At 42.6% G+C, this 259,843-nt stretch overlaps 1 protein-coding gene and 1 long non-coding RNA gene across 7 annotated transcripts; one reads left to right on the top strand and one right to left on the bottom strand.

Annotated features, from left to right (window-relative positions):
• Positions 1-26,676: 26,676 nt before the first annotated feature.
• GALNT9 (polypeptide N-acetylgalactosaminyltransferase 9) lies at positions 26,677-259,405 on the bottom strand. 5 transcript variants are annotated; one of them, XM_062631560.1, is made up of 13 exons: positions 259,256-259,385; positions 243,068-243,201; positions 170,036-170,190; positions 141,666-141,846; positions 119,760-119,926; positions 117,607-117,781; positions 106,552-106,749; positions 98,174-98,291; positions 41,913-42,098; positions 38,394-38,531; positions 36,053-36,148; positions 29,172-29,339; positions 26,677-28,488 (listed from the first exon to the last, which is right to left on the bottom strand). In XM_062631560.1, exons 2-13 carry the CDS (start codon positions 243,100-243,102, stop codon positions 28,342-28,344), a joined length of 1,764 nt encoding a protein of 587 aa, XP_062487544.1. In that variant the 5' UTR covers positions 243,103-243,201; positions 259,256-259,385; the 3' UTR covers positions 26,677-28,341. The 5 variants fall into 5 exon arrangements, with proteins under 5 accessions (XP_062487544.1, XP_062487543.1, XP_062487545.1 ...); XM_062631559.1 differs by lacking the exon at positions 243,068-243,201 and having other exon boundaries at positions 259,256-259,405; XM_062631561.1 differs by lacking the exons at positions 170,036-170,190; positions 243,068-243,201 and having other exon boundaries at positions 259,256-259,274.
• On the top strand, positions 93,891-96,205 carry LOC134170327 (uncharacterized). 2 transcript variants are annotated; one of them, XR_009967238.1, is made up of 2 exons: positions 93,891-93,956; positions 95,353-96,205. It is a non-coding gene; the product is annotated as an uncharacterized LOC134170327 (long non-coding RNA). The 2 variants fall into 2 exon arrangements; XR_009967237.1 differs by lacking the exon at positions 93,891-93,956 and adding an exon at positions 94,445-94,552.
• Positions 259,406-259,843: the final 438 nt, after the last annotated feature.

Raw genomic sequence — 259,843 nt, 5'->3', positions numbered from 1 at the left:
TGTGAACCTGCCTTAATCAAACAGGTATTTAGTGACACATGATCACGGTTTCTCTCCTGGTGAAAGAGGATTTCCTTGTAGTTAGACATTCAGCATAGTAAACAACTCACCCTCCTTTAGGAGCTCTTCCCCACCCCTAAACATTATTTGATTGTGCTCCCTGTAGGAGAAATGGAAGTTACCATATTCTACACTGAGAAGGCCGAAGTAAAAAAATCTCTTCACTTAATGTGCTCATCCTGTCATTTGTCCCTTTTGGCACTCCAAGGTGATTGTTAATTAAAACTACAGTTCCGCAAGGCATTATTGAATCTGGTTAATGGACAACAACTTGCACTGAATGTGCATGTGTGGTAGGCACACTCGTAAAAATCCTTCAACATCACCAAGTTATTGCTCAGATCTTGGCTTGCTGTTGTTCTTTTTGGCACGCAGAAGACCACTTGGCTATGGTTAGGAAGCTGGAGTGTTTTGATCACCAATTATAACTCTGCCATAATTGCATTACTGGGCTATTGACTTCTACCTCACCCCATCTCTTTAGTGGGCTCTGTCATTACATCCCTTATAGATTTTGGGGGCATTCTGGGGGCAGCTGCCTTTCTATAAATGCTCTGTACAGCACAAGCTATGATGGCCTGAACCTTCTAGGCATACCACAAACCAAACAATAAAAAAGCAGAATTACTAATAATCATTAGCACACAGTTGTGTCCCAAGGATAAAACACAGGACAGTGTATACGTGCATTCAAACCTGGCATTCACAGTGTTTTCCATTAAAAGATATTGGCAATTTAAATATCTCTGGTCATTTACTCTTACTGTAGCGATCACTTCTAATTTCTCCCAGGCTCTTCCAAGAAAATGGTTTAACACACAGTGCAGATCTTCCATGTAAAAAAGACCAGCATTTTTAATTATAGTCGTTTCACAGGATCTAATAGCAATAAGGTTCCCATAAATGTTCAGAATATAACAAGCTTCACAGCACTTTTGAAAGAGCAGCAATCATTCAGCAGAAATGTTAGAATGCCCTTTATTCCCTTTCTCCATTTCCCAGCAAGCATCCCAGGAGAATCATGAGTTTTAAATTTGCTCAGGCATGAAGGGTTTGTGTGCCCCTTGAGCCTTTGTATTATGATAATGCATACATAAACGTAAGTTTTATTAATTGGAGCTCTATCCACAGGGGTTACTACAACAAAGGAATCAGGGGAAAGGGAACCCAATAGAAGGAGGAGTGACCCAACTGAGTAGTGATTCCAAGATCCGAAATTCAAGCCTGATACACTCCCCCTTGAGCCTGCCCTTCCTTACCTGTGCCCTGATTTAATGTGAGATGTTCCAGGCAGTGCTATTTTTTAACATCTCACTCCAATTTATTGTCTAAAAAAAAAAATCAATACTACAAACTTTCCTTTGTACTTACCTTAAAAATTGCTCTCAGACAAAACTGGAATTCACTACTGTAGCCTTTGCATAAAAGTACTTTGAGTTCATGCTCTGTGCCTTCCTAACAGTTCTCTCTGCCTTCCGAACACCACAAGCACGGATGTGATAGATTTCTCAGTATTTTCCTCACTGCTGTCAAATTGCACTGTATTTCACTCCTCCTTAATTTGTGTCTTTTTATATCCGTGACTCCTATCATTATTGCTTTCTTCTTACATCTTTCCCCACTTTAATAGCTGAAGAATACACAAGGATGTTTTGATGGTGCCAAGCCCCTTCTTACAATTTTGCTACAACAGCAAACATGACTAAACTCCTGCAGAGCCTTTCTTCTATCCCTTCCTTCCCAAAGGTTTTGAGCAGGTGGGGAGGTGAGCTTCTTCACTTTGAGAAACAAAAGCCTGCATGACAAATACCCTCTTCCTTTCTTATCAGTTAACCAGCCTTTAGAGGAAGAAAGGAAGAAAATAAAATGTGGTGGCAGGCTACTCTCTGGCTTCATTACTCATCTACTCAGGAGCCAGCAAACACAGGCTTTGGAGACAATTTGTAAACTCTATTTGTCAGAGGGAATATCATCATGAAAATGCTCCATATTTACACCAGTAAATTACAAAGGCACCTGCACTGAGCAGGTTGATCTAATTATGTTTTCACACATTTCTAGTGGTTTCAAGTGAGATACCCAGAGAGCCCTTGGGACAGAGACTAGAGACAGGCCAAAGGCAGTAAATGCTGGGAAGAGGCCTCTCATGTATCATGTATCAACATAATGTGAAGGAGGGAGAAGGAAATAACTGGTTTAGGTTGGGGACATACAATAAGTCTTCAGACATATGAATGACAGAACTCAATATAAACATGAAGAATTCAGAAATGTATTTTTAGGTTCTCCCTTCTTCCCTCAATCCCACCAAATACAATAGGATTTTTCGCTAACTTAAATTCACTGAGAACAAAAATGTAACAAAATTTGGACAAGTTATTCATTATGTACCAGGAAAAAATTGCACTGTAAGGAAAAATGAGCAGGCTTTGTAATTTTTAATAGGTAAGCTCAGAGTTATATTAAGAAATCACAACAATAACAAAGCCCCTTCAGCTACCTTCTACTTTTCTCCAAATTCATTTTGCTATGAAAAACTGAAATGTGGCATTGAAGCAAATCTGAAAGAAAATTTGCTTCCATTTCAATCACCAAAGTTATTTGCATGGGACTTGTGCTGCACTGGTGAAAATAAGATATCAAATATCTATATTCTACAAAGATCTCTTTATACCTTCTTTCATATTAATTCAGTGGAATAGCAAAGAGTGGGACCAATACAAAATGAACGCTTTAAACCTTCTGCAGGTTCTTGGGTTGCTGTTTCTGTCTCTGATGCTCAAGCAGGGCCTTTTCACAGTTAAAAATGAAATCACTTACGAAGCTTTATCCTCGTTTTTCCTGCTTGAGACTCATTCTCTCTCAAGCTAAAGGGTGGAAGTGAAGTGTAGCGAAAATAAATTTTTAGGATCTGATAGCTGACAGCCGTAGTTTTTAAGATGTGCTTTGACAGGAATAGAGAAAAACCTACACTGACTTCAGGAAATTCAAGCAAAATCAAAGAAGGCATGAAATGGGCCTCTCTGCCATCCTGCTGTGTGCTGGCCCACATGTTCTGGGTATCCCCAAAGCTGGCTCTGAGCAGAAAACGCTCTGAGCGGCCAGAAATTCTTGCAGATCATGCTACAGGAAAGAGAACTGGGTGCTTTTCAGAGCCCTGTCTTTTGCAATAGTTGATCAGTCTTGGTCTCTTCCCTCCATTACATTACTAGGGCATTATATGTCTCAGAAACAAGCTTCATGTTGTACACCCTATGAGGACTGGGAAATAAATCTGAATCAGGCATGTCTCTCTCATTCCACTAACAGTTATGGCAAAGGTACTGCTTTACATACCATGCTCACACATACGCATCTTGAGAGCATCTGAGCATCATGGTCTTCTGTATACTCATTGTGTCACAAAGTCTTTCTATTGAACAGTATGTGCCCATTTAGCAAACACACTACCAGTTCATTTGGAAAGCAAATATTCATAGGTTGTCAGCAAGCCTTCCCACACCTGACAAATATTAGAAAAAGAGTAATTTAGTAACAAAAAGGCTTGCAGAGTTGATACCTCCTCAGGTAGCTGCAATCCTGCTGGCCCTCCTAGCTACCTCCTTGTTTCAGTAGAAAGCAATAAACAACATTCTATTCCCTAATCTGACAAGTAAGGGCAAATTGACTTGGAGAGTTTAATTACTTCAAAAAAAAAAAAAAACCCAACAAACTAATGCCATTGGTTGCCATAGCAATACATTCTCATTAGATGGAACAGAATTGGCAGTATTGGAGAAACAGTCTATCTTTGTAACTGCTGGTCTTACAATGAAGTACAATTATTAACCATAAATGCTTCTTCCTGTTTAGAACTGCAAACGCATCAGTCAGTACTATAGTCAAGGACTGCTTCTGATCCACAGCTACAGAAATTTGTGTGCTTATGGTCCTACAGGCTGCTGCTATGTCAGTGGAAAAGAATACAGCCCAAATGCAACTACTTGCATAGTGTGTGACAACAATGGGGGGTTTGGAGAACTGGGAATGGCTCATTGTAACAAGTGTGCAACATTTGATTACTCTGAGAATTATTCATATGTATGTCCTGATCTTAGTGTTTCCTGAACATTTGCTTAGAACAAATTAAACCAACAAGTGATGGAAGTAGTAAATAAAGCCAACCAGCCACTGAACAGGCAGTTTGGAGCCTAACCAGTTATGGCCGAAGGTGAAGGCAAGGTCCAATCTTTTGCTTTCATGAATGTGGTATCCTCACTTGCTTCTCCAAGTTTTGCTCTGCTTCTGGCTCTTCATATTCCTTCTCCCCTTTTCTCTCAGGAGTAGAGCTTAGGTAAAAAAAAAAAAAAAAGCATCTATATTTTTGCTGGCTTAAGGTAGGTCTTGATTTATGCCATTTAATTAATGTTCACTCCAGAACCTTTAATTTTGAGGAAACATTAGAACATTTCAGGGATAACATTCTCTGCATTTCTTTTATTACTTTAAACTGATGTCAAAGACATTGAAAGCCACAACTTAATGAATCTCTTCTCAAACTAAGGTGTATTCATGAACAAGTAGCACGCCAGAAAAATGTTGAAGACTTTGAAGCTATAAACAAACTCTCACTTAATAATCAGGTCCTCTGCCACACACATCTTGTACATTAAGCGATTATGCTGAATTTTGGCAGGGGTCTGTAACAACAGGCATTAGGTGCATTAGTTCAAATAATCCAATTCTCCTCAAGAAAATTTTGCAGTCAGTTTTGCCTTCTGGCAAGACTAGAAGCTCTCGAGCATTTTCTGAGCCAGATTTATGCTATTATTTACTGGATACCAGAAGGACTGAAAAGAAAATGGTACAAGACATTTGAAGCACCCAAAAAATAAACATCAAACCAACAAAATACCCTAAAATTTTCAGTCAGACCTTCATAGTTTAATAATTTTCAAGGTAATAATTAAAATGGAGTTGCATAATGAACCTCAGACCTTGAAAGAAGAATACCAAATCTAACTAAGGTGAACAATGAGTTCTTTAATAGCACCCATGCTACTTTGTTTTACAATTCTAAAACAAAATCAAGACTAGATCAGAGCTGCAGAAAAACAGAACAGAGAATCTGCTCAGAATGCTGTACTCCACAAAACTGTTTCAGGAGAAAAGAAATATTTATGTTAAGTGAAGTCAGATTTATATTTTAGCTTCTAAATGATGTATTTTTTTCACGGCATAATAAGGAAGTACAGTATTTTCTTCTTTACAAACTCCTGACAAGCTAAAAAAGATACAACTAACCCAAGATTAATATTACAGGCCCCTCTTTCAACTAACATTTCCCAAAATGATATTTTGCTGTTAAAAATTCATCTGATAGTGCTAAGTCCTTGTCCTTATCAAACAACACATGGGGATTTAACACAGCTGGAGTATTTTCCCTTGCTATTATGTCTGGATGTTTGTATTTTAATTACCAAATGAAAGAGCATATGTATAATGAATATATGGCGTAAGTTTCCCCCAAGCCTCCAGAAGTGCACAACAAAGCATTTGATGTCGATTTTTTGAGCTTTTACATTTTTATTCTGAAGTCATAGAATCATAGAATCATAGAATCGTCAGGGTTGGAAAGGACCTTAAGATCATCTAGTTCCAACCCCCTGCTGTGGGCAGGGACACCTTACGCTAAATCATATCACCCAAGGCCTCGTCCAACCTGGCCTTGAACACTGCCAGGGATGGAGCATTCACAACCTCCCTGGGCAACCTATTCCAGTGCCTCACCACCCTAACAGGACAGAATTTCCTCCTTATATCCAACCTAAACTTCCCCTGTTTAAGTTTTAACCTGTTACCCCTTGTCCTGTCACTACAGTCTCTAATGAAGAGTCCCTCTCCAGTATCCCTATAGGCCCCCTTCAGATACTGGAAGGCTGCTATGAGGTCTCCACGCAGCCTTCTCTTCTCCAGGCTGAACAGCTCCAACTTTCTCAGCCTGTCTTCATACGGGAGGTGCTCCAGTCCCCTGATCATCCTCATGGCCCTTCTCTGGACTTGTTCCAGCAGTTCCATGTCCTTTTTATGTTGAGGACACCAGAACTGCCCACAATATTCCAGGTGAGGTCTCACAAGAACAGAGTAGAGGGGCAGGATCACCTCCTTCGACCTGCTGGTCACGCTCCTTTTAATGCAGCCCAGGATACGGTTGGCTTTCTGGGCTGCAAGCGCACACTGCTGGCTCATGTTCATTTTCTCATCGACCAGGGCTGCTCTGAATCTCTTCTCTGCCCAACCTGTAGCTGTGCCTGGGATTGCTCCAACCCAAGGGTAGGACCTTGCACTTGTCATGGTTAAACCTCATGAGGTTGGCATCAACCCACCTCACAAGTGTGTCAGGGTCCCTCTGGATGGCATTCCTTCCCTCCAGCGTATCAACCGAACCACACAGCTTGGTGTCATCAGCAAACTTGCTGAGGGCGCACTCAATCCCACTGTCCATGGCAGCGACGAAGATGTTGAACAAGACCGGTCCCAACACCGATCCCTGAGGGACAACACTCGTTACTGGTCTCCAGCCGGACATTGAGCCACTGACCACAACTCTTTGTGTGCGGCCATCCAGCCAGTTCTTTATCCACCGAGTGGTCCATCCATCAAATTGATGTCGCTCCAATTTAGAGACAAGGATGTCGTGTGGGACAGTGTCGAATGCTTTGCACAAGTCCAGGTAGATGACATCAACTGCTCTACCCCCGTCCATCAGTTCTGTAGCCCCATCATAGAAGGCCACCAAATTGGTCAGGCAGGATTTCCCCTTGGTGAAGCCATGCTGGCTGTCACCAAGCACCTTGTTGATTTTGAAATTTTGATTGTCTTGAAATTGCTTTATAAAGTATATACATTTCCCTCAATTTACCACTGATAATGGTTGGAACTAGATGATTTTAAGGGTCCTTTCCAACCAAAACCATTCTATGATTCCATGATATACTTGGAAAAAGTAGAAGGACAAAGGTTATGGAGTAGCTTTCTACATGAGCTCAGAATGGATCTGGGCGACTTGAGCCTCACTCCAATTTCATAAACAAATCTGATGAGTGGACCTGAAATTAGAGGCTTATATTAGAACACATGGGGCAGCAGCTGTAAACCAGAACAGCTATGCCAGTGCAATGTATGTTTCACTTCCATCAACTGCTGCATTTCATGAAGAAGGGACTGCAGTCACAGCTGAAGTAAATCACTACCTCCAATGCAGCCCATTTATAACAGTGGGAAACCACCTCTGAATATTTCTGTTCTATTAAAATTCTGCTATAATGAGCTGCATAGAGGAAGACTGATGCATCAAATACATTTTGGTTTCCTTTCTCTTTGGGCTGATGTGCAAGAAATAGATTAGCTCTCATCAGCTGGACCACTGCAAACAGATGACAGAAGTACAGCAGCCTCTGAGCAAGTAACTGTCTGCCATATATCAGTATAAATGGTACCACCTACCCAGGACTCCACAGTAGCCTCTCATCAACCAGCTACCCTACTTAAAGTCTTAAGTTCTTTGTATAGGGTTTGATCATTCACATGCATCCCTGTTATCTCTCCTAGATCAAGAGCAGGCCACAGAAACAGTGTGCTGCTCTCACACTCTTCCCCAGCTCTGTTGTGAGCTCTTGTTCCCCTGAGCTAACCAGCAAGTAGAGAAGTACTAGATCACAGTGACATATGACCATGTCTGACATATATTTTCCAGAAATCAATATGGATAGTATTAAGAACCCAGGCAGAATGGGTTAGTAACATGCAATGAGACTCTGGAGAAGGAAGAATAAAAGGAAAATATATGGAGGTCACAGGTGGGTACTGGAGAAGGGCCACCCAGAGATCAAATAGGGCCCTTTCCCAAAGCACTCACTAGTGAAAATTTACAAGCACAGTTCAAATGCAACATAGAAAGCAGTGAAATCGTGAGATGGTGGCTCTCAACTCAAAGCTGTCAGTACCCTATTTATGTTCAGCTGTTTTGAGCTTCAAGGTATGGAAATAATTGAGAAATTTTATGGTTTACTGTGTAAGCATAAAATCTGGATTGTTCATACCAATTTGTGGCATTACAGAGGGTGGGTTGTGGAAGAAATATTTGGTTTAAGATTAAGCAACTAGCCTGTATTCTGGGAAAACAAACGAATGTCCCCAAACCCCAACTTTCATTGTATTGATTTTGCTCATTGAGATAAACAAGATCCTTTAGATTTTTCTAAAAGAAAGAAAATACTTGCATCTTAGAACTGGGGTTTGAAAACACGAGTTTTGCTTTTGTTGTGTCAATATATTTCTGAAGAGCTGTAAGCAAGCATGCCTGCAGGTGAGGATTTCGCAGCTTTGCTTGCCAACGTGCAAGCAGACCAAGTAAACATTTCCAGTTGTTTTTCAGGAGCTGACCTGGGGATCCTAATGGTGAGAACACATTCAAGGTATAAAATTATGCCCTAAATTAATGGCTTTGAAATGCTCTCCACCATCAATTTAAAAAGAAAATCATAACAGTGTATACAACAGCCAAGAGATTTCCTGTGGAAGGCATTACTCTCTTATTTGTCATCCAGCATTGAGAACAAACCTCTCTGGATTTTGTTTTTTTTATGAAGAGTAGGAAAGAGCTTGTCATACTGGCACACAGTGTTGAAAAACAAAATGGATATTGGATTGTTCCTTTAACTCAAAGGATGAGCAGATAATCATGCAGTAGTTATCACTGAAGGGCAGAGGAAGCAATCAATAAAGTTTTCCCATGTGGGCCATTTTTCTCATTGCCTCACAGGACAAAACCCACATCTCCAAAAACATGAAACATGGATAAAATTCACCTCTGCACACAAGGCCAGTGCTAAGACCCACTAGCTTCTACTGCCCTGCTTTAGGGGTCTGAACTCATACTAATTCCTCTGCATGGAAGCAAGTTTCATGCAGCAGACACTGTTTACCCCTAAGCAAGAGCAGAGTACAGGCTTTGGAATTTCACCATTAACACTGTTTATGTGGGAAAAGGTAACAATATTCAATAGCTATTGTAAAAAAAAAAAAGCCAAACCCACACAAATCCAAAGAACAAAAAACCCACCTAAACCATGACTTGCAAGATAGGAATAGCCGGTTTTCCTTAGATGCATTATTCTGCTTACTTTTATTTCTTATTCTTTCCCTACTTCCCTTCTTCCTCAAATCCACATAGATTTATTCCTGGCGCAAACAAAATTCACCTAATTATTCCAAATTAAAAACAGGGGGGAGGAAGATCAAGTAAGGGAGATGAAAACATCTAAAGAGAGGCTGCAAATGGTAAATATCCTTCATATTTAATTAATAACAACTGAGATCCTTAGAGACCTGGAATTGATTTCTATGGGTTTCATAGCATGCTCTGTGGGTTTCAAAGGAAGCAAAGAACCTATGTCAGGTTTTGAATTTGAGTCTTAAAAATAATTCATTAATAAAAGGGCTACCCAGGAGCAATTCATCGTTTGACAGCTACAGGAAAGGAGAAGTATGTCCAAGCTGCATGCAGTCCAACAAATACACACCTTCTCTCTTCCCCCCACAAATCTGTATCAATCCAAAACCCCAAGTTTCAGAGTTTAGCAAAACCTGTGCATTTCCTTTACTAATGAAAAATAACATTTGGCAAAATGTCAGAATCTTGCTTTTTGCTCTGCTTTGAGGATTGCAACAATATAGGTATTTTCTTGAAGTGTCAACTTAATTAATTTCACAGTTCTTTTCACACTTTCCCTTGTTGCCAGCAGCCCTTGTACTTGAGCAAAACAAACATTGAGCTCCTAGAATGGAAAAGCTGCTATTTTTTGTTTCTACTCTTAAAAAGCAGCAAACAAAGAAACTATCATTTCAAATGCTTAAAAAAAAGAAGTAATGCAGTGAATGTCTACATGCCACTTGTACAGCCACCTGAGCCACCCTGATCACACCCTGGTTCCTCAGGTTCAGACTTCCACAATTCTGACTGATTTCAGCCTCTTGCCTCTGAGCCCAAGGAGAAGCAAATCACACTTACACACAAAATAATCTCATACAACTCTTAGTGGCCTGTACAGAATCCCATAAAGAAGGATTCCTTATTTTGAAAGCTGTAAGAAAGATAATGAGGGAAAGATAATGAGGGCTAGAATTCAGTCTCTTTTAATTAAACCAAAAAGTTCTTTTTGATGAGTGGCTGTTCCACTCATATCATTATGGAGAAACACTGTACTTTGATGTTGAAATGAGAGAGACTACATTGTCATGCAAGAGATGGAGACCATGTATATTCATCATGTGCTCTATAGCGACAAAATCCTTGACTGCAGAAATTAGTCTACCAAAACAACCATTCCAGGTAAAACTTCTGATTCAGAGATGGGTTAACCCACAGAAACCTGCACTTTCCAGATGAAGAACAGTTGCACATAATGACTCAGGCACTCCAGGTAAATGCATTTTGCCCCTGTGGAAATACCTTACTGCTGGACAAACTAAGGCATCTTCCCCTTAGTCTTCAGGCAACCAACTAAATGTAGTCTATTCATTTAAGCACAGCAGGACCAACATGATGTGCCTGACGTTTATGCCTTTTCCTGACAGCTTATACCTCTCCTGTGATTCAAAGATTCAAAGCTGCTGAAGGCAGCTGCATCTTGCGCTTTGAGCTAATGAGCGTTCAAAAGAGTGTTCAAGTCTCTCTGGCTCATTCTTTGCTTATCTTCCATTTCGGCAAAATTAAGGCTACGTATTCTCTTCTTTGCAAACTCTGCCTACCAGCTCCGTTGGCCACAGCATTCCAGTACACAGAAACACAATAGTACTTTCCTTGTCAACAGCATTCTTGTCCTTAATACCAGATAAAAGATGCACACCCCAGAAGAAATAAAGCTTCCCTCCCCCTCTACTTTTGCTCAAATTTGCTATCTTTGAATGTATGCCATCATCAATAAGATTCTGGCTGATGTAAACGGACCTTCTCTGATAGAAGCTAAAGGCCACGTCACTGAAGGGCACCAGTACTACCACTACCAACACAGTCTGCTCAGCTGAGCTTTAACATCATCAGTATCACACAAGGGCACAGGGCAGCACAGCGTGTGCTCAGAGTTCAGACAGGAAAGTGTTTTTCAAAACCTGTAGGTGGTAACTTCTTCACTTGTCAAACTGTTCAATAACTGAGGTTTCCTATCAAAACATAAAACATATACACACATACACACAATTAGAAGCTCATTTTCATTGCAAAGATCGTTTTGTTAAAAAAAAAACAACCTTGAGATACGCAGCAAATAACTGAATTTTTGCTGTTGCTTTCTCCTGATAGAGAAAACAAGGTAGATTCAAGGATACAAGTGCATGTTACAGATGTGTGTCATTTTTGTTGGGAATTCCAGTATGACTTTTTCCCAGAGTTCTGAAAGTCTTACATTGGTGATGTTTTGGCCTTTTCTTTTTCCCCCCTCCCAAATCAAACACTGCATTTTTCCTTCAGCTTTGTATGTTTAACTTCAAGAACCTTTTTTTTTTTTTTTAAGTTAAAAGCTTGTAGGTTTTTCAATTTTAAATGCTTTGCTCCAGATCTGATTTAATGACATGCTAAACTCTTAGACTAAACCTTATAAATGCAAACATTAACAAAAAAACCCAAACCTCAGCATCGGTTCTAGGTTGTAACACAGCTACCTATATACACACCCTTATCAAATTCTTGGCAAACAAGTCTCCATTTAAAGTGAAAGTGAGAGACTGAATTCACCTCACCTGAGACATCTCAATTATTTAATTAAAAATCATCTTTGGGCATGCTAATCCTGACTTGGGTTTAATTTTCAATCTCAGAAGAAAGTGATTACTAACTCAAGCAAATGAACATTCTGCACTAGTATGGTACCTCAAGTGTATTTATAAACAGTAAGGTATTACTAAAAAATAGCGAGCTTCCCCAGCTCAGACTAAGTATGCAATTCCAGCTGATTACAAACCTCTGCTGTCATCACAAGCTCAGCAAGAGAGATTGCTGAACCAGTACCAAGAACTGTTCTGGTCCTCAAACCAGGAGATAAAAGCTGCTGTTCCTTTCCTCCAGGTCCACACTTTCATCCTGAGATTTAACCTTTGTCTTTGACTGGTGGAAGGATAACTACTGAGATCTGGTCCAGGGTTAGACAGGGGAACACAGAAGAGTAGCTCAGCATATTAATGCAGCAGGAATAACTAGGCAAAGAATCCAGGCTATATTCCTTTCTTTTCTCTGTGCAAGTGTGGCAGTAACTCCTCAGATGCCTCCTAGATGCTTTATAGGCACTGACCACTGGTGTTATTTGATGGAGGAGCACTGCAATTAAAAATGGGATTTTAATTATTAAAAAAATAAACCCCAGAACATTTACACACCATTTTTTCCCATCTTTACTGTTAAAAATTTTATCTTTATGCAAAATTTAGTTACTATTAAAAATTGCAATAGCCATGCCAATTCTGGTCAGCTAGCTTCAGAAAGGGAAGAGCTTCTTACTTCTTGGTATTTCTTCAAGGTATAACTAAGGCTATGAAAGATGTTAGATAACTAAGGCTATGAAAGATGTTAGTGTCATAGGGAATAAAAACTGAGTGTACTTGAAGGATACAGGGTCAAATCCTCTTCTCTGAAAATAAAACCCTTTAGAGCCAAAACGTCTGGACTTATTTTTTTAATTTTTTTTTTTTTTTTTTTTTTACAGTCCATTGCTCTAAGGTGGTCTGAGGGATAAAACAATCCATTTTAAAACATTTCCTGGCATTATTTTTCACTCACATACATTAACATGATCTGGTTTTTGATCACAGCCCCAGAAATTTACAGTTCTGAACAGTACTTCTAATGCCTTGACTCAGAAAGGATCTTCTTGTCAGCGTTTTCCTTCCTTTGCAAGGATGAGGTAAGAAGAAAGCCTGTTTCCCTGAAATTGTTTTCGTTTCTTGTGATTAAATGCAACGCCACACAGCAAGAAAGCTGAATAGAAACGAGTATCTGGCCACACACCATTATACAGCTCCTTTGGGAAGTAAGCCATGACCAAGTGTCCCCTGGTCCGAGGTGACCCCTTGAGTTTGACTCCCCTTCTCCTGAGGTCAGGGGACTCAAAAGCCCATCAAGTCACTCTTGAACAAACCCTGCTTATTATCACACCTCCAACACAGGGAGCAGCCTGCAAACGTGTTACAAGTGGAATTATCTCCAGCACAGTAAACTGAACTCATTAGTTATTTATTGCCTGAGCACGTATGTGGACAATTAACACATGATTTGAGGTTTTCTAGGCATGAGGCTGCTCTGATAGACGCCCCTAGTCCTGATTAAATCTCTGCCTCAGATCTCACAGCAGGGTATCATCTGAGAGAACTCCAGGCTCTGCCAAGACCAGGTTGCTCTCTCACAGCCTGGAACCATCACAAATGGTTGTCTGGTTATCTGAGGAGGATTTTTTCCCGAATCTTTGACTAAATGCTGCCTTGCAACCAAAACACCTGCGAGAACATGGACGTGACGGCAGGGGAACAAAATGGGTATTACACAACGCATTAAAATAGCATTACGAACGGAGACATGCACAAGCTTCGGAAAGGAAGATAAATACATCTGCATGCTAGAAAACTGAATTCAGTGCATGAAGTGTATTCGGACTGCTCTACCCTCCACGCCATGGAAAACACACAGGAGCTGTTGTAACACACCCACCCTATAAGCTCAGCCTCCTACATCTCAGTGCTTCACCTGAAGGCATCCCAGACCAAGGAGAAGCCGCTGTCGGCCATCACTGTGCCAGCACCGCTTCCCAGGGAGGGAAGAGCCTCCAGGTCTCCCCTCAGCGATGGCGGCTCACCTCCGAGAAGCCGCCCAGCTCGGCAGAAGCCTCACCACCACTGCCCCTTTCGAGGTGCGTGCGGGACTCTGCCTCCAGCCCCCCATAGAGACCCAGTTCCCTTTGGGGCGGCATTACCTTCCCGCCATTTGCCCTCTGTTCCAGAAGCTTCCGCAGAGGGGCCGTGCCTCCGCCCTCTGAGGCAGCAGCGCTGTGGTGCCACGGCCTGGTGTCCCTCACAGCGACACGGGCACCGGGCGGCTGCACCTCCATCAGGTAATTGTAGAACAGTTTGGGGTTGGAGGGGACCTTAAAGCTCATCCATTTCCAGCCCCTGCCACGGGCATGGACACCTTCCACTGAGCAGCTTGCTCCAAGCCCCTGTGTCCAACCTGGCCTTGAACACTGCCAGGGATGGGGCAGCCACAGCCTCTCTGGGCATCCTGTGCCAGCGCCTCAGCACCCTCACAAGGAAGAGCTTCTGCCTTATATCTGATGTTAATCTCTCCTCTGTCAGTTTAAAGCCATTCCCCCGGGGCAGCACACGGGTGGAGCGGCTGCACAGCACCCTGCTGCCCGCACAGACGGCTCCTCCATCATGAGGAGAAAGCCCTTAGGTTTCTGAGTGCTTGTGGTCCGCGGGATGGGATTCAGTCCCCCCTTACCCTTAAGGTACACCGGTTTCTCAGCCTCGCCGCCGCTCGAGGGCAGGCAGATGGCAGCAGCGGGGTTTAACGAGGTATTGAATTTGCAGATGGCGGCAGCGGTGGGTTGCTGGTTCCTGCCTGCGGCGCCCAGATTCAGGCGCTCGTTGTAAACGAGATCGTCACATTTAATGTGTTGTGCTTGGCAAGGTCACGGCTCCCTGGAGCCTGCAAGCTGTATTGTCATCCCCTCCATCCCTTGATTCACTAAATGCCTCTTAGCTGAGCGGCCTCTGGCAACAAATTAAAACCAATGGGATAAAGTGGACCATAATCTCTGATTTGCAGAGCGGGCAATTCTGCGCAGGCATTTATTTAAGAGTTTTCTGCTCCCATAAAATATCTGGGTCCTTACTGATTCTCTCTCCACGCTGCTTGTTTTTCTTATTGTTGGTTCTTTGCCTAAAGATACAGTGTCCCAGGGGCCACCTGAGACCCCCCATTTCTGTGGCTCACCACGTGTTGATCCCACAGACTCTCACTGAGTGCCAGGACCAGCATGATGAGCACTTGGGATAGGAGGCATTAGGCTCCTGGGGAGATTTAATTCAGAACCCCCTCAGGTTTTTTTGGACACGTCCAGAAGTTGTAGTGGAAAGTAGCTTCATTATTTATCTGAAAACTGCTAGGTCTCACATACATGACTTCCTTTTTCCTGCTGCATTGGAGTGGTTCAGCTGGCAGGCATCTTCGCAGCACATCTTCGCAGCACAGCTGTTCGCCTTCCCTGCATCCCAGTCTTGCTCATAGATGGGCTAAAGAGCCTACCTTGGGTACCACCAAGAGACAGAGGGACTTAAGGCAATTACCATTACCTAGATCCTTTGGTGGATATGGATTTGATAAAGGCATCCTTGACACAGCCTGACTTCTGGGGTCCAGTCCAACACCTCCATGTCACCCCAAACTCCCATCACAAAATATTACCTCTCAGCATCTTAATAAATACACTTTTCTTTCCTTGGACTGATCCCTTATTACCTTTCAGGGGCTAGCTTGCAGAGGACAGGTTCATTTGCTAATACATGAATCATTATTGCTTTGAGCCTTTGAGCTAGCATTTTTATGAGTACGTTTCAAAATGTATTTGATTGCTGTTAGAAATCATTTTGGCTCACGCTTGACAAGCAGGCCAACCTAAGCCAATGTGCTCTGCCTGGCACCGTGGAAGGATGTTGGGAGAATTTAATTACTAACTGCAAGTTACTGTGCATATGGTGAATTTTAAATGTACTATTTCTCTTTTTTTCTTGCCTCATAGATAAAAATACTCAATTGTTTAGCTTATTAAGATTTCTATCTAACAGTTCTGATAAAATTGTTTCAGATTGTACACCCTATGGAGAACAGCATGCTGCCTTTTCCCACCCTTGAGCTGCTGCAGACTATAAATGCCATCGAAGCCAAAGTGAGTCCTCTTTGCCCTTTGTAAGCCTGGGCTGCACATTAAGAGATTAGCATTACTTCATGTAAGGAATGTTTTAGAAAAAACATTTGGTTTATGTGATAAGATACAACAAACATCACTAGAACAGAACTTCATAGTTCTGGCAGCAAGAGATGCCTTGGGAGCATAGAAGTATAGACTGTAAAAGAACATATAGGTAAAATCTACTCTTCTCTTTTCTCTACTAGTATGGCGATGCTCTTCTACTGTTTGGCTTCTCTACACTTTGATGACATGAAAGCTCCATTATATATGTCACACTAATTTATACCCAGTAAATCAGAACCCTATATTGAATCTGATTTCATCAGCACATTAACAAGAAGAGGAGGAGGAGGATTTTTCAGCATGTCTCTTATTATAACATACAGTACAGCATAAAGCCCATGGAAAATAAAACCCTTGCATGTTTCTACTTGCACCCAATGTTTGTTACAACAAATTAACTAAAATGCTTCGAGTCCCGCTATGTGTATATTACCGTGAGCATTTTCCCCTGTGGAATACATAGTATGTATCACACTCCCCACTGTCTACCAGCTCACTTTCATCTCCTGGAAAGCTCAGCAGTGCAGTCTGGTTGCCCTTGTTAGGAACCTGGTGCCATAACTTTTATTAGAACCCAAATGCCAGACCCACAAAGCAGCAGCATACCAGCTAAGCCAAGCTTTGGGTGCAGTAGAAACAGGGAAAATATGAAGAGAAAGTAGGAGAATTTGAGAAAGTATGTTTCTCCAGGTAGTAAAATAATATACAGCTTTACAGTTCAGCTCCTTTCCCTTGTCTTTCCATAAAACAGAAATCCTGGTGCATAAAGCCTCCTTCAGGACAAAATTTTTCCACACTCCTGCCTTAGATATATCTTCTTACCTGTAAGAGCTGCATGCTTACAGAGATGGAAAAAAATCATTAAATAGACCTGGAAACCTCCCTTGTTTTGGTGGATTTATATCTCTCCTTTGTGTAAATTCCAGTGCTAACCTGCTTTCTTTGTGAAGTTTTTATCTTGAGGAATTCAGACTGGAGGGCTGAATATAAAGAGTGTTACTTGAATTTACTGTAGAACAGAGAAACTGCTGTGGATGGTGAAAAGCAAGACTGAAAATCTGGACTAGTGATGCCAGAAATAGAATCATAAAAACTAATTTAGTATCAGCCTCCAAAGAAGCATCTGCTGACTTCCACCTCAAGATAAAACTGAAGCTGCTCCTGAAAAACCCACCCTCCCTAAATGTCAGTGCTCTTTAGAGGAGGATTTGATAACATGCAGTTTGAAGAAAATACCACTGAAGTAGAAATGACCTGAAATGAATTTACTGTGCAATTGTGGAGTAGCTGTTCTGGAGGCCAGCAAGTTTTCATTATGCTTAATTGTGAGACTGGGAGGCACTTTCTCACCCACCATGTTGCTTTCAGTTACATCTTATTTCCCCATAGCTTACCCATGTCTGCTCAGCATTAAATCCCACAAGTCCACCGAAGATCATGAGCCACTCTTCCCTGCATGTATGAATAAAGGAGGAAGTATGTCTGTGATGGCTTCATGATACCCCTGTTTTGTTACAGACCTCAGTGGTGAATGGCTTGAGATGCTGAACTCAAATTTTGGAGAGAAAGCTGGAAAGAGGAAAAAGAAGAGAGCCCTTTGCTCTTGCCACCTCTTTTCCCTCCAGACAGAGCCATGAGTGATGAGCAGCTTGACATTCTCCTTAGTTAAGTAAGTGTTTAAAATGGACTAGGATAAATTCAGTCTTTATCCTGCCTGTACTCAGTTCTCCCTGTTTGTGAGGTAGAAGATGCCTTACAAAGATACTGCAGGAGCAGGTTCATTAGTGTTTGTGACACATGCAGCTATATAACAGTGAGTCGCATTGGTACTAGGAAATTCTGTGGGTACTGTGATACGTTTATGATTACTTTAGTGTCTCTGCATTTTAATTCTCACTATGAAATGCTTCAAGGAACTGGAGTATACATTTTAAAACAAAAATTACAAGCAACAGTTTATTTCTTACGCTTGCCACTTCAACAGTTCTTTGATTCTCATGTCTACAAAACCAGAACAAATACTAAAATCTGTATTTTATCTTTTTCCTCAGTGCTGTGATTTGCCAAGTTTGATACCTTCTGGTCCTTGGGAGCGCATTAGACCTCCACATTTTTATGAAGTCCTCAGGCCTGGCACAAATTAACCAATTAGGGGCTTTGTTTTTCTAGTCAGCCAGGATTTTTCTGCTTGTCTGGGATGAATCCTCTGCTGGTGTGCAAAAGAACAATTCTGTGAGACATGAAACTGTGCACTTAGACTAAATTTTTGGTCACATTTATCAATGCATTTTAAAAAGAAAAGAAAGAAAAAAATCCACCCTAAAAGTCTGTTGGTTTGCCTTGTGCTCAGGCACAGAAGTTAAGAAAGTACTTCAAAAAACTTAGAATTGGAAGGTTTTCAATAGGTTTAATAGTTACAGAGTCCCCTTCTTCTAAATCCAGTGATGTATAGAACAGCCTTGTGTCATTCTGACCTGATGGATAGCAAAAAGGGTCTTTCTCTAACTGTTTCAGAGTTAAGAAAGGAGCTTTGGCTCCAGCATCAAAACATAAAGCAGGCTCCTAAGAGATGAAAAGTGTCCTGACTTTTTTCTGATAAGGCTGCACACAACACAAATCCCTCACTGCCCCTCAGGAGCCTACTGAAGCTTTGAACTTCATTTCTGTTCAGGAAAGGCGGCAGCACAATGCAGTATCCTTGGCCTCACTTTTATGATAGCTTGAGACTGGGAGGGAAACATGGTTTGAGCATGCTAGGGTATATTCCAAGTACTTAAACAAAAGCTCCAATAGAATAATTCAAAATGTATCTTTCCAAAGAACAAACATTTTCAGAATACCTGTACCACTGTAATGGGCCTATGCTTGAGAGTGACTTAAAATGACCTATACCATGGAAAAAGAGAAAACCTGGATCCAAAGTTATTTAGGTTCAGATTCACAAGAATATTTACCTTCTTACTGAGCTGGACCTCAGCTGATCTGCTTGACTTGCATTTGCATATTTGATGTAGATTCTCTTCTTGTAAGTCTCAGCCTTTTGGTCAGCAAGACGAGTGTTTGTCCAGCCTAGACAACCCCTTGCAGAGAGATAGTGGCCAGCCAGATCAGAACCTCATTTACCCAGAATCATCCTGAACAGGCCAAACATCTTTCTAATTGCTTTTTAGTACAAAACTATTACCCTTGCAATGAAAATAGCAGTTTCTTCAGTTTAAACAAATAATTTTGCTGTTTAATTTCCTCCTTCTTGCTGATAGGTGGCACCATTTTCTGCACAGAATGCCAGCCAACACCAGAAGTACATGGAACATTTCAGTAGGTTTTGGCCAACGTGTCGCTGCTAACACACCACAGCAGAAACCAGTGTGTGCTTTGGAGCTCTGTCAACAGATTAGACAGATTTCACTGTAATAAACTGCAAAAGCAGAAAAATCTTTCCTGAATCCTGATTAAAATCTCTTTAGTAAAGCTCAGTTATTCACATGAAGAACCCAGGGCCATTACTAATTAGAAGGCTCCTTGTTCCAATGCAGGTCATCTGTGTTAGTAACACACCTGAAAATAAGTTCTACAATTAGGGTAGTAAGATAACAGAAGAACATGAGAACAGCCTAGAAGGAAAGTTGGATAATATGGTAAAGCAGTAAAGGCGAGCTTATGATAAGCAGAACACAGTCCAGAAAAATATTGTGCTAAACTTGCATGAAAAGGGCTGTTTTGTTTCCTGGTGCTTAGGACTGTAGGTGGTTTTAGGCACTGAAATAAGTTCTTGGGTTTGTTCACAGGTTAGGAGCGTTCTATAACTTCTAGCATAAAGGGGGCTGTTGGTTTGCTTTTACCTCTCAACATTACAGACAGGAAAACAGACCTTAATCCTTATTTTCTTGTTTTAAATTCCAAACTAACCAGTCAGGATACAAAGGCAAGCCTGACTAATACAGGCACTCAGCTACATTACAGTAACAACAGATAGCCAAAATAAAATGATCAAGCAGTGCATAGGCTGACAAATCATTATCACTGCTACATCATGCTCAGGCACATATTCATGATTCACAGTTGATTAATGAAGATTTATTGATCAAAGGAGAGGGGTGGCTACGTTCATGATACACATTATTTAGTGAAAACATCTGAGACTTAAGGGAACTTCTGCAGTACAGATGTTGGATGCAGAACTGCTGACAAAATATTTATATGAACCTAATTTTGGTAGATACTATTCACAGAACATTCATTCTAGCAAGCATATGGTACCTTTAAAGGTGACATCTGTCCTTCCAAGAAATGCTGGCTTGATTTTAATAGGACATTAATTCCAAAGAAAACTGCGGCTGGCAACAGAGCAGCGTTTTTGCAGAGAATCCTTAGTGTGGATTTAAAAGAAATGCCTCACCCTAAAAAGACCATGGATATAGAGCTAAATTTGCCAAGGCTGTGTTAGGCTGTTCCTTCTGAGGCTGGCTGCACTGTCACCCACCTGAAGACTACAGCCGACCCACCCTACTTCTTCTGCTTAAATCAGGGAGTCAGTCAAACAGCTACTCTTCCACTTGTGTAAGTCACTGCCCTTGTAGAAGGCAGGAAGGAGAAAGCTTGCACACTCAGGTCTCACCCAGTTTGTTCCACTGAACCACAGGTGCGCAAGAGAGTCAGGAACATGAAAGCATGTCCCAGTCCAGTCATGCAACTGTAGCACATGGGTGGGGCCCTATGGTCTCTTCCTAGCAGAAGGGGCAGGGCAAGGAGATACTTCCAGCAGAATGAAAGAAGGTGTCACATACTTTCTCAGATGCTCTGTGCTCTTTGATCGCAACCTACAAACTTTGTGCCTATACACTAACAGGAGAGAAACAGTCTGGTTGAGATCCAAAGTCAATGTCAAAACCAGTAATGTGTGTTTTATGCTGCTGAGCAGTTCAGGAACCCAATCAGTTCTCACTGTGCCATCTCCCAATCCAATACATGACACGGAGCTTCTGCTTGTGCTTTTAGGAAGTTGTTTGCTAGCAGTGCAAAAACCCCCATGACAATCACTTCCGAAATACGTTTTAAAAGAGGGTGACAGAGGTCAAAATGAGAAGGGTGTTAAAAAAAGAGTTGGCAGCAGTTATTTACAGTTTCTCACCATAAAAGAATTACAGGGCATCTTATGGAGTGAAAAGCAGAGACTGTGACTTGCAGCAACAGTGCTATTTATTACAACAGGATGTTGTGACATCCAGAGGTATAAGTGGATTAGATACATACAGGCCCACGGTAGTTATTAAATCTAATGGTTGGATTGCTGTGTATAGCCTCTAGCTTGGGAAGTCCTTACCTTTTGAAACTAGGGAGAGATGTATGGTGAAAGGATCATTCTAGATTTCCCGTGTCTCCTATTTCATTCTTTTAACCATCAGTTATTGACTGTTTTCAGTGATGAGGTGTTGGTCTGTGTGGAGTTCTGGTAGAAGTATGACAGTATAGGAGGGAGCTCATAAGCACTTCATATCCCCTTTCTATTGCCTTTGGGAAGAGAAAAGTGCCTTTGGAAGCAGAAAAGAAAATCAAGTCAATAGCAATATCATCAGTGGCAACAGACCAGCTCTGTAGCTGGTAAAAATTACTGTAGTGCCCACCATTTCCTTGGCTGCAGCAGGGCAATGTCATTTCATATCACCTGTGAGTCCAGCCTCTCTGCTGATACAGGTCAGGTCACAGGCTGTGGGATATCCTTCAGTCCTTCGTATTAACTAGACAATTTGGGAAGTGTACACTGGTCTGTTTCTTTGGTTCTGCTCTTTAGAACAGTAACAATACGTCAATGACAGATCAGTTGTGCTCTTACACATTTGAGTTGCTAAAACATAGCTCCAATGCAAAGCTTCTAGGAAGAGAATGCTTTCATTGGCAGCTTCTCAGCTGTGGTTCTATGGTGTATTTTTCCATTCTGGGAATGGTGGTTCCAAGGTCAGAATTTTTTTATTGGGATTGTTTTAATCTATGTTTGAATGTTTCTTATGAAGTACTTACTAGTCCTGGTGGGACCATACAAGAACAGAGCTTGTACTGCTGTGTGGATTGCTACCTGCAAGCATTACACAAGTACATCCTTGTGCTGGGATAGCAAGACAAGCCTCCCCTCAGGTCTAACAGCCACAATGTGGTTGTAGTGTGTACTGTCACCAGTCTGGCTTTGGATGTGTGTGCTCAGTGGCCAAGTCTCTAATGAGTGTGTGGTGATGCATCTCCTCTGACGTGCACAGAGCTCCTGCGCTTTAGAACAGCTTGCAATCTGCTGCAGTGTGCTGTGCTCATCTCAAAAATGTGATGACTACCTTTCAGAACAGATTAAGTGCAATTTAAAATGCATGTGTACTTTGTTTTTCTACTTTTCCTTTGTGTGACAATTTTGAACCTTAATACAAGGTGTTCAAATGTACTATGATAAAAAATGCAGCTCATGTCAGCAGTAAAATGCATAGTAATTTATTATCTTTTCAAGTGTAAATACAAACCAGTTTGATGATGTGCCACATAATGAAAAATTCTTTGCAGTCACAACTTGCAATCTAGTTGCTGCAGTATTGTTTTAAATTAAACTTTTTACAAAGAGTTTGAAAACCACACAATCCTTGTTGATGGCCAATAGAAAACTGTAACGCTGTGCCAAGTAATAAGTGCTTCTACAATGCCTTTGAGGAATGCTCTTTATTCAGACATTCTCTTCCTCAAAATCAAGTTGCCAGATGCTGCTTCACCAGCGTATTTATGAGTAAGTATTCTTGGCCAAAGATAACATTGCTTTTGCTTAGGGCAACCCACGAACTCAGTACCTTTAGTTACCTATCATTAATGCTTTTGTAATACAAGTCAGTGCATTTTGTGAAACCATTCTAAAATCCATTACAATGTACTGAAGACATCACTGTTTATCATATTTTTCTCATACCACTGATGTCTGGGGCATTGGGAGGACACAGCTAATGCCTTCATATGCATAAGCATCCCAGGGCTTTAGAGGGACAAGGTATTTTGAACAGTTACCAGAATAAACCAGGATGATTGGAAAGAGTGAACCTGAAGCCAATTCATTACATTTTTAGAAAATGTAAATATTGATGCATTTTGTGCCAAATTCACTGAGAACTACTAACTACATAATTTCAGTATTTGCTCCTTGAGCTCCCTCAGTTCACTAGGCAAGCAGAGTCCATCTCCAGCAGAATGCACTCAGTGCATTAGCTTTTCAAGAATATCCTGGTTACCCCACAGAAAGATGTAAATGCATGATGCACACACTTCAGTAGATCTAATGTATTTTATATGCATTCAGTAGTTAACAGCTCTCACCTTAACTCCACTAACGCTACATATACACACACAAAACAAATTGTATCTGCAAAATGTGATTAAGAGGTACCGGCTACAGTGGCCTCTTGAACAGGTATTTCTGGTGAAGCAATAAAAAAAATGTGTTAAGTTGGGGACTCTTTCCAGAGAGAACATAACAGTAAGTTTACTTTGATGCCACCCAGATCTAGAGACATGAGAAGATGTGGTTTCTATCTAGAACCAGAAGTTGGTTCTTCTGTTTGCAATACCATCTTTTATCTCTGGTGTGATTTCACCATCAGCTTTGATTAGCAGTAAGCAGCAGGAAGTCACAATAGCAGTAGTCAAAAATGTCGTATCATTGCTAGAAACATTTTCAGTTAAGCAGATTCTGACAGTTGTTCTTCCTCCCAAAGCCTTTCATGAAAAAAAAACCACCAAAAACCCACAAAGGTATTTGTGTCCTAACTGAACAGCAAGACTCCTGAACTCCAGCTTCTATTAAAGTTCTTCTTACAACCCAACACATTTGGTCCCGAAACAAGCCATAATGTGCTTTAGTATGGCTGTTAATGAAGCATTTCAAATGAATACTGGATACTCAAGGAATTACATGCTGTGTAATTGATCTAAAGAACAGATTAGGACTGGTGCTATTTCATTAAATCTTATTAGCTCTGGCTTAAGTACTTAAAATTGCAGCTGTCCTGTGTCAGCTAGATTACACCCCTTGTCACACGGCAAGTCAGGTTTTCATCTATTAGACCATGGGTTTTAAAATGGAGTAGGCTGATGAAAAGAAATACAAACAAAGGACTGCAAAGGTCTGATCTTCAGACACATCAAGCCCCATATTATTTATTTAAATGAAATAAGATCCATACTTTCAGAACATGTATGAAGACCTGTTGCTTGTTTCCATATTTTGTCTTAGATCTCTTCTGTGGCACCTGAAGAGTTCTCAAGCCTCATGGATGAGCACAATACAGATCTTTACATGGCATCATGGAATCAGCCAGGCTGGACAAGACCTTCAACATCATAAAATAATCACAGAGTAATGCATCAGGTCCTTCAACAAGACCTTTTTTAGCTCTTTTTTTTCTCTTAGCTGCTACCCATGGGAGGTTATCATGCTTCAGGGACCAGTGAGCCAGTAAAGCTAGAGGACAATTTTTGCGGAGTAACAAGTGGCTTTAATAAATCCAGGAATAAATTCAGATTGGAAAACAGTTTATGGCTATCAAAGCAGAAAGGGCTTCCCCCTCCCACCCCCAAATGACTCAAACTAATTTTTAGGGTTCTTTACATAATTAGAAAAGTATTATTTTTACTGGTTTGCCAGTAAAACTATACTATCTAGTATCCTATCTAGTACACCAGCAGCATATTAGACTTGGTATTCTTTCTCACCTTCTATTATTCCCTCCTAGGACCTAGTATTTTAACTCCACAATCTCCTAAATCAAATAAAATAGCAACTGAAGATTTTTAGCTGAATTTTCTCTCCAAGACATACATTAAATACTTATCATAATATCTGGACTCCTGCACTGTGGGAAACAAGACTGTTAATTTGAAAACATTAAGCAGGACTTCATATTATAGTTAAGGGGTGAAATACTGACAAAAACCCCATAGGCTTTGGTTAAAAGAGATAATACTCAAGGCTTCTTTTATTATTATTCCTTTTATGAGAGAATATTTAAGACCCTCTCACATGCAGAGTCACCATGTTTACACCACAGCTAAAGCAGTGGTTCACACAGATAAAGACTAAAGTCAAAATAATCCAACAGATGTGGTTTTTTAAATTTAAGAAATTATTTCAGTAAATCTTTAAAAAATGACAATCAGAAAATACCAACTCCACATTTAAGAGTTATTTGAATTCTTGTATATTATTCTGTAACTCTCAGAGCCATTTATCTATCAGGAAACCCTGCTTTCCTTCTTATATGGACAGTCTGGTTCTCACTAGCCCTCTTCAGCCTATGGCCTCTGCACTTCAGGCTTTGCCAGGACTGACCACTTTGTCAGACAGTGTGGCCACATCCAAATGCTTTGCACTGGGCACTGAAAGCAGTAGCAAAATTTGCAGTAGCAACATTCCAAGAAAAAAAATTCACGTTTGTCATTGTGGTATCATAGTGAAGGCTTACCACACTTCCCTGAAATCTTTACCAGCAAACACACATCTATCTGGTCTTCTCAGCTTCAAATCCCCTAAACCCACAAATGCAACATTTCTTTGAGGATAGTAAATTTAAAACCTGGTATTCCTCCAAATATTCAGCCTGCCTTTTTCATTTACCCAGGATTTGAAAGCTCGCTGCCCCACTGCGGAGGATCAAGTGTATATTGGCAATTCAAGACAAGAAAAAAAAGGGGGGAAGCACGTGGCATATTTGCTTCCGGTCAGTACAGTAACTTCATACTCTGTTACGCATTTAGTAGTCACACTGATAGATAATTACTTTCAGCTTTCAGCCATCTTCATATAAAATAGTTACCATTTACTCACTGGAAAGACTACAAATGATGTGAATGACCAGCGATGTTACTCCCCAGAAAGCTCAAACTGGTCTTTCCCTTCTTTTGCCTGCTCATCTCTCTCACCAGAATGTTTCAAGGCATAGAACTCCACCAGACTAAACAAAAACAGAATACAGCTTTCATACAGTTTTAAAAGGGAGGAACTATCTGGAGAGAAGATGAAAAGTCTCTTAGCAATAGAACTCCTGTACAAAGCGTTCAACACCTGATCCAGTGATGGTACCTATCCTTTTAAATGGTCTAATGGGAGGTTAAATACAGGGCAACTGTTCCCAACGTGTATTTAGCCTGAAGCTTCCCACCTGTTGACGATCGACAGCAAGGCTTGAATACTGAGCATGTCCATGATTTTTTACTGTATTGCTTGATTTATTAAAGATGCTACCTCTCCCTCCAGGTCTCACTACACCATTCAAGAGGTCATGTTCAACTAACCATAAACACAGAATTTAAAGCATTTTTATATTTAGAATTTCACCCAGAATGATTCTTTTGTATATATTCATGCATAACCTGATCATGTGACTATTTAAAGATTAGCCGTGAGCCATAAATAAACTCATGGAGAATTGCCTTGTATCACATCTTACACGCTCCATTTCAAAAATAAACTTGGGGCAAAATAGTGATATGGTTTCTAGATACCAACCCAGAGTTGACAAGAACTGATGGATTCTGCATGTTAAAAGTAAGTATTTTATTATCTATCATGCCCTTGAAAAATTGGCTTTGTTTTCATTCTGTTTTGTTCAGCATGCCTTGAAATAGAAATGGCAGAAGTTGTTCAAGAAACAGATCACCAAGATTCACAGTACCACAGTATCTGCAATTACCCGTTTCCCTGGCTCAGTAAAACAAAACTTCTTTAAAAAATTACTATAAAATATTAAACAGTGAAGTTAACAGATACCATTTCTCTCTCTCTTTCAGTATGACTGAATCTTCTCTAAATGAAAAGCTGTCTGCCATGGACCTGCATCCAAAGCCTGCTGATGTTGACAGTGGTCAGCAACTCTGACAGCCTTCAGGGTAAGCACTTGTCATTGCTCTGGCTACCTGTGCACAGATACTGCATGAACCACTGTACACATCATTAAATTCAGGTTCACAAAGATGCTGTCAATGAGTCAACTACACTAAAATATTTGTATTTCAGAGTAACAGTATTTATATATGCTCCTAGTTCTTGCTCTAATTTGCCCTCTTATCACTAGGTTTTTATTTGGTTTTCAAATACCAGAAAGACTTTGTTGGTTTGTTCAGAAAATCAGACAGTGCTCACAAAGCATATTTGCTCACATTTGACATTTTCACAGTATGGGTAATGAAACGGAGGATTCAAGTTGTTACATTCTACAATCTACAGATGGCACCTAAGTCTGTCACCTTCTGGAAAGAAGTCATGAGTATCCAGCTTCCAAGGCAGCTTCTGGAACAACACAACAGTGTACCTGCATCCACAGCACTGCAGGTGGGACCTTACACTTATGTACTTGGGGACTGTGGGCCAAACTGAGGCCTCTAGAAACTCATCCCTCTACTACGACATTTACTGCCTCAGTTAAATACGCAAGGGCTATATTGTGATGCCTTTACAGCCAAGAGATGTAAAATGTGGCAGTATAATGGAGCATGTGGCTATTTTACCTATTCAACATTTACCTGTGTCTAACTAGAAGAGGTCTCTAAAATGCTGCTTTTTAGCAGCTTGAAGGTTGAGAACCACCTGTAAACATTTGCAGAACAGTCTCTTTCTAGAAACAGAGACTCCTAAACAATCAACCTTGAAATTTATCATATATTATATTTCCAGTGTTATTTACAGATCTTGTTGAGTACAATGAACCAGACATGCTGAAAAGGTAGGATTTGACCAGTCCCCTTTTATACGAAGTACAATAAAAAAGGCACGTGATTATTCACCATAGGAGTTGTGCACCAGTCAATAACTTAAAGCTAAAAAGCTACCCATCAGAGAACTCTCTTTGAGGCAGTATTGGGATCTCTCAACTCATCACAGAAACATCTGCCTGCCAATTTCTCCAGGAGAGCTTAGGGAACCCACTTTTCTGCTGTGTTCTGACCTTCACGAGATTTCCAAATCAACAGAAAATTCTTGTTAAGCTTCCCAGGTCATCTACCAGAGCAAGGAAGAGTCAAATAGGGCATGTATGTATCTGCTTTTCTTTGTCTTCTTTCTTTTTCACTTTGAATGCCCAGCTGTGGAGGACTTGAGAGCCAAGTCAAGTCCAGTTCAGACTAGTCTGCTTTAAGACAAATGCCTTGCAAAATATGGCACACTGAGCAATGGACAACGGCAGGAGAGGCAACTTCTGAGCCCCAGCAGTCAGTGTCGGCCGTGTTTTATCCAGTTTCTAATCATCCATTTTTGCCCCGAGCACCTTTGTACAACTAATCTGAGCCCAAAATTTGCATCCTTTGACACTTCCACTTCTAGGCAACGGCCAGTGTCTCTGCTGATGATTGGACCGTTCTGAGAAAAAAGAAGAAGGAAAGGTGGATTAGAAAAGGTGAAAAGGTGAGAAGAAAAATAGTGCTACATCTGTAAATCCCCAGAAAACACTATAAAATGCCTGTGAAGTTCTGTATACAAAGTGAGAAAAGTCCCCAGGACGAACTAGAAATTCCTAGGAGAAGTTAGATAATCTAAAGAAACTGCCAACACACATGCTGGATAATTCCAGATTTGGGAATGTCTAGAAAATTCCACAGAAAGCACTAGGAAATCTCGAAAAAGCACTAGAGAATCCCTACAGACCCCAAGACACAGGAAATCCCAGAAACTGTAAGAATGCCTTTGAAAGTTCTGAAACTTAGTTTAAAGCCTTATGTCTAAAAATTCCTGGAAAAAAAAAGGTTAGAAAAATCCTATAAAAGTTCTAGAAGTAAAAATACCTGGGGACACAAAAAATTTTACACATATGTTCTTTACACTACAAACATTGAGAATATTCCAAGACAGGATAACTAAAATTTCCTAGTAATAATACAAGAAACTTCCTGGATAGCACATGACCTATAGAAAAGATATTTGACTATTTCTAGAAGGCATATGGGGGAGTTCCTCTAAAGGCCTCTTTGTTTTCCATTAGATACTTTTAGAGCAGCATTCCTCTCCAACTTATTTCTGCAACCTGTCCCTGAACTCTTCTTTACCTGTGTGAAATCCCAGAACCTCTGTGCTGGCCTCAGGACATCTTCACACTTCTTCAGTGTTGGTGTCCTGCCCTTCCCGTCATCAACAAGGCATTTTGAGTCAGGCAGGAAGGCTGTGGAGCCCAGTGGCCCCAGCTGCAGGACACCCTCGGAGCTGTAGCGGACAAGCTAGGGAAGAAAGGAAAGGAAGGGAAGTCTTTAACTGCAGCCCAGGGGACCCCAGTGAGGGGACACAAAGTCAGCCTGCAGCTGACTCCTCTGCCAGGTTCTGCCCCAAGCACTGGTGAGGAGGAGTCCTTTGTCCTGCTGTGTGTTGGGACCTTCCTAGTCTGGCATACCGTGTTCAAGGGCAAAGCCTGGGAAACCTGTTTTACCAAGACAGGTCTCTTGAAGGACACAATATTCCCTTGTTTCACACCTCTGTTCCCCAGCCCCTATTTCACTGCAAAAGGGCACTCAAGAAAGTGAAGTAATCAGTATGTAAATCATACACACTCAGCAGGAGTTGGTTTAACAAGACACAATGTCAATTTGTCAGTGCACTTTGTTCTTAAGAGCTCTGTTAGGAGCTATTGATAGCAACAAGTCTAATTAGTTCTTGTAAATAAAAAAGTCCAACCATGCAACCAGGATTCAAAAATATAAGAGGAAAAAAAGAAATCATGAGGAAAACAGCAGCAAATTTGCTAACATGTGCTTCAGGCCTACATCATAAAGAATCTCACTCTCGTATTTCAGTCTTGTTTGAGGCTTAAATATTGTGCAGTTTAGTGAGGTTGTAAATGCTGCTGGCTGTACTTAGAAGCTTCAGGTGAGGGCCATTTATTTTAGAGGGGTTTCTTTAATAAATTTAATAAACTTAGGCAAGCACAATCAGTGTTAATTTTTACAGGCATCTATATTGTTTTTTAACCTTTCTTTTGTTTTAAGTGATGATTTCACTTGCCTCAAGTCCTTCACAGTAAAATGGTGCTCAAGGAAAACAAAAATCCATATCTAGAAGGTAACATAATGGTCTCTTACAATCTGTGTGTGAGAGAGAAAAGAAATCTGCCTCTTCCAGATCTGAAGTTTGTTTCAACCTGTATTCTAATAAAGCCTCAAAACCTTACAGGTGGTTTTAGGATGCTCATTTAGAGGGGAAAGGTTCACTCTGTGTCACACTGCACTGAAATAACTATGATAGCAATGGATTCCTCATTTACAAGTTGCAAGAATTTATAAGTAATCCCCTTAATTACTATTACTTCTTGTAAGTAGCTAAGGGAGAGCCTCCTGAGGGAGACGCCAAAGCACATTAAAATGAAAATGCACCATGTTAATTTGGCAGCAGGCCAGTATGTCAAATCAGACACACCTACTTCTCACTTCTTTTCTGTTTAAATGAGGAATCATTACACCAGCATATTTTGCCCTCCTTACCCTAGAAGTAGTCAAGTGCAGCACCCAGGTGCCAAAGACTGCAAAATGAAGTCAGGTACATGGCTTGTATGTTGTGAAGCTGGATACTGCAGGGTTAAGATCTGAGCCACTGAAGAAATGCAGTTATCACCCAGGAAATTCACTGCCTGTCTGTTCTTACTGCTGTTATATGGCTGAAATTACTTAACAAAAAAGGGAAGGAAGGTCAGAAGTGCTGCCATTTATTGGATGTGACTGTCCAGTGCATGAGATATCATTAAGAGTCAATCAAACCCCCTCAAATTGGAGTCTAGCTTTCTACTACCATCCTTATTAACCTCAGAGGAATCATGTTGCGAATAATCGTATCTTGCTAGTAAAAGAGCATAGTCTGCTTACTCCCAGACCAGATGCCCTCTGACAGAGTATGTGCTCATTTTCCCACCTGCCACCTCTGTTTGGAGCAACCATGTGAAGTGCAGGGTTAGAAGAGAGCCTACATCAGAGAAAGCAAAGGGATAACCACATGAAGATGCTCCTTGGTGTGAGCATTACCATTCTTGAGGCATTGTCTGTACACACTAAAGCAACACACATTTTTACTTATGGAGTACAGGAGACATAAGTAGAAAAAGCTCAAGCAAGTATTTCACACTTCTCATATCTAATGAGTACTCAGCAGAGTTCACATGAACGGAACAGCTGAAACTTCAACTGACCAGGTATGCTTTCATCTTGCAGTCTTTATTATATCTCTGCAGGTCCCAAAATACCTTCTAGCAACCTGGTTGGCTTTGCCTTATCCAGATAATCAGCACCACTGTTCATAACAGGTTGCCTGCTCCATAGTGTAGTATCAATTTTCCCTGTGGTTTTAGATGAGCAGTATTTTCTGTACTGATATTAAAATGGTATAAATAGTCTTGTCTTTAGAATCTCAGTGGCTAGAATTGCATGTGCTCTGCATCACAGTAGCCATGTACAGCCATTGTTGCACAGAAGCCTGTCAAAGCAGAAAGTACCATCTCTGCATTTGCCTTAGCAGTGGAAGATACACCAACTCTATTACAAACTTTCTTCAATATTGGAAGTGGCAGTTGTGTGACAGAACTGAGACAGTTTTACACATCAAATGAGGATGGACCTTCACTCAGATTTTCTCTTTTATCTGAGAAGAGCTGAAGGATCCACATAAAAGACACTGAAGCTAAGTGCTCTATTAAATACTCCAAGATCTAATCCTGATGCTATCTGCTGTACCCATGATAACATAAGATAGTTCTCCCTTCAACATTCAGAAATCTGAGCAGAATGGAAAAGATGTCAAAGGTTGTTTATCAAAGCCACCATATCTGTTTCAGAAATAGCGATGCTGCCTGTGGCAGGTGATCCTCCAGGAGCAACGTGATAAGTAAATGGCAGCTTTTAACTGAAGGATTTGACTTTACAAAATCCATTCCTGCTAATTTCCAGTCAAGTGAAAAAAAAAAGCAAAAAATAACAGCAGGTAATAGTAGGAAACAGTTATACGTATGGGCTTGGTAGCTTTCTGCACTAAATTTAACTCTTCTCTCACATTCTTGTTCTCCAAGCAAAGGAAATCTTTACTGTTTGGCCCTGCAGGTTAAGATAAGCTGTAAGCTGACACAGAAACTGAAACAGTGAGCTACACAGGCATCAGAAATACCTTAAGTCTCTAGAATACTTGTGATCTGTCTTGTGGTGACAAGTTACCAAACTTCCCGGTTTGTTACAGAATCTCACCTACCGCTTCCTGCAAGTTAAAATTCCTTTTCATCCACCCCATTCTAAGCAATCAGACCAACTCCCTAGTGTGCCACTATGGAAAACCATAGCTCTACCAAGCAAAATGTTAAATGCCTGGCCTCAAGCAACAGTTTAAGTAAAGCCTTTCATCTCCTCTTACTCCCATCTGTTTGCATAGCTGCAAGCTCCAGGAATCATCATGTCGAGAGCTCCCTTCTTTCTTCTTGATCTCAATGCAGAGGGAGTTCTGCTTTCACTGCTGCAGTGCCTGGTCTTTCTCTTGGTGTGAAAGGGAAGAGAGGAGGGCGGAGAAGGAGGCTGTTCACCAGGGCCCTTCTATCCCAAGATGCCATTTTATTAAGTTGTCCTCTTCTTTCACATACCGTATAATCAGCTCCACATCACAGCATTTGAGACAGACTCCGAGACAGTGAATATTTCCACTGAGGCTGTGTAAGTGTTCTCAGATGGTTCAAAACCTGCATGTCCTATAACCATTCTAATAAGCTTCTAAAACACCACATTCCACTTTTTGGGGGGTAGTGTCTGTCACCCCTCTCTTAAAATGTCTTTTACAACAAAAGGGTATTATGTAATGCTATGGAACCATGAGCTTTACAGGTGATCATACAAGAGAGGCCACATGCAGAGGCAAGACAGTCAAGACCCCCAATATGTTCCCCGTTTTCTGAATTTTCTCTAGCCCTAGACTGTTTCTCCCAGCAGTATTTGCAAAACAGTTTCTCCTGAAAGGGATTAGACTCAAACTTCAGATCCACATATAAAAAGGACACTATATTTCTGCGAAACGAGTTATGAAATCAACTTAGACTGATGTCTGGATATTCTTAGTTGTTAGCTTATCCTGACTTAGCTCAAGTCAAATGAATCAAGCTAAATTGATGTAAACTCATACTAAATGCATTCCAGCACATCCATAAAAGAGCCTGTCCCAGTTTGAATAAAGACATTTAAAAGCTGGTGTCATTGAAAAGATGTGATTTATCATGGTAAGATCTGATCTTGAGAATACACACAGGGAAAGGCATTTTGTTCATGGAGCAGTAACGGTGGGGTGGCTTTATTTTTCACTGGCAGTGCAGGACACCCCCATTCAGAGGTGTGCAATATGCAAGGGAAATAGAAGAGCAAGAAGTAGAAGAAGGGCAAGAAGTACAAGAAAAGAGCATTTTATCACAGATGAACAGTATTCTTACTCCTAATTCAGCTTTCTTTTTCAGTAGAACCATGTGTATGCTAAAATCACTAAAACTGCTTGTCAGAATTGAAGAATATGAAAACCAAGAAAGGCTGTAGCTGAAAAATGAGAGACTTTCACACTGGTAGGATGCATTAAGCACCAGTGATAACCTACCTGGTGTAAACAAGTTCCATGTTTATATTTGTATATATGCAGCAGGCATGTACAACTAACCCACATCTCAACTCATTGGGGTAATTCATGCCCTGTGCTTGACATGAAAAATGTCAGAAACTGAAGGCTAAACATAACAGGCAATTATGCTCACCCAGGCTGATGAGAAGAGGGGCTTTAAAAATGTTTGTTTAATATATTAAAACGCTTGCTGTCAACACCTTTCATGCTATGTGCTTGAATATCCTTGATGAGGGTTTGTGCAGCTGTGGTTCTCATACTGAATTAATTTTGTGAATTGTGGTGTGGGATGATAGAAGTTTTCCAGCTATGTAATCATTAATTAACTTGGCTGCCTCTGAGTGGCTCCCACCCATGCTTGTCTGTGAAATACTCTGATAGAACATCACCTCTGCCTTCTGCTTGGTATCTGAGGGATAACTTTGTTTTTTCCTGTTTCTTTAAAGGGAAATGGAAAGTGCTGCAGGATGATTTGGTAGATTAACTTTCTACCTTTCTGCATACTTTCATAATTCTCACACACATGGGATAGTTTGGATTTTAAGGGTTTGGGAAGAGTGACTTCCTCTTGTTATGTGTTTGTACAGTGCAAGTAACAAAAGAGCTCTAGCTTGTGGCTGTAACAGTCTAAAACCAGCTTTTCAGGCTTGTTCAGAGCATTCACATACACAGGATACTGAAGACCCACAGCAGAAGAGAGCCAGAAGAGACTGAATTGGTCATGACCCAACTTCATCTTCTGGAGGAATAAATAATTTGTGTATTGTTATTTGCATCTGAGAAGAGCTGCCCAGTGTCTAGTCTAGGGCCCATAAGTCAAAAGGCATCCTTTACTAGGCACCAGATTTACTAAAAGGAAAATTACATGTTCCTTAATGGAAAAAATCGGTCAGAGCTGGAGGCTGAGAGGTGAACTGCTTCATGCCCCCAAATTTACAAGAGTTAAGTCAGGAGAAGCTAGGCACATTGTACTTCTTTTCCAATAAATTCACAGTAACTTACACCCTCATGTATTTTCTTCTGGAAGCCAAAACATATTGTATAAAACAAGAGTTGTAGAGGCAAACAAGTAGGTTAGGGACTTAAACTGCAAAATAAATTGTGGTCAGAACCAGTTATTTTATTACTCTTCCAATGTTAGCATGATGATGGGACATCAGATGTTGCAAAGGGACTTTCTGGAAGGACTTGAATTTGCAGCTTTCTGGTCAGAATTAGCATAGAGCAAGAGACTGAACTCTGAGTGCCTTAACACCTCTAACGAGAGTCTTCTTGAGAGGCTCATTTACATCTAATTAAGCAACACTATTTTGTTACCTTACTGAAAGGCTGTTCCTTCTGCTTCTACTAGGAAAGTGTCAGTCAAATGTTTCATAAGAATCCTGCCAAGGGTGGACGTTTTGTCAGTAGGAATTACTGGCCCTTCTCTCTAATCAGGTGTGACTCCCTCACCAGCTTGCAATTAAGCACTATGGGCAATATTTGTATTTTGTGACTCTTGTTATTCCTCCAAGGTGACAGATGAGCCAGGAATCAAATCAATGTATGTATGACTGAACTCCAGATAGTTGTTAAGTCTGTGATAAGGTCAGAGTTTATTTACACATGAGAATGTTCATTAACGTGGTTTTGATTCAGACAGTACTTCAAAAGAAACTAGAATTGCATTTCAGAGGAAGCTCAAGTCCTGGATTTAAATAATACCCAACTTGTATTTAAAACACAAGTAACACCACTGTGAGTGTGGGAAGAAGAAATGCAATTTTAGACTCTTCAGACACCTCTGAGAAAATAATAATACACACAGGGACCAGTGAAAAAGAATTCTACGCTAGAAAAGCATTAACTTAAAAGATGTTCCTAATTCCCTTTGAAGTTGATGTTAAATGCGTGCTTAACTTTTGCCTACTTGAGGAATCACATCAGCAGCTTGCTAAATCATTTCTGCATAGGAACCAATAGGACCAATGAACAGTTAATTTAAAGAGGTACTATTCCTAGAACAAGTCATAACAAGAAGAGCTGCTCACTCAAACTGTCTAAATTCATAGATCTGTGGTGGATCTCTCTGTTACTAAAACAAATTATAATGATTCTTCTGTTTTCCTAACTAGCATCTTCAATGTATAGATTCACATGCTGAACAGCCTTGGAAAGGGCACCCAAAAAAACTGGAGTAAAGCCAGTTATTTTCCTTTGCATCTCAGGAATATGCTGCCAACCTCAAATCAAATAAACCAAATTACTTTTTGTTTCTTCTGAAAATTCTTTAAGTTAAAGTTTTTTTTTTACTAATGATGGGATTTTATCCATTTACCTGAGAAGACATGCCATGGCATGGGTAAAGGATTGCTTTGTCATCCTCTTCAGCTCCCTGATCTAAGCAGTAGCCACTAGCTTTGCTGTTACGCACCTGTAACCGGATCAGAAAGAAAACAGTTGTAGTAGAAATTAATCTGTATAATGCAAGTCCAATACAGCTAAATCTGAGCTGCACTACAGCTACTGAAACAATGTAAAACTGTTTTTCTCTTATTGAGAATGCTTATTCTCGAGGTATGACAGGATGCCAGTAGTGACTTTGCTCCAGGAGAGACACAATTTGGACAACCTGCTGTAGCACCATTCTGTTTGTGCCTAATGCTCATATACAAACAAAAAACCCCATATGAAAACATTCTACTGGAATTGAGAATAAAGTATATGGCTATGTACAGAAGTGACACAAAGCACATCACTGTGAAAGGATACAGCAATAACTTCTTAAACAAGAAGTTATTTAGATATTTTGAAACAGTCAACAGATGACTTTCGTTTAGACTGTGAAGTATTTGTCTGGCTGCCCCCATAATACAGGAATAGCTGCTGCATGAAGTGATGGAAAAAACAGTAAGTAATTCTTGATATTACAGTATAGAAGCATAACAGGGGATCTGATCAGATAAGGGGGTTCAACAGTTAAATCTGAGAAGGTTTATTTTATGACTCAGGTACTATAAAGGCTAAAGAGGATGAAGACAGCTTTATGGCATGACTTTAAAAAAATGTGAATTTAGTCACTAGAGAATACATTTTTTACTACTGTTTCAATCTGTTTCACATCTACTCAATACATTTATTTTCCTTTAAACTCACTAAAATCCAGACATATTTTTCCTCCAAGAAAATAAGCAGAAGAGAAAGTATTTAATAACAACTTGATGTCATTTAGGATGAAGCCTCTAGTTTTTTCATTGCAGGCATGCAAGACTGAAAGAGAACTATGCCAGTTTATACTACCTAAATAGGTTGTGTGTTCTATTTTATTACAAGTTTTAATGAATTAGATGCTTGCATCACTAAACTTCCTGTTTGACTCAAGAACCTTCTATGTGACCACTTAACAGAAACAAACTTCTTTTTAGAGACCAGCTTGCTAACCGTCTGGTATAATTGACACAACATTGGCAGAACTGCCAATGTTCCTCACAGTTAACAGCTGTCTTAGAGCTGACAGTTACTAATAGCTCCTGTTGAATGTACTAAATGTCTTTCCTCAGTTACTGCCAGGGATACTTATATTAGGATGCAAAGTGATATTATGCAATAAAACTTACACTTCATATCAGTAGCTGAAGCGCCTGACTTACATGAAGTCAATCAAATGGGACAGAAAGGAAGAATGTCCATTTAGTTGTCTTGTGTGAAAATATATTGCCTTCGGATTTAATTGTAGTTCAAGTAGACAATTAAAAGAGAATTGTAAAAACATTAAGCAGCAGGAGAGCTCCTAGAACTTCACCCCAGTTCACAGTCGTGACAGCAGTCCTTACATCACAGGCACATGATAGATTCAAAGAATTACAGAAGGGATATCTGACTTTGCTGCATACTGGGGTCAAGCATATGCAGGAACTCTGATTGGCTCACATCAGAGGAAGAAATGTTTCAGAGAGCTGAGGTCAACTGAAACACCTACACATTTTTAACATGTTTAGATCCAGCATTTCAGTAAGGTTAAATAACCTATCCACTCATCTGCCTCTGAGTAGGTGTTCCAGGGTCTGACTCAGTACTGGTACCCAAGTGACAATGAAAATACAGATTCTGAGCACAAAGCAGAAAAACTGTTTTTCCTCTGACTTTTTCAGGATGAGATAAAGACCTGCCAAATGGTAGCCTCACCTCATAATCTGAGCAAGCCTGTGTTGCTTTTTATGCTGAACAATGAGGAATGCAAAAATGATTAATAAAGTAATCCTTCAGGTAGTTTGGTAAAACCCAAACAAAGGGTAATTCTTTACCTAAAAATACTTCAGCAAACCCAACTGTTCTCATTAACTGTAATTATTATAGCTGTCTTGACTGCTGATGTTTTCTTGAGGATGTCTATGGCATCCTATTTGGGAAACAATTACCCCAAATTTATGTTCTCATCTGCTCCGTCTTAAAGCAAAAACCAAGGAGGTTGTGTATCATTATTACACAATCATACCCCAGCAAGAGGGACAGAGCTTCCCAAAGCCACACTTCTTAGTGGTGATTAAACACAGGAGAGCGCATTTCTTTTCCTACTACTGTGCTGACTTGAAATTGCTCTGTACATCCTGATACCCACCACTAAGATGAAAGGACTGCTCTAATGCAGCCATGATGTATTTTTCAAAGACATACAGTACCTCTCCGTAAGTGACTGTATTATTATAAACCCTCATTTCAGGATAGACGTTCTCTAAGTACCACTTAAAACTCCGGCACTGCAGTCGCTGTCGTAGAGCTATTCTTTCAGAAATGTCTCCAAAGTCAACTCCAGGGTTCTACAAAGAGAGAAAGAATAAAGAAATCTCGCTGCATTGACTATACAGGTGTTTTCTCTACTGAAACCGAATTGGAGTTCATTTTGTATACCAAGCTGTATTTCCTTCTCTCTTTCGTAAGTAGCAGCTTATCAAACAGCTACTGTTGAGAGCAGACAATAAATAGTAACGAAAGTCAGTGGAAAAAAAGATAACAAGCAAAAACCAAGCATAAATCAAAATAATAAGAATACAATAAGAATGCTGTTACAGCAATTCCAAGTTTTTGCAATCAAACTGAACTCTTTTGCTTTTAGATTCATTAGGAATTTAGGCAGTAATTCTGACCTAAGATATGGCAGTGTGATCATGGTTTACTCTAGTAACAGCCTTGGGTATTCACTAATGTAAATGAGATCAGAACAGACCTGTTAAAACTTCAAAGCAGAGCTGCTCAAAAAGTCATTAAGCTCCATTAAACATTTGCATAGACCAGCATTCAGCTTTTACTGGAAATGGAGCTCATTTGCAGACCTAAGCCATAAAATGCACAAAACCTTTTTTATAATTCTGCTTCAGAATCTAATTCTTGTTTGAATTCAAATCCCATGGAAAACACAGGCTGGGAGAGTCAAATCAGTATGATCAAACCCAGCCATTTAGGAAATGCCAGGTCCTGAGGTAGCGTCTGTTGATTTAAACTGTTACAAATCATCACAGTCCAACATTAAGACAGCAAGAATTACCTCATCTAAAAATCTTTTCTGACACTATATGAATCAAATGGACTGATCCCAGGGACTTGTGCGTGGATCTGTCTGAGGTACATTTCCTCCAGAATGATTCCTGTACAGTTTACAAATTGTGTCTAATGCAGGATTACAAGACAGCAGCAAATCTTAGCTCAGGGTTTATTAGAATCCCCAACAGATGCTTCATTTTCAGGAGAGAATACAAGTGTAATACTGAACAGGTTTTTCTGTTTGCCACATAAAGAGTTTGCTGTGCTCACTGCTATTTGCTGATGCATACTTTGTCATGAGCTCTCTACGCAGCATCCATTCAAATGAATGTTAATTTATGTGCAACTTCAGGCTACGTGGAAGGAGAGCAATTCTTGGAAGCACTCAGCACAATAAATCCTGCAATATAAGATTTCTTTATCACTAAAATTGTCAAGGAACAGATCATAAGCAGGGGCAAACCAACTACTTGGTTAACTAAACTAATGCTATGCTGACCCACTGCTGAAGGTTACAGGAATATGATCTTGCATATGTGTCCAAAGATCATCTGCTGATCAAGACACACATTATGCACAGATCCTCAGTAACTTGGAAAGGAGTGAGCTGTGGAAAAAGATGCCATGAATTATGAAAGGGTTAATTTGGATGGGGTTTGGTATGGGACAAAACATGTATTTTACTTCCCTCCTTTCTGCCCTATTCTAGAACGAGGCAGTACAGAGCCCTATTTGTGATGCCTTTTCTACAGAGCAGCTATGATAGCACAGTGCTTACTTCTGTATTAGCTGCAGTCATCACATGCAGGTTACAATGTGATGGCACAAGAATGAGGTGCCCACAGCATTTAGTATGTGGACATATTCTTTACAACCAAGCAATGCGGTTTCTAGTTCTCCTGCAGAAGGTTTTTCTTTTGGCTTGTAACAATACAGTACTTCTTAGTCATCTGGGTTGAACGGTCTTCTGGGTTGAATGCTACAGTGGAATAACTCTGTGAACACTAACATTCACTTCCTTTTCCTGAGAGCTAATGGGGTTATTTTTATGATGCACATTTTATCAATTAATCGATTTATTTTATGGAAAGAAAATTTTAATGTTCAGTACTTCTGCTGTCTCTTAATGTAGATGTGCCAGGGTTTTTTTACAAGCACTGCTGTATAGCTCAGTGCAGAAAACTACATCAATGAGTAATCTCAGAGAGATTAAAGGAAATCATGTTTTGGGGGGTAAATGTTTATTTAATATCTTGTCTTTTCCCAGAATTCCTTTGAGATGGCATCAAGCAAACAATTTTACCAAGGTTACTTTTTCATCTGATTGAAACTGTTTTATCAAGTAGATGCAGACAGGGCCAAAATGGCCCTAAAAACTTAAATGGACGCTGCTTTGTTTCCCTCCAGCAATCATGGAATTCTTGTGTGGGAAAGAAGTTACTTTGTCAAGGCAAACTAATTCTCTGCAATTACCTCTCATGCCAAAAGAAGTCGCCAAAACACATCTTCATAGAGCCCTTGCACAGAGTGTCCGACACTGAACAGCACTGAGCGCAGTTTGGACACATGCGAACATTGGACATATTCAGACATCACATGGAGAAGAATGAAACATGGCTTCTTGAGGCACAGGTATTTGCAACACCACAACAGGAATGAACAAAAACTGTACCTAGATCCCAAAGGACATATTTAGTATGTAGATATTTAGGACACAGTCTAAATCCTATGAAGTCTCTGACAAGACTCTCGTGACTTTGGTGGACTCTCTATCATAACTGAACATTCACAAAGACTTACCTTCCCGTTCTGGTAGGAACATTCCTGTTTCCATGTGCTTCAATCAGCTCTGGACCAGCCCCTCATGCAAGGGTTCACTAAACCACCATTACCTGCAGACTGGAGCATGCTTCCCCTCAGCTGCTCTCCCTGTGCCCCTTCACATGAATAATTTGGATGCAAATACCACTAAAGAATACAGCAGCAGTCAGCTTCCACCTGACTGGGATATAACATCCCTCACCTCTCCAGGAATTATGCTCAGTGGAGATGTAGCATGTGACATACTTACAGAATAAAGTGATAAATTGAACCTACAGTTTATCTAATATTTATATTACATGGATTCCTAGAGGCCCCCACATGCCATCTACAATTCGTATGCGCAGTGAGAAACAGAATGTGTCCACATTGCAACTCACAGCCTGTAGACAGTAAAACTACTTAACGTGTGATTCTTTTATTACATACTTTGTTTTTTATGCTTGTGAGGTCTACTGAGCCCCACGATGAATGATGATATTTATTTACAGACATTTCCGGAGTCCTCACCGCTGTAGCATATGAACACCTCAAAGTTTAATGGCATCCCAAATTAATGACTTCTTCTGAGGAAGCACATAAACCTGGAACATTTTGCACCAGTTAAATTATAAATCTGTGTCGCTGCTCCTGGGTGTACAACAAAACTTACACTGAGGAAGCAAGTTTACATGGCCGAACTCTTCATATTAAGCATGCACCAGCACGGAAGCACTCTTCCCCTTAAGCTAAGCCCACTTGGTACACCTGTAGTAATTATCCTTCACCTCCAAGAGCTAACTAGGAACACCCATCCACGTTCCTGCCTCTGGCTGGGAGAGAGCATGACCTGTACTTACTGCCATGGGGATGTTCCATGCCATGTAAACATGCGACTTGAAGTCATCCATCCAGACCTCAGCAGCCCGCAGGGCGTTGCGCTTTGCATAGTAATCGATGTCGTTGTTGTAGGGTTTCTTTGTGCGTTCAATATGTGCCACGCGGGAACAGGGTAACACCTCCATGCTTCCTCCACATTGCCAGACCTGGGAGAAGAAATAACAAATCACATGTTGAGGGGGGTTGGTTTGTTTTCTTCTGTTTCTTTTCAGAGGCTGTATGTAGAGCATTCCTCAGTCAGAGATGGGCACCATCGAACAACCATCCAACTTACCTTTCTCTGGACACACTGACTACAGATGAGTCCAAGGTGAATGCACCTGGCTGTGTTAGGTACATAAATTTACATGCCACAGATATGCAAGTCCTTCCCCATACTGTCACTGTCCTTGGGACCATCAGGCAGACGACAAATTGTAAGGTGGCAGCCTCTATCACAGGGACTAATTAACCTAATGCTTTTTACTGAAACTTCAAAAAATCAGTTCTGTCGTCTGTCTGTCTACATGGGGATTACTGCATCTGCTCTCCAAATCAACAAACTTTTAATAGTTTAAATGTGACTGCCAGAAAAGTCTGATGCACATTTAGTGTGTATCAGTATTTCAGATTACCTGTTCCACATCACGGTCTATTATGTGGGGTTTTAAACACTACCTCTGGGAAATAAAAGGAAACAAATTACCCACATGCACAATACAACCAGAAAAAAAGGCATAGAAACACACTTACTTGCTTATTATGGAAACTTAAGACTTTGACTGTGAGTCAGTCAATTACTCTTTCTAATCCAGCCACTGCAGGCTTCACTGATTTTCAGTACACCAATTCTCCCATCACAGACGTGCTTTGTCCTACCTTCATCAGTAAGAAACAAGCACTGACTTACCTGGTCAGTACAGGACGTCCCATGGAAATCTTACCCAAGAATAAAGACTCCAGTCTAAGCTTAGGGTGCCCTGATGAATCTGGACATTAAGTGAAACACATTTATTTAGCAACAGGGGTTGCGGCCGCACTTGGCAGTGGATGTGAGTACAACAGATACAGTTCTCACCCAGTGCTCCTATATCCCCTCAGCTCTTACCTGCCAGCAGCAAGGGGAGGAAAAACCCCTGGTGCAACTCTTCTGTGTACCTTTACCTGCAGCCTGGTCACATCAGAAGCAATAAATGGCTACTTATCTCTCTACCCCTGAGTTGATGAAGATGGAAAAAGGGACTGTGGAGACTGTAACACTTAGGCACAGATGTGATGTACTGCACAGGTTTGTCCTGTTGATTATTTACTGTCTGAACTCTGGGATGGGAAACAATAAGGTCTTTTCTCTTTGAATCAGTGAGATATGGAGTGATGCAGGGTGAGTGAAGCTTACGCCTTTCAGTTCCCTCCGGTCTGCACCCAGTGCTATAATGTAGCTGAAATAAATAAAAGGTAGTAAAATACAAGCAATAATCCATTGCTTTCCAAAGTCACAGAAGAGCGTAAGAGCTCATTTCTAGGCAAGATGCACTCCAGAATAACACTGGGCCAGTTCTTCACCTAAGCTGCCTTCCTGGGGACAAAGATAAATTGCTTGGGAAGTGGCAGATAAAATCTTCTGCTCCAGTTTGCCTTTTTTTTTCCTAAATACTCGGATAGGTAATACGTATTTGCTGCTTTCCAAGCGGTTCTGCAGTAAATCACTGGCCACTAGAATTTACATTTGATAAATGAAATACACTGAAAAACGCGCCGCTCGTAAATTTGGCCTGACATATGCTGAGGTTTCCAGTGCAAAGGGGAAGTGCTATGAAGAAAGAAAGGGATTAATTGATTTTCATGGTCAGACAGGGAAATGAGCAGTACACTTCAGTATACTGCTATTTGCCCAGCTCATCCTGGAAGTCAGCTATTTAATGCATGGCACATTTTTCTTTCTCTTGCTATGGTTAATGACCTTGTAATTGTCATTTATATATTTTGGTAGCAATGGCAAATGCCTTATCTAAGCAGCAGATTTATTTCCTTCAAATGCCAGTGCTTATGCAAACCTGAAGACGAAAAGGTACTAAACTGCAACATTAAAGGAAATGGTTTAGCTCATCTGTAAATTCAACACAGGCAGTTATTTATCAGTGATAAATTCTCCCCAGATGAAATCCACAGGGAAGTCAGGCACCTGGCTTTGAAGGAAACACAACAGAAAAAGGCAGCAGCAGCCTCAGGCCAGGCAACACTCACCCTGTCACCAGGATCGTGGTGCAGGCAGCAGGAGCCTGCACTGTTACCGCCCCATCTGCAATCTCTACGTTGCCTCACATTTACAATCAGTCAAATCTTTCCTCTACCCCTCAGCCCCGTTTTGCTCTTCAAAGAGGCAAAAATCTGCTGAAGAGGGGAAGGAAGGAAACAGCCAGGAAATACTCAAGGAAATATGCTTCCCATGGAGATACTGATTTACCCCAGATGACTTGTTTTTGGGGAGAGTAAGTCACCAGAAACCAGTGGGGCTGTTTCCCAGGAGGTAGCCAGATGTACATTGCGCAGGGTAAGGAGGCAGTGAGGTAGTGATGTATTACCAGGCATACACTATCCCACCATTTGTCCATATCCCAGATAAATGCTACAGCTTCTTGACTGCGGGCCATTTCTCTTCAGGCCAGACAAGGTCTCCTGTTTCACTTCATCAGGATTAGTTGCTGTTCAGTAGAGCACAAACGCGTCTCTGCATCCCCACACACCCTTTTGGTGCACTGACAAGTATGAAGCAAAGCTCTTGTCCTCTCCTTTCCAGAGCAATTACTTAAGCTTAAATGAAGAGCTTAGTACAACCAAATACATGCACCCCAAACCAGACAAGATCCCAGCAGTGAAGAGCAGTCATGTGTGATTTAGATGGCTCTGAAGACTTGTGTCTGAATCAAGAGGATGGGGAGGTTTAGCAGCACCTTCCTCCTGCTGATGCAGAATTGAAAGACACATGCAATTCTGAAAGCCTCTATCTACAAGAAGGCTCTGAAATACAATGAAGGATGAAGGAACAAGGGAAGTTTTACTGCATGAAGCAGATAAGAAATGTGTCAGTGGCTGCCCCTGAAACTGGTTTATTCTCCTCCTTTCTTCTTCAGAACTGTATTTAATGACCCATTTGAACAGTACTAAACAACCCCTTTCTTTTCACATCTAACTATGAAATTATGCCAGAAAAAATAATTACACACATCTCTACAGCACTGATCAAGCAGAGTTCTTAAAATGTCTTACTATGGGAAGCAAACTATTTCTACCTGTGAGCACAAAAAGACATCCAAATAGATATGTTCCAGATAACCAGAGAGTACCAACTTCCACATCTACGACGCATCTTCTGGGATAACAACGTATTTCCAATGCAAGTTATTCTTCTCATGACAATTTGCCAACATCAGATGTGTGTTTCAAGGTTCACTTACTGAGAACATGCAAGTGGAATGGTGTCTTGGCCACTCCATACAAGGGTGCACATCACTGAAAACCTCACTCAGCTGCCTTTATCCTCATGCAGAGGTAGACTTTGGTTCTGGTATCACAGTGTGCACTCACCAAACCTGGACTGTGGGGCAGCAGCCCAGGCTCTGCTGAAGGTAAGGCAGGTACAGGGTCAAAACCCTTTTGAGCATCTGTATGATGCTGATGCTGGGCATCAGCAGCACTGAAGCAGAGAGGCTCCTGCTTTGTGTGCACCTCAGTTCCATGCAGCTGCCACAGCCCAGGGACTCACTTGGCTTTCACATCACACTGTGCAGCGTTTTAAGACACTATCAAGTAATTCCAAGAGACACTCAATTTATTTGCTAATTGTAGTTAATTTCTAATTTCAGTATTGCTCTTTAGGCTGCTATAAACAAAACTCATGGCAATTTAAATGTTACCAAAGCCGTGTTACCTGAGCATTTTCACTGCTCAATTATCTCAATCAACTTTCCTATAAACAGGCATATTAAGTATTAAGAAGAACAAGTACCCACATCAGGGGTAAATTACAAACTGAATTATAACGTTTGTGGTTGGTGCTACAGTGATTTACTGACACTAATTATTAGCTGTTCCTGTGCACCTGAAATACAGCTGTCCTACAAAAAGTGTTCACCATTCACTCTGCAGCAATCAACTGCCATCGTATTCTGTGCATCAAAGGCAAACAGAGATGAGACAGTATCTTGTCTACCACGACCTACACTGTTCATCACCAACACTGGCCACATGATTTAGAGAGGTTAATAAATGGCTATGCTTTAACTCTTGCCAAACAAGAAGGAATTCTATGAGGAAATGCGTTTTCTCTTGCTGCTGGTAGGCCCAGCAGTGCTTTACCTGGCACCGCTGCCATGGCTCTGCCAGAGGCAGCGCTCCAGAGGTGGATGTTCAGCACATCCCCAAACAAAACCCTTCTGCTGGCACCAGACTGGTGTTTTACAAAAGCAGTTCTGACCTCCACCTGAGCAGCACTTCACAGAAGTCACCCTTCAGACTTTCTTTTCTGTGTGAAGGCAACAGAAGAGATGGAGGAGTTCTCAAAGCAGCTCAGACATCCCTGTTTTATGATAATCCCAGCGTGGGAATTCTTAAAAGTCAGGGATCTCAGGTTTTCTTCTATTTTCAAGCAAAGCCTACCAAAGACGGATGTCTCCTAGACTACCCACACACACCTACGGCAGGACTGGAAAAGATTTTCCTATCATAAAAGAACTTCCACATGTTTCAGAGATTTTGCTGACCTAAATTGTCAGGATAGCATCAATCTGAGATATTTTCACTAGTTGAAACACACGCTCTTTGTCACCTCCATTTCTCCTCCAAAAAACCTACCCCAAAAGAGTTTTTTCTTAATAAGAGCATATTTCAATCTGAAAGGTCAGTTTAAACTGAAAACCCAAACCTTTGCTGCAAAACACCATCTTCTGACAACATTAAAAAGAGGTATTTGTTCTCATTTCGACATTTTGCCAAACTACAGCCTTTTCCATGGAGTATTTTGGTTTTATCAGCTGGAAAAGCCTCAAAAACCTGCCCGTTAAACTTTAAGGAGGCCAGGGGCTCACAGCGCTTCTGAGTGCACGTGGTCTGGAGATAAAGGTGCCTTTAATCACTGCGACCGACTGTCCAAGTGATGGGTTCTCACAGGGTGATTAATTTGTGGTTCCTCAAGGTGAACAAAGTCTGAGTACTTCCTAGCTAAAGCTGCAGCACCTGAAGGGCAGGAGGACACAGAGCCCAGGTAGTAAACTCACAACAGCAGCACCACTGGGCCCTTCTCAGCTCCTTGAACAGCACTGTGTAACATAAAACCCATGTGCACAGCAAAGTCAGACACAAAGATAACTCTTAACATTGAAATTACTGCAAATGATCTTAATTAAAACATGCATAGGAAGATGGTGCTGCAGTTCTGGCCTCTCCAGTCACCCATGGACCAGCAAGGTTTAAATCAGAAGGAATTCTTAAAAGCAGATTTGAAACCTGACAGTAAGATCCTTTCCCATCTGAAACACAGGAGCTCACTAGTTATCCTCCAGTCTTTAATGCATGTGGCAACTTCCCCAGTGCCCACTCTAGAAACCAAAAATGAGCATGAATACAGCACAGTTGCAGTCCTTGCATCTCTGCTATTGACAATTTACATAGTTCACTGAAAACTGATTTTTCAAAGCAATTCATAACATGACATTTTCTATTTTTTCTAATGGGGTTTTATGGCTATTCTTTCTTCCACATATTTTCAGTGCTGACTAAAGAGCCATATTTAATCAGATGTGCTGGATAAAGTGCTCTCTGTTTCTCACTTCACATAGGAAGCTGTTAGAAACAAGGGGGCTGTCATAATCAAACACGTCATATGGAAAACGAATCACGTGGTCCCGTTCTGTTCATCAGCTCCATTTTTATCACCATCTTCAAAGGCAGCCATAATTATGGTGCAGAAAAGTCCCAACTCTCATTTCTCAAAATAGCCTGTGCTATTTCATGGTGCACTTTCAGAGCAGAAAGCTTTCCATGCTGGGACAAAACAGCTTACATGAGAGATGCTTTTAGCTGCCAAGAGAACTGTAAAAAGGAAAAAATCACATCTCAAGATCCACAGATCATGCGTTTTGCCAAAGATTTCAGGAGAAACTTCTGACCAACGCTTGCAAATTAAAGGACCCAAAAGGGTCCTTGATTGACTGATACCAACATTGCCTCCATTGCAGTCCTTGCCTTTTCGGTTTCAACTCCTGCTAACAGCAGTTTATAGATACTCTGCTAATAGCGGACACATAGGGAGTGTGACAGAATTTCACACATAAAAGCTGACCCTGTCACTAATTAACATAAATACCTGGTGTGTATATACCTAATCCCACTATTCCTGCTGCCCCGCAAGGCTGGGAACAAGCAGCGGTGTTTGTGGAGGGTTGAATTTCACTTGGGGCTCTCCTCATGCTTTCTTTTTCTTGGCTTACTCAGCATCACCTTGATTTGAAGACAGAAGCATAGATACAGAGAACAGAGCAGACAGTCATGAGAGTCTTTGGTGCCTGTTCAGCACTAGTATTATCTCTTCACGATTATTACTAGTATTTCAGTTGCCCCAGTGATGAATACTTGGAGCTTGCTGCTTTCCCCAAAACTATTACCACAGAGTTCCAGCGGGTGTGCGTCCTCTTGCTGAGTCATTGAATGTGAGCTTTCCTGGCAGACCCTAAATGGCACCGGCTCTTTGCAGGGAAGTAAAACAATTACTTCATAGATACCTGATTAACCTTTATTTTTTTTCAGAGTTGGAGTTTGACCTCTTACTTTTGTTCCACTGGGGTTTTCTAATGTTTACAGATGAATTGCTGTCAGAGGAGAAAAGGCAGCAGGACCTTAATGTTCTTGCTCTGAGACACTCAACTGATAACATGCATTGCTTTCTCTTTCACATTTCTCTGGTCATTCTCCAGCAGCAAACTTAGAGGTTGTCCTTCACGTACTTCTTAGAGGTTACACAGAACCTCACACCAGCCAGATCTCAGAAGCGACACCAGTGAGGAGATAAAACCCTTCTGTTAACCCCCTTACAGAATAGATAAGCATGAAGAAATTGAAACATGTTCTAGAGAAACTCGCACTCAGCAGCTGCTATCTTGCTGTACAGATAAACTTTGCGTGTGAAGAACTAAGTCTGATAAATTAACAGACTAGCTGCTATGGGAGGGAGAGGATAGGATTTTAAATTGTATTAAAGACGTCCCATATGCTTTAACCGCTAATCCAATCTCCATAAACCCCTACTCTGGACAGTTTTCACAAAGGATACTGCACCTCTGAGAAAAGAAGGCCTAGGGAAGAAGCTGATGATTCCATGTGAGGTAAATTCCCTTCTGCGAGGAGAATTCCAGATGCTCTGAAACACCATGGTGATGGGGGATAGAAGATGGGAAAAGCCTTCAGGGAAACAAGAGCAGATGGATAACCCCTGGCTGGCTGCACTGTGCACATTGTATAGGCTTGGCTTTGCACATGGGTTTGAAATAGCCACTAGCTGGCATGGCAAAGGCTGAAGTGTCACTACACACCAAGGTGGTTCAGGAATTCCTGCTGCAGTGATGACCACGACATGGTCAAAGACAACCTGCTCCAAATGAGGCTGTTTCCTGAGGAGCTGGCGAGGAGCCTTCACAGCCAAGCAGAGCATGGCAGGAGTTTAGCATGAGGCTGAAATGATGGCAAAACACAGCTGGTCTGTACTCAAAGGAATGATAGGAGAGCTTATGCTTATACAGACTTCCATCACTGGGCTCTGGAGCCTGCTCCTCATTCCCAATCCTAGGATCATGACATCTGTCCTTCCTGGCACAAATGGATACCTGATGGCTCTGGGGTAGCTCCTGCGAGAGGCACCAGCAGAATTATGCAGAGACTCCACAGATCCTGATGGATCAGTGTGCCACGTGCCATGCAGGCACAGCAGTTCCCCCCTCTGCTGAGGGCAGGATGTCAGCACATCCCTCAGTTGGAAAAGGGTAGGGAGATGATCTGTTAGTCCCAGAAAGCACTTAGGGAGCAGAATTTTGGGAGATGGCAGCTTGACAGGTAATAACCAAGCAGCCAACCTCACGGCACGGTGTATAGGAAACATTGGCATGTCCTGTGCTGCTGACCTTAGGTGCAGGTAAGCGCCTAAGGTTCATCTACCATCAACCTCATCGACATTATCACTTAGGGATGGCATTCGGGTCTGTCAGGACAGGAAGCACTGAGGAATGGCAACAGGGAGAAAGGACAGCCTATGTAAGGGCAAGGTTTTCATTTTCAGACTTGTATTTCTTAGCAAATGAATGAATGCTGGCACCTCAAAATGCTCCAGGAGAGCTCCTATCACACAGATGACAGGCACAGAAAGGAGACTGCTCTGAGGCACAGCATTAAACTCCACAGACTAGAGAGAAAAACTCTTTCTCCGAATTCTCCTCAAGTCTGAAAGAGGCTGCAGGTTCCTTCTTCTGGCCTAAAGCCAGACATGGTGGGTTTTGCAAGCCCCAATCACTTTTCCTTGTATAAAGTAAGCGCAATTTGGTATCTCTAAATTAGTTCGGTGATTGTCCCCAGGCAGATGCTTCCCATAACATATTCTTCAAGAACACATTACATGAGAATAATTTTCTGCCTTCTTACAAATTTCCTCATTTCTCCCCAGATCAACAGAACTGCTGTCAGTCATTCCTGCAGATCTGTCAGTGCAGACACTGTTTGTACTGTAACTGCTAAAATTCAACAAATGGGCCTTGGAAAACCACAATCCACATGGGATACATGAAGTGGTGTTAAAGACGAGCCTGGCATCCTTCTTCCTCACTTCTCATTCATGTGATTTCTTTAGGTTGTTTCTTGTCACTCATCCCAAAAGACCAGAGAAAATCTCCCTCTAAATTCAAGTCTCAGCGAGGGATAAAGACATACTATGTACATTAAGCTTATAGCAGAAAGACTGCAGCTGAGCTCCTGCAACACTCAAGTTCTTAGGACAATACCTGTTTTACCAGACTCAGCATTGCTAACCCGCACCAAACCATCAAATAATACTGACTGCGTGCGATTCAGAAGCTTCTCCTGAAACACAAGCACCGCTACACCAGCTGCACAGTCCAGTGCTCCCTTGGATGTCACTTAAAAGAGGCCCAAGACTGGATCAGCTGAGTGCAGCAGAGGTCCAAACAGGCTGAAGGATGCTGTCAGATGCCAGAAGAAGATTAGCAAGAGCAGAGTAGTGGTCCTGTCACCTATGGACACCGTTCATAAAGCAACAACTGCTTCAGAAATCAACTTTCTTCAAGAAACTCATCTCCTCAGTGGGGAAAAAAAGAGGGGCGAGTCCAAAGGACCAGATTTGGTTAAATCCCATCACATTAACTAGTTTAAACACATCTCTGAGGTACAGCTAAAGCCAATGAGTGTTGTATTCAGATGGGGTTTGTATGCACCTAGTTTATATTCAGGTTTGGGCTTTGGATCTGTGATCAAATGAGGACAGGCTGAGCTTTTGATTTGTCAGGAAGAGTTATTTTATGTTTCAAAGCCCTTCCTGTTTTAATTTGGTATCTCAGGTGAACAGGGATTATTTCCTCTGTCTAAATGAAAGCAAAAATCAACCTCCAATCTAGCAGCAAAATTAAAAGCCTTTGCCAAAGCAGGGTCTAGAACTGAAACACCCACACCTGAAACCTCTGGGGTTGGTCTCTTTGTAACACAAATTCCAGATTTAAACCTCTTGAATGCTCAAAGAGGAGGAAGAAAAACCTACACAGCAAGTCTGGACTCACACACACCAGTGCATGTGACAGCTCAATTACAGAATCACAGAATGGCTGAAGATGGAAGGGACCCTGGAGGTCATCTGGTCCAACCTCCCCTTGCTCAAGCAGGGCCACCTACAGCCAGCTGCCAGGAGGACCATGTTGAGTATCTGTAGTGATGGAGATTCCACCACCTCTCTGGGCAACCTCTCTACACTGTCTCTGATTTCAATTGCCTTTCTTCAAAATGGCAAATGAAATGGTTTTCACACTATCTAGGGTGCCTATCATAAATATGCCTGGGAGATAAACTACTTGTAACTCTGCAGGACGGGCAGACAGCAAGCGTGTAACTCAAAGGCACCTTTTCCAGCAGGCGGGCAAACACATTAGCCTGAAACTAGGCAGAACCTCTAATAGCATCTGCCTTCACTATTACCTAAGGGAAACCAGGATGAAAGTAAAAGGCAGAAGTTTTCAACTTCCCCTTTCTTGTGTAATACCATTAGTTCACACTTTCAGTCTTTTACTAAAGCAGTGATACTGACTGCGTGTTCAACCTTCACTAAGAAGGCTGAAAATGATAAAATGCTTCCTGGCATTTTAGCTGAGACCACAGGGAAAAAGAATAAAGAGAGGGATTTATTGATGCTTCTATTAGAATAAAGTCATTCTTGAATAAGAAAATATTGAAACAGACTGTCTAATGAAGTGATCACAAAGGGTCTTTTCAAAAGACCCTAAGTGGATTCATCCTCATTTATTTTCTCTTTCCACAACAGGCCCTTAAATGATCTTTGTATATTGTCTGCACTAAATCCTGCAGGGTTGCTATTTCATTTTAAAGAAAAAAGCTTTTAGGCTGCAAGGGATTCATTCAGGCAGAGCTATTATGCTTATTGTGACTCTGCTGCAGAGCCAAGGGATTTGCTATATGCTCATTAGATCCTGCTTTGTTCCAAAACAATCTTTTACAATGCAAATTTTAGCATGCTGATCTCCTTAGAATAACACTTTCAAAAAAGGGCTATTAAAGTAAAAGCTTCTTCTAATGCAGAAACGCTACAAACTGAGATTAATTGCTAATATTTTAGACCATGAAGACATCTGGTGTCTCAGCTGAAATTCAGCTTTCAACATGGTTATGAGAAGGCACAGGACTCGGTGTTACGGTACAAAGCAGCACCGTGGATGGTCCCAGAGCTGAGGCCACATTCTAAAGTCATCATAGATGAGGCACCTTTATCAGTTGGCTTCTTGGTGGCTGGCGTAAAAAGGACTTGATTTGTTCAAGCATTGGCACCTGAAACATCGAGGAGAAGCCTCACCCAGCAGAGACGTTCATTCACCAGGACCTCTAAGGAAGCTGCATAATGAGAGGCGTGAATTCTCCTCATCTCTACCACATCTCCAGAGCAGTGCTGATGAAAAACAGAAAGAGCTGGGACAGTTTCCATCTCTGTAAATTCATGTTTGGCACCTGCGACCCGCAGAGGTATTGATGATGCAGGGTGCACTCTTGTTTTTGAAAGTATTAATTCTATCTTGTTCTTCCTCCACAGCCCTCCCAAGGGAGCAGTTATACGAACACAGAACAGTGAATATTATCATCCAGGAGATATACCTGGTAGCTCATTCTTAATAGTTCCATAAATCTCACTAAGTCTTAGTGCTTTAAGTGCAGCAGAGGTAATACTGATGTAAGGAATAGTGGGAACCTCTCTCCTACATACAGAAACCAGCCAGCCTAGTGATGCTAGATTAAAGCATTCTCTCTTGTACTCTGGTTAACAGAGCTCAAACTGGAGGTAAAATTTATACTGAAAACTGATGTCTAGGAAGAGAATTAATAAAATATCATGTGTAATAAGAAAAAAAATAGTTTGCTAGCAGAAGCAGTAACAAATTACTACAGCAATTCCAGCCATCCTTTCCCACACACCCATTTTAAATCACATCAGCAAACTACACATGCAATTTATATTAAAATACCCACAAATCATCACCTGCTTATACTGGACAAGTTCATCTGGTGGGGATAAGCACCTGCTCACTAAACCATCTGAATTCAGATGACATCCTGTTTTCACACAGTAAGTGCCAAATCCTTAATGAACATCAGATACAGATGTGCTAGGGCATGGCTTTCAATGGGAATGCTTATTTACTTCAGATGGCAAACCCATGATTAAGATTCTCCTCCCAGGAAAAACACAACCAGTGCCATAGGAAGGTGCTGAAGGAGGGGGACTGCCCATAAACAACTGGAATAAGCTATGTGAAGCATGTCTGGAGTTTAAAAAGCACACCTCTGACCACCCTGCCCTTTTGGCCAGCGCTGCTCCCCTTGGAACACATGCGAGTGTTCTTATACTGCAAGAACAACACAAAGACGACACAAAACCCCTGTTACAACGTGCTTTGACTTCACCTTTCTGACTGAAGGACAGCACGTGTCTGGAAGGATTTTTGGCTACCTTACAGGAAGGGCACAAAGGCAGAGAAGAGGAACAGAAGAAAGTGCTATTATGTCCTAGTGGTTCACTCTCCTTAAATGCTTTATTGCTGCTATTAATGGACAGATGATAACATTAATCATAGGCTGTGAAGTGCCTGACAAACTAAGCCATTTATATGAACAGAGAGCTTTGACACCTAAAGAGCTGGCAAAGGGATGTGATTTGGGCAAACCACAAAAGAAAGAGGCTGCTTGGGCTTTGGTGGACAACTCCCTAGAGAATCTCCAAACCCTAGGACTGCAAAGCAGGCTGTCACGTTTGTAGATTTGCTGCTTCTCCAGGGAAAATTCACTTGAGACCAGACCCAGCCTTGTACTGCCTCTTTTCATATCATTTCTTCAGAACCAGTTATTCCCATTTACAAAGATTTAGGCTTTAGTCAACAAATCCTGCAGTTTGGAAGATTTTTCTTTACATTTCTGGAATTTTGTGGTTGTGCTGCTGTATAATGAAACCAACAGAAACGTACTGATGGCGACATAAAAAAGGGATTGCTATGCATGTTTTTGTTCTTTAAACTAGACAGGACACATGCCGTCTAGCATAAGGATGTGAAAATACACATACACATTTGGCAGCATTTTTCCCAAGAGCTGAAAGTGTCCTCAAAATTGAACACTGTAAATATTAGCTTCAGCTTATTGCCAAGCTAGTGTCCTGTATTATTAAAGTGCTGAGCAAATAAGGGATGTTCTTTGTTTGCGAGAGATTTCTGGAAGTTAAATATAATAGATACAGATATGGTTTCAAATGGAACCAAAAATGTGCTTGGCATTTCAAGGTGTCTCAAAATATGGAAAGTTCATTTCAGATCAAGCAAAAGACTTTGGTTCAACAACATCTGAAAATACCCCTTTTGAGAACATAATTTAATGGATTCCCTTTTCCCAACAGATGAATTTAGCCATAAATTTCTTTTGCCAGATCTGTATTTTTTTTCCCAAAAACACTCTGGAAAATTACTGTCCTATCGCAGACAAAAATATCATTTGTTGATTATAAAGAAACATTGACCTTTACTTTTTGCCTTTTTAAGGCTTCTTTACATCATTCATCACCACTCTCACTCCTAGGCTGGAGACCTACACACCCAGTATCTGCTGTGAGCAGGTTACATAAGAAACCCTTCCATCAGAAACAGCCTTAAAAACAAACTATGTAGGAGAAAGCGCTGTGCTCTGAGCCAAGTCCATGTTCTCCACCTCAGACATCTATCACGCTGGGAACTGGCAGCAGGTCTGTTCCTGCCCTTGGGGACAACTGTAAGACAGAGCTCAGCAGAGGTTAGAGGATGTTTTTGTATCATCCTTCCTTGCTCTTAGCCAAGGACTTTCATCCTGACACTTAAGGATGATTTGCAGACGCCCACTGTGAGCTTGGAGAACAGTATCCCAAGTTCATGGACAAGGAAATGAAAGTAAAATGGTTTTCATTGATGATTCTGTCCTTATAAAAATCCACTGCCTCTGTGAGCTTCTTGGGATGAAAGGGTTAGAACATCTAGGATATGTTAGACAATGATTTCGGGGAACATGTAGACAACTTGCTAACACAGCGTGCTTCTCTGTCCCCCTCAATCCCGTCCTTATTTACACTTCCCAAACCCAGCACAGAATCCGTTCCCTCTGTGTTTCATGTATTGCTACACATTGAAAGTGATTATGGTGCAAATATGCCCTCACAAACATGGCACTGCTTGACTTGTGTCTAACAGAGCAAGCCAGGGACAGTTATATATAGCACAGTCATGAAATACAGGTATCGGTACAAAAGGTTGTCAGAAATAACCAGCAAAGTATTGCATTAGAATAAATAGAGTTTACTTAATGACCTTTGGCAGTGTATGTTCCCAGACAGTTGCTACAGTTTGACTCCAAAATATACACCTCAAGTACAGCTTGGCTAAAATACATAAATAAACCCAATTCCTCTGCCGCTCCAGTCATTTGTTATTGCTGGAGAACAGCAGCAGCCATTAAATACCACTTTGCTGAATTAAAGTCTGAATTTCTCACTGAAAAGGACAGTGCCACAGGATTAAGTAATTCTTTCATCACATGGCTGATGTGTTTTATCCCTGCTGGGTCGCAAGCTCTGCACTTACCAAGCTCTAGGTTTTATCTATTTATTTGTAGAGCCATTGTTGGAAACATTCTGGGCTGCCAAAGAAATAATCATCTTTCCTACTTTTCCAACTTGAATACAATTCTCTGTTAAAAACCCTTTTCTGGTAAAATGGGATGGATGATAGAAAAAATAATTACAAGGGCTGCATTGCTTTGTCTATTATGTATAAGAAAACGTGGAAAGATACAGCTCTGCATCATTTTTATGGAGGCACTTTTCTGGACTTTCAGTTCATTTAATTTTGCCCTGGAGCATCTTTGCTGTGAGTAACATGGAACACAATCCACTTGTCTGTCCCATTGCCTCTAAATAATCTCTTTCCATCTTCTCTCAGAGCCAGGCTGTCACAAGCAGTGTAATACTTCCACAGAGATGAAATAAGACAAAGCAATAACCACAGTCAAGGCCCCCAGGGATTTCTTCACTAGTGCTAACAACAGTGTCCACTGTATCAAAACCCTGCCTTGCTGCCCTGTGTCAATGTTTACATGCTCTGCTGCTCCTATCATTCACCATTTTCACAGGAATTCCAGCCTCATCATCTGCTCTGTCAGGTGATGGCAACAACAATTTCCCTTCCCCATTTCTCCTGTCACTGTCACCTTCTGCCAACCAACTCCTCACAGCTCTAGGACTGAACTATGCTGAGCAATTCCGTTAGTGTATGAAGGATGCTGCGTTTAAAAAGCAATCCAAGTACCCTGTAACACTGCAGGAGAAAGGGCTTTATGGGTGCTTGAGTCCCATTACTGAGACTATGGTAACATGGTTTGTTCACCTGGGCCAGGTAAAGAACTTATCCCAGAGGCATTTGTGCCTATCCTGGTTCATTCCCCTGCTCTCCATATTCCCCCATTCCCAAAAGATTACTGCTGCTGGAGCTGGTCATGCAAATGCCCTGTAATCTGGGTAAATTACAATATGATACAGTCTAGTTTAAACACTAACAGAACCTGTGTCATTTTGACAGATCTGGGAAAACTAAATATACAGCTGGGTTTTAAGGGGAACCATAATCTGGTTCAGAATGAAGACAAAGAGGAGGCAATATATTCTCACCTGGCTTTGCTGGATACAAGATCCCTGACTGTAATTTATGTTGGCATGGGCCTGTTAAAGGATGAATTTCAGTTTTTTAGAAGAGCATGACTGTGGCTGTTAATGTGACAGCAGTTATGAAAGCTTCAGTGACATCCAGATCCTACACATGCACATATTGAAACACCAGAAGCATTTTAACGATGGACATGGGCAGAAAGAAGTATCTCCTCCCATCTGCCACAGGACAAAAGCTAAATATAGGGAAATTAAATGAACTCAGGTTTTCCAATGTTTGGGCTAGTGCCTTAGCTGAAAGATTATCCTAAGGCAAGAAGCTACGGTCAGTCTATGGGCTCTGCATGGAACAGGCACAGAGTTTTTCCTCATTAGCAGATGCCCGCAGGGTATCTGGCCACGACACATCAGTTCTGCTCAGTATTCCAGAACCTGTGCTCAACACAAGTTTCCTCACCTTTATTATTTTGAAGAGAAATCCTCCTTGGTGCTCTGACAGGCATCAGGGGCTGAGAAGCACTGACAGCCCCAGGTGAACCAGGATGTGTGGGCAAAGACAGAGCTCCAGTGAACACACAGCCTGTCCATGAGCACCACAGAGCCACCATGGGTGGAAGCCAAGTCAGATAAATAGTCTGTGTGGCGTAAGATGAATGCAACCAACCTTGCCTTCCAATTAAGAAATACATTCTTAATTTCTTCTCCAGTGCAGTTTAACAGGGATCCTCCTTCCTGATTAGAGTCAGAGATTACTGATGGTTCCCAGAACACAGGCTAATAAATTCACATCCTGACAGATACATACAAGTTACGAGAATATAAAGACACTGTTCTTGGAGTTGTCTAAATACTGTCTCCCACTATCTGCGATGATTCATGTCAAAATGCCTTGGGGATGGCTCAGTAACATCATCTTCTCCCTTGGGAGAACGTGTCACATACATTCAGTGTCTACCTGCATCCATGCGCATAGACAGGTAACACAACTGAGTGGAGCATCTGAAGGAGGCAGCCACAGATCACCAGAGAACTTTGCAGGTAAACCTGTCCCACACCTGTACCTGTCAAAGTGGTCAAACCTCAGGGGGAACAAAGTCTGTGCAGATGGACCAAGCAAAAGTCCTTTTCTTCCTCTGTCAAATGAACTGTATTCCACTGGTGTTCTAAATCGCATAATTGGTATTTTACATCTCAAAATAGACCATACAGTGAGACTTAAGCCCAACCTATTTTCTGAGAGAAGTCAAACTGAGATTTTGATAACTAGCTGCATGGGAAGAACTTCTCTTTATTGTATCAGAAAAAGACATTGTGAAATCTAGTTAATGCTAGAGAAATTCTAGCTTCAGAATAAATTTATTTTTTTTTTTTAAGCAATAAAAGTAATTAAACATTGAACAGTTACTGGCTTACTATGGAAAATTCTCTACTACTATAAGGTTTCTTTTCTGCAGTGAAGCTAAGCATCTTCTAAAGCCTGCCAAAAACCTGGGGATGTCTGTGTAAGCTGCTGGGTCAGGATCGTGGCTCTCCATTAAGCCAGTTTAATTAAAGAAGCTTGCTACAAGTTGGGGGATTTAACCTTGCATATCAAGTTTACAAAGACTTGTGGAAGAAAATACCATGGCTCAAAAGCAAGTCTGACAATCAGCAAACTACTTCTCCAGCTTCTATGAAAGCACTAAAAATACATCAGGCAAGATAGGGCTCACCCCAGCCTAATGATGCTTTGATGCAGAATTAGAATCAATTCAAACAGTATTTCTTTCCTTAAAGTTGTCAAGCTACAATTGCTGTAACTACAGGGCAAGGGATACAGGTGGAAATTAATAACTCCCTCACAAGGGGAAAAACAATGAATACATCGTGCATCAATTTCTGGTAATCCAAGACACAATAGAACAACGTCTTCCTTTGCTTGTAATCACTAAGGATGTGCAGTAAACCAGGAGTTATCAAGCAGAACAGACTTAATGCACTTGAGGTACAGTCATGGTTTTATATTAATAAACTCAAGAGTAGGCAGCAAGCAACAGCTACCACTAAGTGGGCGCCATGGCCAGAACTGAGCGCACTATGTGACAAACACCTCAGAAGAAAATGTTCTGCAAATGTCTTCCTCAAATAGAAAGTGGAAACTTTAGTTTTCAGCTGGCCCCTGAGGACAGCCATCATACAATGGAAAGCTTAAAAAGGGCAAACAGACAGAGCAGAGGAAGCAGCAGCTGGTGGGAAGAGCCCAGGTGAAGGGAGCTGCTCCCAAACCCACCTTCTCTCAGCAGCAGAGCAAAGCCATCTCCCACCCATCACAGTGACCACGCAGGAGCTAGAGGGCAGCCCCAGGCACTCTGCACAGGCACTGGCTTCCGACACTGTTGGGCTCTGAATGCAGCTGCACCGTAACCTCCAGACACAGAGGGTGTTAGGATGCAGCATCCTGGGGGATCTCAAAGCCTTGGCAATTACTGCTCACAGGCAGCTCCCTGCCAACCCAGAGGCAGGCCTAGGGACTTCCCTTGTATCCCTGGGTGGATTGCCTCAACTTAGATCGTCCAAACTACTTTCTATTTTTAACTATTAGACTGCATTTTGCCTTTGTCTGCTGACACAAGGTAAACTGCACTGCTAGAAATCTCTTTTATATCCTTTGAGATCACTAGGAAATCACTTCTTGCCTTTGCTGCTGATGCAGAATGGCATTACTGAGGGCAGAAATGCAATTTGCAATTGCCTGTAGCTCCCGATCCAGCCAAGCACTTCACTGCTTGCTTAACTTCACAGCTCCATGTTATTCCATTGACTGCAGCAGGACCACTCGCACAGCTAAAACTAAATGCCTATTTAAGTGCCTTGTAGGGTTTTGGCTTGCTGGCGATTCACTGCCAATACCTCAACCTTACACTTGCAGTGGTTCTCCAGTGTGAACTGGAGTTTCAAAACTCCTTTTAACTCCAAGCTGAACAAGGAGATGTGCTTCTGAAAACCCCCATGAGAAGACCTACTGAAGAACCCGCTATCTTCCCTGCTTATGCAACTTCCATAAGAGAACTGTACATCACACTTATCTCATTAGCAGTCATCACCTCAGGCAGTACACACAGCGTGGGTGGGTTTTCTTTCTCCTGATTACCTAGGAAGTCTTGCTGCCTCTAATTTTCCATGAATCTCATAAATTGCCACTGAAATCTTTATAGCTACAGTAACCTGGAATGCAATGCTCTAAACCCGTTTTATGCCAAATAAAACAATTTAATACCTAATAAACTTTATGAAGAAAAGTGGCATATTTCTAAGCATTTCTTCGTAATAAAATCAAAGCAAAGATGCTTGAGGGAGAAAAGCTCTATGTCTGTGAGCAGCAGCCTTGGGTATGTGCTGACGTGTAGGGTGGGCACTGGAGACCTCAAAACCAACCACCACCATTGGATTGTCCAGCCAGCTTTGGCAAAGCTGTAGCACTGGGTCCATCAATGACCAAGTACTAATCCTTTTCACAACAGACATAATGCACTGAAGCGTACCGATGCAGACAAAGAAGGAACACCAAAAGGCAGTGAAGAGGCAAGCAGAGCTCCTGTAACTCTCCGACTGACAAGTTTGGTTTAGATGATCTTTGCAAAGCACCAGAGGCTTTTCCTCAGAGCTGTGAGGATGGCAAAAGCACAGAACAATCTCCCACCGTCCAAGTTCAGCTGAAGGCTGAAAATGGCTGATGTGTGAAAACGGACGTTAATTTTGCATGAACATTCTGGAGTACTCAGATGTCAACCTCCAGAATTCTGCAAGAGATGATTCCTGGATTTCATTTAAACCGAGACCAGTGTAAGGCACCCCCGGATGAAATCAGACTCTGCAGTCTGGAGAACAGTCTCATCCTTTTGTTCCTCAGCGCAGTTTGTAACAGATCTGATCAAATTATAATATGGTTTAGCTAGAAGGGTAAGGAATTAAAACTGTGTGAATGAAAACAGGATGGGTCACAGTGGTAACAATGACTTACAAGGGTTAATTCTCACATCTGAAAGCCCAGTAACTCACAAGCACCCCAGCCAGAAGTATGTTTCTTTTGTGCAACTAAAATGTTCCATCATGCGTCCAGTCTGATGCACTGTAACAATTTGTCTCTCTCTACAAAACCATAAGGAATGTTCCCAAAAGCACTTCCAAGAGCCACAGAGGGTAAAAGACCTCCTTGCAGAAATGCCCATGCTGCGATCATCAGTGCCTTCCTACATTTAAAGTTGCTTAAGTGCTCAACACTCACAGTTTGATGCTTTGTAGGAAGCATGCCCTACATTGCATCACTAGCACAACAGTCTACATCCCCTATTTCCTTCTCTTTTTTCCTCTGGTACCCTTCATACAACAAAACTAAACTGTACTTTCAGCTTGGTTGTTGTAAGTTTACAACCACGTCACTGACTTGAGTGAAACTAAACCAGCCTAAAGACATCAGCTGGCCCCACAAGCAGCTTTTGTGTGTTACAGATGTGCTCCTTTCCTCTCACCTGATCTGTTATCACAGCTGGGGACAGCAATACTCTGTGTTTTCAGCATATGCAACAAAACCCCAAACAACAAAACCCACTGCTAAGAAAACTAGCAGTATACTTCTGCAGTTTGCCTTACAGACCTCTTGGAGTAGACTGTGTCCTCAGCTTTGTAGTGAGAGGCTTCAGATTTTAAACTTATCCTAAATAAAACCATGAACTTTTACACTGTCTTTATCTTATGGAGAAGTTGTATGATAGAAGATGCTCTTGTTCTGTCAAGGAAACAGTACAGATAATAGACTTAACTCCATTTCTCACTTTCTCAACTTAACTGACAGCTTCAGGCTTTGAAGAAAAAGCCCTCACTGACATAATGACTGTATTGATGTAGGGACCTCTGAGTGACCTCATTCTAGATAGAAAACTGCTTCGACTCTAATCTCTGACCAGCTTCAAAGGGCAAATGCAAACAGCAGCCCATGAGATATGTTATCTAAAACAAAGCAGAAGATGCCAGCCCTAGTACTTCATCCCAGCTCTGGATACCACAACTGGACGAAACCAGTCTGTAGCCCTGACATGCTCATCTTTGGTTAGGTCTTTTATCCTACCGTAACAAAACTTGCACATTTCTCCTCCTGTCCATACCCTGCTCCATGACCCAGTTCTCCAGTTGCAACAGAAAAATGAAGAAAAAGATCTACTCACTTCAGAGCTAACGTGTCTATTCCTGTGTGGGAAGTCATGCTAATTATGACTGTGGTGTAAGAAGTTAGGTGAGTAAACCATATGCCTGGGTATGGTAGGTGAGTAAACAGTATGACTGAAATGGGAAGTGTCTCAACACAAACTCTCAGTCTACCTGCTTGATTCTTCCAGTAGCACAGGAACTGTGAGCGCTCCTTCAGGCAATCATCTCTTATATTCTTAAGCAGATACACATTTTTAAGCGTTTCCCACAACGAGTGGGAACTCAAACACTGTCCTCAAAAACCTTTGTAACATTGGGATGAAATTAAATCTGTGCTTGCCCTGGGTGCTACTGCATCTGTGAGTGACGGATCTCTATAATCATCCTCCACTTAATCAAAATACAACTCAGCATACCTGTGATTACACAATTTCAAATGATGAGCAACAGTCTTCATCTTTTGTTTTGATGAATCCAGAGTTCTCTACACAGATAACAAGGTTAATTTGTTATTCAGAAATGGCATTTAATCATTGAAGGACGTTCTGATTCTGACCAGAAAAAAACACCCCGACAACCAAAGGAAGAATAATCACAAAGTGTTTGATAAATGCAACACGGGTTGAACAATTCTGTCCAAAGTGTTGAGCTTAGCAAAAGCAAGCGACGTGAGCAAAAACTGCACTAACAAATGGGAAAAAAACCCAACCCTGTCTTGTTTCACTCCTCTGGTATCTCACAATATCTACAAGTTGCTACACAGGAGGCAGTTTTTAAAGGAATTTGCAGTCGCTTTGTATTCTGAACAAATCCTCTTGCTCAGCAAGAGGAATGGCATTAAACTGCTGACAGAACATACGAAGCAGAGCTGGTTTCAGATATTCATACTTAAGACTGTGTCAAAAGCGCTGCAAACATTAATATCAAACCATGACTACTTCTAATAGAAACTATGAGAAAAGTCAAAACAAAACGTGTTTTCTAAAGCAAGAAGCTGAAAAAACATGTCTCAGGATGATAAAGAGACTGTAGAAAATTCAGGTACTGATTTCATGGGTATTAACTATGCATAATATACATATGTAAGGAGAGAGCATAACCTTGTGGGTAGGGCATTTTTGTAAGTCAGAGGAGGAGAGCTGGCTTGAATCCTTAGCTCTGCCAAAAGTGGAGTGTTTGAATAAGACACACACCTCAGTGTACTCACATATAAAGGGCAGACAATAAAACTGCCTTCTTTCAAAACCACAGCAGAATCAGAAGCTTAAAAAATGCACAGAAATTAAAAGCCTTCCTGTTTTCAAAACAACAGCACAAGTGTTCTAACATACCCACAATGTGCCTCCTTGTGCAGAACTTGGTACTGACTCAGAGTAAGGGTCCTCCTGCCATCGCTGATTATTGGGGTGCCAATTTGGGACTCCTTAAAGAGAGTCAATGAATGCACCTCTTTTTAGCCACCTACTGTTATTTCTCAGTTGAGTCACAGCAAGAAGATGATGGCTGAGCATGGTGCCCCTCTTTCTGCTGCTCCATACTTGACCATGCTGTGCAGCACATCCTGTTGTGAGCACTGCCTTTTCTTAGATGGATCATCACGAGTATAAGGGCACAGGCCATTAAATACAATTCTGCCTTAACTCAAGTACCACTCTGTGAAATGGTTACCACTCCCACCAATTTCAACAAGACACGTATTAGGGCAAACCAGTATTTTATGTCAACAATGGATGATACCTACACCAAGAATGAAATGGGGTGTATTTCTTTAAGTCTCTGATCTTCAAGGACTGCAATTTAAACCATTTATATATGGTGAACATTACAGTGTATACAGCTTTCATAATTTTCAGCCATCCTCAGCCACAAAACAGGCCCTGCCTGCACCAGGTTAGCATCCTCCCTGAACCTCCCCCTTGGGCAATGTTGTCCCACAGCACTGCTTTACCAGTGTTTTCCTATATCAAAATAGCTGCATCAAGCTCTGGGAGAGCAGGATTTGGCTCTGAAGTGGGTACAAGAGGAAGTCACTGAAGTCTGGAAGAGAAAACATTTCATCATCATATTCCCTTGCCTCTCTGCAACCCTGGAGAGAACCAAAGCATTGAGCTTCCCAGCTGCTAGTTGGTCCCCTGGCTAACATTAGTACCTGGGGTAGATTTGAGCACTCACAGTTTGCTCCAAGTTATATTATGCTGCCCATATGCTGGTGCAGGAAAATGAACCTACCAAAGCAGAAGCACTGGAAGCGCTTGGCTGTCCCATCAGTGAGGTGATTAGTAGCACTGGCACACTTTCAGCAACTAGTGCACTCAGACAGAGAGAAAGAAAATACATTTTCTTCAGCTGAAATACAGAAACTGAATCTATAAACATAAAGCATCTGCTTTGTGGAAGTGAAAGAAAAGAGGAGGAAAAAAAAAAAGAGAGAAACATCACAGCTTTAAAATGATAAAAGCCCCTCTAAGAACAACATAGTGTATTTGCTGAAAAGGTGTGCAGCATCGTTTGTCAGTTATGAACTTTTAAAGCGAGGATCAAAAGGCACTGAAGATGGAGTGCTTACATGACACTGCTCTATTTTTCTCTTTCTGAAAGCCTTACAGTGCTTTTAACACAAGAAAACATCAACGCGGCGATCGCATTTCTGCCAAACAAATCTTCAACACTGACAGTTAGTGGTTAGTAAGCCTCTTGAGTGCAGCTAGCAATTGCAGGGATGACACCATTGGACATCAGACCGCATGCCACTGCTTGCTGCTGAAAAAGAAACCAGCCTCCTCAAGCACGTTGACATTTCTTACCAAGTGCTTCTCCTCTGGTGACCATGTTCTTTACTTCCATCTTGCCATACCAAGGCACTGCTGCTCTTACAAGCTGTTCTTCAAAACTCAAATAAATATGCAATGGATTCAGGAAAAACAAGATCTGGTATTTCTATTTACATTCTTTAAAAGCAGCCTCAGGCTGTAGAGTTTAATAAACCCCATCTTTTTCATTTTCTTCATCTGAATGATATAAACCAAATTCAAAATTATGCTCTAGTGATGTTGTAACCATGATGGTTTAGGTACAAAACAATAAAGGTCTCTGAGCTCAAAACCTTCCTACTTTTTCTATGCAAGTGGCTTCAGCTGTGGAGTACATAATTCTCTATCTATTTTACTACTGCTGTTTCCTTCTTTCATTGTAGTACTTTGGAAATCCAGTCTTGGCCCCACACACCTTTGTACTGCCACTTACAAAGAACCTGGCAGACACCATCTCCTTTCATCCAGCCACACATCTTGGCATTACCAAGTAACACTACAATGAGTGACATAAGTAATGTGGATGGGAAGTCAGTCTCCAGGCTCTGCCTAATGCACAATAAAAACCAACACACAGGAATTTAAAGCAAAATTGTGGCTGAAAAACCTAGGAATGACCCAACTGTCACGCTGCTCTTATATAACCTGCAGAATGCCTCAAAAGAGAAGAGTGCCAGTCTCTGCAAGGAGTGGCTGTGGCGATGTGTGTGAAGTACTCTGATGCCTCAAAACACAACTGTATCTCTTAAAGAAAGCAGAGAAATGGAGATAAGTGCCACAAACTGACAAGTTTCACCTGACAGAAATCAAACCACAGTCCTGCTCAGCCCATCTCCTGAAAGATAATGTTCCAATAGGGGAAAAAGAAATAAATCCAACTGTCGCCAGTTTCTTCAGAGGACAAATGTCAGCATCCTCCTTACTGTTCGGCAGTTCCAATAGCATAAGAGATGAGAATCATATTAATAACCCTGTTTCTTCATAATGCACTTAGGAGATACCTCTCATGAACCTGTTCTTTAAAATGATTGTAACCTTTCTCATCTTAGGTGGACTCCTAGCAAAGCCAGCACCACTAAGTCAGAGAATGGGCAGCCCGATCAACCCAGCTTTAACAAAGCCCATCAGTGTTTGGACAAGGCTCTTGCACCTCCTTCCCATCACTCAGAAGAAACAACCCAAAGGCAGCATTTAGTGATTTGAGTCACCTTAAAGAACACAAGCTCTAATTGTTCTGCTTCTCAGAAGGTGCGTGTCGGTTCACACCATCACTCCTGGCACTACAGCATCACACGAGGGCATCACTGCACTGTAAACACATTGAAAGAAACCCAGCTTCTACCTCAAAGTACTTGCTCCCCTCAGATAAATGGTGAAAATAAATGAAACAAAGGCAGGAACTTTCCCCAAATGTTCAATTTTTATCTGAAGAAAGAAACAGCAGTGGAGCTGCTCTTTTACTTCCTAATATGAATAATGGACTTGATATTTCTTCCTCCCTCCCAGTCAGCATCCCCTTCCTTCATTTTATCCCTTCCATCCTAGTCACTGTATTCTTCATTTTCAATGGAATTTTCAAGTGGAAATCCAATGGGATGTCAACATACAGGTCACTGAGCATCACCTGGAATATTTCACCCCTTTTACTGCTCTTCACTTCGATCAGATGCACACCTAGCATTATAAAGAAACAGATGAGCGTGACTCAGAGCAGGATGGCATCTAGTATTAAAATTACTTTATTGTTTCCACTCCACTTCATTTTTGGGCTAGCAGTCAAGCCAGATGGATTTACATTAGCACAGGACGTTGCTTTCACTTTTCTTCTGAATTGTCTTTACTGGCTGCATGTCAGTAGAGACAATTCAGCCTTGGGCATTCGACAGGGCAAGAAGCCAAGACTGCAGGTTCACGGATGTTTTTTGTTTGTGCTTTGTTTTGTTGTTGGGTTGTGGATCTTTTTTTAAGCTTCTTTTGGAAAGGTTTAGTGGTATTTATCTACTGCAGGCAAGTGGGCAGGGCTTACAAGGGAAGCTTTGTTTGGCAGGCTTTGGTGTCATGCAGGCGTGCTGCCTTATTTGAGTACCTCTCTATTGTGCAAGGGATTTGTTATTTGTTTGTTGTCAAGGCACCTCTGGGTATTAGCCCCTGCTTCTTATAAAGAGATTATTTCTCTATTATTTTTCACACTGTTCCCCTCCAGCCGCTTCAGCCGCTGTAATACTTGAGGATGTTCCAAAAGGCAGAGGGATAATTCAGGGACACTGACAAAAATTAATATTGTGGCTTCAGATTCTTTTTCCTGAAGTCATTTTCCTTTGAAGCGGTTTCTTAGTCCTCAAATAGAAACTCCTTTTTCCTTCCTTTCTCTTAATTCCTCCTTGATATCTACTTTAACACAAGTTTTTAACTGTTGTGGCTTTACTTTTGTCATAACTGCTGTTTACGTGGTGCCAGAACTACCGTTACCAGATATATACACCTGCAAAATAAAGCAGGATCAAGAAGCCTGCCCCTTCTGGCAAAGTGGACCCTGGAGAACAGAAACCCTCCTGGCATCTTGATGGAAGTCACAAGGACTTTGTTTTCTCCAGAATAACCAACTTTCTCCTTGAGCCCCAGACCTGGGCACTGACCCAGTTCCAGCACCCAGGCTCAATTCCTGCACTGAACCACCCAGCCCTTCACAAAACCTAGTATGCATCTGATCTTCAAAAAAGGGGAGAGAGGTCTCTCCGAAGAGGAGGCTGAAAATAAACCCCACAGGTCAGCACCATGGAAAATGCCATTAGGGTAATCTCAAGTATGAGAAAGAATAGGCAGATGGGGGGGGGATTAATATTACAAGGCTCCCTATTTCTCACCTCAGTAGGCACAAGTTAGACAGGTTTGCCCTCTGAGCAGGTGACGGAGTAAAGCACATGCACGAAGCATGAGTTCCAACAGCATGAGGCACTTCCAAGCTTTCCAAAAGCCAGCACTGAACTCAAGCTGTTCTAATTCACTGGTACATGAAAGCAGAAATAGCGAGTCTGGCACCTTTCAGCTTTCTTCAGGATTACAGCTCTGAAAGGACTGTGTCTGGAAAAGCATCAACAGCTTTCAGCTTGCTAAGGCAGAAATATTTGACATGAGGCTTTAGAACACATTTGAAAAATAAGCAAAATTTAAGGGGAATATGAATCTGGATCCACTACAGCTGCCTGGTTTGTACCTTGAACTGCTGTGGACTGCCATGCCATTACCAGTTCCAAGGAAGCCATGCTCATCTCCTAGCAAAGCATCAGACATAACCCCTTTATCACTGGCTATAAGTGAGTCTTAGGACGTACCTCAGGAATTAAAAACCATGCAGCATCAGCAGGTTTACACAGGGTAGATAAATCAAGGCCTAATGGGAGTGATGGGTAATAACTTGCACAAAGGGGTAGTTGAGGTGCATGAAAAAGAAACATTAGATTGCTTTAGATTGATAAAATCAAATGGAAACACCATTCAAAAAAAAAAGAAGTTATCTGGAGATGCTGCACTAAATCTAGTGATGAATGTGCTGGTAACTCAATACTTTGTTTTGTGTCATTACTGTAAATCAGGCCATTTTTCAGAAGTCTGAATGTTATTCTCTCTTGGTCCATCTTCAGCTAAAGGCTTTCAGCTTTAACGGCACGAATAAAACTTATAGTCCAGAACTTCCAGTTGATTCTCATTCTAGATGGAAGCTTGTCTCCAGAGGTTAGGCTAACATGTTTCTTACTCTCATGGATGCTTGGAAGACTTCAAGGAAGTCTGAGGTTGCCAAAAAGCAGAATGAGAAGGAAGAGCTCAGGACGTGGGGGAGAAAGAGGTTAGAATCAATATTTTAAGTCTTTGTTATGCAAATTCTTCATTCTGGAAAAGCTGCCTTGTTCTTTACTACCAGACTGATACTGAGCTGTCCTTGTGATGTCAGTATATAAATTTGTCCATGGACAACAACTACTGAGCCCAACTCACTCTCATCAGCCTACGACATGGGCTGAGCGCAACAGAATATCCACTGAAAGGTTTTAGCGGTGCAGGACACAGTTTAACACTTCTCCTTTTGATGTTTTAGGGCTTGTCAACGCAGAGATAATTAAGACTGGTTAATTAAAAGATATCAAAGTGAATGCATGGAATTAAATAAACATATTGGACAACTATGAAAGGTCTAACTCATGTGCAAGTGGCTCTACATTGGAGATCTTTGTTTAGCGATCTAAGGCCTCTGCACACACGCATGCTAACGTCACACTTTGAATTGATTTACTCCTTCTGAATCGAATCAGCAAGACATTCCTTTAACATCTTCACTGAAAGGATGTGTCAAATTCAGAAAACACTCTGCAATTTGTCACAGGCATGTAACTGAGACAACTGATTTAGTCTTCAGTGTTGACATAAGCAAATAGTTCACTGCTACCTTCTTGAAACACTCGAGTGAAACCCTGAACAGTGAAATGCGTTTATGTCTGCGGCAGAAGCAGTCTAAAACTGGAGTGGGTAAACACACATTGAGTCAGAAGACAAGAAGGAAAACAACTTCACTAAGGACACTTGGAACAAATGTGTATAAAAGCGTTTGTGCTGTGCTGACCTATTGCACCCCATCCAGGATTTGTTAAAGGGATAGAAGAAAACCTTACAACTCTGCAAACACCACTGCAACACTGGTCCTTGCTGCCTACGTGTCCTGGAAGGGGTTCATGCACCTGACCAGACCAGCTAGGCTGGAAATACTGTCCACAACACCTGCTTACAAGCTGCTCATCTTTCATTAACACATTATACACCTGTAAACTTACACACCATTAGGTTTCTGATTTAGAACTCAGCATTGAAAATAATGCCATACATCTATTTAATAAGCTCATCACATGTATAGCTGTCCTCTTCCATTATGCACATGACAAGGAAGCCTGAGACACTCATTATTACCAGCTCTGCTCAATTATTCAATCAGGGTTTTTCCCTTTGTGAAAGAACAGTACAGATTACATAGCACATGCTGGGAAAACCCATCTAATGACTTTATGGCTATCTCACATTAAAGATTCAGTGCACTGAGCCCAAGGTTTATATTATAGGCTAACGCTGACGTCCTGAACAGCCTTTTCAAACTCACCCATAGCCTTCCTAACCCTCTAAACTGGCTGAATTACAGTAACAAAGGCTGCCACTGTGTGGTCAGTTTTCTTAGTATTCAGGTAAACACAATCTCCTTTCCTTTCTTTCTTCCCTTTCCTCAGATGGGAAACTAGAAAGCAAGCTGCTTCATCTTGTTCTAGTGACGACCTGGGTGCAAGAACAAATCGAGGCTTTACATATACAGTGGAACAAAAGAAATACACAGTGCTTTGTGCCAAATGCTGTCCTCAGATACATCTCTGCAACCCTGCTGCCAACAGCTGCAACAGACTGAGGGAAGTGAGATGCGTTTTGCTTCTGCCAGAGAGGAAAGGGAGCTGGGAGAATGCACTGGTGGATGCCAATGGATGGGAAAAGGATCCTACCTTAGCTGCCTCTGGTTTCAAGCTTGAGAAGTCAGTCACATTGCATGGGTGTTATCTTGGAAACGGCTGGGGACTGATTACTAATGTAATTTTTTTCTGGTCATTCTTAACTTTCATTTCAGCCTTTCACTGCATTCATCCCATGTACTGACACAGCTTCAGCACTGCTCATGTAGCAAGGGCATGGAAGTCCACCCAGCGAAAACCTCCCCTTCCTGCCTATCCTACAGTGAGAGCAAAATCCTCATTACACAGAGTCAGCCGATGCATACAGTGAACACTGATTGCTGCTGTTCCTTACTCTGATCTATATAAAGCTTTGTTACAGGGACTCATGTCTTACATGACACTTTGCCTACATCAGTGTGTTTCCTCTGATATCAGCACATCACACTACTTTAGAACAAACGATCTGCACACACAAGCAAAGATGTGATGGAAACACAGATACATGTGAATGAAGCAGAGAAAACCCAAATTATAGGGGGAAAAAAAAAATCAATACTTCAAATCTGTCCCAGTGCAGAAGCTCTGGGCAGCACATGAAGGAAGTACCCGACACTCATGAATGACTGCATGCCTTTGCGTGCAGAGCCACAGCAGAGGTGCCCTACGATGCTTCAGAGAGAAGCCTGTTTGTTCAACCTCAAGGTACTGGCACAGCAGGGCCCAGCTCTGCTCTTGGGGTGGAAGAAGCAGAGTTGCACTGGAGTGCTTTCTGTCTGGTGGGACAACAGGAGAGCAGAACTGAGTCTCAAACAGCTACTGCACCTTTACATCTGGCCTTAATCCAAATGAGCTTTCACAGTGTGAATAACTGTGATATGCTGTCCATGGAGGGAACAACTAGAATTTGCCCCTCTGTTTCCTCAAATGATTTCTCTTCTGGTCCAAGCCCACAAAGCCAACAGATACAGTGCAAGAAACAAATGTTAATGTGGCTCTTTCTTGCAGTTAATTAATAGTTCTTCTCAGAAACCATTTAGTAAATTATTTGGATGATGAATAGTGCTTTGAAAGGGTTGTGCAGTTACTAATAACACCATTCTGTCTTCCTGTTCCACAGCTGGTTTTATTAATAGAATCCTTTCATAGATGAGGGCTGCTCTGCAAGAACATTTGCTAAAATAACATGCAGAAAAATATTGCATACGGGCTGTTTTGAATCCCTAACCTCTAGGAAGCACAGTTCTGTTTTAGGAAACCATCAGTATGCTGGCTGAAGCGAAAGGAGATGGACTGCTTTGAGGAACACAGAGCCTGACATTCCTGTGCAAAAAGCTGCAGTGAATTTTCTAACTTTCCATAAAACACCAGGGTTTCTAACAAGGAAAAAATCACCTGCTCCATCTCTTATTGAACTGTATCAAGTCTAATGGGCTCTACTGATTCATTTGCACTTAATTGGCTCTAAGATGTTACCTCATTATTAGTTGAGCTGCAGGCATTCATAGCATCTTGGAAAGGTAAATTGGCCCTAAACCCAGAGAATTACTCCTTTAATTAGGCTGGATTGATCAGAAAGGCTACAAAGATCACCTGTATTATCTACAAATCAGCACATGAACCCTGCCTAGAGTCAGGGAGTGACAAATGACCATGAAGGCCTTGTCTGGTAGTCCCCACTAGTGTTAAGACCAAGATATGAGATGCTCCAGTAAGGCCACCATCCATCGAACAGGCCACAGGCTGCAATCATGCTTAGCTGAAATTTGTTATTGTAATGAACTGAACCTTCTCAAAGCAGCAGATGCCAGGAGGGAAGGATGTTATATGGATTTCCAATACCAGCCAAACAGCCTCAAACGTGGAGCCAAAATTCTGTCACTCTGCTGCTCTGTGGAGTGCCTTGTTTATGGACTTTCATTACTTACTCGGCTTTGTAAACCACTCATTCCAGAGCTCCCAATGGTATAAACAACTTATCATCACTTGCCATCAGCTGTTGTATATTATGTGCATTAGTAAGGTTCCCCATGGAAACGCAGCATAATAGAAGCAGTTAATTTCATTTTTCCCACTAAGAAAAAAAGAAATAAAGATTTCCACAGAAATAAGCTTCTGAATATACAAAAATTAATAACAAGGTACTAAACATTTCCATGCCAAATGACAGAGTAGGGCAATGAAAAGCTGTTCAATATGTTGGTGCCTGGCTTACTTAATACACGGGCTGGGAGGGATTTTAACAACTGCCTAAGTGCTTTTCTAAGTGCCCTATTTTCGATGACTCTGTGATCAAAGTTGCTCAGGTGATCTTGAGGTTTCTCCCTTTTCAACCTACCTTTCCCTGATGGCCCAACCTATGCCATCAGACTGCTCTCAGTAAAAGCTGAAACACATGCAGCGGGTACACAGAGGACACTGCCATTTGGATGGTGCCAAAATGTATTTTACAAAGTTTCCTGTTGCTTTATTCATTTCAAGTTCCATTGAAAAGCAGCCCTCAGTTAGGATACAGATACCCCCACTTGAAAAAGCTCATAAACCAATCTTGGTTATATGCAAAACATCTGCACTCTGTATTCTGCTATGGCTATAAATCTGCATTATGTTTCTTTGAACACCAGTATTTATCTTCATTGTTTAGTGCACCTCTGCACACTGGAGAATTCATTAGGAAAGCGACACAGTCATGCAGTGCAGCAATAAATTAGTGTTCTGCCTGAAGAAATGCTATTGATTTTGCATGGCACCCCTGGATTTGCATGTTTGCCAGTTAGCTTAACCATAATACCATAACGTACATCAAAGAATATCCTCAAGAGCTGAGTCTGCAGCCTAAGTAAGGCTAATTTTGGCGGCACGTTAAGTCTTTGCAGAATGCTGGCCCCCAAACCAATCAATTCAGTGGCTTAGATTTAACCAAGCATTAAAAGAAAAGGTAAACTTTGTAGCTTCCCATCTTTAAGCAGAGCAACAGTGAGGAGTGAGCTCTACAGCTGATACGCTAGAGTGCTGCTTCTCCTTCCAGCCATTTGAGGGCAGACCTTGGCATGCTAATCCATCAGGCTCACAACCTCAGAGAATGCTCCTTGCAAAACAGGTCCAGCAAAAAGGGGTAAAGGAGTTTAGCTACCAGGTAGGAGAATAACAGATCAAAGGACAGAGCCAAAGACACATTCCAGCACAACCACGCCATTCAGACCAGCTTATCCACTTCACAGCTTGGAAATGCAGATTCCTAGAAGAGTAGAAGCAAACGCAAAGCCTCTGGCTGGGGCTGAGTAAGAAAATGCAGAACTCCAACACACAACCAGTGATGCCCTGGTAAAGGCAATGGGGGAAGAACGCTCCTCGTGGGAGACACCTGCAGGACCTGCTACAAGGGATGCAAGTCAGAGGGAAGCTGGAGGAATTCACACCAGGAGCTGGAAGACAGGAGTATACAAGGAGGATCTGCTCCTTGCAGACCTTGGTACCTGCTATCTCTGAGCTGCCCTGGCACTTACAACCGTGACAGTGACACCCTGTCTTTTGTCAGTTGGCTATAAAATCTTAGAACTGTGTGTTGGCTTTGAGTAGCCTGCAATCAATTACTGCAAGAGAGCTAATTGATCACATATGATTAGCCAGATAATTTGCTTCATATTTCCATTAACGAGCCCAATGGGTACGATTAATCGCTGCAGGGGGTAGAACTTCAGCAGGGCTAGTGGGGAACTTGCTTTGTAATAGTGTGAATCCCATTAGCCTTAATGGAAATTTAACAGCCAAATCCCCTGTGGATTACTTAGAAAAAAATTATCCCTTAAGGTTAAAGGGGATTTCATTAATAGTATTCTAGGATGCCCTGATTTAAAAGTACTGTAAGCCTCCAGTGTCATGTAGAAATATGCATCCTACTGACTTTTGCGTGTCCCTTGTTATTATATCACAATACCCTTCTCAAATGGAATTTCAAAACACAGCTCAGCCTATTGAAATGTAAAGCACATCAAGGGTAAATTTTCTAAAAGTTATTTAAGGAGATTTATCTGTTAAATTCCTACGAATATTAATGGGAATTGTCCAGCCACATTGCCAAAACACTACTCTTAATGAACCCCAACAGTAATTTATCAGGCTTCTTGAATTCTGACGCCCACATATAGCAGAATGTACATTACATATGAGCCTAAAATTTGGGCTGGAAATCCACATACCACGTTGTTGTGGTTAATGACATCTAATGCTTCATCTTGCACTTCTCTGAGATGTTGACAGAGTCATAAATGACTTTTTGGAGCGTTTGGCATCAAAAGCCAATACATGGATGTCACCTGAATCTAGCTAAAGGATATGTAGAAAAGTATGAAGTTGTCATTCCAGAGTACCTTACTGCCTATCAATCACAACGGAACACTGGTGAGAAACTGCTCCTATTGCTGGGCAGCCAAGTTGACACAGTTAAATTCCCCCTGAAACGCAAGGCTGAGGTTCTCTGGAGACCAAGATCCATTAAGATGGACACCCAAAAGAGTCACCTTTCAAATACACACGAAACAGAAGAATAGCTGCAAATATTAGACAGTGTCTCCAACTGATGATACCAATCATTTCAAATAGATTTGACTATTTTCCAATTTACAAGTAATTCACAAATTGAGCAGTGTTTTCAGGAATTCATGCTTTGCTGATTAAGTTTCTGGCCATTTATTGTTAACATATGAATGACTGTGACTAATTGCTAAACAGTTTGATACTGGCCAAAGTCATACAGAACTGCATCTACTCCTTAATCAACTGGATGAAACTCTTCACACAGGGAAACGAGAACAATCAGCGTCAGCAGTACCACAGTGTGCACACGGACTCACTCAATTTAACCACAAACATTGACCATTTACTAAAAACACAGCTTTGCATGCAAGCAATCAGTCTGCGCACATCTATTTGTTAAGGTGTTCAAATCCCATTACGTTGGATGCCCACAGAAACTGCTCCCCAAGACACTTTTCTGTAACATTTTACTGATGCAAACCAATACACAGTCATAAGTGACTGCTTACATATATATAAAGATACTTTGATGTTTTAGTTCAAAGATAGGGAAAGACTGACTGGCTCAGAAAACATAAGTTGGCACAGTTATGTGTCAGCCACAGCTTTACGCCACCCCAGCCAAGTTGTTGCAAAGAAACCTGGCTAGTTTAGGAACACTCATACACATAAGCTGAAACATCCACATTAACCAACTAAATCAACCTGCGTATAATATCAATCAGATATCAGCATTAAAGCCATCCCTAAACAATTTAGCTGTAATGGACCTGAAGAGGAGATCACCCTGCCCATCTCTGACAATATCCAGGATATACAGATACGTGTAAGTGCACTGAAATAATTTTAAATATTGTTTTCTATTCCACTTCTACACCCTACAATTGTTTTTATGCTAGAACTATGTCCACTTCAGGCAACCTCATCCTTGTGTGGTGTGGTGCCTTAAGGTCTGTTTTCATCAGCCTGATGAAAGGCAACATTAGATTCTCTTTCGCATGAGACGATTTCTAGCTATTTTGTCCATCTACCTAGAGTGATGAATGGATGAGAAGAAAGAAGGCAGCACTGAAAACAAGAGACCACACAGAGAAAGAGAGACCAAAGAAGGAGAAGAGTCAATGAGGCAAGAAGTAACAGGAATAAGGGATATATGAGACACACCTCAGAACAGAATTAGTTCTCAAGACCTTGAGGATTTCAGAGACTTCTCCATACGCACCTGATCCTGGCCCTCCTCTGTTTGCATCCACCTCTGGGTTCACTTCCTGAGGTCACTGTTTCAAATTTCAGATTTTCCTTTCAAATGCATAGCATCTCCAGAACTCTTTATCAGTCTACAGTCAGAGATGAAGTCAAACAAAAGCTCTGTGATCAAAGGCTGATTTCCCTACAAAACAGAAGCCCTTTCTACTTTTCTTCTGAATTAATTTCAGTTCAGACTAAAACATTTCCTTTACAGTACCATTTCATGTCACAGATGGGACCCCTGCTTAGTTTTTATTGCTATTAGAAAGGCTTTTTTTTTTTTCCCTACCCTGAGTAATAGGTTTTTCTCCTCACCTAGTCTAGACTTCTCTTAAGCACGAAACTCCTCGAACCTCTAATGCTTCCCTTACTTTGAACATCCATTGTGGAAGACATTTATGAGCTTTCCTGGGAGCTGCTTAGGTACTTAAGAGGTCTGGTGTCCACAGCAGCACTGAGCTCATAACTAACTGGTACAGCTCAATGAGAGTGTGGAACATTAAGGCCTGGTGGAGCTGAGCCAGGAAAGGCAGAGGGATAGGAGAGCGATGAGAAAGAATAAGATGTGTTGGCAAGAGCAGAAAACAGAAGGTGGAGAAAAGGTTTGAAGACTTGCCATAAAGAAAGGATTTAGGCCTGGAAGAAAAGCTGAAACACAGTAGGAAGGAACATTCTTTGAATTTTCAAGCTCCCTCCTGCCTAGCTCAAGATGATTTGGTTCTGCCTGTTTGTCTCATGCACTTGAGTAGCAGCTCATCTCCACTAACCCCGTGGAACACTTCATTGCCAGCTCAATGCACAGAATGCAAAAGATGTCCAAACCCCAAAGATGCCCCAGAGAGGATGAAATGAGTGCTGCTCGCATGCTTCCAGGGTTGGAAACTGAACAAAGTCTAACACATACCTCCCTCTGCACCTTGCTTCTATGGCTCTCACCCTGCGGCCTGACATACAACCAGTGTGGTTACATTTACACCTTCCTTACTCCTTGGTTGGTTCTGTATGTTGGAACACCACCAGGCAGATCTGTTGTTTAACCCAAAGGCTGTTGTGAAAGCATCTACACATAAACAGTGGGGTGGTTTTCAGTCAGCCATTCACATTACACTCCTGTCGTGGTTTAAACCCAGTCAGGTAGCTTGTTCACTCACTCCCAGTGAGTGGTGCCGAGCTGACAACAATCGAGGTCCGTGTCCGTCTCCCCCCCCTGCCTCCCCGCACCGGGGCTCTCCCCTTCCCCGCTCCCGGAGGAACGGGGAGGAGGATCGAGAGAGTGCAACTCCTACGGGTTGAGACAAAAACAGTCCAGCAACAAATCACCACCGCTACTATCAGCTACAACAATGATAAGGGAAAATAACAAGGGAAGAGAATACGATACCACCGGCCAAGAGAAACGAGCTCCACCCCGAAAACCCCTGTCCTTCCGGGTCACTCCCAGTTACCCCTCACCCCGGGCATGACGTGCTGTGGTATGGAATACCTCCCCGGCTAGCCCGGGTCAGGCGCCCCGTCTCTGCTTCCTCACAGCCTCCCCTCCTCCCTGGCAGAGCATGAGCCTCACAGAGTCCTTGGTCAGGGTAAACATCACTTAGCAACAACCGAGAACATCGGCTTCACCAACACTGTTCTCAAACTGGAAGTCAAAACACAGCACTGTACCAGTTAACACAAAGGAAAAACATGACTGCTACTGCGGAACCCAGGACATTATCCACCCCTTATTCCATACCATTCACGTCGTGCTCAGATCCCACATTTTTCAATACACCATCGCTCTCCCACATATATACATCCATATACATACAGACCAAGAGGAAAAATCATTTTCTTAGTGCATGGACCAATCCCTATAATGCTGCCGAGTCCATTCGGTCCATGATGTTCAAAGTTCATTCTCTGTTGGGATGATGGCTGGAGGGAAGTCAGGGCCAGTCGCTGGTGACCTGGAGACATCCAGTTGATGGGCTATAAAAGCATTACACAGCAGGCAACAGCATACAATTGAGTTCACTGGCTGTTTTCCCCTAAAATCAAATCCCCTTGAGGTATACATCGGACTTCCCCATCTTCCCGCATTACCCACCAAGTATATCCAGGTCCCTGAGCAAAAGCAATCCCACGAGTGGGTTTGCCTTTACCTGAAGCAGGAATTACCCAGACTGTCTTCCCCAGCAAATTCTTCATATGCACCACGGGAACTTTGTCCCCCTCTACAATATGTAACAGTTCTGACTGGGCTGGGCCAGCCCTGTTGGCAGATCCTCTGGTGTTGACCAACCAGGTGGCCTTTGGTAAGTGTGTATCCCAATGCTTGAAAGTTCCCCCACCCATCGCTCTCAGTGTAGTTTTTAACAGTCCATTGTACCGTTCGATTTTCCCAGAGGCTGGTGCATGGTAGGGGATGTGATATACCCACTCAATGCCATGCTCTTTGGCCCAAATATCTATAAGGTTATTCCGGAAATGAGTCCCATTGTCTGACTCAATTCTCTCTGGGGTGCCGTGTCGCCACAAAATTTGTTTCTCAAGGCCCAGGATGGTGTTCCGGGCAGTGGCATGGGGCACGGCGTATGTTTCCAGCCACCCGGTGGTTGCTTCCACCATGGTAAGCACATGGCGCTTGCCTTGGCGGGTTGGTGGCAGTGTGATATAGTCAATCTGCCAGGCCTCCCCATATTTATACTTCAACCATCGTCCTCCATACCAAAGAGGCTTTAACCGCTTGGCTTGTTTAATTGCAGCACATGTTTCACACTCATGAATAACCTGGGCAATAGTGTCCATTGTTAAGTCCACCCCTCGGTCACGGGCCCATCTATATGTTGCATCTCTGCCCTGATGGCCTGAAGTGTCATGGGCCCACCGGGCCAAAAATAATTCACCTTTACGTTGCCAATCTAAGTCCATCTGAGCCACTTCAATCTTAGCCGCTTTATCCACTTGTTGGTTGTTCTGGTGTTCCTCAGTGGCCCGACTCTTGGGTACATGGGCATCTACATGACGTACCTTCACCACCAGGTTCTGCACCCTGGCAGCAATATCTTTCCACAGTGCAGCAGCCCAGATGGGTTTACCTCTGCGTTGCCAGTTGCTCTGCTTCCACTGCTTCAACCACCCCCACAGGGCATTTGCCACCATCCATGAGTCAGTATAGAGATAAAGTACTGGCCACTTTTCTCGTTCAGCAATGTCCAGGGCCAGCTGGATGGCTTTCACCTCGGCAAACTGACTCGATTCACCCTCTCCGTCAGCAGTTTCTGCAACTTGTCGTCCAGGACTCCATACAGCTGCCTTCCATCTCCGATGTTTTCCCACAATACGGCAAGAGCCATCAGTAAACAAGGCATACTGCTTTTCACTTTCTGACAGTTTATTATATGGTGGGGCCTCTTCAGCGCGCATCACCTCCTCCTCTGGTGACATTCCGAAATCTTTGCCCTCTGGCCAGTCCATGATGACTTCTAGAATGCCTGGACGACTGGGATTTCCTATTCGAGTTCGTTGTGTAATTAGTGCAGCCCATTTACTCCATGTAGCATCGGTTGCATGATGTGTAGAGGAGACCCTGCCTTTGAACATCCAGCCCAGCACGGGCAGCCGGGGTGCCAGAAGGAGCTGTGCTTCAGTGCCAATCACTTCCGAAGCAGCTCGAACCCCTTCATAGGCTGCCAGTATTTCTTTCTCAGTTGGGGTATAGCTGGCCTCAGATCCTTTATATCCCCGACTCCAAAAGCCGAGGGGTCGACCTCGAGTCTCCCCTGGAGCTTTCTGCCAGAGGCTCCAGGTAGGACCGTTCTCCCCAGCTGCAGTGTACAGTACATTTTTTACATCTGGTCCGGTCCGGACTGGTCCAAGGGCTACTGCATGAACTATCTCGCGTTTAATTTGCTCAAAGGCTTGTTGCTGCTCAGGGCCCCATTTAAAATCATTCTTCTTCCGGGTCACATGATAGAGAGGGCTTACAATCGAACTGTAATTTGGGATGTGCATTCTCCAGAACCCCACTGCACCCAAGAAAGCTTGCGTTTCTTTCTTATTAGTTGGCGGAGACATTGCTGTTATCTTGTTGATCACATCTGTGGGGATCTGTCTACGTCCATCTTGCCATTTTATTCCCAAAAATTGAATCTCCTGTGCAGGTCCCTTGACCTTACTCCGTTTTATGGCAAAACCGGCTTTCAGCAGGATTTGGATTATTTTCCTCCCTTTCTCAAAGACTTCTTCCGCTGTATCGCCCCACACAATAATGTCATCAATGTATTGCAGGTGTTCTGGAGCTTGCCCCTGTTCCAGTGCAGTCTGGATCAGTCCATGGCAGATGGTAGGGCTGTGTTTCCACCCCTGGGGCAGTCGGTTCCAAGTGAACTGGACACCCCTCCAAGTAAAAGCAAACTGTGGCCTGCACTCTGCTGCCAAAGGGATTGAGAAAAATGCATTGGCAATATCAATTGTGGCATACCACTTGGCTGCCTTTGACTCTAGTTCATACTGAAGTTCTAGCATGTCCGGTACGGCAGCACTCAATGGTGGTGTGACTTCATTCAGGCCACGATAGTCTACTGTTAGTCTCCATTCTCCATTAGACTTTCGCACTGGCCATATGGGGCTATTGAAGGGTGAGCGGGTCCTGCTGATCACCCCCTGACTCTCCAGTCTACGGATCAGCTGATGGATGGGAATCAGGGAGTCTCGGTTGGTGCGATATTGCCGCCGGTGCACTGTTGTGGTCGCAATTGGCACTTGTTGTTCTTCAACTTTCAGCAACCCCACAGCAGAGGGATCTTCTGAGAGACCAGGCAAGGTGGACAGCTGCTCAATTTCCTCAGTCTCCAAAGCAGCAATACCAAAAGCCCACCGGTACCCTTTTGGGTCTTTGAAGTACCCTCTCTTGAGGTAGTCTATGCCGAGAATGCATGGAGCCTCTGGACCAGTCACAATAGGGTGCTTTTGCCATTCCCTCCCAGTCAGGCTGATTTCAGCCTCCAGCACAGTCAACTCTTGGGATCCTCCTGTTACTCCAGAAATATAGATGGGTTCCACCCCTTGACAGCTTGATGGCATCAGGGTACACTGTGCACCGGTATCTACTAGAGCCTTATACTTCTGTGGGACTGATGTGCCAGGCCATCTGATCCACACAGTCCAGTAAATCCGATTGTCCCCTACCTCCACCTGGCTGGAGGCAGGGCCCCTCTAACAGTCGTCACAGCATTGGACACTTAAGTCGTGTTGAAAGGGATTATTCTTCTTTATCACAGGAGCTGGAGTAAAATCAGCTCTTCCACTCCATCTGGGAAACTGATCACCAGAGACTGAAGCCGTAGCTCTCATGGGACGATCAGTCTTGGCCCTTGCTCCCCTCTTCAGTTCACTCACCCGTTCCTCCAAAGCTGAAGTAGGTTTTCCATCCCACTTTGTCATGTCTTCTCCGTGATCCAGCAGGTAAAACCATAGGGTACCCCGTGGCGTATACCTCCTGTATCTCCTCTCTTGAACAATAGGACGCCTTTTGTTAATAGCTGAGACGTGTGTTGGTACACGTGAGGAGCCGGATAAATCAGATAGATTGTCCTTCAATTGTTCGATGTCCTGGGACAGTTTTTTCACAGCTGAGATGATGGAAGGGGTGAGATTGTCTTCGAACTCTCGGAGTTTATGAACCATTTCATCCACTGTTAGTGGTACTATGTCATTCCAGGTTACTGTTGCCAATGAATGGGCATATGATGACGGTGCATTCCGTGTAAGTTTTCGCCACATGGGTCGTGTACATTCAACTTCATCTGGATCTATAGGTGTATCCCCGTTATTCGGCTTGATGTGATAGATCATCTCTACGATGGCCGATTCCCTCAGAGACTGGATGCCTTTGTCTATAGTATTCCACTTGGCCGAACGACTCGTAACATCGTCCTTGTACGGAAACCTTTCTTTCACAGCTGCCAAGAGCCTCCTCCAAAGGCTGAGGGACTTTTTCTCTCTTGCAATTGCTTTGTCAATTCCCCCTTCTCTAGCAAGTGATCCCAGCTGCTTGGCTTCTGTACCTTCTAGTTCGTGACCATCAGCCCCATTGTCCCAGCATCGGAGTAACCAGGTGATGATGTGCTCCCCTGGTTGACGGGTAAAATCTTTTCGCATATTCCGCAGCTCGGTTGAGGTCCGAGGTCGAGAAGTTACCTCTTCTTCTTCTTCTTCGTCATGTGATGATGACTCCTGATCAGATTCTGGACCGGGTGGTGAATTCATTGGTTCTTCATCTCGCTTCACCCTTTTTGCCTCCTTTTTGCTTGTTCTCTTGCGTACAGGGGCAACTGATATTGGTACGAATTGGTCCTCTGGTTTGGCTGCAGTGATTATCACTGTGGTTTGAGTAGCAACTGTACTTGTTACTGGGGGTGGTGTAGCTACTGTGCTTGGAGCTGGGGTAACCGCGCTGTCTGTTGCAGTTGAAGTTTGAGCAGCTGCTGTACTTGCCACTGGGACAGCTGTGCTGTTCATTGCAGCCAAAGTTTGAGTAGCGACTGTTGCTTTGCCCTCAGATCCGCCGACATTCTTTTCCTTTTGAAGGTGCTGGATAGTGTTGAACAAGGCCCTGTAAGCATAGGCCAAGCCCCAGCACGTTGCCATGATTTGTCCATCTCTGGTATGGCCAGAATGACCACACACCTCATTTAAGTGTTTTACTAATTCTTCTGGATTTTGCAGTTGTTCAGTAGTGAAATTCCAAAGTACTGGAGGGGCCCACTGACCTAGATACTTGCCCATACTATCCCACACACCCTGCCACTCATGGCTGTCCAGCCTCAGGGAAAATCTCTCGGTCCTCCTACATCGTCGTTTGACCCCAGACAAGACCCAAACCTGAATCTGCTTAACTCTTGAAATCAGTAGTGGGTAAAACACACTCTGTATGCGTGTTAGCATGGTGATTCCCATCACCATCAGCAAACAAGTCTCAACAGCATTAAAAGGCCATTCAAAAAATTCAAAACTCTCAAATGTAAATGGTCTGGGGGGACGACTAGGAGGGTAAAAGGATGTCTCCTTCCCAGGTTGAGCACCTGAGAAGGAGAAAAAAGATGTGTAATTGCTAAGCACCTCCATCATATACCTCCCAAAGTATAAAGGTGGTGACCACACTGGGAACATAAGCCAGATCAATTTCATGATCAATGATTCTATTGTATTACAAGTCATTACCATAAAGTACAATGGGATAAAAACCTTAGCCCAAGCCCCATACTTGAAAAACACTAATACAGCAAGTACCGGATGGACGTAAGATATCATATACTGAAACTGTGAGATCAAGAGGAACAACCTTGAGAGCCAATAAATCAGCATTGTGACGAGTGACTATCAATCCAGTCAGATCTGTTCTTATCTCAACCCTTCGTGCCCCACGTTGGGCGCCAAAAGAACTGTCGTGGTTTAAACCCAGTCAGGTAGCTTGTTCACTCACTCCCAGTGAGTGGTGCCGAGCTGACAACAATCGAGGTCCGTGTCCGTCTCCCCCCCCTGCCTCCCCGCACCGGGGCTCTCCCCTTCCCCGCTCCCGGAGGAACGGGGAGGAGGATCGAGAGAGTGCAACTCCTACGGGTTGAGACAAAAACAGTCCAGCAACAAATCACCACCGCTACTATCAGCTACAACAATGATAAGGGAAAATAACAAGGGAAGAGAATACGATACCACCGGCCAAGAGAAACGAGCTCCACCCCGAAAACCCCTGTCCTTCCGGGTCACTCCCAGTTACCCCTCACCCCGGGCATGACGTGCTGTGGTATGGAATACCTCCCCGGCTAGCCCGGGTCAGGCGCCCCGTCTCTGCTTCCTCACAGCCTCCCCTCCTCCCTGGCAGAGCATGAGCCTCACAGAGTCCTTGGTCAGGGTAAACATCACTTAGCAACAACCGAGAACATCGGCTTCACCAACACTGTTCTCAAACTGGAAGTCAAAACACAGCACTGTACCAGTTAACACAAAGGAAAAACATGACTGCTACTGCGGAACCCAGGACAACTCCTCATGCTCTTCATTACCTGTACTGGGCAGGGGATGCCAGCACTAATGGGGAAAAAATGAAGGACACAAATAGTCTTTACTGAAGACCTCATGTGTCTGAGTTAATGGAGAAATATTGCGTGAAGCCCTCACAGTGACAGAAGCAGAAATTAAGGCATGAAAGGAAGAGGGTTAGTATGTCAGCTCTTTATTAATGTGATAACAAGTGCTAAGCAGCACTGGATTTACCAGAGTTGTTTTGAAAACAAGTGCTATTCAAATCAATGGTAAACTATGACCAGTGGCTGCTGTGCCTCTGTACCTAGGGCAGCAATCCACCCCACACACCAGGAAAGCATGAATATCATTCAAACTGGGTTGGATACTCCCTTTTGCTGTACATCACAATTAAAGAAGGTCAATATGCAGCTGGTTGGAAGATTTATCATGCAATCTCTAGCAGGCTCATGGATCCCTGTTTGTTAAAGGTTTTCTGTCTTGCTAAATCACAGCACTTTGCTCCTATATCTAAGAGGGTGCAGGCATTCAGCTAATGCCACTGAAGGAGAGTTTTTCCCTGTCTTTACTTATCAAAAGGAAAAGATTACAGGGTTTTTAAACTACCTTTTGAGATGCAATTCACCCAACTCACCCTATCACCATTCCTTTCTTCTGCTGTCACATTTGCCTCAATTTCTTACTTTGGCTGTGCCTTGACTCATTGCTAAATTTTAAACTAAAATGCTAGATTGCACTATATCCTTCCTTTTTTGCTTTCTCTGCTAAAAAAAAAAAAGAGAAACAAAACAGAAAAAAAGATCAGTGCCCCAAAAGGTATGCAAATGAAATTTTTTTGTATGAAGGTCTAAGAAACATCTTAGTAAGTGCTGGAATTTGCTATTTTTCATGTAGAAAATGCCTTTGACATTTGAAATGCCAGGAAATGTTGCTTCAGTAAGACGGACAATGGGCTATGCTTCATTAAAACAGGCAGACAGAATGAAAAGGGGAGAACTGCTACCACATTTGCACATCACTATCTTCTTAAAGAGATACTGAAAACGGACTAATGAGGGACAAGAAAAATGAGCCCCGTTTCCCTTAGTGATAATTTTTGCTGTGCTTCCTGCTTAAGACAACCATGAGTAACCTGTGTAAATGAAAGCATAACACAAAGAGCTGCTGCTAAGCACAGGATGACACAAACCTGGGTCCTAATTCTGCCTTCTAAAAGACTTCTTACTTCTGCTGCAGCACAGAGAACAGGTCAGCATGATGTTACAAGCAAACCACATGGACCCTCAAGTGCTCAAGAAGGCCAATTCTAGAAATACTAACGCTTTTCTCTTATTTAACAGCTTCTTTGCCTGATTTCTAAGTCTAGCACAATACTGCCCTGCCCATCAAAATATAATCTTCATTCTCTTCCTGACCACTTTGTAAACACTTTTTTCCCTTAATACCAGTAATCAGAGAAGCACACATTTTAAGGCCTGGAGCCACCTGCCTGCATTGGCTAATCTTGCAAGAGCTGCTTTACCATTCTCAAATCCTTCTTACCAATCAGTTTGCTTCTTACCACTCAGCACTGTCCCTGACCCTCCTTTCCACCAACACACCCCATTCCCTTCTTCTCTTCCTCATCGCTGTTCTTAGCACCCTGACACAGGCATGGTGTGTGATGTACACCATCCATCTGGTGAAGTTCTTGTAATAGGAACAGCACTGTCTCTTTCCCAGCCTTCTTTCTCAACCTCTGTCTACATTAATCGATTTCTACATTCATAAAGGCATTTCTATACAAGTAAAAATCCTTTTTGTAACCCCTTCCATTCCAATAACATACATACATTGAGGGTCTATCAGTCCAAAGAGTTTGGCATATAAACAGCAGATTTATAATAGTCGCTTTTAAATTATACATACACTATCAGTTATATATAATAATTGGACAATTTCCATGCAAAACTGATGGTTGTATATTTATAGTTAAGACTACATGGAGCTATGCAGAATGTTCACAATGGAAAATAGACTGGTTTACTTTCATTTTGAAAAACTGAAGCCAAAACAAAGTTTCTCCCTTTAATTCTTTTGCTACAAAATAGGGCACTCCCATACATTTCTGCTTTTGGAGGAAAAAACGCTTCTGTCTTTGAAATCGTGCATTTTGATTAATCATACTATGATTAATTCAGCATAAACCCAACTATTTCACAGAAGCCCTGAGAGAAATGGCCCAAAATGAGCACTAGTCCATGATCTCTAGATACATATAAATATGCATACACAGACTTATATATACACAAACACACAGATGAGTTGTCAAGATATCAAGATGGGGAGACAGAATGTGTGTACAATGCTGCAGAATGAGGGCATGCTTAATTAAAGGGATAACAGTACACAGAAAAGAACAAGCCTACATGATTGTGACAGTCTGGCCGTCTGATGTGTCTTATATTGGAGGGCATTGCAATATTTGATTTTAGATTTAAGAAAACTGAAAGTTCTTAGAAACACCTGAAGTCGTATCAGAAAAAACCCACTCTATCCTCAAATTCTTTTCAGATCCTCATTTAGCAATCAAAGATAACAATTTCTTGTTTAAAAAATAGAATAATTAAGCAGTGATCGATACGCCTAATACTTATGCCCCTACTTTTGTTTCATTTTAGCTGTTTGCCTCTGTCCACTCTTGGGAACCAGAAGGCACGACACCAAGCCATTTGAAAGCCACGCTGGATGGGCAAGGGCAGCTGGTGCAAAAGGCAGCCGAAGTGCTCTCGCTTCGTAACACACACTAACCCAAACTCCTTCCGACAAAGGAAATCAATACTTCAGTAGGCAACATGCCCCAGCTTGGCACTCAATCTCAAATGAGCAAAAGGCCTCCTCCTGCTTGAACATCACCCCCTGAGCACTGTATCAAGACTCACCTCATTTACTACAAGCATCTGCAGAGGGTATTTTCCCCTCCAGGCCTCCCGCGTCCTTCTTTAACATTTACTGTTAGAGATCAGTAGCCTATACAATTCATCGTACCTGTCAAGGCTAATTTATTCATGCGATCTGGCAGTAATCAAAAGGACCGAGATCGATGTGCCAGCAAACCTTGACATTTATTCATATTCTAAAGTCCCAACTGACCTTGAACTGCAGCTAACTGGAGCTGAACTTGTCAGCACCAATCTGGGGCTCGCTGGGGCTCGCAGATCAATGCCTCTGGGCTAAGGGAACAACGTCAGGGCAACAAATGCTCAGACCACAGACAGAGGGGTAGGGAAGATGACACCACTGACAACACAGCAGTCACAGACCTACCAGTCAATCCAGCACGTGCGTTGGTGCAGCTTGTAACCTGCATGTTCCTGCAGTACAACTGTTCAATGCCACTGAATTTCTGACAAGGAGTACAAAGGGTGAGGGAAAGGAGTGAAGAAGGAATATGACTTGTGTCTGCCTGCAGCAGCACAAGCACGATACCTGATGTTGTGATGCTGTCCTTGGCAGGCTGCTGCCAGACTGGCCCCATGCGGGGTGCTCGTGGTGTGTCAGGGGAGGCAAAGGAAGAGGCAGGGAATAACAAACATTACCTTCCCTCCCTGGGGGGAACAGAGACAGTGGCTGGTGATGCAGCCATAAAGAGCAATGCAGAAGATGTATCAGAAACTCTGTGACCGACTAGGTACCTGACAGCTCAATGTGACAAGGTAACAAGAAAACAGATCTTGTGAGAACTGCTTTGAATGTGCTCAGTACTACTTAGGAACAGGTCTTGGAATTTGCTTACCTCTCTTGAAGCCCTTTACCTTTGTCCTCTCCTCACTCAATCATGTCCTAAAGGAGCAGAAGAATTTGAAGTGCAGTTCTTCTAACACATGCATGTGCTGCAACTTCCAGTAATCATTTCAGGCTTTGAATTCAGGACAATCAAAAGGAAATACAATTAAGCCCATTTAAACCAGTGACTCTCAAACATCCAAAGGGGACACTTAGAGCCTCCTGCCTCAGTTTCCCCTTGGTCAAATGAAAGCATACTTCTTTACCTGCTCCCCCCAAGTGCGCCAGGAGTTACGGGTGTGACACGCTCTGAAGTTACTGAACTGTTTTTCTGCTAATAGGAAGATATTTGTGTAAATGACAAGTTATTAGACATGCAGAGGAAATCTAAGTGGCATTTTAGGTAGAACTACGCAGCTACAGTTTTACTGAAACATGCAAATAGACTATTTTATTACAGTCAAAACACTTGAATACGTAATACACAGCTGCACCTAACACAGATTTCACAGGCGGATTTTGATGCTTCTCTGGGTTCTCCTTGGCTGTATGTCTCCTGCTATAAATTCTGTGTGTCATATTAAATACGATTTTTGAGGGAAGTCTGCCTTTTCTAAGCCTAAGATACAAATAGAAATGATGGATACCCCACTCTGTCTTTGCTTTTTATTTCTTTTAAATAGCTAACGCCTTCCCGTTATGTTGGAAGTTACCAAAGGAAGGCAATTGGCACTTTGACCAATGCATTTGCACATGTTATATACACGTCTAACCCTGGCAATCCAATCTGGTGTTCATGGAAGAGAAACAATGACATATGAAGATGCAACCATGATTGGTCTGTATGGATCTAGACTAACTGCAGTATGCTACCAACGAAACTACATATGGAGCTCTAAGTTACAATAAATGTGCTAATAAAACATTTCACCCAACCTGCTTCCCTATTTTAACCATGTACAAAACAAAATTTGAGAGAGAATCTTGGAACTTTTTCAGGGAGACTTATGACAGTTTTTTTGAGCTATATTATTGGGTTTTGTTTTCTTTTCTTTCCTTCCATATGGGAATGACTTCATTTATTCATGCAGAAACAGAGCAGGAGTTCAGCTCCAAAATAATGCTGAAAAAAAAGTGCAGAACAGTACAGTTAATGGCTATTATCAAGTTCCCAACTCCTGGCAGCCAGTATGATCTAAAGGTGTCTCACTGTACACATGCTCCAAAACACTGCCATGAAACATGCCCCCAAAGCTTTTAAAGGGCACCGAGTTAAAGGGAATGACGTACCTCTGCAGGATGCGCTTTTAGCTCTGTTGCTATTGTTTGGACAATTGCCCACAGGTGTCCTCCTACAACATGAGCAGGCAAAATGCTCACTGCCACCAACACCAAAAAGGACAAGACCATAAAACTAAGGCAAGCTTGAGAAAACATTTTAGGGTTTACTTGCACAGGAAGATCAGGTGGCAACAGATGAACAACTCACCTGCTTGCTATTCTGACTCTGCACTAAATGCCCATAATGCCCATGGACACTCACGCCTGTGTATTTTCTGCCTGTGCTCAGGGATCTGTGCCCCATTCCAGCTCCTCCATGCAAGGTCTTATTCCTCTGTGAGCCCTTTGGGGGAGAAGCTGTCCCTCCCTGCCACCTTCCTGCAAGGTGCCCGGCCAACAGTGCCTTTCTGAAACATTAACTGCAAAACAAGTAAGAAGAGCTGGTCCCCCCTCCTTCCAGAGGGCATTTTCTGCCCTCTAGAGATTACAGCTGTGCCATTCTCTACTGTTTTGCCCGCTACATGGGTAATGTTATCACGATAATGCCATTAGCAGATGGGCAACCTGAAGAGGAAGGGTAGGAAACAGACTGCTCAAGATCATGCAGCTGGTGAGTAATGCTCAGTATTCCTTGGTATACAACACAGTCACTTTGTCTGGGGGCTCCTCTGCTGTGGATATTCCCATTGCATTACACAGACCAGTAAAACCAAATTTATAGGAGGCTTGCATTAAAAACTTCTCACTGGTGGCTAAACAGATGCTGCCCTAAACAGAAAATAGCTCATCTCTTTCACACACAGTGCTAAATTGCCTTTTTTCTGTGTGTTACACTCAGTGCAGATAATGATACAAGTTTTTGGCACCAAAGGAGGGAACCTTCATTCGACAACAGGTAAATGCATTATTCCTTCCCTGCTCCTGCTCCTCAGCTCAGAGGTATCTGTCACACAGGTCAGCTCAACATGCTTTGCTCTAGTGAGGCAACGCTATTGCAAGGGTTGTTATTAGTCAGTTAGACATTTTTTTAGCAGGCTGCAAAACATACAGTAAAAAATGTTCTATTACCTCCCAAAGTTTTCCAGGCAGAATTAAAAGAAAACAACCTAAATCCCACAACACCTTCCCCCTCCAAACCCACCACTCATCAAAGATCAGCTCTGTTTTCCTCATGCTCACACAGTAAGAACACTTCCACCTGTCAGGGATAAGGATTTACATGCCCCTGTTTGGCATCATAAATAATGGTGACTTGAATTTTCCTACACAGGTAACACCTCAGCCACAGATGGCAAGTTATATATCTCAATGCTTACGATCCATCTCCAGACATTGTGCTCAAGAATGGAAGATCCTGTCACTCTCACCTCTAAGGTACATTTTCCCACATGAGACTGTTTGCCTGGATCTGGGAAAACCCTCCAGCCACACAACCACATACAGGAGCCTTGGCCACAGCCAAGGAAGGCAGTTTGGACTATGGGTCCCACATCCAGAGGCTGCCCCTCCACGACTCACCCAGGCTGCTGGTCTGAGTCATGGAACCCTCACACAGAACACACTTCCTTGCTCTGACTGCAGAAGGACAGACTAAAAGGATTCCTCCTATCCTAAGAGCCCTTTATACCTAGCAGAGGGTCAGATTAAACCTCTCCTCCCCAGAGAAACAAGAACAACCTGGGGAGCTAATCAAAAGGTCAGTTAGCAAATGGGCATCTCCCTGCTCTGGGAACAGCAGGTATCCTACAACACAAGCATCCTGCAACACAAATGCTTCTGCATTTCATTTTTTGAGTGGAAAAATGATGTTTTCCACAGCACTTTTGGAAGAGTTCTGAAAAAGATGGCTCCAAAAACCTCAAAGTTTGCCTTTTGCAGGTGTGCTGGACCCAGCTAAGGACTGCTGGCTGCTCACCTCTGGGTATACAACAGCCCAAACCAGGCTTCTGGTAACCCGCATCAAAATGTAGAGTTCTACAGAACATCTGGAGTTCTAGATGAGCTGTCATTTTGCAACAGAAAACATGTTATAAGAGAAGGTTTCTGACCAGCTGTAGCTCATCTCTAGGCTTCTGGTTCAGTCTCATCATTAGGCAAGTGAAGCCTATTTCAATCTCAATGCCATTAGCACAGTCACCTTCCGAGCCTTTTTCCTCTCTCTCTTCAGTTCTCGCTAGTCACTGCAGAGGAACCTGCATCAGATTTAGACTAAACCTGCAGAGAAGTGGCTGAAAAGAAAGCAGCAAAGAGTAAGGAAACATTGTCTTTCCCCAGTTCTTTCACTGTTGATCTCTTTCTGAAATTTCCAGCCTTGTGCTTTTATAATGTCCTACTACATGAAAGAGTTTGTAACATAAAATGTTTCACTCGATGGAGCATGATGTGATATTGAAGCCAAATGGCCAGATGCTCTTTCCTGAGCTATTTCCAATGCTCCCAATTTAGAGTGGTTTTAACAGTGTTCACAAACTCTAGTCCTACACTTTGCTGGCAATTTCATGCTAGAGCACCATCGCACTGTGTTCTGATAAAACCACTGCTTTTCATTCAAGGTTACAGTTATCGTCAATTTAATAAAAATCAAAATATAAAGAAAAAAGGCACACTGTCATTGAAGGAAATTGCAGCCAGGTTGCAGTTGGATTATCACTCCAGAAGCAAGACTGTGTGTCCCATTTAGAGTACAATTAAAGACTATCTAAATGGTCTGGTCAGAGAAAAACCCAAGTACCCCAACTTAATTGGAATGGGCCAAGTGCCCATTTTCACATCCTTCTCTTTCCTATGGGAAGACCTTTTCCAAGGAAAATCCTCCAGTTTGAATCATGGTTGATGTCACAATGTGAACCCTGGTGCTGGCTGTCACATGGAATTCAGCCTGTCCTCTTCATCTGCTTTTACATGGCTTCTTTGTTTGCTGATAGCAGCGCATCTCTTTGGTTCACTGCATGAAGGCACGAGCATCAGTTATGGGAGGATGCGACTACAAAGCCAGGACCAGAGTAACCAGAGCTGCTAACAGCTTTCTCCAAGCTGTTAGTACAGTTACTGGCACTCACATGCTTTGGCAATGGGGCAGCAGTGATGCACGGTGACTTCAGACACTCCAGGGTTCAGCAGCCTAGGATTTAATGCTTGTGTGAGTGTCCTCACTTACAACTAAGCCTGTCTTCTTTTCCAGACACAAAGCATTGTTGCTATATACAAATGTCAAGCCTAATCTCATCCTGTTTGAATCAATGAAACTCTGCTGGAATTAAAAGACGCTGAACATTTAGACAGGCTGAGGACCTGGCTCATCTTATATGCACATCACCATAGAACAGACTACTCCAATCCCTACTTTGAAGGGGGAAAGGAGCTGTGAATTAATGTAATCCAGGCACCATGAATTCAATCCTTTCATGATTTCTTAATGCTTGACTTTAGAAGCTTAACATTCTTTTACCTTAGAAAACGCCTATCAAAATGTTAAATTAATCTGGAATTGGAAAAGAGGACACTCTTTTACTTACATGGCTTATCTGGCAGGTGAGACCTAGGAAATATATCACCGAGATCTTTGCAGCCTATGATAGGGCAACTGCCAATAACAGAAGATTACATTCTTATAAGGATTTTGCTTAGGCAGGGCAGAGTTCAGTGTATAACTGGTCAGAAACATTTTAATGGCATTTAACTTCATGCTGAAAAGACAGATTTATCACACTCCAGTGTGAGCAGGCATGTCCAAGGACAGCACGCACTACTATTTCACATGCCACCAACTGTGTATTTTGTTAACACCATTTAAATGACTGAACCTCTTCAAATTCAACCACTTTCGTTTAAAACCTCTCATGTGAAACCAAATTAATTTTTACTAAAAATTATAATCAAGATAATATTGAAGGGTTTTGATTTACTGAAATAAGACATTTTGATTCAGCTCTATTTTTGTACCGTTTTCACTTGTATTTTACCACAGCATGTGACAGCAGTTGAGAAACTCTCCAGATCGGGGCCCCTACTTACCTCTTAGCTCTAAGGCTGGGAGCCTGGCCTCACAAATCACACAGGGTTAAAAGCATTGTCCAGAACTGAGAATTAAAGTTTGCTATACATAAGCTTTGTGACATTATTATGACAGCATACCAGCCCAGAATCTGCATTTAAAACACTGACTGCTCAAAGAAATCTAAATCTCCTTAGCTAAAGGTAATAAAATCAGGTCAAGAACTCACTACTCAACAATCTATCATTAGCACTTCTGTCTGGAGAAAATGCAGCTCATCTGGTTTTAAAGTAAAGCTGGGCCATAAAGCACAAGTTTGGAGAGTACATGATTTGCTTGCGTATGCCAGTGCTGGGTAACGACTTTCATTTCCTCATTTTGAGATTTCAGTGCATCTGCACCACGAGTTTTTACAGGACACGCAGTATTCCTTGCCCAGCTCAGAGGTGGGACTGCATTTCTATACACACAGCCCATGCCTAAGTTCAGCTAGGCAGCCTGGCCACCACAGCGAGGTAATCACGACAGCAGAGAGCGTGAATGAGCCAAGCTTTTATCCCATCGTCAGGCAGTTCTTTTCGGCCTGATGAACTGTGCCATAACATTGTCAGTTCCCACAACTGGCCAAAGTTACTGTGGACACATCTGCATGAGCCAAAGCCACAACTAACTGCAAGCACTAAGTTGTCACTTGAATTCACCGTAGAGACGATTTGTCATACGCGTACCTAGGGACATCTCCAACTGATTACTCTGGCCAGGACCTCTTGAGCAGTAGGTTTAAGATACCTCAAACTGGGTAAGTCAGCAGTTTGTGTGTGTTGGTTTTGTGGTTTGGTTGTGGGGTTTCAAATCCCTGAGTTAACACTCATTCATCAGCTGATGCAGATTCCCTCTTTTGAGGTGTATCACAGTCCTATTAAGAATACAGTAGTACTGCCAGTTGATGCTAGCCATAAAGAGAAAAAGCTTAGCTTTCAGTTGTCAGTGTGGTAATGTATTTTTTATTTAATTTGTTTGGATTCTTAATGGTGGAAGCAGAATTTAATTTGTCCTGGAGCATCCTCTAAAACAAATGGTTGATCACTTCCCACCCACCATTACAGTTGATGGGTACAAAATAAAATGAACAGCAATTCATTCACCTTATCACTGGAGCACCAGAGGAAGAAAGAGATCCTTAGTGCAATGATTAATGACTCGCTATAAAAAGATGCATCGTAAACTGATTGTATTAGGTTAAATCATAAACTAGGCTTTTAATGTTTATATGATCCCTTTCTAAATAACTAAGTGTGTTGTAGCTCCCACTAGGAAAGGAATGTTCATGACACTTGCAAACAATGCAATTTCTTACAGGGTCATAATTTGGGACCCTCACTTAAAGGGATCCCTGTATTCATCTCAAGCATTGCTTCAATTTCTTTAACTATTGGGTATGTCTCTGTTCTACAGGTCAGAAAGACCATCTGATGTCCAGGAGCAGCAAAGATGAACATGATCTATTCTGAGTTTAGGGTGTCTTCTTCAGGCACAGACACATCCCACAGCTTTGCTGCAGGAGGAAGGACCATTGCTTTTCTTTCTCTCTGCCTACAGGTTGGGAGGTGAACCACAGCTGGAATGAAACCAGGATACAAGGAGGCAGAGCAGCAGTGTGGTGCCTGCCTGAATGCAGTTAAGAAGCCAAGTTGCCTGTGCTTGTGAAGGGCACCTCATCCACAGAGGAGTCAGCCACGATTTGACTTCATAAATTCCTGGCCAAAATCACCTTTTAGGTGCTCACAGACAATTCCCATCAACTTCAGTAGCTGGTTGGTGAACACACAGAGAATAGCACCATTTGTCCACAACAGAATTCAGTCCTGTATTTAGCCATCTTTCACTGAAACTGTCATCTTTGAAAAACACAGTACAAGATGACATTAGGTAAGTGTCCATCTATTCCTCACTACCACAAGCCTGCAATCACGTCCATCTCCCTTTCATTTCCCAGAACAGCTGACGCTTTTCTCAACCAAACCAGAATCTCCTGAGCTTGGCAAACAGACACTGGCTTCACTGCAAAGCTACTCCACTGGGAGAATGTCACAGCTCTAACCAATATGAAAGTTACTCATAAAATAACATGAGTTAAAAAAGAGCAGTAGAGCCCTAAGCATTTTCCAGAGATGTGGTAGCTCCAGTCAGTTTATGCACTGCTTTGTCAACACAGAAAATCACTCAGGCTAATTATATAAGTATTTCCATCTATGGAATTTAGAAACGGAAAAGCCAACAGTGGAATACCCAAGATGATGCTATTTTAATAAACAATAGTTTTAAGGGGGATTAGCTGTGTTATCAAACAGTATCCTCCCAAATCAGCTCATCAGTTTCACCAACTCTCCCTGTTTCACTTTATTAAAACAATTTAAATGAAGGTTCATTAAATGCAATGTAATATCATTCAGACACTCCAAACCTAATTCCTTTTCTTTTAGTAGTAACATGATAATAGTTTGCAAAAAAATTTAAAGGATTATTGTCACAGCTATTTTAAATAGGAGCTGTTTTCAAACAGTGCCACCACTTCCCCACATTTTACTATTTCTTATTGTATTATTCCTTGGTCTTTATTCATTCATGCATTTATTCCTTCCCTTTTCCGTGTTTCACTGCTCCACACAAGCAGAATCACACATGGGCACCAGCATCCCTCTGTGCATGTGTAGGGATACGCCAAATATCTCTGCATGGGTCAGTGCAGCCAGGCCTTGGGAAATGAGGGATTTTTTGTGACTTACTTTGAGATTCTGGAGTTAAAAAATTCACAGTGATTTTATAAATATCTTACAGAGAATGGAGAAGGTTCCTGTGCATTTTCACACTGTTAGTTTCTGACAGCTCTGAAAGACACACAGGAGGGGACCATGCATAGGACTTGCAAATTAGGAGGTAGACACTGTGTATTACTTACCCTGCTAGATCCAGGCTGAAAACAGAGTAACAGATCCATGCTACGGACATACAGCTTATTTCAGAATGAACTCACCCATAATCCCGTACTTACATAAAGCCTTTTAACAGCATGGTTAATTATGCTTTATAAGGCAAAACCCCCAAACACTGCCACTGCCCCACAGCAGAAAAACCCTGCAAAGGATGAGAGCTGGTTTTTCGATCCCAGGTTTCTGAAGACTTTAACAGGTTCCCTACCCCTGAAATCCTGCCCTCAATCAGTTCAAATCCTTGCCTCTTCAAACAAGTGCCATTTCATAATCCTATTAAAACCTTTGCCTCTGTTTACCAGGAGCCCTAATTGTACTCAGCAAGTTCTTCTCGCCTAAGGAAGAGCGACAGCTTTCAGATTTCTTAGGAAGCTTATTCATCAGCTACGCCAGAGTTTTGCCAGAGTGTTCAATCTATTCTGGGAGCAGCCATGTGGAAAAAGTTTCAAACAGCTCAAAGCCCTGCACAATGATAAAGGAAAGCTCACACAATCCTGGTAATAGCCTGACCCTCTTAAGGAAAATTGGATGATTTGTGGTAGCAGTTTTTCTGTCCCCTATGTGAATTCTGCACCTTAAACTGTAAGCAGAGTATTCACACAGTCCCATTACAAACCCTATCCCTCTTGCGATGCTGGAATAATAAATACACACCCATATGTGAAAATAAACTCTTGCTGCAATGACCTTCTTCCTCAGCCCACTGGTGTGAAGGAGTTTGTAGCAATTTTAGAAGAAAAGAGTCAGATAAAGAATGGACTAATTTGATGTTCAGTGTTTCACCATGAGCAGAATATATGCTTTAATGAGCACATTACATGCACCAGGGACGTGTTACTGTGAAGCAGGGAATAAAGAGTAAGGGAAAAATAATTAAACAGTCAGCTTTATAATGAGGAAACTGTGTTCATGCAACATTAAGTGATCTCATTTCAAGTGCTAAGCAAAGACATGTTCCTTGGACTTCAGAAGGACTTGCTGGCAAGTACCACCTTAAAAACAAGGGCAAAGGATCACAAGCAAAGTCCAGAAGCACAGGGTGGATTCATGCTGTCTCAAAGTCACTGGTCCATACTTTACATTTACCTACCTGACAGGACTGAATAGCTGTAACTCCTTAATTCTGTAAGGAGGAGCCTGAAAGCTTTAAAATACCACAACATTCATCATGCATGCTATGTAGAACATTAGAACTGACTCCTACCAGCCTGGCCTTAGTTTTCAGTTGGTACTGCATCTGCAAGACCAGAAATATCAGTTCTCTCAAGGCCAGTAAGGCCAGGAATATTCATTTACTGGGACTGTCAGTACCAGATAGCATTGCAGTATCAGTTACTTTAGTGTAACTAAACAGTTTATTCTGATGGGCCACAGCTCCCTGTCTTTACCTGTAAATAGACATGGCACAAAGTCTCTTCTTTGTTACTCACCCTCATGCCTAATTCAATGTTTTCTCCTCCATAGACCTCCATACCAGGGTCAAGCAAGCCAATCTCACCAAAATACTCTCGGTCCACTACAAACGAGCATCCAATCATGGCTGGTGTCCTGCATGGAGAGATTACAGCAAGAAATTAGGTTGCTTATTAGCTACCACAGAACCCACCTCATAACAAACGTACACAGGCAGAACAGTTCTTAGCCTTTGAGCTTACATTTTACACATATCTATTAGTGTGCAATTACATTCCACTTCATCCCCCAATGGACAGAGGACCTTGTGGGACCAGAGCCAACTTAAACAACTAGCACAGTGTCACGCACACTTGGACCAGCTGCCTGTGAGGCAGACATAAGATGCAAAGTGAAGTTCTCTGGGCATGTAAGTGAAGCATCAGGCTGCTTTTCCTTTATTTTATAGGCACAACCTCTGTGCTACAGCTAAAGTTCACCAGCACACAGAGTAGCACAAGAACGAGACAACACTTCAAGATTAGCACACAACAAAACCCCATGAGCTTTGTCAGAAATGAGAAGTCCCTGTACCCACATACTAAAAGTAAGCGCATGTCAGGAGCCATAGATCAATCATGGTATGAGGTCCAGCAAGGGACTCCTGGAGTCAACTCTGGCAGATAAATTTCAGCCTTTGTGAGGCTGTTCCATGATTAACATTTCTGTCTTTGCTGAGGTCAGCCTTCAGAAAAGGAAGAATTTTCAGATGAAGAGAATCTGCCCCCAGTACAACTGCGTGATTTCACATAAATCATTTCCCTTCTCTGAGCATCAGTTTCTGTATGCTTAAAACTATGGTTCTGCTCTCCTTTACAAAGCAATCTGAAACCTGTCACAGAGTGTGACATGAGCAGCACTACATGACAACGGATTTTGAGATCATTTACTATAGGAACACAAGCATTATTTCAATGCAATACAAGCTAGTGACATCTGCAGTTTTCATGTGCCCACACATTCTCTGTATCTCCGGTTTGGTCACAACACCTGCATCTTCAAAATTCAAGATAGGAACTAGATTTTCCTACCATAGCCCCCAGTCAAGAAATACAATTAACTAACTTCAAGGTGGAAAACCAAACAAGAGCCTGCAGCTCCATGTTTGACTTGCAGGTTGCATAGTGCCTACTGCAAGATTATGGGTAGCTATCCTGCAGTCACATCTATGGGATGTACCAAGGCCCTGGAGGTAGAAACCCCATTTTAGCAGGATCCTGACAGGCCAGACTGCTGAATGAGGGAAATTGTAGTGTCATTTGAGAAACGGAACCCTTCTGGAGCTGTCATAAAAGAAAATTGTGCTCCCTCTTGCATTGAAAGGGAGGTGATTTTTAGGCCATCTGGCAGATGCAACATCATTCCTAACGGTGCTATTGTAAAAAGACATCAGGAAAAATCGAGTTTATACCTATTTTCTAGTAGAATACAGAATGCTCGATCTATGGCCCAAGCTTATATATATACACCATGAAAAGGCCCTAAGGAAACAAAGATGATGGAAAAGGTCTAAAACCTATTCTAAGAAGTCTCCTTTGTAATGCGCTAGCGTTATACTGTCACTATCAAGTCTCTTTTGCCCCAGATACCTGCCTGTTTCTTCAATTCGTACAGAAAGCCACTCGCAAGGTGTTTGCCCATGACATCTGAGAAACATATTTATGAGGCAGTTTCATACACATGTGAAAAACTGCCCTGGCTGAGAAAATGAACACATTTTTTACCCATGGATCCCCCCCGGCAGCAGCAGGTGGCTGCTGGAATGATGTTATCACACCAGGTCCTTTCTCTCATCAGCAGCTCACCATTTCTACAGGAGGAGGTTAAAAAGGTTTTGAAAATAACCAGCCAAGATATGGTCACAGAAAACAATTCTTTGCCCCTGGGCCTAAAGCACACCCCAGCATTGCAGAACACAGCCCAACCTAGGGCAGGAACTGTTTGGCACCCTTGAAAAGGTTCATTTGCTGAAGTACTTACCTGTAACGGGCTCTGCTGTAGCACTCACATTACTGGCACTGCTTCAGCATCTCCCTTTCTCAGTATGAAAGCCACTGCAATCACTCACAAGCCTATGCTGCGGTGCACACTACCCCTCTCATGTTTTCGCTGCATAATTGAAAAAGGCAGTTGTTGATAGAAGCACATTTGATTGGCACTGTTCCTGACAAAGAAGCTGAAATACCTTGATAAACTCTCACGTTCCCCCCTTATAGAGTGAGATACATTCCCTGGATCATAAGCTGAGGGGACACAATTCAATGGCAATTACAAAGGCAAGCATCTGATCTTACAGATGACTTTGGACTCAAGTGGGTCTCTCAGCCAAACCCCTGCACCCATTCAGTCAAAAAGGCTGGAGGAAACTGAGGCTACATGTCACAAACCCTACAAAGACACTGCAGCAGGGTCACCACCACTTCCATCTTCTGTTGATGCATACATTTATAAATCAGGATCTTTACAGGATGGATGGCATTTAAAGATTTGAGTTATTTGGTAAAGTGCATCTTCCTGCTTACAGTTCCTAGACCATACCTGAAGACAGACTTGCCTAAAAAGGCTGAGAGCTCAGCACCAGACATATCCAACATGGATCCCACTGTAACATCCTCCATCACTGAGAACCATATCTTAGTCTAGCAAGAAATAAATTTGGTATAAAAACTGAAATAAAAGAAGGACATGGCCAAGGAAAGGGAATTCAGTGGCTGTGAAATAAAACAAGTCTCTGAGGGAATATTTAGGTATTTCTTAAGTGTCAACCATGGTAAAGAAAGGGGGTGTGAGGGGGAGAAACACAGGACACTTCCTTCATTTTCCTGCTGACATATTTAAAGCTAAACACAGGCGTCACTAGATGAAGGCCTGAGCATCACTGCTTTGCAAAACTGAGCTGCTAGCTTGGGCTTTCCAGGCCCTCCCTCCCCAAACCCTCTGGAGGCAGCTCCTTACAGCAGTAGGATGCTCCCATGAGGACGTTTCTCTTTCCTTCCTAATGAGGAACGGTACAGCCAGGCTTTGCAGACTGCTCTCAGGTGCTGAAATCTCCCTCTGGGGGATGGATTTTTGCAGCTGTCGGCTCTGACCATTAAAACACTGACTTGTTAATTGAATGGGGGTGGGAAATAGATTTTAGATGTAACTGCATAATCATCACTCACAGTGGAACGCCACCAACGACTGCCTTTGCGTCTCCCTCTCTCTCTTCTAGCTGTTATTTCTTCTCATTAGACATATTCAAACACAGGCTCCACAAGCCTTCATGGCTTATTCAGGAGAAAATGAAATGTTTTTAGGAATGAGCAACAATAGCAGTGCAATGGCAGAAGGAACCACATCAGAACTTGCCACTGTCACTGCCTTTTGCTACCCGAGTTTGGCTGCCTGCTGCCACTGCTCTGCACAGCAGCATGGCTGCGACCCCAGCAGCTGAACTGAGATGCCTACGGCTCTGCCCTGGCCACATCCTGATGTGATGGAAGAACCTGCCTATGATGCACAGTGCTGAGTTTTCTGCAGACCAGATGTTCAACGCTTCCATCAGGCTCAACCAGAGTTTTGGACACGCAGTCATCAAGCCCACGCCCCTAACATCCCTGTGCTTTGAGTGACCCAGCTGTAAGTCAAGTGTAATGTGATTGCACAGCCCAGTGAGCTGGTAACAGCGCTGTGAGCTGGTGGACCCTGACTATTCCCCGCTGTCATTCAGTGAGTCACCTCCCCCTGCCTCCGTTTCTCCATCTGTGAAGCACACATAATAATACTGGGTGAAGTCTGGAAACTGCTTCAGCAGTTTAAAAGGTAAAGATACACTTCTAAGAGCACTTTAAGCATATAGGGGGATATTTCTGTACTGGACTACAGTGTTACATTTACCTACTACAAACACTTAAAAATCACCCCTGCTCCCTAAAAAGCATGAGACCCTCACTTGTTGTCATCAGCGGGTTTTCCAGGACCTGAAGAACTTCAGTTATCTACCACTTTCAGTACAGCTCAGCAAAGCCTTCCCTTGAAAGTTAAACATGGATATATGAGCAAAAGCAACTATGTCTTAAGCTCTGCTCAATAGCCATAGGGCAGCAAATGAGAAGGTGTGTGCCTCAGCACTTCACAGTTTCAGAGCAGAATGTATTAACCTAACCCGCACTTACTTTACGTAAAAGGACCTTCTCCCTTAACTAATGCACTTTCTAATGAAACAGTGACATTTTTAGAGGAAGGTATCACAAAACAGTAATTAGAGGTGTACTGTTCTTTACCAGAACCTCAAAGGCGTTGGGAAACTTGACTGACCTGTGGAATACTCTTTGACACAACTGAGGATGCTAGAAGCATTAATTATAACCAACAGCAGCACTCAAAGGATAATGTGTGAAAGACAGCACATATTTTTTTGCAGCTAAAACCTTAAAATGCAGCATAGAATAGTACTGATTCTGCAGTGGAGGAAGATACAGCACAGTCAAATTGTGGAAATGACCTGACGGGATAGCTGTAAGCAGGGGAGAGCCATTGCTCTGGGGGAATGGAGAAAGCTTCATGATGGCACACACTCCCAGCTGCTGCAGCAGGTACAGGAAGGTGGCTATGAGGGAAGAGAGGCAGCCTATGGAAGAGGGCAGTGCCTGCTATGGGATGGGTACCAGAAACAGAAGACATCATGGCCAGAAATGAAAGCCTCCTGCTATAGGCCTGTGTCCCAACTGTTTCATTTTAGGAAGATCTCCAGGAACACAGCTTTGTCTGCAGAACTCCAGCAGGCTTTGGCAGAACTCCGACACTCACTTCCATAGAGAGGTGCATCCCCCTCCTTTACAGACAACTGAGGGATGTTGTCTGGGGGCTTCATCAAGAGCAAGTGAAGAAGAAATGGATGAGCACCAGACTGACATAAAGCACATGATATGGTAAGTTTGCCTCTCCCCTTCACATCTTTCTCCCTCTGCCTTAAGGTCAATGTGCCTGTAATCATGTCACATTTGAAAGAGTTTTCAGAGCATACAACAAGTCCAGTTTCCAGGATAACAGCTGCATCACCATCGCTACACAGACCAGCATGGGGCCTGACTGGCACATGAGGAAGGCATGCACACTCCAAGCTGAAGCAGGCAGCACAAACCATCTCACTGAGGGCACATCAGGTGCTAATTTATATCCATGAGCAAGACACGTGTGCTTTCTGGAGCGCCTGATCCAGCGTGTGTACATACACATTCCTACTGGCAGCCAGCTATGGCATATTAAAGCAGTAAGTGAGAACATATGAAACAATGAAATGTACCACTGCTGCTATAGGAAGATAAACTGGAAAGATGTGCAGTGCTTGGCTGAGTGAGGCTGACTGAGGTCTCTAACGTTACTGGCTGCTGATCAAGAAATCAAAACACAGGGCAGTCCATCATAACCATGGCAGGTGAAGGAAGATGAACCACAACCAGAGCTCAGGATTCCAGAAACCTTCCTTGCTGTCTCAACAGTCAGTAGCATCTTCTCCATAAAGAAAAAAACCCAGCTTGTTTCAATGCATAGTCAAATTCATTAGAAACCCTCTGAAACAGGAATCCTTTCTTACACAGTTTGTTGCCAGATGATAAGGACGGGTTTGGGCACTGTGTTCTCAGGAACACAAATGGAAAATGATGTGATGAACACAGTGTGTCAAAATAACAATCCTCATTTAAATCTTCACATTAGAGACATCTTACATCTCAAATGTCAAACATAAAAATGATTGCCTGCAGAAGGCAACTCTGGGAACATCAATTGTTCTGAATTTCAGAGTACTAATGTGGGAAGAAAATAAGAACTGACTTTAAACAGCATCAGAAATCCTTACCAAATCTGACACTTTGTTCTTGCTATTTTTTTCACCTTTGTTTGCACTTCAAGGCCACATCCCCTCTGTCACTTGGACCACAACAGCTGATGTGACATTTTATGGTGTGCATTTGACACGACTGCTTATAGGGTGCCCCACTGACTGGAAGGACAGTTCCTGCTCCTTCCCAGCAAGGCTCTGAGTAGGATCACACCACTGTTAGTGTCCAAGCAAGCAGAGGATCAGGCTTTAAATAGAAAACCTCTGAGACAAGGAGTAAGCACATCTGTTGTGTAATCCCAGCATAAAACACGGATCGGACTCTAGTTTCTAAAAGTCTTACCCAATTCTGCAGATCGATGACATTCATACAATGCAAACATCAGAAATGCCAGGGCTCTGATCCACACTGATAGGAGGGTAAGCTTTTTTTTTTACACTGAAAATCTTTAATCCCTTTGGAGATCTGGGAGGAAGTATTCAGCTACACCACCACCAAAACCATTCATGGGGTTACTAGTTACTAGCTTTTTCTTCTACAAAACACAGAGAGACAGAAAACAAACCCACTACTTGCTGGAGACAAAGGAAGCCTTAAGAGGGACAGTGTACCAAGGACTAAATGAACTTGCAGTTTTCATGCTGATGAATGGCCCTGCAATCTTATGAACATACTGAACAGACACACTGAACAAACACCCTCGGTGTGGACCAGTCTGCATGCCTGGCAAACTAGATTGACACAGACTAGTCAAGGCTGCAGTTCATGGTTTGGAAAGCTGGTCACGAAACCAAGATGTGTGCCAAAACAGAGATTTTTGGAAAGGTTCTCTTACTAGTCTGAGTTCCCCTTCTTTTTGAAAGTATACGTTAAATTTTCTACAGCTACTAAGTTCCCATCATGGATGCTTTCAAATCTATATTTCAAGTACAGATTTCCTGAACCTTTTCATCAACAATACTCACACGTTCGCTCTTTCCATTACCATAACTACATTGGCATATCACTTAAAAGCCACAGAATTGCACTGTATTTCTATAGGCAGGCATAACAAGAGAGCACAGCCAAAGGCTCTAGCAAACCTATCCAGGTGCTACTGCTTTGGAGGCCCATCAGAAGTCAGTGCAGTGTGGCTATGAAGTGGATACTTTGCTCTCCCAGATTGCTGCCTTCAAAGCACATGTTCCCAGGGAGACAAGTGTTCATGGTTCAACGTTGGTGTCTCTGCATTTCAGGGCATGTAATTCATAATTTGCAGGAGAGACACTTATGCAATCATAGCATCTCAGTGCTCCTGATATTTGCCAGCAAGGGTTGGGCACTCTCCTCCTTGTGCTGCTTGTTTCATCTGTCTCTGAGCAGTTTATGCACTGTTTAATTGGAGGGCTTCTTCACTTGGGTTCAGAATAAAATTGCTGCTCTCAGAAGCCAGCTACTTATGTGCATCAGATTTTAACATCACTCACTGCTTAAGTGTGGACCTTATTCACGCCTGTGTCAGCCCAACTCGGTGCCAGTACAACTCCAGCAAGAGCTTGAACATAAACCTGAGAAAGCCCATGGTTAATCAGGCCCTGTATTGCTGAATAAAACCTGTTACCCCATTACAGGGATGACATTCCTTATTCTCTATTAAAAAGGTCTGTAGTTCCATTTCCAGAAGAGTTTTGCAGATGCAGCTTCCATACTTCAGGGAATGCTTGAGCTACCAGCACTGAAAATCATGTCTAAGAACTTGCTGAGGTTAACCTCTTAGTTCAGTTTTATCCGATATGTGATCATTGTCTCCAGAACAGAAGATACTCAAATACTAGAACAACTCATATGGGAAATGATGCAGTGATTTCACGTATAAACTGGAAGTTGTGAAGTGCGCAAAACTTCTCAGGAACAGAAGACTAAACCCCTGATTTCAGGAATAAAAGCTTTGGCTGATCTTTCATCAATAAACTGCTTCTCAGGGCTGAGTGAAATAGATACAAAACAATGGGAGGAGACCAGGGCACGTTATCCAGGAAAACTGATTGTCTAATTAATTACTTTCCTGCTTACTGAAGTTTCAAGCTGAGCAAAGGGTCAGTGATGAAGGACTGTGCTGTCCTGTAATGAACATGTCGTGTAGTTTTGTTTCTCATTCACACAATGTTTCACTGGCTTATTAGTCATGCCAGAGTCCATTGGAAACTAAAAGAATAGTTAGAAAAGATCCTGTTCTCCTACTAAGGGCTATAATGTGAATTTAGAATCAGAGAGTGGTTAGGGTCGGAAAGGACCTTAAGAACATCTGCTTCCAACACCCTCTAGCTCCAACTTGACCCACGCATTTACAACTACAGCACACGCACTTTTGCGATGCAACTCAGAGATACAACACACGCATCCACAGCTTTGTAAAGCCATCTGTTTTCTTCCGTTCCATTTTGCTATCCCCGTACAACACCTATAGCCTTGCTTCACTTCCACTCCCCCTCGACAAACAGCTGAGATGGAAGCATTGCTTGTACCAACATGACAGCACATGGGAGATTTACCTGATGGGAGCTGACTCATCCCCTTTATCGAGCCAGTCCTGCGGTGGGATTATGTACATGCACCAGAGGCCCCAGTTATAGCCGTGGGCTGCGTTGGCGTATTGCTGCACTTCGAAAGTGTTGTACTTGATATTGTCAATTGCTGGTAGGATGATCCGCTTCCGATCTTCTTTGATGCGGGTAAGTGCAGGTTCCACCCTGAGAACAATAAAACCAGCAAAATCTTTTACAGCCATCCAGTAATCCCAGGCCCCCTTTGCAGTCTGATAACGCAAAGTTCTCTAACACAGACAGCAGTAATCCAGCCAGCCAGCAGCCCGTAACACAGCGGGATGGAACACGGGTCATCATCATACACTGAAGAGGCTGGAGACTGGTGTGAGATACTTCACATAGCAACAGCATGTGAGTTATTCCTTTTATGAAGCTATCCCGGAGTTGAGCACCACAAATTTTTACCGAACACTTGTTCTGTCAGTTCATTTTGCAATGGACGAGTGTTTAGAAACAATACCACCAAGAGTAACTAAACGGTTTGCTAATGGCTACACCACCAGGATACCAGGTAGCCATTAAATACCTGCTCTTCCTGACAAGGCCTGAAGAACAAAACCCACGCCAGGGACTGAATGAATCTGAAGGTTACTCAAAGGTTTTAATCTTGTTTCCTAAGGGCTGACCCCATCAGATCTAGTCTGAATGACAAGTGTGGCTGCATTCTGCCTTCTAAAACCTCTTTGGTGATGAGAAGATTTCAATTGCCAGATGGTGCAAAAGCAGTGAACTGCAGGAAACATGCCATCATTTCAAAAGGCTTTAAAACAGCGATGTGCTTTCAAGAAGCTACATCCCAAAGTGTTTCAGGAAAGTAAAAAGCTTCAGCGCAAACATTCATTTCTGACCAAGGTAGTCTGAGGTTGCTATGAATTTACAGAGAAACTGATCCAAAGAGGTAGCAGACTTACATAAGGGTGGAAAGCACTTCTCAAAGCAGCATTAGAAACAGTCGCTGGTTCACTCCTTTGTAGCTGTTTTCCCTTGAAAAAAGCTTTGAAGATTTTGCAAAGCTCTCACATGTATCTTTTAGGGAATGGTGGTTTGCCATGATTCACAGAGGTAGCAGGACTCCAACACTGATCTTTTCTCTTTTGTTGGTGGTTAAAAGGCAACTGTTACTTCGTCCTTCCAAGTTTCTTACCTCCTATTTTGTTTGTTATATTTAGTTTGTGTAGGCCAACAGAAAGATACAAGTATGAAATTAACTCAACCTGTTTTCAGGCTTCATCATCCAATCTCTTCTGTAAGACAGCAGTTTCTCTGTATTTGAATACAGCCAAACTATTTGTCTTTTGCATACACAGACTCCATGTTGCTTACATGAGGTTGTGCACTGCTTGCTTTCCCTTCTTTTTGCCCCTCCTGTTTCTGTAAAAATACAAGTAGGTTCAGTGAAATCCCTGAGTACTGATGATGAGCTACTTACTGCAAATAAACCATCAGAAACCAATGCCGTAAGAGCATATTTGACAGAAAGACATGGTACCACAGCATTTCATTTGGAGAGAAACTGAAGAGAGTTAAACCAGTTCTATTTAGAATCCTCCAGAAGAATGGCATTTGAGTTTATCAGCTGGATGCCAGTAACACCGAGCATGGAAGTTTTAATGAAAAGGATGATGGGAAGAGAAGAATGACATTGCAAGTTGCAGAAATTTCCCCCCTGGCCAAGAAGGTTATGAAAGAGATGCTCATCTCGGATGCAAATATATTGTTTGGTTACTCTACTTGATTTACTCTGGGAATAAATCAATGCATCGCTCACGACTGGAATAGCCTGAGGTCTCTTTTTACTACTGCCTGCCACCTGCAGCTTGGTGCAGTACTTCTGCTGCCAAAGCGCAACCCTCAAGGTATCAAAGACCTCCACAGAAGCATGAATGTGCATCAGCCCAGAGGATGCACAGTCGCTTCAGCTCAGGCATTTAAAGAACTGCACTCCAGACTCAAAAGAGATTTGTTTGTTTGTTTCCTGTGGGAGAGACAAGAACCAACTGAGGTTCAGGACAGTGCAGTACATGACTCAGAATGCCAATGTGTATCATCCTGAGGCCACACTCATACACTCACATGAAGAACCAATGTGACCTGCCAAATCAGGATAAGGCACTTCCGTCAATAATACAAGATTAGATTTATGAGATTAACTGTTTTAAAAGCCAGTGGGTGGGTGGCAGAAAAACTCTTGCAAATCCAATAAAGCAGAGAAGAATGCAGAAAAACTAAATCTGCTTTGTTCTTTCCACACTGTTATCTCTGTTTATCAGCCCAGAGAAAATAAAGCAGAACAATGGAGAAGTCAGCCAGACACCCCTCTCCCATCGGGAACCAGGTGCCTCCATGCATGGCTGTGTAACCCCTGTGCTTAACATCAGCAGGAGGCTCTCCCACACCCTTCTGGCCTCTGAAACAAAGGCTTTCAAAATAGCAAACAATGGGTATAGATGTCACTAATGAAAAGCCACTAACGGTTTTACTCTAAGAATCCTCCTCTCTGTGATTGTGGAGCACTGGCAGCAGAAGCTTCATTACAGAGCTGACTCCCTTGCAAACCAAACAGCATCTTGGGAAGTCACCCACTTCTGAAGCCCCTGAGCACCGCTTCAGCAGATCTGGTGCAGTGGGCAGGTCACAGAGCAGGAGGATTACATTCTCCAGTGAGATCTGGTGCACATCACAGGACAAAGTTGCACCCAGTGACTCCCATAGCATGCACAAAATGATTATGTTTGGGTCTGCAAAGCAGGAAAACTGACTGCATGCCTTCTGAAGCAGGAATCTGTAAATGGGTTTCCTTTGTAAGAATCAAATTGTCATCCTTATGCACTACCATCTGATTCTCAAATGTCTTTGACAAGCAAAGAGAGACTGGGAACTATTTCCATCTCTCTTGGTTATACTTCTTTAGTCACCATATCCTCAAGTCCTCAATTACTGAGTTGCTTATGTTGATACAAAGCAAGACGGTTTAACCATCACACTTTATCCTGAAGTTTCCATTTCTTTCTACAGTTCCTCCTCAGGTGCTCATTTTGCAAGTATTTTCCTTTGAAGGGTAGATTAAGACTGTGTAATGAAAAAACCTGAAAGAGATATAGATTTCTTCTCCCTTAATGTCACATGTCTGCAATAGACACCCCACATCCAAGGTAATTGCCTCAAACTTTCATTCTCAGAGAGAGAGGCAGAGGTTGGCACTTTTATAATAAGATGCTTCTCATAATAATGTAGACACTGAAAATAGGTGAGATTAATAATGTTCCAGAGGACCTGATTTTGAATACAAAGGGAATTTAGCCTGCTACTTTGCAAGGCAGCTTAAAATCAGATTGCTGAAAGTGTACCTCCAATAATGGTTTGGGAAAGAATGTGAAGAAAATATTTAGCAGCCACTCTGAATTTTCAGCCCTCAATCATATTTATGATTGTGTTCATCTGCCTTGTGTCTTGGAAATGCTAATCTGGGTCCTTATTTTCTTTGTTACAAGAAGAATCCATTCCCTGTGCTGGTGCTGCTGTCACACCAGCCATCACCAAACCATTCCTGTCACTCTATGGTTGACTGAATTCTTGTCTTTTTCCAGTTGCATGGCTTACATTTCTTACCACCTGACTTGGTGTTTTGCATCTGAATGTCACAAGGAGGGATCTCTGGAGTGAAATACAGCAGTCAGATCAAAATACACAAGGAAATTTCATTAATCTCTATCAATCTATTAACTTGAAACCTCAGATTTTGAACTTTTGCAAAATCGGAGGTGTCTAGAAGCTGTCCATGTGATGGAAATTCTGTTTTAGTCCCCTGCACTCAAGAAATACAAATGTTGAATATATTACTGCTTCAGTAAGTGCCGACAGCTCTACCCTCAGGTTACAGAAGTAAAATGCCATGGCGAGGTTGTGCAGTGACTTGGTATGAAAGCAACTGCTGGAACTTCCTTTTCTCCTTTTCCCTCTTTTCACCCAGTGGAGGTGACTTTCTTTCTCTGTATCCACATGTGAAAACCTCATCCCCGCAGGTATTAGGAACAGTAAAGGTTCAGTATCTGGATAGACTGCAGCAATGTCTAGAATATGCTCGCACCCACAAGTAAGGGAGCAGGCTCTGAGTCACAAATGGAAAGAGACAATCTAGTGCAGAGGTGTTCTCCGTTACTCAGCACAACTCAGAGTGGAGAGCCTGTTAATGAAGCATTTTAAACTGAGAGGTTTCACACCTTGTCTTGCCTGATCAGGGACAGCAGAAACAGCAATGGGGCATTCAGACCCAAGCACCAGCTCATCCCAGTGAGATCCACAGGAACATTCAGATCCCAGGTTCTGCCCATGCCCTCTGCACCACTGACACTGCTCGTGCTCTGTTCTCCTGCCTGCCAAGATCCCTAGGCAATGGCCAATGAAGGACTATAAGCTTGAACAGGACTGGGTAATGAACTGTGCTTGCATTGCTTATCTTAGGTAATCCATGAGGTACAAGGGGTTCTTTATTGCTATTCATTGCTAGCAAAATCCAGCCTTGGAGTAGTTCTGTTAGGCTCAATAGACTTACACAGTGTCTTTGTCTCTGTAAGCTGAGCTGCACATTCACCAAATCCTTTGTCAACATGGTGGGTAATTCTGGCTTTGTCTAATTGCTTCAGGTTTTTCAAAGGATTATGATTAAATCTTTCCTAGTAATTTCTATTTTTTTCAATACTAATTTTAAGCTGCTCCATTATTATGCAGATTTAGCCAAGCTCTTTATAGACACCAGTGTTCCTTCCCATTTGGGTTTGTTTTTTTCCCTTTTCTTGCTTTTTCCACTGTGCATCTGCAGAAGTCAGGTGCTCCTGGCAGCTCCAGGACTAGAAGTGGAAGAGATTGCTGAAGTCCAAGTATGTTCAACATGCTGTGCTGATGAGCTGCAGTGAGTTGTTTGAGTATTCCCTTTTCCACATGGCCACTGCTGGCAGCGAGGCAGGACTCTGCCTGATTAGGTACAGACGTGAATTTTGACATCCATCTCTGTTTTCCACAGATGCAAAAATATCAGGTTCCTAGCCTGTATGTGAGTCAACATATTTTATGGGTATAGAGCAGCATATATTGTTAACAAGTTATTTACTGAAGCAAGAAGAAAAATTCTCCCAGGCATATTCATAGACATGATGGATTTCAGCACACTAAATATAAGGAAAAGATTCAGCTTTATAGGTAGTGGATCACATCATCCAGTTCTTTGTTCCACCTAATAAACCCAAGCAGACAATTCAGGACATAAGAAGTTCCTCCCCTCTGTCCTCTCTAAAAGTATGTATCTGTCAGTGTCCTCCTCTCACGCTGCATAGATTTCTGGTGAATGGCTAAAGCCAGAAAAGAAAGGACAATAAATTTAGTTCTCTTATAGACTCCACTAGACTAAAGGGTAATTTTCATTTAGGTTTTATTTATCTGGAGCAGCTCCAGAAATGCAGTAACACACGGCTGAAGTCTCATCCCCAGGACTCGGCCCTGTGGTTGGGAGTGCTTGGTTGAAGCTACACAGAGCATACTGCTGTCCATGGTTTTGGTGGGCTTCCCACAGGCACAAGGATGCGCTGGGAGGAACATCCACAGCGGGTGCCTTGGTGACTGCTCCTAACGGGGAGTTAGTGGAAGGAAGCTCTGATCAGATGCAAGTTTACAACAAAAGATATGTCAATCTGTCAGACTGTGGAGCAGATCCATAAACACAGCACATGCATCTCATGCATTTAATGCTTTTGCCTACCAGTGGGTCAGTTTCTGGATTAACACTGGATTTTCCAGAGGTGTTGAGCACCCATGACTTCAGTGGGAGCTCCAGCAATGCCAGTACTGTGGGCCTCAAAGGACAAGTACTCCCAAGATAAAGAGTAGGAAAAGAGTTACGAGGCAGAGTATAGAATAAGCCTGTAAGAAGATCCGAGAGCAAAGGCAGGGTCATACTGTGATCACACGGGTTTCTCTAATCCCACTGTAAGTCTACCTCTGAACATATATGCATTCTGTATTTAATTCTGGGCCAACCCAGAGCAGCTCAAACTCCACGGGAAACCACAGCAAACAGAAATTGTCTGTTGTCTTACATCCTTATCAGGCAGTCGGAGTGCTCATACCAACAAGGAACTCTGGTTCTTCACAATGCTGAAAAGAACAGCATCTTCCAGATGAAAAATAGATAATCCAAGTTACACATAAGCTCCTCACACACATAATTATATAATGCACCCCTATGTACAAACACCTGCTGACTTCAAGCAGACTTTTAGAAAAGCACGACATAGGAATAAACACACACGACCTAAGAGAAACCACACACGTGCTGCAGGCCAGATCCTCTGCTGCCCAATGCTCCTGCTTCAACGGACTTCACGGCTTCAGGGATGCTTTGCTAACACGCGTCATCTGAGGTTCAGACCCAGAATACTTTTCAGTTCTTAATCAGAATGGCTGTCCTACAGCTTGTTAACACCTCCTATCCCTCCTCCCACACAAATGTCACTTGTCCTGAATTTGTTCAAAAGTACAAATTTCCTAACTGACAGGAGCTGCATTGGAAAGTGTCTCTCTCAAATTCTGCCCTGTCCAGGCGGGTACCCAAATACCCTGACTTGTGGGTTCTTTTGAGATAAATCTTTTCTTCCTCTTCACCATCACTATTAAAATTTTTACTTCAATAAAAAATGAAGACATAATATTAAAAAACAATTTTTTTCCTCCATTTCACAAATCAGATATTTTTTTTTTTTTCCCTTGCAAAGACTTAAGGAAGAGTCCTCATAAGATGTATATGAAAGACAACATGGCCTCACCTTCTAGATTTTATGGCTCAGTGGGTTTAACACTGCATTTTACTCTGGCTGTACCACTGTCAGGTACCACAAAGTAAAAACTTAACACAGAAATGTAAGAATAAAACCTGTGTAATCTGAGAGCTTATCCTGCATGTGTTTTTACACACTACCTCACATTTCACTGATGATACACATTCATCAGACGCAGACAAGCAGATCTACTGACATTCATAATTCTTCACTGAGGCCAATGGAGGAGTATTTAATGCAGGATGCTTTTCCTGTAAATAAGTGTTCCAAGAACTGAAAAAAAAAGCCCTAAATTTCATACTCCCTTTCTTGGTCTCTAAGAGGAGAGAGAAATTCCCATCTGTTCTACCTGACATCTCTATCAGCATTCCTGTTTTCCAGGGGAGGTTTCAGACCTGCAGCCCCAGCCAGAATGGAGAGAATGCAGCATGAACGCCTGCTGGAGAGTTAAAGATCAGCTCTTAGGCTGCCAAATCTGAATAGCTCTTTTCTGCACCACTGAAAAGCAATGAGGACGCTTCAGTGAACACTCTAGGTTGTTTAGGTAGATGAATAGTCAAAGTTGCTTTTCTGGCATGTCCTCTTGTATGTATGCTGGCACCGTCCCACGAAGCTGAAAGGCGCACATGGCTTATGTTGCACACTTCTCTCTCCACTCAGATAATATTAGCTCACTTTTTGTATCTAAAACGTGTATTGCATTAAATTACCAAGTGGATTGATCCTAAGTGATGGTAGAGGCTTTTCACGAGAAAAAACTCCCTCAATAAACACATGTACTTTTCTTTGCATTTGCATAAGTAAAACTTCCAGGTCAAACTTACCATGGTTCCTGGCATGCTGCAATGAGCCATGTCCTGAGCAGGAGGGATAGGCTGAACCCTCCAGGGGGAGAGACTGCACAGGAGAAGGAGTGCAAACGTAATTTCACTTGAGCACTTCTCTCACTAGAAGGAGAGAACCATCCAAAGAGCCACCTGAGCTTGAACAGGGATGTGTGGAGTTTGCTGCTTGCAGAGATTGGCTTGTTAACAGGAAAACATTAACGAGGAGCTTTCCCATAACCATGTCTGTGTTACAGGGTACTTGGGATAATCAAAGTCAGTAGAAGAATAGGAGGAAATCAACTTCCTTTTTCCTTTAACACATCTTCTTGAGAATCCGTTGCTAACAGCCACAACAGCAAATGGCACCACATACTGCAGTATAAAATAAGAGCTGCAAAGTACTATCTACAGACCTGGGGATCTTGATCTTTAGCTCTTCTTAGTTCATTAAAATACCAGTTTTCTATATTTATAAAGCACTGCCAACTTCAGGGATAATGCATAACGATGGGATGTGTGTGGCACAATCTGATGGATACTCAGTATTTCAGGTCCCCTTTCTCATGTCGGGCTGTCTCTGTCTCTCTGGTCTATTGAAATCTTACGATTAAATCCTCTTACTCCACTGCTTCCTTACTGATACTCCCCCTTTGTCTGGCAAAATTTTAATTACTATGGTACTGCATAACTCCACTCAGTGTTCTGATACTACCACTGTGATAGGAGCAAAAGCAATTCCTAAGATAGAATGCAAGTATAATACTCTATCATTATGTCTTCTTTATGGCTCCTAGTACCCTCTTTATGGCTGCTAATATACTGTGGTCTCTGTCTTTCTCTTACTGATTTCTGCTCTCCTCCACTAAATGTGTCCTTTTCCTTACTCAGAGATATAACACCCCATCTCTGCTATCTCTCTTTCCTGCTCCCAGATATAATGTAGTGAAGTTCTCTTCCCCTTGTCAAGTTATTCTTTCCCATCTCTCAAAGACAGGAGTCTATATAATGCTCTACATCTTCTGCAACACAATTAGCAGCCGGGAGGCAACGGTCTGTACGCAGTGTTACTGTGTGTTGCTTAAAGCACAGTGGGTGGACCTAATACAAAAGTAAGAGCAGGAACACTGAAATCTTCAGAAGACCGAAGGGAAAACTGAATTAACAAGCTTAAATATACCCCCAGAGGGGAATGCACAGGAGCTTTTCATACCTATTGGCTCTGCTGGGTTGCTAACTCCTCCTGACATTAAGTACAGTTAAAACCAGACATGGTTCTACTGCAGGGCAGGTAGAATTTTACATGTGAACTGTACTCATACATTATCATGTAATTTTAACTTAAAATTCCATTTGAGAATCCATAGTACTGGCCTCTCAGTCCTCTCCACTTCTGCTCTCACAGCAGCAGTATTGGTTCATGTTATCAGAAGCCTTAAGGTGAACAGGTCAGTAGAAAATCTCTGCTCTGCGCTACATTTCAACACCTGAGAGGCAAAAAAGCAGCAATTAAGCACAGCAAAATAAATAATTCAATAGTTAATTTGACCTGCCAGGTTGTGGAGTATTTCTTTATAATCTACCAGATTGTATTTTAGTTTACAAGAAGTGTCCCTAGAGAGTAATGCTGTGAAAGCCCATAAAACGCTATAAAGCAGTGAAAGGCAAAGGGTCACTCACAAATGGGGCAACTATTATTTAAAGAAGAGGGTTTTTTGATGTCAGTGTCCTGCATATTTCATGAGAAAGTGATTAAGTTCTTCGATGATTCTTTATGAATTAATCTGCCAACTGCTTAGGCAGGTAAAGCAGCCATAGATTGGAAGACTGAAATTGCACTGCTGGTACTTGAATTTTAGATGGAACACAAACCAAACAGAAAGCTAATGCTCTGTTCTGTGGTAAAGGAATTGGCTTCTTTTTAATTGCCTCACAAATAACCCATAGACAGCTTTGAGTGGGAGCAATCCATGTGGCCTCTGAAGACATGAATATACATTGAGAACAGGGGAAATATTAATGCAAGATGAGACTTAATAGCCACAATAAACCCCCTTTCATCCTTACTGACACCACTGCCTAGCTTCTCTGGGCAGATTACATCAGTAAGATCTCCATGTCTGTACAGAAGTGGTAATAAAATCCTCTGCAAGGGTCAGAAAACCTTAGCTTGGGCAGGAGAAGCACTGGAACAGCACCCTCAGCACACTCCCCCCCTCCCTGATCCTGTCCAATAGCTGATGTTACACTGCATGAACAGTTGCAGTGATCTGAAATATCTAGCTTTAAAAGTAAATAAATAAATTAAACCAGCTCTTAAGCTTCCAGAAAATTACTACAACTGCTATTATGGACTTTCATAGTCCTGGGGGAAAAAACTCACGGTGAACATAAACCAGCTGCGCTACAAGACTTATTTTATTGCATCTTCCATTTTATCAAGATATTCATGAAAATACAAAAATAAACACTCTCCTCCTCTGCAATTAAGTTTATCTCTGGTTGTAAGTACAGCTATTTTTAGTTTTAATTTGGGGATATCTCCCAGAACTGCAGAGCATAATCAGCTCCACCATAACCCTGCATCATCAGCATCAAAGACAAGTCTATCTTTGGAAAATACACATTTTACACACTGAAGGTCCCAGCAGCCCTTTTCCAGCTGACAATGCACACCAGTTGCTCCAGTCCCGACTTCCAGTAATGCCAAACATCGGCCACTAAGTGGTGCTACAAAGATTTACTCCAACTGCAGATCTGGCCCATTAAGCCCAAAACTGCACTTGGCGCAGCTGATACTGCTCCCTTGAGAAACAAAGGGGATGAGGAAAGGCGTGCTCATTTCAAGCCCCATTAAAAATGCAGGAAATAATTCAATGTTTCCCTCAAATGAAATGCAAAGAAAACTTATGAGGAAATCAGACTGGTATTCAAGTTTCTAAGAAGGAATTGTAGAAAATGACAAGAGATTAAAAAAAAAAAAACAGTAACTTGCAAGCATGCATCTGCCACCAGCCCAGAGCCTCTTTAATGGTGTCTCCCCATTTGACTGCTTTGGAGGTTTTGGACTCACTGCAGTTTATACTACTTCTCTCTCCACTGAGCTGTACCAGAGCAGGCACAACAGCCTCCCTATGGATCTTGCAGCCACTGCAAAAGATTGTCAGAAATGCTGCAATAATCAAGATCATTATTCAGAAGTAATTGCTAATGTGATAACAGCAGCCTACAGCCTCATCCCTACAGTTATTCAGCTTTCCTGTTGCTGAGCAAATCTCTTTCACAGCCTTTGAGATAAAGAGCATGGTGCAACAGTAATGCTCTCCCTGTGGGAACAGCCAACAACTTACCAGCCAATGTTGAACTCAACGTGAGCATCAAAGAACCCAACAACAGGAGATGTTGCTGCTTTCCAGCCTTGGATTCTGGCTCGAATCAGCCCTTCTCGTTTGTTATTGCGCACTATTTTCACCAGCCCTGGGTATCTTTTATTGACATACTGGTCCAGATTAAATTTTAGCTCAACTGCAAGACAAAAAAGCCCAAATAAATATTCAGAATGAGAAAAGCCCTGAAACATTATGTTTTACTTTCATTTATTCTGCAGCCGAAAGGGAAAGACATCCTGAACTATTCCTAAGCACTTAGTCTCACCGATGCAAACCAAGTACCACAGCTATGGCATGGACTAGTGCCAGGGGGCTCAGCTCAGAGAGACCTGCACAGGTTTAATCTCATAGATTTGAGTATTGTTTTGAAGGGGTATTTTGTATAAATATCATTCAAGGATCACTATTTTAACTCTCTGATTATCTGCATTAGGGTACAACTGGCCTCTGGAAGAGCAATTCTGACCTTATGGCACTGTAACAGTCTGCAATTTTTTACGGTCTGGTGGTTTGCTTTTCTGATTTATGCTATTCATTAAGAGTTTGAAAAATAACCTCAATGGATTTTGGGTCAAGACCTAATTCAGCTCACAATTAATCTGCCTTCATTTTAAAGGTTTACCCTTAAATATAATTAAGACTCCTCAATACTAGGCATCTTCCGCATTGAGCTAAATGGATATTGAAGATTTCAAATAGACTTCTCTTTTGTTCATTTTCAGGCATTCAACCACAGATGGAGCAGAACTCATTCACTCCTTTATTCAGCTTAATTTCAACAGGCTTATGAATGGGCGAATTACCAAAATGCTCTATTTTTTTAAATCAATCTAGTTTGGTAATTCATTTACACAGCAGCTTATTCATAATGAGGCTTTTACTCAAATATATTTATTAGGAAAACTAGTAGAAGCTTCCAGGACATTAGAAACCTCATTCTTCTGATCTATATTACACAGTAGAATCATTATCAGTGAAATCAAAGACTTCATAAATCTCCAGCTATCTAGAAGAATGACAGAGAAAAGCCATATAAGAGTTCACTGAGAAGCAGTGTGTCCAATTCTCCTCTGTATCAGACTGACTCAAACACTTTGCAATCTCACATAATTACTCCATAGGTTACACTGCTGTAACCGAAAGCAGAACTGGACAAAAAAATTCTTAAACCTGTAGGTTTGGGATTTTATTTTTGTTTGGCACTTGTTTTTAGTGATTTGTTCTCTCAACCCTCCTTTCTCTTTGGGGATCTGGAAGAGAAATGGCAACTTCAAACTGAATGATTTAAAGCTGTTCATCTGTGGAGGAATTGCTAAACTTGAGCCTTATTTTAATACATATGATTTGAGAAGACACATCAGTTGCAGAAGCGTAAGGTATAACAAGTTAATCACAACAACACTGCTAGTCACTGTATCCTGAAAGTTCTTCAAACCTTCCCGACCTGTGAAATGAGTTGATCAGCACCCTTATGCTCCCCAATATTTTGATTTTTGGGTGCTGTGACAGAAGCCCTGTTTTCACATTAATGACTGAGATAGCCTGAAGTGGGCATGTACTTTGTGCCCATTCTGTTTCATTCTCATAGTCTTAATTTACTCCCTAGCTCAAAATTGAAGAATCTGTTGCTGCACTTTTCCTTGGAAGCAGAATTTCAACTTTTACTCTATTACTGATGATATTCCTCTGGATCTGAAAATGGAAGTGTCATTTCTAGATGAAGATTCCCCATACAAATGCCATTCATCCTGTGAAGATTCCAATGAAATCAGCAGGGTTTATCCACATCATGATTACTTGTTATACAAATAGTTCGTATTTACTCACAACTTTGTGTAAATGGCTCAATCAACCTTCTCATCAACAAACTCTTGTAAATTCTACTGACTTCAATAAGAGGTATGTTAATTTACACCATCTTGTGAGCTCGCTTGTTAGCCATAAATCAGTGTTGCATGTATGACCTTCCTCCGCTGGCTGTTTAAATGCAGAATGACTCAATGCTGCTGCACCCCAACATTAAAGAAGGAAAGGCATTTCAGCAAGTAGTGACCAAACTCCATTTGGATCTCATTAACCACACAGTATTTACAGAAGAAGTTGCTTGTGCTCACCATTATCACTGTTGTCATCCACCAGAATGATCTCCTTGAGCAAGTGTGATGGCGTGTGATTCACAACGCTGTGCACAGAGCGCAAGATGACAGACAGGGCCTCATTTACAAATATAAAGACCACAGAGATCTGGGGCAGGTCGTTTAGGTAGGTCATTTGTTTGCATCTGGGGAGAAGAAAGAAGTGTTAACCAAGCAGCCACTGGGAGGTAAAACAGACTGAAGAGTGTCTTCTCCTCATCACTGTCCAGCATTTAGGGACTTGCTGGCTTTGTTCCTTCTAACCCTAAAGATGGATGTACTAAAGCTCAATAGAAGCAACATAGCTAGAAGCAGCAGCCTCAGTGAAAATCAAAGTGTCTGCATGCACACAGACTTGCAGCAGCTCTCATTCTCTGGAAGGTTAAAAGCATCTCTTGGAAACCAAAGGAATACCAGCGAGTTTGCTAGGAAACAATCTGGAGCAAGCCCACACCACCACAGCCTACCTGTGCTCCCAGGAGCACCATCAGAAGGTCTGCTCTTAACTCATAATTAGAGCTCATGCTTTTAAAACCAGGACCTGCTCAAGCAACTTTTGCATTTGCCCACACAAAGAGCACTCGCCACCTTTCCCATTCTGCAGTTTGTGCAGCAGAACAAAGGCAGGATGTTTGTTGTACAGACACACACTTGCCCCAATATTTGCAAAGCAGATCTGCTCCATCTGAGATGTCACCCTGGTAGGTACCTACATCCCCAGAGTCACAATTTGTTTTTGCACTTGCTCACTGATGCATACATGTTGCAATACACTATTATGAGTAGAAAAATGGAGGCCTGGAGAAGTTACACAGCACAGAGCAGAGCCTCTGCTCCCAAGCCCCCAGCCCATTTCCCCCGTAACACCACACTGCCTTATTTAATAGAATTCTCTCCCACTAGCTAAGATACTAACTTTAAAAACGTGTTCTCACAGTCAAAATCCATCCAGAATTACCATAGCAATTACTGAACCTGCTCTCTGAAACACTGCTAATGCTATCACAGGAAATGACTTTTCCTGCTCTTATCAAACTTTCTGACCTCTTTCTCATTACTTTGGCATAACAATCCCTTTCCCCCCCACTGTTGGCAGTCAGGGGCATGAGGAAGGTGACAAATGCTTGACTGGTGGGTAACCTCTGGAAATCAGTTATGAATTCTAGCAATTATCCATAATTCCTATTCAGCCCAACTCTATTTGCTCAGAGACTCAAGTACCTGTCACTCAGTGTTACCCCAGCTACTTGCTGGGGGCCAGTACCATACAGAGGACCACTGTGTAGAACTTCTGGGTAAGCAGCATTCTTTTACAGTCTAAAAATAAACCTGGAACAAGGACAGAGATTTCCAGGAGGTGAATGCTCTGTCACCACCTCCTTTTTGAATGCGATTTTCCTCTTGACCACACCAACACATCAAAGAAGTCCATCAGAAATATGTCACTAGCAGGAAAGAGCCATCGGTTAGAAACATGGACCTTGCAAGGTTTCCCTTGATGAGGGGCGTCTTTGATCTGATAGCAATTTGCTTCAGAGCTTCACTTGTATCAGCAGGACACAGCAAATTGCCTATCAGTAAATCAGACTGGTACCCAAGGAGTGGGTGAATTGCTTGAAGTGAGGCAGAGGAGGGATCCCACCCCAGGTCATGTCCTGCATCAGCACTCAGAGCTAGCACAACACAAGGAAACCTAAGCAACCATGCAGCCAAAGTCTGGAAACAGCAAGGCAGAGGAGGAGGAAGTACAGCAAGAATGAGAGTGCAGTCGAAGCAGCAGCTGCAATGTGGAGGAACAAGCAATCAAAGAAAACACAGGATGAACACAAATGTCAGAGGCATCTGGGGAAGGACCAAAGTATTCTGCCTAGGAACAGACAGGGAAGCACTGAAATAGTACAGGACTCAGTGGATTAGGCTGTGCTTCCTTTATCTTCTGACTGCAAACTTTTGCTGAACTCTTATGGAGTAAGAGGTATTTGTTTTATTGGTGAGTGAACTGAAAGACCTGTGCACCCAGCCACTTGCTCCTGTCCAGACAGAAAGGTTGAGTGGAACTGATATCCAAGGCTTTTCCTCCACCCTCCCACTTAGGTTCTGAGATTTCTAACTCAAACTTTAAAACCAGCAGACCTAAACCAGAACCTCCACTTTTGATTTACTTCTTCTTCGTCACACTAAAAAAATGCATTATTATCCTGACTCCATGTTCTCACTGGTTCACAAGACTTCCCAAGCCTTGGTTCTCAATGCTGACTTACAATGATTGTAGTTAGGCTTTAGATAAAAGGCCGTTTTGAATTTGTTATCCCACCTAGGTTAAGACATTCCTATCACTTCTCATTGCAACCTCCCTTCTGTCAGTTGTCCCCTTTCCCTGTTAGCAAGACATAGTTGAAAAACTGCATTCTGTCTGCATTTGGTAAGAGCACTTCATTACATATTAGAATACCTTGGGTAACTCCGCTGCAAGAGGAACACCTAAATGGGCAAAGGCCAACCTCAGGATTTAGCAGGGGTTTAAAAGCTGTCATATTTTTATTTATCACAGCAAGGATGAAGAGCAGCAAAAGCAGTCGCCCGGCTGAGCACACGTTTCAAAGTACAGCAGTGATTTAGGAGTTTATTTCCTGCAGACTTCCAGTCAACCTTGAACTCCCAGCTCCTCAAGTCACTTCAGAAAATGAGATGGATGTGCTGAAGTAGTCAGGAGAAAGTACTGGTCCACTATCAAACACTTCTGATGATGTCTGAGAGCACGAGCAACCCCAGTCAAGGGGCCTTTCCTTAAAAGTGACTGGGTGCTTAAGTGCTTTGCTGGATTGCTGCCCAAGTACTTCCCAATGTATTCTGTAATTAGATACCAGCTGCAGCAATTTACAGTTAATACTTCCTTCATTCCAAGAAACTCTAACCAGCTACTGACACTCTGAGGCAAACAGTGACATCAGCAAGTCACACGCAAGAAGAACTCACCATCAAAGCACAACCACCTTTGCTTGGGCAGATGATGACAACAGACCAAGTGCACTGCAGTGGGACATTCAGTCCCTGTGCCTGTATGTAAGGCTGAGAAAGTCAGAAGTGTCAGGAGGACACATTAAGTCCTCTGTGGCACAGCCCTTGATCTTGGCCCTGAAGCATGGCAGCAGGAATAAGTTCATTCCAGAGAAGTTCCAGGAAAAATGTAAGAAGGCTAGAATAAGCCTACTGACTTAATAAGGCATAGAGCATCCTCTCAGAAAATGGATGGTGCAGCAGCCTGAAGAGAGAGGGAGACCATCAGGCAAGAAACCAATGAGCTAATGATAGAGGAGCTTAACACAAGACTAGTCGGTTTTAGTCATTCTTTTGAGAAGCAAAGTAATCAGGAGTTGAAGACATCAAACCGTATGAAAATGTGCCCAGGTGTTTAAGGCAGACCTTCTTGGGGGGCAGAGGCACCAGCACTACACCCAGCACCCTGCCAGGAAGGGAGCTGGGTACCACCAGGCTCTCCACTTCCCTGCACTAGGTCTGATCACATTATGAGCTGTGGCAACCGGGAGGGAGTTCAATTACATTAACTGATAGCTGAAACTTGGCCTCATTAACACCTGCCTAACACTTCTGAGTTCAGGAAGAATTTAGAGCATACATTTGACCTCTGTGGTAACTAACGATGGCCTAAGCTGGCCAGGCATAGCTCATATTTAATATTACTCTGAATCTACATTAGTATTATGAACTGTCACCAGGTCTCACAGTGTATAACCAGCAAAGAACTTCAGGCCTGCATGAGAAGCAGGCAGATGCTCTCTCTACAGGCAGATGGGTCTGCTGCAGAGAAACACACCACCGGACGCATCTAGGATTACCGATTCCAGCAAAGGCTGATGATGCCAGAGCTAATCATTTCCAAGGACCAGCTGAGGATGGATAAGACCTGATATGTGAAACAGCCCTTCAGGCACCTTTCATGCAACATGCCAAGCATCAAACCTGCGGCATCCTGCTGCTGTCTTGGGAAGAGTCTTTGAGCGCTCTCGCTCTGTATTTGCTACTGAAGATCTTGGCTGGCAACCCAGAGGTATTTCCCTTGTTCGCGAGTGAGACCTTGATGTCAGATCATTTTTCTCTATCCTGGAGATGATTTTCACTCTCTTTCCCTTGCATTGAACCAGTTCCTTAAATGAACATCTCCCAACCAGCCCCCTGAGCCTAACTGCAAGCACTGTCTATGCAGGCATATGAAGGAAAACAGGAAAGGCACTTCAGCTGGCAGACCAGAACCTTGGGAAAAATATCAACACACAAAAAAGGTCAAAGGTTAGAAACTGGGGCACTGAGAAAACCAAAGCTTCTCAGATGCACATGAGCCTGCTCATGGCAGCCCTGTGAGCTGGTAGGGAATAAAGGAAGAGAGTTTTCTTTGTCTGAACCTTCATTCCTCGACAGATGTATTTACTCTATTTGTGTCTGATCCAGCAGAAACCTGGAAGTCCTCTATTTATCACAGCTGGGCTTATAGTCCATTTGAGTTGCACTGTTTTTTTTTGTGGAGGACTGACACTACAGCCATGTGGGTAGTTCAGTGCATTACCTGGGGAAAAAAAAACATCTTTCCTGCTCTCTTTCTGCCTTCTCTCTTGTCTGCATAGCTGCTAAGCTCCCAAAATTAGTTTTGCTTGCAGACCTTAATCTACCGAGTTTGGAAATGGATTAGGAAATGCATTTAGAGATTCCTGACAGCTTTGCCCTTCAGGAAAAAAATGCAAACAAAATTAAAGCTGCTTCATGAATCTTTAAAGTATTTAATATATTTTCAATTTTCAAATCAAGGTTTTCCCAATGAACCACTGGGATGGAGATGACCGTGGGTTTCTCTCCTTCACAAACCTCATGAAATCACTGGGCATGAAGAAACCTCTTCTGCAGCTCCAGCACAAAAAAAACCACCATGCTTCATACCTTGAAAGCTGCAGAATGGCCTGTGATTGTGTTTTATAGCCACAGCAGGAGAATAGAGGTGAAACAGCACTTCCTTGGGTACATGATCAATGAAAGGACAAAGATAAATACTAAAAGGATTATTGAATCCTTGCTCGTTAATGCTAACAAATAGTACTTTTAATCACCAGGCCAATGTATATTTTGAACCCAGTTAAATCAAAGGCTCAGAGTAATCTTATATACATGGTTACCTCTTAGTAGCTAAATGCTGCTGTGACTCCATAGGCACAGACGATTTACAACAGCTAAATGACTACATCTAGCAGCCAGTTCAGTGCCTGACTTCTTTCCTCAGAAAACCACTGAGGCTTTGCAGCCAGTGCTGGATGTAATAGTAACTTTTCAGATGCAGAAAGGAACGCGCATTACGTTCTTATTCCACATTGGCACAATAGTGAACAGTGAAAATATGACAAGCTGGAAACATCTCCTTCCCTAGCACGGGATTCAACTGCTAACCAGTCCACGGCAAAACCAATGACAGGCTCCAAAACTGATTAGCTTCATGGACCATCAATCTGTCAGACAGACGGCTCCAACTCCTTCCTAATTAATTCTCCTTTTCAATAGAAGGTGTTAACTGTATTATGCTGTAACATTCTCTTTCTATTAATGATGGATTTTTCTGCCCTACCCAAAAGGATAAAAAAACCCAAACAGTAAATTTGTGAGTTGAAGACTTACATTCACTAATAATATAAATACACCTGTGAACAAGAGAGCAGAGGTACAGAACACTGATGCTCTATGTATCCTGAGAGAAGCAGCCTGCTGTATTTTCAACTAAGGTAAAAAGAGAAGTGACAGTTGTTTTTAAAAAGCCTACAAACGGTGGCATCAGAAGATACCTTTAAAGCATGGCTATTTCTTCACAGTCTGTGTTGCTTTATGGAACACCTTCCGCTTTGATTTCTCACAGAGAATAAAAATCCACACCTTCCTTTGCCCTGAATTTATCTGGAGAAGTGCAGATGCAGGACACAGTGCAATTGTTGGTGCTGTAGGCCTGGTAGTCTAGGCAGCTTCAAAAACCCATCAACACTGATGACCAAAGGATTTGCACGGGAATTCCCTTCCGTGAGTGACAGCTAAAGAAACTGGGGTAGTTCTCCCTCAACCTCTGCAAGTACTCTAACACTCCTGCCGGTATTTGGGCATTCAGCATTAACACTGACTTCCTGCATGCATCGATTTTTTGGGGGTCCTCAGCAAAAGAAAGCATTTGTCAAAGCAATGAAAGCCAATTTTGAGCTCTATTGCCTGATTCTTCTTGAAAGAACAAACAGAATGACAGGTCTGCAAAAACTAAATATGATGCCCAAGAAATGACTGCCCTTTCTACTGCTCCAGAGACCATCCTCATAGCGCGTGTTGTTTAAAACACCCCTCTGTCAGGACTTACAGCCTGTAAATGGTCAGCTTCCCTGAATAACTTCCAGCTGACCTCCGTTGCTCCCCTGGCCACGTTCCATGCAGCATGTCTCTGAAGCTGTATCTGAAGAAAAACTTAATGAAAATGAAGACACCTTCTCAACTGTTTCCGAGCACAAAGTGCCTGTTCCCGCTCCCACAGTGTTCCAGTGCTTCATATTAGAGTTAGGCCAAGTCAACTAAAATAATCTGTTCTCCAGCTTTTCTGGTGCTCAGTGCTGTTGACGGTCATTTTCTGGCTTATAATAAATTGAGATCTTAAATCTACTCCATACTGTGGAAATTCCAGCAGCATTTTTCACATGCCTCCTTGATACGTTATTCCTTATTTTGAACCCAAAAGTCTCAGAAACAAGTCACTCGCATTCATCAGGAAGACATCAGGCCAAATCCTTGTTTCTGGGCTAATCTCAAACACTTCCTGTATCAAGGAAAAGTGTCTTTTAATATCAAGTGGAAACAAATCACTGCAATACGCCATGAATTTACCAGCACACATCTGGTCCTAGGAGTTTCCCACATTCCCAGGCTGAACAACTGGACCTCACTGCCTGTAGGATGTGCAGCATGAAGAACATCTGCAGCCTTCTGAAAATAAATCTCTTTTCTGCCTTAGAACTCTCTATTATCTGTTCTTCTTCCTATGTGTCCTGGGTTCAGCAGTAGCAGTCATTTTTCTCCTTCCCCAGGAAGTTGCAATAATACACACATAGGACAAGTGTTTCTCAAGAACCAGACACGCACGTCTGTCCTTTCTCCTGTGGTTTGAAATTCCAGGCCAGCACAACCATGGAATTTCTTTGCACAAAAACTCCAACACGTTCCTATCATTTGGGTTTTTAACACACTTCCTGCTCTATTTGCCTTAATCCCTCCCTTCTCTATGAGAAATTATTTTATGTGTATGGTAGAGAGCCCTGAGAACTGTCAATCAGTGACTGATAGCACAATACACGCGCATAGTTATATATGCAGCACAAAGATGGCCCTCTTACATTTATGATTATTAGACTCTTCAAAAGTAGCTGCCATACACATAAAGTAAGAGGCCTTATATTTCAGTGAGGTACTTCTGGCTTTCCTCAGGCAAACAATACCAGAAACATGCCATCTTGTCTAATACTAATACTGATTTATACATATAAAAATGCTAAAACTACTTCTAATCACTTTCAGAACAATCCCTTGTAATAACAAGAAAAACGGCTGAAAGCTCATGCTCAGATCCTTCTGGAGTAAAAAGTCCTTGCCTTTCTTTGGTAGCTTAACTTGAGTCACTAATATGTTTTGAAATACCATCTGTAAGAATTTTCCACTCTAGCCCCTAGTGTGCCCATTCAGATCTGCAGTGGCTGTATGCATCCTGCATCACAAAGCATTAGGCTGAGTGAAAATTAATGGAGAACCTGAAATCTCCTTTCAAATGCTCTTCAAAAATCCCTGAAGAAAACATATCTCCCATGCGACTTCATTTTTAATGATGCTGCACTTAAGTTGAAGGCAGAGCCCAACTAAATTCCAAGTGACGCGTATTCTGCCTGATTTTAGCTGGTTGAACACAAATGGCTTATTTAGATTTGTCAAGTGATCCTCAAGATGTCTGGAAGATCCTGGTCCCTGTTCTAATTGGATTTTTGATTTGCATCCTTTCAAAGTGAAAACTAGACAAGAATTGTCTTGAAAAAAATAAACAGAAACATGGTCTTGCAAAGCTCTGCTTTGAGACTGGAGAGCTCTTTGAACTTGATGTGAAGTGAAATATAAACATCAATAAAACCCATGAAGTGATACTAAATAGAGGCAAAACTAAAGGCATTTTGCCAATTCACAATAGCAGTGCTTTGACTCAGAGTTCTTACCTGCAAAATATACTTAGAAAACACTACCTTCTGTGCAACTTTTGAAGCTTAATTCTAGAAACCATGCTGTCTGTGGAGGAGAGAGAGTATACTTTCATCTCAGCTCTTCACCAGAACTAAAACCTCATCTTTCTAGTGAGGAAGGTTCAGAAAGAGCCATTTAAGAAGCCAACAAATATTTTCTAGGGTGCATTCACAGCATGATGCATCCCAAAAAGGATCTTTATGGCAAAGGAAGAATTAATCCCAGCATGTGTGCAGGTGTGAGAAGGTAACAGAGCAGGTATCCAGAAGTGGACTATCTATCTTAATGCCACCTTCTCTGAAATGTCTCTCTCACTGCACTCCAAGCCCATGCAAGATGTAAGGGAAAAACAGTGGAATGGATGAAATCAAAGGAATTGTATTCAATAAATAATGTGTATGAGTAAACTCACCATTTGCACAGAACAGTTTGCTTCAAGTACCCTTGAAGCTATTTGTTATTCAGATAACAATATGTAAATACAGAAAGTTATTCTTGATTGTTAAAGATTTTACTGCAAGTATATTAAAACTTCAAGGTACTTCTGTTTAACGCTGGCTCTCTCCATCCCTCACAGCAGGACAGAGGCTGAGCATCACAGTGTTATCTAGAAATGGAGGGCAATGAAAAAGTTGTCAGAGTAACTGCTGCAGAGCTCTTCACAGATTTCATTACAGGTTTGCTGTACGCTGCAGTGAGGAGGAGGACAGAAGAATGCAATCATTTTCCATGATTACTTCAGCTAACAATGTTTTTTATGGTCTTGGGAGGACATACAATAACGTTTGGCAAACAACCCTTTCTTTAATGGGCTCCAGTGTATTTCACAGGAGACCAGCTTTAATCTCTGGTCAAATCCTGTTATGCAGCAGGATGTTTCTTTCCACCTATGTACAAATACAGGACAGTTGGAGGAGTAAACAAGCAAACAGAGGTCAGTCACAAACTGAGTAAATCCATACCCTCACTGCCTGGCAAACCATAGTGAGAAGCTCTTAATTTTGCCTCGTCCCAGCAGTTGTAAGGCTGGTTGTAGCAAAGAAAGGTGATGTTTCCCCAGCACATGGCGTGTTGAGCTGATGCAAAAGCTGATTTGACTAACCAGCAACAGCCTTGAAACGTTTAAACAGTAGTCACAGGGTTTTTTTTCTTGCTTTAAATGATCAATTTCTATCAGAGTGAAAACAGACCAAGTTTATGATGTGTGCGAAGAATTATGGTTCAAACAGAGCAGTGTTCCAAGAACAAATGCATAAAGAACACTGATTTAGCACTGAAAATAGGAGCATTAAATCCATGATGTTTAGATGCTTTATATGGGATTGAGCAGAGAGCCTGGTGGTAGCAGCCGCATGTTTATAAAAGGCATGTCACCAAGTCAAGCAGAGAGGACAAATGAAGGTGCACGGGCCACATGTATTGCCCTCGCTAGACAGGGGGTAGGGAACTGCCTGACAAACTAAACCTCTTTAGCAGCAGATGATAAAGCACATCCAAAGATCTCAACAAACTTTGGATCAGGACCCTGCAGGATAAATCACTGGGCAAAACCAGTGTGGTGCGAACAAGTCAGATCCTCAAGCGCAGATGGGACTTTACTCCTCTTTGCATCTTTCCTTTGTTCTTTGCGTATTGTAACTACTTTATGAAATGTCCTATTCGAGTAAAGCAGCTCAGCATCTCTTAACTTCACTGGGGTTACTCAGACACTTAAAACTAGGAACATATTTAAGTGCTTCATTGGACTGGAGCCTAATTACACTTTTATAGCTTCTGTTTAAATTAAAGGCCAGCTAGAGGTGAACAGCACAGTATTCAACAACTTCATGCATTCAGAAGTTACATGCTAACAACAGTTTCTTACCTCCTAATGATTTGGGGCACTTTGGAAAACTCTTGCATTTTAATTTAATTCTGGTTACATTTAGAAATAAAAACATTTCCTAAAACTCCAGCCACATTTACTGTCTAGCACAGAGCTAGCATCTAGGGCACACACTTCATCACAGCAAAACACTTCAACGTATGGGGGATTTTTACATTTTTGAGCTCTTACCCTAACTCAGAGAAACAGCTCAACATATGTTTTCTCTTCACTCAGGCTGACAGAAATCCGGCACACATCCTAGACCAGGCAAGGTGCTTCAGTGTGACTGTGAATGTGAGCAAGCCAAGGACACACGCCAGTCTTTTCCAGCCTCTGAGAACCTACAGCCATCCTAACACTTCAACGCTCACACACTGCTCCTGCCCAATCTGCCTGCCGAGAACCTGTTTCCTTTTTCACTCTATGTTGTCTGGTGTTTTTTCCTACTTGCTCATAGACCATAGGCATTTTGAAGTCACATCTTCAGTGTTTGCAGATTGAAATGAATTTGCCATCAGAAACAAACCTAGGAGGGAGGGCTCTGCACTGGGGAAACAGGTTATTCCCATTAACTGTCTGGCCAGCCTGTGCTCACGACCATGTACTTCTTCATCCCTCATTTACTGACAGACACATTCAACCTGTTCCATCCAGACTATTTGCTCAAACCTGCACTTAGAGAAACTTTCCTCCCACTGCTTCCAGAGATTCCCAGATTGCCAGGCAAAGGAGCTGAGTGCTCCTCTTTGAGCAAACAGAACACAAATTCCCCATCTCCCAGGTACGCCAAGGCAATAAGCCAATGAACTAGCTGTAGGTCATGCATTTGTTTTCAGGCAGCGTAGAAAATACAGGAGCAAAGCTTCAATGTCATTTTTATCTTTAATATCATTTTTTATCTCCCTCTGGGAGAACTGCGTCCTAATGAAACATCCACGGAGGGGATGAAAGCTTACTCCAGTTGCTGAATGAGACAGCTGTTCACTTTATGGATGGAAATAACTCAGATTTATGCCCTTCCTCTGGAAGTTTAGGGGTACAGCCTAAGTTAGCAACAACACCCTGGGGTATTTTAGTGAACTGTTTTAATTATTATTGCTGCTATTAATATTCTACCATTAGTCAAGTCTGAAGTACAGTCTCTGCCAGAGAGGTGTGTTTCATGCTACCCTGGAGGCTAGCCCAGTGCTAGGTCATTCTGAAGACAAAATACATAAATGCGGACTAACAGAAGTCTGGGAACGTAGAATAAATAATATATTCATCCCTTGGAGCAAATAAGAAAATAAACTAATTAAGGAACTGTTTGACAACCTGAAGGCATCTCACAGGTAACAGAAACTGAGAAACAGGGAGCTTTGTGCATAAGCTGTACACAGAGACAAAACCTCCTGTGATTTAAGGCTGCCTAATGCCTCACTGATAAATCCTGTCACACCACCACCCCAAAACTGTGGGTGCACTTCACAGACCAACGGGATTTGGATTTTGCCTCATGTCTGCATGACAACTGTATTCATTTTCTCTGTCAAATGCAATCACAGAAGGACAGATGTGTATATGCACTGGGTAGCCAGCTCTGCTGTTCTCCACTGAATGGCATCTTGTCATTGCTCGAGTGAACCCTACACAATATATAAGCTACATCATACTTGTCTACATAATTTCCCCAGGGAGCCTGCCTTTCCAACACCTGAGCTAGTTAAATGCTCCATCACAGTTCTGTGAAAAATGAAGTATTCCAGTTGTCTTCCCAGTGCTCCAAAGACCATTCCTCTCAATGCACAGAACCATCAAGAACCACAGCCATCAGAAATCTGATTTTACACTACATTTTACACCCCGACCTCCTCCTGCTATATGCAGAGAATGGAGTTTTCACCACCTTGGAGTTCTGAGGCTCAGGAACACATACTGCACGATGCCTGCTTCACAAGGGTTCTTTAACTGTGCCTGCACAGCCAAGAAATAAACAACAGCGATCAGCCTCATGCTGGCTTTACAAAGGAGGGAACAAGACATAGGCCTGGAGCTCCTGCTCCTCAGGGCTTGCACCATATTTCAAAGGAAGGCTCCAAGTGGGAACATTCATCTGCTGCAGGATGTCTTGTGGCCAAAAGGATGCAGGCCAAAACTGCTCAATGATTTCTTAAGACAGTCAGTTGGTTTGGCAGAAACTTAGGGAAAAGACTACATGGAAAGCAACTGTCCCTGGACCTCCTTTGGAGCTGCAGCCAGCAAGGTGACCTGGTTTGACTATGGGCTGGTTTTGAGACCACAGCGGAAGGTTTAGGAGCAATACAACAGAAACCAAGAGCTTTTCAGAGAGCTGGAGAAACAGAATAGAGGCCCCATACTTCAACATCAGGAAACCATCAAACAACTTAACTGACAGGTGCTGCTTCAGAGAAACAAAACCTTGGAAAGCATCTAGATCAAGCTAGATCCTCCAAGACAGGGAGCTTACATTTGCTAGCCTGTAGCTCTCAGGTACTTCTGGCTCTGGCCAGTTTTAAGAGTCTCTCACTTTTATTAGCACTAAATTCACTCAAACCAGGAGATATGGGCAAAACAAGCAGGAACTGACACTATGAAAATGAAACACTGCATCAAGTTGGAGTTCACAATTCAGACAGAAGAGTAAATTGTCTGACATCTTGGCCTGTTCATGTTTTTATCACAGAGACACAACAACAACAAAACCTCAATGTTATTTGACCTGAAACCTTGATTTTCTTAGACTATGAAACCTATCTAAATAAAACAGGAACCAAATCTAGCTAATTTATAGGCATTTGGAGAAAACAGGTATCTTGCAGATTTAGTGCAGCAGAACTAAATTTGCATGCACATTTGAAGAAAGAAAAGGGGAACATCCCTTCAAACTGCTAGAATTCCTTCAAAGCCATAAGAAGGATGTCAAGTGTAGTGTAACAGAAAGACTTGTAAGGAAACATAAAGGAAAAAGAAATATTGCCCTGCATTCATTGCCTGACTTGTTCTGTTACTTCTTTTTATCCTGTAAATGCAGTATCATGGAGTGTGACATAACATGACAGCTCAGGAATGTACAGGAATACCCTTTTCTCTCTGGACGTGATAGCAGGCAACAAACAGCCACGGGCCCAGGGGAGGGAAGCGAACAAAACTGAAATGCCAACACAGAGCTGCAGACAGCTGTTAAGTCATGGCTGCACCTCAGCAGTGCTTCTGCATTACAGAGCCGTATTTCCCTCTGAAAGGACAGCATGCACCATGCGAAGGCAGCGCCCCACCACTGCTCTTCTTACGGAGGGAATACTCCTGCTATGAAAATATTGTGGCTCTCTAGAAAACTGCTGCAGTCTCTAAAGCAACTGTGCTGAAGGCACCTGTAAATGTGCAGGTCACAGGAGACACATTTATCTTATGATGTGTAAGAGAAATGGAGGGATGCAAACCAGCTTTTTGATCACCTTTAATTTTCCCTCCCAGCTGAAAACTGTGCTGCATCCACAGTTTTGCCTCCACAGCTGCAGGCTAGGGACCTTACCCAGGCTGCCCACGCTGGCAGGTCATTCTTCAACATGGATTGCTAATACAGAAATTCCCTCTTGTTTCTGCAAGCCTTGGAACACTTAACAGTTTGGACTGGATTCACTTGAAATCCCATTTAAGCTGTCTGTCCTAGGCTCCCAAGGGAGATACCTCCAGAGGACATCACACATTATATACATCATACGCAATACTACCAAGTCGTCTTCTTCTCCATTGACTATACAGGCAGCCAAGTCAATCACCCTAAATTAGATGTCTCATTTTTAGTCACTGTTCTGCAATCCACCCTAGGTAAACTATTCATGTATTCAAGAGTACGTTCTGGTGCAGACAAATTGCAGGGAATGGCTTCCAGTCTCACTGCATTTAAACACAACATTGCAATCAGTTATTTTTCATGCTCCCTAGTTAATCAAATTCAGCCTTCACTAAATCTACATTTATTAGTGCTGACAGTCATGCAGAACTTGTCTTCAACAATTAATATACACAAAGACACTGCAAAAATGTAACAGGGAAAATCACTGCATTTGAACATAAGGTGGATTTTTGGAAAAGGTTGCTCATTTTCATGATTCTTTTTAATTTAACCTTGCTGCTCCTCCTTTCCCTATCCCACGGGCCAGTGTTAATAACCAAGGTCTATGTTATACACTTTGTGCTATAATTAAAGTCACTACTTAATTAGAAAGCCTAACACTAACCAAAAGGGAATCAATAATCTATCTAATGGGAATTCAGAAAACTTGCCACTACGGACACAGCACGGAGTCCAGCTCATGGGGACTCTCTGCTTAGGAGCCATGTCCTCCAAACACCTCTGGTACTGTGTACCCAAACCCTCTGGGGTGACCAACCCCTATGCAGAACAAAGCAGAAAGCAGAGATCTCGTGGTCCTACCGCCCGGTCATGCGCTCAGGCAGTTGGCCAAGCAAAATCAGCCTGAAAAACCTGCTGATAATGGCCTCAAAGTCATTGGAAAGTTTCTCAAGAATGTTTCAGCATTACTGGGAATCACAGTCACAATGTTAACCTGTTCCTCCATCAGTCCCCTCACTGGGGCAATTTCATGTTGCGTAACTCATTAAATATTAAAAGACCTGATGGTGACCTGGAGTTCTGGAGACAAAGGCTTGAGCCCGCATTCCAATTAATACATTGGTGTCTCTGCAAAGCAAGCAGAGCTCCAGCAGATGTTGGGAGAAGACCTCCAGTATCTCTATACACAAGGTCAAGTCACGACTGCGGGTCTCACGGTGACAACCTCAGAGGTACTGGGGTGCTCAGTGCAGGGGCTGGCTGTGAGTGCCAGGGAAGAGAGACTCCCTGTTGTGATTCACAGGGAGTCTCTCTTCCCAGCCAAAGGGTAGGTGATTTTTCCCCTCCCTCGAGGGCTTTACACGGTTCCAGTCTGAGCCCTTTACTGCGAACAGAAAACACTTCCCAACATGCAGTGATAAGCCTTTGGCATACACAGGGATACACAAATAAGCACAGCTGGCCCAGAGGCAGCAGTAGGAGCAAATTTAGGTTGCCAGCTGATACCCCAAATGAACTGAGTCAGGACTACAACGCTAAACACTGCAGTAGCTGTTCAGAGCCTGGCTCTCCACAGAGGAAGCAGCACAAGGGATTTACTCAGACCACACCAGTTCCTTCTGCTCCTGGGCAAGATGAAAAGTCAGCTCAGACGTGGGCACATCTGAAGCTGTGTCACCACTTGTGCACACAGATAACACTGTGTGCAAAGGGGCCTGTGCTATTTGTAGGGGATTCACAGCCCGAGGAAAATGTCCAGCCTGTGTAACTTGGCAAAGCTGGCTGAGATATATCTAGAGTCCCAGAGAACGTGTACACACATGTCCCCGCCGCACTGTTCAAAATCCACATCTGGCCATTGATTTGGGATCTAATTAAAACACTTGAGTTAGTTTCAGCTCTTACTTGATTTTCCTCCAATAAACCATCCAATCTGTTGCCCAGAGGTAATGCCGTCTGCCTTGTTTCCTGTTTTCCCTTTTCTCTGCTTCAACTTACATCATATGTGCAACCAGAATGGCCAAAATGGGTTCGTCACAATTTAGCATGGGTTTTTTTATTCTAGATTTATTGAGAGTGGGTGCAAAAACATAAGTCAAAAAGTTTTCTATTGAAAAATAAGCCTAAGTGAATCCAAAACATTGTGCCTGCATTGTCATTGTGAAACACTGTCAAAAGGGAATGCTTCATTTTGACTGATGTTTCCCTTTACTGTGACCTGACTACCAATCTGAAAGTACCGGTAGAATCTTATGATAGAGAATCATTATCTTAAAACAGGAAAGTGCATGTTCCATTGCTCTAAACGTTTAAATAATCATTTTACAGCAGACGTTTCAGCCTAACACAAAACATTTTTAGGCGGGTTCATTTCAGTTGTCATTTTCTGCTCATCAGAAATACTGATTCCTGAAAACCGCTGGCTCTGCTCCAGTTCAAACACTCCTCGCAAAGGGGCCCATTACGTCGCACTCTGGTTATGCTGAGAGGAATCCTCAGGGTCTGTTTTAATTTGGAGATTCTTGTGTCATTTTTCTAAGCAGTGCAAACACCCGGTGCCCCCAGAGGATCTGAAAAGTGGGTCACAAGGCAGAGCAAGCCGCAGAGGTAGAGAAAATCAAATAACACCAGGTCTGCGCTTCTCCAATCCACTGATCCAAAAGCTGATGCTCTTTGAAAGCCATCTGCCTTCCTGCCCTGCTCCTGCAGGGACATCCAACACAGATGGGCAGAGGAGCTGCCCGCTCCAACAGCTTCGGGCAGGGGTCGTTGTACCAGACCGCTATCCTCCTCTCACAACACAGAGCTTGCAGACACACATTATTTGGCTCGAGAGTGCTGCTGACTGATGGCTCGAGTATCACAGCGAGTTCACAGAGTTCTACTGCCAAAAGAAAGGGTTAAAATCGAAGGGGAGCATCCTGTGTTCTCAAAAGGCAGGAGCTCACCGGTCACTGAAGGACAATCTCTTACAGAAGAGCTGTTCTCTAGCTACCGGCCCCATACTAGCTACTGTTATTAAATCCCTGAATGAACAAATCAGAGGTTATTTACCAAGTCTGCCCTCTTGATAGCACTATTTGATCAATTCCAGAATCCTTTTTGATAGGTAATTAAAAAAAGCTTTTCCTTAGGTATAGACTGGAGTGAACCATTAATTACACTTCAGAGCCCTAGACATGCAATTCCTTCGCTATTGTGAAATGTCTATAGCAAGCAACAAAAATGCTCAGCTCTACAGAAGAACTGAATAAATGAAAGTAATTTCCTTGAGACCTAGACTTCTCTGCCTTTTATGGCTAAAGACTTGAGTTGCCTCGGCATTAATAAGTTTGTTCTTTAGGGCTGAATTTTCTCAATACAAACATCCATGACCATAACACAAAGAAATACCTTCTTTGGCTGATAGAGCCAGCAGCCTGAATCCATATATTAGCGTTATTGTTACCACTGAAGTGGCACAATGCACTCGGCATCAAGTTGCACAAAAAAAGATCAGTTAAATTACAGATCCTCACCAAGAGGCGACAATTTCTTGTAAAAGCCAATTTAGCCATTATGGAAGCTCTGGGATCATATTAACTTTTCTCAAAAGTATGCATAATGCATCACAGCAAGTGCTTTCGACAAGTGCATGAGTGCCTATGTGTGGACGTGTCCCGCATGTAAAGAAACCCCAGAAGTTATTTAAGTTGCAAAGTCAAGTGATGGAAAGTTAGAAAATGCCACATTTTACCGGTGTTCCCTTGCAATCCAGCCTGTGCATGAGAACAAACAGGGGAATTGATGTTATTCTGTGAGACGATGCTCAAGTTTGAAAGCATCTGGTTAGCTGACACTTCCCAACTTTCCAGGTTACTGCACTGTAAAGCAAACAGCTTTTGAGAGTTTGGGGCCTTCCCCCCATCTCTGGATGAAATTCACAGAGGTTTTGACTTTTTCCTGCATTCTTCATCTTTGGTAAAGTCAAAATGTACTGGCATACAGGGCTGCATCACCTCCGTCTCCATGCGTCACTGGGAAGGATGGAGCCTGATCCTCTGTTACTGGAGCACAAAGATACTTTCTGCTACAGCTGGCAGCAGTGAAGGCTGCTATTCCCCCAAAAGCTGCTGCCAGTCCTGAAGCCTACTGGAGCAATGCAACCTGTCCCAGTTAAACCTGTTCTCTTTCCCTACTCTCAGTACCCCTAACAAATGAAGCCACCTGAAGACAAAAGACTACGCAGGGCTGTAGGTGGCTGACAATGGGCACTTCTTTTTGAAAGTATGGGGTCTTTATCAAAATCTCACCTGTTTTGCTCCACATCTATATTTAATTATTCAGTTAAACACTCGCCCTTTGACATATTGGTAAGAGAGGCCTGGACACAGCCCAGCAGATTTGACAACATTCCCATGGGCAGGATTCAAGGCTCATCTGCATCTACACATACTGGTAGGGATAACTGATACAAACAGATGCACTTATGCTTTCCTGTACATATATATAAGGGGGATTGGCCACCACTGGATTTATCTCCACTAAGTACTCAGGTTTACGTGATCACAACACACTCGTTTTGAATATGGAAGAACATAAATGGAAATTAAACCAGTAATATTTCACCGTTAAATAACACTTTTCCCAGAGAATCACAAAATAAGCTCTAGCTTAGCCAAGTGCTTCCACATATAAAATAACCTGTTCCTTACAAGAGAAGGGTCTTCCCTTCCATTGCACAGAGGAAATAGGGTGTGTTAAGTGAGGGCTAGAAAGTCCTGCTAATACTTCACTGCTGGGAGAAGAGGCCAGGACATTAAACATCCTGAGCTCTCTGCAATCTATTTTCCATAATGGTATGGCCCTTGAAAAACTTCAGATATTGCTATTATTTATGTATCTCTGAAATATATTTTTATGCCTCTGATATTGAGAAGAAAAAGCTGAGACATTTATTACACCATGTTAAGACCAAACTATAATTCTGTAATTATAGTGAGAACTGTAATCACAAGCAAGCTAGTTACTGACATTGCTTCTATTTGGCACACAAACAAAACATGCAAAATAGCTGCTGTTGTCTCCTATACTTAGTGATTCCTATGTTAAAGAAAAGCCTTCTGAGTGAAAAGGAATATCTGCACTGTCAGCAGGAGGTAGGAAGGCAGAACACAAGGCAACTGTTTAGGAAAAGCACCGAGAACAGGACTGCCCACCCAGGTTTGCAGGCTTTACTGCAGTGAAAGGACATGAAGGTGACTTCAATTGAGGAGCCTTCATGGTCACGCTGTCTGACATCTCTTTAATGTAACATATTCTTTTGATTTGCTGCATGGGGATGAAAATACCTCCTGAAAAGCAATTAAACTGCTGATTGTTTACTGAAGCAATGCTACTAGATGGAACAAAAGGCTTGCTCTACCAGAATAAGATACTGAACAACAGGAAAATGGAAGTTCAAAGATAAAATGAACTGAAAGATAATATTTCTGATCAAATGTCTTTTAAAAGAATACTAAGCCTGGAATATTACAAGTTCCATGCAGACTTGAGCATAAATTCTCTTTATCTCTTTAATTCCTACTGCTGTATGCAGATCTGAATGTTTTAAATGGAAGCCAGAACAGGGGAAAAATACAGTTTAATACTTTGGGAATACCTGGAATACTGTGTACAGTTCTGTGTCCTCAATATAAGAAGGACATGGGGCTGTTGGAGTAAGTCCACAGGAGGACATGAGGATGATCAGGGGACTGGAGCACCTCTCGTATGAAGACAGGCTGAGGAAGTTGGGGCTGTTCAGCCTGGAGAAGAGAAGGCTGCATGGAGACCTCATAGCAGCCTTCCAGTATCTGAAGGGGGCCTATAGGGATGCTGGAGAGGGACTCTTCATTAGAGACTGTAGTGATAGGACAAGGGGTAATGGGTTAAAACTTAAACAGGGGAAGTTTAGATTGGATATAAGGAGGAAATTCTTTCCTGTTAGGGTGGTGAGGCACTGGAATGGGTTGCCCAGGGAGGTTGTGAATGCTCCATCCCTGGCAGTGCTCAACGCCAGGTTGCAAAGAGCCTTGGGTGACATGGATGTCCCTGCCCATGGCAGGGGGGTTGGAACTGGATGATCTTGAGGTCCTTTCCAACCCTAACTATTCTATGATTCTGTGAATGCAAATCCAGGTAAATGTTTTTATTTACAGACTGGCCATGGAGTTAGACATTAATTCTAACTTCTTAATTTAAAAATTAAAAGTCCTCCCTCTTCAAAAATGAAAAGTTTTGGGAATGGCATGAATGTTAATCACAAGCAGACGGAGAAGGGCTCAGCAATGAGAGCTATTATCAAGAGATGGAGAGATGAGGCCATTGTGCAAGTCAGCATACAAAGTTGGACAAAACAAGTGGATAAAATTCTTCATGTATTAAGAGCTTCCATCTTCTCCAAACTTCCACTCATTTTTCATGGCAAATTCAGTCTGAAGGGTAAGTATCTAGAGACAAGTGCTTCAATTTCAGCATCTAGACCTAACTAGAACCACTTCAAAAATGTCAAAAACGCCACAAGGAAGGCAGGTCTCCCGGTAACTCAGACAGTTAATCATGCAGCACGGCCATATGAGATTCCCAAAATGAGCACGTCAAAAAGCTTATCCGAATGACTCAGCAAAGCTTCCAAGTAACACTGTGAAAGAGCATAATCTGAAGTGAAACATCACTGCACTGCAAATGCTGTCATGCTTCTGACAGCCACTGAGCTCGATCCAAGCTCTGCAACCTTTGCTTTTGTACTTCCTAGTGGAGCACTCTCATTTATCACCTACTTGACCGCAGCAGCTCATAACAGGCTAGGTCAAACCTCACTGGCTCTCATATGCTGATTTTTAAGGGTCTTTGGACCAGATCTGATGCACAAGTCAAGTATTTGCATAACTACAGACTCCATTTTCCCCAGAATAATTCCATGATGGATTTTTATGATCCATCAAGAGAGATGGAGAGATGAGACCACTGCACAAGCCATGACGTGGTATCAAAGCAGATTTCCTTTCTTTGCCACTTCTTTTATCTAGGTTTTCTTTTGTATAGCAAGTGTCTGAGGAAACAAACGCTGAGTCAATACTTCTAAGATGACATGAATATGTAACACAGTTAATGAAATTTGTAGTTAAGCTGAACTTTTGTTTCGCTGCATTTCTTTCTCTTTTTGGCAGCTCTAACTGCCTAAAATCCTAATTCAATTGCAGTCTGCAGCTGTTTTGCTTGGCTAAACTTTTCTTGCCACTTAATAAGATACTTTTTTATTTAACTTTCAGTTCTGCCTAGGAGCCCCAGCGGGTCTTTTAAAACAGAAGATTATTATTAGAAATTAATTAAGTATTCTTTCCAATTCTGCCTCCTGAGAGCAACTAGGCATTGCTGCTGATCTCCTCTGCATTAAGACATTACTGATTGTCATTCATAGGATGACAGTGTGCATGTCTCATCTGGAAGATACATAACTCCATAAATATGAAAGATTTGAAAGGCATTCAATATAAAATAGAATAAATCAGCACAAATAATAAACATATAATTGCAGTGTCAAATGTAGCACAGGGATGGGAAGAATATAACACTGGAATAGAAATAAATATGCATTCCAAAGACAAAAAAAATATCTTATTGCAATCACAGAACCCCGATTGATTACACTCGGTCCTTGCTTCAGCACATTGTAAACCCTGAGTAAACAATTCTAAGAACATCAAATGCAATTAAAGAAAAGGCTGTTGATGTGTTGGGGCTTTTTAAGTGACCAGGATCTACAAAGTGTTTCTTGGCACATGTTACAAGAAGCACAGACCAAGGCTCCCACCTCTGATGGTGGCCTCAAGCTGACACTACCTGGCTTTTTCTAAGTGAACCAAACCAACAAGCACCAGTACCCTGACGCAGGTTTTCATCTGAGCCTTTGCATATGCATATTAATGTATTACTCACAGAATGAGCACACTTCATGCTTGAGATGGCAGTTGGTCTGTTTAATTTTCACTAAACTCAGGGGTTTATGTATGACTAACTGCTGTCATTCTCTAACCACGAAGGGATGTGAAGAAAAGAATGCCACCAGAACAACCACCAATCACTCTCAATAATAATGTGGAATTCAACTTACTTTTTTGGTCTGTAGTCAGGGATGGACCTGTCCAGTGATATCCTGTCACTGAGTTGGGCATTGTAACCATATTCTTCATACTTAGTTTCTGATTCATGGCTATCATCTCTCAGGGTAGCAGCCATTCCTCCCTGGCCCAAGCCTCCTGGACCTTCAACTAATCCCATGGGTTTTGCCAGACCTGAATGAAAAAGACAAACAAACCCCAAATTATTAATATAAAGGAAATGGATCTAAGCTCTTCTGTGACAACAGAATGTTGTTAGATAAATGAAATCTGAACTCCCATGAAACTCAGCTCTAAAACCCTCATGGCTGTGTGGAAATTATCCTCACCTTTTCAAACCAGAGTCCATAGCAACACATCTTGTAGCACCAGTGAACAAACTATAAAGAATCAATTAGAAGATTTTAGGATTTCTCCTTTTTCCTGTATAAATCCCTGGAAACAGGAATCTTGATTCCATACATTCCAAAATGCCTAATTATTTGTAAGGTAATTAAGATAAATTTGCTTCATAAGAACTGGAGGCCAGGCCCTCTCCCACTACAGACAATTATAGCTCCATTCATTCACTGAATTTCTTCCACATGTAGAGCTGCCAGTTTAACTCCATACTAAATGTCAGTTCTGGAGTAAGTTTTGGAGCTGAGACATCTGCTCTGTGGCTCTAAGAGTACCTGCAGCTCCTGAAAGGTTCAGGTTTGGTTCCCATGCTGGGAATACAGCTGTGCAACAGGTCACCAGCTGCTGCTGGGCTGGAAACATGGGGGAAATCCAATTTCCCTGTGTGAGTCAACAGATGGGTCATTTGGACTCAGCTGCACAATTGCCCTGTCTGTTCCCACAAAGATACGCTAAAACTATTAGGGAGCTGACACCATCTCTCACTTGGGAATTACTCCAGATTTCCTGTGTCCTTCAGATCTCTGACAAATGAAATGTGTGTATTATACAAGATACTCAGCTCAATACAGATTACAGGATCAGAAAGTCTGGACACAGCTGAGCTAAATCGATTAGCCCCACTTGGTTAGTGCTGAGACATTAGCCAGTCAGTGATGCACTTATAGGTTTCATCAGTGGTATATTACCGGTAAACTCAGAAATACATGTAAAACAAAACTAAACTGACATTAAAAATGCCCACATGATCACATCACCAAGAACCTCTTCCACAGCAACAGGCATTTAACTTGGTGCTGAATTCTCATAAATAAGCTCCTCAAATATCCTGTGTTTAATGTCAAAGCTTTCCTTTCCAAAAGGCTCGCTATCAACAAGTCATTATAAGCGAAAAAGAGATTTATAACAGCCTTGGGAATACCATACAGACATGTGCAAATATCCTCCAAATCATCCCCAGTGCAGAGAGCAAAACAATTAGTGTTTGACCTACTCAACATTTTGCTAATTAGGATTCTTTCAGGAGGAAGATGTCATTATTTCAACGAAACAATTAAAGAGATAGACAAAAAACTGTCAACGTTTGCTCGCAGCAAACATGTAAGGCAGTACGAAGGTGGGACTGGCTTCTCCGAGTCACAGTAAGGACAGTTCAGTCCCACATGAAGGAATGTGTCTTGCACCTCATTGCTAACATTGTCCCCTCACTTGTTACAGCTTCATCATCATCTCTGCCTAATCACAGGATAGAACAGACAGCTGTTCATTAGTGGTCTGAAAGAGTAAAATCAGCATTTTCCGCTGTAGTGCTTATGAGAAAACCCTTTGCTAAGGTTAAGGGCAACGCTACAAATGGTCTGAACCAAAAGAAGGAGTACCTGCAGCACCTGGGAATATTGATACTGTATTTCAGACATTGCCTAAAAAATACATACCTCACACTCCAATCAGTGATTCCAAGTCAGGACAGACCTTGTTTGTGTTTGTGTCTTTGATGTCTTCTTCATGCTCCTCCTCATCATGCACTGAAATGCTCAAGTGCCTCAGAGTGAATCGCGAGTTTTAGCAGGAAGGGGGAGGGCAGAAGAAATAAAAAAGAAAAAACCCTACAGAAAAACATTCTTGGCGTGGCCAAGCTTTTGAAAAATTCAGAGAGCTCCAAGCATTCAAGCATAGCAAGCTGTTGTAAAGAAGGGAAGAGAGGCTCATGCAGCCATGTCCTCATTACAGGTGTCTGTGGGAGGTGAACTCTAGGTCTCACTAGCAAGGGAGATTGAACAGAGGCATGTGGCCCCCAGGCCACACACCCATGAAGGGAAAGCAGGAAGACAAAGTTTCAAAACAGCATCTCCTTTCAAGGCTATTGTATTACCGGGACACAGAGAGAAAAGACCAAAGCACTGAGCTACTGGGATTGACGCTGATGCTTAATCAATAATGAATTTCTTCAAAGCACTAAGTGAAACAAAACACTAGGAAGAAGGAAAGGTGTGCTCAAGGCAAGGGAACGTGGTATCAGTAAGCAGCTCTCTTCTTCAGGCAGTCACACTGCCAACCTAGGATCTTCAGTCTTTGATGGCTTATCCCCCAACATTCAGTAATGCAAAACAGAGCCCTCCAGCTGCTTAATGACTACTCTTCCTCCTGGACCAGCTGTGTTTTCTTCCTCTCCCAAACACGTTTTCTTTCAGTAAGGTATGCAACTATCCCCCAAGACAAGTAGGAAAGTGCTCATGTCCTGTCTCGAGCTCACTAAGCACAGAACTTCAATACACATTACGTATTTCTGGAAATATTTTAGGAAGCTTCATTTTGAAGGAAATCGTAACATTTGTCCCTTTTTTCCCAACTGAGGACAAGAGGCTCTTTGGCACTTTGATGAGCTTTAGTAGTTAATGTTACTTCATTTAGAAGAATTAGAACAGAAGGGCCTGACAGTGTTGCCATCCCTGGCCTGACAATGACTCCTTGCTCAAGTAATGAAAGAAATTACATGTCTGAGAATGTAAATCTCTCCCCACCCAAAAAGAGAACCATGGCAGCCTAAGATCCCTGCATGATACAGTCTTAGACACTAATAGCAAGCAGTGAAGTGGCATGCCTCTGCCTTACTTGCCCGGTATACGGCATCTTAGAGGGGGGTTCAGTTTCACAGGGAAGTCAGCAGTTCCCTCAAAAGAAAAAGCACAAACAGGCCTTACTAAAAGGGAGTCAAATTAGGCACTTCAGAATGCAGAAAACTAGACACTTCATAAAGCCTGTGTCCTTGAAAGACTGCAGTGTGGAAACTCATTTGCTGATCATTTGGAATCATCTGGGCTGGGTTCTGATGTTACATCAAAGCAAATCGAAGACAACTTCATTAAAGTTAACTGACCTGCTTTGATGAAAGGGTCTCCAAGATGTGCTGTGCTCATTTGACTTTAAGCAACAACTGAAGTCCAGGAGTTGAAAACTTTATTCTTGATATTATATGCTCTTGCAGTTGATGGAACAAAACACTTGCATATTTATGACACAAGTCACAGGGGAATGAAACTTTCAACCCACAGGAAGCATCAAGCACTTTGCTATTTTTCTTACAGAGAATACAGTATTTTTCTTACAGACTATAATTCTCTCTATAATTCTTACAGAATTAGGTAGGCAGCCTTCTAAACCATGCATAATAATTATTTCATATACATTTTTTCCTAATCTGATATTCTAGCTCTCCATGCTGCTAATCTGACCTTGTTTCAGGAAAGAGTCATCATGTGTCTAACCCTCAGAAGATATTGCTGCGAAGTTTTCTCCACATTCATTACCCAAATTTTAGCCTAGTCAGACTGACAGTTACAGCAATGCAGTAACACTGACCAATCTAGAAGAGCAATTAAATAAATTGTATCACATTGCTCCATTCCTCCAGAAAAGCACTAAAATGTCTCTAGGATTTTTTAGGAGTGAGAAATATATTTTATATGTGTATGTGTGCTAAATGCAGCAATTACAGGCAATGTTCTTCAATGCATGCTTGGTTAGCTAGACACAATATAACTACGTCTCATAATTATGTTACCCTCTCTTGGATAACATTTCCATAGCATTTGTCATCTCAAAGGATTACCTGTTGCTGCAGCAAATGTTTCTTCATCAAAGGACTTTGCTCTGTGATGACCCAAGTCAAAGTTACAACTTGGTAACCCCCAAATCCACAGTAATCTGCACTGGTTAGACTTTCGTGAAGCAAAGAGAAAAGGGGTGCCAGTTCAGCAGCATCTTCTCATGAAAAGGTTGGTCTTCAGAGATAGGATCAGAAGGCAGGCAATGGGCTACAGTGTCCCCTCAGGTCTGGCTGAAGCAGAAGCTGCTGGTGAACAAGATGCACCTTCTAGCACATCCTCCAGACCCTCATCTGAGAGATGCCCAGCAATCTGGGGACCAGAATCATTTCATCAGGGGCCTTCCAGCATGCTGGACATAGGAACAACACCTGGGAGGACATGCAGGAGCAGAACACTCTACAGCAGTTCTACAGCAGGATGCACAGAATGGTTGCCAAAGACAGAATTAGCAAAGAGCAAGTTGCTTGTGCTCTAGGGCTTGGGTGTTTTCTGCTCAGCAAAAACCAGCCAGCCTTCAAGGACAGCTCATTTGCATGGGTCTCACCTACTGGAACAACAGGGAAGTGGATGCATTTCTGGAAATACTGCTGCTTGGCCGAAAGACAATTGCTATTGATTGTATATGCTGGGTGTTTAGGTCCTACGGTGATGGGGAGCACTATAAAACCTACAAAAGACAAATGGAGAAGAGCTTCTAGTTCAACACCCATCATATACCAGGGGTTTAACCAAGGCGGATCAGATGAGAGCACTTTTCTGCTTTCTCCTTCCTCTAAACCTTACTGCAGGCTTCCAGATCCTCCTCTTATCGCTGATATAGCTCTACCTAGCACCCATTTCACCATTTTCCATGTGAAGCCATTGTAGGCAGGGTACAGCGGCATTGCTGACAGTGCAACCCTGTGGCTCATGTCAAAGCGAAGGATTGAAATCATGCTGCCAGCTCTGAAATGGTGATGGGCAGAGAGGGACCAGTGGCTATGCCCAGCAAGCTGCTATTTTTACAGCTGTCTTTTCTATCAATTTTTAGACTAAAAAGATCTACAGCCCATAAGCTGGGATTGGTCATACCCAGTTCACCGCTGCAGATGACAAGGGGGTCACAAATAATTATTGTCTGTCATTCATTTCAAATTTACTGCTCTCACTGCAGAGATTTCTGTGGAAGACAGAAATTGCTGGGAGAATGGAGAGCAGAATGAACTGGCCTTAGTTTCTTAACCAGATTAATTACTCTGCAGGATGCATAATTTTCTAGGAAGAAAAAAGATCTCCTATTTTTCACCATAAACCCTGTCACAATGGGAAAATTGCTGAACAGATTTATGTGAGAAACGATGGCAAAAGCAAGATCAACTACATCTGCGATGATTTTACTGTCCTTTTTCCTTTTCATTTGCAGCCCAATTACAGGCAGATGTAAGTCAGGTTCAGCCGAGGTTCTCAGATGCAGTTAACCTTCTGACAACTCTAAATAAAAATAAGCAATTGAAAATAATTATACAGCCACGTTCACAACAGCACAGGTCTGTTCTTAGCCTTTTTGTGACCCTCCTGCCGTGCCTGGCAAGATCACTTCCCCTTCAGCAGCTGCAGCTCTGCTCCCACACCTCATCCCTCGTTCATCAGCAGGGATGCTGGGCACCATCACAGTGCCAGTTCCATCCCGAGGGCCACGAGGTGCCATCAGCGCTGACAGAGCTGCTGCAAACCCTCTGCAATGGCCCCACTGACCTGTCAAAGGCTTAGGTTGAGAAAGTCTCCAAAGCCAAACTTCTGAGCTTTATCTACACTTAAACTATTTGCACTCCTGAATAACACCACAGAAGGGTTCCGATTCCTAGCACCTTAAAAGGAGGAAATAAAACATTACCTTCTAAAAAACCCTGGCACAGTCACCCAGCAGTTTTACTTGTGACTCCTGAAATGCTTCTTTTAAACAAGAGACATAAAACTCACCAGCAAAACACTCATTTCCTTCCTTTTCCAGTTCTGATTTCTCAGCTGAAAACATCTCTTGCATACCTTGTAAGGCAATAAAAATCTTCAGATCCTAGTTTAACCAAGGGGAAAAAAATTCAGGGATAACAGCAGCTCTACACAGACTGATACAGGTGCCTTTTAGCATTTCCAGTTACATCTTCTGAAAGAAAATAAAAAGGTTCATAGACTCCAGGGTATGTAACAGAGCTAAAACAAGTCTCGGCTTTTGATTTTTTTCTTTAAGCTGCTTCTATATAAAATCACAGAATGGTTTGGATTGGAAGGGACCTTAAAGATCATCTATTTCCAACCCCCTGCCACAGGCAGGGACTTAGAAAATGGTTGTGTTTGGTTTTTTTTCCCCTGTCTACGTGTTTAATGAACATTCAATCTCCACTCTATTTTTGACAACACAGAACAAAGGACAGTGCTTAAACCACCTTCTCTGAAATCTAGTTTGGTTATAGATAAAACCCTTTGGAAACAGGTATTCAGTTTGTTGCACCTAATGAATCAGTCCTAATGCTTCCATCTTGCATTACTGCATTGTGCTAATTCTGTAACTTGTTCTTTTGCAACTAGAAGCTTCAAGTGAAGGCACAGCCTCTCCGACTGGCATCTCTGTAGGCATGGAGTTAAAAACTGGTCTTCATCCTTCAGGAGCTAACAGTACATGTTAGAGCGAAGCGGATGCACAAGAAAAGCAGCTGGTTGGAGGAGGAGGAAAGAGCAGTATGAGCGAGCTGTTCAACACTATCAAAAGGTCTCAGCTCACCAGTTGCCTTACTGTTTATAGCTCCCTTTTAGTGATCCCTAAAAATAACTAAGAGGAACAAGTTTTCCAAGCTAACATGTTTACTTCAGAGAAAGGCTCAGTCACATAAAGGTTGCCTTGCTTCTCATACGCACCCAGGGACGCTCTGACGGGCTGCTCAGTGCAGTACGGTGCCCAGTCTGTGCGTCAGAGGAGGCATCAGGGGGAGGCCCAGCAAGCCCCTGTGGGGCACTGTAACTGCAGCAGAGAGAAAAGATGCCAGGACCTTTGCTGCACCCCAGCAGGCAGATGGTTTCACAAAGAAGGGACACACAGAGGCTAAAAAATGGCAGCAGTAACTACTTTTACAAAATGCTTTCACATCTCCACATAAAAACCACCCAGGTTACTTACTACGTTCCAAAAGAAGCAGATTTGGGGCTTGAGGTTCAGTACTAGAAAAAGATGGCCTTCTTAGCAATAAACAAAATCCTTCTACCTTGGACACTTTAGCTGTTGAGATGCTCCAGGACAATGCTGCAACAGTCACTGAATTACTGCAGTGCCTCCTGAACACCACTGAGCTTGGCTCCCAACCTTGAAGTTGGAAGGAATCATTCCCCACACTTGTGGGCAGAAATGATCTGCTGAATGGTTAAGGAACTCCCCAGGACTGCACAAGGTATGGTGCTGGACTCAGAAATCAAAACCAGCGACGGCCTCAGTTCTTGTCCTGTTGTGGTTGATGTGTGAACGATAAAGTAGCCCCCCTCAGTTTCTAACACAAAAGCTGAAACATCTTTTGTTCAGTGACTCCCTGTGCTGCCAGCAGGAGCCCATGTAGCATCACACAGCATCACATGTAGAACAGAATTTCTCTCTTCTCCATCCTATGATCCTACCCTGAATCTGCGAAAACGCTGAGCAAGTTTCACAGCTTGTACTTCCTTTCCCCCCCCCTCCCATGCTGTAGCCTTCACTTTTGCCAAAGGATCCCATGCAAAGATCTACCAAACCAGGTATCTGCCTTTCCTTGACTCCCATAAATATTGCACAAGCTATGGTTAGGGAAGACATGACCACAGCTGGAGTGGCTCTCTGAGATCACTGCCTTGGATACTGTAAGACAAATGTTTTGTCCTATAGGCACAGATTTGCTGAATGCATTAGCAGCTCAGTGCACTAAAACTGAACCTGGAAAAGTAAAAGCATTTTATAGTTGTAAGTGCCAGGATCAACGATATCCAGAAAAATAAACTTATTGGAAACTACTTCACTATTTGACACTATTTCAGTTAACTCTGCAAACAGCAGTATCCAGCGCAAGGAGTCAGTAGTGTCTGGCTCATGATCCAATCTAAATGTTAAACAGAGCCTAGCCCTTGATTTCTGCATATCCCAGCTCTCCACATCCCAAATTGGTCTCTCCCACCACAACCCTGCAGTAAGCCTACATAATGTATAAGACTTGCTGCCCAGAGAACAGCTCTGAATTTTGCCTGTATCACAGGCGCTCACTTTCTGAACTAGAAGGAATGCCGTGTGTGGATGAGATTTAGTTATAAATACAGAAACATTCACCAAATCGCACTCTACAGGGACACAGCCTCCAACTCTCTGCAAAGAGGAAAGCAACAAACAAAACCCCATCCAATCTAAACGACTCCAGCACTTCAATTTATCTAAAATCCAAAATGCAGTCCTATTTTTTATAGTTGTAATCAAGTTTGCTGCATCCTTGCTTAAAGATTTATGTTCCCTAGAATTCAGTATCAGCCCCGAGTATCTCTGAAGATGTACCAGGGAGAAGACAAACAGTACCCTGAGGCTGATGGTTTGAAGAAGTTAAAAAGTACAATAACTTGTAAAGCTGAAGGTCTTAATGTTCAAGCTTTTGACTCTAGAAACTAGGAGGTGCAGTGGTTTTGTACCTTGACCTCATCTCTAGACCATTCTACCTATTCAAGTGGAAGCCTGTGACAGTATTTCTCAACCTTCACCCAGAGATGACTGACAGTCCCCTAAGACACCTACCTGTGAGCAGACACTGGAATGGTGGTGAAGGAATGCAGTGATTTGGCAGCTCTGCCTGTAGGAGGGCTGTCCCTTTGCTGCCCACAGAAGCTAGACAGGCAATTAGTACAAATTACCTGGAAAGAGGACTAATAGCCAACCCCTTATGTGGTTTGCCCTATGTTTCTTCCTCCTCTTTAAAATATGGACATTTCCTGCTTGCAGAGAGCACTCTGAGGCACAGCCTATGAATATCTGTCAAGTGCCTGAAGTGAGCTAGATGGAAAGAGTCAGGAAAATGCTCTGGGCTGTTACCAGCATCTGGGCTGGAAGCTGACCCTTATTTCATCCTACACACTCTGCCCCTACCATATTGATGTATTAATCCTTAAACCCTTTCTGTTAAGCCCTACCAGGACAGGATTTGGCCAGACCTGTTTTTTCCTTGGCGTTTTCATAGTATGTAGTCTAGATTCAGGACACCATTGTAGCAGATGCTACGCAAGCCCAGAAAGACAGCTGCTAGACCAAAGAGCTCGGTATTGATGCTGAAGACAAGAAACTGATGCAGAAAGATAATGAGGGAAGAAGACAACAAGACAACATGGCTCAGTGGGAGAGACAGAGGTTGCAGCGCAACAGTGGCCTGTGGATTTCATCCTTGTCATAACAGCAAGAAAACAAGTTACTTCATAGCCCACTGGAGGATCATCTTTTCTACTCCACTGAACAGATTTTATCCCAGTGTGCCCCCCATACACAGATGGCTTCTCGGGAATGAAGAGGATTCCTAAGGAAAGGTAACCTAGGGCCAGGATTTATAGTCCTCTCCAAAATAATGTGATCAATGTTTTCCTTCTGTAGAAAAGCTTGTGACAAAAGCTCCCTACTCATTTAGATTATTTTGAGATGATGAAAGATGGCAGTTCTGATATATGTAAGGCAAATTTCCCACTGAGAAGGTTCAGCTCAACTTCTTTTACGTCTACAGAGGGAAGATGACCATGGAGATCTCTGCTAAAGCTGCTCCATGCCAAATGCAAGATTCCTGATGTATGACTTAAAAACTTTGAGGAAGAGGAAAGGACTGTGTGAGGAAATACAAAGAAAACCGTGTAATGGAGGGCCAGATGCAGGAGACAGGTGCAGCAGGAAAAACTGTTAGCTCATCTTGGCACATTGCGGAGGAGGACCAAGTCCATCAGTGCATACAACAGGCCTGCTGGGGGAAAAAAGGAACGCATGCCCTTGCAAAGCCACCTTCTCTCCCTGACCCGCTGCTCAAATGTGCAGAGCACAGACCACTGCCGGCTGCACCAGCCCCTTTACAGGCCCCATTCCTTGTTCATTGGCTTAGCAGAAACAGAAGCATTGTGTAGGCTACTCCCTCTCCAGGCACAAAATTCGTTAGTGCTTTTTAATTGGAAGAAATACTGCATTTTTATGTACAGATATCTAATATCAAAAGTAATTGCTTTTATAGAATACTCATTTGGAACTGGTTTCCCCTTGAGATGAGGAAATATATTCTAATTACAACAGATAATTCAAGAGGAGCTGAACAGATTGACGACTGGAAGGGCCAAGAAATAGGAGCTACACAGACCACTGGAGATGAAGATAAAAGATCCTTTGTGAGGCAGGACACTGAGCCCAAGCCTACAAATAGTAAGAGAGATGCCAGAGTTTTGTCAGAGGCTTGATACAAACAAAGATCAAGGAGCCCCGCTCTTTAGGGAGAAGCAAGGGACATCTATGTGATGTATTTTTAAACTTAAAATTTTGAGTGACAAAAACAAAAGCCTACCCCATACGCATAATTGTAAATGATACATATGTGATTCTGATTTTATTTTTCATTTTAATGATCAAAAATATCATTTGCAGAGGAAGATCAGTTTTATTTTCTTTAAATAAATAACAGATGTCAAGATTCTTCTAGAAGTTTCAAAATCCCAGATGACTTGTGGTTTGTGCTGGTGAAACACATAAAACGGGTTTTTCTTTTGAGGGCACTGGAGGAAAGCCAGAAAACTCCTCAGGTGATGGCATAAATCTGGAGTTGGGAGAGGGGAAGCTGAAATGTTGGTGTTGCAGCCCGCTGATATTAAAAGGAGACAAAATCCAAGTGTCATCAGTTTGATATCTGGCCCCTGGCAGTTGCCGGTACCCGAGGCTTCAGAGGAAATGAAACACAGATCATAAAGCCCTTGGCCAATTAAACTCTGCACAGTCCCTAGAAGCAAAGTTCCCTTCTGAACCCCACAGGCAGATAACTAAAGCCCCAAAGCTTACTATTAGATTACGCTCATTATGTTAACTCAGATAGGTGGAAACAGGGCTTAAAACCACCCAGCGCCCTTTAAAAGCCCAGCCAGTATTGGATTCAGCAGCCTCCTGCAGCAATGAATTTGCTGGTACTGTCACAGTGTCACTGACTCACATGAAATGGATCACCTGTATCAATATATTAGATTTTCTTTAATTTTTCTGGGGAAACAGAGTGATCATTAAAACAACAACAGAGCCATTCTAGTGATAGGGAAAGGAGCTTTTTGAAAAGCTCCAAGGTGCAAGAACTAAAACTGTTTAATTTGATTCAGGAACAGGCTGCTTCAAACCAAGCTAAAGGGTTTTCATAAATGAGGAAAGGATCTTTTGGAAAACAAGGTGTTTGCTTGTGTGGATCAAAGGTAGGGAAGGGAAACAGTGAACCGCTGCAGGAAGAGAATTCTGACCCAAGGGCTGAAGGACACAGCCCAAAGCTGGAAAGATGCGACTGGATGCAACGACATTCCCATGCACCACCAGAGCTGACTACACTTCTCCAATCATTACAACAGAAACCTTTGGTTTATGCTGCAGTTCTGGATGAAAAATCCCTACTGGCCTGTTCTCAGACCAGCTCAACTGCAGCAGTAAACTCCACGGGACAGGATTAGGTTCCATATAGAAAAATCAACTTTAAACACAAGGAATCTAAAACCACCACACCTATCTAACTTCAGGCCCTATACAGGCTTGTACTACTCTAGACTCTATTCTGCTGATATTAAAGTCTAAACTAACTCAAGGCTGTATGGCACCCCACATTGCCAAGCCTGCCAAAGCACTTCCTTTCAGGCCAGGTTTCAGTCAGGCACCTTGGAACTGCTCTGTCTCAGAGGGATTGTGTCCAAGACTAATCAAGACCCTCCTCTCCCCATTCAAAGGTGTTCTGTAGCTCTTGACAAGGGGCAGACAAGCTCATCTCCTGCAGCATCATTTTGTAATCATGCTCCACGTTATTTGCAGATGTTCATACGCCTCCCTGCTCATTTACCTAAACAGCCTGCTATTAAACTAACATAATCACATAGACAGCTTTCCCAATAACAAAGCTGCACACAACACTTGCTTTTGGAATGACTGGAAAGCTCATGGCTGTTCAACCCATTTTACGCAGCGGAGGACAACAGTATTAAACTTAGATGTAGTAACTGCTGGAACTCGCAATCACATCATGCTTCAAAGCAGGATGTCAATTTTGGTTCACCAAGTCCACCTCTGGCAGTGCAACAACAATAAAGAGAACATAACTCCTACAGACCTGCTGACTATCGCCACTGTTCTCCCTTCCATGCTCCAAGAGTCCAGCGTCTCTGTTGGCCACAAGAGAATCAAATGATTTGAAGAAGTCCCTAGTTCTGCCAGAGCAGTGCTGTTTCTCTACCTACTGCTTCTCAATCTTATCACCAGGCGTTTCTCCTCAAGAACAGATGGCAGAAGAGATCAGCTGCCATTGAGGACATAAGATCTCAGGTACTTCTATCAGCTCATTTTAAGGGCCCACACCTGAAAAAACTTGGATATTGGTTTTGACAGGAGACAGAAAGTGACTCAATTCCTCTGTTCTTCTTTCAGTGTGATACTGTAGTCTTTTTAAAGCTGGCATACTTTTCTTTTGCATCATTACATGGCAACACTGATGGCTGGCTTCAAAATACACTAATTCCTGTCAGATTGTCTATTTTACATCTGTAGATACATGTTATTTTTCTTGAACTGTGTTTGTGTGCATCTTTTTCAGGCACATCTTTGACACCTCTCAGCGAGTTTGGCTTGGAAATTTGATTTGAGATAGATAGAACTTACATCTCTGCTTTTCCATTGCCTTCTTCCCTTGTCTTTATCTTCATATCTCATGTCAACATGCACTACAGCTATGCCTTGCCTGTCAATGCCAGGCTGCAGTGCCTCCTTCCACTAACCTCTTATTATATGTATGATTTAATTTTCTACCAGCAAGACAAGTCAGTTCAAAACCAAACAAAGAACACGCTTCAAACAGCAAAAACACAGACCAGAATCAAGCTCAGAATCAAAATGCTTATAAATCAACAATTTATGGCAGTTTTGAAGCTATAACAGATAAGGAAAGTTACTATGCTGAGTCCTCCTAATTGGTGAGATAAGTTGGCAGCCACATCTATAGCAGAATCTGTTAGAGGATGTGCCACAAATAAGGTCTGATTCTTGCTCACAGAGAAGTAGAAAGAGTACACATGGTGCTGAGAATCGTAGTTGGTTTTGAAGTTCCTTGCTATTGTTTAATGAAATGCTGAGCCTGGATTTGCTTTTGGCTCTTGAGAGGAAAGTGTTTGCTCTAGAAAAGAAAACCTATTCAGAAATGAAAGACACAATGTTGCATGGATAGCTTATAAAATACAATTAATCAGGGATTTATCAGGGAAAAATAAAAAGAATTAGGTATCATATTCTCCGGCGAAAGTAAATCAAAGGATGAGACAGTTTTGCAAAAGAAAGGAGAAACAAAGATAAACAGCAATTGTCAATAAATTTGAGAAAATAAAGATGTAATGTTAGGGAAAAAAATATTGGCACAATGTTTTATTTAAAAGCGGTAATAAAAACATTGCTTGCTTTGATTTCTGCCTGTTCTAGTTTATTGTTGATATAAAGATAAATTGACTCAGACTTCCAGGGGCGGGAAAGCTACGTTTCACTGTTACAGGCACTTTAAACCCCCGCGCTGCTATAATACCTGATTCATTATTAACAAGATTGGCTTCACTGCATGTTGGTATTTTTACGAATTGACTGTGACCTATGGGTACTTTAGGCCCTGACAAACTCACTGCAAGACACAGTGACATCGTTTGACAATGGCAGGGTGCATTTGGTAACAACACGCTACTTTGATCCACCTACACAGCCTCTTTAGAGCTATCACATACTGCACATCACATACAAAGATAATGGCCAAGTTTTTGATTGTGGATCAGACTTCTCCAATTTACCTTCCTAATACCACTGACTACCACAGTGCTTAGCTGGTTTCCACCAAGGCAATGTAAAAAGAAATTCAAGTTTTTCCAATTTTTTTTTCAAGCATTCCTTTACTTTATGCAAAAATTAAATAAAAGAATGAATCCTTCTGTCCCCTGCTGCGCCTCAGGTTCGTACTTACGACTACGTTATGAGATGCTAAATTATAGAGCAGAGAGAAATGAAGACAGTGACAGAAGGTGTCTTTATACAGGAGAAGAAGATCCTTCAGTGAAGAGACAGGTACATATCAGAATCTGAATTTCAGAAAACTGAGGTCTGACTTTACAGCTTGGACTCATCACTCCTCAAGGACATAAAGCAGACGTGCAATCCAGTCACACTTAAGCTACAGGTCAGGCTTACGTTTCCTATAATCAGATAGAGCTTTCCAGCACCAAATGGTCTCAGAGGAAGCCCACTGTGCCATGAGAGGTATGTGATGGGATGAGCAGCAGGACATGCTCCATGCTGCCTAGCAAAGAGCAGGATCATTTCTCTGCTCCTCACGTAATTTAATTATGCAGTTACTACTGAAAGGCAATGAGATAAGCTAGTAGGACCTAAGTCTGCCATTTTGGGGAGCTGAAAATAAAGGAAGCTCTCCTGTAGTACTGTGGTAGTGTCAGGGAAAACTCATGCTGCTATAGTTATTAATTGAAGTGAGCAGAAAAGCAGAGAAAAGATGCTTGTGTCAACATATTGGCAATTAACGGAGCAAACAGAGGAATCCAATGTGAAGATCTGATCTGGTTCCTTTAAAAGCCAAGAACTTTATTTTCATGTTTGTGTTTAAATGAGTAAAAATTCCATTTGTCACCAATATGATTTTTAGGCTGGTTTGCTGAGAAAGGAAGAGCTTGTGAGATCATGCTGCCTGCACTTGTCTATCAGTTTGCTTCCCTCTCTCATACCCTCCCCTCACCTCTGCTCGTTAGACTTTGAGGACTGTGTCTAATTTCAGCCAAGGTTTGGCAGGCAGTCAGAGGTCTCCCAAAATTACATTTCTGCCAATGTCACACAAGTCAAGATCTGGGAAGAAAGTGGCATTAAAATATTCCTACCCAGCAAAGAGGCTCAGTGACAGACCAAATACAAGAGACCTGCTGGAGCTACCAGAGACCACCCAGGAATTCACCTTTAGGATACCAACCCACAAGAAAGTCAGCTTTTTTGCTTCTGCTGTTCAAGGAACTAAACACTTCTTTTTGGGGTTGACTGTGGTAATTACTCGATGTCTATGTCTGAAGGATATCTGACTGTTATTTATATCATTGATTAACAATATCAAAAGGTAAGATGCTACAGAGACTAGTCTGGACTTGGATCAGTTAAAGAGAGGACACAGACAAGGGAAGGAGATGAAAAGAGCAGAGAGATGAGCTGGCACAACTGGAGAGCAAAGGAAAGGCATACCTGGAAATGAAGCCCAAGTCTCCTAAGCCCAGGTCTTGTATTTCAACAGGTTTAAATATCTTCTCTAAACCTGGCACTTAGGCTGCCCCATTTGCCCCCAGTTCCTGTGAGCTTACACATTGATTCTTGTCAGGTCTTAGTGGCAATGATGGGGACAGGATAAGTGATAAAGCAACATGCTTTTTGGTCACAGATTAGGGGATTCCTAATGAAATAATGAATATATCTGCAACCCCATTTAAAACTACTTTACCCATACAGATACCATGTTAAAGAAAATTCACATGGAAACACCTGATTCACTAAATTAGCACTCCTTCTCTTCGGAAGGGAGACACTGAGGTGAGGCACCACAGCAGCGGGACACACCACTCCATGCAACTTGCCTGTTTCCCCTGGCCTTCATTAAAAACTTAATCCTTCTGATCGGTAACACTAGGGGGGCTTTTCCCTCCCTACCTTTGAAAGGATTAGAAATTAAAGCATGATCCCAAATGCGAACGGCATCATCAGCAGTGTACCAAGCAAAACCTTTTTGTTTGGGGTGGTTGTTTTTTTTTTTAACAGGGAATTTGTCAGTTGAGTATCTGTCAAAACACTTTCAAAAATAATCAGCCTCTAGTTTCACAACCATATGCTGAGACACTCGTATCTAGCACAGAGAAGCCACAGGCATACACTCATATCAAATATCACCCATCAAACAGATTAGAGGCATGTTCTTTCATTTCAGGGACAAAGCCAAAAGATCATATGATGACTTTTTCTAAAGTAAATTCATATCCAGAAATATCCAGTTTAGTTTCCTGACAGCACAGTGTACAGAGCATATCTCAGCCTACCATCGCACAGAGCATCGCCTAGTCATGTCTAATTGGTGATGATCCTGCACCAGCTGGCCTGTCCTTTGGGCCTGATTCTGACCTTGCTACTACAGTGTAAGCAGGCTGTGTAAAAGACAGTTTTCATCACTTGGAAGTCTGGTCCAGAACAATTATCAATCATCTACATTAACATGAATTGTCAAACTAAACTGTGTTACCAGCTTTACCAGAACAACCCGTTGCACGTTGTGCTGCAATGGGAAACTCCACCTCTCCTTAAGGCTAGAGCACTCCTAGCACGGCTCATGCACAGACCCTGATCCCAGTTCACCAATCCCATGTTTACTTCTTCAACTATAAGCAACTTTAGTAAGAATAACTCTACAAAGTATTTCACTGTCTCATAGGGATGGTGGGGAGGGACTCTTCATTAGGGACTGTAGTGACAGGACAAGGGGTAACGGGTTAAAACTTAAACAGGGGAAGTTTAGATTGGATATAAGGAGGAAATTCTTTCCTGTAAGGGTGGTGAGGCACTGGAATGGGTTGCCCAGGGAAGTTGTGAATGCTCCATCCCTGGTGGTGTTCAAGGCCAGGTTGGACAGAGCCTTGGGTGACATGGTTTATGTGAGGTGTCCCTGCCCATGGCAGGGGGGTTGGAACTTGATGATCTTAAGGTCCTTTCCAACCCTAACTATTCTATGATTCTATGATTCTTCCACAACCTCTGCTATGTCTCTAAGACAGCAGTTACTTGTGCTCCAGCTTCTTGTCAGTATGACTAAAGGCTGAAAGATGCCTGAACAAGTAGTCTTGTACCATATGCAAAAATCCCTCTGCAATGATCAATGCCTTCTCCAAGGGCTGCACCACTCAGCCAGTGTCCATTGGCATGCTGGGCTGCACCATCCCAGCTTCAAAGTTAGGACATGCCTTTGTTCTCTCATGAATGTTTCTCCTCATTCCCACGTATCTTCTGTTCACACTTCTCACTGGCCAAGGGAGACTTAGAAATCTCACTCTGTGAGCTTTTTAATGTGTGACAGAACAAGGGAGGCAAAGAACCCAGTTATTAGGCAGACCCGGTTCAGAATGAATCACAGACGATCTCAATTCCCTGACCTCATCTAAGAGGGCTCCCTGCAGCTTGGCTTCAAGTTTTGTAGGCCTGAAACAGGAACATGACTCTGAGTATGGGAACCACACCAGGCTGCCACTTCCAGAAAACAGAAGGGTTTACATATAACCCCACGGGACACAAGCATCATAAAAGACACTTCCGTTACAAAATAAACTTTCTATTGAATGAAAATGCAGTGAGCCAGATGGATCTATTTCAGGAGGAGGATCAGGCTGGCACAGGTCTAAAATCAATTATTGGGTTTGTGTATTCCAAGAGGAGCTGGGAGCAGAGAGTTCGTGCTGGTGCTGACATGTCGAGGTCTGCACCTAAAGGAGTACCCCAGAAAGGATACATCCAGAGAGTTTGCCTAATGTTAAATTGAAAAAAGATGGGAAATTTGCAATTAAAACCTACAGATCTATCTACAAACAAAAGACATTCTTTAAACGTGGAGAGAGCTGCAACTTCCAGCGCATGCAGACCATTAAAAAGTGGGAGAAAAGACTGGTTACCAAGAAGAAATAAACAACCAGGTTCCAGTGAAGGACTCGGCTGCCCCCATCCCTGTGAGGGTGCTGGAAGACAGAAGCCTGAATCTGCAGACCAGATTCTGGGGATTCTCCATATGTAGCAGAACTACCCAAACAAGTGGTTTCCAAACCCAAGCTTAACAGAGGCTAACACCTAAACCACGCGTTTTTCTAAGCCAGACTCCCTCATTGCTTTGTCTAAGTTGTAAACATCAACTACTTCAGCAGTGAGGCAGCTTAGCCTCACTGATCAGCTCACTCTTACCTCAGGCTTCACTCCCATCTGTTACACAGAGCCATATGCAACCTATCATGTTTTAGGATTAACAGCTCTGTGCAGCAACATCTGGTTTTCCTATTAGAGATGTGAACAGCATCTAGTTCCTGCTCAGCACCCCCTGGTCCAGTGCTTGGACAGACAGGGCCATGGATGCCTCCTTGCCCAGCTGACACCAGCACAAGAGGGAGCAGCATCTTCCATCAGCAGTTTGTGCTGGTGGCACCAATGGGATTGAGTTTTGCAGACACGAGATTCTGCAGCTATCAGTAGCCTCATTTTACACATGGCTGGATGACTAGAAATCTGCCTTACAAGGAACCTATACAGCGACTGCAAATTTTAATCCTGAGGAAGGCTAACCTTTGGGTTATACAACGCTATTTCAATTGGGGATATTTTTAGTCTTATCACTGCCTCCAGTTCAGTATGCACAGGGAAGAAAAGCACCAATCTTTTCTACCACACAAAGCTTGCTTGAAAATGAGTTAATGTAACAAAAAATGCATTTTTGTTTACAAAAGCTTCACATCCTAAAGGCATATGAAAGCTGTAGAAAAAACTCAATTTCTACAAGGGCAGTGAGGCCCCGTTGCCAAAGAAAATACAAAACCAGCCTAAAGAATCCAAATGAAAAACAACCAATTAACCCTAGCACCCCACCAAAAATGCAAGAGACAAAATAAGAAGGAAACTTCTCTAGAATTGCAGGAAAAATGAGCTCCTGTGTAATAAAACCCCTTTTGCTCTATGAATGACACAGCAGTACCTTGGCTAGGATGCTAGTCTGTGGGAAACAGAAACGGGAGACTCGGGGTGACCTTGCTCAAGTTCCAGTTTTTGATGCATTCGATGGCTGTCTCGTGGCAGAAGCATCTTCACTTGGCCAAATTTGCTACTGGAGTTACTGAGCTGATAACTACTCCCTGTGCTGATGCTTCTGGATCAATAGCATGGATGAATTTAGGCAACTGACTTCAACAAGAGTAAGTGCATGGGTGAGCTGAGGAGAACTTGGATCACTGCTGCAGGGATAAAAACCTATTTGAGCAAGTTTCCCATCCAACCAGCAATATCTGTCACTGTCCACACAATGCCTGCTGACAGCAGAACAGGGGTTGGCACGACCAGAGGTTTGCTTAGAAAGCAAGTGTTGGACTTAGATTTCTGACTTTGATTCCCAACTAAACATGGCTGCTGACTGTATCACTGTATCATGATTTTTAACAGCTCTCCCAAGGAAGAAAAACTAGTCACACACACTGGTAATCCAACAGAGACTAGCTCTGTGCTTCACGAGCCTATGAAGTCTATGACAGAGGATACCCCTCGCAGGTATCTCTGCATAGTCTAACCCAGCACTGTGTGAACCTCAGTACTAGTATATTTTAAGAACTTCACAAAGTGAGACACCTGGCAGGATCCATTTTCTCCCCCAGTCAGTTTATCAGACATTACAGTCTGGTTGGGAGACTTTTTATGCTGCTTGTACCAAGCAGTGATTCAAATGCAGCTCTAGCAAACCTGGTTTGAGTCACGCCTTACAAAGCGTGAGAGATCCTTACACCAGAGAGCGCACGTTCCCATGAGCGCTCCAGTAAAGGCAACTGGACTGCCTGTGTAAGTAGTGCTGAAATGTAAGTAAAAAGTAGGTAACTGAGTTCCACAGCTGCCTTTTGCCTACATAGACTGAGATCTTCTCCTCTCTCTCCCACCACAGCTAATTGCCTGAAGGCTGGAAAGCAGTGGTTTGTACAGCTAAGGAATTGCCCCCTTGGAGTGGAGTCCCGTGACACACAGGTAGCAAAGGCCTTTATATCAGCAGCTTCTTCCACAGACGTCTTGGCCTTGCAGAGAGGAAGGAGGCATCAAGGATCTGTTGAGGCTTTTGCCAGTGCTATACCAGGTTGCAGTGGCTATTGCACCCAAGGGAGACACCGGCATTACAGCAGCCTCTTAGGCATCTGCTGTAACGTTCAGCCCAGGAGATGAAGACTGCAGCAAATGCACTGAAGAATCCTGGAGGCCCCATGTGCTCCTTTGTATTTTCATCCACTGACTTGGGTTATTTAGATGTAATTTCCAAATGATGCTGAGGAACAGGAAACCCTCTCCTGTAGTATACAGGCATCAAATACTTCTGCCTGCCAGAACCACTTTTAAAACCTTTTCCTTGGTTTAGTTTTCTTAATCACTGCCCATTCTCCCAGGATGACATGCAAATTAGAGCTAAGGTATGAATAGTATAAATCAGACTGTGGTGGCAAGTGAAAGGGCTTTCAGAGAACAGCACCATAGGAAGTGGTGGAAGGCTCAAAATAGTCAGAAATCTACATTCTTACCTTTTCTAACCGTGTTTTGCTCATTTACTTTGACATCTCTTCAGCCCCTGAGAAAACTATGCATCCACATGCTCATGATGACAAAGCAGAATCAGTCTATTGTCTACCCTGCAGCTGCCCTCAGTCTCTCCTCCAAAGCCAGTAATCAAGGACATGGAAAACGATTGCCTTCTGCAATTTGTCAGAGATTCCCAGATCTGGCCCCTTTCTACTGCATTGTTTCACGAGGGACTCCCCTCACTGAGCACACAAACCAAGTCAGGATCCAAGGCTCATCCTTGACTTGAGAACAGATCATTCAGAACACGTCCCCTAAGTCAAATAAACAGGCAGGCAGCCACACGTGCTTCACAAGACAGCTTTGCGGGTTGGGCAGAATGCACACAGGGTCACTCAGCCTGATGGCAAACAGCAAGTGGGTGTATCATATCCTGAGGACATCCATTTCTTTCTCTGACTATTAGACCAACAAACTTGTCTATAGATAATAAAGTGAGCCCCCTCAAAACACATTTCATCAAGAGTCTATGATTCTGTGACATACAAGGCATAATCAAACACACACAATTACTCAGAAATGAAATGGCCTGACAAATGCAGTAAGAGTAGCAGGGAACTGGTGAGAGCCCTCCTCTGGATGTGCCACTGGATTGCTGCACTGTCCTTCTGCACACAGCAATGAGTCCAAACTAGCTAAATGAGATGAAATAAAAACATAGCGCAAAGAACCACAGAAGCACAAGCCCACTTCCCTCACCTTGGAGGAGAATGGCAGAGGGATAAGAAAGCAGATCTCAGCTCCAAAATACCAATTCCTTGGACATCTACAGACCTGCAGATACAAACAGAGCTCACTCTGTTTATCTACACCAGATCATAGGTGAAGGCAGGTGGTGAAGCTCAATTTGAAGAAAGGACCACTTTGCCACATGTAGTAACCCCATCCTCAATTCTGTTTTAGAGGAACTCTTGTTGATGTAAATTAAGTCCCTTTCCTACTGCTTCAGAGTTCAAAAAACAAAGGCAAGAAAAGTCCTACAGATTATTCACGCCGCTCTTGTACACTCCTAGTGTGGATATGTGGGCAATGAAAGAGGACAGGAGAGAAACTAGAGGTAAGCTGACACTGAAAAGATGAAGCCTGCCAAGCTCTGAAGCTATCTTCTCTGGGTGAAATTCCATACACTTCAGTGTACCGGAGAGTTTGCAAATAAGAACTGGGAAGCCTAGCAGATTAAACTGAGATACGAATTACAGACCCAAGATTGCCACCGTCATCCCCAGCAGTACTACCATGCATTTAAACTCAAGTAACCTCAGCTAAATGAGGGGACCTGAGACCAAGTTGCATCATGCTGCTCCCTGATTTATTCCTTCTGTTCTATAAGTCAAGAATATCTTTATTCAGGAGATAGCCTTGCTATAGGTAATTTTTATGCTCTTTTATGTGCTAGAGGACTTGAGTAACCAGCAAGCATCAGTTGCACTGTAGGTTGTCTCCAAAGCTGCCTGTGAAACCTGAATATTCCACAACACCTGAAAAGACAAAAACTATAGGGTAGAAAGACAATTTTTAATCTGTTTGCATCTGCCTTGCTGTCCTTGAAACGAGTTTTGCTTCCACCTACGAGGTTTTCAGATATTCACAGCCTTTTCCACAGCATCATAGCTATGGCTTTTCAGAAAAGAGTCACATACGCAAGTCATACACATCCAATTAGCACTTGGCTGCTTTAGCTCTGGGCTCTCAGGAGAAGATAACTTTGGGTCAGCAGGAGGATCTCTCTCTGGCTTTCATTCTCAGAAGCTAAACTTCTCTTATTTCAGAGGGCAGTTTTGATCAATAGGACTACAACAAGGTTGGAAGCTGTTCTGCTGTCACTGGCTTTCTTCCTTCCTTCCTGTTATCCAAAACATCACAGGCTCTTTTTCTTTGTCTTTCTCTTTGTCTTTTTCCTTTTTTTGCCCCTTTCAGTTTTGGTAGTTTAAACTAAATGATGGAAATGACTACCAGTGAAACCCCACAACTAACAACAATAATAAATAAGTATGCCAAGTACACTGAGAAAGACTGAACACCCCATTAGTAAGGTTACAGAAAGGCATTAAGAATAGCAAGATTTGTTAAACATGACTCATTTCTTTTCCTTCCTTTCATAAATCTTATTATTTCCTTGGAGAACAGCCATACACTCAGTGGCTGGAACTGCATTCTTAAACGATGCTCCTGTTTTAACTGCTACCTGCCTTTACCTACTAAAAACCTCAAACACACAACAAACAACACACAAAACCACCCCCCACACCTCCCGCTATCAAGGGTATTAGGTTAAAGCCAGGTTTCTACATTCTCTAAACCTATGTGGTGGTTACAGATGTGCAAGAACCCCGCTGCTGCTCTTCACTAGAAAGATGACAGGCCCATATTTGCTTTTCCAATTCCACCTACATCTATAAATAAATGGAAAGAAACTGAACTGCAATACCTGCTAAAAGGCAACAAACGCAACATCAGTCAACGATTTTCTTTCCACCTCTGTAAACATTGCTTTTAATCCTATATAGCACAAAATGATTCAAGTTCCACACAAATGAATGAGTCAATGATAAAATTACCACGATTTTTCTGTCAAAATAAGCTTTCTTCCCAGGTACAAACACAAAAAAGCAGAAACATTACATTAAAAAAAAAAACAGTTACCAGTATATGAAACATAAGAGTACAGGGAGAGGCTTTAAAATCACTGATGTGCTGCTGGAATGAAGATGTATTTTTTCTATTTGTCAATACTTTGAAGAGTTGAATGTAGTTTTGCGTGTTTCACAAAAGCGATTTACCCTCTTCTTTCTACCAAACCTTTAGACCTTTTCTCCTTAAAGTGCCTGAACAGAGTAATTCTATTTCAAATATTACCTTATATTTTTATAGGGGCTATTCAAATATTGACCCACGATGTTTTCTTCCCTTATTTTGGGGGAATAAAATCTTGGCCTTCCAGAAAGCACTAACAATGAGTTTCCTCAGCTCCGTAAATCAAGTCTAACACAGCCAGTGTGCAGTGGAAATTGGTGTTTTGGACTTGACCATCACTTTGCAGTACCTTCAGGTCAGGCCTGTGACAATGGTTGCTTAACTAAGCTTGAGTAACTGAGCCAGAACAACCAAAAATACCTGTTATACTGTGTGGTAAACAGAGAAACTGGTGAGGCACCGGAACAGGTTGCCCAAGGAAGTTGTGAATGCTCCATCCCTGGCAGTGTTTGAGGCCAGGCTGGACAGAGCCTTGGGAAACATGGGCTGATGTGAGGCGTCCCTGCCCATGGCAGGGGTTTGGAACTGGATGATCTTAAGGTGCTTTCCAACCCTAACTATTCTATGATTCCATGACAAGTAAAGCACATGGTTGAGAACGGTCCCCCATATGTTAAGGAGATAATTATGTAAGCATCAGACCATTAACAAACAGAAATAGCTCTAACATGAGAGTCTGTGCATGAGACAATGCAGTTTCATTGATGCAAGGCTGGCAGTCACACTGACTCTTCCCCCATGCACATGTGGTTTTACTCTCTTCTCTGCTAAGGAATTACTCTTCAACTGGAAGTTGCCAGCTGTAAAAGCATCTTTTTGGCAAACCTGATGTAGACATTTGCAGGATCTGTTTGCATCCTGTTCCCAACCCTTACTTTTGATATGGAAATTTGGAACTCTTCTCAACTGGTCCCAAGCCCATGGAGAATAAACTGGCCTTTAAAAAATACTACTGTACCTTTTAAGTATGCAGATTGCCAGGCTGAATTTTAAATGCAATCACTTTGCCTCCAGTACACTCTAAAAATCAGGAGTCACCATCTGCGTGAATCAGTCCTGGGCACCTAGGACCTGCTATTTCCAGCAGTTTAAGCCAGTGTGCTGCAATTATGTGAATTGTCCAGCTTTTCCCTAACCTTCCTCCACAAAACGTGTACGCAATATAAAACCCATTTATCATACTGGAAATTGCTATTTAATCTTCCCAAAGAGAGCAAAATCAAATTATGATGTGTAAAGAATGATAATCTGTCAAATTCAAGGAAATACTCCAAACTTATCCCTCCCCATCTGCAACAGAGCAGGTCAAAGAGGTCTAATGTAGAAGACATGCATAAGAAGACATGACGTGAGCATACATAATGAGAAGATGAAAATTCTCTTAATCTTTGCAGATTGAATGAAATCTAATTACATGCTGTATTGATTGTTGTATATTACTGGAAAGAGACAGTGAAAAGGGAAAAAGGCAATTACAGTGAAATTGTAGTCTGACCCTTCAATTGCTTTTGGCATGAAAGGTTATGCTCTACTTGGGGCATCAAAAATTCTTTCTTCTCTATGATAAATCATTAGCAACACATTCAGATGCAAAATTGATTAGGGGAAAAATTCAGTCAATTAAATCTTTTTTATTTGTTCCCCTTTAGAAAAAAACAGAGGCAAAGGAAGAAAATTCCAGGGTGTTACCATTATGCCATTTCATGAATTGCTACTAGGTCTGCCTGGCATTAGTTCTGTGCTGACTGACAATAAATCATACTCATCAATAGAAATGCCATAGTCAGAAGGAAAAAATACAGAGAGATTGATGAACTAGATCCAAAATAACTCAGTTTTTCAACTGTTATACTCTAAGTCAAATATCAAGAGATAATAGAAGGTTTCACCAAGGAAATTCCACTGATGTGTTTCATTGCTTTCCCTTCCCTTTGCACGCTCCATTCTTTTACTTACACCCCAACTCACAGCAGCTGAGCGAACAGAAAGCTTTTAGAAACACTATTTTTCTAAGCTGATAGAAAACCAAAGCACGAGCCATCTGAAAACTATTGTTTGGGTGTATGTCTGCACTGCTCTGCAGGGAATCATGGCAATTCTCATTCATTCTAGTCCAAAAAGTTCTTGTTCTGCCAATGATAACGGCGAGGACCAACTTTCTACTTTCACGTGTGGTCCTCTGCATCCTGCTCGCACCTCCACAGGCATCGTGTGCACAGTTTTTATTCAGCCCGAGAAGTTAATGAGTTCTCTAGTGATCAGGTTTGGGTTGCCTCTTGCTGCATTTGTATCATTACTGCTTGTGTTTCATTCTTCCTGGCAGAAAGTACACCTTCAAATAACATTTCTGTGATTTCATGCAAACAAATAAGTGTGATGGAAACAAAATTCTGAATAGCTGCAGGGCTGCTCTCTCACAGCAAAGTCTTTCTATTGCCTTGGATCTTCAACAGAGTCCCTAGGAAATCCAGTTAAGGTCTTACCAGTTTAGGACTAATCCAAATAGGAGAGAAAAATGGAATAAAAGAACACTGAGACTTTATTACAAAAAATATAAGATACTTAAATAGGTGGCTCTAAATTCACTGATCCCAAAATAGAAAGAAGCAGGAGGAGGAAACTGAAATCCTAATCTGGACAGACCTACTGTAACCACAGCACTGAGCTGAGTCAAACTTGCAGGAGTTCTGGTTATGCAAGGAATCCATATTCCTTATGAGTTAAACCTACCCCTGTCTGTCTGTCTGTCCATATAAAAGTGACTCTGACCCCCTTCATGAAAAGGTAACATCCAAGAAAGCCTCAGAGGGCTCTCCAACCTTGTGGCAAAACAGTATCCAGGATAACGTCTGAGAAACCTTGCTCAACATGCGGATGATGCTGCACAGCTCCAGAGCAGACAGTGTTTCAGTAATACCAGTCTTTCTGTGAGACACAGTAGAGCATCATCACAGGAAGGCTCCCTGGAATCTCAATGCTGCCAGAGCAGCAGTATGCCCATTAATGGCATAAGTAATGAGTCATGATACTAGAAACAGAATACCAGTGAGCTAAACCCAAACACAGATGCTTGATCCCGATTTCACGTTACAGTGATGCAACTCTGATCATTTCAGCCGAGCACTTCCTAAGTTTTTTGACTTCTCAGTTTTATTGCCACCAGATGAAGAAAGAAAACAAAGGCAGTGACAAGTATCATTTCACAATGATCAAATAATTCATCTGCGTGAACATACCACTGTGAAATAAAAAGCCCCAACTGTGTCAGGGAGAAATTGAGGGGAAATGAACAGCCCAGCTTGAAAAACTCTATTTTTCTATGTAAGGACTTTCAAGAAGAAACTGCCTGCAGTGTTTATTATGACCTGAAGCAGCAACATAACATTTAAGTTCAAGTAATTTGACTGGGCAGCTCTGTATCCAACAAACTAAAGGGAAAGGAACAAAAGTCCCCAAAATAAAGGCATACTTTACAGAGACCTTCCTGTTCACTGTGAAGCCACAATCATTACATGCAATGGGCTCCTGCTGATTCTCTGGGGGATGCTGAGATGAACCTTGGGTAAATCCTACCCAAGCCTCACCTGTGAACACCACCAAGAACCAATCAATTCATAGCTGAGCTACAATGAATATAGCTCAGGGACTGATCTAATTTAGCTTGAGAACTCCATGACTTCGCGGAATTTAGGAGGAGGATTTCCCTCTTAAATCCTTCAAAACTGCTCCAAAATATGGTTAGGAAACACAACTGTTGACACTTTCCCTCTAATTCATGACTGTATTTTTGTGACTGACACCCACACTCCACATTCCCCTTCTCTCTTCCCTGTTTATACAGAGGAGCGCGTAAGGGGTTGCCTGTTCTGTAACACTCGCTGGCAGACTGAGTACTACCATAACAGTCGAACCTACTTAGATTTATACATTCATTCAGAAAGTAGTAATAGGAAATATACTTCATCCTAACCCTCCCATTTGTCTGCATTTTGAGACTACAGTAGCCTTTGTTAAATCAATGTTATGAGTAAGATTTTCCCAAGCAGCCTATAAGCCCATTTGGTATACCGAAACATTTACACTGCAAGTTTTATTTGGTGCTAGACACTAAATGTTCCATTTACCTCGTAATTTCATGTAAAAGTTCCCTCCCTCATCCTCTCCTTGTCCAATGCACTGATGTATTTAATCACATACTTACTTTTTTTGATGTTCTACCCTTAGACCTTTACAAATCCATGCAAACACAAATGCACTTGTTTTAAAGAATCAGTTTCTATACGAAAGGTTAGTCGTCCTACAGCAACTTTTATGGCTTAGGCTATTCCAACTGCAATGGTAGGGTTCTTTGCTTACCTACCAAGACTTTTCAAAGCTGGTGAACTAGAACAGTATGTCATAATAAAAAGAAGTGGTGGATGTTTCCCCCTCCTCACCAAAGATAATATCAAATTCAAATGGCAGTCATTAAGGAAACATATGTGTGCCATGTTTAAATAGACCATTAAAAGTACACAGCATAAGAACTCAGCAGAACGTTTTTAAAGTAGTTCTGAGACCAAGTAAATGACTTCCAGCTATAACCTAGCAGAGCACTCGCTATACAAACACCATGCAGAGTTAATATATCCAGGCAAACTGTAAAACCTGGTACAGTTGGTAGGAACTTCCACTAACCCTTAAACCCAGGAACTCTGCAGCCTCCTTAACTTTGTACCCACTGAGGAAGTCCTGACTTTGGGCTGAGAGTTGGGGGGGAAGGGGGGGGCTCAACAAATCCCTCCAGCAAAACCCTGCAGTCACTTCATTTTCAGCCTTTCAGCAGTGGGGTTAATGCGTATGATGCTCGGGCTTCCCTCCTCACTTCGGGAGCACTTCCCCGATCTGCAGCAGCCTCCTAGGACGCAGCGCACCCTGGGACTGGCGCTGCATCCCCCCTCCCAGCCCTCCGTACCATTTAGCTGGTTGTAGACCACTTCCTCCAGGTGGTCCAGGCGCTGCAGGATGGACTCCCTGTCGGCCAGGCTGCCCACCTTGGCACCGCGGCTCCTGGCCCGGCGGTCCGCGCTCCGGACGATCTGCACCAGCTCCTGGGAGCGGTCCTGGATCCTGCAGTACACGGAGAAGAGGATGATGCCCACGAAGACCAAGATGTTCACCGTCAACAAAGTTTTGATTTTCCGTGCCACCGCCATGGGAGCCGCGGGCGCGGTAGCGGGGGGCGCATCAAGGCGCGGCGGACAGCGGCCCCGGGGCGCGGGGCGGCGCGGAGGGGCGCGGAGCGGAGCTGTCCTTCAGCACCGCCGCGCCGCTCCCCGCCCGGCGCCCGCCTTCGCCCCGCGGCGGGCTGCGAGGCATGGAGCGGGGTGGCGGGGGGGCGAGCGATGCTGCCTGCCGAGCTGCCGCCGCCGCCGCCTCTCCTCCTCCGGCCGCTCCCGCTCGCCCGCCCTCACTCTCCGCCGCCCCAAACGCAGAGCGCCGGTGCGGAGTGACGTGCTCCGGGGGATCTCATCTACATGCACACGGTGGAGCCGCCGTGCCGCGCCGCCCCGCCCCGCATCCCGGCCTGCGGGGCCCTGCCGCGCCGCCCCGGCACTCCCCGCTGTATTTCAGCACGACGGAGCGGTGGAGGAGCCAGGCGAGTCCCGTGCTTCTCTCCCACGGAAGACACCGATGGCCATTTTCTCTTCGGTGCCCACCTAGAGTCCTCGTCCTGCCCAGGCATCACCAGACTCAGCTCCTGACCACGCACAGGACCAAGGTTGTCCTTGTCCATGGGGTGCCCCGAAGGTGGGATGAAGCCCCACCTGCCTCACTACTGGAAACAACCTGGAACAAGTTCACGTGCTCCCAGCAACAGGGAGAACTCGTAGCATGTGATGGACAACACTGGCTAGTGGTCCTACTGCAAGTGACGTGGCTGGGACCATGAGAAAGCGAAGTTCTTGCCAAGCATACACATAATCATAGAATCACAGAATCTTCTGAGTTGGAAGGGACCTTTGAAGGTCACCTAGTCCAACCACCCTGAAACGAGCAGGGACATCTTCAACTAGATCAGGTTGCTCAGAGCCCAGTACAACCCGACCTTGAATGCTTCAAGGGATAGGACAGCTACCACCTCTCTGGCAAGCTGTGCCAGTGTTTTACCACCTTCAGCATAAAAAATTTCTTCCTCATATCTAGTCTAAATCTCCCCTCTTCAGTTTAAAACCATTACCCCATGTCCTATTGCAACAGGCACTACAAAAAAGTTTGTCGCCACCTTTCTTGTCAGCCCCTTTAGGTACTGGGAGCTGCTCTAAGGTCTCCCTGGAGCCTTCTCTTCTCCAGGCTTAACAACCCCAACTTTTTCAGTCTGTCTCCAGAGCAAAGGTGCTCCATCCCTCTGATCATCTCCATGGCCATCCTCTGGACTCACTCCAACAGGTCCATGTCTTTCCCATCATGGAATTATACACAGGTGGGGAAAAGCAGCCTAGGCCCTGGCTCTGGCACACACATCCAGCAACTGCTGAAGAATGACCAGGATCTCTAAGCTTGATACCGATGCCCATCAAATAAGCCCTTTCATAGAGCAGCTTCTCCACTCATGTTCGTAGTGACCTCCTTTCTATACCATCTCTCTCAGAGGGTTGGATTATGTTTTTCCCCTTTCATCCTTCCTTCTTGATTTTGGGAGCTGCCAAGCTCAAAATGCAGCAAAAGTTACAACCTGGCTGAATTCACTGTGACTTGGCAAGACCTGCTCTCTGCTGTCTTACTTCTGACCTTCCTGTTGTTCACCTTTGAATTTGCTTGCGAGGACGTTTTGCTGTCTTAGAGGAATTCTTCCCTTGTCTTTTGGGGTTTGCTAATGAAACCTGTGTTGAGGGATCAGCAATGCAGAGCAAGCCTAGACTGAAGTTTCACCATAATTTAATTTATACCTGCCAAAAGATGCCACAGGTTTCTGCAGTGTTACCTCTTACAAACAGTTATATCTTTGGGAACTCATACAGGATTTGGTTACTTCATTCTATTCCTAAAGATAAATACTGTCTACATGCAGTGCCAGCTGTTCTTTCTCTGAGGCAATAGTAAAACTCTCAGTCAGTTCAGCAGAAGCAGCTCAGAACCTGCAATTTTCCAGTGTTTTGATTATTTTAGTAGTATTCTTATTGCAAGTCTGTCACAGCATTACTTTTCCTAGAAAATACCATTTTGGTTTAAGAAAACATATTGAACTAATGCTCAACCATAGCTTATTACATGTCTCTACAGCATTTAATATATTATAGCTACACCTGCTGGTCTTCTGGTTAAGAATCTGTTAGATCCGTATTTCCATTACAAACTCCAAGTTCAGAAGCTGGCCATGAGAATTCAGTTTGGATTCTGCCACACGAGTGTACAGGCTGTCCCAAGAGTTGTAGAAGACCTTCAACTACCTCAGAGAGTTTACCAAGTTCTGATGAGGGGGTTTTTGCATCACTGCAGTTTCCAATGGGCTCTTCCAAAGACATGATTTCATCCATGATTGACTTAGGTCAAACACTTGCTTCCTTTTGCTAAGTGAATGTTCTTAAATGGTCAGCTTAAAAATAGCCTATAGTGTGTACAGAAGAACATGAAAATCTGCTTACATAGCTGAAACCTTACCTAACACCATTCCCATAACAGATAGCTCTTTTAAATCACTGCTCTTTCAGGGATTTCGAAGTAAGTTACAAAAGATACACTGTTAGAGCTGCCTGAAGGATGGCAGTAGTGGGTACAGTAAAATTGCAAGGTTAGAAAATGTATTTGTTTTTGCATTGGAACAAAAAGCTTTGCATTTTCACACAAACAGCATTGGGCTGAAGCAACTGTTTCATGCCCAGAAGGGGTCAAGTTCCAATTTTTCTTCTCTCTGAAAGGCTTCTATTGCCAAATGAAAACTAGATCAAAATCAATATATGCAACATCTGGATTTCAGGGAAAACGCTTTTGTTGAAGCCATACCAATCAGCTCAGGCTGCCAGCCCATCTTACAAATGGCAACAGGGGAAGGCATTGGTAACTTGTTCCAAATCAATGAACGAACCAGAAGCGATGCTGGCATCCCATTCCAAATCACAAATCCAGTTTCTCTCTCTTGCTATCACTCTCACTATTAGTCTCTTTTTTTTTTTTACACATACTTCTCATGTTTTCACTCATACCATCCAAGATGGATTAGGAAGCCGCTATAAAGAAACACCAAGATACTGTGACAGTCTATACATAGTCACACTTTTACATCTCTCTGCTATCACTGTGCTCACCCAGAATAAACACCTGGATAAAGGACAGCTGGCTGAAGCTGAAGATGATGTTAAGTAGCCAGAGGTAAAGACTCTAAAAACAGTCAGCACTCTAAACTAGCCACCTGTCATAGGCATCTCCACTAATGTAGTAAAGATGGTTTATTGCCTTGGGGCACTTCTGGCTGCTACTGGACTGTCAAATAGCTAACACTGCAATGACAACAGCAGAATAAAACCCAGACCTTCCTATTGTCTGTGGCTCTCCTTGAAACTGTGATTGGTCTTGTACAATGTTGATCTCACAACAGTTTTCTTTGCTTTTGTTGACTCCTGTTAACTGCAGAACACTTCAACTTGGCACAAAGATATTGATACAGAAGAAAGCTTCCACTGCTTCTGCATTTACAAGCCTGCTCTGCTTTGCTACTGAGGTCAGAGACAGTAAATTTCACTTCAAACAACACTGAACAAAAAGATTTTGAACAGAACCTTTAGAAAAGCATCAATCTTACAGCCATTATCTGCAGAGCTCATCATGTAACTAGTCAAGGCAAGAGACTCCAAGTCAGCTTGACCCTAATTCATTCAGAGCTATTAACCTCAGCCAACACAGAGGAACTAGATTTTACTGAAAGCTGTAGACTGTGCAGCAACTGAATATCACCAAGATACCCATCACCATGAGGACACTTCCTAAGTTCAGGTTTTTCCCAGAAGTGGTCGGAAAAAGTTATAAGAGGCCATGGCAGACCTACAAAGTACCATTCTGTAGCAGAACCCTTGAAATCACCATGCCCTCTGTTGTGAAGCCCCAGGTATGGTGGGCACATACTCAAATAAGTCAACATGAGTTTCAGTATTTTATGAAATGTTTTCTATTGAGTTTCCTTTTAATGTCCCTAGAAGGAGATGAAGGAACTGGCTTGCTGATGAAACAAAGTAAGATTTTACTTTGGGGGAGAGGCGAGAAGCGATTGAAAAGTTTCTTGTAAGTTTTTTGCATCTAAAGAAGCTTAGATTTGAAAAATATATTGAATTCAAGTTAATGACTATAAAGTCATTCCCAACCACTTTTCCAAAAGGACACAAGATTGACTTACCATATCTAAAGAGACATACCCTTCTGATCATTTTACTGCAAGATACGAGACATTTGCAAGAATGAATAATGTGTAGAAAGGAAGACTTTGATGTTTAAGTGTTTGAACAGTAGCTTTAAAGAGAGAAAAAAACCAAAACAGACAAAATATTATTATCCGGAATTGTAGCTTCCAGCTGCAGCTATTCACACACTAACATCACCTACCCTTTTCCTAATGAAATCCCAAGTGCATTTACTAGCCCACCGCTTATTTGAGATAACCTAATATTTTTCTATTTTAAATAATACTTTTTTATAAGAGAACAGCAACAAAACCAGACAAAGTCTAAGATCTCTGTTAAACTGACCACACATACAGAACTGAGGCCCTCATCCTGTTGCAAAGAGGTATTGCAGCCCATCGAATACTTGAGCAGTTTGGTAAGTACAGCTCCTTTTGCTTAGTCCCAGCGAGCTCTGCAAAAGCAGATCTGAACAAACACCATATTTGCATGAATTTGCAAGAAGTTGCATGAAGATTTCTGCACAAGTAGCTAGCAAGTTAGGAGAAAAATAAATAAGGAAGACTCAAGTGCCTCATACTTGAGCTGTATCCAACCAGCCTCTTATCTTCTCTGCCGCAGGTTCAGAAGAAGATGGCAAGCTCGTAGTTACAGTGGCACAAGAAGGCCAATAGCCAAATCATTCCTCTTGCAGCATGATACTGCCAGGTCCCTAAGGCTTCAAACTGCCACTCTGCTCCTGCTGATGTAGAGGCTTTGGAGCATTTTCACAGTTGACCAAATGCCTGTTATTTCTAGCATAGAAGTGCTGTGGCCAGGTAAGGCAGAGAGAGGAATCCCCAACCTGGTATCCTTCTCACTCCATTAAAAAGGCTGAAAGCCCAAAAGACAGAGAGTTTTCCATGCTGTGATTCTGTGATGAGAATCTTTGGTGCTGGCTCAGAAAGCAAAGGTCAGTGGTGACCGGACAGCCCTGAATATAATCAATGTCTACTTTACTTAGAGCAGAATGACAACACAATGTGCTGTGGTTTCAACCAAGATGAATGTGTTTACTTTAGGAGATGACCTCTCTGCTCCACTTACCACACACCCAATGCCATGAACGTTTACTAGTGGGATCCTAAGTACAGCGTGCAAAGGCTTTCATTCATAACCACAGACCTACTCAAACAGGCACAATGCAGGATTAAGTATTCACAAGATGAGTCTGGAGGTGCTGAATTTTAACTTCATCTGGAGAATGGTTCTACATCAAATGAAATGCCTTAAAATCTGAACACATTGCAGAAATTATATATATATATGAACACACACTTTTAATTTTGGTAGTATTAGTCACTTACTAAGGTTACAGAGAAGCCTACTAAACGGAATTTTGGGATGCTTCCTTTTAAAACTGCAGCAATTCCCATTTGAACATGGGGCAGTTCCTCAGATACACAGAACTGCACCGTGTTCCACCACCCACTGCTGCACACACAAAGATGCTCTACCCGTATATTCCTCATATTGTATTAAAACTGTGGGTTGACTCCACAGAGAGGATTTACAATACACAGTACAATTGCAGGCAAATCTGATGCTTTCATGCTTGTGATATTGTGCTGATGACCACCCTGTAGTAAATAGCATACAGATAAAACCCAACAATTATCCAAATGCGCATTAAAAACCCCAATAAACCTGTAATTGTAAAACCAGAATATAAATAACTGCCAAGACTAAAATATTCAACCCACGTGCTTACATTTTATGAAGCTCTAATTTATAAACATTACAGCTCTCACCAATTTTAATAAGAATTACTTGAGCTCCTGCCTTTTTCAAATCCAACGGCATAGTCCTCTATCCATTTTCTATTATTATCTCCTACTGTAATTTCAGAACAGGTTCTTGTGTGCTAAGAGAGGATTATCACCATTCACCACAATCAAAGATTATTTGCACGGTCCTAGATTTTCTTCATGCAACAACAGAAGTAACACCTGAGGACCTCATCTCCCACAGAAGGCAGAGAGGGTCAGTCCATCAGTGCCTCAAGAAGGGAAGGTGGCTGGACCCTGCCTGACAGCTGCTGCAGATAGCTGTTTTTGATAACTGTCATAACTAACTGTAAGGCATTTCAGAGATACTGTGAAAAGATGGAGAGATTCAAACACTGGAAATAAATCTGGGAAGTTTTCAAGGGCAGCTTCTATGTTTATGAGAATTCTAGTAAAGAAAATAAATGTGCAAGAGATACATAAATGTAATTTAATATCTAGCTATTACAGATACAGAAATTACCTCATTATACTCTTTGAAATCCATCTTTCCTTATCCCTGCTGCCAGAAAACGTTCAAAAACCTAAGCAACAGCTGGGCCGTTTGCATGCCGAGACGCTTGCTTTTCATGCTGACCAATACTGCCTTCTGGTTCTCTGTATTCTGTATTCTGCCTTCTGCTGCAGCCACTGTCTCTGCTCTCATACTCTGTATAGCTTTTAAAACAGACTGCTTCTTTTTAGTACAGTGTTAAAAAAATGGTTCATGAATGGTGTTGCTGCTCCCAGGAACAAATCAATCTTTGGCTCTGTCAGCTAACATCTGTGGGCTATGACCCCGAGTTCCTCCTTGGAATCTATTTACTTCATTTCCACCTTTACTCTTCACAGCCAACCTTATGGTAACAGAATTTGCAGTCAGCTCTTTATTAGTATTTAATCAAATATTATCTTAGGCAGAAAACACTGTCCAGATCAAGTTTTCTATTAAGGCATGTTTTTAATATAGCTGTGCGTTAGGTAGAAATCTGTTTACTAAAAGACCGGCAAAAAGAAGTGAGCTTTCTCAGACAGATGTTGAACCCAACAGTTCTTCACTGGTACTAACAAGACTGAAGAATCTTTCTTCCTACCCAATCCAGCTGAAAGCCTATGAAAAAGCTGAGCGTTATCACTGGCTCAGAACAGTTAAAAATCTTTTGCTGCTGGAATTGCACTGCATTCAGCAGGGTACATTCATCTTTGGCCACGTTGTCATATCCCAATTCTGCCATGAGGTACAGACTTGTGAACTTGTGAAGGTATTTGCCCAGGCTCATCTGCTTGCAGGAAAAGAGCCTCATACAATATTCATTACTTACTTGTCTCTGTCTTGATCCACATTATTAAGAGATGCACGGCTCCCCAGCAAAATCCTCACAACAGAATTAAGAAACAGAGCCAGTCATCATGTCGAAGTCAGAAGGGATTAAATATTCTAAATGCAGCAGCACAGGGCTAAATTAGTGCTGTTACCTTCTGACCCCCAGAGCTGCACCCAACGCTGGCTTTAAACAATAAAAATAATGAGATTTTAGATTCCATTTATTTCGAAGCAACAACTGGCAGCTTGAAAGAAGAAAACATGTTTTGGCAAATAAAATTGACACTGGCATTTTTAGCAAAGCCTAGCTATATGGTGGCTTGTCACTGGGCAAATCTGAAGAGTCCTTGCTGCCTCTGATGTATGACGCTTTTCGCAGGGACAACGTGTGTGTGTGCAATAAAGAACATTTAGTACAGTTTGTATCTGCCTTGAACACAGAAGTTCAGAATATTTAAATAGAAATCAAACCATTCCCAGCACTAAAGTTTTTAATGTATTTTTAAAACATATCATCATAAAAAAAAAAAAGAAGATGATAAAAAGCTGATGTATGGGAAAATTCCATCCTAAAAACCATGCCAGTGAGAAGCCTTAACAGATGGAGGTAGGATGACAAAACCAAACTCATCCAGTTGAGTTGAATTCCCAAATATTCCCACTAAAGGACAACATCCCATTTAACACTCTGGAGACTTTTAAATGCACTTGAACATGAGCCAGTGGGCAGGAAAAGAACACTTTAGATATACTGGACTATGCAAATGCTTAAAGAACTGTTATGCTTTTCCTGTTCCAGACCACACAACTTCTCTAGTTTTCAATTTCTCCATCTGAAAACTGGGCACAGCTTGCCATAAAGAAAGTGACAGAACTTGCTTTTATTAATCTTCATTGCAATTGATTCAGAGACCATATGAAGCTCTAAAACAAACAGAAGTCCAAACCAAGAAAAACATGGAAAAGCAACAGATCTGCTACGAGGCACCAAAAGAGCGACATGGTGAGAGGAGCTGTAGGTAGACAGTAGGTACGACACACTCAGATATTCATAACCCCTTTAGCTGTAGATGCTGGGAAGGCATTCTCTATTACTCACTAATTCTATGGTGAGCAGATAGATTAAGCATTTTTCCCTCTTAATTAATCTTGCTCTGGGCCATGAAGTTGAAGAGCTTCATTTATTTATATATTTACTCATTTTGAGGGAAAAGTACTTCTCACCAAAACCCTCCACAGTGAAACTGCAGCATCAGAGCCTCTGGCCAAGCTCATAAGCGTTTCAGAGAGTGTATGCCTTTAGCCACTACATCATGATATGTAATTGCAGATAAAGAACACTTAACTGCTTTTGATGCTAAACACAGAGAGATATTTTATGTCAGTGGCTTGATTTTCCCAAGTACAAACATTCATACCAGCCATAAAGGGCAGATCATATTCCACCTATATAAAGAAACATGAAAGCTCTGTAGTTATCTTTATGCTATTTATTATTACCTATTATACCCAACATATGTCCAATTGTATCAGCTCACAAAAATTTCCTGACATTAAATCTTTTAATGTCTGTTGAGCTGCTTTTGATTTACATAAACCAAAGATCAGCAACAAGCAGTGAAAAGGCTGCCTAGTGCTGAGCAAAGCTTTTGTTGGCGCTGGCTGTTCCCTTCCACCACTTCAGCACACAGGCCCCTGGGAGGACGCGACTCAGCAGAGGTTAGCATGGACCTCCATTGCTTGAAATACCAGGGTTTCAGTTGCTGTTTAACAGAGGCAATGCTGCACTGAGCGAGCACTACTGCTTGTTGGCGTGCTTTGTTCAGCACAATTAGTACGGGACCCTGCCAGGATAAATACAAAAGGAGAGTTGAGGTGATAGACTGAGGTTATTCGACTTCTGACAAGAGGTTAGGGGAGTTCTCTTGGAACAATAATTGTCTGTCACATGAAATACTGCAACTTCTTGAACATGGGAAAGAGGAAACTGTAACATGAATTAGATTAGGGCAAGAGGAAGCTAGAGATAGGGAAGTTAATACAGTGGAATCTAATGGACTTAGCAAGCTACTCTAGGGTAGATTGGACAGAAAATAAAAAACCCCAAAAAGTTAACAAAAACCTCTAATTCATCTGATGTGTCTGCAGTTAAAATAACTTAAGACCTCCTAGGTTTTAGGAAGTCTTGTGGCCAGCACGTGGATAGGGAATGTCTGTGGTATTGCAAAGGGTCTTAGAGGCTCTGGCATGGGACGCTTTGCCGTACGAGCCAAAAAAGACAGAATGGCATAGGAAAAACAACGTATTTTTAAGGGTGACAATGCTGACACAATAAAAACAGCCCCTCAAGTAACAGATCATCCTAAAGATCCAGAGCCCAGTCCAGACATAATGCCACTGTTCCCTGGCCAGCTGGAGGTAAGTGAAGTTAGTTGCCTCTGCAGGCAAATGTTCTGTGGGTTTGGTTTGAGGAAGCAATACTTAAGAAGCCTTCAGAACGGGCGTATCTTTTGCAGACACACGGGTGCACAAATCAAGTTTAGAACAGAGAGCAGAATAAGGTTTAGAGTAAACACTTGCAAATGAATCTGGTAGTGGAGCCAGAAGTAATATTCACAGAACAGGTCTTAGCACTGGCTTTAACTGGTCACAGGCACAGCCATCAAATTCATTCTGTGCTGAATCCTTCAGTATGTATCTTATAATCCCCCTTTTCCCCCTTGGCAATTCCCTAAATTTTTTGTTTTCCATTCTTGAATAGAGCATTTCTCTACAATGAGACCCTGATCTTGACTGGGACAGTGAGAAACTTCCATCTGACCCATAATATGTAGACAAAACAAGTAATAATGGCCAACAGTGATAAAAATAGCCCATCTTTATAACATTCACTCTATGTATGACAAATGAATACATTAGATTACCCTTAAAATAGCCTACTCTAAAATTAGATAAGTGAATACTGCCATGTATCACTGTAATACTAATGTGTTTGGAAGAACTGGATAGAACAACCCCACTTAGTGCTGAGAAAAATCCTCCGCCTTAAAAATGCAAATTCATGTAATTGCCACTAACGGTGCATAGCATCAGTGTAAGCTCAAACAGCAGTGCTGAGCCTGACCTTTGCCAGGTAAAACCTTCATCTGAAGGAAAATCTGTATCAGAACCAGTGACTGAATGCTCTTTTACACCCACCTAGCTTTTGGAAGCATTCTACACAACTACAAGGACAACACAAAGGTAAACATGCCCGAAATTCATCTTAAATAAAGTGCAATTTCTGCGGCACACAGAACAGTTCTAAGCCACATCTTCCATCACTTTGTTCCTCAACTGCACGAGTGTCTGAACTTGCAGGACAGGGCAACCAGAAAGAAAGACATCTTTTTAGTGCAGCTGAGGAGAGCACCTCTGCAGACTGCGCTCACACGGGCTCTTCTGGGCTGATGGGAGTAACTGAACCGTGGACTTGCAGGGATTGTGGCAGGGTACAGCTACTTGACTTGGAGCACTAACACACTCTGGGCACAACTGGACTGTCGTGTTACGAGCTGTCAATTTGGAAATGCCTGGTCTCCTGGCCAACAGGCTAAGTAGTATCTGGGGCTACACACGTAGCCTGCGGCTGTTGATGAAAAGTCAGGTTCTACAGACGTGATCCACAATAGTTTCACATATTGGTAAGCTCAGCAAGGACAGGCAGGCACAGCAGATAAAATAGAAATGGATGACATTTGACTTGTGCTATTTCTGTGGATTCTACTACTGCAATGCCCTCAGAAACAACACTTGGGGTGATTGGTTTTTCTATAAGTATTCTTTGTGTGATTTTTGCCACAAGAAAACATCTCATTTACCACTGATCACAGTCATTTTGTCTGAGAGAAACAATCTTGGTTGACTCCAGCATTCAAAAAACTCCAAAAAGTCAAACCCAAAGCCATCTGTAAAGAGCCTTAGCTACAACTGTAAGTCCTTATTGCTGTGTAATTTTTGGAACATCACCTTCAGGTCAGAAGAAAAGGCAGACGCTGTTAAAATGCATCTGCTGCTACCAGTGGGTCCTAAACCACTGGAGAACTGTATGCCATCAGAACAATGCTTTGCTGTGATGCAGTATCAGCATTAAATCCGAGCCCCAGAATGCTATCAAATAACTCCATCAGGCAGGGCTTCACCTTGGGAAAGCTCACCAAAGAAAGTATTAAAGTCTCATAGCCGTAGGATAATAAAGTGTTAAGAACTTGTACCGAGTTACAACTGGAGAAAGCAAACCTTTTGTCCCCTTTTTGTCTTCTGAAATCTCTCTCTCTCCAAGCTGGGGTACATGGCAGCAAATCTGATAGCATCTTGAAATGGTTAGAGAAGTATCTGAATGCCTTTTCCTCCACTCCTTTAAATCATAGTGATAGTCATAATAAATCCTGCAATGGATAAGTCATCTTTATGATTGGGCTCTATGATCTTAAAAGATCTTTTCCAACCAAAATGATTTTATGATTTCATAAAAATTCTTACCCTAACAGGAATTTGGGGGTTTTGGGGGTGCAGAGAAGGGGGAAAAGAAGACTCCTTTGTTTTAAAGAATGAAAATCTATATCTGATAGCCAACAAGATGCTAAACATTGCCAACATGGACACAATTTAGCATGTTAGAAGAAAATAGCTTATTCTTTTGAGAATATATTGTCACAAGCCAGCTGCTTCTACTGGATTAGAAAAGGGAATTAGAAAATGCACAACCCAATTAAAAAGCAATGTTTTGTTTGTTTCCTGTAGTTCTTTTGCTCTTTCATACTAATTCCTTCTCTTTTTCTTTTTTGCTTAATTTCATATTAATATTGATATTCACAAATAAAAACCTCCCAGGGTTCAAGCCTTTATAAAATGCCTCTGGCATTTGTTTTTACACCATGGCCTGATCCTATAGCTGTAAATGGAGCTGTGCCAGCTTCCAGCTGCTCAGGATATAGCCCCAAGCATTCCTCTGCTGACTTCAGTGGGAGAAAGGCAACCTCTGAACATAGTAAACTTTCCATACCATCACAGCAGAACCCAAAGGTGCTCCGGCCTTTCAAGCAAGGACACCCAGACAAATCTGCGTCCCTTTCACAGAGGTTTACAGAAAAGCACAGAGAGGGATCGTGCTGGAGGCAAAACAGAATAGGATTTTTTTCTCTTTCTGTGTGTTTCTCCAACAGCATAGGCTGGAAATGGAATTGGCACATAACGGCAACACAGCACATTAACTCGACTATCACCTAGAACAGCCTGTTAAAACAGCAAAGACAGTTACAGGGGATACTTTAAAGCAGCTCGGAAATTCCAGGAACAAACACTTGCACTGGCTGTAAAAACCTACACGGACTTTAAAAAATACCAATCTCATGCCAGATTTGAGGGTAAATCCCCATTTTCCATCAAAGTGAAAAACTGAGCAAAATGGAATTACACAACTTCAGACAGACCTGTGGACTTCTGAATTCTCTATTGCTCTTAGAACTAAGAATGGGTTTATAGAAGCAAAGTCCCAACTCTTCCTTGTGAAAGAGATGAAATACATATGGTTATTAGGTTCCTTTAAAGCCCATGAAAAATTTTCAGACAAAAAGCTTGTGGCACTTCACCTATTCCTGCTTTCATGAAGCAACTTACACAATTACAAAAGAAATGCAAACTTTCTGTAGTGAGCTGAAAGAAAAGGCTGGAACCAGAAAAGAAGAAACAGCAAAAAGAAAACCCTCCAAAACTATGATCTTGTACTAAATTCCCTTAATCTTCAGATGAATACGTGAGTCCCGCTGTCACATCTATGACACTCTGGATAGTTTCAATGCTGATAACTTCTCATTTTGGGGAGAAAAACTTGTAAAGAACAAGGAATCATTCAACATTTGTGTATCTGGAAGTCTGTTTTTCCTATTCAGTGTCACCCAGCTCACACAGATGCCACCTCCCAGCTGGGCTACCGGCCTCCGCAAGGGACTCTCGGTGTGCTGGGGACCTACGGCACCCTCAGATCAATCTGGTGAGCTTGTTGAGTGCAATGCGTTTGAATTTTAGATTGCGGAATTCACTCCATCTTTCCAGTGATTCCTGTTTGATGCTCAGTCAGGAAAGTCAATTGAAGCTTAATTCTTTTCTGCTTTGATCTATAGCAGCTGTGGATTAAGAACCTGATTTCAGGCAGATTCAATTGTTTCCTCACTGAAAATAAACTAAGAGTTTTCCTTAAGGTTTGCACTTTGAATAATGGTTGTGTGTAGTTTATCCTATTACTCCACTATATTTTATTAGAAAGCATTAGTCAACCCTTATTTCCTGGAAATTCACCCATAGGAGGTTCATGTTGTCAGAGCACGGCAATGACTCAACAGCACTCTGTGCTCAAGACACATGGGGACAAGGCACTTGGCTGACTTAGGAGATGATTTCGTTCATTAAAAAATAGAATTTAGACACCCAATTTTGGGCCAAAAGCATTCACTGCAACTACTTTTGAAATAAACTTTAAAAGGGTCACGTCGTTTCAAAATTTTCACATCTTTCTACTCTTTCAAGTTTTCCATTTCTAAATGACACCTTGATATGAACTGGACCCAATTTTGACCCCAAAGAACTTTCAATTTTTATTTTCTTACTCAATTTAGTGAAAAAGCTTAAAGAATTAATTTTGAAGTTCAATATTTCTCTTCATCAGTGTTTTGATTTAGTCAACAAACGAACAAAAAAACCACAGTTACTTGTCTATCTCCAGTCTCCCTACTAAAGTCTTCCCTTTTTAGAGTTCATAGGAGACAGAACACTTCAAAATAACCTACTTTTATGTGGGGCTTAGAGAAAAAGACGCTTAGTTCATATAAATCAATATATCTTCAGTGAAGAACATGAAGCTGTGCGCTCTCATGCCAGGCTAGAAACAGACTGAGTTTTCCTATCTCATTTTGGAGATAAATTTTTGTTTGCAAGTATGTGTTCCATTATTCAGAAATATTCAGTTTAAAAAATGTAATTACAGAAAACATTAATGTGGTATTTCCCTGAAAAGGTGCACTGAAATGCACAAAGTAATGGAAGATAGGGACGTCATGCTATACAAGAATAGGAACCTTGACAAAAGAGCAACGCTTTGAAAAGATAAAGGGAAGATCAATATGTTCCATCTTTACAGACTCTCATCTTGTATTCTCCTGTAGTCTCAAGTCAAAGCCTACTTTTGTCTGTAGTCTAACAAAGAGTATCGGTGTTATGAAATGTACAGTAGTTCCTTCTTTATGCTCCCTGATAACTTGTCATTTGCAATCAGCCTGAAACTCAAAACAGCTTTTTCTTTACCTGCCTGGTTCCCTTTGTATAACAGCCCACAGCCGCAGTATGGGACTTTGTGTCCCTCCATTTAAGAGGTTGTTTCCTTTGTTTGGTTCCTCCCTGTCAAGCCGTCTAAATGCACTGCCTACAATGGCCAGAGCAGAAAGCTGGGTGAAAGTCAGTCTGTTCAGCTGATGTACCAGGAGCCCAGAATAGGAGGCAGTGTATTTTGTCTTTTCAATTAAAAAAAATCATTGAAAAAGTACATCAGCACTTTTAGAGAGAGCACAAATGGCTTTTCTACAGAACAGACAAAGCAGTTTTGAATTTCAACATTCAGTCCTTAACAAAGCTCTTCCTTGGTCATATTTGGAGAAAGCAGAGAGTAAGGAGGATGCGAAATCCTCATAGCTCTTGTTTTATTTCTGAACCCCCAAAACCCATCAGTGCAACAGCTGGGATTGCCAGGAATCTGAAAATCCTGTTCTCTCTTGGTTCTGATTACAAAATCTCAACGTTTTCCATTCATACAGAAGATCATGCAGGTGTAAGGTGGGCTTTTCTAACCTGAAAATGCGGCCAAGACCTTCATTTGCTTGCTGCCCATCAGTCCGACCTAAGGAAAGCAGTGTGTCTGCTCCAGGGAGAGGGCAGACCTCCTGCCTGGGGCAGTGCAAAGAGACTTGTACCATTCCTTTAGCAGAGGATATAAATCGGACACTTGCTTTACCCTGGCATAACTGCACTTGTTACCTGTGTTATGCCAGATAAAGAAGTAGCTGGTAGGACAAAGGATGCCCACAACCAGCCTTTAACTTGCCAACACAAAAAGTGCCTTCTTTGGAAACTCAAAACTCCACTAGATTAAAGCCTGACTTCTCCATAAGGAGGCAGATGAATACTTGGGAGAAATGCTAAAAAGACAAAATCCTTCTGCTGCAGACAATGAACTGCTATATGAGGACTGCAGCCCATCCTTATCTTGCAGTGAGATTTTGTCTGGATGCTATTAGCACGGCATTCCTCTGATCATTTGTAAATGTCACTTACAAACCCTTGCACAATTGTTCTCTGCAGAGTAGATTACAGGGTCCAGCCTTCCTTCTGTCAGATTGCAGACCATGCTCTGTGTTTAATGAGGATGCTGCATAGTGTGTTTTTCAGTTTACGCTTCAGCAGCTATGACCCACTCTGCACTGTAATGAACCGGACCCTCTACCAATTCCAGCAAATTGCTGAACGGGTGATATATGAAATGCAGAGGATGAGACTCCCAGTTCGAGAACTTGCACTCATCTGCTCACAGAGCTTTCCTTCAAGGCACCCCTGGCTCTGGCTGGATCAGGACAGCGGCTGAACTGCCCACGTCCACAGCAGTTCCATGCACACGAGGATTTCCGGCTCTCTTCAGAGCTGTCTCAACATAACTACACTGCCAGGACAACCCCTGGCTTCATACCTACTGGTGTAACGTATCAGTCTGCAGTATCATTCCTGATTCTGTGCCAAGGATAACACAAAACCCAACAGCTGCTCACATAGACAAGACTGTCAATTACGTTCGGTTTTCTCTCAGAGGTAGCAAAGCAGCCAGGGAAGTTTGATTCTGATCCTATGCTAAGAATTACCTGTTTCTTGACTCAAATCCTACTGCAGAGAGGTCTGAAATTCATGCCAGTAGTGTCCATTAGAGGACAGTCAGACATGGCTCCTCCCTATTCCCACCTAAACAAAACCCCACCATAGCATCTGAACACCAAACGAATGAGGTAGGGTAGATAGCAGACATGGCAAATAAAGCTCTTGTGATTGTAGATACCTCTACTTCGAGCTGGGAGGTGCACTTGTTTCCAGGTATTTTAGTGACAGGGTCCAATTCTGAAAAACTGATGTTTATTCATTTAGAAGGAGGAAATGGAACTCTCTGTTGAATTAACTCATTTCCTTCAATTCATGCAACGCTTCTCCTCCGCAATGTATGATCAAAGAAAGGATGTCTTAAATAATATTAAATATGCTTCAGGTTTTACACTGTGCTAACTGCTGGGCTGGTTTTCACTTCTCTAACAGATCTTTTTTAATCACATCATGCAATGACTGTGCTAAACACCATGCAGGAACAAAGGAGCCAAGGCACCGAGTTCAATGTAAAAACCAAATAAAAACCAGTTCCTACCTCATTATTGCCAGTCCTGAGCTGAAACAACAGAAAACCTCCTATAAACTATCACCCACAACCTCCTCAAAACACAACAATGAGCAAACACCTTCAGTACTGAGACTGGTACCATTTTTTCCAGCCCCATCCAAAGTCAGTTAGGAAAGCCACTGATCCTCAAATGCTACCATACACCACCCTTGTCCTGCACTGAGCAGGTGACATTTGGATTTCTGTGTGCTGCAGCAAGCCGGCAGAAAAGTAGTTGCTCTTCCATCACACTCCAACAGCATGGAGCTGGTGCAACTTCAAATCAGTAAGACCACACTCACCATGCAACTGATTCCAGCCCAATGGAGGGAATGATGTCATGTTTACCAAAACATTAATGCGTGTTATGCTCCACTGTTAACTAAAAACGTTCCTTAACCTATTGCCTAATCCAAACAAACAAATTGGTATAATTGGAGAGCTGTGTTTATGAATACAAAGCATAAAGAGAGGCAACACATTCTATCTTCTTGTCATTCCTCTCAGGCAGCAACGTTCGGGCAGTTCTGCACCTCGCAGGCTGAGCATACTGGTATAATTGATGGTAGCATTTATCATAACAGCAGCATAAAAGCATCAATTGCTTGATGAATTTATTTACTCCTGCCCAGAAGTGAAGCTATGATTGGATCACTTTATAAACATCAAACTGCTGTAGACCTGGTCCATTGTTGATTGCACTTACAGGGGAAGAGAAGAAAAAATACAGAAGAAAAAAGGGGGGGAAGACCCTGATTGAGAGGCTGGAGGTTGAGTGAAAAGACAAATCTCTCTGATTAGAGGAAAGCAACCATTATTTTACCTATTAAGAAAAACAGTCAAACACTCTCACATCCATGATCAACAGCTGCAGTATTACCTGCTGCACTCCAGAGTAGTCCTTTCTTTGGCAGGTTTTTTCTTCCCAACCCACAATATTCCTGAAGGTAGAGAGCTGTAAAGAAAGCATCAATCTCCCAAACCAATATGACAAGGCCCCTGGGCTTAGCAAAGCAAAAACATGAACCACATCACATTGCTATTTTGTGAACTACTTGTCTTCCATGGAGAAATACAGGGCCACACTCTCTTCGGCCTGGCACTCCACAGTCATTTAAACCTGTGCAAAATCCTGCTATTTTTCCTGGATGGATTCTGCATTTTTTTGTGCACAGATGGAAGCAAATCCAATGGGAAATAGGTCCAATGGTTCTATATTTGTTAGGTTTTCAGACTGTAACTCTAGATCTAAAGAGGTCTGAAAATCATTCCTTGTGAAGGAACGATCTGTGACACAGTCTGCATACTAATAAAGTATGGTTGGGTTTCAGCAGTAACTAAAAGAACGACTTTTTTCCCTGTGATTTGCTCCTTTGACTCTCCTCTGGGAAGAGCAGAAGGCATCAGTGTCAGGAGATGAAAGCATCAAACATCCAGCTAGTTTGGAGCAGTCTCTATCCAGTCTACATCAGAGCCAGCTGATTCACACACTGAGAAACAACACAGATGCCATTAGGGGCTTCAGCAGGGTAAAGAGTTCATCCTTAATGAGATCTTAATGTCTCATAACTCATTAGAGATAATTTAGTTTATGCTAAGAAACCAAAATGTAGTCATACAACCAGGATCCTAGCTCCATAATTAAGACTCTTGAGTTAGTGCTTCAAACTGCCGAGAAACTAGTATCTGCTATTCAGCTATTTCCTCGGCTGGTAACATTAGGAGGAGGACACAAACCCACCGATGGGATAACATAGGCCATGGTAGTGCATATACAAAGGAAATCAGCTTCAGGTAGCCTTTTAAAACAAAACCAAACCATTTTGCACTCAGGGTGTAAAATGGAAGAGCAATGTCTTCAGGCTCCCAACTGCACCAAGAGATGTGACTCTTACACGGAGTGTCTCACGTAGTCAGATGCTCACAGACACAGCCTATGACTGAAGACGCACAAAGCTGCAACGCTTCCCATCCCTGCCCACCAGAGGAACCCACTGAAACCTGATGCATCCAGTTATTACTATTACACCCCCCATGAAAAATAGGATGACAGCACCAAAACCTGTCTGTGGCCACTTCTCACCCCTGCCAAGGGATGAACGGGGAAAGGGACAGCTCCTGTGCATGAGACTCCCGTTTTCAGGACAGTTGATGGAATATATTAACACTGCCTTTAGAAAGTAAAAAATACTAAAACCCGCGCTTCTCTGTAGAAGCAGACATTTAGTATTTCCTGCTATTTGGAGCAGTACCTTATAGACATTGTAGTGGCCTTGGCAGCTGAACTAACACCTTTGACTGGGCTTTCATTCAAGGCTTTGGCTGTGCCACTTTTATGAGTGTTTCAGCTGTGAGCTCCCTGAACACGCACACAAGGGCACTTGCTTTCTTTGCCAGTGACCAGATGAAGAACTCAGGGCAGATTTTCTGTTGCTCTTTCAAATCATAGCTTTTGTGCTCAAAACCACAGTTCTAAACTTGCCTTGCAACAGATGAGACTCACAGGCACGCTGCGGTTCAGCCCAAGCAGAACAGCGTGGTGAAGCTGTCCTCCAGAGCCCGTGCAAGCCAGCAAGGTTAAAGAGAACACAAAGAGCAAAGAGCAACGTGCTTTACAAGCAGTATAGTAACAGTGACTGGATCAGGCCCCGCACAGTGGATTTCAGAAGCATACACTGGGCTCAAGAGCACAAAAGTCACTGAATTTCTTTGGTACTTATACTCCTTAATGACTCAGGAGCTTTTGAAGAATGCCTGCTGAAACCTTTTAAATTCCCTTCCTAATTATGCTGCATCTACCTTTGAAGAGCCATATACAAGGTGTTTTCTTACAGAGAGTGAGTACAAATACCCATGCTCCCAGTCACAGCCTGCGAAGGTGAATGGGAACAAGCGCACTGTCTCCCAAGTGCCTGCAGGATCAGACTTGTTTTTATGAGCGAGGCTTGTACCTCCTTTATGCTTCACACAGCACTTCAAACTCATGGTCAGTGTCACACAGAGAATAAGATAATCATAGTTATAAAATGCTAACCTATCCCAGTAACTTGTGCTTGGAAAACGGCACCCGAGCTGGCTCCCAATAAAAATAAAGGGAGGCCTGGGAAAAGGGCAGATCAGGCAGATTTCCAGCTCAGGGCAATAACCCACCAAATCCTGCTGCACCCGGTTACTGATGTTACACACCCCATGGAAAACGGGATGATAGCAGCAAGAACTGCTTGTGGCAGTTTCCATCCTGCTAGTCTGCTGAGCACACAAATTCAGTGAGTCCCTGACAGCCTAGCCAGGGAGAGGGATGGCTATTAATGTAAAAGAAAAGCCTGCATAAGTAGGGGTAAGCAGATTTTACCATCCCCACTGCTGTTCAATGAAAGGCACAGCTGCACCTTTCTCTGAGTTATCAAAGATTATTTCAAAAGCATACAGAATGGCTTTTACAGCAAGATATGTCCCATCCTCTCCCTGCCACTGCTCTACAAAGCACTGGGACATGGTACTCCCCCTTTAGCACAAGCCTCTTAGCCAAAGTAATGCTTCCCAGATGAAATGGCTGCTACGGATAGACTGCAACTACCTTGTTCTTATCCTTTAGACTGAGGCGGTGCTCCCTTTGACAAAGGTGAGAAGACACCCTTCCTAGAGCTATAGTTGGGACTTAAAAGAGAATGTAAAGTCACAGGCAAATGCTTTGGTAGATAAGCCAAGGCAGCTCCTGTTCGTCCTTGCTAAGGGATGTCAGACAAAGCCTGGCTCTGCTGGGAGTGAGCTGCCTGACTAAACAAATGCTTGGAATGGAGGAACTGAGCACGGGATGAGACCACAAGAATAGGCTTCAGTGGTTCCCATTTCAGCATCCATCTCTTGGGTTTCATCAAAGGCTCTGGGAAGGAAGGCAAAGGGAGCCTCTAGTGACTTGAAAAATTCAGATGCTTTCAACTGGAAGGAACAGATTTCTATGAGATGATTATTTTGCTTTTAGTAAAGTGAGCTTTACTTCCTTTAACTAAATGCTTTACTTACATTTACTAAAAGTACTTTTCCTGTAAGGCAATCTTAGCTCCTCAAAAAACTTTGAAGGACTTTGCCCCCCCATGCTAACAGCAACTCCATTACCATCTTTGCTTTTCTTCCTTTTTGCATCGCAGTTCAATAACAGGAGAAGGTGATAGCCTTTCCATGGAGTTACTGCTTTTTCCACTGAATATGATGGAAAGAGTTTCTCTGGAGTTACACCTTCACGGAAGTCTGAGCAGCTCTTCAAGCCTGTTGTCCAAGAGAAGCTTAGGGTTCTGGAAGCTGAGCTGTGCAGATGGCCAGCTGGCTGGTCATGCACAACACAAAGGTTCTGGAGCCAGATGGCTGATGTTAGGAAGAGCAGGAGGGATCAGCTTGATTGAACTCGCTGGCATCGTTTATGGTCATTTCAGGACAGGCATGAGGGCACCATCACGAGTGTTGCTCTGAGCTGTTCTATCACATGTACGTATCCTTGCTCAGAAAAGAAAATCACATTCACCATGGTTTACAAAAAAGTCCTCAATACCATCAAAGGAAATCTTTCCTTACTACTCAAATATCCTTCTGGGGGATGCTTTACTGCAGCTTTAATGGTTATATAATCATTTATAACTATTATTTATGCATTCTTTAACTATTCCACAAGCACGCTGCTTAACAGGAATTCCTCTGCAAATCAGTAATTGCAGAAATACCTCTCAGATATGCCCTGGTCCCAGCTGTGTGAGTGACAGTGGGATGTACAGCTCAGACCAACATCAGGACCACACAACCAGAGATAGGAAGGAGCCACAGAGCTGACAGTCATGCTTCCATAGCCTGGCTCTGGTGACCAAGACTTCTCTCATCACAGAGGATGGGGCTTCCCTGGTAAAACACAACACTGTCAACCACATTACAAGGGCACGAACGGTTCAGCTGTTCCTTTCCCATTGAACTGATCCTTTCCCATTGTCTTCCCACTCATTTTCCCTCCCTGCTATCTCTAAATGATCTCATTCACTCGCTCCTCCTCTGCACATTGAAAGGATAACTAAGAATCACCCCCATCCAACCTCAGGAGATGAAGGGGAGCAATGCTTTGAGGAAATCGGTGAGGCAGAGCTGTCACACAGTCTCAGAGAGCATTAGCTTGGGTACAGGATGCAGTCTGGGCATGACAGCACTAATCCCTGAGGGAGATGAGCTTCCCAGGGTTCAGCTTGCTTTTCTGGGATGCTCTGCATCTTCCCCTGAGCTCCAGGCTGATGGAGCCAGATCACAATCAGGAGTGACTTTAAGCACAGACCGAGGATGCTGTGGACCACGTCTGCAGGTAATGTGAATGAGCACCGATGTCAGGACGGATTTACACCAGCTGAGGAATTTGGTTTCTCCCACCCCATCTTGCAAGAATAAAGCATTGTCTTTCCTCAGTCACAAGACGCTGGCAGGGTTTGCAGGGCTGTCTCCAGCTCCCTCCAGAGACAGGCCTGCCTCCCGAGGGCTGCAGTAGTCTCACCCAGGATGTTTGGTCTTTTCATTCAATTCCCTTAAACCAATAGCACTGTCTAGGCTTTTCCCTTCTGTTCTGATTAGCAGACCAAAAATGTTCTACATGAATTATGTAATTATATCAGTAAATCCATTTTCTTCTGCAATTTTCTTCCCAGATTTCCAAACTGTGGGTCTTCCCCCCTGCAGAACTCCCCAAAGAGATGCCACAAAGCAAAGCAATCATGCAAAAAGATTTATGACAGTCATTTGTATATATGAGTATGCTCACAGACATTCGAGTTCCCTCTTCTGTCTTCTCCTTTTATTTAGTGTGAAAGCACAAGCTGTTCCCAAGTCACATTAATACATTTTTCATAAATCAGATCCACTACTCATACCATTGCAGGGATGGACAGGAGGCGGTTTTGTGTGTTTTCTTCTTCCAGGGTTCCAGCATGTTTCATGCTTTGCCTGAAGCATTCAGCAAGCATCAAATTTAATGGAAAGGGACACTCTGCTCATGGCTAACCGTGACCTGGACTGAGGCTTTGCTCAGTGCCCCAGGTAGGCTTGGCACTAACTGAGGAAGGAAATGTGATTCAGACACAGCTCCTGCCTCGCCACTCCACTGTTAGCTGGTATTTAGGTACAGTCTGCTCGCCCTGCACCTTCCAAGTTACATTCCTGCAACAGACTGGGCTGCAGGCTGTTCTGCAGGTCCTGTCACAGCCTGGCTATCCATCAGCATTAAACCAGCAAGAGATGGTTAAAGCACAGGATTCATTAGAACTAACACTGATCTCTGCATCTGCTATGGGGACTCGCAAAACAAACACAGACGTCCTGGTTAGTTTTTTCCCCATCTCAGTTTTCTATTCGCAAATGCCTGCCCTGTTTTACAATACCACACAGCAAATGTAGAACAACACAACTCTGCTAGAAACAACTTCACACTCAGGTTCTTGTCCTCCACCTACCTCATTTCCCCTGAAGAGTAATGAAAACTTCACAGGCTGGGGACAAATCTACCTTTTTGCCCTAAAGGAACCGGTAGCATGCATACATCGCATCTTTCAGTCTACTGAAAGAACAAGACCTCACTGTTGATTAGCCCATGTCTGGGTTTTGCAGTGTAAGCTGCATGTAAAAATGCTCAAGATCAGCAAGGTCAGACAGGCTCAGGAATTCGGAACGCTGATGTCCTAGGATGAAGTGTGGACTGCCCTGTGGTGGAAGGTGGGCTGTAACATTTGCAGAGGTTCCCTCAGTGTTACAATCTGAGAAGGTCCATGATTGCCTATCACAGACCCACTTGCAGCAACACAACATGTGCAAGATTGGTAATAGGGGCTCTGCTGCAGCAAGGTAACACCTTCTCTCTTCACCCTATTCATAGCAATGTGCATAAACCAAATGCAAGTGGCGGGATCCTTACACACTGTTTTGCATCCACTCCACGGAGGTGTAAACAACCACCTGAAGTGCCTGGCAGGGGGGAATCAAACCACAGCACAGCATTCTTCCTGAGTGTCTGGCTAGTAACTCATCTCATTACAGCATAAGCTAGAAAGACAAGAAGCAGACTAAATGAATTCCTGAGTAGAATATCTACCCTATTACTCAGCTGAACGCTTCCAAATAGTTACCAGAAAATATCAATCTTCTGTATTCTTGGGAACATGCTGATGCAGCACATAGAGCTACAGGCCAGGGAAGATTTCAGCCTTCCAGAAGTATTCCTGCTATCCAGTGCTTAGCACTAACCTCCTCTTATCACTGCTCTCTCAGGTAGCAAAGTCTGGCTTGGCTGTGGCTGACAGCAGCCAAACAGAGTGCAGAGATCCATGTTTATCTGTGTTTATCACACATTTTGTGCTACTTAAGGCAAGTGCCTTTCTTCTCTGCTTCAGCACAACTGTTAGGATTAGTTACAAATGGGGTTTTCTTCTTACTTGTGGGAAAGTCGAACAAAGCCTTTTCCATTCTTGTCAAAGGTACATTTGCAAAACACTGGCAGTTATTAGACACAAAAACCGAAGTAGGTGACAATGAAAGCTGAGTAAAAAGAGAGTTTGGGCTGTTTCCTATGAATAAAAGACAAAATAATGCTAGATACAATCAGATACTTTCTGAAAACATTCAATTTAATTGAATACAATCAGTTTTTACGGTGATGTTTGCCCAATACACAGGGCTGGTGAAGCTTTCTTCTGAAAAACTCTGAAATTCCACTGAAAGATGCCATTTCTGTACAAGAGGAGCATCAGAAAACGTTTCATATTTTAGGAGTCCAGGATAGCAAGATCAGTAGTGGAAGCAGTGAAAGGAAAAGGCCACTGAGTTATTAAAACAAGCTGAGAGAGCCATGAACAAAACATCTCTTTGATTTTAAACACTATGTTATTCAAAGCCTAATGTGACCAAAGGATGCTGACACTGCTGAAAGAGTAAAGATGAATATGGCAAGGTGAGGGGAAAGACAACAAATGCTTTAGGGACTGATGGAAACTAAACCTGGGTATGGAGACTGGTCTCCTAGTATGGTTTTATTTCCAATCACTGTAAAAGGAGGTATGTTAAGGTGTAACGTTGGTCAAAATGGGCCTGTCTCAAGATCTATGGGTTCTACGTTTGTCAGGGTACTTCTTACAAGGACATTCTCAAGCCACTAGCTTAAATAATCCTGTGAAGGTAACAAGCAATGCTCTAATTAAAAACATCTTTTCTTTCAAGTAAATCATTCTAAAGCTATCTGTGGCTCATCTGATGGACATTACAAGTGCTGGTAGCACCCACCTGGGCCTGGGCCAGCACCACACTAGTAGATTATTTTAATGTAATTAATCAATTAGACAAAATTATCTTTGAAACAAGCTATAAGAAGAGTTGTAGAATTCCAGAGCTCTCTATTCTTTTCCTTGCCACTTTATCTACTCTGTCTCACTAAAATATCCTTCTGAATCCTGGCTGACTAATATAATGACAGCCCTGATGGTTTCATGACAGAACAGTAGATGAGCTACAACCCAATTAATTCCAGCCTCTCCATGTTAACTATTTCTTGCTGTCATAAAAAGTGTTGAACCAGATCCTTTTCTAGTGCAGGCACTTTGTCACTTACAGCAATTATCAGTGTCTAGAAAACAACCATAGCTAACACGAACACCCTTATGAGAGGGTAGTTTTAGACAGGATGCTCTTCATCGAGACACTGTCTTTCTGGCTGTAGACAAGGACCTTCTACAGAAGAATGCCCACTGGTTCCTCTCGTCCTCCAATTACAGAGGTGCTAAGACTCTGGTAAATCACATTAACTCACACCAGGTCTGGGGCTGCTTTGTGTCTGCACATTCTCCCTTTGTGCCTGCCCATTTTCTCACCCAACAATGTTTTGCAAGGGGAGGCAGATGCTGGCTGACACACGGACCCTTCAGACAAAAAGCTTTTGCTAGCGAGAAGAAGTAATTTCATGATTAACTTAACAACTAACAGAGTAAGTGCCAATATGCATTGAAATGCATGGCAGCTGCTCTCCAAGTTGTTCAGTCCCCCTGAACAACTGGTGAGGCTTGAATTTGTCTGGAGGGATTCTGTCTAAGGGGAGCTACAAATCTGCTATTAAAGTAATACCTGTCCCTTTTAAAGATGAGATTCCACGCTCAAGCAAGGACAATGATCGTGGCATATGCTCAGCCACCTCCTTATGTCCCCAAGGGCTGCAAACATGTGAAAATGTATTTCCCTTTACAGTGCTTTCACTGCCAGACGCTCACCTAGAGAGCCTGCAGGCTGGAGTACGAGCGCTTGGAGAAACCTGGGAGCAGTGTTCTCCTTAGGATACCTCTCAAATAAAGATCCCACATGATCTTCCATCCAGCTCCACTGAGGTGGAAGCAGAAACCTATGCTGAGCACTGCTCCACTTCAGAGACAGCTTTGTCTGATACAGGGAGTGTGTCTAAATCTTGACAAGGCACAGAGCAGCTATGCAGCAAAAAGTCCAGCTATTTTCATGTTTCTTAACTTGTCCATGCTTATTCAAGGTGTTTATTCACTATGAAGTCTCAAATTAGCATTTAAAATGTTTTACCACATAACTTTGAGAAGGCAAGACTCTTCAGCTTCCTCTTCCTCTGCAGAACAGCTCTTGCACTGCAGCCCTTTGCAAAGCTTGGATAAGAATGTATATAAAAAGTCCTGATTTCTACACTGACAGAAGAACTAAACCTTGGAGCTTCAGGAACCTCCATCACCTGTAAAACATGCTTATTTCTATTAAACATGTACCTGGACAGACCTCAACGCGCACAGAAGTTACAGCCACCAAATTCATCATCGTCAGTGCCTCCAGATTTACATTTCTGTAAAGGAGAAATATTTGACCCCTATGGTCTTAATTCCTAATTTCCCTTCAGTAAATGAAATTGTTTATTTTGCTTTCCCCAGTGTAAACCCTACTGTCTCTGCACATCTATAGTTCTATTGAACTGCCTTTCCTCCCTAATTGCCTTTTAAAAGTACATCTTCAAGTTCACTTGCATATAAGGAACTTCCATTGCAGGCAGGCAAGTAAAACATACCCGAATGACATCTGCCACCCACAAACCCTAATGCTTAAGAGCATTCGCCAAACTTACAGGGAAACGCCATCCAAGCGTGGCAAGGGGGAAGTTTCTGGTTTGAATAAGGACAACGGGTGAATTCTGCCAGATCTGTTCAGCCAACAAACACTTGGCGCTTCAGGCAAGGCCAGTGAGCGTGGCCAGATTTACAGTCCCCACGGGAGCTATTATCATACTCTAAGGTAATGCGTGCTTAAATGCTTTGTTGAAAGGATGCTGGCATATCCAGCATCTTCAAGGATCAAGTTGTTGCTAGTATTTAAAATACCACAATAGGAGACAGGGGCAAACAGCCAAGCTTAGAAAGAGATCACCGCCCTGTGGAAGACATCTATAGGTATTCTCTGAGGTCACTGTCCTATGAATAGTGAGAACATGAGATTACCTCAGTGTCTTTTGCAAGAAACGGCACGTGCAATACCCTTTTTGAGGTGGAATCCACTGGTAGTTTAAGGTTATGGTTTCTTTGCATTACTTTGAGATAAAAATTCCCACACAAGTGAGAGCTGAGAGACAACTGGACTGTGGAGGTAGCACAAAAAAGAAGATGAGAGAAGGGAACAGAAAAACTCGAAGACGAGCGCTGCAATAAACCCGATGCGATGTCCTTCACAAAGGGCATTTTGCCTTTCCTACGCATTTACAATCCTTTTGTAAACTTTGAAGAAAGCAAACTAAAACTCTCGGTCTCACTCGGGAAAGAAGAAAGCTGGGAGAGCAATACTGCCCTGCCCAGATGAGGAGAGCCTTCTTGGGAATGCTGTCAGGGGGGTGAAGCTTCCCACTTTTTCATAACTCTGTATATTGCAAATGAAATCTATTGGCTCAGGCAGACAGAATGGGGAAATTCTATTTCAGTCAGCCAAGATCGATGAGCAGGCTACTGACCAGTAAAAAAGAGTCAAGAATTAGCAAAGCAAACGACTTTTTAATGGAACTTTATATTGTCCATCTCCACATGCAATCGAGAGTCTTCAGTCACAGCATGAAATTTATTCAGACATTATAACCACCTAGCCTTACTCTGACATTGGGACTTAACACGCCTCCTCTTGTTAATATCATTCAGCAACAGCTGCATTATATTACCTGTCAAAAATTATCAATCCAATTCTGTTTTCATGTATATTTATCGTTTCGCTGCCAAGCACAGTCAAATGATTCTGTAAGACATATTGATTTCCTGAATGAATTAAATGGAAAGTATCTGTCATAAGCTTTACAGAGAGTGGAGTGATTCTCCAGTACTCTTGGAGTTTTGCTCTCTTTTACTCCTGATAACTCGCAGATAACAACCAGGTAACAGAGATGTGCTGCTAAGAGGAGTTTTTTGCTTCCTTTCATCTTAATTGCTTAGAACTGTAGCATAGAGCCAGATACCCTCACCTTTCTCATATACAGATTCCATTTAATTTTAGGCAACCTCCTTGTGCAAAACACTGTTGGACCACAACTACTCATCTGAGTAGCTCCCAGAATCAGAGCTAATCAAGTCCATTTTAACAGCACCATTCTGTGCTCCTGCCCTCACATTCATAAGACCCGACATACAGCACGTTACTGTCCATTTCCCACCGCATGCAATAGCAGGCTTCAACAAACATCACCACTGATTTGTGCTTCACACCATTTAAAAACAGTTCCTCATTTACAAAACATAGTCATGCAGTGGTCATGCAGTGCACCACAGACTGCACTCTGCCTTCCACTACTGGGTTGCTACATGGCAGGAAGCATAACGCATTTCCCCCAGTTACGAAATATTTATCATTTATATCTAGTATCCATCAACAGAATTAAATACGTAGAAAGAAACCAAGATGGACTTGCTAAAAGACAACTGGAAGTCTTGGTCACTGAGCCCAGGAGTCCTGCAGAAATGTGACACTTCTCAAGCAAGCTCCTCTCATTATTTTCTTCAAATGAAATTCTAATTCAGTTGACTGTGCCCAAAGCAAAACTTAAAGTCCATGGGGACTTCAAAAGTGACAAAAGCGTAAGAGATAGCTTAATATGACCCGAAAGCCTCCTTCAATTCAGAGTGGGAGGTGTCAATCACCTGGAGATAACAGAAAGTACTCAATGATGTTCAAGTGACTGTCGAGGAAAAGCAACTTTTCCCCCAAAGTGTTTTTAACACCCAACTCCCTTTAAATGATAGTGCACTGAATAAAAGCCTTTTAAAGCTTCCCTGTCTCCCCTTCAGCCCATCTCCAAGGGCATCTTGTAGATGGCCCAGTGTTTGGAAAACGCTATGTTACAGAGAGGTTCAGCTCTTGCACAGGAACACTGCTGAGTGGTGAGGCAGAGTGAATCTGATTCATGTCTATTTGATAATGCCAGTGAGAACGCCCAAATGACCCCAGAGCTGCTCATCTCTCAAGCCCATTGCCTCCATCCCATTCCCTAGGACACAAGTTCACCTATCACCATTATTTGCGGCTGTAAATCTTCCCTATCTTCCAAAGGACAGAGATGCAAAATGAAGCCTGTTTTCAAACACTGCACTGCCAGTAGCTAAGACAGATGCTCCTCAGAACGACACCAAATGAGCTGTGGAACACAGGCTGTTATGAGTTGGACCTTGTGAGCCATACATCAAGCCTTTAATAGTCCAGACACAGCACTGTGCAGGTGAGGTTTACTGCATGGTCTGTAGAACTGGTGTGAGATGCTGCTGAGCTGGGTAAAACAACAGCTGAGCAAAGCATTTGCCGCCTGTACTCCAGGCTCTGAGCTAGCAAAAAGCATGGCAGCTGCAGCATGCATCAGCAATGACCCTATCCTGGCACACAACACAACACATCTTCCAAACAAGTGCTGCAACATTAGCGGACCACACAGAAAGAGATTCACGTACAATAATGCATTTTGCCATGTTCCCCATTTCGGTATCTAGGAAGAGTTTGCCCCCTGCTATTTACTCATGGATACAAACAAATCCAGGAGATGATGACGGGGGGGGGGTAAAAAGAAGACAATCCGTCCACCCCCTCTCCTACCCCTTTTGGTCAACCTTACCCAAGTCATTTCTTCGCCGAAGCATGGAAGAGAAAGAACTTGAGATGGGCTGAGGAAGCAGGTGCCTCCATCTAGAGACATCCTCCACACACAAGCAACAAAACACCGGAAACAAACAGAAGAACTACGTGGATTTTCAAAGGTGATGGCAAGTAGCAGAGACCTGACAAATGGTGAGTGCCCGCTTGGAGGAGTGCCCCCCAAAAGAGGCAAAGTGAGAATGAGAAAGATGATTTCAGCATTTGTAATTATGTCTGGGTCAGGGAGAACGAGGTAGACTTTAAGGACACCAACAGAAAGGAGGCTACAATATTTGTGATTCAAAGGAGTGACAGTCTAAATAAGCAGCCTGACTGAACACAGAAAGAAAAGAGGCATTTCTTAGAAGTTATAAAGCGCTGTTTATAAAGGCAGTCTGTCCACTGCCTGAAGGAGGGAAGGGAATCTGAGGTAAGACAGGGAAGAGATGGTATCTAGGTAACAGGCCTAGGTCAAGCTGAGCATATTGCCTATGTTCCCGTAGGTTTCCTTCAGTATGGAGGAAAGCAGCAATACTGGCTTTTCTTTTTCTTTTCTCCCCTCATGTGACAAAAGGAGAAACAGGAAATCTGTGCACAGTGACAGAAGCACCTCAGATCAGGCTTGAGAAAGGCATTTGAGAAGCTTCCTCCCTTCACCAACACGCAGGACAAGTGGTATCTTTACAAGTACATAAGAAGTGGTGCTGACACCCCATCACTGCACACTGAGCCTATCACTGTACAGGTGTGTAACAACCCCTTTCTTTCCTCACTATTCCTTTCCGCAACCCCTTCTACTCAATAGAACCAAAGCGCCTGTTTTGAGGAAGCTGAAACACAAATTACGATCAGCTCAACCAACTGGTAGTAAATGACTCCTCCTGGTCTTGGGAAGCAGGAATGGCTGGTAGTTCAGAGGGGCATCCAAGTCACACTGCTGCCGGGCTCATCACCACCTCTGCATCGCCAAAGCCACCAGTAACCCTAAGGAGCTCCCCAGGGAGCATGTTAGCTTGCTGGAGCTTTTGCCCCCAACCAACCATCTGAAGCTTCAGCTGGAAGAGGAAACGACACAGTGTACATATTAAAGCAGCTACAACGGAGGAGGAAATCGCCTTGCATTAATTTTCCATAAGTGGATTACACCAAGCAGAGTGTAAACAGTCCCACGGGCACCAATTACCAGGCTTATTCTATAACTGAATTGTCCTAAACAAGCACCATTTTAATTTGAATATCAAATACTTTACACAGCAGGAAAGAGAAGGAATAAACCGACCTAACAATGCATTTGTTATGGATTTCTACGAAATTGCTGTGGAAACCTCTGTGTCCCCAGTGAATTGTGTGTATTCACTTTGCATATGCTCACGCTGCACACCTCCCTCCATCAGATGAGAGGCACCATGGGCACGTGCCAGCTATTGTACCGTTAACAAAACTGCTCCAGAACTTCAGGAGAGGCCAAATTACAAAACCAATACAAAGCAAACCCACAACAAAACAGAAAACCCCACAAGTAATCAGATTTGGCATGATTCCTTTTTTCCTTCTTCTTTTAAAAGACTGACTTACTAGACCTGTTTTCTGCTTCTAAACATAGAATCATAGAATCTGGGTACGATTTTTCTTTAATAAACTGGAAGTAATAAATACCCCTTATTTCCAAGAATGAGTGAAGCCAGTGACACTAAAGAAAGAGCACCCAGCCTTATGTGACCAGCAGGTTGAGGGATGAGATTCTCCACCTCTACTCCACTCTTTCAACCCTGGTAAAACACAAAGTTTTGTCCTCATACTTGTATGAGTGCATACAAGTGTGGCTATTACAGATCAGCCCTGGTAAGTCTCGGCCTCACCAAAACTTATTCAAGCCCCATAAAACCTGTTTGTGGAAGTGAGTATTTGCAACCTATTCAGGCTGGAGAAAAAGTGTAAGAGAGATGCACGGGTATCCCAATTTAAAGTGGAAATTGAAGCATGCATTAAGTATCACCTCTACTCAGTGAAGCTCACACACAGTCTGAAGGACATCTACTGCTTACTGGGCTCCTAGTTCTTACTCTTCTTTCTTGTAGAACATTCATCTTCCAGAAACAGCAACAACTCTGGAAGAAAAGCATCAGAACCTATGTCTCCTGATCTAAATCTCCAACACACCGACTGACAAGGCAGATTTGCAAGTAAGTATTCAGAGCCTTTATTGCTATAAATTCAGCAACCCTGCCACAGGACACTCACCGCTGCAATATGTTCCAACAGGCCACGCTGTAAATTGAAAGCAAAGTGTTCTCTCTACAGTTCTGAAGAAATAATTTGGTTCCTAGGTGAAGACAATGTTGTTAAATATCTTTGAAGCTCTGAATACAGAACAGTCCTTTTTTCCTGACAGTGTATTTTGGGTATGTTTTATACAACACAGAGATGAACGGGCAGGAAAGAGCAGCCTTCTGGAAACTGAGTTTGGTCTTTGCCCAAACCCATTATTCATTTCCATGTAGCAACAGCAAGAACTGCAAGTTCACCATTTGTACTTATAATGTTAAAATGAAAGGCCCTACAGAAAAATGTGGGGACAAATTTTTGCATGTAAAGCAGAAGCTATGAAGTTTCCTTTTCTTCAGCTTCGTTAAGCTGAAGAAAACTCAACAATTACTCAGACTGAATCTAACCATCTTATTTAGTAATCAGTCTCCAAAAAGGCCAAGCCACAATGTCCTTCCATTAACATCTATCTATGTAAAGGCAGGATTAAGCAAGCGGGTCAAAAAGACCCTAATGAGAAGAGTTTGATGTCTTCTAAATCTGTCTGGCTGCTCTACACAGAAGCAGAAGTTGGTCCCCTAAACACTCCTCTGCTTCATACTGTACTGTGCCCAGACACAAAGGCCTGGGAATAATATCTCCATCTGTTATCCATCCAACCTACGTCCTTCTGAAGCTCCTTCCTTTCCCAAGTATCACTGAGGCAGCTTCAGGCACCATTCATTTCCAGACTTTGCCACCACTGAAGGCACAGGAAGGGCAGGCACAGGATATCATTTTTAGCCTTTCCTGTGGCTGTCAGGAGCTCAAGCAACTCTCTTATCCATTATACACATGCTGTTCTTGTATTCTGCTTGCTGCCTGCATCTGCCAAGAGCACATACTTCTCATTCAGCCCCATTCATCATTGCCACCCCAATGGAAAAAGCGTTCTGATCCCTACTCCAGCGCAGACTTCCCATGTGACCCTGACCAGGTCACATTCCTTCAGCCGGGAGACATCCATGAGCTCTTACTTCAACAGAGCACTGGAAGGATAAAATACAGTTCACAGGAACAGGCAAGTTACCAAACAGTGCAATAATGATTAAGGATTGCTGGTGCACACTGTTCTTTATTGCAGAGGTCACTAGATTCTGTCCTCAGACTTGCACAGTCCCCCTAGAGCCCTGCAACCATCCAGGCAGCTTGCACATAGCTGTGTTATGTTCCAAACCACATCCCCAAGTCTCCAGCTCAGGCTGTGTGATGAGATACTGGATGAAAAATAGGAGCAACAAATTTCAGGCTCAGTGGAGAAGCTCCCTCTATATTTATGAGCCTAAGTCCAACCTTTAAAAACTCTCTTTTCCCAGTGCAGTTTCCTTCAGAAAGAAGGCATGGATAAAACATGGAGAAGCTGCTAATAATAAAATGGTCGGGCAGAAAGAATAGATTTTTTTTCCCCCACATCACTACTAGCCCAGTGAAATAGCAAGGAGCGCCAATAATTTATTTACTGGTCTTCAGTACTCCACATCCTGCTGTTTTTCTGCCCCCAAACAAGACCCTGAGGGTTTAATTAAGTTTTCAGAGGAGGCCTGGGAGATATGATTTCACTCAGTCTATGTCATTTATTCCATGTTTTCTACGGATGCGTGGGGAAAAAATCTGCAAGGCACAATAAGTCAACGTGGGGCTGGTGGGGAATAAACTAGGTAGACGTGGCGAAACCCCTTGTTCTAATGCTCTGATGCTGTAAGGGGTGACCACAGCTAAGGGAAGTCCAGAAAGCCTCTGTATGTACAGGGCAAAGCAGCCCTCAAGACTTAGCTTATCATAGACATAATTCTTCACCAAGAAACAGAAGGAAGATGTGAACAAGTCCCCTGATGTACCTTTCCTCCCTCCCTCCCTCACCACATCTGCATGGCACTACTTTATCCCTGACCACCTATAACAACTCTGGCACTTCTAGCCTCCCATTTGAGACTCCTCCAGGCAATAAACTAACCCTATGATCTGGACAGATCACCTAGGAGTAGGTCCAAAACAGCATTCAGACCTCTGGAGATACAAACGGACATCTGCAACTGGGAGTTCAGCACTCGGAAAATCCACCAACAACCAGATGAGGATCTTGAGACAAGTTAACGGGTTTATGCATTGGGCCCTTGGACCTTCTGCCTCAGTAAATCACCTGCATTACAGGAGGAGTATCTGATCTCTGAGGAACCCCGTGAAAGGCTTGGGAAGTGCTCAGAAACCAGAGGGAAATGCACATGTGCATCCCCCCACTTCCAGAGATAGACTTGCATGTTGATACAAGTCTCCCCAGGCTCACTTTTCCTGCCCAGGACACAGAACAGGCCTGTGTGTTATGGCACATTTAGACTTCCAGAACTGATGTAACAGAAGGTATTAGGTTTTTTTCCTGATGAAACCCTAGACTTGTTAATGATCCCCATTCACGTCAAGCAGCCAGTACTCCTGTTTCATAGATGCTGTATTCATGTCAAGCACACGATACTCTGCAGTGTGATTAACCCATCTTTTTAAGGTTGCTTCTGCCAGAATTGGTAGTAACAATCTTTTTCTTTCCTGACACAGTGAACATGTTCTGTCCTCATGAAGCTCATGCTAAAATGTATCTTATGTCCCAGCGCTTCGAGTTAATCTGCCACCTGAACTGTCTCTGCCCTAAGGCTCTGCAATGGTTTTAGGAGGCTCCACGTCAGCACCAAGACTGCCTCTTGACTGTCTTCACTTGTGTGCACATCAATTCTGCTGTCTGCCCAGAGGGAACTCCTCTATCCTGACTCATTCAATCTGTTTGTTGGCCAAGAGGGGTTTGTGCCTAGAAGCTGGAGAGCCCTCAAGATCCTTCTGGGGCAGATATCCATGGGGAAAGTTGTACTAAAGGTTTCCTAGCTGACGATAAGCCAAGTTAAACACAACCTACTCGATACGTGAGCAGGACGCTACAGGTAGTAAGAGGTTCAGGAATCGTGCTTTGAGACAGATTAAGATCAATCCACGTTGGGGGAACATGATAGAGCTCCAGAACAATAACTGAATACGGTTACCAGCCTGAAGCCTTCTATCTGCTTTTGCAGGCAAAAAAAACCCCACCCAAACAAAAACTACTTAAGCTTGGAAGCCACTGTCAGCACATCCTCCATGATTTTAAAAGATGACTGGGTTTATTTGCTCTCCCTGCTGTTCTAAAGCCAACATCTTGCACAGCCTGAAAGTGAAATAGATTTCTTTATCAGTTTGTTGTTTTTATCCTCCTCTGCCACCCATGCACAGTGGTTTGCTTATTGAGGCTCATTCATGTGTAGGGGCTGCTGGCAGTGATGTATTTTGTCAGCAAGGTGGAGGGTTTTTTTCTGGTTTCTTTTTGTTTTCTTTTGTTTATAGAGCAGACTGGCACATTAATTCAGGCTGGCAGAACGAGCAGATGAAGATGGTGTTAATTTTGCAAGCAGAAACAGGCAGGGACACAAATGTTAGGCTCTTTGTATCATCACAGTAGGCTACACACAGATGAGCTCTGGACCATATTCCTGAGCCAGTCTTATTATGACCATGCTGTGGCTGAGGACCCACAGGTAAAAGATTTCACTCCCTTTTGGAAGTGCATTTCATAGGGGTTTTTTGAATTGTTTTTACTCTGATTCTCAGAACAATTAGATTTAGAGATCATCTACAAGGACTGTTCTCCCCTAGTTTCATTCACAAGCATTCCTGCAGTTCTGCTTGCTTGGCTTTCTACTTGCTGTTGAAGAACAAACCCCACAATATCACACAACTTAATGTCCTTGAGGAAAAATGAGAAAGCTCTCTGTAATGACATTGTGGTATCTCTCAGACAGGGAGGATGAGAAGTATTCTGTGAGCATCCTTTCCAGCAGGAGACACAGATGCCAGGCTCCATCCAATCAGTACAAACACCTTCCTTCCCCTCATCCAGGTCTGAAATTAGGGCAATCACCAAAGAAACCAATTAAGGAAAAATTCCGAGGCAAGTTAAACTATAACTTACACAGACACAACTGGGTTTAGCCTTATGTCAGTGTAAGAAACCACAATCATTCTGCCATTTCCAACCCAAACTGTACTGCGAAACTTACTTACACAATCAGCAATGTGGGCCACTTGCAGATGCCAATTCCCCACCCTCTTTATAGCCATCTATATGAAGAGCAGATCAGGGAGTGAAGTACAATTACTGCCATTCTGACCAGCTAGGCATGATGACTTGGTCAGCAGCCCAAGTGCTCTAAGAACAGAGAGCTAACAGATGGACAGCATGTATTTCAGCAGACAGGAGGCAAAACATGACCTGCATACATATGTATCACTTAAATGACGTCCCTTAAAACTGTCCTGTCCTGCAGGGTCTAGACAGCCCAGAAGACTATGAATTCAACCCAGTCCTTCCAAACTCCTCACCAGGCCAGAGCAGCATCATTCACACAGAGAAACATTAACACCCCTGTGTTATGGACTGCCAGGCTGCATTGCCCAGCTTTTCAACAGCCAAGGTCAGTAGGCATCCAGATTTTAGCTGGTCAAACACACCTATTAAATACTAAAGCATCCAGCTCATCCAGTGCTTCTGCACTGTGCAACACAAAGTCAACAACTTATCTGCCATATGACTGCCTCCTGTGCTGCTGTATCTCCCTTGCCAGGCTACCTAAAAAGTAGCTATGATGTGGGGTTTTTGAGTTTTGCATACTCCAGAGAGACGGAAAGCTGCTCACAATGTAGACAGATGAGGTTCTGCTCCAACAGCAGCCAGCTGGATTTATCATCCTCTGCCTACCCAGGTGGTAGAGACCTTCCAAACACAAATGTGAAGAGAAAGGAAAACTGCTCAGACGATGAACCTCTCCTATCAGTGATAATCTTATCATACCGTGTTTCCACTAGGCAGCATGCTAGTATCAGCAGTGTTAACGATGTGATCTAACTAAAAAGAGATAGGATTGATCTTGGTAAATGTGTCTTATGCACTTGGTCTTAATTGAGATCTACTTCAGAGTAAATCTATCTATTACAGCTCTTCGCACGCTACTCACTTGTAGGTAAAATACGGACACCTGCAGTAGTAGCGAGGAGCTCTCTGTTCCTCCAGGAAGCTGGATATACATCAGTTCACCTGCTCCCCTTTCACTATTACCAGTTCAGGAACATTACTTACTGCCTCATTCAGAACAATTTAAAGAAAAAGCAGTGATTTGTTGATAAGTATTCCTGCCCAAGCTTTTCACTGAACACTGAGCTTGGAATGAACACTGCCTACCTTAGCCATATTATATACACTTCAAGTACTGTCCACAGCCTCATGTACCACACATATATCAGCTCTTAAACAAAACTAGCACCGGGACCCCCTTAGCAGGTAACAGCATCTTCTATGCCTGTTGGCTTAGATCACTCACAGCATCACTTTGATAAAGATACATCACCTCCCACCCTGCTTTTTACAGAGAAGCAATGTAATGTTCTAACAGGCCTCTTCCATCCCCTAGCATTAGTAAGGAGGACCTGAATAATTCAGATAATTCAGACAAAAGTTAATTGTGGCCAGAATCAGTCCAACCACCTTCATTAGATGCAGCTCTTTGCATTGAAGAGGGAGGCTCTGTCTTCACTTTTTAAAAGAGCAGCAATGTTTATCTGAAGGAACCAACATGGACTGGGTATCCTACAGCAGAGGCTCACAGAGTCTTTCCCCTTATGCACTGTAAAACCAAGGGCTCCCTCTCCTCTCACCCTGCTTCAGACACAGGGCTGCTGCCCTGCTCCTGCTATGGAAAAAACACATGATATTGGTAACTTTGTGCTAAAATCCATCTTTTCACTCCAGTATCTCCATGGCTGTACCTGCTTGCTCTTACACCTTTGCAAGAGCTTTAGCTTGCACATAACACCATTCTGCAGCGGTGATTTGCTGCAAATAGAAGGTTCAGACCTCCCCTGAACACATTCACATGCTTGTATCTAGACAATGTGTAAAGTCTGTCATGTGCCTGGAAAAGGGGGACATGCCTGGTATCTTGCACTCCAGTGGAGGCTCCCTTGAAACAAGAGCTTGCTTAGACACACGCCGGTATTCCTGCTGGACAGTAACACTTCTACTACAATAAGGAAGACTCAGAAGAAAGCTGAGAACGCTGAGAGTTTCAGGCATTGCTTACGGTCTCTTGTAATATCACAGATTATTATCCCTCCGTATTTGTTAGACGAGTTTGGGAGAAAGACGAGGGACTGCTGAAAATTGGCTTTTAAATCTGGCTTCCCCTGAGAAAGATGGTCATGCTCTGAGGTTTGTGGTATTACTTGATAAGCGGTGATTAAAACAGTAATCCCAAATTGTAATCAAAAAGCAGCCAAAGCTCTGAAATTACTTTTTACTAAGCTTTTTCCTCCTTCAAAGACAGCCCTGTATGGCAAAAGATAATAAACCCACAGACGCTGTTCCAATTTCATTTAGAAATATTTGATCCATTAATTTATAGTTTGGAAAGGCTTCTCCTCTTTTATTTGTCTTTAAACACACATCAAAAGTGGGTCTGTAGTCTAGCAGGATGGAGGAAATTCTTTTTGCAGTAGCTGGCTTGCTCTGGAAGAACACCTGATCTATTTATATGTCAGCACAGTATGAAGCAGTGAAAAGGTTTCCCTTGCCCAGTGAAGGGCTAGTTAAAATCAGCCTTACCCATGCTTTCCCAGCCAACACAATGTCAGGCTGGTCCATGTGCTGGCTAGCAGCGTAAAGCCTCCCCTAACTGAAATGGTTTTGAGGTTTCTGATACACAAAGCTCATGCCCACTTGATTTTGTGAACTGCTCTGACTTCAGAATGACCACTGCAGGATCACCAGATGAAGACACCACACAGAGTGGCTGTATTCAACCACTTCTGCCACAGAGGCTGCTAGGTACCCATGTTGCCCTCATCAGACGACAGCACAGGCGATAGGTCATGACAGTTTGATTTTCACATAGAAAGCGGTCAAGCCAGCAATCAGTTTGTTTTCAACAGCTGTGTTTTCAGAGCAAAACCATTAGCGACAGGCTGGTCCAACACACGCTTTTTAAGATTTCAAAGGTAAGTACAAAACCTCTATTAAGTTGGAAAATTTTCCATAGTTCTGGGCAATGACTTGTGATTTTTCCCTTTTACGCAGATTTTGCAAGAAAGCAGAAATAAAATTCATCAAGCTGTAAAAATCAATAGTGATGCTTTGTCCTATGCAATAGAAAAACAAGGTAAGTTTATCAAACTTAGCTGCAGAATTCACCAAGGACAGCAGGTTATATGTGCCCACAGGAGGAACTCAAACTACTGTTTGCATGTTACAGTCTAGCCCCACACCCAAGTCTTAATTACCGACACAATAAGGACACTACATGTTGTTTGTTGCCTTTTCCCAAAGATGCCATTATAGCTCTAGAATCACACTTGCTTATTTTAGAGACAACTTAGAGACGTCCACTTTGTAAATGCTACTTCACGGGCTACCCTAAAACAAGTCGTACCATTCCAGGTCTTGCTTTTCCCCCAAAGATCAGTTAAGTTCTCTTCTAATCGTATTTCTCCACGTTATAGCTTTCAGTGTGACATATCCCCACTGTATGCTCCCTAACGCCAACAGCCTCAGGAAACAGGATGAGCTGCTTCCGTGGAAACACAGATCAGGCTGGCCTGAGAGACAGAAGATAAAGCAGGAAGTGGAAAGCCTCCACCAGGCACCTCCTCACCCCAAAAGTCTTTGAGACCACCAGCCTTTGCAGTAAGGGTGAAAAGAGACAGTAAAGCTATCTATGCCTGCTGACCAACCAGTGAAAAGGCTCGCCACTAAAACTTCCGTGTCCTCGATTTGCAGGAGTTGATGAAAGCAAGGCTGTAACACGAACTTTTAAAAACCAGATTTTCTCAGTGATAAATGTCTCCCTTCTGTTCCATTTAGCAGCTGGGTAGTGAAGATGAAGACAAAGCACGTGTTTCATCTGTGGATTAAATTAAGCCCTGGATTACAAATTGTAATTGAACACAATTATTCCAATAGCACAAAAATTTAAGATTGCCCTCATGAGGTGGAATTTGCCCCACAGAGAACCATTAACACCATCAAATTGGTTATCTGCTACTAATGCACATTCTGGCACTCTATTTTCAAGCAGCTAGAAAAACATCTTCAATTTCTTGTGGAGGAACAGAAAACCCCAAGATACCTTTGTGTTTTATGCTAGTCTATAAAACTAGCAAAGTGTAAACTCTATGAAATGGCTTTTAATCTAGCCCAAGTTTATTTTATACTGTGTGATACAACCATCTAGAATAGATGCTGTGGGTTAAGTTTGTAAAACAGACGATGAAACTAAAAATCCCCTCTCTTTTAAGAGCTGGAGAACAAACCCCAGCTGCCCTCCATAATCAGAAGATCTGAAATCAACAGATACACTATTAGCAATGCTGGTCAGGTTGGCATTTCTCACCATGGAAGGAAAATTCCTACTATTCTTTGGTCACATGAGTGGTACTGCTCATGTCAGTCGGGTAAGTAAGATATGACTTACACAAAAATTGTTATGTGCAGGATCTGCGATAAATACAAATGCTTCTTTATCACTATCATTCAATCTCATCACTTTACACTTGTGTAATTCAATTGCATGAGCAATGAAATAAGAAATGCAGGAACTCAATGTCAAAAACCATAAAAATTGGTACTACATCAAGGAGGAGATTTATTTTTGAGCACCGAGTTCATGCCCTTGAGAGACAAAAAGGGTTCTCTGTACAACAAACCGACGCTGATAAGCAGACATCAGGTGTGTTGTTAGGACACGCAACACCCTGAACATGTCTAAAGGCATCAGCTCCAAAAAGTATGCAAAACCACCATTGAGCAGTAGCCTCAAAAAACCAACACCTTGTTACATTGTGATTTACTGGACTAAAATGTGCGGTTTGCTTGCCCACTCACTGAGTAGCTGAGAGAGCCCCTTTGTCGCGGTGACCATGTACAAACTGCAGCCAGCACAAAAAGCACAGCATGCGTCACACGCTTGTGTCATTTGGGCTATACCATAAACATGTGTGGGAGCTTTACTCAGGGATTTCACCCCAGGAGTAAACTGTATGCTGCGAAGCCAGGCAGTGTTCTGTATACCTGATGAATGAGCTGGGAAAGGCACCATCCAAGCTACAACAGTGCTATAACACATAATGCGGAACATTCAATCACACTGTTCACAGCAGTGAAAAACAAGCAATTTTGAGAAGGACATGTCACCCAAATCACTGGGTTTTTAAAAAGTATGACGTGGGTCAAAATGTCAGTGTATTGTGTGTGAAATAAGGAAAGTTAAACAATTCAAAGGCAAAACTGACTCCATTACTTTTGTCTTAAGACCAGCAAGAAACACAGGACTCGTCAGAAGGTTATTTCATCCAGCCTCCCCAGAAAGATGGACATGAAAATATTCAGCATCCCTCAGGATGATTTGGGATACTGTGGGAGCACCCAGAGCTCCAAAGAGCAATAGGGACCCAGTTTGCTAGGCTGCAAGGGACATGAGGCTTCCTATCCTTTGGAAAGATATGACAGATTACAGATAGAGACAGTGGAGAGTGAAAACCCTGTTCAGCATTAAGGTGAATGCAGTATTTATAGTAATAGTGGTTGCAGTACATCAGCTCCCTTACTGCTAAAGTGGAAGGGCACAGTGATTCAGAAACAGGAGAGATGACAGCAGGAGAAGGATCTGATTATTACAGTGAAGGGGCTTGGTTTGATGGAGTGGAGGAGAGGAAGCCCTCCTTAATGTGCAGAGCAATCAAACAAAAAAGAAGGTAACTCCATTCAGGACAGAGACATGAATAAGACTGTCTCCAGGACAAAACCCAGGAACACAAAAGGCAGAATGAAACATGAGAACAGGGAACATCTAGAGGAGAATCTCGGCTGTGCAAAGAATGAAACTATACTGCATAGGAAGACTACAAACCAAAGGGGAGGCTGAAAAGTACACCAAAGAATGCCGCAGAACCTGTAGCTCCCTCGACCTACATGGCACTGACACAGCATTCTTGGGTTAAGCTTCTTTCTGTTTCTGGGATTTTTTGGATTATTGTTTATATCTTTTTTTTGTTTCCATTGCAATAAACACAAGAATATATTAATAATTTCAGTGTATGATGGGCATTCCTGTACGACTTCTGTAAGACACAGGCATCTCCAGATGTGGACAGAAACCTCATATACCCACATATGACACACACACATACATATACACTATACACAGACGTGGATAAAGGTCAGACTGTGTCATTGAACTGCATTTAGGGTCCTTCACACACATCAGGATCTTACCACGTTCGAGACTCACAAACCATAGTAAGAGCTCCAAACATAACAGAAGACAAACAAATGGTGGCTCAGAAGAAAGCAAGCAAGACATGACTGGCTGACAGAAAAAGTCATTTAAGCAAATATGCACTCTGGCTGTGGTCAGGCTTTCTTGGCATCACAGCAAAGGCAGTCTGAAAAGTGCAATTTGAAAGTAAAGTTCTATGGAGTTTTAACACAAAGCTTTTCTAATTCATCTCAGATATCACAGGTCCTTTTTTCCCTCAACATACACTTCAGACTAGCTGTAACACCAGCTCTGTGTGTATATATATATATATATATATACACACATACATAGGGCAGAACACAGCTGTGTCCCCAGTTCCACCTCTCCCTGTAAACAAGTGAACTGGGGTCATGATTTGCAAAAAGAGGAAATTCTCACTCTACATTCACAAGGTAAATAATGACTCTGACCTACCGTTCTGACCCAAGATAGCGCAGGCTGTCCCTTATTCATCACCTACTCTTGTAGCATACAAAGCAGTACAATCCAGGGAGTATATTAATCATTTTCTCCTTCTGCAGCGTACAGAATATGGACTGCTCTAGTGAGTGACTACTGCTTTATAAGATAAGGTTAATCAGTAAAGATAATTAAGACACTTCTGGTTAATACGTCTATGCCACTGAATAAAAGCACATAAAGTCCCTATTGAAATACAAACACTGGAACAAGTCCAACCGGCATAAAAATGACCTAACTGCACGGAATTCAACACCTCAGTTTAACAATCCCATGTGGTTCACTCCAACCTGAACACTTCCGAATCTCAGAGGAAATCACATACGATCTCATCTCCTACAGTCTGAGCCACAAGATTAAACCTCTGGGTTTACCTGGACCCATCCTGATTTAATAGCTCTTTGAGCAACCTATGCCAAGGGTCAGTTTGGGAACCCCACAAAGCTGCTATCTGGCATCTTGGCACAGCTGCCTGGGGGAAAACCCAGATCCTTATAAGACTTGAGCCTTATTCACTGTTTTTGAACAACAGCAAAACTGGAGGTTGATTAACCTCATGCCAACTCATAATCTCTGCCTGCTCAGGCTTCCCTTAATGCAAAGGGAGATTTAAAGCAGGGGCAGTCTGTCCAGAGCACAAACAAACCCGAAGGGGCCCACATCGCTCCCTCAGGAGAAGTCCTTCTTTCCAATTGCTTCTGGGGCACCTACGGCTTTTATGTTTAATACCCAAGCGCCAGGCAGCTTGTCTCAGATCAGCTCTCAGCTGTGAATAGGGAGGACAAGGCAAACCTCTCCAGCTAACAAGGAGAAATCTATAGTGATGGACAACCAGCAGATCATCTAGCTAATCTCCACTCGTCCCACTTTAACTGAAGCTTTTCACAAACAAGCATCGATTCATTGTTCCACAGTCACAAATCCTCCAGTAATTCCCTGCGAAAAGCAGCTCTTCAGGAGGGGAGGGGAAGCTTTCTTTTAACCTACAGAGAGAGAAGTTGAAACTTAAACCTTTCTGCAGCACCAGCAGCCGAACAGAAACTCTGCTCCTGCCCACGGACAACGGTCTCTCACAGTCACCAAGAAGTATCTTTTGCTTCCACTTCCCTGGATAACAGTGCATCCCCAGATGGGATCTGGACACCAATTTTACTTTTCTCATAGTTGTGGTATTGAATGCATTCTGCCCAACATGCAGCCACATCGGCACTGGCTGCTCAGAGCTCCAAGGGTGGTTTGTCACCACCTGGTAAAATATCCAAGTTTACCTTTTCAGAAACAAGAGGCAATACCAGCTTTAATGGAAGGAGGGGGGAGAAACAACCACAAAGCCAACCAAAACCCAGCAGAAACCCTTGCCAGTGAAACCTGTCATAGGGAACGACTACAGAAATAACAAGTGTTAGGCAGTGGGTGCAACTGCATAACGCTGCGAGATGATGATTGCAACCCAGCGGAAACATTCGGAGAACTTTAAGAACCAAAAGCCTGAAGCAATGGGAAGAAAACAGGCACAACTGGGCCACCAAGGCCTTTTGATGGAAACCACCCTAAGATGCTCTACATCGCTATAGATCTGCACTAGCAGTTCTGTTCAATGGGAAAGGGGCTGAAGAAGCCCAGGCAGGACAGTGCTTGGAGTTTACCATCACAACACAGTATAAACAGGAGAAGGGGAGGTGGGAGATGAGCCCAACCCCTCTCTTCTATTAAACAAAATAAATTATTGGGGAGGCAAGGGAGAAATGACACATTGCCATTTTCTTGCAGATTCCTTCAGAAATTAAACTTACTATCTGCTTTCTACTAAGAGGAACTCAAAAGACCTTTGCCACCTTCTGAAATTCAACCTGTGTTAGCAGGTGGATCCCTCAGCAAAACATGCAGGTGTTCAAACAGGGCTTGTGGGTGAGACTTCATTGGCTGCAATACAAAAAAGAGAAAGCAGATACCACTATCTGATCCTGAAGACAATGAATTCAGTATTTTTTTCAGGTGAATGGGCATTTACAGTGCAGAGAATAGGAAGAGAAATGCTCTGTTCCTGCAATTTCTAGCATTACTTTTTTTGCTATTCTTTTTGACTCTGGATTCTGAGGTCAGAGACGAGTTCACTACCATCAAAATGTCAGATCTACCCAAGATCATTCCATACCCTCATGTCACCCTGAAAAGTAGTTTAATTGTTTTCATTATCCTTGGAGTTTTATTATTCTAATTATCTGTGTGCCTTTATTATCCTAAATATTGATCTTTCCTTCTAATTAAGCCTATAATTAAGATAGGAAGATGTTGAGACTGTCTGTAACAAATGCCAACCAAGAGAGTATAAACTGAACTAAACCCTCGGTGCCATGCAGGGAGATGGAATCAAACATCTGGAAAACTCCTAAACCTCTGAATTTGATTTCCAGAATGTGAGAATCTGCATTTTATGTTAGTTGTAGTTCCTACATACAACAAGGACCAACCCATTGCCAGCTTACTGACACAGGCAGCAAGGGCTTTGCAAGGAGAGCACTTTACTCTGTATCAGAGCTGAACGTCGCACAACGCTCTCCTGGCCCAGGACCGCTGTGTGTGCCACTGCAATGCAAAGATCAGCAAACAAATTATTCTCTTCCACATCTTATTCTACTGTTCTGCTTCAGTACTTAAGAAGTTATCATGGCATGTCAGATTTCATTTGGAAAATCTATTTTGCATGGATTCATCTATAATTTGCATGTGCTTTGCTTGCTTTTCACAGCACTTCTTATGTAGCAGGCATCTGTAGTAAAGCAAGGACGTACGTAGTAACAAATAACAATTAGCTGTCTTTCTGTTCAAATTTGGTCTTGTTCCCACTGAACCAAGACTTTATTTCTAGACAGCAGTGGAGGAAATGCTGAACTTGCAGCATTGATGTGTTTTGTAAACCTTACAAAAAAACTATGTAAGGTATAAATACAGACTATACACAATTCTGTGGCAAACACAGGATTAAGTTTTTGTGATGCACAATAATACTTTCCTATTTTCTTCAAAGGCCCCTCTTAAATCTTTGTGCAATAAAGCAGATTGAGGCGATGATGCCACAGAGTAAACAACTGGGCTTCATTAACAAATTCCTTTAGTAAATTACATCACATGTAACTGATGTTTTAAGTGCTTCTCCTTAAATTATTAGAGGTTATATTCCAGGCTGGCATCTGGCTCTTGGTACAGAAACAGAATTCAGGATAATGAACTTTACTATAAGTGGGTACAGAACACTGAAAACAGTTCAAACCAACATACAGGCTTTTGTCTCTCATTTTCTAACACACATTTGTGATTTTGGACAAAGGGATGTGAGCCTTCAGAAATCAAAGTCCTACTCGAGTGTTTTCCATCCCATGGGGGAGCAAAAGGTGGATCTTTTGCAGCAGCCTGAGTGAGCAGTGCTACGGTGACCAAATGAAGCAAATCCAGCCTTACAGACAGCAGAAACTGGTAACTGGTTTTACACTCTTCAAGTTTTCTGGTTAGCAAGAAGCAGCACTGCCACAGCTGCTGCAGCACAGTGGCCTTTGCTGGCCTTCATGGGGGACCTTCAGAACTGCATTATTGTTTCTAGAGCAAAACACGACACAAAGTCCTATTAATACCACAGCATGTAAAATTCGGACAGCCCCAATGGCGTAATTTGTAACGTATGCAAAATCACTTGGATATGAAGAGGAAACAATTATCAAGCTGAGTTTTGCTGATAAAATATTATCATGACACCTGAAGAAGTACAAATGGTCATTTAATTTCTGAGGAGGTTCATTCCAAGCATCTCAGCAAGAGCTAAAGGAATTTGTGACTTTAATGCTATGGCATGTCTCAAGGAACAGCAGCCTGGCCAGACACCACCACTTTGCATCTTCCAGTTCACATTCACATCCAGCTGACTGCACTCAAATTGTATAATGGGAAATTCCAAGGAGCCTCTGCATTTCAACTGCTTTATCACCTACCCAAGTAGCTCTGTGCTGCCCATCTGGCATGACTCCCAACTAATTTTTAAGCTAGATTCTTCAAAGCAAATGCACAGCTTCAAAACCTCCTGTTCTTCCACATATGGAGAAGCCATCTGATTTGTTGCTGCTCCAGCATGACCAAGTCACTTGGCTCTTTCTTTCAAGGTCTACTGAATGCCAAGACAAAATTAACTTAGTGATAAAAGAGGGAGAAAGTTCACATTTGCTTTTCATTCTGCTGTGACTAAGAGGATGAATAGGTAATAGATGCTTGTTCTTAAGTACCACATAATATTAAGAAGCACATGTAGAATACAAGTGTAGCTGAACGGATGAATCATACAGTCACCAGCATGTTCCTTTATTTCTCATTAAGAAGCCTGAAGTGCCTACTCTCTCCTAAGGCCATCTGTGCACGGCAACAGCTCTCTAGGAAAGAGCAGCACTTTACTTGCCACTTTGCCTTCTTCAGTTTTGCTCTGCATCTGCATTGGACAGGTAAATGAAAGCTGAGCTACCCACTAGATTTGGAAAGATGGCACAATCATTTCCATGGGTTTTACTCTGTGTGTGTCCATCCACAATGCAAAACTGAAAAGTGTATTTCTCACACTACTTCTAGATCTGATGTTCCCATTGGCACTAAAAAGCCATCTTGAACAATTCAGAAGAGCTCTCTTATTGCAAATAAAAGGAAGGTCTGACTCAAAATCCTGGGTATCACAAGTCAATCAGCAGCTTCAGCATGTGACAGTTACGTGAGGTCGCCTTCTCCCTGCATCATGCTTCCTCAGTCACACATAGGTAATGCTCACTTCACCTTTACTGTCGCTCATTTATCAGGATAAGCCTTTCAGTACGATGACCATGCTATTAAAGGACCCTGGGGTGCCCACAACATGAATGGGAGTCTGCATTTGTTACTGTACAAGAAACACGAGGAAATATAAAATGATCACCACGAAGGGACATCAGGCAAAAGAACACTATTCAGATATTTTAAAGCTATTATCTTAAATCTATAATAGCTTCCAAGCTCATACAGATATTTATATTGGCAAATCTCTCCTCTGGATATAGACTGGCGTAACGTATCTAGGCCCCTCTATACCTGATTATGGTCCATGCCAAGCTTTACATCTTTGACAGCACATGTACAATGCATCTGAAATAATCCTGTCTAGATAACAATGTTTGTCAGTGGCCTTAAGCCGTTCACATGAGCAAATGGTCATAACCTGACAAGGCTTCCCAGACACTGAAATGAAGTCTTAATAACAACCCTAAGATATAAGTCTTCTGATAAGCTGAAGGATAACACAAAAGCCACACTGCTGCTGTCAAAACAGCACTGCTCTGAGAAACCTCCAGCATGAAAACTAGAGTCATGTTGGCTTCCACTTGCAGAAAGCATCCTGGGCAATTCGGGATCTGCTAAGGTTACAAATCACCCTTCAGATGTGGTGCTGCTGGTGCTTCAGGAGAAGATTTCAAAGGAAACCCTGTACCTACAGGCCTGGAAGCTATTTTCTTCTCTTTTGGTGTTACCAGTACATCATTTATACCAGATTAAAATATCTACTCTGCATAAGCAAGGCTCTTCTGTTCTACTGAACTGCTCCCATGCTGCACCAAGAACTTGCATTTGCCCAAGTTTTACATAATTCAGAAAGGCATTTGGCTGCAGCTTAAGAATACTGGAGATGGGAAGCCATCACTTCCTTATGGACCTTCTGAAACCCTGGGTCTCTGCCTTGTGCAGTCAACCTCAGTATTAACGCTGCCTCAGCATTTATTATGGAATTGAACAGATGAACCTACACTTTGTCTACTGAACACATGGGGCCCTTTTCAGTGCCCTCAGATGTGTGTATCACCCTATGGAAATTGCAATATCCTCTCTGTATTGCTCCATTTCACTATCTTTGCCACTAAGGAGCCATTCTGATATCAGAGGTAAGTCCACAAAGGTTAGATCACACCAAGAAAGCAGACAAGACAGTATCCTTTACCATGATTACTACCCTAACATGCTGAAAAGGAAACTGTTATTGAGAAGGGCAGATATTAACCTGCACAGAGCTTGCTGATGACAAGAAATTGGCAGTTTGTTAGTCTGGTCACCTAAAGACATGTCAAAGCCTCAACAGGGAAACCTAATTGTAGCATGATTAATGCCAGTCGTTTACTCTTTGCCAATCCTCTCCTCCTCCCTTACTTCCAAGGATGGCTTTTTCCACCCTGACATCTATAATAGAGTCAATGCTGTGTGGCTAAAAGGCAGAAGCAGAAATGAAAGGACGTGTGAATAATGCCAGATGGAACAGAAGAACGCAGGGTGTAAGTTGTCTATGAAACGGAGATGATTATGGGCAGCGCTATTAGCAATCTGTGTAGCTGCCTTACTACAACTCCCCAGGTCAGAACACATCGATATTGCTTCAGTGTCGAAAGCACTTCTTCGCTATTGCAAGATGTTACAAGGCAGAACACCTCCAAATAATCCATCCCCCAAACCACGTATCAGTTAGTGAGGAACACAACAGGACCCGGCTGGAGTGTTGAGGTTACTACAGGAAAGATTACAGCAGGAAACCTGACCCACACCTACCTCCAGTCAAAACATTTTTCCTTTCAATGTTGGGGGTGCAGGAACAGTACAGTCACTGCTGTGAAAAGATTCCTTTAATTCAAACTGAAGTAAGTGAGTTAGAACACTGCACGTTGCTGTTTTCCACATCTTCGCACACTTAGGTCCATTTCCATCACTTCCCTTGTGCCCAGAAGCTGCTCTCTCTGCAAACAGCCCTATAGAGATCAACAGGCAGAATTCTCACCTTTGCTGAGCAAGAATGGGAGAGAATACCTGTATCAAGGAGGCCACAAAAAGAAACACAGGAGGATTTAGTTCTTCAGGACTGATGCTGATGCAAAGGGTTGACCAATGTACAGGGGGGGTAGTGCAGGGGGGTAATACAGGGGTTGTAGTACAGGGGGGTTGGACGGGGAATTGTACAAGGGGGTTAGAGGAATTTGTTTGCTAGAGGAATTTGTTTAAACAAATAGACTATCTGTTGTAAATGCCTGCTAAGCAAAACAGAGGCCTCCGGTCCTGTTAATAAGCAGGTGCCTGAAACCTCTAGTCCTGTTAATGAGCAGATGCCTGAATCTACTGATAAAGGGAAAAGCGGAGGATCTACGGCTGGGACAATGATCAAACTCCACTAACAAGGGGAGAAGCAGAGACTCCACTAACAAGGGGAGAAACAGAGGATTTACGGCTGAAACACTGATCAAACTCTACTGATAAGGGGAAGGAGCAGAGAATTTATGGCTGGGACACTGACCAAACTCTACTGATAAAGGGGAGAAGCAGAGAATTAATGGCTGGGAAACTGACCAAACTCTAAGGTGAAAAGTGCAGGAAGAGGAAGACTCATTTACTTCATCTTGAAGACCCCTGCCCAGAGGAGGAAGACTCATTTACTTCATCTTGAGACCCCTGCCCACGACCGGAGGGGGGCACTGCGCAGGTGCAGAGGACCTTCTAGCTCATTATAATACGAAGCGGGGATAGGATATGAATATGTATAGGCGTGTTGTGTAACCTCATGAATATATATAACTTTAGAGAATAAATGTAGAGGGAAACAATACTGAGGCACGCATATCTTTGAGGAATTATCCCTATGCGTCTCAGCGCTGAATAAAAAGCATACCTACTTTACAACTTTTAACGAGTTGTGGAGTTTATCCGCGCATCAATGCACCAAACTGATTTTCACACCACTCAAGAGCATCAGCTTGGGTCTGACTTTTCATGGAGGCCTTGGACCAGCAAGTCCATGATTAAAAGGGGAAGTAATGATGGGATTATTGACACCTCTGAAGTAAAGCAAGAGCTTTCCTGAACTGGAAAAACCACCCAAAAACCCCAAACCACCCAACACCACAAAGAAAACCAAACAACTAAACAAGAAAGCCACCAAAAAAACCCACACCAGCTAGGCCAGGAGAGGGGATGAAATCTCTGTTTTACCTGCAGCACTTTCTTTTCTAATCTTCAGGTTTTAAATGCACAAAAATCTCAGAGGAACGCTACTCATTCCCTGTATCTGTTCTCTCAGAATGTGGCTGTGTGGTTCTCCCTTTAAAACAATTTAATATATTCTTAACATGAAACATTTAATGCCTGATGCACAAATGTGTAATAAAACTCAGCCCCGTGGCTCTTTTACTGTCAAGCTAAATGGGATCCATTTGAAACAAACGTGCAGCTTTAAAATTTCTTCATCTGAATGTTCCAGTGTTTGAAGGGAACAATTCTGTGCTCCCATCACCCACAGATCAACAGGGATTTAGAGAAGCAGTAGGAGGGAATATTTCAGCTTTGGTTTTGCTTCGCCAGCCCAGGGGTTTGGATGGCAGAGCTGTACCCTACTGCACTGATGAAAATGAATCCTTCCTTAGAGGCACTGATCTGTGTGTTAGAAGTATACACAAACAGGAGAAGAAAAGCAGCCCCAGACATTTTCAGGGGAAGGAAACAAAAGGATTGGGATATGGTACAAGGGATAACTACTAAGAGAAGTCTTTTCCTAACCTAGGTCCAATTTATTACATCACTCAGGTCCAGTTTATTACCATGTACAAACATAAAGGTATTCCTAGTAGTTGAAGGGAATCCTCTACACCACCACTGAGAACCCAGCTGAAGCAGACCTTTAGTGAGCAAGCCATGAAAGGTTGGGGAACAGAGGCCCATCTGAACCACTGTAAGCTGCCTGGCTTTACTGCCTACACTTAGCATTGATGACTTCAGATTAAGCTCTAGACTGATCCCACACACTCAACACCCTTTAGCAGTTGGAGCACATCTTCCAGTTCAGTTCCATGTGAATTAAAGTACAGTATATGGGAATGATGGGGAGATTTACTTCAAATGTATGTTCCTGACCCAGCCTAAAATAGTAATGTAGATGCAGCCATAAACACCCAAGAGTATCAGGTCGAACACTGTGTTGCCACCAGTTATCTTCCTAACAAACCAGTTGCAATTCTTACTAGCTCCAAAGTGAGCGAGCTTGGTTGATATTAGTGTTAAGCAGGAGTCAACAAATTGTTTTATTATTACAGATAATGTTTAAAACTGTTTCCCTGACACGAATTAGTCTTTGAAGACAGCTGCTAAGCTTGGTTCAGCATCACCCTTAAAGATAATAAGCAGTGGTTGCCAGAGGTGGTTTTCCAGGGATCTTTTCCTACCTCCTCTACATCTGTATGCATCCCAAGATGGTGTCATTAGCTTTTAGGGTGCCATTTCTGGAAAGAGGAATTACCAGAGTGTTTGCTTTGTGATGGCCTATGTTCCAACACTGGCAGAGGTATGTAAATAAAGAGATATGCACTCCACATACTGATTCTCTGTTGTCTCCTCCACAGGGAAGCTGATCTGATCTCAGCTTTCTTTAACATGAAGAAGCTTCACTATGCCATGTCCAGAAGAGAGGCCTCCACTTTCTGAATAGTCAAACATCCTTCTGCTTATAAAAATATCTTATTAGAAAAGCACATGCTGCAAATCACATTGGATTTGACAGAGTATGCGATTAAGCATGTACCTGCAGCTAACGGGACAACTGGTACATGGAGAGAAAGAAATGAAAGCTACACATTTTGTTAAATGTGCAAGTAGGGAGTTTTAAACACAAAGAGGGAGAGAGGATGTCAATTCACACAAGAACTTCAGTCTCAGAACACCGAGCTTACATCTAACTAAACATTACTTTTCAATAAATCATGATATAAAAGCATTAATTTATCTTTCTAATTAATTTTCTAGAACAAGGAATAGTCACATGTCTAATAATCAGCATTTCTGGTTTGCATGCAAGTATTAGTCAATTCGTTCTTATGCAGCATGAGAATAAAAAGCTGGGAGTACAAAATAAGTCAGTAAAGCCAAAAAGCCCTCAATGCTGTAAAATAGAGAACGAAAAGGACAATGGTAATTCCCAGGGATGCGTAAAGCCCTCTGGGCTTTTAGGTTTTAATTGGGTAGCAAAGATTTCTACCATACCAGCTGCCATCAGTCACGTAATGCCTCTGCACCTTTATCTCTGGCATTCCTGCAAACCGAGGCTATTTCTGGGCTCTTAGCAACACATTTGTGTTACATCTCTCCTAGTGAGGACTTAATGTGAACCCCCTCACACTGGTAGCACATAGATCGCTGTGGAAAGGATCATTGATCAGAAGACAAATGCAGAGTTAACATTACAAATACATGTTATTAATCCAAGGAGCCTCAGGAATGTGCTGCAGAGAACTGGGAAATTGTGGGAAGATGCAAAGCTCTGGGCAAAATCATTCTGGAGAGCAACATGGCTGCTTCAATAGAAAGTTCTTCACAACCCTCTCTTCTAGGTCTCACTTACTGAGCTGACCCAGACCACTACACAGTGCTCTTACTTGTGTTTCTGCAGCAACTGATGCTTCAGTTGAGGCACTGGTAAAAACAGAGCTGTAGAAGAAGAGAGAAGCCCTCTCTAAAGCAGTCACAAGACAGGACCAATTCTGTACTACCAGTCTGGTATCACAAACCAAAGCACAAAGGCTGATGGGGTATAAAGTCTCAACGGGTATGTCCCCACCTTCCACCTCTGCAGTGACACTCTGTGAAAGCCACATAAGCCCAGAACCATTCAGCTGGCTGGAGAGGAGTTATCTTTGAGCGCATCCAGTATCAGAATGAGAGTCTCTCATTCCTCTTGGCTCAAGGCATCCCTGCCCAGCAATTCCTTCAATACCTGTATTTAAAATGCCTCCTCTTTATCAGCCAGCAGGTTGTACTGGTAATGTTCAGTAGAGTTCAGCTGTGATGAATACACAAACACAAACTCAGATCCTTGCAACCAATGTGCAATCCTGCATTTGCATTAACAAGTCATATTCACTGGGAGACGGTATGGTCTAAAAGAGCCAACGCGCCACAGCTGTTCCAAAGACCTTATTTCGTCCCTTTCTGGATCTTTTCTCAGTACATAAGATTCTGAAGCAAGAGACTGCTATCTGAGCATATGATGGCCATCACAGGGCACAGTCCTTTGTGCTTCCTTTGCCTGGTATGACAGCAATGTGCTTTAAGTGCTGCTCAGTAAAATTTGATCCCTTTCCATGTATCCATTTTCAAACTACTCTAGCTCCAAAGCTGTCAGATGTACCCGCATGAAACCATAATGCTGCAATCACCATACCCTGTTAATGTAGGATCCTTTTAGCTTAGTGATTTACAAACTCTTAATGCAGAATAACATCAATGTCTGTCCCTAAAATTCTTTCTACTTTTTATTCTGCTGTTTTATATAGCCATACTTGTTCCTCTTTTTCTTATTAAAAACAGTGTTTAAATAGCTCTTTCACATATTGATTACTCCAGCACCTGAAGAAGAAGGGAGGTGATTGATGAATATACCTGTTCATTTAAAGTAGGTCTGAGGCAGCAATGAAATTAGTTGCTGACTTCAGTAATTTAGTCACAAAATTATGCTCATGGAAGTAGCACAGAGTATTTCTGCTGTGCAGTCACAAAGTCCACTTTTGATGCTCATGACAAAAGAGAAGAAATTCTGCATATGACTTCTTTACAGCATCTTGGACAGATCAGTAGCAATTTAGGGGATTTATGCAGGAAACCCATAGAGTTGAGGATCTAAAAAGCACTGCTTTTTAGCCAGTGATAAATCATCCCATGTAGAATTTGTGAAGGTGATATGGATGAGGAAATCACACTTTTACCTTTCCAAGTACACACTGAGGCTAAAAAGAATTACAATGCTACCTACACATACTGAAACCTGTTCCAAGCACCCTGACACACCGGTAAGAGAGAAGCTGCCTTTGAAGGACTTAGAAACATTTCTGGCTTGACTGTGCTGGGTTTCTAATGGAGGTACAGCAGAAATGCTTTCACAGCTTTGATAGCAGCTTTAGGCAAGCACAAAATCTCAGATGTCTTAAAAGAACAGAAATGTAGACATGCTGCTTGAGTCCATAGGAAGAAGAGCTGGCCCCATGTTTACAGAGCCCTCCTCTTCTCTATAGGGCACCTGGGCCCCTAAGGTGAAATATGTACACTCCATTTATGGGACAGGCATGACACGATGCTGAGGATATGAGTGAACTTTTTGCTAGTGCATACAGAACAGCTCTGTACCTGTACAACACGTGTACTACTTCAACACCAGTGCACCTTTGCCAAGCATCACTAGGCTAAATCCTACATAAATACAGACTGAAACTCTCCCTGCACCCCCCGGAGACCAGTGGTCAGAGGGGCAGGTTCACCAGTAGCTCGGTGACAACAGCAACTGCCTCTTTTCTCCGCTCTCATCATTCTCAGCATGCGCATGGAGAGGAAAGACTTTTGTCAGCCTAAATTCCGGCAGCCCTGGGGGAGCATTTAAGCTACTGCTCCACCTGTAGGATTGAAAACGTACTGCCCTGAGAGCCTTACTGCTCCTTTGTACCAAGGGTTTACTTGGAGGTAGCTGGCACCAGCCACTGTCAGAGAGGAGAAAAGATGGGACCAGGTTTGTGACTGGAAAGAGCAGCCTTTCCGTTCTTGACAATATATGCTATAGAAATACAACAAACAATGAGTGCAACCTGCTTAATACTTGTCTGTTTCTGTATCACTTAGTGGTTGGGGTTCCTTTTCTCCACATCAGAAGCAAGTGGTCTGGCACACATCTAGAATAAATATTTAACACGCCAATGTGAAGACAACCTCTCTCTTCTTTCTTTGCCTGCCTCTTCATCTCTCAGCGCTCCAACAGGACTGCTGTTTACAAAGCCTGATCAGGAATGCATATTTAAAAGGATGTGGGGAAAGGAAGGAGCAGATATCCTTGAGATCAGATGATTCCCCAAAATGTTTCATCCCCCAGATCAAATGCAGTGTTTTTCCTCCCACTGTGTGAGCATCTGCACCAGTTTACTGGCAGGTACCACAGTTCTTAGAATTCCTGATCACAGTCACAGGAGAATCATAGCAGAACGGAACAAACTTTGTCCATTAAAAGACAGCCTTGAGTTGTTTTTTGCCAGTTTTCTTGCTTTAGGCTAGTACTTTGGTGTTCATTCAAACCACTGAAGTCTCTTATCAGGGACAGCACAGCATAGAACTTGAAATGGAAAAACACAGACAATCTGAGCTTCCTTAGAAAATATTAGAATGCAAACTCGGAAATGTCCTCACTTTAAACTTCTCTCTCTTCACAATTATCTCTCGCTGAAAGCAAAACGATGACAATAAAGTGGCCAAAAGTAAAAAACAAAAAAAATGGAAAGAAAAAGAAACCAAAATAGGGGGAGACACAAGGAAAACCTGGGAAGAACAGATTAATTCTCCAGGGTCTGCATTCTGCTTTTCATACATACCATGTCTTAACCACAGAACAGGAAAATCATCTCTTATTAATTACATTAAGTTTAATACTACATTTCTCACGAGACAGAAACATCTCACAGACAGTTGGATCATTTTCTTGATGCGCCCACCTTTTTTGATGAAATGAAGTTCATATCAAAGGCAATCCAGGAACAAATGAGACTGCATCATCCTACTGCCAAACTCTGCTAACTTGGGTTTGCTAACGATGGGAATGCAATGGTAGAACTAAAAGTTCCACAGAGCACACTGGGATTTTTTCCTTTCTCACCACTTGTCCAGGCTCAGCTGCTCACAGCAGGAAGCGGAGCCCATGGTGCGAGCAATGTTACAGCCAGGTACCTCACCTAAAGCTTGTGGGTCCTGTTCTCAGTCTGCCTGTCAACCCTGAAGTTGTCCTTACCTTGTCTATGCCTGCTGAGCAGTGAAACACACTTCACTTATCACATACTGCGCAATTTCTAGATGCAAAGCTGACTAAACAGTGCTACGATGCTCTCACAAGCTTACTTGTTATCTAACAGAGCTCACATCATACCGCAGCTCAGCACTGGACTAATTCAGCAGACAACAAGAGATGGAGAAACAGGCTTTGAGGTGTAAAGCATTGTATCACCTTGCCAAAAGAACCTCTTCTTTTTAACTCTTATTTTGAACCCACCTGTGTTTTCAGGTAACCAAGAAACTCATCTTTATTCGTATGTGATTTGTTTTACAGCTGCCTGTAATCTCCAAACTTCCAGACTGAAAATCATTTAAAAACAAATGAGCTTCCCTGCAGATAAAACTCTCTGAGCGTTTGAGTTAATAAAACTAAACGGCGATGTTAAGTTGAAAGGGAGACGAAAAAAGAAGAAACCAGAAATCCCCATGAGGTTCAGAATTTAACCTCAAGGCTGGAAGAAATGGGCAGAGAGTAAATTCCTCATTTCCATATGCCACCTTATGGAATTGGGACGAGAGCAGCAGCGGAGAACAGTATCTATATCTTGTCAGCACCGTTCATATCCTCATGTGTTTCTGTATGTGTGTGTTTGTACTCCAGCTGGGCCTGGTGCCATCACATATTAAATATTCACAGCTTCAGACACTACAGCCAAGATTTTCAAAAGGCTTTAGTAGCTTGAGCTGCCTCCAACACTGAAACATCCTAAGGAGAGCAGCTTGGCAGCGCTTACAGTAAAGGAGGCCTTTTGAAGGTTTCTCAGACTGGATGCTCAAACAGGCTGGTACCCCATAATCATCAATTTGTGACAAAACCTGGCAGTAGCATGAGGCACATTTTCATTTACACAAACTGCCGATGGAGTCGGTAGGCGGTTTGGGTTGGACATTTCAATAACATCCGATATGAAACACAGCGTAACTGTAAACCCGCCTCTCTTTTCTCCAGTACTTTAGTGTTTTAATGAACTGCACCACAATGCTTTACAGGAACACTGTGGGATACTGTGACCTGCCACTTGGGAAGCACAGCTCACTTGGCTGGTTGGGAGCGCTAGCCCCATGGTGCCCCGTGACGGCAGCTCTGTTGTGATGGGCTGCCTCAGTGCCAGTGGTACAGCAGTTTCCACTCGAACTCCTAGAGGATACAATCCATGTGAACTCACGTAGAGATACGATACAAGAAACTGGACATAAACCCTGTGCAGCATCAAATTCCTCTGCTGCCAAGTAACAGGACCTTTTCCACTGAACACAGAGCCACATTCTTTGGTCTGTCCCTGCAGAATTCACCATTCTCATCTTTGTTTCAGTTCACACAGATGCTTAAAGCCCACAACATAAGAACATAATGCAACGGCATGTCTTCTCTAATGCCAAGCAGTAACAGATAACATGATAACTGCAATTACACTCAGCATGTAATTTGTCACTTTAATAAAGTTTCCTTCTTAACTTGAAAAGTGCCTTGAAAACAAAGTGCAAACACCTTTAGTCATATTCTCTTTCCCTACTTCCATGAATTCAGCAGTGCAACCTCATCCTCTCATCCTTATTCAGGCTCACAACACTCTTGACCTCTTCCTTCCTCTAGAACTGGTCTGCCATGCGAGTCCAGCTGCACTGGTGATTGTACCACAGAGGGAACTGCACCAGTGGCTGCAGGGGAACCGCTCACTCTCTTTTGCTCTACAACTTCCAGCCACCTTAGCACACAAAAGAAAGGGACTTACTCACTGAGTAACAAACCACCACTGCTGTGAAAAAAGTAGTTTATTGGAGAAAGGTGCCTTTAACATAACAAACAGGGAATGCAGGATAGAAGAATGCTGTTAGGTGAGGAAATGAAAACGGCCTGCCCAAGAAGAGGTCGCACTTCAGCATGTTTTGTAAGGCCTTGCCTGAGCCCTCTGCGCTCCTGCATATCAGCACAAAGCAAAGCACTAGAAGGGTCTGTAGGAGGGAGGAGAAAAAAATCAGGGGCTCATGCACACACACAACTGTTCCAAAAACTGAGAAACAAAAAGGGAGAAAGCAGCAGCGCAATCGTCTGAGTGGACTCATTGCAGATCTCATATCCAGGCATTGCCTGAAAGCACAGCCTTGACTCTGCAACAAGACGTATCTTTCTCACTGCACTCCCATGCAAGAGGAGCATGAAATGCCCAGAGACCCAACTGACAGCAGCAGTAATTCAGCCTATGAAAAGAAATACTCCAGGAGAGTTTAAAACAATGATGAAATTAAAGAATCTGAGCCCAGCCAAGGAGCAAATGTGTTTTTACACACCTCCACATTGCTGTTTCTAAGAGCACATGCTGTGACACAAATACATGCCAAACAATTGTGCTCCGGTAACTGAGCGGCACCTGCAATATCACATGTTACAAAGGCGTCACCCCACAAAGGGCACAAAGCCCTCGCAGCAGCTCGGTATTAAAATGCTGAAATAAGAACTGTGTTTTCTTTTGCAAAGAGAAGGAAACAACACTCCTTGACCTTCATCTCACCGGCCTCTTCTGATTCTACCACAGTCCTAAGGCTGAAAAATACACTTCCCTTTCTCAAAAGGAGGAGGAAGAGCCACATCTAGCAAAGAGAAAGATCAAATGAACCAGCGTTTGCAGAGAAGTCATTATCAGCACGTGACTGAGGGGGACGTGATCCTGTCTGCGACATCACAGCTTCACCAGCGAGATGCCATTAGTTTCATCTCACAGCAGAACCTCAAAGCTGCCCTAAAGGCACAACACACCCACAAAGAAACATTTCTTAACAAGACCCAGGCATCTTTCTCTCTCTCCAGTTTATAAGGTTTCACCACTGTCAAGAAAGATTTCCAAATAGAACTTTAAATTTTCCGTTTTAAACTGAATGAACAGAATGAAAAAGTAGAACAGAATTATCCCCAGTTCCTCACCACCAGATGTCTGGCACTCACCCTCCTCCTGTCCAAAAGAATTCATAGCACGATGCTCTATGATGTGTCTCAGTCTACTAAACCCGCATTGTCCGACTGCAAAATATATATGGCTTTGCGCTTGTGCTGTGAGCCTCATAAACATCTGTGACCATATTTAGAAGATCAAAGAAAATGAGTGCCATTTTCAGCTACATTGTTTCCAGTTAATTAAATACATCTTTTTGGGAATATGATAAATGTAATTGTTTCCATTGGATCAGCCAACTCAGCACGCCAGCACTGCTTGATCTCATCTGTCATCAAACAAAAATAAAGAAAATGGAAAGGAAACAGCAGAATTCCAAGTGCCAAGCAGGGCTGTGAGAGGGCTCAGAGGAAGCAATATGATAAAGTGTGATGGCATCACCTGGGAGAGAACCGCAGGATTAACCACCTGCAGCCACTTTCAGGAGCAGCAAAGACAGCACCTCCACCTTATCACCACCAGCCAGAAAGCAGCCAGACCAAGGAAGCTCTTTGCATTACTTTGCTGCTACTCCTGGAGAATTAAGGTGAACCCTAATCAACAAGGCATGAAATTGAGATCTCTTACAAGGAATGCTGGAAAAGGTCAAATTTCTCTCAACTTTGCAGAAAGGCCTCACACCAGTTCTGGGCAAGATGGTGAATCACACAACAAAGTAAAGACACTCCACAGCTTGGGCCAGCTTCAATGTTGAAACTGGATCTGAAAACAGAACCCCCTAAACTGCCTGATGCTGAGCTTAGTGGGACCTACTAGTATTTTATCTAATCTAATCTAAAATATTCAGAGGTTTAAAATACAATCATGTCATACAATCATTCTCTCTCCCCTATGGATTCCAAGTGTCTTTCAAAGCTTTCTGGCATTATAAAGCAGAGCCAAAGAGCACAGCTTAACTTCTGTATCTCCCCTATACCTTTGTGTCAATAAATGGGGATTTTTTATTTGAAAGAGTAAAAGGTGTTAAGGTCACCCTAATGTATACAGCACCTCAAACCAAAGGCTTGTTCAGTTTGTCAGTATGAAAATCAATATGAACTAATTCACCTTCAAGAGTAAACATTATGTAGAAGGTATGGGCAGAAATCAAATTCAGCTGGACCAGAAATTCACCTTCAGATTTTAGGGCTACCCAATGGAACGTCCTGTCCAGTCAAAATACACAAGACAGAGATTTACAAGTAATTCATGCTCCTAACTCTATTTTCTAAAATCATCAATCTTAACTATTGAATACCTATAATATCCTTTGCATGCAGAGAACACAAAAGGACTTCATGAAAGCCATAAAGAAAACAATTTGTATTTTCTTTTAAGATTACCTGCCTCCCACCCTGGCTAATAATACTGCTAACAGCACACCGGCTGAGCACAAACAAGTAAGTATTACATTAGGAAGTGGTACATCCTGTTCCCCCAACGATGAAGGCATGTTTCCAAGTCAATATGAATCTATCTCCAAATCAAATTCATGACCCTTTTGTCATTGGATTTGTGGTGTTGTTGCTGTTATATTAAGAAATGTAGATCGTGTTTCACTTCCATCAAAGTAAGTACCAGTCAATTCTTTGTTTCTCCAAGCATGGACTGAATTACAGCACCTTGTTTCCTTTCACACACGCTGTTTCCTCTCCCCTTTTGATTGCTGTTACTCAGTTCAAAGAGCAGGCAGTGCAAGGAAAAGATGTGGAAACAAGATAGCGGAATCAAACAGTTTCAGTTCTGAAATGTAACAGATGCTCTGAAGATGTGGCATAAACCCTATGGTGCATGCCATGCTGCTAATCTAGATTTACTATGATGAGTAGAGGAAATCACAATTTAAGGTAAATAAAATAACTTGCTAAAATCTACATCACCTTGAGAGGATACAGATTTTTCCATTTTTCTGCAATTGCCTGTTGTGAATTAAATAAATATTAGTTTGACTGGAAAACACATTAAGAACTCAACCCCAAACAATGCTTGTGCTCTAGGAAACTGAACACATGAAAATTCAGATCAGCCATTCATGTGCCCGTGACACTGTGAAGAGCGCAGATCTCTCATCCGGAACAGAAAAGCCCAAGAAACTGAAAAACGATACGTGGGAAAAGAGGAAGATGCCAGGTTTAAAACAAATGCTTTTGTTCTTTTAAGACCACAGAAGAGAGTTAATTGCTTCATGATGTAGAAAGCACTGAAGTATGAAAACAGCCTGCAATTCAGATAACCATTCTGTGTCCACAAGTTAAGAGTTCATTACCAATGCTTTATCCATTTATTTTAACATCACTGCAATAATTCCTACTATCATTCATCCGCTGGCACCACATCTGGAATTTCAGCAGATGTCAGTTCCATTCTGAAGTGTTGGAAGCAGATAACTCAAACCAACTGTCCATGTGGATACAACGGCTTGATAAAACAAGGTAATGAAACACCCGCCTTTCCACAACTGGGAAAAGCACTGGGGTGTTCCCCATCTGTCCAGCTACATTTGTATTGTATCTCCTGGACACCTTTGGCATCAATCACAGTAAAATAAGCTGCTCATATCCACAGTAAGGTCAAAGCGCTGAGCAACGGCCCTTGCAGGCAGTTTGCACTCTGTCATTACCGTATTTTATATCACAGGATTAAGCACTTTAGAAATAATTCACAATATAGAATACCCTCATCCACCGAATAAATTCGTCGCAGTCCTTACTCACTGGATTGCTGTTGAGTAAATATCTTCAATTGCTCTGTCCATCAGAGACCTCCGTACATTCAAACTTCATCACCGGAGACAAATGATTTTAAATGTTCCTCCCCACAGTTCATTACCTGAAATCTACCCGGGGTGGATTCACCTTGGCTGTTTCAGAAGCATGGAAATACTAACCCAAAATTTCCTTTAAAATACAGTTTTCAAACCTGACATTTATTTATTTACCAGAAGGAACTGAAACTGCTTTCATATTTCCCTAAAATAAACCTACCATGGAGCACTTAGTTTAAATAATCACAGAATCACAGAACAACTGTGGCTGGAAGGGACCTTCAAAGGTTTGACCTGCTGGCTACATAGCTCAGCTACTAATAAACCTTCAGACCTCACCTCATCCCCAATACAAACTGAACTCTAACACCAAGTATTCCTATTGCAGAGGCTGTACTGGCCTGCAAAACCCCCATCGCCGGAAAACTCTGCTTAACTAATGGAAAACTTTCAATCAGGCTCTGAGAAAACATGAGCTCATTTGTATGTGAACCCATGTAACAGAGTGTTTCATTTCTTCAGGCCTGATTCACATTGATAAACTCTTAGTCCAAATAAGGGAAAAAGATATTTCATTAACACAAAATTAGCTGTTGAGCATCCTGCTCGTTCACTCTGTGCCTGATCTGAGCTTTCGCGTTCAATGTTATGGAAAACAGCAGCACCAAAATAGAGCACTGGAGGACCTCAGGGTAATTTTTGCTCTACTGTTAACAGAGGAGGGTACAGAGTCCAGAGGATACTGCACATCCACAACTGGGAGATGTGAACTCAGCCACACCACCTAAGAAGGGACCTTATGGCTGTTCAGGGGGCTTGTCCATTTCAGGAAGATTCGAGTGTTACCCCTGCATCTCCCCTGGCATGAGTTAACAGCCTTATTTTTGTTTGCTGCTGCTAGAGGTGTCACGCTTCACTTGTAACTGTCCATCTTAGGTGGAATTAACCTCCCCCAGCTCACACTGACAACAGTGTTGTGTGAACAGCTCATCTGGGAGATTGGAAAATATGGTGAAAACCTTTCAGCTGAATCCCAAGACAAATGATAGGTTTTTCCCCAAAAACTCCCCCAAAAAATCTTTATTAACTTCAAATTAATTTAGGTCACACAAACTGTGTTTGCTTAAAACTATTACTCTTTGTTTGAGGCTATTGTTTTTAACACTGCAAAAAAATCATTTAGTTAGAATACTTGGGGGGGACGGACATGACATAATGAAAGCTGAACTATGTTTTACCCATCACCCTAGAAACGCCAGGAGCATCGGTTCCCTCCAGAAGGTTTTGCCCAATGTTATTTTTATATCCTGATAAATCTAGAACTGTCCCTCAGAAAAATTAATTAAGCCTAAGCAATACAAACCAAAATCCTGTGTCATGTTCAAGGAACCTGCTGGGACCCATCTGAGCTACTGTAAGATAATTTAAGGAGTACTCATTAAATTAACATCTTCCCCCACAGAAAGTTCGGCAGTAAAAGATATGAGCAGAAGAGCTTTAAATGGCTTTTCCTGCTCTCAGGGCTCCCGCTGTCTCATTTGGTTCAGGCAGTTTGAATTCCGTGCCTCCGCACTCCCGGGAAGCTGGGGGTGGCTGCAGAATAGATTCACAAGACTTCACTTTTACTGTAAATTTCCAGCATTAACAGGAAAAGAAGACTTAGGGGCCTTAAGCACAGCTGCCCCTGGAATGAAAGGTACTTCTCCAAAGGAGGAGTGCAAGAGAGCTGCATCCGCTTGGAGACTCCCTCCAAGTGGGATCCCCCCACAGCCAACCTTGGGCCCTTCAGCCTGTACCTCAAGGCAGGATGCTGCCTAACCCACTCTGCATCTGCAAGTTTTCAGTTGTCTTTTCTAATCCTTGACTTTCCCAAAGAAAGGATGTTTGTGAGAAGCTGCGTACGTGGTGAGGAGCCTACCTGAGGGCTTGTAGGGGTCCTTGCTTGCAGATGGCTTACGCTTTAAATAGCGAGGCTAGAGACAGAGAGATGCAACAGCGACAGAGATTCAGTTTAATCTTACAGCGTGTTTCATATTCCTGCCCATTAATTAAGAAAAAGGGAAAAAAAGGTTTTCCTCTAGTAGGTGATTTGCTGCTGGAGTACTGTGGAGATCAATAGGAATGCATCAGTGCTGTACAGCATTACCGAGATGAACAGAAAGAAACCTCAGCTGGGTTTCGTGCTGACTCACGCCTTGGGTAAAACGTAGGTATTTTGCTTTGAACTCAGAATGGGTTTGTTTTTACAGCCTGCCATGCTGTTTGCTGACTGAATAATGCACTTGGTTCAAAAGGCACCTAAATACAATTGGCTCATGGAAACGGCAAACTACTTGGTGCATTTTTAATACTAGGGTACTACAAAGTAAGTTACCAACTGTTCAGGATTGCTCAACTAGCATTCAGGATCAGCCTAATAAGCAAGGAAAATACTGGTGTATTAGGAAAATCCATCACTACATTAAAGACACTGGTTTTCTCTTACAAAACCCCATCTCTAATACCTCATCTGGGCTAGAGCAGATTCAGTTAAAGCAGCATCAAAAGCAAAATTTATTCACATGCACACAATGCTTCCGAATAATATCAAACTGTGTGAATAAATTCTATGTGTCAAAGAGATGCCCCCTACACATTATGAGGAAGAACTGCCTATGGGTAGAAAAGCAAAGTCCCAAAATGTCCTATAGGTTCTCGGAGCTCAATTCCAGCACACAGCCTGGAGGTTGCTGCTGCAAGGGCTCGCAGCTCTGCTAAGGTCAAGGAAGATGGGGCTTCGTGCTATACAGGCAAATTAACAGTCTCTTATGGCACTTACAGCCTATACAGGGGAAAAACAACAGGCCATAAAGCTTGTTTAATGCCTCTCTGTACCCAGAAACAATTCAAGGGACTGCACTGTTGAGCTGGCAAGGAGTTCAGTTGCCCACTGCCTGGCCCTCCTCTCTGGGTCTAGTTGCCCAATTCCTGCATTCTAAGTGCAGCAGCTCCAAACCTGGGGACAGCTTTACAGGAGCGTGCTGCTGTCAGCCTGAGGTGGACCCTGAAGGTGAAAAAGGAAGCGTTTCAGAGAAACGGTCACTGGATGCCTATCAGCTCTTTACTGCCGACCCTCCCCAGGGCAGGATCTGTGGCCCTTCCTCCAACTCGTTTTCAGAGGCTGTGCTGAAACCAGTTGGGAAATAACGCCCAGGGCAGCCTTGCCAAAGAGAAACAGATCCTCTAAGCACAACTGGGATCCAGCAAACCAGCACAGGGAAAGCAACAGAACTCTGCAGCGAAACTGTGTAAACGCAGCTTATCAAAGCCTTGACAGCACTTGAGTCCTGCTGCAAGCAGCACTAAAAGAAGTGACTTTCTAAATGGTTCTCTTAAAGAACAGAGATGAAGACACTTCTATTCTATAATGAGCATTTTGGGGTGAAGGGTTTTTTCATCTGGAAATTAAAGAATATTATATCTCCAGTACAGGGTCCAGGAGATAAAAAGCTGTGGAGCTGTGCAGCAAGAGCACAAAAGAGGGCTATATACAAGAGGAAAGAGAAGTCTTTGCTCCCCACAGAATTTGTTAGTTTATTCTAATGTTGTGTTTGTCCCTGGGTCATTTTTCACATGGAGCCTCTTGGCAGAGCATGCCAAGAACAGGCAGAGATAGAATCATTTTGTGTGGACAAACTGCTTTAAAAAATGAAGAAGGAAGAGGGCATTGGAATTTAGAAATGGATTTGTTATGATGGAGATGACTACAGTAATGATTGCTACTGGTCAAAGATTTTCCTTCTGCTTGGAGTTTGTTGTTTTCTCCTTAGCTTTTCTATTTTATTGTGCTTTAAGTATTTAACATGTGCACACACATGCCCGCTCACTTTCTCCATCTGTTCTTCCCTAAATCCATAGCCCATCTTTCTCTCTGGATGCAGCTGAACTGCAATAATGAAACTTCCTTTTGTTCTTGAAGCCGACTGCTGGGAGTAACGGGGGAGCATCGAGGTCAGCGAAGAATCAACGCTGCATAAAGAGCCATGCACATGACTTCCCCCGGGGTAAACCAAGGTGATGCAGCAAAAGAAAGCCTGAACTGAGGTTCTGTGTGCTGCAGATCCCTGCAGAGAATTTCACCCAGCTGAAATCAGTGTTAAACAGCAACTGAAACAGTGCCAGATGTGGAGGCACTCTACATTTACCCTGGTGGCTTGCAGGTTGCTGTCTAGCCAAACCTCTTATGAGGCTGTTGAAGCAGTGACTGGAGCCTGGATTGCTTTGCAATAATGTTGGAGCATTTAGGCCTCTGCTACTGTTAGATCTGCTTTTATGAGTCGGCCATAAAGCTTGATGTGGTGGAGCAGAACTGCACCCTATGGCCAGGAGCCGTGCCCATCAGTCTGGAAGGGAAGAAATAGAAGCCATGCCCACAAACACAGCTTACAGTGAAAAGCAAGACGCACAGTCTCAATAAAGCTCACTGTGATACAGAGATACTCTTTTGTGACTGACCACTCGTTTTGCTCTGGAGAGCTGAGTTACTGTAGCCCTTGGGAAAACATATTTCACTGATTTCTACATGAGTGATTAGTTTTAATGAAGAGCAGGACATATTAAGTCCTATATTTAACATAGCAGAAAACACTAGAAGCCATCAACTAGCCTGGCGTAGCTTAAATGCTCCTTCAAAACTCAACAAGAAAAACAGATGCCCCTACCCTATATATATGTATGTATATATATGTTTATACACTGAGCTTCTATTATGGTATCCTGAAATCCCTGTCAAAACCTAGCTCTAAATCATGTTATCATTGCTTTCCCCTAACCATTCAGTCCCCATTGTCCAGGCCGATGTCAGAAACAGCTTGTAGCCCCAGAACAAAATCTGCCCAGACAGGTGGGTCAGCCCTGCCATCAGACAGTACCAGGCACTACATCCTTCACCAGTAAGAGTGCTTGGGGTTTTCTGGAACCTTCTGTACTTTACCCCAATTACAGCTCCTATCCAATAACTCTTCCCAATCCTACACCCAACCACTGGTTAACTCCAGAAACAAGATCTAGCTCAAATCAATGCCTATAAGCCCCGAACCCCACATTTAACCATATTCTCCCCAAGAACAACCAAATCCTACCCAGCCAACCCCAAACCTAAGCTGGCTGCCCATAGTCTTTCTATCATAGTCACACTGTTGTTGATTCCTTATCTCAGTATTTCTCTTCATGCCTCAGGAATTCATAGACACAGAGGACTTCATTGCCATTCCCAGCTGTGAAGGAACATGAGTTACTTCCAAAGGAGAGAAAGGCGTGGGTGGAACAGTAGGAAGCATCCTGTTCTCTAATGGTTATTTCCATTCAGCTGCTGAATCAGGGAACGCTTTCAGATTAGTGCTGCCACTGTTTGGAACAGCATCTTAAATGCTATTGATTTTTACGATGATTAGTTCATTTGTGGAATAATTTGCCATTTACAATGTTTTAGATGAACTCACCATCAGCTTCCTGGTGGCGTTTGGAAAGCCATGTTCTGGAGAAACAAGCTGTCAGGGAACGTGTGAATGCTGGGCCACCTTCCATTTTTCTGACCACTGTTGAGCTGCAGCTAAGGAACACTTAGCTATTAATCCATCTTTGTACCATTTTTCATACTGAGCTGTACAGTCAGATGGATTCTCGCCATTACCATCTGTGAGGTACTTAAAGCAATGTACACATCAACCTTCAGATGCTTACACATTTTAGGGACAAGATGAGCATGCACGCCATTGTCTTACAAGCGAGGCAGCTTGAAGCACAGATGATGGCTGCTGTCAGAGCAATCTGTAAGCACCATTCATTTTGCTTTGTAAAAGACCAGGTCATCCTGATACAGAAGATGAAGGTGTTTGTAGTTCTGAGCTATGGACAGATCCTTTGAACTCAAGCTGCAAAGCATGAAGTTAAGCACACTTAAAGTCTTTCTGCACAGCAAACTCACACCAGCAAGGGGCCAGGAAGCAAGCACTGCCGTAATTAAGAGCAACAGCTCTTGCCAAGCACTGACTCTAAAGTGTGGGACATAAACCTCCCAAATCTGATGTGCATTTCAACAGAAGTAAGTGTGTTGAGGAATCAGCTTAAGCAAGACAGAGTTTCAAGGCTACTGGCAGCCTTAACCACAGCACATCTCCACAAGGCTTGATGGAAACAGGGCTGCAACTCCAGCTCTGCCAGCTCAGTCATCCTCAGATGACTGCATTTCCTACTGTGTAAGAAACCTGACGGTCACCACCAGCATCTGCTTCTTGAGTGTCAGAAGGAGTCCAGCAAGAGGACATTGTTTGTGAGATTACTTACAATTTAACGTGGCTCAGGGCGAAGAGAGACCAGCTTTCCTGGTTTTAATTAGCCTCTCTATGCCCAAGCCAATACACCTCCTGATGGCAGCACACATCAGTGCATCGGATTATTTTAACCCAGATGGACACGTGAAAGGAAAGAGTCTGACAAGAACCGTGCCTTCAGGGGATTTACCCACGAGGCAGCTGCTCGCTGGGCTCTGGTTTAGGTGATAGTTTGAACAGGAGAAACCTGTTCAGAACAAAACACTTCCAAGTGACCTATAATGAAAACATGATCGCTTCTCCGGCAAACGCATGGTCAGAGCATGCAAGATAGCTCATGCCACAGATGCTGCTCTCCTGCTAGGTAGGGCTAGAGCTCCTGGGGTTGCTGCCTTTATACATACTGCCTAGGGGCTGTATACAAGCACGGTCAGATGAACATTTCTGGCACCAATTGGCTGGAAATGTGCTAAGACACAACTCTTCTGCATTGACCAAAAATCCATATAATACCATGAAATATTTTCCAGTAGGAAGGGATTACAAGAACCAGAGCAAGGTTTTATTTACACACACACACACATACACAAAAGCACACTTTGTGCGTGTGGACATGCGCACACACCACTGTAGAGCAGTCTCTCTCACAGCCCAAATGGAAAGATTAGTTCAGGCTTTCTTTAATATGGCACTGACTCCTGACGTTTCCTTTGTAAGTGTTATCACATGCTCAGGATTTGCTGCTAGCAGAAGCTGCCAAAACCCTTATTCTCCAACTCTCTGCATTATTCCCTTTTGCAGTTGCTGCCAATCCCTCTTCCGCACAAGACACAAACACCTCACCCTACACCCACAGCCAGACCTCAATCAGCCTAAAAAAAAAAAGGGTCTTCCAGGCAGGGTGGCAGATCAAATAGAGAAACAGAATAAGTTCAACAAAGAATGTATCCTGATAGAGAATTCTGTGCCAGCAGCCACCCCTTACTTAAAACAGGAAACATCTTGCTTGTATCAGCTTGGAAAGAGACAACCGACCTGATGTCTGGATTGTGCACTGTGTGGAACTTTTAGGATGCTTAGCTTTCTAAAAGTACCTGTTTCAGAGCAGACTTGATTTATGGCTTCACTGACACTGCATTACAGCATTACAACAGTGGGTGACAATGACAAGGCAGCATCAGAGCTCCATCGCTCTAGGCAGGGTGAATTACACACATGAGTGAGTGCTAAGGAAGGGATGGCCCATGTGCATGATGGTGAGAGAGCACCCAAGAAGCAGGATGGGACTTTGCACGCTGAAAATAAGAACCAACACTGCTAGTGGCATCCTGTTCTCTTATTCAAGAGCATGTTCAAATGCATCTTACTGATGCAAAACCTAATGTCGATGGTGTAATGCCCTGTACTAAATTTCTGAGATTTAACAGTATTTTTTGGCAGCAAAGCAGTGACACTATGGTCACATCTCAGAGACCCAAGGGCAGCTGTGAGGGAAAAACAACGTAACAGCAGATTAAACTGCACAGCTATCAGATATATGGAGGTACACTCAGACTCTGGAAAATTATTTTACTTACAGCCAGTGTAATCCAAATCAATTAGTCCCACTAACATCCTTATACTACCTCAGATACTCCACATTCAGATCCTTGCCCAAGTTCTTCACAAAACTGGTAGCAGCAAGATTATTCGCTACACTATATTCACCTATAAGTGATAATTCCAGTTACAAATACCAAACTGCATCCTGCCTCAACTGAATTCAATGTGCACCAGCAAGAATATGAATCTGAAAGCAGTTTGGCTCAGGTCATCATGATTTGGAGTCCTCAGAAAAGAAACTGCGTAATAGAACTACTGCTATTTTATCCTGTGAAGTCTGTGATAGCTTAGAAGCGTCTCCCTGCAGTACACCTCAGCAACATTTTCACTAACATTTCTTCTCCTAGTAAGTGTAGTTGGCCAACAATATCTGTAAATTGATCTGTGCTTATCTTCTTCTGGCTACTGCAACAATCAGGTCCTTCTGAAACAGTGTCATCTGCAGCCTGCAAGATGAAACGAAACCTAAACTTGTAGGCTTAATCACATTACTTTGAATGGAGCATCGACTGCCGCTAATTTTATCATGAGTTTTGAGAGGTCTGCTTGCTGGCTGGCTGTCACTTTGATACATGGGAGCCAGTGGATATTTGAAGGGGGACTGATACCTGTATTTGGAAAACCACCACCAGTCAGTGTACAAAGAGAAACAGCCCACCCTCTTTACCAGCGATCAGGGGTGTGATTAGGTTTGGTGAGTCACCGAACACCTACTCTAAAGCAGGTGGACAGTACAGAATACGCAGCTATTTCAAATCTCATTTCTAACGGTGGCTGCAGCTCAGGTGAGTTTGGCTTCTGCATGAGCAGCAGTTGCCACTTCAGATTTCAACAATATCCTATTTCCCTCAGGACAGTCCTGTCACGACGGTGACCACCCAAACGCAGAGGTATGGACATTGGATGAAGATGGTACCAAGTTATCAGTCTGGATTTCAGCATCACATGGACACTAAGACTACCTGCTTCCCTCTGCCTACCTGACCAACCCAGCAGCACTCGGCAGCAGCTGGAGCCACATGTAAGGTGAGTTTGTACACAAGGGCACAGTGAGATGCATGTTTCTGGCCTGGGCTGTCTTCTGTTACAGCTGCCCTCTGGTGAAGGAAATACTGGCAGGAGAGATCTAAGCCCATCGCTTTGACAGGCAGGCAGCGAGGCGAGGCAAGGTGAGTGACAAGCGATACAGCCTTTGCTCTTCCTACTTCTAGATCCTATTTCTGTGAAACCACCTGAGGTCTGAGCATCCTTGGGCCTAAAGGTTTACAAAATCTGCTTTCATATCTGGTATTTTAGCTTTTGCTTCATGAAAACTTTATTTTAATGGTGGAGATGGAACAGACAAGACTGAACAACGCTTATCTTGCATTTAATGAAAATTAGTACATTAATATTAAAGGCAAGTTACATGGAGTTTGCTTAATCAGACTTGCTTTATTATGGACTCACTGTGTAAAGAATTTTCTCTATTCGGTTTGCTACCTAAGGATAGCCTAAATAGATTTTAAAGGACTGATCAGCAAATATCTTTGCCTAAGACAAAGATATCTTTGAAACTAAATCTGGGGGAGGTGGTGGTGGTGGGAAGAAAGCCTACAGGGGTTTAAAACAAAATCCAGTCTCATAAAGATTTGTCATTCCAGATTACACAAACAGTCCACTGCCCACTTGTTCTACATTTCAGAGTCACTTATCCCATTCAGATCCTTCTTCAGCTAGAGATCAGCACCAAAGCATCCACAAGTATAGATTATAACACCATTATCTGTATTTGGAACATGAGGCAGATTGCACTACCTCTAGATGCAAAAACCTGTTTATAAAATATATGATCTTTGTTCTTCCTTGGATCCTTTTCTAATGTACTGTGCTTGATAACACTACCTGATATTACAGTGTATTTCCCAATGCCAATTACAGGGCTGTGGTTTCCTTCTGAAGTATGCTTCTCATTGTTCATTAAAGCATGTTCTTATCTTTACAATTTCAAAGAATTAATCTTTCTCCACCCCCCACCCCCCTTTTGCTCTGTCTTTCCCTCTGCTCCAATGTGCAGCTGAATTTCTAATGAGATCTTAGTTTTTGGAAGCAGAATGGCAAGAGCATAACCCTCCTTGGGCAAGGGATGCTAGCCCAGAGAAGGCAGTCCACCTCATGAGGTGCTTAAACATTTGAGCTATCTGACGTGCACCTTTTTACCTGATGTCCATTACTAAGGCTGCTTGTATCTTCATGCTCAGACATAATTCCCTATGTACACCGCACCTAGCAAAGATTGCTCAGGTACATCTGCTGCCAAGAACAGATCTGTGCTGCCCCCATTTCCAAATTTACTACCATGAAAAAAACCACCAATATGAAAATTAGGTGAGATTCTTCACCAGGAAAACTCATCTGTCTCACAATTCAAGTGAATGAGCAGCTTATCCCAGCATACAATTACTTGCATTTCATCCTCAGTAATAACTGGGCTTTTGCTCTGGTTCCTTTTTCTGCTTTAAAGAACGAAGCACTGCCAAAAGCCTACTATTTTATCTGCATAAACAGTTTGCATCCTTATAAACAATTAGGTTGATTCATCAGAATCCTGAATCCTCTAAACAAAACTTTAAAGTGAGGCAATGGACTATGATTTTAACCATTTCAGAGACAAGCAAAGAGATTCAGAGAAGCCTAATTCAGGCAGAGGTGAGTACAAATTTACAAGTCAAGATGTACCCTAGACCCAGGAGAGAGATCTAAAAACATTTCAATACCCACCATAGCTGTGCTGGTAAATATTCCTTATGCAGAACTCATTACTAATTGGTTTGTGAAAGCAGCTTTCTGGACAGAAGCAACCCTGATTTAAATGGCAACCTATAGATTATCCGTCAGTACCTGTTATTCCAGAAGTGCTCATGGGTGAGGATGAGCATTATCCCTCCTGTCCCTGGAGGGACACAGCTATATATGGCACTGAAGGACAGGACTGGAAGACCCAGAAGACCACCCAGGACTCATTCTGCGAGAACCCAGAAATCTGGCTCTCAACAGTGTTCTCCATTGTCTCTCTACTTTTTCTTACCTTCAGCCTCTATCATACTCTTCATACTCAAAATTCACACTGAGATATTGCAACAGGTAAAAAGCTTCAACCAGTTTCAGGACAGAAAGGCCTATTAATGTAATCTGCTACATAACACGGGCCGGGTGACATGACCCTTGCATTCTACTACAGATAAAAATTTCCTCTCTCTCCCCATCTGAAAGAAAATAGATTTTCTTCAGTTGTATTACTGGAAAGAAAAAAACCCTGCTATTTTCTCAGTTCCTGGTCTTTATATGAGAGAGAAGTAAAATGGTACCCAAGAACGGATTCTGTCTATCGGAGGCATATAGACAACATCCGCCTTTTCTTTTTTTATTGCCTGACCTCTGCAGTATCACAGCTTCCCCAATTTTGTGAATTATTGCTATTTTTTATATTATTACAACTGCAGGAAGTTTCTATATAGACTAAAATGGATCACAGCTATCAAAAAGCATTTGTTACAACATTTTATTATACAACATGAACAAAAGCACTGCAATCATAAGAATCATTTCAGGAACTGTATGCATTTAAGGACACCAAATCCTAGTACGAGGACTGCATCATAAATTTAATCCAAGTCTCTTATTTGTAAGATACTATATTCAATTCCTTTTTTTGCTTATCAGTTCCACTTGATAATGTCCAACAAATATATCTGAGACTGATAAGTGAGTTCTTTCTCTGGTTGACTCAATATCCAGACATCACCAGTTCAGGTTTCTTACTAAGCATCATCTTGAGCAAAGCTTTTCAATCCTCCCCAGTCCAATTTATCATTCAGCACGCAAAGTACATTAAAAGATTTCCATTGGATATGTCTGGTGTTAGATCAGACTATCCATCCCTCTTATCTGCTTCAACTACAAACGCTCTACAGCAAGGGTGTCTAGAAGTACATACTTATGTACTACAGATAGCCCAAGGGGCCACAAGGCACACAGTGGTGACATAGCTGTGCCATGAAAATAACCACCTGACAATTAGCAACAACTTTGTTTAGAAAGGTTTATTTACACATGTAACCACTTCCACTGCAAATATCGTAAGAATTACTACTCTAGTCTTGATTTTCTTGTATCTTAATCACAAGAGCAGGATTATCATAGCATCAGGTGAGTCTCATTTTGACCGTCTCCTCCAACATTCCTGATTCTAATGAGCCATCTGGATGACCCCTTTTTCTACAACTGACCTTACGGCAGCTTCTTAACATACAAAGCAATGCCAGTAACAAACTGTAACTACATAAGCTACTTCCAAGGTGAAAGGAGAGCAGTGAAACTACTTAAATGAGCAAAAATACTAGCTAGGTATATTCCTGCGCACTCCCAAATTACTTGGTAACTGGTACATTTCTTGCCACACAGCTATCCCACAGTGGTGTGTGCAGGCAAAGCATCTTGGATAATATCAGGCAAGCTGCTGTTGTCATGCAACAGCAGCAGACTCAGGCAGGGAGCCCTCAGAAAAGCAGGCACAGCCATTCTACACCCCACCATGCATCATCCTCCATGACTACGCTGATAGAGACGTGACAGCAGAAGACCGAGTTATAGCAGGGAATATGAAGAAGAATAAAGACTTAAAAAGGGAAGGAGGGAGAGAGGGGAAATCACAAGACTTTAAAAAGAAAGAGTGAGAAGCTGGGGGGAAAGCACTAAACGCGGAGTGTTGAACTGGAGGAAAGAGGTGAAAACTGCAGGGGGGGAAAGAACCAGAAAATTAATATCAGAAGAATAAAAAAGGCAAATTAAAAACAGGAGAAGAAATGACCAAAAGGAAGAGAATAAGAGGCTTAGTGTGATGGCTTCATTATTCTCTGAAAGCTCCTTTAGTCCTAATAACAGGAGAGATTAAAGATATTTCTTTCAACCATCAAATTTTTAGGATGTATTTCCTCCTACTGTACCTCATTTCAAATGTAATTTCTGCAAATATTAAATCAGAACCAGGGGATGCTTTTGCATTGGACTAAAACTGGGATAAAGTCTGGAGTAGGCAGCAAGTGACATGGTGCTGAACAAGGCATCATGGCATGCAAGGAGATTTTTGTTTTCTTGTTTATTTGCTTTACATCAAACAGACTCTGCATGTTGAAATAAAGACAAGATATTCCTCCTCTGTGGCATTTCTACCCTTTCCAAGTTGCATCAAATGGCTTCCACTGAAGTTAGAGGAAAAACATTACTGAAGGTTAGAGTCAAAATTCCTGACCCCATAAACAGTGGGAAAAGTATGTTTCTGCTCCCAAACACAGTTATCTCCTGAAGACTGTGAAGGAAACAGAAGCACTGAAAAATCCCAACCCAGTCCTTGGCATACTTGGGATTTCCAGCACCTTACAGTGGAGGTGTTGCCACGGCCAGGGCATGGCCAACTGCCCAAAATCCTTCTAAATTTTGGCTAGAGCCCTGACATGGAACCACAACACAGATCTTCAAACCATGCCTTGTCAGAAGAACGTTTTTGTTACCAGTCTCCTCATTCACATCTTCACCTTTCTGGGGCATTGCCCAGGAACGGAGCAGGAAGCCCAGAGTGCTGGTAGCAAACCAGCGGGATGTAAAGTAACGTGGCCCTTGCCCATTCTCTGAGATGGCCATTGCCCTTATGGAGAATCATTTCAGGAGACAAACTCCTCTGAAGCAATGAAGAGCACATCCATGACCGTAGAACGCAGGCCAGCCAATGAAACGAAAGCTTTAGATATGAAAGCAAATTACAAGGCAGGCTCTCATGCTTATCACGTGAACATGCTCCGATTCATTACTAGAAACCAGTCAATTCCCTGCGGTACCTGCTGGGATAACAGAACAAAGGCATCTGTACTGACAGTCATTGGTAAATGGCTAATCAATCCCTCAGTGCTTCTTAATTAGTGACTGCAGGAGACACTTTTAATTGGCATCTGATACTTGATTTGAACAGACAAATAAACTGCCTCTCAACCCTTTTTCCCCCTATTAACTCCACTGAAGCTCCTGAAGAACACTTCTGAAGACCAGACCAAATCACCAGCTCCCTGCCACAGACTTGCTTGGCACCCTGAAGTATTTTATCATGATTTCAGTGCTGCTGCTGCATTGGAACACTGCATATGCTCTACTGGTTGCTCAATACGGCTTATATTAATACAAGTCGTAGGCTGTCACTGTTCAGAGAGTAGGTAGTTACAAGGAATGCATTGGTTACTTTATAACTGGAATAATTTATTATTGAACAAGCAAGTTCAACAAGGACTATAAAATCAATTTATAATTTTTATGCACTTCATCTGGGCTGAAAAATGGTTTTGTTCTCCACTATTTTCTGGCCAGACCTCTTCGACAGAAAAAGGGAGAATAAAGCTTTTAAAATTGCTTTTTGGTCAGCAATGCACTCTGGAAATCAAGATTAAAGATGACAGTTTTCAGATGCATAAGTTATGCTTACTTTGGTTTACGGACCTAAGGCCACCACGGTGTCAGGCATTCCATCGTGAAAGAAAACCATCCAAAGGTGAAAAAAAGAAACACGCTTTGACAGAGTCAGCTAAAAACTTGGGTGATTTGCATCAGCTGAAAAGCTAGTCCAGTTGTTTACTGCTTCAAATCACTGCCTCGCAAAGGCATGGTGCGGGGGGGTATTAACAGTTTCAAGAGGAATGGCAGTGCTGGAGAAAGGAAACAAGGAGTACTGAACTCTTCAGCGGCTGTGCCTGCAATTGCTATGCAAGACACAATCTGCACACCTTTCCAGGAACGTGAAATCCAATTAACACAGTTCTGGGAAGACTCGGTGCTCTAGTTCTGATGAAGATGTAAAGGTGCAATGACAGATTGTAAGAGTTAGCTGGGCCTAACACCCCTAAAAGGCTTGTTAACACCAGCAAGATTTACTCAGCATGTGTCTGGCTGGTCAAGCTGAAGAGATAGCTCATCATCCCCACTGACAGCGTCTGGGCTTTGCACTGTATCACCAGATCAGGGGGAAGGAGGAAGGCACAGATATCTGGCAAGATAGCCCATTACAGTAAAGTTTATTCAGGGTGTAACGCTAAGATACTGATCTCTCCTCATGCATCTATGAGCTGTTAGGGGATTAATACATCACTGTCACCAGACCGCCCTGCTCAAATCCAGATCCATTCTATGGTGCTGCAGTTACAGAACTAACAGTCACACCTACTCCAGCACCCAAGCTATCTGCCACTTTACACATTGTTTCACATCACACATATGCTTATTATTTATTAAAAGGCAATCTGAGTTATCCTTACCAATGATTAACATTAGTGCAGTGCCCTCTGTTCACAATCAGCCCTTTTCAAGGCCTTGTTATTTACCACCAAACCAGTTCATCATATCACAATCACCCTCCAATACTTTACAGTCTGAACTGTTGCGTGGCTTGGAAATACAACTACTCTAATGCTTTTGATTAATTTCTATAACATTCAGCCTCTTGGAATCAAACATCCTATAAGGCTGCTGCACCAGCATCCCAACAGCATACAGTGGAGAAGAGTGACGAACATGGTGCAAAGCCAGTCACACACATGCTATTCCCTTCTGAACAGAACCTATTGCTGTTTTCTTCACCACGTAAAGGTGGAAGTCCCGTGTTTGACACGTGGCTGCTTCAGCCAGAGGGAAAGGAGATGAGAAGACACTGTTCCACAGAACATGTAGCTCCAAAACCTAAAACTTTAGCTGAAGTCGGTGAAGCTCTGAGCCCAGAAGTCGGTGGCAGATAACAGGCTCACCCAAAAGTTCAAGTTTTGCAGGATCATTTATCACTGCGACAGCAGCTTGCAGTAAGAAAAGTTCAAACCGTGTAAAGCATCAGCACTACACAGTCTTTCTGCACAGGAGGAGGACACCTCTCTCCAGGGGTTTTAGCAGTGGATTTTCAATGTCCTACTTATCAAGCTATTTAACACAACGACACATCTGAGAGAGAGGCTTAAAATAGCAATCCACAAAAGATATAGAGGAAGATACCAATGTGAATAAGCCAAGCATTTTCCTCCCCCTTCCTGCTACTCATTGGCTTCCCCTTACCCAAATCTACTGTGCCTGTAAACTCTTCAATAGGGAAATACCCCAAATTCATTGTGTGCCTGAAGAGACAGTCTGAGAACTGTGAGAGAAATACTGAGGTAAGCTGTCCCATTGTGTGAATTTCAGAAGCATATGGGCCATCAATGTAGGAGGAAAGACAGCTTTATATGGAAAGGGGAAGGGATGGGGATCCTCATTTAGACTATTTCAATTTCCTTTTTCACCACTAAAGCAGACCTCAAATTTGTTCATCTTAGAACACTTAGAGAAAAGGAGATGGGCAAGAGAAGCCCTGAATAGGAAGCAAGAGAATTTCAGAGCTATTCAACTGAAAAGTAAACAGTTTAAGTTAAATGGTAGATCTGTTACAAGAAAGGCTTTGGAGAGAAACAAGCACAACCACATGCATTGCTATTTTCAAGTGAAAATCTCTGCTTCCAATTCCAGTTTGGAAGCTGAAGAATTGCTGCTGAAAGCAGAAATGTTATGGTTTGGAGGTGCCTTGCCCAGGGAAATGGCTGCTCTGGTTTGACCTCCTATGGACCAGAACTCAGCTGGACAACACCACACAATTTCTCCTTATGCACAACCAAGAGGACAAAGGCATTTGCAAGAGTCACCCAGCTCAGGAGCTCCAGGCAGCCATAACAGAGATTAGAAAAGTTATTCCACTAAACTGAAATGGCTACAAAATATACGACCAAACCTATTTTGTGAGGAGCGATGATGAGTCAAGTCCCTTTAACTCACACACAGGCACGTTTCTGCTGAAAGCCATTCAAGCTAGGGTCCCTGCTGAGCAACACTGGTCTCCCCACATGCTCTCACCTCCACGCTGCTCTGCTCTCTGCTTCAATAACTATATGCAGAGCAAAGGGATCTGCATCTGTTTGGCAGGATGCTGTCGCTGGTCTGACAGATATAAGCCTTTCAGCAGAGGTCTTACCATCAGAGACATATCTGCCAGCTCTAGTCATCTTGAGAAAGACACAACTAGGGTATGGCATTATTTAACAACTCTCACTCCCAAACTCCAGCTTTGTGTGTGTCCTTTTCAAATCAACCAAAGACTTCTCTCTACCGCTACGCCATTTAGATGAAATGGTGCAATGACACAATCGGCACCTGAAGGGAGGTCTGAACACTCTGAAAATGTAATTACTCCAAAATTGGGCAACGAACTGTACGAATTTTCCCCCATCAGATCACACAGAGCACTGCTTTTAGATTCAAGTGCAAAAGTAATTTCCTCAGCCTAGCTTTCCCCCAGCAGCTCACTGATGAAACTTCACAACTCTTAAGGGAAAGACTGCAGTGATGCTGGAAAATGCAGCTATAGGATGCAGACACGTGTCATGGCTTTAATCTGGCTAGCACAGGTTGGGAGCTGTGAAACTTCAACAGGGCACATTTTATAACAGACCACTGGAGCCCACCTGCAGGCACAGATACTCATGCAGCACCCTGGAGACTGGACCACATAACTGCCCTCAAGACCTAAACTGTTTAGAACAGAGCCGGCTGCAGGCACGCTGCACATCTTCAATCTCACCTCTAAATACCACATTAAACACTGAGGAGTAATGACAGTCTAGCACTGAGCAGACACCGAGACATTTCAGCATTGCAACGCACTTTGCCCTGACAGTTTTAGCCAGGGAAGGCTGCAGATGGGGGAATGATGCTGCATACAAAGTGGGATTTGTCTGTCATAGATTTAGGGTCTATATAATTTAAAGTCATGCACACTTACAGTGTCTGGCTTTTGTTGTTATACTTTCCAAGGGCTTTTTAAATGGCTCCGAGAAACATTTATAGGGTGAAAAATGGACTAAGACCTGGACTCCCCAAGATATTTCAGCAATAATGGATTAAAAAATTACCAAGGAAAGGCTAGAAATCATTTCTTAAATAGTCTCAAAGGTAATGAAATAAAACCCCTTGAAAGACAAATAGGAACATGAAGGCCTGAATATTACTATTTCTGCTTTAATCGGGTTCCTGAGAGACCTAAATCCACTAATGCTAATTAGCAATAAACAATAATAGCACTTACATGACCTATTCAACTCCGAGATGTTACAGGCACTCATTTATAAGTGCATAGCAGACCAGTGAGACAGGTCCTACTCTTCAGTATCACTGATATTGGCTAAAAGTGGAATTTCTATTCCAGGAGAAATGCTCACTGAGTGTAGCTTCTGGTCCAAACTGCAATAATTCTGTAGAAAACTTCATTTTGCAGGCATTTTTAAACACATTCTGCTTCATTTTAATTGACAAATCATGAAAATAATCGATGTCAATCAATATCAGGTCTGTTCCACAAGTTTGCAGCCCTGTAAGCTGATCTTTTTCAAGTACTTCAACTCCATTTTTCTTTCAAACTCTAGCTTCATCTAACTGACACATGCTGCAAAGTTCAGTTCTGATAAAGCTGGTTTTTATAGAAGAAAAATGTGCTGGTCCCAAAGAAACCGTTGCAGCTGCAGCAGGAAGGATGGGGATCATGGATTCATTTAGCGCCTCATTTTCCGAATCAAATACATCCAGGTATTATTCAGCTGCATTACTACCAAAAATGGAAGATTCAGACAGACCTGAGGAATTAGCAAGCATGAAAATAGCCTGAGCCACAGAGGGACACAGGCAGCAGGGTGACATGCTCATTTTCAACAGAGAGCTGCCCCAGGAGGAAGTTTAATTTCGGCCATCCTGCTAAGCTAAAGGGCACTTCCATGTAACCCCTACCACGGGGAATTCCTTTCCTCCAAGCACTTGCCTAACACCTGATTGCTTTGCAGTGATTAGTAGCAGGGGCTGTTCACTTCTCGGATGCCTATTCAAAAGTTATTAATAACACACACACACAAATTAGCCTGCCTTAATTATGTCTCCATCAAACGCAATCACGCTGGCTTAAACGTGCAGCTCAGCCACCCGGTGCATCAAAGTGCAATCCTCCAAGCAAAATGTTTACCAAGGCGAATAACCCAGAGCAGTGGAAAACCAGTGTCACATGAAAAATTAAGAGCCTTGGTGTTTCTAAAAGCATTCCAAACAGTGGGGGAAAAGCAATCAAAACGCATTAGCAGAGAAGGGTATTCACACCTCCCCTCAACCCTGGTTTAAGCTATAAAAGCAAACGCTGCATGAGCAAAACAGATGAAGCCTGAATGGGCAGGATTCATTAGGAAACAAAATCGTAATGGGGAAAGCTGTGGTGCTTTCCCCCCCACCCCTGCAAGTTTCAGTTCAGGAAGTGGCCACTTACAAACAAAACACTCCAAAAATCCTAGCAAGGGATGACATCTCCTTGTCTTTCTTTGAGTAATGAACCTATTTTCTTGTTCCTGGAAGATAAGGCAAGTTTTGACTATGAGAAATACAGGAGAAAGTTCTCTATTATAGGTATAGGTCAGCTAGAGAACAGAGGCAGAAAATTGCACTCCAGCAGTGATACAGAGTTGTGGAAGATAAGTTTTCCAGATGCCCTGCTACACTCTTTTTCATTTCTGGAATTTCAAGGGCAGGTGCCAAAAGACAAGGCTCTGATGGGTGTTCATTCATTTCATAGATAAAGGGAATGGATAGTTTATTTATCAGAATAAACTATGCACTGGTAAAAGGCTACTCCCTGTTCAGTAACACTGTCAATTGGCAATACTTTCAATTTCTCTTGCATCCTTACTGTTGGATTGGGAGGAAAGTTGTATTGGGAGGAAAATCAAAAGACAGCACTGATGTGAGGAATTGTCCCTTTCTGCATAAGTATTTAACAAAAAAGAAAGTCCCAAAACCAAAACCAATTTCACCACATAATGAAATATAAAGCACATCCTGGGTTTTACAAAAGCCTCCAGAACCAAATTAATGAGACAACTCTATTTAGAAAGAAAAAGAAAACTTCTGAAGTATTTGCAGCTTCCTCCTGGTTTGGATGTCTCAGATCACACACTGGTTTTCTGTTTGTTTCTTGTCTAACACAGAGGGTTGAGATGTTGTTTAGGCACATTCCGCCATCAATAACCATCCTCAGCCATATGTCACTGATGCAATTCCAGATAAACTTTTCCGAAGTTAAACAGTGTTAAATAACGATGATTCCTTGTTTTCCTCTTTCTATTCACTTGGCTCTTGCATTTGACAATGACAATATCATAAACAACTGTCTCCTTGTCATCTGAAGAACTCTACTTGGAAAATTCACCCTTCTCAAATAACACTGTATTTGTAGCTATGAGGCAGGTTTATTTATACTCTTCCTTTCTTTTGATATTGATGAAATACTATTAGCCCTTAAGAAACCATTTGTGACTCAAACAGCAAAGGATTTAGTGATGCCCTTGATCTTCCTAAGCAATCAGTCATAAGCACAGATAAGCCTCACACCCATGCAAATTTAAGTTTTGGTATTCTTACTCGGACATAAGATGCTGACATTTTCGTAACACTTGTAAGATTAAATCCTTCCTTCATCCTCGGAAACCAGGGAATAATCCACTGCTAGGGTAAGTGCTGCCCTTCATACTCACGTTAAGTACGCAGCTCCATAGCTGCTCTGTTCAAGTATCTTACCAGAAGTCAGGTTAGGAGTGACAGAACCTCACTATCACATACCTCAAGGTCTCCATCATCTCCTGTATTGTGCCCATGTTCTTGATACTGTCAGGACCAGCCCTCACTTCTGCTGAAAACCAGGAAGGTAATATACAAATATGACACTATCTGACATACGTTAGATCATGTAGAGCACATACCTAATTAGAAACTGCGTTAAGTGACATGTTTGCAACATGCTCTCTCCCCTAAGAGTGGATGACACATCAGCCACGTTCCTGAGCACATCCACTGACTGTTTTCCTATGGAGGCAGTTCTGAACTCAGAAACTGCCTGGGAAAGCTTCAGTTCCTCCGGTTTGTCTTGCTCTCCTTTCACTCAGATACCACCAGAATTTGCTCAGGAAGCCACGCACGCTTCTGGGAAGAGGCACCAAGGACAACAGGACTTGGGGAATTCATTTTAACACCAAGTAATGGTGTCTTTCCATTAGTTATTTTCTTGGAACTAGTCACACATCAGCAGCTGACGCTCTGTAAAAACAAAACCAAGCTAAAGTCTCTGCTCTGATCTCTTTACAGTACAATTCCAGATAGGGAATGAGCACTCCAAATTTATGCAGTGACATATTTCGAATGTTGATGGCTCTCAAAGGTACTCTGCATGGCAATTGCCCTTTTGTTTAAGAAAAAAAATTAGCAAAACTAACAAAGCAAGAAGTATCACTTTGGGCCACTTCTAATGCAGTGAATTACACAAGTCTGAATGAAGCTGGAATGTATCCCACAAGGATGCATTAATTCCGCATACTCCAAATCCAGCAGTGTTGAACAGACTTATCAGGAACAGACACTTCAGACTGCAAGAGTGATTTAAGACGGTGCACCACAGGGGCACGTATGCTGAGCCTCTCCTTAACTGGCTAATTTTTTTCAGCTGAGCTATCACTGACTCCATCATATTTCATTCCTGTAGAAACCCTGCTTGGAAATAGCGTGAAGGAGAATGCCCCTTTCTGTGCCTCTGTGAAAGAATCTGTTACAAGTTGCCTTGCGGCACAAGATGATTGCAAGTATTGGCAACGCTGTTCTGTAGTCCCCTACCATGATACGCACAGAAACAAAGAAACACAATTTTAACACCTTGATTCTGAGCAGGGAGCACCAACCAAAACCTTGGCGCTGGTTTCACAGTTAAGGGTTTGCCCGATCTTCCTTCAGAGCTCAGATAACACCCAAAAGGCTGAAGACCTCCCGCAAATCCAGAAACCTTCAGGAAACCCTCAGCTTTCTCACCTACCCGGGCAGCTCCAGGGCCACACTGTGAACAAGGCTAACTGGCTCATTTTAACCACAAGCCCCTGTGTGTGGGCAGTTCTATCACGTCCATCATCAGGGTATTGTTTCCACTTAACCTTCGCATTTCCCCTTTCTCACAACTGATACAGGTTAGAAAGGCCAGATTTAGCTGACTGTTCACAGCATTTATCGATCTGAAGAGGTTATTATGATAGACTGCAAGTTCACAAAGTGTCTTGCACTCCAGCTCTGATTTTCATAAAGCTATAGATTTTGATTACTGCTGCCCTGTATAGGTGCATTGAGCTAATAGTTGCAATGAGCTACCCAATTCAGCCCAGCTAAAAGCAGAGCCCCAGTGAGAACTCTTATTAGAGTGCTGTCTCCTCTGAGCATTGCTTAGCGTTTTGCCTTTGTAGAAATACAGGTATTTAATTATGCAAACAGAGATGAGGCAACTTCATGTTGAAGAGCTATAGATTCAGCTACACTACACCAGTGCTGGTATCTGGATTGTTCAATATAGATGCAGCCCAAGCATTCAACAATCAAGTATCGTCCATGAAGTATCTGCATCTCACCAGAGCACTGACAGGATCCCCAGAGGACCTCACTGATGCTACCGTTCCTCCTTTGATCTAGATCAGACTGGCAGCCTGCTGCAAAATGAGCTTGGGCTATGCTCATGGCATTGCTGCTGTTACCTCAGGAAAGCCCAGCCCTGCTGATATTCATCATTTCTACCCACCAAAGCAACGAAGAAGCAGTCTTCTTAACATTTCCCATTGAGAAGGCCAAGTAAAAAAGCTCAGGTATAGCAACAGTTCATAGAACTGCACTACAAGCAGTGTACACACATTAAGCTTTGGTGACAGAGCAACAAGGGATGCTTGGCATTCAAACCCCAAGCCCAATACAGTACTTCCCAGGCCTGACTTCTGGACAAGCTGTCCTTCCTTGTGATACTCCTCCTTTACCTTGCTTAAGATGAGCCCCTCAATGCCACATGGGCAGAACAACCCAGACATTGGATTCTGCCTGAACATCTTTGATGCTTAATGGTGCTCAAGCCATTTTCATCAGTGCAGTTTTGAAGTACAGAAACAATTTAATTCAGATGAAGTTGCAGCAAGGAAAATTAAGATTAATCCCTTCATGTGTCACACCCACAGTTGTCTTCCTTCCAACAAGGATATCTATCAATACTACAACAGTTCAAGTTAACAAAGAAAAAAAAACCTGACACAATACTACTTTGATAAGAGATTGTAGCCAGGTTGGTGACCAGGACTGATGATCTTTAACATTCTTACCTCTGTTGGGCCATGCTGGGCATAGAGTGTCAACTTCCCTCTCCACATGATTACAGAACTGGCTTATAATTCAGCACACAGGGTAGGCTTGAATGCCACATAGCATATTTTTCTTTCTCTTATCGTGATATCCATGCGTCTAGCAAGAGATATCAGCCCCACCTAACACACTGCTGAGATTTTCTCACATAGTTACTTAGATAGATAAATCTCCATCCCCAAACAGCTACGACACTAACAGGATGAAATACTAGCCTATACCATGATTGCCTCTCACTGTATTTTACCTTGTGTCTTACATGGTATTTTTATTCGCTTGGACAAAAATACTATAAACTAGATTGGATTTTCCTGAAAAGACAAAAACACACACACCCCCTGAAGGATTGCTGTGGAACATTTTCCCTGTGGTGATCAACCTGCACTGGAAGATGTTAAGGTTTCTGATCACAAGACTTCTTAAAACCCCTCAACTGTGCTCACAGGAAAGACACAATTCTCCACTTTTATTTGCTTGGTTGGTGCTTTATTTTTCTTTCAAGATTCTGCTGAGTCTGCTTGGCTCATGGCCAAGGGATGCATTTTGCCTCTCTATTTGTATAAGTTAAGAATGGCCATATTCGAGTTGATGGGGAACAGGATGGTAGAGAAACAGACTATTAAATAAGCCCACTTCCTCAGCAACAGTCTCTCTTTCTCCAGCACTTTTAAAACCCTGGTTTTCAGTACCAGTCCATGCTGACACAAACATTCTGCCTCTTGACCTAAAGCAGATCAGAGCTGTGTCAACACCAAGCATCAAATTCAGATGGGGTAAATTGCTCTGAACCTCACTTCCTTATAACCTGCCCTTAAGCTGCCATTGTTTCATATTCCAGGACAAATCACTAGCCAGAGGGACCTGCAGCATTTAATGCAGATGAGCCTTGCCCCAGAGGGCACCTGGACTTTTACAGTACCTTACGTGTTACCCAACCAATGACATCCCTAACTAAGGCCAAGTGAAAGCTTAATCCTGAACGTGCCTGGTTTCCAAAAAAGAAGACAATTATCCCCAAGCAGACAGTGTACCTGGTCAGGATACAAAAGTTTCTGTGCTTAACACAAAGCCTTTGGTAGGAACGGAGACAGTATTTCTGTGCTCCTAGGGCAACTAATCAGTGCTCAGAGCTGTGTTCAAACATCTTTCCCCAATGCCAGATATCTCAGCTACTGCTTCACACTGAACTTTCCATAAACCTAAAATCTGTAATGTCTGTCTCTACAACTTAACAGAGCAAAAGCTAAATCCCTTCTCACAAGGGAAACAAAGTGATCAAAACACAAAGGGATGTAATTAAGGAACAAGTCTTCATTTATCAGTATCATCGCTAGGAACAGGTAAAACCCCACAAGGAGGTCCTAAGAGTCAAGTACTTACACAAGCCTGATCAACCCTTAATCACTCCAGTCCAAACAATTGGAAACAGATGCTCCAGATCCCTAGTCACCCCCTTCACACGTGCCAGGTGATCCCTGACCTGGCACTAACAGAAGACTGCACCTTTTATGATTGGAGATGAACTGCTCACAACTCAAACCTGCGCACCAGTGGCTGCAGAGCAAGGCACAGGACTAGGGAAATGAACAGCGCTGCCGCAGCACAGCAAACCTTTCACTTGGATCCAGGAGCCACACTAAAGCCACACTGTTCTGCTGGGCCTCCCCACTGGATCTGCAACTCACTAATTACCAGATCAGTCTCAGGACTACTGGCACTAATTAACACTGCAGTCTAATTAATCAGAAAGCCAGATTCCACTGAAGCGCTTTTGTGCAGCTATTTCTGCCAGGTGCAATGGAGGAGGGTTTTCTGTGGTTGGGTTTGGCTTTCTTGATAGCTCATTCTGCTCTGAACTAGCAGCAAGATTAATAGCCTTTGACAGGAGTAGAATTGATCACTTCCTATTAAACAGCTTTCTGTACTTTTTAGCATTGCTCTTGCCAAACTCAAGCACGTACCTTCCCCCTGGCCTTGTATTTTACTCTCACAACAGTGTTTTTTTCACATGACAATAATCAATATGTTAACTGTTGCTTGCCATAGATCTTTCCATCTCTAGCCTATGAGCAGCTTGAGCTGAACAAAGGAGTCATCCCATGATGAATTTTAAAGACTGAGGTATCTGCTGTGCCTCCAGTGCTGGAACTAAACTCAGCCTGCCCACAAACTCACGTTAAATCACAGCTGTGTTCTTCAGTTTAGCTCAGCTATCACTTCTTCAGGGACAATCACATTTCTTTCACTGTGCTGATGGCGTTTCAAGGACAAACATGTTCAACTTGGCCTTGCAAGAGGTCAGGACCAAGTGTAGCCCCGGACTTTACAGGAGTCTAAAATACTCACAGCAGAGTGCAGATTCCCTGCTGCCCAGGCACCAGGTAGGTATGAATGTCACTGCCAACACTTCATGTGAAACCCTTTCCCTCTCACATACTCTAAATGGACATTTGGCTTCCCAGACACCACTCTTTCCCTTCTCAAACATGTGAAACTCTGCTCCTATGATGGTAAAACAAAAGACTATTATGTCATACTGCCTGGCCTCCTGAATCTCCCCGAACCTCTACTTAAACAAGCCGAAGTGGACAAAGTACCCCTTCTGGAACATCCTCAAATTGCTCTCCGCACAATATTAATTTAGCCACATGGGAGAGAACTTATTTTTACCAAAGCAGTGATTTTTGGTAGATGTGAATGAACATGAGTACTGGCTACTTGAACTAAAAATAAACTGTGAAATATGCAACAGACCATAAACACAACCTGCCTTTAAATAATCCTCCTTCCATACTGTAGCTCCTCCACATCTCTATGCAGGGTTGTCATAATCCTTAGCCCTACAATCTATTATTAAGGTGCTTTGTTAGCTGTTTGTACTTTGTACTGCTTAAATAATTCAAATGCCAGCAACTAGAACATTACACCAACCTACACTAAAGAGGCTTACAGCTGACATGGCTTTAAGCAATTACAGCACAGTTCAGTCACACAGTATTCCACCAGTCCAACACTTTAAGTCCCCATCCAGCAGGACTTCAAGCTATAGTATCCTACCTGATTCTATGGAACAGAAGGAGATTGTGCCACCAGTGACCAGTTTGGAAAAGTACACGCATTCAGTAAGATGAAATCCAGGTAAGATCCAAGGTAAAACCCAGCAAGACACCCTCCTGCTCTGGCTGTTCTGGAAGCTCTGATTCTCTTAATGACGGGCAGGTGCTGAGCAGGTCTTAAATACCTCAGGTAATGTGGCAAGTGATAGTGCAGGGCTGCAAACTAGCACAGGGCTTAATCCTGACACTTTTAATGAGTCAAGACAAACAAAAGTTAACCCTTATCTTGCTGGAACCTACACAGGGTAATGCAGAATAGGTTGGGTTGGAAGGGACCTTTAAAGGTCATCCAGTCCATCCCCTGCAATGAGCAGGGACATCAACTAGATCAGTTTGCCCAGAACCACATCCTGCCTGGCCTTGGATGTCTCCAGGGTTGGCACACCTACCACTTCTCTGGCAACCTATGCCAGTGTTTTACCACCCTCACTGTAAAACATTTCTTCCTCACATCCAGCCTTAATCTCTTCTCTTTAGTTTAAAGCCATAACCCTTCATCTTATTGCAACAGACCCTGCTACAAGGTCTC

Source organism: Pezoporus occidentalis, unplaced genomic scaffold (genome assembly GCF_034315485.1).
Source record: "Pezoporus occidentalis ecotype Australia unplaced genomic scaffold, CSIRO_AGI_Poc_V1 ctg37, whole genome shotgun sequence".
NCBI classification, from domain to species: domain Eukaryota; kingdom Metazoa; phylum Chordata; class Aves; order Psittaciformes; family Psittacidae; genus Pezoporus; species Pezoporus occidentalis.
The sequence above is the reverse complement of the archived record's forward strand: the minus strand, read 5'-3'. Positions and strand labels throughout refer to the sequence as shown.

Bases quoted from the DNA above. Each gene is read 5' to 3' on its own strand.
- GALNT9 (XM_062631558.1), bottom strand. From the start codon at position 170,276: ATGGCGGTGGCACGGAAAATCAAAACTTTGTTGACGGTGAACATCTTG. The intron at 119,927-141,665 runs GTAAGTTGAATT...TCTTCTCCCCAG, and splicing joins CCTGACTACAGACCAAAAAA to ATGCAAACAAATGACCTACC. The intron at 117,782-119,759 runs GTGAGCACAAGC...TTTGTCTTGCAG, and splicing joins GGATGACAACAGTGATAATG to TTGAGCTAAAATTTAATCTG.